The 245,440-nt window shown below is 40.6% G+C and overlaps 6 protein-coding genes and 1 non-coding gene across 21 annotated transcripts; 4 read left to right on the top strand and 3 right to left on the bottom strand.

Annotated features, from left to right (window-relative positions):
• Positions 1 to 5,214: 5,214 nt before the first annotated feature.
• On the top strand, positions 5,215 to 6,551 carry LOC125006841 (G0/G1 switch protein 2-like). Its single transcript, XM_047583271.1, has 2 exons — positions 5,215 to 5,333; positions 5,526 to 6,551. The coding sequence occupies exon 2, from the start codon at positions 5,558 to 5,560 to the stop codon at positions 5,939 to 5,941; it is 384 nt and encodes a 127-aa protein (XP_047439227.1). The 5' UTR covers positions 5,215 to 5,333; positions 5,526 to 5,557; the 3' UTR covers positions 5,942 to 6,551.
• Positions 6,552 to 11,337: 4,786 nt separating this feature from the next.
• ldlrad2 (low density lipoprotein receptor class A domain containing 2) lies at positions 11,338 to 21,250 on the bottom strand. The gene is made up of 5 exons (XM_047583489.1): positions 20,882 to 21,250; positions 16,605 to 17,090; positions 15,435 to 15,584; positions 15,153 to 15,293; positions 11,338 to 13,758 (listed from the first exon to the last, which is right to left on the bottom strand). The coding sequence occupies exons 1-5, from the start codon at positions 20,949 to 20,951 to the stop codon at positions 13,466 to 13,468; spliced, it is 1,140 nt and encodes a 379-aa protein (XP_047439445.1). The 5' UTR covers positions 20,952 to 21,250; the 3' UTR covers positions 11,338 to 13,465.
• A 2,976-nt stretch (positions 21,251 to 24,226) lies between these two features.
• nampt2 (nicotinamide phosphoribosyltransferase 2) lies at positions 24,227 to 42,566 on the bottom strand. The gene is made up of 11 exons (XM_047583618.1): positions 42,238 to 42,566; positions 36,301 to 36,436; positions 34,282 to 34,385; positions 34,061 to 34,189; positions 32,711 to 32,869; positions 31,599 to 31,729; positions 31,214 to 31,439; positions 30,274 to 30,393; positions 28,991 to 29,131; positions 27,961 to 28,086; positions 24,227 to 26,569 (listed from the first exon to the last, which is right to left on the bottom strand). Exons 1-11 carry the CDS (start codon positions 42,283 to 42,285, stop codon positions 26,408 to 26,410), a joined length of 1,482 nt encoding a protein of 493 aa, XP_047439574.1. The 5' UTR covers positions 42,286 to 42,566; the 3' UTR covers positions 24,227 to 26,407.
• A 4,997-nt stretch (positions 42,567 to 47,563) lies between these two features.
• On the top strand, positions 47,564 to 187,757 carry LOC125006854 (calcium-dependent secretion activator 1). 15 transcript variants are annotated; one of them, XM_047583298.1, is made up of 30 exons: positions 47,564 to 49,222; positions 68,373 to 68,486; positions 70,752 to 71,084; positions 85,355 to 85,435; positions 85,580 to 85,816; positions 86,602 to 86,723; positions 87,775 to 87,886; positions 87,981 to 88,120; positions 94,649 to 94,715; positions 102,968 to 103,076; positions 104,201 to 104,413; positions 114,004 to 114,140; positions 115,945 to 116,132; positions 124,211 to 124,312; positions 124,413 to 124,476; positions 125,808 to 125,931; positions 129,150 to 129,218; positions 132,965 to 133,071; positions 135,514 to 135,522; positions 137,846 to 138,002; positions 142,661 to 142,802; positions 145,476 to 145,631; positions 146,150 to 146,297; positions 146,605 to 146,619; positions 148,224 to 148,298; positions 148,879 to 148,962; positions 149,325 to 149,357; positions 151,872 to 151,979; positions 182,915 to 183,019; positions 183,931 to 187,757. In XM_047583298.1, exons 1-30 carry the CDS (start codon positions 48,872 to 48,874, stop codon positions 184,102 to 184,104), a joined length of 3,876 nt encoding a protein of 1,291 aa, XP_047439254.1. In that variant the 5' UTR covers positions 47,564 to 48,871; the 3' UTR covers positions 184,105 to 187,757. The 15 variants fall into 15 exon arrangements, with proteins under 15 accessions (XP_047439254.1, XP_047439250.1, XP_047439262.1 ...); XM_047583294.1 differs by having other exon boundaries at positions 124,157 to 124,312; XM_047583306.1 differs by lacking the exon at positions 129,150 to 129,218.
• A 10,467-nt stretch (positions 187,758 to 198,224) lies between these two features.
• trnal-uag lies at positions 198,225 to 198,306 on the bottom strand. Its single transcript has one exon. It is a non-coding gene; the product is annotated as a tRNA-Leu (tRNA).
• A 4,319-nt stretch (positions 198,307 to 202,625) lies between these two features.
• On the top strand, positions 202,626 to 207,305 carry fezf2 (FEZ family zinc finger 2). The gene is made up of 4 exons (XM_047583270.1): positions 202,626 to 204,128; positions 204,473 to 204,607; positions 204,735 to 204,867; positions 206,587 to 207,305. The coding sequence occupies exons 1-4, from the start codon at positions 203,370 to 203,372 to the stop codon at positions 206,835 to 206,837; spliced, it is 1,278 nt and encodes a 425-aa protein (XP_047439226.1). The 5' UTR covers positions 202,626 to 203,369; the 3' UTR covers positions 206,838 to 207,305.
• A 15,835-nt stretch (positions 207,306 to 223,140) lies between these two features.
• Positions 223,141 to 242,784, top strand: LOC125006353 (deleted in malignant brain tumors 1 protein-like). Its single transcript, XM_047582310.1, has 27 exons — positions 223,141 to 223,196; positions 223,692 to 223,785; positions 225,854 to 226,198; positions 226,274 to 226,624; positions 226,701 to 227,051; positions 227,127 to 227,477; positions 227,553 to 227,903; positions 227,979 to 228,329; positions 228,405 to 228,755; positions 228,831 to 229,181; positions 229,257 to 229,607; positions 229,683 to 230,033; positions 230,109 to 230,459; positions 230,606 to 230,808; positions 233,240 to 233,391; positions 233,486 to 233,725; positions 234,031 to 234,190; positions 234,298 to 234,373; positions 238,985 to 239,329; positions 239,405 to 239,755; positions 239,831 to 240,178; positions 240,329 to 240,531; positions 241,144 to 241,295; positions 241,413 to 241,616; positions 242,154 to 242,310; positions 242,417 to 242,492; positions 242,589 to 242,784. Exons 2-27 carry the CDS (start codon positions 223,731 to 223,733, stop codon positions 242,597 to 242,599), a joined length of 6,588 nt encoding a protein of 2,195 aa, XP_047438266.1. The 5' UTR covers positions 223,141 to 223,196; positions 223,692 to 223,730; the 3' UTR covers positions 242,600 to 242,784.
• The last annotated feature ends 2,656 nt before the right edge of the window (positions 242,785 to 245,440 follow it).

The following is a 245,440-nucleotide window of genomic DNA, read 5'->3' as shown; positions in this document are numbered from 1 at the left end:
AAATGACAAATTTAAGTCCTTAACTTTCACTTAACACACATGCAGCTTGAGGATCATGTTGATTTCTTTGTTTCTGACCAAATACGCACAAAACTCGTAAGCCTCTGCTGCGCTCTATTATGTGCATGCTTACACATTAACAACAGAATATGTTAAGTTAGAAATTAAAATGTTTATTCACAAAACTTACATAAAACAGCCTCTCTAAACTTTTTCCTACCTCACCCTCCTAAAGCCCTGCGTCCTCATATGGGGACGTTAAGTTTTATGTTTTATTGGAGCTTATTCTGCTTCATTTAAACCCATTGTCCTCATTAGTGGACACTTTATTTACGCTTATTAATGTTTGATATGACGCACACATTTTGTTTGAGGAGGTTGGGACTCTATTGTTTGCAGTTCGGTCATGTCATGTTCTGGTATTAAAATAAACCATTACACAAATCTTCAAATAATCCTGGCGTCCATAAATGAGGACATTATTGTTTTTTGTTTTTTTTCTGGAAACTACTACTTCCTGTTCAAAGATGATGCTTAGTTTTTATATGTCTCAGGTTCTACTGATCCCAAATACCTTGGAGGAATTAAAAATGAAACGAAAGCTTAGGAGGTTATGAATGTATGGAAAACCACCTCTGAACTGACACACAATTCAATAGGCCTCCTACGTCACATCAAAACTTCACAACACAACTTCTCTAAAAATGACTGGATACTAAATAATCAACAGATATTACACACACAAGTTTTTTTCCATCTCAACAGCTCACAGAGCCTGGAAAACTGAGAAACTCTAGGATCTTTAAATACCAGGAACGTGTTCTGACAAAGTCCAGGACATATTCTACACGAACGCTCAGAGACTAAACGCAAGAAAATTGTTTTGTTACGAAAAGAAATCGGAGTCTGGGAGAGGAAACGCTGTCACGCAGACAAGCAGAGACAATCCGTGCCCTGCAGGCAGGTTTTAAGCTCTGCCTGGCGCGATGGTCGTCACCTGTGTGTAATAATAATAAAGCAGCCCGAGGGCAGCAAAACACACACATCATGGTTTTCATCACTCTCCACAGACACACTGACTAACACTCATGCTGGGTGTGTTGTCTGACACTCTCACGTTTATCACACACACACGTGTATGTCTGTCTTTTTGAGGACCTTCACCGAGTCCCTCACAGGCTGTTTAAGCTGTGAGGGATGTAACTATGGCAACAACGCAGACCCTAACCCCGTAGCTGACATGCACCTTATCAGAAATGTAACTGTGCGCCATGGCAACACAGACCGTAAGAGATCTGATTGGTCCGCTTCGTGGTATCATGTTTACGATTCAGTATTTCCGGCAGTCCACTGGATTGGATGTGGGAGTCAATTATCATGGGATCAAGTGAGGGTAGGATGGAGCAGGAGACAAAAGGGGATCTACGTTCCAACCTTCATCTATGCTCATGAACTTTGAGTAATGTCCGAAAGAACATGTTTGTGGAAACAAGCGACCAAAATCAGTTTCCTTCTCAGAGTGGGCTCAGCCTTAGGGTAGAACCGCTGCTCCTCCACGTCAAGAGGTGGTTCGGGCATCTAATAAGGACGCCTCCCTCCCGAGGTTTTCCAGGTATGTCCCACCAGAAGAAGGAGGCCCCGGGGTCAACCCAGGACACGATGGAGGGTCTGACCTGGGAGAACCTGGGGAATCCTACTGAGGAAATGATGATGGAATCAGAATCAGAATGACTTTATTGATCCCAGGGGGAAATTACTTAAGTAGCTGGGGAGAGGGTCGTCTGGACCTCCCTGATACGTGGTAGACGACAATCCAGTCCAGTTTATGCGTAAACCACAATTTTAAATGTGGCACATTCGGGGATTGAACTGATATCCTTTGCAGACGACCTGGACACAGCCACAGCTGCTCAGCACCACTGTCGAAAGTAAAGCAGGAAGTTTAAACCTGACTGGCAAAAAAAGACAGAGCGCTGACTAGCAGACTAAAGAGTGCACAAGTATAAATGAAGTACTGAATTGAACTGAACTAAGTGCCCAAACCTAACTTAATCTAAGCCTCACCCTAAATCTTGTAGAGAAGTAAGAACCAGCCAAGATGTCCTCACTGTGATGGTGGAAAACTCAAACTGATTCTCAGGAAAATAGCTGTGCAAGGGAACACACCCATGTTGGTATGCTTATCTTTGTCTATGATTGACACAATGCATTCCTCAGCCCCTTACTTTCATCCTAACCACTTCAAGCTAAGCTAAATGCCTAATCCTAATTCTAATCATAACCCGTAATCTTAACCCTCAAACAGCCTTTTAAAGCCGTGAGGAACGACCAAAATGTCCTCACTTTGAGGAGAGGTGTAAAACTCAAACAGGTCCTCAGAAAGGTAGCTGCACAAGAACGCACACACATGTCTGCACACACACACACACACACACAAAATCATCAGGCTACAGTGCTCATCCGCCTCGCCACACCTTTACTCGCTATGATTTATGTCTCGGTAACAGCCTGGCGTTTCCGCTCTTTCAACACTTGTCCTCAGACTCAGTGAGAGGATCCCTCGGGTTATTGATACCCGGTGTAAGATAGCGTGATTACTTACTTACTTCCTTGTTTACAACCCATTAAACACACAATAATTAGCGGTAGCTGAAATGTTGGGTCCCAAACAACAAAAATCTAACCGAACATGATACATAAACCGCACTTTCTGAAATAAAACTGACCTCCTCAGTCAATTGTCTGGCTCACTGCTTGCTTTGATAAAATTAAACATTTATCACGTGGATAGAACGATGTCTGCTCCTATAATGTTTGGCAAGGGACTTGTTGTCATGCCTAGCTTAACCCTAACCCTTTTATCATCACGACTACAGCTCAACCTATGCATGCATCTCTTTGTTGTGTCCATGTGTTAGTAGAAAGATGGACTTTGTATTTCAGATAATTGTACATAACTTATTAAACCAGCAGCTATTTCACCAGCATGAACTAAAACTTTATTGGCACTTGGATAAAACCTCTTCCCGCTTACAAAGTAATAACCTGTGGAATAGCTCTAAGCAAGCTCACGTGCCGGACGTCAGCCAAAGCCTTGACGCTGTACTTCATCAGTCCCTCTAAAGCGCCTTACACAGATTAAAAACAGTAGAATTAACAATGCTTTCTCACCACTTCTAGACCTACTTTCAGTCCCTTACAGATTTAAAAGAAAAAAAACAGCAACAACAACATACCATTGGAATAATTAGGTCAAAATGTCTGAGACGTGAACATAAATGTGGACGATGCTTTTCACCAAAAAAGGGCTAAGCTAGTACGTTAATATGTGTCTTTTCAGTCGGTTTATACCATGTCAACATGGCTCCCTGTCCGACCTGTTACGTGATATAATAAACAACTGGACTCTCTGCTTTTTTATGAAATTAATGCATTTACCACATATGGTTCCTTGACTTCAAGTGGTACACAAACGTAAACATGTATTTTAGACCATTAGAACATTGTTAACATTGTTCTCTGTGGTTCCTAATAAATCAGTTATGCTCATGCAACCTGATTTGACCTGAGCTTGTTTCCTCGGTCTTCTCTGATTGGCTGAATGAAAACTCACGAGAGGCAATTTAAAATGTAAACCGTGTGCCAAGGTTACCATATATGGTTCCTCCCCCCATAAAGGGTTAAAGAATCTTTCAGTGGATCTAAATATACATCTCGGTGGAGCCTCCTGCCAGTGCACCCATACCTGCTAGATGAGGCGTTAAAAGTACACCCTTAATCTCACGTAGTCGCAGACAGATCCACAACATCTGTTCATATGTTCACACCGGTTCAAACTTGTTTGACTACTTCGGATAATGAATGCCTCATCATCATCCCTAAATGGGATAGCCTATGGATCCCCCCGCAAATTACATGTTTCTGTCTGTTATTATAGGAAACCCTTAAGATGGAGTATTAGCAGTAGTCAATCCTCTACACACACACGTGTAAATGGCTGTCGTTGTGAGGACACTCATTGGCATAATTGCATTCCCACGTGGGAATAATGCACAAATATCCTGAATCTGATGGTGCAACATAATAGGGTTTCAACAGGGAGTGCACAACCCCCTAGAGGTCTGTGGAGGTACTGCAGGGGGGGTTGCAAAATCACTCTCTCTCTGTATATGTATGTATATATATATTAATTTTCCACACACACATACACATTAACACAAATCCAGCATTTTTTATGCTATAGCTGCTGATAAGCTGCGAAAACAGGAGAAAACCTGCAAACACTCAGGTAATTATAATATCTGAAGTCTGGATTCACTTTTAAGGACACATATGGCGGTGATAAGTTGTGTGCTTACCATCAGGGTGAGCATTTGTGCCATTAAATAGCTCGGTGATTAACTGTCCCTACTACATTTGGCTATGATCAAAGTTTAAATCTGACAATAATATTTACTTGTTAGGTTTATTGCAGGGCCTCCTACTGTTGCACGTGTTTGAAATAAAATAATAATAATAATAATAAAAAGTAATAAAATAGATAATTAAAAACCTTGAAGACCCCCCCTGGTGTAAAACTCAAACTGGTCCTCGGAAAGATGGCCGTACAAGTACACACACACACACACACATACACACACGCACACTGATAACAGCAGATAAATGATAAAAGAACAGATATCTCCGCGCTGCCTTCAAGTCCACACCATCACATCATGAGTGTGTGTGGTACGTGTGGCCGGGTCCGTGTACTGTACAACTCTACTGACCATAGTTCACAGCTGCAGAGAGGCTACTGAGTAACTGGGTTTACACAACCTTTCCCCTGATTTGGTGACTGTGGATGTGGAACAGTCTCATGAACTCCACGGGCAGATGTGGAAAACCCTTGGCCACCTGTGCGGCTTCCTTCCCATAACAACATTTAAAGTAGTCACTGAAAACATATAGAAGAATGCATGTCTCAGCTTTACTCCAGACTTCTCTAATGCCACTAGAGGCCTGGTTTATTTGGACTATAAGCTGAGCACAAACGTAGAAAACAGTGGCTGTATTCATTTGACTCAAAGCACTGACTTGTCACCATAACCTCAACCTTCGCTTTCATGGAGCATTAGTTATTGTGGACTGTGGATCAAGTCGAAACCTAACTGGGTAAAAGGTTCTAGCTCAGAGCCTTTTCTGACTTCATGAATATTCAGCAGCTGCCACCGTGTGGGTGGAGAGAGTGGAGTTATAAACGGCCCCAGTGTCGGGTGAAGCTGTATTCTCGCCACATACTGGAACTCACGAGTCGAGCGAAGCTTTGGCTGGAACGAATCTGCTACTTCACAGTAAGTTTTTTTTCTGTAGATATTAGTGGTGACATCTGTCAAGAGTTAGCTTTTTAAAAAAAAAAAAAAAAATCTAAAATATATTTACATGTTTTTCTACAACATGCAAATCAATTAAATGTCTTATGTAGCAATGTCATGCAATATCGGTGCAGGTTTTAACAAAGTGCTGCATTTTCTTTATTTTTTCAGAGTAACTTGTGTCTCCAGAAGAAGTGGTCGAAATGGAAAGCCTGCAGGAGCTGATCCCATTTGCCAAAGAGATGTTGAGTCAGAAGCCGAGCCGGGGGCTGCTGAAGGTCTACCTGGTGGGCTCCGTGTTTGCCGTGCTGGGAACGGTCATCGGGCTGGTCGACACCGTCTGCCACCCGTTCTCCTCCGGCGAGCCCCTGGACGCGGAGATGATCCTCATGTTGGCCAAAGAGCAGAGAACTGTTGAGGCTGAAGCTCAGCGCAGCATCGGGGCTCGGGGAAAGAAAGAGGAGGAAGAGGAGGAGGAGGAGGAGGGCCTCGCTTGTGAGAGTGAAATCAAGACCCGGAGCACGACCCTCTCCAAGACCCACGAATCCAGCTCACGGAGCATTGCCCACCGCCTGCACGCCTCCTAAAACCAAAGTTATTTATTTGGGGAAGACTCTTGATGGACACGGTACACACAGAGACTATTCTACGGCGAGGGTTAATGGTAATGCATTCATGCGCCCTCACATTTATGAACTGGGCACACGCAAGGGCTCCGGGTAACACAGAAGAGAGACTTTTCGACGGGCCTGTTGTCAGAGGATGAGATGGCAAAGCAACAGTTGAACGGAATGTGAATGGAAGTGGATAAATATTGCTAAAGGAAAATGGAAGTGCAAGAAAGACGAGGCAATAAGATGCATTCAGGTTCATGGTTAAAGTATATATATATAAAAAAAACCCATAAGGCCTCCAAAATACGTTGTACATACTACTGCTGCAGCGACAACAACAAAAAAGGCTTAGAGAAGAAATATTTAAGAGGGTCACAGGAGGACCTGAAGGTTGCAGGTGTCAAGTTTGTCTGTGGGAAACTGGTGTGTAGCACCACCCGGTGTCTGCTGGTTGAATCTGAACGGACACTCCAACCGTTCTGCGTTGCATTAAGAGGAAAGGTTATTGTAAATATTGTATTATGTGCACATATTGTAAATATAAAGTCTTTTTTCACATAAATAAAACTTGTTATGTTTATAAGTCTGACTTTGTTTAACTGACTCCACAAAAAAACTGCACAACAGTTTAATGGCACATTCAATAAAAATCATTTATATCTTCTATTTAAATGTATTTCCATGCTAAAATGTGCAAACAGTTTTTAGCCAGATTATTGTTGCTGAATATATCACATGCTGAATTGCATTAGGCTACAAGAAAATGTCCTTTTGACCTCTGTGAGTCCACGAGAACCAACCCTGTGGCGCCCTCTGTCAACGATATCCTGCAAATACACAATACTCACACAGTGGCTTTTAGCATCGTTGGCAGATGCAATGACCTTGAATAAAATCCCCCATCCATCCATCCATCCATCCATCCATCCATCCATCCATCCATCCATCCATCCATCCATCCATCAGTCCATCCATCCAGTCCTTTCTTTTAATCCCCTAAAGGAAAACAAAGTTGTCTACAACTGGCAGTGGCTGGTATGTGATAAAACTTCAAGTTAGTGTTTTAGTTTTGGCGCCAAAAATAACAGCAACAAGACGACATTTTCATGGTTGACAGTGACAGCGTTTGTCTCAAGCTTCCCTCTGTTGTGTCTCCAGTTAAAACCATGACGTCACAGTGATGTCGGCCATGAAGGGTCTATAGCTGACTGAACACACATGTGGAGACACATATTAATATCAGGAGTGAACACCTGGTATTTGGGTCTGTAATATACGATGATCACTTATGCACGGTGCAAGGTGTGAACTTTGAGTACCTAAGACTGACCTCATCCTTTTCACTCTTCTCTGATTGTTTTATATCAGCAGGGGGAAGTCTGTGTTAATTTGAGATACTCAGATTGATTTTACATATGCAGAACACGGTGGAGTAGGAAACAAAATGACTTTAATAAAAGTTACAAAAGGCGCTGCAGGAGATATCCAGAAACACAACCTCAAAACAAAACACATGGAAATGAACAGCAGGATTAACAGGGGCAACACCACAAATGACCTGACACATGATGGAATAACTAGAGGCGGACGAGACCAACGAGGACAAAAGACACAAGGCAAAGACATGTGAAGTGAATCACAGAGGCATGAACAGGCCAAGGCAGGAGGCCAAAACTTAAATCCAACATGATTTCAAAATAAAGCAGGAGACACAAGACGAGGTTACAGAACTCGTTCAACACTCAAAACCGTGACACTCTTGTCCTGTTTTAATGGCGGACTACGAGGTTTATAGGGTCACTCCTTTTTTTCGTGTTTTACCAGAAACAGTAATAAAGAGACGGAGCAGCAGGACTCAGTGAGATAGCATGGCAACAAAGGGACACGTGAACACGCACGTGAACATGCACATAAACACACATGTGCGGTGAGGCCCATTCGATCCTGGGTCAACAAGATAGCCCTCAGTCTAAGAATAGTTTGAGCGATGTTTGTGTACGTCAGAGCCTAAACCTGTTGCCTCTGAGCCCTCTCAGGTTAACACATGTTGGGTCAAAGGTGTGGTTCTGAACAATTTTTTTTTTTTGTGGCTGATGACACAGGAACAACTGATGCCTGGGTGTCACATAACATTTCATACTATACTTAAAACAGACATTTTAGTCATATGATCAACAGGTAATAAGTAAAAACAAGACACAAAATGACGTTTTGAGTGTAGGACGTTCATCTGTGCTCGTTGACCCCACAGCTCACACACTATTGCTGCATTCACAGCTCAGAACCTGGGCCAAAGTTAAAATGATGAACCTCCACAGCTGCACAACTCACCAGTTTAACTCGTGGTTAGAAGGTTGCTGCCTTTCATAGAGACAGGGATTTTACTTTAAAGGTTGCCACGGGCACCAGAAACAGCACACACACTCTTTGCCATGCCTTCCCCTGTGTCAAACAAATAGCCTCAGAGTCAGATTTGGAAAACAACAAAAAGAACAAGAAACAACCAAGTCTGCACAGGGCCACTGACGAGGACTCGGTCACATCCTGGTTCCTGCTGAGCTTCTGATACGAAAAAATCACAATGTTTAACCTTGACAAAATGACCAGAATATGTTAAACATTTTAAATTTGAATTAAAGAATGTTTTATTGGAAGCACTGATTCATCTCAGTGAAGTGATAGAACAAGGATCATGATGCAACATTCATTTGCAGTTGTGTTTGTGATTAATTCAATATTCACTCTTCTTTTTCTATTTTATTTCCCACCAACTCATCAGGGAAATATCTGTGTGTGTCTCCAAGATACTAGATGCTCCACTATGTATCTGTTTCTGTCTCCTACATCTACCGAGATGTGTTAGAAATGTAGAAGGAAAACAGTGAGTTACAGTGAGTTTATATATATATATATGTATTTGATGCATCCTTGAATATAAAAATACTGATTATTGCAGCACTTAGGTCTAAGTGATGTGTAAAATTTATGTTTGACAAAAGAGCCTTTAAAGGAAAAAAGGTGACACTCCATTCTCCAAATGAAAACATTTTATTGTTTTAATAAAAAGCCGGAACAAACTTACACATACACCAATCAGCCACAACATTAAAACCACCACCAGGACAAGTAAATAACATTTAAACCACCTGGTGATGGTTCTGCTGGGAAACTTTTGGACCTGGCTTTCATTGGTGTGGACTTAACATAGACATGTAGGACCCACCTAGACCAGACCAGATACCCCCACCCCATGGCAATGACACTCCACAGACGCACAAAAACACTTTATGAACAACTCAAAAAAGACATGAAGAACAGGACATGCTGTTGACCTGGCCTCCAAATTCACTAGATCCCACTAACAACATCCTGTTGCTCCACAGGACACCCTCAGAAGGTCCATGTCCACTCTCTGACGAGTCACAGCTGTTTTGAATTCACACAGGAGACAAACACAATATTAGGCAGGTGGTCATAATGTTGTGGCTGATTGGTGTATCTTGTCAGACGTTGAGAAACCATGGTCAAATGTGCATTGCAGTCCGGTGTGAGAACAGGCACACATATCCAGGTGGTGTGTTGACCTTCCTCACATGTGCATGTACGAGTGTGTGTTTGTTCAGTGAGCGGCTGCTTTTGTGCGTGTTGTCTGACGGGTGCACGGATGCATGCGTGTTCCTGTACAGTCGTCTGCAGAAAGCGAGACAGACGGATAAAGACATCTGCGTACTTAGTGCGCTGCAGCCTGGCAACCTGAGGGTCAGAAACGCAGTCTTTGTTTAGGCGCAGGGTCTTATGCCTCGGCCGGGACACAAGTCAAAAACCCCTTAAAAGACAGTGAGTGGCTTCTCTATGATGTGGTTACACAACACACAGGGTATCTGAACGAGGAAAGGTTAGGGAGCTACTTCATCTAGAGGACGCCACAAAGAAAGTTTGCCTGGTGTACACATGAACTGCCTACCAAGACACACACAAAGCATCAATCTGGGGCGGCGGAGACACAAGGGTTTGACGTTACTGTACTTTTTACTGTACATACAGAATGTGAGAGGACGGGATTCTGCTCAGAGGACATGAGCTGCATATTTTGGTTTGAATTACACAAGCAAATCATTAAACTCTAAGCCCGTAGCCACTCCTTGTACGTATTTGTCTTTGAATTCATATTTTCAGAGATGATATAAATGGAGTCATGCAAGTGCCCCTGTGTGACTGGAGTTGGAGTTAAATCTTAACATGTTCTCAGTGGCACAGTGTTTATCCATAATGTCATTGGTACTGCTGACATTTGGCAAAAAGTCTGTGTATGTTGTGGTTATCGGATTTTCCGTTCTGAAATATTAAATAAAAAAAATGTTTCATTTTAAAATTCTAAATTTAAAGTTAAAATTCAAGGCATTTTTCTTTATCAGGGTCGAGAATGAATAAAGACACCGATCTATTTTCATTTTCTGTTTCTATAAATAATAATAAAGAAAAAACAAATTAGAAGACCGAAACAAAAGGCGCCCTTTTTTTCATGTTTTGCAACCGGAAGTTTCCGTTTTCAAAGTAAGAGCACGTAAGAGGACGCTTCTGGCAAGAGCACCCAAATACATGACTCATATCTGTGGTTTCCCTAGGCTAGTCCAGCTAAAATGTCTTTGGAACCTGATGAGATTTTTGACACGACAAAACAAGGCTTGTCATCTGCAGAAATCTCTGCATGTTAGCTAGTAGCTAACTATTATATGTACTTATTTTTAGTTTTAACCCGACTTATGCGGTTTAAGTTTTCTGCAGTCACGTCCCTGAGACACACTCTTTTATTGTTTCGAATAACTGATCCACGCCCATCAACTTTTGTTACACATACCGTCCTCATGCGTGCTTTAACTTTGAAAACAACAACTTCCGGCCGTACGATATGAAAAAAAAAAAACGGGCGCTTTTTAGTTTGTGTTTTAACGATTTTATTTTTAGAAACAAAAACTTTAAAGTTTTGTTCATCCATTGTCGACCCTGACAAAGAAAATGCCTTGAATTTCAATTCTTTCGAAAATTTTAAAATTAAAATCAAATAACCACATTTTTGTTTTTGAACTGAACTGAACTGCATGAAATACACTACTCTGATTTTGCCTGTTTCTGCCTCATTGTGTTGCTGGGCTTGAAGTTTCTGGCATTTCTTGAAAATCCTCCTGAGTTTCTCTGATACTCATGTCTTGTACAAGTCCACCAGGAGTTGTCTTTGTCTCAGCCTTGCTTTTTTTGAATATATATGATAGGAGTCAGGGAGCAAGAGGAAGGAACAGGTTGGCCATCACATACAATGGCAGGTGTTTTACACTTTGTTGATTGGACACTTTGTTGATTGTTGATTGGTGAGAGGCGGGGTACACCGTGGACAGGTCTCCAGTTTATCTCAGAGCTGACACAGAGAGACAGACAACCATTCACAATTCGACCAATTTATTGGTGCGTTCCATTTGTACTTCCATTTGTGAGAATCCTCACTTCCCCCGACTTGTGTTACCAAGATGACTGCCCCATGTTTAAAGAGAAGCTTCTGTAATATTCCATTTATTAGCACTTTTGATTAATTTTTGTTGTATTAAATCTAAAGTATTTTCCCCACATACATATGTTGAAATGTTGAAGAGTTTTTCATGTGTTTTATGGGAACTACAAGCCCATGTTGTGCTAACAATGGCTAAAAACAGTAGCCTGGTAAAAAACAAAACAGTTTGAAACACCATGAGTTGGTTCAAGTTGGACGCAGCCATCTTGTTTTCCGATACCTCAGGTGTGTCGTCATTCCCAGTGCTGACTTCTGCCCTCTGAGGTAAATGGAACGCACCATTAGAATCACAATGATTCTAAACTGCATGTATTTGGATGATGGGAGTACCCAAACTCACACACAGGGAGAACCTTCTTGATGTATGGCATCAGTGCTAACCTCCACACCACTGTGCCATCCTATAATACAGCTCAGTGAAAACCACAAGTGTGAAGTTGTGATAGATCTCAAAAACTGGTAGGGTTACTCCTCTGTGAACTGTTGATATCTGCACCAAATTCCACTGGCCTTCCACTGGTCTATAGATATCCCAGTCCAGACCAAAGGGATGACATTGACCTACACTCAAAAAAAAAAAAAAAACACACACAAACAAACAAAAAAAAAAAAAAAACAGCTGCTGGAATCATGTCTAACAACGTACCCAAGACACAACTGGTACATATGAGAAAAATAGAGTTGACAAAAACCTCCCGTTGATACTTTCCAAGACTTTGAGTTTTCTCTTATGAGCTTCACTGTCACACAACCATTACACAAAACAAGGTGAAAGAGATAATTAAAGAGCGGACAGTCTTACTCTGACTTCACAACTTAGACAACAGTGACTTTTTCTTAAATAATTAACACTTTTATCATCTCAAGTTAAACGTGTTTTAAAAATACGTTCTTCACCCTGTTTAGTTGCAGATTATCAAAAAGGGAAATAATCTGATATAATTGGCACAAAATGTGAAAAGTTTATACTCAGTTTCTTTGCCTCAAAGTTTCCCAGGAGGGAGAGAAGGGAGAACAGCTGCTGTCACCAGGCGGGTGACTCCGGGGCTGCTTCCTCAGCAGGCATCCACTAAGCATTTTTTGGTCAACATCATAGACTAGAGGTGTCGTTTTACTGCATGAGGAACTTGTTTCTTCTAAGACAGAGTGAAAACATTATATTTATACGTAAGAAATCAGCACACGATTAAAAACTCTTCATTATCGGTTCCAAAAACTGACGACTACTCAAATTTCATAAGCGGTCCGTCCAACAGAATGCTGCCATTATATAGGAAAATATTTCATAGAATATCCTAAGAACCCTTTCAGAAACTATAGAGGGTGTGCAGTGATGTCATCGCTGCCCGGGGCCACGCCCACTGAGTGGCAAAAACATGGTGAAATGTAGCAGTAAACACATGGAGACCAGGAAAATGTGGATTATCAGATTAAATTTAGGAAAATTGGACTCAACAATGAAATACCAAACAACAAATGGTCCACAAACATTGACATGCAGCCAGAAATCAGTTCTCCTGATATTTATATGGAACTGATTTCAACAATTTAGACGCTATTAAAGCCTATGATTCAATCTAATGCTGCTAATCTCCATGCTCAACTGTCACCTTTTGCCACTCAGTGGCCGTAACCACGGAGACTTTGCTTGCTGTGACATCACGTGCATACCCTCTATTGTACTTTGATACAATCCATAGTCAAACTGGACCCTGCATTACCACCTGATAGCAACATAAAGAGCAGTCTCACCACCTGCACTATCATTTAAAGCACACAAACCATCGTACGTCCACCCCTTTAGCTCTGCTCAGTATTGCAATCCGGACCACGTCGGTGGTCAAACCTTCACTAAAGAGATTCTTGGTCACGCCCACCGGTGGTCACAGCTCGGCATTAGCATACTGTACCCACATCAGTTGGAAAGTCTCGCTCTACACAGCCGCTGTGGTAATGTTTTCCTCAGTGCTGTTGGCAGTGGCTGCCACGCCCACTGGCGTCCCATTGACGGGTGTGTGCGGGGTGACTTTAGCCAGGCGGTGCTCCTTGCTGTGGGTGCAGAAGTGGCAGGATGCGCAGGCCGAGTTGCAGCAGGGTAAGAAACGGCAGATGCTGATGCGCCACAGGAACCAGCCAGGTGACCAGCAGCACCAGCAGACCACTATGCCACCCGCCACCACACCCAGGATGATGTAGAGGACCAACAGGGACAGGGAGCCAGGAGAGTCTGAAAATACAAGGAGGACTTACTCGATGCTGGTGACGTACAGTATGAACAACTACAGATGCATTTCTGACATAGACTGTATAAATATGGACAACGCGTCCCCACTTCCTTGCGTTGGCCAAACTGATAACTATTCAACTTGCAGCTTTGGAGGCTGATCAGTACAGTCCGAGAGTGAAGCCACGTGGGGTTTTAAAGTTCATATAAAGTTCAGACTGATTCAAGTCACAGCTTATTTGTTCAGAAAATGTAAAATTTATTTTATGGAGTCTTCAACGTTTTTTAGGCCAAGCGACAAGATTAAGTAGAGTCCCCCTACCAACTATGTGTGTTTTATATTAAACTCGGCCTAGTACTATTTATAAATTTAGATTATTATTAGCATTTTTCATTCAATATTAAGCTATTCAAATAATACATAGGTTCAAATATTCATTTTTATTTCAAACATGTACAACAGTAGAGTGGCCGTGCACCTGCCATGAACAAAAACATACCTGACTGATCTATGTGTGTATAAAATTGACAGATTAAGAAAACAATTGACAGATTCAAGTTTTAACTTTAAACATGTGTGAAACATGTGAAATAGTGCACCGTTGAGACAGCTCCTGTATCGCTGAATAAGTGAAGTGCTGACTCAAAGATAACGTCTTCTGCCTGCGTTTATCTTTTTACTAAAACATATTGGGCTCATGTTAATGTGTATTTAAAGAAATTTGATGCTTTGTGGGAAGTAAAAAATATATATGAAAAATATCTAATTAACCAAAGATTTTGTGCCTCATCTGCAGTACCTCTGCGAACCCCCTGGAGGCTGCAGACCCCCTGTTGACGATCTATGATTTGGGCCATTTAGAGAGGAGGAAATTAAAATTTAATTCAAGAAAAACAGCCACTTTGAAAATCACTCCTGGTAGAGAAAAGGCTTTTAAATCCACCCATTCATTATGATTATGGTGCCAGTATTGACGTTATAATACTGTGGTTTAATCCTCTTTTGTAGAGCCTTGTTTCAAAGGTATTGTTCTGTCTAATTAAAAAATGTAGCCTCTATATTTCCCAGTTCATATCATATCACCCTTCACCCTCCTCCTCCTCCTCCGTCGCTTTTTTCAACTCAGAACTTAAAGACATGAGTTAAATGAACATTGACCACACAGACAAAACTCTAGTCAAGACACTGGATTACTTTAAGTTTAACTTTAGAAAACTTATTAAGTTGAGCACAATATTAAAAACTTATCATCAGTATTAAGAGAAAGAAAACATTGACGTAACTTAATGGGGCTGTAATGTTTTACAGTGCAGAACTCTTCTCTCTGTAGTGAGAATAGACCAGTTTATTGGTCCAGGAAAGAAATCAGCATGCTAATTGCTAATTGCTCCCTCACCCGTTGCTGACTCATGACTGGGAGCGCTGTCTGGCATGCCGCAATTCATACGTGTTGGGATCAGCACTGTGGGTGGATTCAGGGTGGTTGGGGGTAGGGTAGCTTTTGGAGGTCCGGGTTCAGGAGGTAAAAGCTGACCTGCTGATGAAGGACAGATTTGAGGAAACAATTAAATGGTGTCAGCTTCCATTTCCTTGTTGGGCTACAAATATTCCATTCATTTGCCACAGTTTTCCAAAATCCCGAGTGGTTGAAGTGGTATCGACCCATCACTTAACTGACCTTTGCAGCCTGTAGTGAGGTTCTCCTCCAGGTCGCTTCCATCCCCACAGTTGTCAATGCCTTTGTCATCACACACCAGACTGAGAGGGATACATTTCCCATTCCTGCATGAAAAGTAGGGTTCACTGCTGCACTCTGATTGGTTGAAGCCTGAGGGGAAAGATAACAATTAAGGAGTCAGTGTGCAGGAGCTGGTAAAACGAATTATAAACCATTAAGGTAAAAGAGAAGACGCAGCACACTGAAGAGAAATTACTTTTATGGATTCTTAATCAGCACATGGAGTCAGCTTTTCATACACATTGTTACATGTGGAGTTGTTTTTGTCATCAGTCATCCATTTATTATAATATCATTAGCCTAATAGCATAATTGCCTAATTCATATCTGAAAGTTTTCGGGAAAATAAGAAAAAACACATCGTATTTTTTATTGATATTGTAACATTAACTCAAAAAATTACTGAATAAATGCTTTACCTTAAAACATGAATACTACACAAAACTACTTCAAGCCAAACAGTACCTCAGGATCATGTAAAGTCCAACAAACCTGATTTTGGTAGATCCGATATTGCCTTTTGTGTAGAGACACGGCAAATACAGACAGTCGTTTTGTTTGCCAAACAGTTAATGGGAAAAACCTGTAAGTGTTGCCCCTAGTGACATTTCCTAAAGTCAAACTGGTCTTCCGACAATTGTATATGAACACTTCAGTGTTGGAGTGGTTGCGGGTGGCCTGGACCCTGGTCTCCAGTCTATCTCAGGGCTAACACCTACGGCCAATTTAGAATCAACAATGAACCTAACGAGCAGGTCTTTGGACGGTGGGAGGAAGCTAGAGAGAACTCATGCAGATACAGGGAGAACATGCCAAGGCAGAAACTTATTGCTATGAGGCATTAGTGCTAACCTCCACACCACTGTGCCTGAAAACCACAAACGAGAAGGTGTGATAGAGCTCAAAACTTCCTAGAGTCATCCCTCTGTGTACTGTTGATATCTGTACTAATTTCCATTGGCAACCCTTCCACTGGTCTTTATATATTCCAGTTCAAATATCACTGTATCTTTGTCTAACACAAGGGGGCAGATCTGTCTTGTTTTCTGTAATGGTGTGCTTCTTTTAACAAAGAGAACAATGTTTCTTAACCACTTTTCATTTCCTTACCGAGTCTGAAGGAGGTAAAGTCTCCGACAAAATCCACCCTGGGCTGAGTCCCCCTGGTCACAAGCCTCAGGGTCAGGTAGTTTCCTGTGGACAGGACGGGCCGCGGTGGGCTCTTCCCACAGAGAGGAGGCCCGAGGGGAGGTGAGCTTCGGTCCAGACCATCATAGAACTGAACGTATGACCCAGCGTGACACGGATCCCCCGGGATTTCACCAGAGGTGGGCTCCAGTCTGGGATTGAGAGGGGCGGAGCCGCGGGGGGACTCTGGGAGGAAAGGGGCGGGGCTCAGAGGAGCCACTCGAAGCAAACTGTAGACCAGGAAGAAGCGGAAGTGGAACTGCACTTTGTCTTTTGGAGAGCTGGCCTGCATGGTGAGGTGGCAGTCGGTCCCCATGGTCACAAAGTAGTACTTCTTGGACTCCTGGTGTGAGTTGACAATCATGCCATCGTCCCGGATCGTCTGGCCACAGAAGTCCACCACGTTCACTGACAAGGAGAACCAAACCTCCAATATTAAAAAACAAAACATGACATGTGGGATCCTCTTAATAATACAGTAATAATAAAAAAAACATATATTTCTCAGCTTTAGTCAGACATGTAAAACAAAGCTAAAATAAAGGTAACAGGTCTTGGGAGTTCTGTGTTATTTCTATGCAGATGACACCTAGTTATATTTATCCACAAAACCAGATGAAACTGCTTAAACTCCAGACATACAGGCTTGGGTAACCTGTAATTTTCTCTCTTAAGCTCAGACAAAACAGAAGTCATTGTATTTGGCCCTAAACTTCTCAAAGATTCATTATCTATATCTATAATCCCAGACACACTCCATGATGTTGAGGTCTGGGCTCTGTGGGGGCCATGCCATCACTTCCAGGACTTCTTGTTCTTCTTTACTCTGAAGATGGTTCTTAATGACCTTGGCTATATGTTTGGGTCTTTGTCCTGCTGCAGAATACATTTGGGGCTAATCATCCTCCTCCCTGATGGTATTGATGATGGATAAGTATCTGCCTGTATTTGTCAGCATTAAATTCACCATAATCCTGAAATAATTTTCCCACTCCTTTTTCTGAAATGCAGCCCCAAACTAGCAAGGAGCCTCCACCGTGCTTCACTGTTGTCTACAGACACTCATTATAGTAGCTCTCTCCAGCCCTTTAGTCAGCAAACTGCCTTCTGCTACAGACAAATATTTCACCTGCTGCCATTTTTCTGACCTCAGTTCTTAGCTTTGTTTCCATGTTAGAGGGATGGAGTTTTGGCTGCAACTCTTCCATGAAGACCACTTCTGACCTGACTTCTCAACACAGTAGATGGGTGTACCTGGGTCCCATCGGTTTCTACCAGTTCTGAGTTGATGACTCTGCTCTTCCGATTTTGAAGGGAAATAAGTTTGATGTGTTTTTTATTATTTTTTTATTATTATTTAAGTTTTCTTGGCCGACTACATTATCAACTGTTGTTCAACATGACTTCATTCCTAATTTATCAGTCAGACAGTGTGTCCTCATATGTGGACATTGGGTTTTAAGTTCTTGGCAGCTTCTTACTGTGCTTCATTTAAACCTGTTGTCCTGGTAAGTGGAGGCTTTAGTCTGCCATCTAGTGGCAGCAAAGGGTCAACACAATAATCAGTGTAAAAATATGGGACAAAAATGGAAAAGGTACAAAACCTAATCAAATTTTACACCTGTAACTTGTTTAATTATATTTATTCACTTGTGTAGGTTGATATCACACTCAAATTTAACATTATATCAATAGTAACGAGCTACAGCGTCATTAATTGGCAAGTACTCATTTGAGGATGTTGGGATTTCATTGTTTGCAATCATGTTTTTGCACAGCAGTGTTCAGGAATTGAAATAAATAGTTTTATATGTTTGTTACACACTAGTGACTTTATACAGCAAAATAGTCCCTGTGTCCACATATGAGGACATAAAAACTACTACTTCTTATTCAGAGATGATGCTTAGTTTTTATACTTCTTGGGTCCTACTAATCACAAATACCTTGGAGAAATTAAAAATGCAGGCCAAACAGAAGCTCAGGTCTCAGGAGGATATACATCGGTGCTCAAACTACAACAAAGAACCAACTTAGCTGCACCAAACACCAAAATTTTAACCTGATAACAATAAAAAAGTGCAGCTAAATTAATTTTATTTTTTTGGAGGGGAGTGATCACAATCATTATTCCTTTCTTATTTCTGTACAAATGGTGACATATTTTTTTTTTATACATATTTGGGACCCACTCGAAAATGAGATGCTGCATCTCAATAAATTCAAATATTTGAAATATTCGAAATGCAGTTCACTGCCAGATGTAGTAAGACACACATCAGGGTAAACCTGGTCTCTTAAATCCACCATGTGATGGACAGTTTGAGAAGCAGCTCAGAGCCCATCCATAGTCCACAAGCAGGACCACGACAGATGGTCGGGGCAGATCCGGCTCTTGCAGCCCCCTCCCAGTCACCCACTGCCCCTGCCTCTGGGCTGCAGGCCAAATAATGAGAAAATTTATGACTACCCCTGGAGTTTATTAGCTCCGTCTCCCTGGGAGACAACGAGATCCTCCTTCACCGACCTCCAGGAATGTCCCAAAGCCCGGGAGCCCCTGTTGGTGGGAAAGAGCTGATCCCCTCCACACACAACAAGCAAATACAAAAACCTCAAGGGGACACTGCTGAAAACGTAGGTGACCAGAGGACGCAAAGTCCTCATTAAAGATTTTTACAGGCTGAAAATTCAACTCTAAACACAATCATTGTAAAAAAAAGGAGGCGTCAGTTCGGTGAGCAAATCCAGAGGGCAAGTTAGGGTCAAGATGCTGTCGAGAGAAATGTCTCTGAGACGCCATTGTGTTTAAAAGGGCACGAGTCTCAGTCTCCATCCAGTCCCAACACAGCGCAGGGCTCTGTTTTATCACTTCACAGTTTACATACACTAAGTATATATAAGTATAATCATCCCAGATTGATCACTTCCCAGCAGCTGATCTCATGGTGGACACACTCATATTCTAATTTGTTTTACTGTAGTCAGAAAGTCAGAACATATTCTCATTAATACATAAAGTAAAATTAACTTGAGTGCATATGGTGTAATAATCGCATTTATTTTCAAATCATCTGCACTGAAGCTTCATTATGACACAGAAATACTGTCAACTGTTCACTCTGATGCCTCGTTTCTCTATTGTTTGTCAGTTTGAAGGTGTTTTCATATTTATCCTGTGCAGTATTTCTTATATATCCAATTACAATTCAGTACTTTATGTTACAATCCAGTTACTTTTTACTGCAATTCGTTACTTACTCTGTACTGTGAACAATCCTGTGCAGTATCCAGCAGTCGCTGTCTGTTTGCAATTTATTACTTTAGGTTTGTCATGCAACACTTTTTGTTGTAATTTAGTTACTTTTTGTAGTCATGCCAATACTTATATATTGTTTATTCTATTCTGTTTTTATCTTATTATTTATCTTTTATACAGTTCGCTCTTTATTCTTGTTACTTTTCTACCTTATGTAAGCTGTGGCAAACTGCAGTTTTTACTATTCTATTCTATTCTATTCTATTCTATTCTATTCTATTCTATTCTATTCTATTCTATTCTATTAGTCATTGAATAACCAACCCCCCTTTTTCCATCTCCCTTACACCAAGAGTTAAAATCAACACAGAATAAAGTAAAATGAATTAAACACATAATGAAATACATATTTTAAATGGCACTGTAGCCAAAAATGTATATACATTTATAATAACAATAATAAAAAAAACACCTATAGCTTAAACTTTCCTCTTATAGGAGCTCCCTTTAAATTTCTATATAGATTTCCTCGTGTTAAGGATGTTATTCACATAGATCACACATGTAGTTACGCACGTTTTGCTTTAACCCATTAGAGGCAGAGCTTAATACACCAACTTATTCATCTTTGTCATGGACTAAACAAGTCATATCTGGTCTGAAACATAATCCATAAGACTGAAACTCTGCATTGGATGTGAAGGTGATTTTCTAAGAAGTTCAGCTCACATCTGACCTTCGATCTGTTTTCGCGTTAAACAGGAGCCAAGACGCATCAGACGCTCTGCGAGAAAAACGTTTTCCTCAAACAACAACAACATGTCTCTGCGTCCAGACGCGCAAGACGAAAATGGCTTCAACTTACAACCCAGTGCGCCGTGGTCTCCTCTCACCAGCTCATACTTAAAAACAACTCCCTGCTGCAATGTGAGCGAGGTCTTACCGGTCTCGATGGCCGAGCTGCGGAGGGTCGTGAGGCGGAGAAGGAGCACCAGCTGGAGCGCAAGCATCATCCGGACTGAAGGAGCCGATGGAGTCCGATGGAGTCAGCTCACAGAGGAGACATCACGGGCCCACGGGAGCAGAGATCCACGGCGATCAGCTGGAGCTGGGCTGCGTGTGTGTGTGTGTGTTTGGGGGGCGCAGGGTCCTGTCCGGATACTTTCTTTATTCCTCTATCCGCGTATTCCACGTGTCCCCCCGTTTCCATGACAACACCCAACCAGTCAACACCCCTAGAAGAAAAACCTCACTGCAAAACATCACAGTGACTCACACATATTAAGGTTTTCTTCTCTTTAACTCCAACAGTCAGGACACGGTTTGGATGTTTAACTTAATTTTAATACGTTTTCTGAAGTTAAACTTAAGTTTTGAGTTGAAAAATGTGATGGAGGAGGAGGAGGAAGGGTGATAATATATGAATACTTGGAAATAAAGAGGCTTTGTTTTTTTTAATTAGACAGAACAATCACTATATAGACTAATAATAGAGAAGTATGGGTGGTTTTTAGAAGCCATTTCTCTACCAGGAATTAACTTTACAGTGTCCGTTTTCAGTGGATCAAACTTTAATTTCCTTGCTCTAAACGGCCCCAAATAAAAATAAATGTTAAATTTCTCAATGAACAAGGTGCGACTTGAATCAGTCTGAAGTTTGTGTAAACTTTAAAACTTGTCATAAGTCGTCGTCAAATCTACGTAGAAACAAAACTTTGAAATGGAAATGTGAGCTCATTAGACGAGATATAAATTAGTTTTCCTCAGTGCATAACGTGAACTAATATGTCTTTTTCACTCATAGCATCGAGTTGAAACTAGAAATGATCATTAGTGTCAGGTTCAGCGACCTAAAACATTCGTAAACATTGCATAAAGAAAGACAAGAGTCTACCCTCTCTTTATTTCTCCAACAATTAGTTAAAACCTTTTTGAGCTTTTTGAGTAGAAACTGAAGTTTTTTTTCAGGTTTTCTCACATTTTGAAGGCAGCAGGTGAACTTGGATTTGTAGGTTTTATTGACTTGTCATGTTTTACGGTGCAGCTGAAGTGGTTTCAGTGAATAAGCTTGTTTCTTAAGGTCAGGATTTAGGAGAAACTCTTCCATTTAACGACACAGTGACCCTGTAAAATCTAATACGTTGGCTTTAGGTAAAAGAACATGTGATCTCATTGTCACAAAGGAGGAAAGTAAAGCAGACATAGTTTATTAGATAGTTATTTAACGTACTACTTAATTACTACTTAAATAGTACAACTGTCTTTAATTTATTAAGTTTGTTTTTGATTTCATTTAGTTTCATCCAAACATTTCACCCTTTTTATTTAAATAAACCATTAATTACCACAAATTTAGATTTAGTTACGTTCACAACATTTCTCCTCTTGTTGAAATGTTATTCTTTATTTTATTATTTTGGATACATGTAATATACATACGTGTAAATGGAGTGGAGGTACTCTAAGTGTTTCTGCCAGTGTTTTTATTTCCCTGAACTTAATTTACCTTATTACTTTAATTACTATTTTGATATATCCTACCTTGCTCCTTTTATGCACATATTCAAAGATTTCTTTTTTTTTTTTACGGTTCACATTTTTGACATTGTTTTCCTCTGCAAATCTTACTTAATCTGTGCTTTCACAAATTCACTGTTGTCAGACAAATTTATTCGTATTCTTTAACTCTCCTACCTTTACTCCTACTCTGCTCTGTGTTGTTGTTTGATCACTTATTGTCAATAAAACTGCTTTTAAAAATAATTACAAATAAAAACAACCTCAAAATTAATTAATGTTTAACTCAGTTTGTCTCCCTCTTGTGGCTAAAAACAGAACAGGTGTTGGAAAAAAAACATCCATCCATTCATCCATTTTCTCAGTTGATCAAAACGACTCACAAGTATTTTTTTTTTGTTTTAATTTTACAAAACTTATTAAAACACAATAAAACAGTCTGAAATTAAAATGATTTTCGCAGAATTTGTTGCTGAATCTGAAAGGAAGGAAGAAATAAAGACACACTAACATAAAAACAAAATAAAAATAATAAAAACACTTCAGAAGAAACTGATCCTCCACAGACAAACACAGCAGCTTTGGCATCATTTAATCAACGCACACACTACGACTGTGGCGAAGGACGTTTCTGGTTTAGTGTTTTAATTCGTCAGCGGATCAACGGCGTCCGCCTTCACTGAGGTCGACCAATCAGCTACCGGCCCGAATCAAAAGAAACTGTGAACTTAACACGTTGGTTACAGCAGTAAAGACACCGTTCACACACTCCACAACAGGAACCTGTGGGATGTTTGTGTGATTCCACTAAAAGATGCCTCGAACAGAACAAGTGTCAACACCGCGTCATGTCATCCAGTATATTTATCCCACAACGCAGCGCACGGCGAGGTCACATTTAGTATTTGCACAAACGAAAGACGAGGCAGTTAAATCAAAGTCCAAAGGAAGTAAAAGAAACCCACTCTGTACCAGGTAAACAACAACTTTTTCCTTCCTCCTAATTCGAACATTTTTCACCATTTAATCCCAATTTTCTCCCTGAAATAAATAAATTCATGCTGTAAGTAAAGAGGCCGAGTGATGTGACCATTAACACTCGTTACATGATATTGACAAAAGTTATAGGAGACACCGTATTCTTTCATTTTAAAACTTTAATTAGCTAAAGTCAAACTAACACTTCAGGAGCTTCCAAAAAAGTGGGATTAAACAGGTTTTAAGAGCTGATGTGTTCTGAAAACGCTCCGTGTTACTGTGGTTATATTTTATTTATTTATTTATTTATTTATTTATTTAGATGTGAAAACTTACAGGTGGTTTACACTTCTACAACGACAGCCCAGGCCCTGACGGCAAACTACACTGAGCTGTGATTGGTCCACGTGGTAGTAGTAGTAGTAGTAGTAGTAGTGTGGTTTCTGCTGTAGTATTTCTGGCTGCTTCTTCATCTCCACAATTTTAGTTGTTTGTTTTGGATCAATAAAGATGGAACACGCGGAGGAAAGGTTAACTTAAAGAGGTTCAGAGATACAGGCATTAGTACGACTCTTCTGATTTTGGCGAAAGCTTCAGTCTCTGTTGTTGAAAGAGAAGCAGGAAGTAGAAACTAAAACTGGCAAAAAGACACAGCGCCGACTATCTATCTATCTATCTATCTATCTATCTATCTATCTATCTATCTATCTATCTATCTATCTATCTATCTATAATTTGAAAAAAAGATGCGGATCAGTCAAAAACGAATACTGTCCAACAGTGTGTATGTATGTTTATGAACGTGCAGTCATCTGAAAGGCTCTGACCTGCAGTCTCAAATCAAAATGTTGGAAGTGAAGCAGGAAGTAGAAAAAAAAAAAAAGACACAGCGCCGACTAGTGTTTGGGTGGTGTTACTACAGAGAGAGTAAATGACTGGCAGCACCTTTAAACGAGCTTTTCAGTCGTTACATCTCCACATTAGAAATCTGTTTTTGTCAATATTACCTAAGAGATGCACTACAGCGCTATTTAAATCTGAAGACAGACGATGCACATGTTCTGTACGAGTCTTTACTGCATCAAAAATAGCACCAAGAAGTCAAACCGGCACCTACAACACAGTGGTTCTGTGGTGTCGTCCTGCTGTGAGAGACCCTGTGTGTCTCTAAAGGTGTTGACATTAAAATATAACATGGGTCAATATATAATTGAGGGTCTTTTGACGTCCATGGGATAAAGCTTGCATACGTTTTTTTTTTTAAAGTAAAATATATGTATTTTTTATGTTCCTTATGATCATGTCTTTATAAAATCCATATTTATTTATTATGGAAACAATCACTTATTAATAAAAATGTCTAGATCTGACTAAAATGTCAATTATATAACCAACAACTACCTTCTAATTATCTAAACAATAATAAAACGAGCTCATTCGAAATGAGTTTTGATTGTGTTCTTTGTGTTAAATTGAGATAATTATGACAGATGTTTATTTAAATCACTTTCAACTAATTACAAACATGACATCACATCTTTTAAGGAAGGAAGGGCGTTAAATCCAGATCACATGACCTGCTCCAAACTATGTTCCTCCTCCTCTTTATTAGTTATTTAACATAAAGACGTGTGTGAGTGAGGATTTAACCATTTTAAGTTTTTGTTTCTACTTAGATTTGACGAATTATGACAAGTTTTAAAGTTTACTCAGTTGTATATATAATATTTAGAAGAATCTTTGCCGTCTGGTGACTGGTTATGTTGATTTTAGACCTGAAAACTATGAACTATGACGCCTGTGAACTACGTTAAACTCTAAAAGACCCACAGTTACACACTGACCCTCCCATGATGCTTTTCTCCAGAAGATATCTCACCACAACATGAGACAACAACAACAGTGGCAGCTTTAGTGTTTATGTGGATTTGGAAACGAGACACCGGACAAAACGTGTCAGTGGAGACAAAGCTTCACTTCACCAGTTTCCAACCTTTTCTGACGCGTCAGAAAAAAACCGAGTGTTTAAATAAAACGATTAGTCAGGTCAGGTCGTGTAAAATACTCAAACCAAACAATAATTAGGGGAAACTTATTATTATCAAATGATTTCATTTCATTTATTGTATTTATTTCATAACATCCTCAGCGTGCAGCTATATAATATATATATATATGTGTGTGGCAGACATGTAAAGGGCTAATTCCCATAAAACCTAATTATTATTATTTTGGCAGTGCATCACCACAATGTTGTACATGTTTTACACAACGTGTCAGTGTTGTGGTTTATTTACTGAACGTTGGACGCTGGCTCTTTGTGGAACAGCTCAGCCGTGGTTTCACCTGACGATTCGGTGCAAAGTGTGAGAGAAGACGCGTTGTTTTAGTAGTTGTGAGTATCCATGTTGTCTAGAGACAGTGCACGACATCTGAAGTGTGCGTTTGTTGGAGGTTTGTTGGATTAAATAACGGTGAAGTGGGAAGACATGGACCTGAAATGTAACACGTCCCACCAAGTGCTCTGATGATTTAACACTATTTAATCATCAATAATATCATTAAAGTTTTTTTTTTTATGAATTCCAGTATTAACACAGACACAAATGAATCGTAAGGAAGTCGAGTATATTTGAACAGATTTGTGTTGTTGCCTCGAGGAGCGACATCAAATCCGGATAAAAATAAAGAAAAAGAAAACTAAGTTGTGTGTGACCCTGAGCTTCTGTTCTGTACAGTGTAACACGGTCCTGCAGCGTCTTTTGTGCTGAGTGGGCGTCAAAGAAGCTGATCTACCTCAAAGCAACGAAATCACTGGCTTCTCTGGTGCAGGTGGTGTTAGTCGTTAGTACTCGGTGGCAACGTAAAGAGTGTTTTGGCGCCGCCCTCCGTGAAGCGGGTGACGTTCAGAAAACGCCGCGGTCCTTCCAGCGCGACCATCGTTAAACGCTGTCTGAGAGGAGGCGTCGCGGCTCTAATGGATCCCGTTCATGATGTGATTGTGCAGCAGCTCCTGTTCGTGGTTGTGCAGAGTCGGGTGCAGCTCCTCGTCCCGCAGTCGGGCGTTCTTCCTGATCTCCTCCAGGGAGTAGTCCCGCACCAGGCTCCCGTTCTCAAACACGGTCACCAACAGATCCTAGAGAGCACAGAGCACACGACAGTTTAGATGTGGGAGAGATTAAGGTGAATTTTAGTCCCATTTTCATTTTCTAGTTCCCATGTTCGACACGTACTGGTAGGGCTGGATGGTAAACGGTTCATAGTGAACACTGGTATTATGTATCATTATGATATTTTTATTTTTATTTAAATACACCGGCATAACGGTGCATTTGATTGTTTTCGATGTAGCGCTTCTAAACACACACGGTGCGACTGTGTCACTGGGAGACGTGGTGAAGATGGAAAGGTCTTTTTTGTTAGTGTGACCAGACGTCCCCTAATATCTGGGGACAGTCCCCGTTTTAGATGAACTGTCCCATGGATAAAGCTGTCCCTGAAAATGTCCCCAGTTTTAGATTTTCATGAATGAGAAACAAAAATGTTGCGCGCATACTACAGTTATTACGGTAGCCGGTTGTACTGCTATTGACATCACAGACAAGTTTAAATATGAATAAATATGTCAAAATAAATGAAAGCATAATTGTCCCTGTTTCTTCATTTCATGTTGATGATAATTTTTGCTGCTAACACGGGGTCATGCAAACCTGTTTTACTACTAGTGTGGGATTATTCTACAATATTTACTCGTCATCACAGTAAATTATTCCATCCTTAGTCAATCTACTGCCTTAATTCCTCCCTCAACCAGTAGAAAATGTTGTAAAAATGTGATTGTGCATGAAAAAAAAAAACAACAAAAAACGTGATACCGCCCAGTCCTACTTACTGATACTAATAAAAATATCGATGTTAACGATACGATTCTCATTAACAGAATGAGCTTGCAGACAACAAATTATCTGTCAGACAAAAAAACACATTTCTGAGGTAGGATGTAACTTCAAAACACAAACTATGTAATGAATCGTGTATATTTAGGTGCATAAAAACTGGGAATGATATTTTATATTAACAAATTAAAGAGAATCCCTTTTTATTTGTCTGAGGGAACGAAAACTGTGCAATACAAAACATTAGTCCTCTTCTTATAAGTGCAACTGAAACTTTAGTTTATCTTAAAAAATAAATAAACAAATAAATAAATGGATAAAAATCCCATATTAAAATAACTAAATGAATGATACAAATTAAACAAACTAACGCTAACATGTGTTTCTAGTTTGGGATTTATGTTTTTTAAGTGAACTCAAAGCTGGATTACGCCCTCTGCTGTTTAAAAAGGGCATCACGATTAATTTTTCACCTCAAGCTGATTTTTAAACAGCCTCGCGATGCATCGTTACATCTATAATATTGACCTGTACAGAAAAAGCTGCCAAATATTCAGAAGGAACAAATAACACAATCTGTAGTTCATGAAATAAAATTTAATGTCAGTAAAACTGAAGCGATGTAACGAACCTCCTCAGGTTTTCCAGCTCCTTTCTCTACTGTCTCTAAGAATCCATCAGAGTTTCTTCTCAGCGATAACCGGCCCCTCTTTGACCCCTTGGACGGGTCGGTCACCGGCTGCTTGTACACATCCATCTGGAAGGAGGTAGAAAACGGGTTTTATCAGCTGTGGAAAAATGGACTTCACAGCCTCAGCGGACAAGTTCTGAACGAAAGTCACGAGCCTCCAAGTCTATGACGAATTTAACTGAAGTTGGTCCTTAAGTTGAACTCAAGACTCAGATTATAGCCATAAGAGAATAATCGGTTATAGACACTAATAAAAGGCAGGAAATGTGGTGTTTTTCTTAGAAATGACGTCCTTGTGTTACGCATCCAGTACAGGACGCTCCGACTCCTTTCATGTCACGCTCCACGGTCACGGCTCATATTTACAATGCTTCGGATTTATTTTATGTTCCAAATGTTCATATTCTGCTTGTTCTTCACAAGTTCTGATAATATAAAAGTATTTAAAAATAGTAAAATGTTCGACATTCAATTTTTATCTTGGTTACAAGTGTTGAACTATATTTAAGCTACCAAAAGCATGTATTTTGCCTTAAAATTTAAAAATTTAATCAGTCGTTTATCGTTTATTGGAATTTTTTATGCCCGAATATCGGCATTGGTATCGGCCCCAAAAAAATCCATATCGGTTGGGCCCTACTCAAAAAAAAAAAGTCTCCAGTCCAACATGTAAAACTGCACAACGTTGCGTAAGTGCATCCATTATTTTATATTTTACAACTGTGTTCTAATAACAAAGTTACTGTAGCTGTGTGAGAAGTGAAGTCGCTTTTAAAAACAATGCTGCCAATTTTTATTGTTCTGAACAAAAGTGCATTTATTTTGTTAGAGTTACAGCAAAAAAATGAGTTCAAGCTGTTGTTCTTTTTAGCGTCACCTTCACCTGCGTTATACATTACAGGCTTACGACCGTCAGTCATGAGGCGAAACATGTATTTGTTTAAACCTGGATTCAAACAGAGCCACTTACCCCTTTGCCATTGGTCTCCACATAGCTACACTTAAAGGCACAGTTAAGTGTATCTCTATTGAGTTTCTGAAGCAAAGAACTGCCACAACCAAAGAAAACGTTCTCCGCACTCCAGCCTTCATCGCTCAGCTTCAGGAGAATCTACACGACAGAGAGAAAGGACACAAACGATAATATTTCAGAGTAACGCACTGTTTCCAGCATAGACTGTATATAAATATGTACAACGTGTTCCCGCTTCCTTGCACTGGCCAGACTGACGCTATTTTCCTCCACCACTTACAAATAAAATGTTTTATTACGTACTATACTTATTTTAAAATTTTTTTCCTCACAGGACCACTTTACAGAACAGTTGGCATGGTAACCAGTGGTCGCCATGACATCACATCCTGTTTCTTTAGCATCAAATAACAAACTAAAACAAAACTTATCCAAAAAAAATGACACATACATCAATATTATATTAACTAATTTAAAATGAGAGAAACTATTGTTGAAAAAAAATACATTGACATGTATTTGTTTAAGTTTAGGCCTAAATCCCATTAACTAACATGGAGGAGGTGGAGCTTATGACCTTTACTGCAGCCAGACACCAGGGGGAGCTCTACTAGCTTCAATTTAAAAGGAGCAGTCCCACTGTCCATATTTATACACTTGGTGGTTTCCACTCAAATTAAGGATAAGAGAGTTGGCTGTGCTGAAAGACAATAAATACACCGATCAGCCACAACATTAAAACCACTGACAGGTGAATAACATTGATATCATCGTGGGGCAATACAAAGTTCTGCTGGGAAACTATTGGATCCACTTAGATTAGATTCACAAGCCTGTGTCAGGCTGCATCCTGCTGCCATCAACGAGTGTCATTGCTACGAGGTCTGGTCTACATGTCTAAGTAACCAAAAGTTTAGTCAGTGTTATTCACCTCTACTGTCAGTGGTTTTAATGTTGTGGCCGACCAATGTAACATAACCTGAAAATGTAAAAGCTGTGCATGTTCAAGACAGATGTAAAGAACTTTATTGTCATTGCAGGTGCAACTCCACTTGGAGTGCAATAAACAGCAGACATCAAATGAATATAATCAGAAGGTAACACAGCAATTGACAAGTTAGTGCGAGAATCAATAAACAAATATTAAAAATGCATCCTCCCGTCTCCGTGGTGTAATTTGTCCTGCACAGGTATAATCACTGAGGCTGATGCTGCATGTCAGTGGTGGAATAATGTGCAGGGAACAGGCTGAGGTTTGTGTGCTGACAACTCTCTCTTACCTCATCTACTGACTTGAGGTCGATGCCATCTCCTTGGATGATTCGCAGGTAGGAAGGCAGCACCTTGTATCCCATAGAATTCAGAGAACAGCCAAAACACTCCTCCAGGATTTTGATGACCTACAATTAACATTTAGATAATTTTTAGTTACTGTTGCCACGTTAAGCTGGATACATCTGGACCTGCGTTGTATCATCAGCCACGTTCTTAAAATGGATGACATGAGGCTGTGAACCACCAGTGAACAGGAGGAAAGTAAAGACAACACTTCCAGGAAAAGAGTATTTGCTATTTCATATTTAAAGAAAATTAATCAGGATTAGAATCTTACATATAAACGCAAAGAGACAAACAACACAAAAGCATAATGTGTGTAGCTGTGGTTGTTCCCAGTAAAGATTCATGTGTCCACTAACCAGTTAAATTAGGACACCAGGGCATTTGAGTAAAGAGTTGTGTATTACGTAAATAAATTATGGAATTAATCTTAATATAGATGCTGTTATGTCACTAGAAAAGTTAAAGCTTAAAGCTCGGCAAAGTAGCTCATACACATCAGTTTTTTTTTTCTTGTAAGTTGCACATGAACAATGCACATCGATCCCTTTATTTATGTATTTATTTTCTTACTTTTCTACACTTTCCATACTTGCATAGGAATCCTGCAGATAGCTAGACATATTTTTGAGACAGTTCTTCAGTTGTGGCCTTCGAGCACTAAATTCTAATCACTTCGTCTTAATGTCCTTCGTTAACGTTGTGTAAACTTCAACAGGACGTACAGGTTTAGGGACGGACAGCAGGAAAGAAAGCATCACCTCAGGTCACGACAGTTTGCAGCTTGGAGGCGTAATTACAGCCAAGAAGATGCAACGAGACCCAGGTGATGCCAAAGTGAAAGGCAGAAATCACAGCACTGGTCCAGCCCCCGTCACTCACCTCAATGAGAGTCTCCGCTGGGTCTCCAGAGTCCGGCCTGATGACCAGACAGGAGTCCTGGCTGCGCTCCATGACGCGCTCCTTCAGCTTTTCTCCCCAGATGTGTTTACAGGCGTTGAAGATGTCGTAGCTGTCGCTGACGACGGACACCGGCCCCGAGGTGAACTGGTCCAGGACGCGCTCAAACGCCTCCTTCTCCCGGCTCCTCCCCCACGAGATGATGGTGCTGGATGACGAGACACAACGAGGGGGGGGATGAGTAGCTAACGGGCCGCATTTATGCTACATTTAATGATTTTAATAAATAACAAAGGCACGTGAAAGAGTGTTTTCAGACTGATTGTGACGTTGCCACATTTACTGAAAGACAGAGAGAGGAACCTACCTGTGCTCGGCTGCTGGGATGGAGAAACCGGCCATCGGGCAGCTGTAATATCGTTGAGCCATTAGCAGCCCGGCTACTGTGTCCGTACTGCAGAAATTCACTAGGTGAGCGGCTCCACCTAATGCTGCAGACTGCACGTAGAGATAAAAATCATCCATCATTTCACCTGAAGTGACTGTCTACGTGGTATTTTTTTTATTGATATTGTAACAGTAAGTAAAAATATTATATATAACTATATACGCCTGAAAATACTACGCATCAGTGTCTTTTTTCAACAAATCATGACAGTTTCACGTGTCACATCCTAAACGAAGACTCCTACACTTTCATATTTTCATCATTTGTCTACTTAACTGATGAGACTTTTATTTCGCCGTCTCAGCCTGAACAGAAGACGGATTTACCATCTGAATCTCTACCGATTACATAAGGCTTTGCCTCTGACTTCCATTCATCTTAATATAACCTTTGTGCCTATAATCACTGATGTGCACAATATTACACAATAAGTTGCTATCACCAGCAGACAGGGCAGAGCCATGTACACGGGCAGATATAACTACAGGACTTCTTTTCATTCGTTCTAACCACAGTGATACTGTATCAAATCTTCCATTACAAAATCTCTACCGTGGTGTAATGGAGACGCCCTGCTACGCTGCTACGTTGCTACGTTGCTACCGCTAATCGTGAACCATCTACACCAGGGGCGTCAAACTCATGTTAGTTCAGGGGCCACGTACAGAACAACATGATCTCAAGGAGGCCAGACCTTCAAATAATGACAACTTCAAACGTTTCCGTTTGTTTCAGCACAAAGAAGTACATTATGAAAGTGTTCACATTTAATGACCTGCCCTATTACAAAATCTTACAACCAGATGTTTCTTAAGAAAAAGAAGTGCAATTTCTGTATGTCTCAATGTTCTTATGTCCACAGCTCTTACTCAAACTGTGTGAAAGGAAAAGTAGTAAATTTTATTGGAAAATTTGCAGTTAATGTCTTCAGTTTCATTTTTGCCGCGCTGGGCCAGATCGGACCCTCCGGCCGGCCGCTTTTTGGCCCACGGGCCACATGTTTGACACCTGTGATCTACAGTCGTCCTGACCTCCTGTGAGGAGACTCCTCTGTAGCCGAAGTCGTGCAGCTTCAGGTCCAGGCCTTCGAGGCTCCCCGAGGTAGCGCTGAGGTGTTTGGCCAGAATCTTCTTAAACTCCCTGGATATGGTGGCGACTGTGATAGGATACCACATCTGGACCAACATGGTCTGAAGCCAGCAGAGAGAGGGTGGTACAACAATAAATACACAAGAGAAAGACAATGAAACAGTGCAGCAATATTAGCATTAAGTAGGGACGAGCATCTGTAATATTTTACACCTTGACGACGTCTAAAGGAAACTTGTCTTATTTAAATGCTCCGCTCGGTGTTTGTCGTCGTTGTCTTGGTGCAGCCTTCGCCTGAGTGGACTCTAAGGATTCTGTTTTGTGATTTTGTTTTTGTTGGATCTCCTTAATACCAACTCCCCAAAAATCCACAATGCACGATTCACTGCAACTTCAGGCAACAGCCATTTGAAGTAGAAGAAGAAGACAAAATTCTGACTCTACAGAGACGTGGTTTTGTTTTGTTTTGTTTTTGCAGAGTTAAAATAATCATCTAAAGATGAGGGGGTTTATTCATATGCAGAAAGTTTTCTGTCCCAGGTCGCCTGATGTTTACAACCTCTACCTGCTGCTATGTCTGCATATACACTGGGAACCTTTTATTTTATCTTATCGCAATGCATCTTTAACTATGCACTTTAGTTGCATAGTGCATTTTTCCTCTTCACTGTGGGATAGAAGAAACGTTATTTTTTTTTAGTTGCTTTGTTTGTCTGGTACATGTGAAGAAACTGACAATAACGTTACTTTGACTCCAACAACACAAACAACTATTACTAAATGTCCCACAGCTCAGTCGGACACGGTCAAACATGGTCCAGTCTTATGGGACTTTGTCATTTGCAATTTATTTCTAAGGCAATTAAATCGTAAATTGAGTTTTCTTTGAAAAAAGCTGGAGGTTTTATTCTTTTGGACAGCACTTTTGAAGAATAATTCAAGATGAACTTTCGTGTCTGTGAATTACTGAGAACTTTATTTTACTGTCAGTTCATTTTAGTTCCAGTCCGTTCTTTGCTGCAACTTTGTCCAGTAATTTAATCATTAACGTTTTTCTCCGGACTCGTAAAACTCAAGTTAAAGAGTAGCTTTCCAATATTTATGGCTTAAGTTTTAACTGCATCTGCTTTTTTTTGCTTTTTTTCTGAAACAACTTGTTGCAGGTGCACCAATCTAAAGACAAAGATGCTAAATGCTGTTAAACTATCACAGGAAGCTGTGCAGGTAGAGGTGGTCAGTAATACTTTGAGTCATCAGCGTATGTCTGTTAATTTAAACCTTTCGTCGTTTACCTCAATGTAGTTTGGCAGCCAGTAGAAATTGGGATCGGTGTTTTCCACGGTGAAGAGCACGTTGCCTCTGGGTATGATCCTGCCCTCGGGGACGGCTTTGATCCGGATGGGAAGACGACCATCGTGTTTCTGACAAAATAAAAACCACATTTTATTTACCACGATAAAAGACGGCGCGTCCTTCTCTCTCTCAGAGGAACCGGAGGAGAACGGTCGCGTACCTCGAGGACTTTCCTCCAGCCCTCCTCGTCGAACACGGCCTGTTTGAAGTGCATCTGGTAGAAGAGCTTCGCCTCCTGAATCTTCTCCTCTGTGACAACTTGGCCTGGAGAGAAAACACACACCAGCCAGTTCAGACAGATCCAGAGACACACACATCCCGCCTAACATCCGTACGAACTCAAATTACAGTGTTACTTTACATATATACAGTGGGGGAAATAAGTATTTGATCCCCTGCTGAATTTGTAAGTTTGCCCACTTCCACAGAAATGATCAGACTCTGGTTTTTATGGTTGTTTACTGGTTATGGGTATAGACAGAATATCAGTCGAAAATGCATAAAAAACACACAATCTAAAAGTTATAAATTGTTATGTATTTTATTAAGGGAAATAAGTATTTGATCCCCAAGCACAACACAAGTCAGTACTTTGTAGAGAAACCTTTGTTGGCAAGCACAGCGATGAGACGTTTCTTGTAGTTGGTCACCAGGTTTGCACACAGCGCAGGAGGGATTTTGGCCCATTCATCTTTACAGACAGTCTCTAAATCCTTCAAGTTTCTTGGCTGCCTCTTGGAAACTCGGAGCTTCAGCTCCCTCCACAGGTTTTCGATCGGGTTAAGGTCTGGAGACTGACTAGGCCACTCCATGACCTTAATATGCTTCTTCTTGAGCCACTCCTTTGTTGTCCTGGCAGTATGTTTTGGGTCATTGTCATGTTGGAAAACCCACCCACGAGGCATCTTCAGTGTTCTTGCTGAGGAAAGAAGGTTTTTGTCCAAGATGTTACAGTACATGGCTGCATTCATTGGCCCCATAATGCGGTGAAGTTTCCCTGTACCCTTTGCTGAAAAACAGCCCCAAAACATGATGTTTCCACCTCCATGCTTAACCGTGGGTATGGTGTTCTTTGGGTCATACTCACGTTTTTTCATCCTCCAAACACGGCGGGTCGAGTTAATGCCAAATAGCTCAACTTTGGTTTCGTCAGACCACAGCACTTTCTCCCAAGCCTTCTCTGAGTCATTTAGATGTTCACTGGCAAACTTAAGGCGGGCCTGTACATGTGCCTTCTTGAGCAGGGGGACCTTGCGGGCACTGCAAGAGTTCAATCCATAACGGCGCAGTGTGTTGCCAACTGTTTTCTTGGTGACGGAGGTCCCAACTGCTTCCAGATCATTAACAAGCTCCTGCCGTGTTGTTTTAGGCTGCTCCCTCACCTTTCTCATCATCATCCTCACTCCATGAGGCGAGATTTTTGCGGGGAGCTCCAGACCGAGGACAGTTGATGGTCCTTTTATGGGTCTTCCACTTGCGAATAATGGCACCAATAGTTGTCACCTTCTCACCAAGCCTTTTGCTGATGGTTTTGTAACCTATACCAGCCTTGTGCAGGTCTACAATCTTGTCCCTGACATCTTTTGACAGCTCTTTGGTCTTGCCCATGGTGCTGTAGAAGTTGGAATGTAAGAAACTGATTCTTAGAGCAGGTGTGCTTTATATACATGACGAGTTAAGATCAGGAGTATTGGTAATTAGTTGACTGAGCACAGCTGTGTGCCACATGCGCACCAGCAAATCTGTAGGAGCCTGAATTCTAAGTGAATTGTTGGGGATCAAATACTTATTTCCCTTAATAAAATACATAACAATTTATAACTTTTAGATTGTGTGTTTTTTATGCATTTTCGATTGATATTCTGTCTATACCCATAACCAGTAAACAACCATAAAAACCAGAGTCTGATCATTTCTATGGAAGTGGGCAAACTTACAAATTCAGCAGGGGATCAAATACTTATTTCCCCCACTGTATATTAATATACAGCTCTGGATGACACTGATAACACCGTCACATACTGTCGTCTTTGCCAGTAAAAAAAAACCTGAATTAAACTGGAAGTAAGCGGGAGGCAGGTAAAGGTGATGCCTGATGCCTGGTGCCGCTGATCAAAGCGTTGTTGCCCTTTAGGAGTCTCTCCCTTACTCCTTCCTCTGAGATCAGAGGACGACGTACCTGTGAGGTACTTCTTCAGCAGATACTGAAGACCAAAGAACACCACTTCACTGAACTGGGAGCCTTTCTTGCGCCTGCATTCGAAGTAGGAGTAGATTTTGCTGATGTTCGGCGGGTACTGCTTGTAGTGTGTGATCTGAGGAAACAAACACAAATCATGCACATCCTGTTAGCGTGCACGGCCGAGGCCAAGAACACAGCGCGGGAGCTGGTGAAATTCTTTCATTGCTTTCTAATCGCATCAAACAGATTTGTATTGTGAAAGGACTTGAAGCGTAACCAGAGGGAGAACAGCCACGATAACCGCTTAAGATTTTTATTATTATTAATATTATATGAAAAAAAAAAACCTAAATTGAATCAATAATAACTGAGGAAAACCTTTTAATGAGTAAAATTCGTGGGGAAGTAACAGCTTTGCACCAATCAGCCATTAAACAGTCATGATATTGAACCTGTTCAAAAAAATTAACGAAGACGATCCACAAAATGTTTCCAAAAATTAACAACAATAATAATGATAATAATAATAAAAAAAAAGCTTCCCCCAAACTAGCCCCAGTTGCATCGCTCTTTATTGGTCTTTATTTCCTCATTTCATCCTTAATATTACACTGTTTTATGTCTTTGTTTGTATCTTTTGTGCGATCAAGTTTAATCTTCCTGCCTACCGAAAACAATTAGTGTGCGTGACTCATGTAACGATCATCGCCCCCATCGCCCCCTGTTCACAACGCTCCCATCAGGTCGCTGGTTCAGGTCCATCAGGACCAGAACCACCAGAGAACCAGAGCAGTCCCCCCCCCCCCGTTCATTGCTTCACTGAATGTCTCCAGTTCTTATTTGTCTTTTATTTTTATTTAACGTCATGTGGTGTTGTTACAGCAGGTAAAACTGCTGTGTTCATTCTACACTTGGCCATTAAAGAGATGCTGATTCTGATTATTATTATTTCACATTATAATATACCATATACGTCACAAATTCTAATTCAAACCTACTTTATTGATCCCTTAAAGGATAATTCCATATGGCAGCTGGCACATCACCACACGCCCATAACACAAAACCGAGAAGCAAACAAAAGAAAGGGTTGGCAGCTGTGCTGAGTCTCTAATGATAGTTCACATTTGAATGAACATTGTCATTAAAGGTACGTGTCTTCATCTCTAAAAGATCAAATGCGTAAAACGTACACAGTACACAACATAAAAAACATACCAATTAAAATTTGTCAGTTTGGTTTAGCTCATATTATGATACTTTTACAACACTACATCATGAATTAGCATTGTTTTTCTTTATCCCCCCTCACTACTTTCTCCCTTAGACACAAACATTTTCAAGTTTTACCAGTTTCACTATGCACCTACACAACACAGGACACCCTACTACATTTTATTAACACATATTTAAACTGTAGAGTGTATAATGGATTAGCATTTAGCATTTACAAAACTAAAACTGTCCGTGAATGTCGTTCATGGCATGAATCCTTCTTGTGGATGCTGTCTCTTTAATCACCAGGCTGACGTCCAGCTCTGGTATATGTGGAACTGCAAAGAGTGCAGCGTATTTGTGTGTGTATTTCCGCTACATAGAAAAACTTAATTAAATTGGTTAAAAAACAAAATTCTGACGACATATGAAACAGCGACTAAATTTATTGCAAGTTTGTTTGAGTTTGTTGCAGTTTGACCACAACTAATAATACAAAGTCGACAAAAATGTCAACACATTTCACCGACTAAAACTATGAAACATGACTTTACTGTGACTATGAATAATTAGCATCTTCGTCTGAAGTCAAAGACAAAGACTAAATCAAAAACAGCGCCAGCTAAAATGAACAGAAACGAAGTAGTATTCATTAAAAGTTATTTTCATTTACTAAAACTAGAAGATTGTCAGCTGCAACGTGATGTTTGCAGATACAAATTCAATAATCTACAGTAACAACACACCAGCCAGTGGAAGACAAGGCTTTAATAAATACTCCTGGATAGACAGACTGGTTTCCCACCACTAGTCTAATGATACTTTCAGTCTGCAAGGAAGGAGGCAGAAATTTAAGCATTTAAAATATTATAGAAATACGAGAAATCTCCAAAAACAAAGGTAAAATTAGTTTAGGGAAAACCTATTACATGACTAGACAGAACAGTAAACAGAAACTGAAACTACATGGATTGAAACTAATTGAATTGGAAACTTGCTGAACAGAACTGAATGAATGAGGAAATCAGCAGCGACACCCTGACCTACCAGGAGCTCATCAGGGATCTTCACTGGGAACTCAGACGATTTATTTCTTTCGTAAAAAGCCATTAGGTGACGCTACGTAATGATAATAATAATAATAATAACAACAATAATAATAATGTGTAGCTCAGAATACTGAGCTGAACATCTTGTGAATCAGATAGTATCACGTAAATCTGTATCAGCTGAGCAGCGCTGAATAAGAACGTCCTTTGTCTCTTTATTCTATTTCAAGAACATTTTTAAGATAAGATAAGATGCTTTGATTCATCCCACAATGGGGAAATTCTCAGTGTTAACAGCAGCAGAGACGCTCAACAATCACACAGACAGTGCACATATGGGTGGACTAAAGAATAAAAATAAAAGTATAAAAAAAATAAGAAAGATATATTACAAACAAACAAGGCAGCGTTCAAGTAAGAAAATAAACTGGGACCTTGCTAATCAGAAATCGGTGAGGAAAATCAGAATACTGAGATGAACACGTGGTGGTATGAGGTGGCTGATTATTATGGAGGACTAAAAAAATTAAAATTAAATAAATAAATAACTCATTATACCATTAACAATTAAATAAATAAATAGCATTTAAGGCATGTATTTATTTATTTATTTATATATATATTTAGGTATTAATTTATTCATGGCATATATCTTTAGGTATTAAGTGAGTTGTTTATTAATTAATTAATTTATTTATGGAATACATCTGTAGGCATTTATTTATTTATTAATTTATTTTTAATTATGGCAGAGTTAGTCCTCCATAAATTTATGGCATATATCTGTAGTTTTTTTTTTTTTTTTTTAATGTATCTATTTATTTTTAATTATGGCAGAGCTGGTCCTCCATAAATAAATAGCATTTAGTTTTTATTTATTTTTTTTAATGTATCTATTTATTTTTAATTATGGCAGAGTTGGTCCTCCGTAAATAAATAGCATTAAGTTTTTATTTATTTTTTTAATGTATCTATTTATTTTTAATTATCGCAGAGCTGGTCCTCCATAAATAAATAGCATTAAGTTTTTATTTATTTTTTTAAATTTATCTATTTATTTTTAATTATGGCAGAGCTGGTCCTCCACAGATTATCCTACGTGCTAGCTCAGGCTGTACCTCTTCAGAAAACTAACAGCATCACGTTTCCTGCTATGACCCAACCTGTAGCAACTGCTGGAGAATGAATGAGAAATAAACCATCATGCTTATGGTATTAGCATGTTGCTAAACAGATCTTAGAGTAGTTAGGTATTAGGAGCTGCACACAGCGAGGCACGAGGACGAATTAGCCCCCAATAAGTCTGCGTGAACTAAAGCTCAGCACTCCGACTGCGATGCTGTGGCTTTCTTACTGAATATAGTGATTAATTATTACACACGTTACGCAACTGAGAATACCAGTAGAAAATGAAAACACCCAGTCACATGAAGAACAAATGCTAAAGCATGCGGCCACGCAGGCAGACCAGCGTCACGCCGATTACTGCTACGAGAATCCAATTATGCAACAGCAGATATCAGGCGTTGTGGGATAAAAGTCAACTTGATTGTCGGTTGTGCTCTATAGACGCACACACAGAGGACTGAAAGCACATGTCTCAGACCCACAACAAAGAAGACGAGGTATAAAATAACTACTGAAAACTGTGTGCAAATAAGGGCAGCGAGGCACATTTAGTGCCACCCTAAAACATGCACCAGAGGCGTCAAACTCTTTTTAGTTCAGGGGCCACGTACAGGCCACTTTCTGAGCTGGACCAGTAACGTAACAGCCTATAAACACCATAATAATAATAACCTATAAACAACAGCTCGATATTGATCTCTTTCTTGTTTTAGTGCAAAGAAGCACAAGAACATCACCACAACGTTTACATTTACAAAACAGAAGAAAGGTTAAGTGTAATTTTAGTGCATTGCGACTTTCTGCCGTTTAGTTCAGGGTCTCATTTTTGTGTTATGTCCACGCCTCTTACTAAAAGAGCACATCCCCTAGTGGCCAATTTGGGAACAGCAGCTGCTTTCATTGAAACGCTTTCTATTTTTCCCCACTTTGACAGATTCATCCCACGGGCCAGATCGGACCTTCAGGTGGGATGATTTCAAATTCTGTTTTGTTGCTGCAGTTCAGAATCAGAATCACTTTATCGATCCCAAGGAGAAATTACTTTTCGTTACAGCAGCTCCTACTCAAAGTGTATCAGCGATCAGAAAAAAAGAGCAATGTAGGCTATAAGACTATGCAGAATAAGTAGGCGATTAGAATAAGAATAGAGACATCAATGTAAAAAATAAACATAAAATATATATATACAAAATATGCACAAGTTCTTGCTCTATAGTAGCACTGAATATGGGAAAAATACTGCATATGGCAGGTCTGGAGTACTGAAATCTGTACAAGAATATGAAGGGAACATGAGTTATTGCACAATATTAGCACAAATATGGGTTATTGCACCATTGCAATTCATAAAATGCAACATTACATAGACAGTACAGGTAAAGCTGGACAGATTTAAAGTCCTTGTGACTTGTTTGCTGCCAGTTCTCCCCTGATATGTCAGTACCTCCCTCCTTTCTCTAAGTTCTCTCTTGAGTTCATCAAAATTTCTTTCATGAAACAACGCTGAATTCTGTGAAGTGCTGAAAACCTAGAACATTAACTTCATTGCAATGGACCGAATCAGTTCCTAAAAGGTGAATCTGATGTCGCCTGCGTCGCTTTCGTTGGAGCAAATTAAAAGAGGCGGTTGCTCACCGGCCAAACGTTTGCCATTTGGCCCAGGGGTGCAAACATTCGAGAGACATCTAGCAGTGACATCTGACATTTACCGCACCACAGAGTTGTACACTGGATACGGTATGCAAGCACAACCCGTCCGTTCAGTGGCATGACTCACCCCTGCGTTTAAGTTGCTAAATGGACTGAAATGAAACTGAAAGTTAGAAGAAAAGGCTCGTTTCTCAGGAAAACAAGTTAAAAAATAAAAGGATCAGGACGTACAAGGTTCATACTGACATATTAGCTGCAATATTATTCGAAAAGAGTTCTACCAGGTTTTTTTTTTTTAAAAAAGGTTGTTAGAGGTTAACTCATATTAAGAAACTTGGAAAGCTACATAACAAATCACATATATATCAAATATCATATCAAAAAGAGAGAACGAGTTCTACCACAGACAGTGTTTATAATTAGTCGGTGGGGCCTTATTACAAGATGTTATTACGTGTTTTCCTATTATTAAGGAAGTAATGACAATTGGCGACCAACACAAATAAACTAATAACGATCCCTTTAAACACCAATGATCAGAAACATTAAGACACAAAATACTTCTCCACTGGGTATAAAAACCTTTAACTGTGACCACTTAAGTTAAAGTATAACTATGTTGCAATTTAATTCCTTCAAACTAACAATAATAACAAAAAAAAAAGAAAAAAAAAAAGGTCACTGGAGTTTATATCCAGTATTATCTAAGGATAAATACCGTAATACCTGGTGTGAACTGTCAGGTGTACAGTGAACACAAATAAACAGCTCGTGCTTTACTTTCGGTGCTTTTTTCTGCATTTTTTATTGGTTTTCCTCCTTTACTGGAAACACCGGCAATGTTTACTGCTCTCCGTGCGCCACAAAACACGCTTTAACGCATCCGACTCACCTTGTAAGAATCCGTCGCAAGCAAGAAATTAAAATCCTGCGCTGCCATTGTTGCTGTGGAGGAATGAATTAACGTGAAATGTATGTCGCTTTGGGTCTACGTCCCCCCCTCCTGCCGATTCAACCAAAGACCAAAGGACCCGGGACGCGCGCAGAGAAGAGTCTGGAGCGCGGAGAGAGCAGAGAAAACGAGTCTTCAGCGTCGAGTTGTGAGGATTTGAAGCCCCCCTCGTCCTCCTCGGTGTTTCTCCGGACAAATATTAACGCTGTGGTGAAAGAGCCACCGCAGTCATTTTGTATTTCAGGGGGGTTGTTGTACAGGGGGCGGGTTTCCATGCGCATGTCCTGTCACCGCCTTCTGACCTGATACGTCATGGTGCATTCAGGAGCTAGACTGGAAAGTGCGCTCATTTGTGACTTCCACGCCGAGGCAATCATTCATCTGTTTTTGGAAATTTGTTCATACGCGTAAATTCTGGCAAAGCGTTATGGAGGAACAAATCTGCCATAATTAAAAATAAATGATTAAATAAAGAAATGCCCACAGATATATGCCATAAAAAAATCATTAAATAAACCAAATCTTAAATATATACCATAAATGCTATTTTCCACAAATAAATACGTAAATATATGCCATAAATTCTATTTATTTAATGATTTATGACATATATATTTAGGTATTAGGTGATTAATTTATTTATTTATGGTATATATCTGTAGTGCCAGATGTATATTTATGGTATATATATGGCACTGATGCCATCCAGACTGCCAATTAAGTCTATTTATTTATTTCTTTATTCATTTATTTATTTATTTTACGTTATGGCAGAGTTGGTCCTCGACAATACATGTCCAATTTCATACTGGAAAATATATGATGTGGCTTTGAACTTGGATTGGAAAATGCCATTTTTTAATTTTGTTAACGTTCAGGTCTCCTTAAGAGAAGAGTATTTTATTATTAATTTGATTATACTACTTGCTAAATGTTATATTTACAAATGTAAAGTATCCAAAACAAAGATTTTCAAGTTTTTAAAAAGGAAACTGAGTCTTATATTCAAACTATTTCCTCCTCTACAAACAAAAAGGGCTGGTAGATCTCTATCCTTATGTCTCTGTTTAGTCTTTGTCATTTTACTTTTGTAGTTTCCTATTGATGTAACTTTGTAAGTATATTTGTTACATTGTCAGTAAAAGTGTTCAAGAAAAAATGAAAGTTCGTTGGTTACTGTCTTCTTCTGTCAGAGTATCTTTAACTGAATTTGATAACTGTCTGTGAACGTTCTCAGTTATCCAAATCATTGTATATCCATAAAGAGGCCCTCTCAGTTGCTTCTTCAGTTCTAAGAGGGACATTTGAGGGAAGTTTGTGGTTTAAATAGGATTCCCTGGTTAATTTGATAACTGCGTTCCTTTTAGTTAAGTTTAATTAGATTTGGTAAAGGAGGAAAAGGCTGAAATTATGCTTCCGTGTACGTCAACAGTGTTGAGTCAGTTTGTTGACATTATTCTTTAATTGCAAGGCTAAAGTCCATGCATCTAAGATGAGAAATGACTGATAAATAGAAAACACGTATAGGTTTTATGTGACCACTGAACAGACTGAGGCTCTGAAGACTCAGTTTGTGTATAAAGCCATTTCTAAAGCTTTGGGACTCCAGTGAACCACAGTGAGAGCCATTATCCGCAAATGGTGAAAACACAGAACAGCGGGGAACCTCCCCAGGAGCGGCCGGTCGACCAAAATTACCCCAAGAGCTCAGAGACGACTCACATAAGAGGTCACAAAAGACCCCACGACAACATCCAAAGAACAGTTAAGGTCAGTGTTCATGAAACTGGGCTAAAATGTCCTGCATGGAAGAGTTACAAGACCAAAACCACTAGTGGGCAAAAAGAAAATAAAGGCTCCTATCAGCTTTGCCAGAAAACACCTTGATGATCCCAAAGGCATTTAGGAAAATACTCAGTGGACTGATGAGACAAAAACTTTTTGGAAGGAATAAAAGTAACTCCATTTCAGAAACTGAAAATATCACAGCAACAGTAAAATCTGGTGGTTGGTATCGTGATGGTCTGGGGCTGTTTTGCTGCTTCAGGATCTGGAAGACTTTCTTTAACTCATGGGTGGCCCTAATACACTTCTGTAGTTGTGAGATGCATATAATAGAACAAATATATACATAAAATAAAGGAAAAAAGAAACACACTTCTGGTTATGAGTAGTGAAAAAAATAGTAGTACAATGACTGGACATTATATGCAATATACACACATATATATATATAAATTTGGGTATGAGTTGAGGTGCTGGATAGCACTGGCTACTAATGTAGCCCGTCTCCTCTGTGTCCTACAAGCAGGGCAGCAAAGCCGGCGACCTGAGGGGAGCCACTCAAACACAGGGTCGAGCCCGTGGGAGGGGTCCTGGATAATCCGGTTTGCTAACCTACGCGTTAAGTGTTGACCTGCCCCAAAACTAATTTGGATTGCGTCACAGAGTAAAAGCAAAGCAGTCAACGAGAGTCAACAACGCCCACAGAAACTCCTTCCAGACCGAAGAAAAACCTTCGCAGTGGCTACTGCATGAAGCTGACTGAGACAATGACGAGCATGTGCAAAGCTGTCATCAAAGAAGAAGGTGGTTGACATTGAAAAAGGTGTTGCCCAGTGCTGTTATAGAGAGTTGTAGAGTTATAGAGAGTCGCCGTTCTTCACCAGTCTGAGAAGCTGCTGCTACAGAAGACAACTCCACAGTCAATGGCTACGTGTCATTAGTAGGTAGAGTCTGCTCTGGCCTTTCTTATAAAGCGCCCTAAGATGTCAGTCCGGTCCATTTTTTTTGTTTAGGTGAACACACAGGTGTAGAGTCCACTCTCTTTATGACCATTACCTGGATGTTCACCAGTGTGTGTTTATCTCTATGTAAATCCACCGCCGGCTCATTGGTTTTCCCCACATTCATCTGGAGGCAGTTTTCTTGGCACCAGACTACAAAGTCTCTGATGAGGCTTTCGTATTCTCCATCCTCTCCATCCTGGATGAAGGCCATGACTCCAGAGTCATCTGAGAATTTATGCAGATGACACCAGTGTTGCCACAGTTACCTTGAAAAAGTAATCCAATTGCGGAGTACTCCTCTAAAAAGTAACTAAAAAAAGTTACTTTACTCATTTACTGATTAGTTGGTTTTAAAATTAAGTTAGATTACAAGTTACTTTATTAGTTACCCCCATCGCCACCTCATAACACAATAAAACACATGTTTTTATTAAAGAGGCAGCATTTCCTCTACAACATACTGCCTGTCCAACCTTCAATTCTCCACCACTTACTGGTTTTGCACCAAAGTCCAGCTTTTACTGTTTGGACGGTTGGGTATAAGGTGCAGCTCTCTGCTTCACACCACCTGGCGGGAAACGCTGCAGCTCCAAATGTTTCTTTGAATTCGATGGTGTGTTTTTGAAGCTAGATAGGACTTTGTCGCCGACACAGAGTGTACAGCGAAACTTAATATTGTTGCCTTTAGCTGACAAAACTCATAATACTGGCAGTATTTCCAGCTCTCCTCCTTCCTTTGTTGTGTACGTTTGTGTTGCTATGTGGTGTTACACGTGAGTTGTCCTCATGCTGAAAATGTGACTTGTTGCATTCTTTACGCCACAAGAATAAAGCGAAAATATATCTTTTTACTCATGTAAATGGGAAAAATAGTGACCTGGATAAGTAACTTAAATAGTTAATGGTAACACTTTAGATTACCTGTTACTTGACAAAAAAGTGGTCAAATTAGAGAAACATATTAAGTAAGTAACACATTCACTGGATGACTCATCATTGAAAGGTGTCTAAAGTGAGGAGCCTTGAGGTCAGGCTGAGGTTTACGATGTTGATCCAAGGAGCCCAACCAGCTGATCAGACTTGGGAACCCTGGCACTGATCCAGACCCACAGCTTTTCTAGCCTTAATCCTTCCTAGCTCTCTCTTTCCCTGATGTTTAGGGAGGAACAGGTCGGTTAAGGGTGGGTCTGAGGACCTGAGAGTGACCCTGTGCTGTGTGCAGCAGGTCACAGTGGACAATCGACTGGTTGCAGCAGGAGAAGCTCATCAGTCCTCTGCTCTGACACTGTTGTCTCCGACTTCCTCTCGTAAACACACGTCCTCTCTCTGATCCTCCTCCTCAGCTCCCTCGGCACAGTCTTCAGGTCGTCCTCGTTTCCTGGCTGGAAGGCCCACCTCTTTTCCCCTGAGGGAGAGGCTCAGTGTCTGGAACAATCCACGGCTTGATACTGGAGACAGCAGGAGACATTATGTTAATGTTAATATAGAGTAGGGTTAGGGCTACATGTTTATAGCCTGAAGATGATTGTTGCAGTGCAGTGCAGACTTGTGGCACCACATAGATAGAGAGATATATGACGATATATGTCTTGTCAATGGGTTAATACAGCCCCCTTCCTGGTTAACCTATTACGTCACATAATAAACAAGAGTCGTTCATGCAGAGAACAGCATTTAAACAACAACAAGAATCTCGTACGTAATATGTTCGCTACTTCTGGTGCAGATAAGATGGCGCTATAGGTGGTTCTTCTGTCTGCTCTATTTACCTTCTTCTTCTTCTGCGAATGACTTTCTTGGATGTTTTTCTTCTGGGGTCATACGCCAGCGCAGCGGTTGTGGAGTCCAGTTAAAGTCAGATTAAGCGTATACATGCTGGACAAAATCGATTTCCAATCTCATTATCAAGATTCAAGATTCAAGAGTCTCTATTATCAGTATGAGAACATAACGAAGTTTTGCAGGCACATACATCAGGTAAAATAAGTATTGAAGACATGCTTTTTAATAGTGAACATATTTCTTAAGGTGCTATTGACATGAGGTGTTGGTAACAACCCAAGTAATCCATATATAGAAAGAAACAAAACAAATAAGTTCAGATATTAAGTTATGTGTAATAATATAAAATAACAGAGGGAAAAAGTATTGAACACGCTTAGTGATATTTATTTAATACTTTGTCCAAAAGTCTTCAAGACGCCTCCTGTATGGAGTAAACTAGTCGCATGCATTGCTCAGGTGTGATTTTGGCCCATTCATCCACACAAACAGTCTTTAAATCTTGAAGGTCCCATATAGTTAGTTGTCCTCTTCTATCAACTCTGAGTTTTAGTACTTTCCATAGATTTTTCAATTGGATCCAGTCAGGTGATTGGCTGAGCCGTTTCGGCAGCTTTATTTTCTTTCTCTGAAGCCAGTTTTAGAGTTTAGACCTTGACTCTGTGTTTGGGAGAATTGTCTTGCTGAAATGTCCACCCTTGTTTCATCTTCATCATTCATATTTACCATCTCAGTCACTACCTGTTTGAACTGTCGCCTTCAGGGAGATGGTTCAGATCAGTAAACACTATTTCACTATTTCTATGCAATATACTGTCCTCTATGCAATGACTGTGTGTGTGTGTTATGTCTGCTACAAATGTTTTCTATTTATTTATTCTTTTAGATCTGAGGCATTGATTGGAGAGCACTTTTAATTTTGTCGTACTTTTGACAACAAATGTCAAACATTTCTAGATAGATAGATAGATAGATAGATAGATAGATAGATAGATAGATAGATAGATAGATAGATAGATAGATAGATAGATAGATAGATAGATAGATAGATAGTCTATTTATCCCAAAGGAAATTTGGTGCCCAAATGTTTAAGGTGACTAACTTGCAGCGAATGATTCCTAAATGAGAACGGTTGTTAATATATATAATGTTGTGTACTGTAGCAACATATGTTTGTGCTCTATTTAAACATAATCGTATTATCTTTCTTACATTTCTGTCTAATTTTCTTTTTCTTTGCTTTATTTGTTATTCTGTACCGAATGTATTGTAATATACATTTTCAGACAGTACCCTGTATAATTAAGCAAAACGATTGATTTTATTTTTATTTTTCTCCGTTAAATTCATCATTTATTGGATGGTTCGTTTATTTCACGCTCGCCGCTGCGACTTTTATTGTGAAGGACAACGCAGATTCCGGTCTGGAGCTGTTAAAACCTGCACTCTTCAGGCTCAGAGCTGGATCATCAGGTGGTCGGTCCATGCATTGTGCTCTGCAATCAGATCAAGCTGATCCCAGAGCAGCCGGGTATCGGGTTTCAGCACCGCGGTCAGCTCCGAGCCCTGCCTCTTCCTCCTCCAGGCCCCGGAGCATCAGCACATCAGTGTTGTTCTCTGCGCGACCCCTCCCCCTTTATATGCGCTCTCATGATAAATCCCTCCTATGTGCTACAGGCTGGCAGAGTTGAAAGGCTCGGAAATCACGCAGATAACTAGTCTAGTACAACACTTTCATTGTTCCTGCTCTGATTGACTCGTGTGAGGGCAGTTTCTGTTTTTTTTTGTTTGGTTTTCTTTTTTCGCGAGAAGCAACAGCCTGAGCCTCTCATCAGTCAGGGGCTTTTTTTTTTTTTTTTTTTTTTTTTGCGTCTCCACGGCGACTTCCCTTGGATATCTCCCTCTGTGGCTGTCACTGAAGCTGATCGGCATATTGTTCCCTACTTTTGCAGTTTCCCTCGGAAGCAGGTAGGTTATAGTTTTCCGTCACAGCCCCGGCACTATGTTGGACCCGTCTTCCAGCGAGGAGGAAGGCGATGAGGTGCAGGAGGTGGAACGCAAAGAGGTGTCGGCCCCGAAGAACCTCGGAGGAGCCCGACTGTCACCGGGCCGAGCCGCCGATGGTCATGGCGGCGCAGGACTCCAGCCCCGGGGCCGCGGGAGTGGCGGTGGCCGACCCTCGAGCCCCAGCCCGTCGGTGGGCAGCGACAAGGAGAAGGAGGACCTGGAGAAGATGCAGAGAGAGGAGGAAGAGAGGAAGAAGAGACTCCAACTGTACGTCTTTGTGATGCGTTGCATCGCCTATCCATTCAACGCCAAACAGCCCACCGACATGGCCAGGAGGCAGCAGAAGGTGAGAGCTGAGTGAAAAAAAAAAAAACCCAGACCCAACTTCAAACCCCTGATTTAGACGCACCTCTCACTTTCAGAGCACATCCCTTTTCATGAACGACACCAACTGTTGCTTCCGCAGCCGCACCACGTCGCTGGTTGCCCTTCGGTCGAATATTCAGCAACGCAACTCATTTTGTTAAAACCTCTGTCTCCCGTGCCACTTTTATTGCGAGCCCCACATTGATCCAGACGCAGCTGATAGTGATGGGTGAAGAAGTGCGGTCTCCGCCAGTAGTTCCACCGCCGTCTCTTTTTTTTGGCTTTAAAGTATTTTATTTTCTCCCCTTCACCGTGCGTCATGACAAAGCTAAATTGTACCAGAAAGGGGTTCAATTAAATGTGACCAGACACGATTTACATTTAGGAATAGACAATAAGACGAGGGGGAGAAGGAGAGAATGGGAGAGGGCATTGCACGTTCATTCATTCACACCCACCGTAGTAGCTCTTACATATGTGAATTGTCTTTGGGCATAGTAGCTTGAGTGCATTCAAAGCCTGTTGGTCTCAAGCAGCAAAGATTGAGCGAGTGAAAGCGCTTTTCTACACCACTCACCATCATGAAATGTTCTGCCTGGAGTAGCCTAATGCTTCCAGCTTAACCAGCGGACACATTCAGCTCATCTTTTTTTTTTTTTTTAAAAAAAAGAAATCACTCAAAATCACAAATGCAAATTCTTCTGTGGGTGGGGGAAGCTCGGGTTTGGCTTCCAGGCTACTTCCAGGTGCAGTCGATAGAAGGGACATCACCAAGCTTCGTTGCCAAGGGGATTACGGGGTGGGAAAGAAAAACTGACTTCTAGTGTTAGGTTCCGGTACTGCAGGCTTTTAAGGTCAAGCTCTGGTCATGATGGTGAAGGTGGTCGCAGCACAAACTGGTCTGTGGGTGTTAAAAATGCACTGAAAGTCATGCTGCCGGCTCACTTTCACATTGTTATCACCTTATTAAAGCTGCAGAGATTACAGCATCTGGGCGCTGGTTTTTATGTGGCAAGTTCTTTGGTGGGATTTAGTTGACGTGTCAGACGTGAGACCCTTGATGGTGGCTGTTTTGCACTGGCTTTAAATCCAATTTAAATCCAATTCCTATACAGTGAATAATACAGACGCAAAATGAAATATGAAATTTCTACTAGACGTTCAAGAGACAGACAACTCAAACATGTGTGACTCAGCCTTTATTTATGCTGTTGCCTTGATTTTGTGCTGGCTTAAGTTTTTTGCAGAACTGCTTTTCTATCTCCCCCTTTTTGATCCTTCTCATTGTATGAATGAATGTCTTCTTAAGTGATCCTCCCCCATCTCTTTCAACAAGGCCCTTGTGGTTAGTTCGCTCATCACAAAGGGTTCAGCCCTCAGTGGAGGCCGAGGACCACTTTGTTAATAAATAGTTGCCTATTACTGTTGAATGCTGGACTCGGTTCTCCCAGCTAGTAAATACACCAGCCAGGCATGATAGTATGACCACCTTCCTAGCGTTGTGTAGGTCTCCCTTGTGCATTCGAAAAACAGCTGAGGCTCATCAGAGAATGGACATGGGCCTTCTGAGGGTGGACTTTTTAGGGGTGGGGCCTCTATGGTGGATCATCTATGGTGGGATCCAGTGAATTTGGAGGCGAGGTCAACACCTTGTGTTGTTCTTCATGTTTTTATTTGAGTTGTTGTGTTTATGTGTGTGTGTGTAGCTGTGTCAGGCTGTATCCCGCTGGGGATGTGTCATTGCTATGGGGTGGGGTAGAGATGGGTGCTACAAGTGAATGCCAGGTCTAAAAGTTTCCCAACACAACGCGTCTGGGACAGAAAACATGTTCCGTTTACTTCTCCTGTCAGTGGTTTTAATGATGTGGCTGATCAGCTTGTAAACAGTGTGACGTATTTAAAAGGGCGGGGCTTAAAAGGTTGACTCCACCCCTCCACTCTCACTCAGTGGATGGACGATTTGTCCGAAGGAGGACACAGAAGGGACGAAGTCTGGTCTGTCTTTATCAAGTGAAGTCCTCTCAACAAAGATATTACAAGAAGTAAGTGGAAACACTGTGGAGGGAAACGTAGCAAATGCAACTTCTGCTTGGAAACGTACAACTATTGGTGCGTTAGCTAGCGGTTAGCATTAGCATTAATCAAGAATCCCCCAAGTAATTTCAGTCACAATTTATTCTAACCCATAACATTATCCAGGCTGAAACTAATGATGCACTACATATTAATCTTATCTGATAACGAGTGTCCACGTTGATTGTCTCACTCCAATTCTTTCTTTTAATCTCCAAAACCAAACTAAAGTTGTTTACGACTGGCAGTGGCTGGTATGTGATAAAATTAAAAAAGTTAGTGTTTTTGATTTTTCGCTTTTTGCACCAAAAATATAAAACAACAATATAACCAGGCGATATTTTCACGGTTGACAGTGACAGTGTTCACTTCAAGCTCTGTTTTGCTTCCAGCTAGCACTGTGACGTCAGAAAGGGTCTACTGTGACGTGATTTGCAGAACATGTGATTTTTTTTTAGTATTTGGACATGAGCATAATTGTTGAAATATGTGTGCAACACCATGACAAAGATCTAAGATATGGGAAGCACTTGTTGTGGCAGCCACTTACTGAAATCCAAGAAAAAACACTGTTTGAGGACAGACTCTAATCTGAATCAGTAATTATGTGACTATGAGATGTCTTTGTGTGGGTCCACAGAGTCTGACAAGAATGGAAAACATAAAAACTATGTCCAATAACGGTGCCTTTTTTATTTTTAAGGCACTTTGTGACGCGCAATTAAAATTCATAACAAACTGTCATAATATACCATCAGAATAAAAACAGTGTTGTGGGTTCTGGCAGGCTGTCAAAGATGGTTCATTTCTTGACTTCAAAATAAATGCTATTGTATATATATATATATAAATATATTGCTACATCAGATTTGAGGTGTTGCCTCCCTTGTACAGTGTCGCCTTCGTGCGCCTGTTGCATGTTGCCCAGTCTGCATCTTTTGAGGTGAAGTCCAGTCAAACTTTGACCGTTTGACCTTAGGTGTTTCGAAGGTTCACTTCCATCCATGCAGCTGAAAAATGTTTCCTTCACTAGTAGATTTGGTCACATGAACAACCTGGCCACTGTCTGAAATCACCACATTCTGTCTGCGGTGTCTGAAGTCACCACCTAGTTCACTCATTCACTTCTTCCTGCAATATGGAGGAGACAATCAGTAGGTCACCAAGTAGTTAGCAGTGAACTGAGAAGTAGCAGATACCGTTTGATAAATAGTGTTAGTTGGTTGTTGTAGTCGTAGAGCGTGAAAATGGAAGCAACGATCACCAGTCAAACCTAGAATAAAAAACTGGTGATGGAAACGCCTACATTACTAAAAACCTCTCAGATATCTAAAGCTAAAATCTGAAGTCCATCTTCCTAAAAGTCGTCTTGCATGAGAATTTAAGAGAATTATGTGATATCGCGAGACTTTACAAACAAAACGAAATTGAACTTTATGTAAATTTCAGAAATATCTCTTTAATTTTGTGAAACACTGTAACGAAAAAACAGCTAGTGAGTTGTTAGATCCCCAGTGTAGGAAAAGAGATGGATCCGCTGGTTGCACAATAAATCATTTTTGTTCTTTAACCACAATAATATTCATAAACAGACCAAACAGAACATTATCTCCTGAATATATTTTCATGCATTTCTGTATCTTCTCCTCATCTTGCCACAAAAAAGCAGTGGAAACTAAAAGAAGAAAGTATGATGTACAGTACGTGACTGGAAGAATGTTGACCTTATTATTAAAACTGCATGAATCAATTAGTTTAAGTTCTGACTGGAGTTATTTTAATGACATCATGTCGCTGCAGCCTCTTCTTCTGTGGTGGTTTAACATCACCCACCGATGGGAGAATTAATCTCACAAGCTGCTTTTCTCAATGCACTCAACTCCTAATATTTTCCAAAGAGTATTGGACAGAAACAGGCGATGATCTGATGTGAAGCAGATTTTCCATAAAGTCGCTGGCGGTAATCTTAGTGTCAAGTGTGAAGACAACATTGAGCCTAAAAAGGAAAGAGTAATTAACCCTTAATTCAGGAACATACGTCTAGTAAAGACAGCTGAGAAGCACCTGCTCATCACATGACCCCCACTCTATAACTCTTTATTCAGAGTTTAATAAACTCACTGAGTGTCTTCTGGGCCGTAAACAGGGATTAGCTGATAGCTCCATGGTTTGGTCAATAGATACATGTAGAGTCCTCATTTTAATCTGCTTTTAATTACAACGTTGCTGCTATATTGCTCCTCCTCCTAGAACCACTCAAAACTTTGGACACGCACTCACAGTGTTTCACAGTATTTCTTTTATTTTCTATGAACATGTATTAACACGTGTGGAATTTTGATGTGGGCAAAAAGGATTTTAGGATGTTGGATTACACACCGTACTTGGCGTTATAAGATCATTAACAGCTCCTCTGGATACAACAAGCACACACAGCGGTTGGCATGGCAACTGGTAGTCACCATGACGTCACATCCTGTTTCAGTAGAGGGTTTTACATTGACGTCACTGTGTCCAAAAAACATGGTGAAATCTATCAGTAAATACAGATTAAATTAAAGACAATTGGACTCAACAATGATCCATGTGAACTACCAAATAAAAAATGCTCCACCAACATTGACATGTGGCCAGAAATCGGTTCTTTTGATATTTATATGCACCTGATTTGAGGAAATACTAAACTTTTACTAAACTATGACCTTTTGGTACTTTATACAACACAGCTCCAATGGCTTTGTACTAGAGAACCCCCTTATTTGGAAAAGTGGATTAACCTCAGTTAGTTTCAGTTAGTTTTAGTTCATTTCAGTTATAATAAATGTAGCTAAATAAAAGATGCTAACGCTAAGAGCTTTACTAATAAGTAACGTTAGCCATGAAATACTGTAGTGATGAGGAGTGATCACAAATCTTCCGTTTATTTTTATTTATTGTGGGAACTGAAATAGTAACTGTCGGTTGTTACTACGCCAAAACAACATCATCCACAAACTTATCTGACAGCCTCCAGAACATAACTTAAGAAGTAACTTAAGGTTTGACTTTATCAAAAAATACAGCGTAAATGAATATTAACTAAATGTAAATCACAACACCAGGTTTCAGTACCTGGATTCCAGTTGTTTCTTCATAACGGCCGTAACCACAGAGACTTTACTTGCTGTGACGTCACATACATACCCTCTATAGCGTCACATTAATAAAACGTGAGCAAAATGGACCTTTGAACATGCATCAGCATTATATCAACTACCTTAAAATTACAGAAACCACGACTGAAAATATTTATTTGCCATGTTTTACTACCGTGAAGGAGGTGAAGCTTATGACCTGACCTCCCTGGAGTTGTGTTTGGGATCATCGGTCCCGCTAAGTGCTAACCAGGTGAGACGGCGCGGTGCTGCAGGACGCTGTGAGCCTTGACTTTTCAATAACACACGATCACACCTCTTCCTCTGTGCTTCACAGTGGGAATAGAAACAATGCACTCACCTTTTCTGCCTTTTCTTTTCAAAGACGTGGCAGGTAAAACTAAAAACCTCAAACCTGGACGTTGGTCTGATGATGAGTTCGGTCTCTTGCACGAAGCAATTCTGGTCTTTTTTCATCAGTTTGACAGTGAAGTTCCTGATTCACATTCAGTCTCCTCTGAATAGTTGATGTTGACATGGGTCTGACTCTTGAACTACAGCTGTAGTATGTATGTGGGCTGTAATCTGAGGTGCTGTTAATTTGTGGTTTCTGTGGCTGGTGACTAATTAACTTATCCACTGCTGCAGAGGTGACACTCACACGTGGTTTAGACTTCTGTGTCAAATTGACGTTTCTGCTTTGGTATTTCCATCTGCTTCTCTGCGAAATTTTGGCAAAAGTTTCAGTCTCTGCTGCTGAAAGTGACACAGGAAGTGGAAACAAACACTATTAATTGTGTCTCTTAAATGAGGACACGGCACCGACTAGTTTTTTGGGTGGTGTTTTTACGGAGTGAGCCAGACTGACGACCGCATGTGTCCTAAGAGCAATGATGGACTGTCCTTTCTCTTGGTTTAGTTGAGTGGTTCTTGCCATAACATAGATTAGATTATCGTCTATAATTGCCATAAATGCTTTCATAATGTATTTTGAGGTCCGGATCTCTGGGACATTAATCTGTGGCAAGTAAATAAAAACGTAAAAATCCTACAAGGGTTTCTCAACACTGTGTGTCCACATATTCAGGTCTCTTTAAATGAAAGGAGGATGCTGTGCAGGGTTGGGTGTGTCGATCTAAATGTCCGTAGTACTAGTACGATACTAGCGTGATGAGATCAATGCTTTTGTTACAGTTTCTCTTCTGTACGTCCAGTAAATTAGTCGTCACACGCGAGTTCAGCTTCTCTCCAAGTCTGCAGGAGCTTCTCCATCCTCACCTGTAGGAAAAGGTGGATGTGGTCAGAGTTTGACGTTGAAATCCTAGAATCACAGCAGCATCACACAACTGATGCTGTTATTGAAATGTGTCGTAACTCGGAAGAGAAAACAACTACACGGGATTCAGACTCACTTCTTTGGTGGAAAATGAATGAGTCAACGTTTCCCTCTCTGAGCAATTTTTACATTTATTATTATATCGTTGCTTTCGTTTACTTACTTTGCTCAAATGTCTTTGTTACTGACTTTATTTTCCATCGTTGTTGTGTTGTTTACATTGTCACATTCAGATTTTTGTTACATTGTTCCTTAATCTTATTTTGCACTAATGACTTTTTTCTAAAACAGTTCAATTTTATACAGTTAAATTATTTAATTTTTTTAATTGGTTAAGAAAAACAGGTTTATTTGCCTAAATATTTGTCCTGTTTTTTGTCATAATCATAAAACTAAAGGGAAAATTACGAAGTTATTCAATGATCGGTATCGGCGATACTAGCCCTGTATTTACTTATTGGGTCGATACCAAAATTCCCAGTATCGTCCACCTCTAATGCTGTGTTTTTGTGCGTGTAAATGCTCAAGTGTGGATACTTAAGTCAACCTTACTGCATTATAAATGTTCATCTTGCATTATACTGATTTTACGTGACTAATATATGACACATAAGCACATAAATAATATAAACTTGCACCTTGTCAACACTGAAATAAAAACATTTGGTAGCGACAACTAGTTTTAAAGTCATAATTCAGTTCCTACATAGTCTGAATAGTCTGTTGCATCAGTAAATTACCTTTTCACTTCCAGTGATGATGCTGTTCTTCCCGATCATAAAAGCCGTCTCTTTTGCTGTCGTCGTTTGCCCAAACACGATGTCTCATTGCCATTCCTCTGTGACTTGTTTCCATCACAATTAATCGTTTTGAGGCTACGTTCAGCTCGCTCCGACAAGACAAACTGATTAGTAGGGGCTACGCGCTCATTAGTCTCGGTTGAAATCGTGGCGCAAACATTGTACATCTGTGTCATTTGGTTCATTCATTCAAGCAGTCGCTGTGAGCGCAGAGACCAGTACACAAACACCGCCGCAACTATTCAGACACGGTGTCATGAGAGGACACGCAGTCGAATCTGACGTCTAGTTTAGATCAAACCTTAACAAACACGTTCGGCATTCGGCTGGGAGGTGAGTGGCACTACAGTGGCTCGAGGATTATTTAATGTTCAGACGTTGGTTTTCAAACGTTTGTCATATTAAAGGGGATGACGGGGCGATATATGCACACAATGAGAGCAGAAGGAGAAACCAATCCAACGATCAAAGGAGGGTAAAAACACAAGACAAGAAACAACAAGTCAGAACTTCACCAAATAAAACCAGGAAACACAAAGAAATACAGGAAATAGTCAAGACTCATGAGAACCATGACGGTATTTCCACTCATGCAGGCGTAGAACATGCTAGTTAGCCATTGGCGACCTTCTCGTGGTGTGTTCAAGTGCAACTTTGTGGCCCAGACACAGTTGATGTGAGACAATGCCATAGGCGACGAGTATCTGAGCCATAGACTGTATATAAATATGGACATCATGTCCCCACTTCCTTAAATCGGTCCCAGAGTGGAACCACGATATATATATTTTTTTCCTGGGCCACAAAGTTGCACTTGAACACACCACGAGACGGTCGCCAATGGCTAACTATAGCATGTTCTACGCCTGCATGAGTGGAAATACTGTCATGGTCCTATGATATCACTTTAGGGAGCAGTTGGCATGGCAACTGGTAGTTGCCATTAAGCCACATCGTCTTTCTACAACGTCAAGCAACTAACTAAAACGCTATGTATCCAAAAAATTAACACTTGAACATGCATCAGCATTATATTAACTACCTAAAATGACAGAAACCATCCTTGAAAAAAAATTATTTGTATTTTAGTGTTTTGGTCCCATCCACTAACATGTGAGGAGGTGGAGCTTATGACCTATACTACAACCAGCCCCCAGGGGGCGCTCTACTTGCTTTGGCTTCACTTAGAGGAGCTGTTCTGTCGGGCGTCTCTATACAGTCTATGGTCTGAGCGAACAGATTTTGCACATCTGCTTCATAGGACGCTTGGCTGAGATCTTACAGCACCTAACATTGCTGGGGACCAATTAACGCTGGAGCAACTGCAAACCTGGCAACCTTCTATGTTTCTACATTAGACGAGAAGGTACAAGGCACATTTTACAATATTTAACCCTTGCAAATAGGAGTGGTCTCTTTTTACCCCCCTCTCAGTCCATCACTGCTACGACTCATTACCACAGATTGTGTCTTCTCTGTCTTTGCGTACTCCCAGATAGACTCTGTGTTTGGGCAGCCAGGTTTCTGTGGGAGCCACACAATCTGTTGCAGGAAATGAATAACAGTCTAAACATCTGAAGAGCCTAAAACGTACTCACGGTGCTTTATGTCAAATTTCCTTGCGTCCGAGAAGAGTGAAACAAAAACATCAACATGAAAAAGCTTTTTCTTTTCTTTTTTTAACCTGACTTAACATCCAGTCCTTTAATGTCTGTGTATGAGAACACAGACATTAAAATACTATACGCTGTGTGAACATAAAATGGCTTCATGTATTATGTATAATGTCAGTCACCACTGACAATAGCACAGCAGCTGTGTTTGCCCCAGTGAAACTCAAACATATAACGTTGTCGACCGTTTGTGTTTTAGTGAGATTACTTTTGGACTGGTTTTTAGCAGACTAAGCCCCGGGATGCGTGCGTACATTAGCCCCAGTAGAACAGGCATTAGGAACAAACACGGACTTTCAGGACCTCTGCTCCCTCAGAACGATCCTTATGCTGAATGGATTTGTTTAGAGTCACTAAACTAAACTAAAAGTGTGTCAACCCTAGATATAGCAGTTACTTTTATTGGAAAAAAAATACAGTTGATGTCTTCAATGCAAGTTTTGCACAAATTCATCTCTTTGTTTGGCTGCTTTTGGGCCGCGAGCCATATGTTTGACACAGATCTTGTCTCTTGAGGACAGCACGGAGATTATTTGGAAGTTGTACCGGTCCCGTTTTGCCATGAATGTAGCCTCCAGGAGGTGATCCTTCTAAATCCTTTGTACACAAACACTCTACAATATACTACTTATCGTACATGGGACAGCAGTAGCTTTTTGAACCAATCAGAGCTCTGTGCAACATGTTGGTGGAAAGCTAATTTGGTTCTTGATTACTCAAGAACAATACCACTTAGAGTTATTCTGACTTTTGTGATAGAAACTTTGGAGTCTTGGCTTTTAAAAGAGACCAAGACCATGAATGAGCTCCAATATGTTCATGAACAGCAGCCAATTTACTTTGGATATGTCCTAAATAGTTTTGTTTTTGTAAAAAGGCTGGAATGATAAGAGGTAAAAAAAAATAATACTTTTTAAATATATTTTAACACGAGAGTGCTATTGTAAGAAGACTTTTTCCATTTACCATATATGGTTCCCTCCCCTTAAATGGTAAACAAATATAAACATGTATTTTAGACCAGTGATTCCGTGGTCCCCTAGTGGTCCATGGTGTAATTGCAGAGGGTCTATGAAAATAAAATATCCTTTGAAAAGGATCATATGACATGTATAGAAATAAGATTATTTTACTCAAATGTGACTGAGACCTTTATCTACCCACAGAGGGTAACAGGGCTTCATTTTCTCTTATTACATCTGTTTCACAAGAGTAATTTGATGTATTTTATTAAGAGATCTCTCTCCCGGTTGCATTGTTCAAAATTACTACATGAAGCTGTTAATACAAACTTAACACAATCTGCATCCTTATCCAATTATGATGCTCCCTACTGTGTCAGTGGACATACACAAAATAATGCTCTTATTTTGAAACATCTACAGGAAGGTGTTTCAATTAACACACACCATACAGTGTGTTAATTGCTGTTGCAAGTAAAACGAAGCAAAAATAGTTGCTCAACATTCAACATCTGGCAGACTGGTCATTTTGAAGAATACACAGCAGAAAGTTTCACAAATCTAGAACATCTCTCTATTGTTTCTCTTTATTTTAATTTCTCTGACCTCGAGAATATGAGTGTGTATCATTTAAATTCTGTCATTTGTTTTAGCCTCCACAGAGAAGGAACAAACCATTAAACCTAAAACAACAAATGAAGCGCTCCTGAGCTCAGGTTCAAGCTTCTCCATTAACACTAATTCTCACTGCTTTTAGCGTTGGTTTTCTTGGTTACACAAAACCAGGCAGTCAACGAAAGGAAAATCGCTCTGAATAAAGCCATCAAAGGTCTGTGTGCGTCTGCTTGAGTGTTTGCGTGTCCGCGAGTTGTAGGAACAACACAACAGTGTCTGCATAATTCATGAGGAAAGCGCGTAGACGGATAATGACAAACGAAAGCCTCGTCTGTCGGCCCGTTGTCGCTCACGCTACACACGAATTTGCACCATACGCTTCACTGTATGGTCGTCCTTTGACACAGTCACTTATGGAAAAGGAGAGAGCGCCGCGTAATTAGGCTGAGTGAGTCATCAAACCAATCTATCCTCTATTGAGAATATGATACTCATCATCACAGTCTGCAGAGCCGTGAGGCTATTAGCATGACAAGCCCACGGCGCTCTCCACAAGCTTCCCTTCGCCGCTGATGTCATGTCACAACGTGAAGTGATGTTTTCGTGCAGAACGACGAACATAAAACGGACATAAAACGGCATGTTTCGAAGAAGGCGTGTTTGTGACTGGTCCGTTAATGTAAAGGAGAATTATTTTAATGAACGTAATTGACAAAATCCTAAGTTTAGCATCACCAGTCGGTGACGTCACACACAAAAACAACGCTGTTAGTCGGTTTGAGACCACGGTAACACCCTAAACACCATCAGTCTGACACTTCTAATAGAGGGTATGAACCTGACGTCACAGCAAGCGGACGTCTCCGTGGTTACGGCCACCGAGAGGCAAAAAGTGACTGTTGATCATGGAGATTAGCAGCATTAGTTTGAATCATAGGCTTTAATAGCGTCTAAATTGTAAAATTAATTTAAAAATAAGATGATTGACTGAACCAACAGATTTGAAAGGCAGTCAGATATTTTTTTACAGATATCTGCCAAAGAAAAGAGAAGGAAATGGAAGGTTTCATTCGAAGAAACAACTGGAATCCAGACACAGAAACCTGGGGTTGTGGTTCACATGTAGTGTCAGCTATTAATTTATTCTGTATTTTCTGATGAAGTCAAACCTTAAGTGACTTCTTAAGTTACGTTCTGGAGGGCTGTCAGATAAGTTCGTCCATGTTGTCCGACAATAAATGAACAATAAAACAATAAAGTGAATGTTTGTGATCACTCCGCGTCATCCTTTTTGTAGTATTTTACTTTCTGTCATGTAACATCAGGCGTTTACGTGTAATTTGGCTTCAAGGCCACTGACAAAACTATGTGTCATCTAGATGAAGGTTCCTCTATGAGCGGTGGCTGCATCTGGAGATTTCTTTTCTACTTTTTCCATTTCAAAGCAGCACACCATCTGTTCAGCTCCACGTTTGTGATGCATCGATGGAACGGGAATATGGAGAGATCCATATTGTTGTGTTAAAAAAAAAAAACATACAGTACAGGGGTTAATTAGGGTAGTTGTCAACAATCGTGAGTACAGTTTATTTAGATTTCATGCGTCGGATGATGTGATTACACTGGGCTAAACGGTTAAATTGTGCTTTTCTGTATCGAAACAAATCAGCATTCAGCGCTGCCACTCTCTAAACAGAAAACTGCAAATGAGTAGGATGTCAGGATTCCAGAAAGCAGAAGGCTAACTGGCACAGATGCAGATTGCCAAGTCTGTACCTCTATTTACTGACGACTCGTTGGAATAATCACTGATGTCAGATTCGGTGTCGCCGTTAGATTAGTGAAATCTATCTAAACCGAAAAGGCCTCCACGCTTTCTCTTTATAAAAACCAAGTAACCGCTCGTAAAATGTCACTTTATTGCCACTGAATGAGACAAGTACAGCATCTTTTGGCATCAAGCGTCTTTTGGCAACCTTTGCCAGAAAGAAGTGCCAGCAGCTGATTCAGTGCCAGTAATGAGTGGGTGGTGTGTTTTGAAGCTTTCTGAACACAGTATCCGTACACTCTCAGTCACATTGTTATTGTTCTGAGGTTTTGATTTCCACGTGAAGGATTTAAAGACGGAGTTTTTAGCTGAGATCTATGTGAGAATGGATTAAGGGCAGATCGGAGCAGAACTTTAGGAGAAGGCAGAGTTGTGCCTGTGACTGAGGCGCTGTCTTGAACTAAAAGCCTTGTACAGTTCGTCTGCCTTTGCCCCAGTGAACACTTTCTCAATCCTTTGGAGGTCTGTTGTGCAGTGTCTAATCTGGGATTACCCATCCATGTTGATGTTATATTATTGGCAGGGAGTTTTGAGCGTGCTCCCTACTATGTCGGGAAGGAGGTGGATTTAAATACAATATTAATGTCTCTAATAGTGTGTGTGTGGGTGTGTTTGTGTGTAGAGGGAGCCATCTTCATGATGTACTCCTGGATCTTTGTTGTTTCATCCTGGGTAGTGGTTTTGACTCTTGATAATGCTCGGCCTCTTTCATTAAATTTAGTGTGCGACCTCAGGGTGCTGGATTTGGGGCGAGACCTTCTATGCATCGTAAGGGGCTTCCTTGTCTTTCTTCTTGGTTTCAGTTTGGGATTCCAAGATAGTTTTATTCCTTTAACGTTCCCCTGGGTCAAATATGTACCAATTTTTGTACCAATCAGAGCTCTGCACATGAGTTGTGTTTGAGTAAATGCTGCATGATGCAATATGTAATTTTCAATTGTTTTCATTGATAAAAGTCTTTAAAGGATCCAACACTTTTTTCAAAACCCAAAAATTCAAGTGAACTTCTTATTTTTTAACTGTGCGCCAACTTTGGTCACTCAAGAACAACACCACATAGAGTGATTCTGACTTTTGTGATAGAAACTTGACTTTCAGAAGAGACCAATACCATGAATGAACAATGTCCTAAATAGGTGTTTTTTTTGCAAAAAGGTTGGAACGATAAGAGGTTGCCAACAGCTAGGTAGCCTTCTGGTAGTCCGGTCCTTCCTTCCTTCTTCTCGTTGTTCCTTCTTCTGTAGATCCTGGCATTGTGCTTCAGTGGGTCAACAGCTGGCTGTCATCCATATATAGGAGGTGGGTGATTGTTGCACGCTTCCTTAGACGATATCCATACCCACTCTTGGTAATAATCTGTCTGGGGGCGTTAAGGCCTGTGCAGAACAGCAAGGGTGGCCGAGAATCTCCACTGAGTTCTTTACGAAGGCCCTGAGAGTCTTGGAGTCAATCCAGGTGGTGGACAGGTTTGTCTGTCTGCTCTTACAGTCTTGGGTGACTGCATATCCACCAGTAGCTAATGCTTTGCTCCATGTATTGATACATGTGTATACTCATCTTTTCGGCTATGATGCCCTGACAGGACCTTCCATAGCCAAGTTAATGGCCGGTAGTTGGAGGGGACCGATCCCTTCTGAGGGGACTGGATATTTTCAGGATCAGGAGTGTACAGCCTTCAATTAGCCATTCAGGATCCCATTTTGTAGCAGCTGGGTCATTTGTGCTACTAGATGCTCGTGGAGTGCACTCGGCTCCTTCAAGCAGTAGCTCTTCATATCTGATTCCCTTTCTTGGATGTTACTCGTGACGGTTACAGGATCCTGTTCGCGAAGGCTGTTGCGGACTTTCCTCGGGTCCATTAGCCACCGTGTATTATATCGCCAGTCTTGTTGAATCTGCTCTCATTTTATTATCCTGCCACTAAAAGGAGACGTCAGATGGCTCAGTGGAGAACATCCTGTTAATTCTCCTGGATCCTACCTCACTGCTGTACCTCCTCTGACAGGCTGTGGCATCTTGTCACAATTCAGTGTTCTGCTGAGAAACGTTTGGGCCTGACATTTGTGCGGATGTTACTTAGACACGTAGCACCCACCCACATGATGTTATGCCTGATCAGCGTGAATAAAGTTTTATAACGCTGTATATATAATTGAATCACTAACTACAATAATGAAGGACATCAGTTTAAAGCTCTCTATGGTGTCTCTGAATGCACCATCTGTCACACAACTTCAAGAATATTAACTTGTGCCTGTGGATGTCCATTGATGTCATTATTTCCCTCCCACATGAGGAAGGTAACGATGCATCAAACACACACACACACTTACTGACTCACTCTTGTCCTAGGGTGTCTTAGTTCATATGTCTTCAACATGGAGTCACTGACCCAAAATCTTTGGATGATTAGACATTTTTTTTATATATATATTTTCAAATTTTCCCCCACAAATTGCTTTTAATGTGCATCCAACACATTTGAGTAAATAACTGGAGGCAGAAGACATTACAGTAATGCTTTACATATACCTATATCTCTGTTGTCAGCACAATGACTGTAAGTCACCCTCTGTTTAGAAAGTACCTGTTGGTTTGTTCGCAGAAATCTCCTATCTGCCTCCATAACAGCAGCTCCCACAGAACCCTTTTAACTTGTAATACTTCTTTGAGTGTCCTGTGGATCTGATACGACAATATGCTGCCCTAAATAGTTTTGTGTGTCTTGCGGCTGGCCACCTGTTCAAAAATCCATGCACAGATGAAGACCTTTTCTGCCAGGATCATTACGACGCAGCCTCGACGTTGTAGGTGAAAGTCAGTTTCATTCATTGTTGTTTGCATCGTAGACTGTATCGGTTTGCAGCGCTTTACAGTTTATAATGTTAAACGGTGAAGTAGTATTAATCATTAGACCTTGGCCCTCTCTTTCTCTGCTCCGGTTCCCTTCTTTGGTATCTCCTCCCTAGAGTGTCAGTGGTAACCGAGTGTTACATGATAACAGATGCTTTTTAAATATGCACAATTGGAGGGGAACTGTACTTTTCAGAGGAGTGTGCAGAGTGGGAGCCCTGAGGGAAGATGAATCTGGTGAAGTCAAACCGTGTACTAAACATAGACTGCTCCTCTAAAGTGAAGCCAAAGCCAGTAGAGCTCCCCCTGGTGTCTGGCTGAAGTATAGGACATAAGCTCCACTCCTCCATGTTAGTGGGCGGGACTTGGGCCAAACTAAAACACTAAAATACATCCTTTTCAAGGATGGTTTAAGTTATTTTAGGTAGTTAATATAATGTTGATGCATGTTCAAGCATCCATATTTTGGATAAGCTTCGTTTTAGGCGACCACCAGTTGCCATGCCGACCGCTGCATAAAGCTGTCCTGTGAAATTTAAAGATTAGTACAGTGTATAAGCCAACATATCCTTGTAACTGGTGCAAATAGAGATGACCGAAGTATTAATTAAACGAAATTAACCGTTCTCTGGCTCCAAAGTTGCAAGATGTCACCGCCCGTATTCCCGGGAAAATAGCATCAGTTTGGCCAATGCAAGGAAGTGGAGACATGTTGTCCATATTTATATACAGTCTATGGTACTAACCAGTGAACTCAGTTTACAATACGCCCAGTTTATCTGCATATGTTGCAACAAGAAAGCCCATTAGTGGTGTGCGAACACGTCCGACAGCAGTGTTACCGTTCATTCGGAATCTAAACAACGGACAAATCTGTCGCCTTATTTCTGCCTCCCCAGGCTCTGCCTCTCAATCTATGGACTGATATGATGTGTAGGTTCTGTTAACCACAGCATGGGTGTGAAAAACGTCTGTCAGCCAAGCATGTGCTCCGCTTCCCTACGAGTCCGTTTGCATCATTTTCTATGTATAGCTCAAATATTGACTCCCTTCTTATGCCAAGTCATGTCATATTTATTCACAAATGCACAAATTTGCCTCTGTAGGATTTACATTTACTTATTGCATCAGGCACAGTCTGTGCTTACAGAACCTCAGTTTGGATTCTCTCTATGTCTCACATGGTGATGGTGATAATGACTCACTGCAGGAATCTTATCCAACATGACCGGAGCCCTTGTCCAGTTCATGCTGACCAGGGCTGAGCTGTGGGAAACTTGTCTACTACACATGTACTGTTTATTAAATTAATCTGGAAGGACACACAATTGCGACAATATCCACTTGAAGTCATCACAGCTTTATTGGTGTTTATTAGTGTTGCTAAGTGGGGGACTTTGGGTGCTGTGGGTTGAGAAGAAGGACCTCTGTGGATCATCCCACAGATACTTGATGACCCTAACCCTAGGTAAAATCCACTCCATTGAATGCCAGGTCCAAAAGTTTCCCGGCAAAACACTGAATTGTCACAAGATGATTTAAATGCTATTTTACGTTTCCTGTCAGTGGTCATAATGTTGTGGCCGTGGGTGTGTAAGCCATTTACCTTTTCAGAGGGGTGATCAACATTCATCATATAATCATCTCTGACCACATTCGGTCATATGAATGAAACAGCGCGCATGTAATTGCACCTAACTTAATTTTGCTATTAAAGCAGCACATTAGTTGCAATGCGGATGCTGTAAACCAGAAATTAGAGAAACTACAGGCGCACTGGATTTGTCTTAGTCCTTCACAAGCGATTTAGGAAGTGCTTTTGCCTTAACGATTGATGAAATACTCACCCAGCAGTCCACTCACTAGCATCCAGCCGGCTTTACTATCATTTAACTGTAAACCTTGACCCTATTAAGAAACGCTGTAATCTCACACGGCTCCCTCTGCTGCGGTGACCATGGTAACCGTTGCCAAGGCAGCAAATGGGAACTGGCCGGTGGGTGTGTGGTTTTCCAGCAGGAGGAGATGGAGCTTCTCATTGGTCACTTTCATTCTAGAGTTTCCTTTTCTTTGTTACATACCGTAACTCAGACCTGTCACCGAGGGACTGATATTCACCGGTCTACACGGACACAACTGGAAAGAAGTGAAAACTACACACGGACGTTACACCGGCAACCATGAAAAAGATTTTGTAGCATTTTATCCTGGGTTTTCTATTATATAGTGTCAGTTGTTATTGACGCTACATAAATCCAATTGAATTGAACTGTTTAATGCTGCAGATTTTAACTTGCTGGTTAATTTGTGAAATGTTTTATTACTCGCACCTGTCTAATAAGTTAATACCTGCTTGTGTCAAAGGTACAGGAGCTTATCATTTGTGAATGTTTGTGAATGCCGGCATGTCGTTTGCATTCAGACTAAACTAGGCACTGATCATAAACCAGACACTACTTGGGCTCATTATTCAAAATGTTTGTGGTTACATTTAGGCACTGTTAGTCCTTGGTTAAGGTTTGGAAAGGATCTGGTTTAAGAAGTGGTTTACCACCACCAACACCCACCAATCCAAAAAACAACTGATACTCTTTCACATTAAATTCTCAGGGGGTTAACCCGCCGTTGGTGTGCTTTCACATCGTCAGAAGTCCAGGGTCTGACTGTGAGAGCTTTTTTTCCTCCCTCTCACACGTCAACAACGTCATCATTACACATTTAAGTACACTACAAGATAAACACCTCCAGATGACATCGACTATATGTTCGACTACATTCGCCTTGGACAGCGAGATCGGTTCGTGGTTATACGACACGGGTTTATTTTATTTTTCACATCATATTCGAAAGAGATAGCTCGATAAAGTTTTTTATTTAGAATTTGAATTTTCCACAAAACACAAAAAATACGATGACAGCACATTATTCATAAAAAATAGAGTGATAAAATGTCAAAATAATTCAAGTTCAATTTGTATATTAGGTGCAAAAGGATTTAAGAGGTTTTTTATCCTGAAAAAGTGTAATAAAAATACAGCTTTTATTAATTTATCCAAAGAATAAAAGGACAAAACAAAACCGATAAGTTGCTCTGCTTCGCTAGCAACCGCTAACTGCTAACCTCTCTTCCGCCTTCGCTTCTTCCTGTTGTCCAACCAATTATAAGACGCAACGTCAACATCCCCTAAGTCGTGACATTATCTGGAAGCGCCAGATATTCGGGACGAGCAGATCTGGTACCAAATCTCCTCTTCTCCTCGGATGCAGAGCAGCTCGCTGATCTCACGGTCTTGCCAGTGCACTGCCACAATCGATTTAAAAACAAAAAAGCGTGTCATATCTCTATACAAGCTGTATAAACAGAGTCGCACATGCGATTTCCCCGAACATGACATAGGGCTAATTCACCTATGCGCTTCCATCAGCGATCACGTAATAACACATTTGATTGAAAAAATGGACAAAAATCTCCGCCCCTCAGAGATCGGCCTCTTATGGGTCGTTTTTCGCTTGATGTGAAAGGGGCTTTAGTTGAAAGGAGACATAATCTCATAATAACAATGGGTCGTCCTGGTTTTCAAACTAATCCTCCATATTGCTCTTTTCTATACTTTTTTTTTTAACGTTTTGGGGCAAAGATCGATACCGTCAAAGCTGGATTCTGTTGTTGCACTGAAAGCCATTGCACACTGTTCATTTGCTGCTATAAGCAGGTCTTCTCTACCTCCAGAGGATTAAGTGGAGCTGATGTAACTAACTGATCATCTTAGCAGTGTTTTAGTTACTTCAGCTGAGGTTTTCATAGTAGAACTGGAATCAACTCTGTGTTTCTTCTGTCTGTTATTGTCTCCCTCAGATAAGTAAGCAGCACTTGCAGACGGTCAAAGAGCGCTTTCAGGCGTTCCTCAGCGGGGAAACGCAGATTGTGGCTGATGAGGCGTTCATCAACGCCGTCCAGAGCTACTGTGAGGTAAGGTCATGCAAAAATGTGCTCACAGAAGGCCTGTTTATTGTAATCATACTCAATATTTTGACCGATAGTAGGGACATTTGCATATTACGACGTGTTTCAGCAGACCTTTGGCTTCCCCGTGGAGAAGGAGACAGTTTCTGTGTAAAATTTAATTAAACTCTATTAACTCTGAATGCTAATACCTTGTCATTCTTTGTGAAAAAATCCAGAGCTCTAATTGCCTTTTGCAAGCTGTAAACTCCCGTCTGTGAGCCTTTAAAGTTTAAAATAAACCTTCCCATGCAGGAAAACTAATAATCGAAGGGAAAGTCCAAAGCTCAGCACAGATAACTTGATCCTGACTTTGATCAGTGATGCAGAGTTTGCACCGAGCCTCTCCGGGGGGTTTAGTAATGTGTCTCCTAATGGTCTGAATTGAGTTTGTTAGATTCACCCAGACTGACTAGGAGAATGAAATAAAATGTGATGAAAATAGACCCAGAGTCAAGGCTTCGCTGTCTAGACTCAGACACAGATTCACACTGAGCAGAATGAGCTGGAGTTGTCGGACTGTCCACTTTAGAAGACAACGACCCTTTTTTTAAATGTTAACATAATTTTATTATTTAACTCAATCACAATAGTATTCAGCACAGGAACACAGCTGTGTGTGCATGTAGAATTAGATTCATAAAGCAAACAGTTCATCTTCATATCATGCAAAGCAGGTGATGTATTTATTTATGTTACTGAAGTCTCTAATTACACACTAACAGTTAAAACAATAACAATTTAAACATGAACCAGGGGTATGGGAATTAACAATTAGCAGCTCTGAAGTCTGAGAACCTGATCAGGCGTCAGGAAGCATCTCTGATCTCAGGATTTCCCAAGACCCACTGGCAATATATAAAGTTAATTGACTTCTTTCATACTCCACTGTATCCAGCTGTATGTTAATGCACGTTACTGCACCGTAATAATCCTTCCTATATATACATATATCCCTATACTTTTTGTTGCAATGCACTTTTTGTATATTCTTGTATATTGCTTATTCTATTCTATTTTTTATCTTATTATTTTTATGTTGTTATTTATCTGCCCCAGTGTATGTGTTAAGTTTTTCTAATTATAATTACATGATATACATTTACCTACCTCTCTATTTCTTAAACATTTGTTCATATCCGAATATTGTAAATTTTATTTTACTTTACCAGATTTTTTTGTTCTTTCTCTTTTATTTTAAGTTAATTTAGTTTTACTAATGGTTCTTAAGAGTGAGCCACTGTGCCAAGCACCGAGCAGTTTCCCTTGTGGACGATTAAAGTCTGTCTAAGTCTTAAGTATTGCTCACCCATATGTCGCAGTGTTTATTTGTGTCATCCCACTTAAATAAAGCACATATATAAAAAGAAAGAAAAATTAGAAAGACTCTCATTCCATCAGCACCAACGATACGACTTCAGTTTTCCTTCTACTACACAATTCAAAGCTCAACGCAGTTTGGAAATCTGTCTAATTTTTAACACTTTTTTTCACTTTTTTAAAGCCAATCTAGACACGAGTGTTTCGACTGAGCATATCAGGACATTGAAGGGAGCTGTCGGGCTTAAGGATGTGTGTGTGTGTGTGTCGGATTGGCAGCGCAGACACATTGACTGGCATTTCCTTATCAGTTAATGTTGCGGCGCAGGCCAGCCAAATGAGAACGGTGTGATATTTAACACGTGAAACCGGCGGCACAGGCTGTCCAATTCCATTAAAACCTAAAGCTCTTACCTCGGTTTTACCTTTGGGCTAAAACTGAGAGAGGGAGAGAGACAGAAATAGAAAGGTACAAAAAAACTGAGACAAAGGGCCAGACAGAGCTTGTCAGTGTTTCTCGACTGGTGACGAGAATTTCCCGTCCATCAGTCACAGAGACGAGTGCAGTCATGAGTCAGAATTCACTCACTCACGGGGAAGAAAGTTTTTGTTTGTGTCTGTAAAATCCAGCTTGTATCTGTGAGACAGTCTGGGGTTAGTGCGTCAGAGTCGAATATCTGCAAATACGAAGAGTCTTTCACCTGAAATATGATGGGATTAAGATTAATAGGAAAATATTCAAATGTAAGTCAGAGATTTTAAGATTTGTTGCAGTTCATCCAAAGATTTGTCACTGATAAATTCCTAGAATCGTCCCTTCCCTCCAAAACAAAGAAGCCGGTCTTTTCGATTCTATACATATAAATGTTCTGGACTGGAAAACTGATCCGTTGCGTCCCGACTTTGTTCCAGGTCTTCCTGAAAAGCGACCGCGTGTCCCGCATGGTGCAGAGCGGCGGCTGCTCGGCCAGCGACTCTCGGGAGGTTTTCAAGAAGCACATAGAGAAGCGCGTGCGCAGCCTTCCTGAAATCGACGGCCTGAGCAAAGAGACGGTGCTGAGCTCCTGGATGGCCAAGTTCGACACCATCTACCGGGGGGAGGAGGACCCCAGGAAGCACCAGCAGAGGATGACGGCCAGCGCCGCCTCCGAGCTCATCCTCAGCAAGGACCAGCTGTACGAGATGTTCCAGCAGATCCTGGGCATCAAGAAGTTTGAGCACCAGCTCCTCTACAACGCCTGCCAGGTCTGTCCATTAATATCTTATGTCACTTGCATTGTGCGATGTGTTTGTGTCGTTTCTGTTTTTTTTTTCTTCTTTCCATCTGTTTGTTTGAAACCTCGTTTGTCTGTAGGAACCTATGTGTGTCCTCAAACTGTCTGTCCCTAAATCTGATTACCGTAATACTTCTTTATTTAGGAACCCAAAAAATACTGTCATACAGCTTCACCTCATACATTAAGCTGCCATTGTGGTAGTTTTTGCTTATGTTTTGCTGTGGGTTTTAAGGTTTGGGATATTTATCAGTCTGGCTGTGGGAAAGACTGCGAGGAGCTTATCAATCAAAGGAATTAGTAATTAAGAGTTATTTCGCTGATTAGGGACGATGGCAGCTGGATTTGTTGGTGTGGTATTTGTTGGTGAGGTATTTATTGGTGTGGTATTTGTTGGTGTGGTATTTATTGGTGTGGTATTTGTTGGTGTGGTATTTGTTGGTGAGGTATTTGTTGGTGTGGTATTTGTTTGTGTGGTATTTGTTTGTGTGGTATTTCCCTCAGACTTGCATTGAAACTTTGCAACTTTCAAACTTAAAGTCCTTGGCAGCAAATGACTCCACACGCAGATAAGCCAAACTGTCCTTCACCCTAAAGCCAAATCAAACGTAAGATGTCACCAGATGTATTGTTAATTATGAAGCCTACAAGAGGAAAATGTTGGAAATTGTTAAATGATTCATTACTTTTATCACTCTGAGTTTAATGAATACAGAAAAACTTGGGTCACACGTCGTATAAACAGTGGGAGAATAATGTATTTGAATGGTTTGTAGAAATTATGCTTCATCGTGTAAGAGATAGATTCGAGAAAGTCGACATAGTAAAGTTCTGAAATGGTGCTGAACCACTTTTCATATCATCAGATCACATGTGACTCTTGGGATGGATATCGTTAAGGTTTTATCTGATACCGGAGCCAAACCGGTACTTTTGAAGCGGTGCCAGTGCAAACTGAACAGAATATTAATTTAAATAATATAAATACATACCTCCCAGTGAGAAGGTCTTGGTTTGAGTCCAGCTCCACCGTTCTGGGTGGAGTTTGCATGTCCTCCCTGTGTCTGCGTGGGTTTTCCTGTGGTACATTTCTTGGCTGAGCATCGTCAGATGTTTAATCAAACTCCAGGTGTTACCTCCCTTGTTGCAGGTTGCCCAGTCTGCATCGTTTGAGGTGAAGTACAGTCAAACTTTTGACCACTTGGTCTTTTTGAAGGTTAACTGAAAAACTGATATCACATCACGTTTAGCGTCGCCGCAGCAGCAGCGCTAAGAGGGCAGCAATTACAAATTCAGAGGATTAAAAATGAAGCGTTGCTTTTCAGTCTGGTTGCTACTGTTTTTCTGTCAGCATGGTTCAGAGCATCAGTTCCCATCCCTCATCTCTGTTTGCCTCTATACTGTAGTTCACAGGGTTAAGTGTTGGGACCAGGTTTACTAACGATAATTCCACTACGGCTTAACTAGAGAGTGATAGAGAGTTTACATTTCGCCGTATTATTTTCTGCTTGTGTTATAGAACTAGTTTGATTATTGCACGCGGTATAAATGGTATAAAAATGGTTGGTTGTCGTGCAGGAAAGGTGGCAGCCAAGAAAGTCCCTACATAAAGCAAAATGCATCTACAAATGTCAAGTAAAATTAAAGTACAAATAAGATAGAAAGGGAAAAATTAGAGAAACAAAAAATATGAAGGTGCAAATCATAAATTTAGAGGAAATTAAAATGAATGGAAGTATAATGTGTGCAAAATCAGGAAGAATTGAAAAACAAAAATTCATTATATGTAACAATATTAAATGCAAAATGTAGATGTTGACAGATGATTTAAAAAGCTACAAATCTTGGCTGCAGAGCGACATTTTCAGTTGTTTTTTAAAAAGATGTTGCTTTTAGAGATGCAGGTAAATTGTTCTATGATAATGTGAATAAATGTCTGACTTTAAAAAACATGGTTAATGAACAGGAAATCATGAGGAAAATATACACACTTATGCATAAACACGTAGGTTTGGAATATATTAACATTTAAATTTGATAACATTAAATTTTCTAAAGAGAGGAGCAAAAGAATCACTCTTGTTGGCAGAACTGATCATTCTCAGAAGTATCTTTTCCTGGATAAGCAGAATGTTTTGCCACCAGGCACCTGAGAGACACAAACCATAAAATGAAACAATGCAAACCACTGTAGATTTTCACAAAGAAGTCAAAGGCTTCACTTCAAGACACGTCACAGTGCAGTGCATTTCTTTAGAAGGAGCAAGCAAACACAAGTGTAGAGGCTTTTTTTTTCAAGCTTTGTGTTAGACTGAATGCAGGAGGCAGTGAGAGCACGGAGGAGGAACAATAAGACAATAAGGCGTCTGTACATGGACGATCCACGAGTAACAGGTGTTGTATCAAGAAAAAGTGTGGAGCAGGATAGAAAGTGAGTTATTAATATATGGAGAATGTAATGGCAATTATAGGCTTAAGAGTCTGTTTTTAAATGCATATCTAAGTATAACCATATAAAATCTAAAACTGAGGGTTCGTATTAGGGCCGGGTGATAAACCGGTTCAGATCGAATAACGGTTTATTTATTATTTTATTATTTTACGAAACGCTGCAGCAGAAGACTCTGTTTCAGACCGGACCATTTTCAATGTAGCGCTTCTAAACACACATGGTGCGACTGCGTCACTGTGACATGTGGTGAAGATGGAAAGGTCCAAAAAATGAATCAGCAGAAGAAGAAGACTTGTGCCAAAAAAAAAAAGTGCCATGTTTTTTTTGTTTTTTTTTACATCCCTGATTTCTGGGGACAGTTCCCGTTTTGGATTTCCTGTCCCCCAGCTATAAATGTCCCCCAAAAATGTGCAATTTTAGCTTTTTATGAATGAGGAAAAAAAAACGTTGCGCACAGACTACAGTTATTACGGTAGCCATTACATACACAGCAGTTTAAATGTTTAAATAATAATAAATGTGTCAGAATAAATGAAACCAAAATTTTCCCCATTTCCTCATTCACCTTGATAACATTTAATTGATTTTTATCTGTGAGCTGTAAATGTCCCAACATTTCCACATCAGCAGTCAGCGCTAACACAAACCTGTTTTACTACTAGTGTGGGATTATCCTACAATATTTACTCATCATCACAGTAAAATAATCCATCCTCAGTTAATCTACTGCATTAATTCCTCTCTCAACCAGTAGAAAATGTTGATCATGCATGAAAAAATAGACCAAACGTCTTCAAGAAACTCTATAATTCCAGTTCTTTTTCTAGGATTTATGGAAACATAGAACATTATCTTACTGTGCTGCTCTGTGAGAGAATGTAATTTATCGGCCTAAGCTGATGAGTATGTGGAGCAAAGCAAAGCTAGAAAATCCACAATTTAAAGGAATATGTTATGGGACTAGAACCTGTTCATTGAATGCGATGTTTTGTTTTTGAAACATTGCGGGTTCTGTCTACATATTGTCTGCAGAGTTGATTAAAAGGCATCTTTTTTTTTTCCTACATAGTGTTTGTGCTGCATCTCAAACCAAAGTGCTTTTGACAAAGGCAGCGTTTTGTCTTAAGAAATATGCACGAGTAATAAAATGGTGTGTACAACAACACTGAGAGTATTTTCTGAACTTAAAAAGACATCATAGTTTATATCTTTAATTAATGGAAGAGATGAATTACTAAACGGTTCCAGGTCTCAGTCCCTGGCCACTTTATTCATTATACATATACAATTAAAAGCAATATAGCTCTAGAGCCCTGACACATTTCTACCTCTATGAATCTTATATGGATTTTTTTTTAATTAGTCCATAGCTGGACTATTTATACCAATATAATGTAAACTTTAATTCATCCAGTACTTTTTGTAGTAAATAATTCAATACCCCAATAAACATCCTCATCACACAACTGAAGTCACACAGGGTATTTAAAATAAAATCTAGATACGCTCCGGGAGAACGAGACGAATGGAAACGTGCTAGAATGTGTCTGACAGCTGGCTGGTAATTCCCAGAGACTGAATCTGCACTTCGTCTTTTTTTTTTATGTCCGTCTGAGACACAAATTTGAATGAGCCATAAGCTGAGAGTTCTGCTTCAGAGCAGCAAAGACATGCGTGAAAGGGTAGCAGAAGGCTGGGTTTGTCGCGCTGTCTCGCGGTGCTATATGTTGGTCCTCGTTGGGTGCTGCAGTCATTTGAAGGGCTTGATGCATATGGTTGTTTAAAAGGTTATTTTTCTCCCAGGACCTGTGTAACAGCTGCACTCGGCTGTTATCAGATGTTTGTGCACAAACACTGGGGGAAATTTATTAAGAGAGTACACAGAGCTATTGAAAGGAGGCTAAGAGGCAGGCCTTTATAGACGTTTCTTTTCCTACTAAGTAACTTTGGCAATCCTTTTTTTTTTAAAATAATATAATAATGTTATATAATATAATATCAAAGTAGACTCAAAGTCAATTTTATCGTCAATTCTGATAAGTGCAACACAATGCAGGATAGAAATGACCTTCCTCAAACAGCCTACGTTGCAGCAACTAAACAAAAGACTGTAAACATAACATGTGCAAAGGTTAATATTTATAAAATATATCCTGTATGTACAAAGTAGGAGAAAAGTGTGACATGATCGACTGGTCGATCGTTCAACCCTAAAGACTTAAAAAGGCGACTTTAATGATGTGATTATTAGTAAATCAACTCCTACTGAAAGAATATCAAAAGATGAACCTTAAGTTATGACACTGGAGCTTTTTGAACTGATTGAAAGAGCAGTAGGGCTGGGCGGCATGACCAAAAATGTATATCATATATATATTACGGTATTATTTTTTTCATGTAAATCACGTGTTCACAACATTTTCTCCTGGTTTAGAGATGAATTATTGGACTATTTAACTTTGATGACCCGGGACAATTATGGTTTCATTTATTTTGACATATTTATTCATATTTAAACATATTTAAACTGCTATGTCTGTGATGGCAATAGCAGCGCGACCGGCTACCGTAATAGTTGTAGTCTGCGCGCAACATGTTTTAGCCGGGGAACGGTCATCCAAATCGGGGACGTCTGGTGCCAACTAAACGCGAAAACAAATAACCGACACGCCACCTTTATTCAGCACAAGTCCTCCCTTTCTGCCGCTTCGTTATTTAGTTCCACCATTTCACGCAGTCGCACCACGCGTGTTTCGGAGCGCTACATTGAAATGGTTCGGTCTGAAACAGTGTCTCGCGGCGCAGCGTTCCGAACGCTGTGTAATCAAATACACCGGTATGCTGGTATATTAAAAATTCATATCATAACGGAAAAAATACCGGTATTTTTTTTTTTTTTTTTTTTTTGCCACTGTTACAGTTGAGAGCAATTACTGCTACAAGCTGAGGAGTTTTAGTGGAACGGCATGAAAGTCCACAGAGCTTTTATTCATAACAATTACTGATCTCAAATTTCTATTATATTTGTTATATTTGGAAAACAATGGCTTGTTTAGTATCCCACAGGTCCCTTCAGAAAACTAAATAGGGGGATTGATAGAGGGGTTGTAAACGAGACGGAGGGCTGGGCTATACAAATGAATGGCTAACGGAAGATGAGTGCAATGAGTGTGGGTTCACAGTTTAAATAAGGTTGGTGATTAGTAGGAGGCACACAGGAAGGGAGGCCCTGCCATTACAAGAAACAAAGACATCCCCACTAAATAAGCCCTTAGTTTTCCAGTTATCCGTGCTGAGAGTAAATATTGGCTTGGTGCGGGAGCTGCACGCTGAGCTTAATAACTACCAATTAAAATCTAACAGTACAAGCCACATTTAAACTAATCTAGCACAAGATGCACGGCTACTGCCTGCACTGTCGCACACTAACAACTGCTTCTGATCCTTCAGTTCAACAATAGCCGTCGTTCCGTAAACGCCAGTATGTAAAGCCGTGTTGACAGACGGCCTGCTGATTTAAGACGTGCTAAGAAAAATGTTTTATTATTGTTTAAAAAGGCTTGAGATCCCAGCCCACAGCATATTTTACACGTTAATGCTCTAATCCACATTGTGAGCTTGGATATCCCCTCAACCAAACAGGACGCTGAAAGCCCTTTCTCCCACAAGCTTAGGTCTTAACTGCGGTGCCACATAGCTGACTAATGCAACAGCTGTAACGAGTAACGCGTTAAGAGCGTTTTACGGCGAAGGGAGCTGGAGTCTGTTTTCTTTTGCCGTCTGCGGGTGGGGTCAGACGAGAACAATGAACAATACATGCATGTAGCCAGAAATCAGTTCTTCTGATGTTTATATGGACCCGATTACAACGCTGGGTAATACTATATTTATACTAAGGTATGAAGTAGCAATAGACAGACAATACGTCTGACTGGACGTCCTCCAGAACGTCACTTAAGAAGTAACTTCATCAAAAAAATACAGCATAAATTAATATTACCTGACACTAAATATGAACCACAACACCAGGTTTCTGTGCCTTAGATTCCAGTTGTTCAATTTACTTGTCTTTTCTTTGTTGAAGATATCCTTTTACAGATATCTTCACCTTTTTTTTTAATTCGTTTTATAATTTAGACGCTATTAAATCCTATGATTCAATCTAATGCTGCTAATCTCCATGTTCAACTGTCACTTTTTGCCACTCAGTGGCCGTAACCATGGAGACTTCTTCTTGCTGTGACATCACGTTTATACCCTTTATTATATGATAATGTGTTCTTGTTAGATTAATGTTTTTTTTTTTTTTAATCTTTATAGTTAATTGACTCCTTTGCTTCTCAGTGTATTTTTATTCAACCCCACTGAAACGTTCCATCCTACATTTCACATTTTCTCTCTTGTGACGGTCAAATCCCTTTGGATTTGAAGGCCATTCATTCTTAATACTTTTTATGTGTAAGTGATGCTCTTCACCCTGCAAAAATACAGTCACAACACAGTTCATATGAGGTTGACAAGGGGCTTCAACAATCTGGAAGATGGCAATTGTGGTTTAATTAGGCTGTGAATCCTGACTACATAAGTGGCACCCGTGAACTAATACTCAGTTGAAGTATGCATTGATTTTATATCTGAATTGGACAAAGGGTGAAGGAACTGCAGCCATTTTCATACACAGCCCTCGATTTCCAGCCGTTCAAAGATGATTGGACAGTTGGCTCAGAAGCTTTTTATGGACGGATGTGTTAAGTCGATTAAAAGAGTTGATTCAAAGTGTGGGGCCGCAGCGTATTGTGTTCACACGTCGCATTCGTGTTTGTTGTACTTCATTCTTTTAAAAAAAAAAGCAGTGAATATCTCACAGCAGAACATCCTCTGACAAACTGCACACATCGTAAGCTGGGTCAAAAAAGCAAGTCTCCTGTCTTTTGACGAATGTGCCTTTGGCGGTAATGATGGCTGGAGCTCAGAGAGAAATTGAATTGCAGCCCAACACAGTGAATATACAGCGAGGCATCAGAGTGGGTGTGCTTCCCTTTTATCAGATGGGTTTTAGCCATTAGGACTGTGGTGGAGTCTGTAGCCACTGAAAGCCTCTAACTGGTCACTATAGACTGTGCTGTATGGAGACAAACTGGAAAACAAGTTCTGAATCAATCAAACGGAGATAGATAGATAGATAGATAGATAGATAGATAGATAGATAGATAGATAGATAGATAGATAGATAGATCCATACCCACTTGCATGAATAAATACACCAAGAGCATGTGTATATATGGTTTGGTTTTCTTTTGTTCAATAATATACAATATTTTCCCCAATTTTGGAACGGGTTAATTGATTCTTCATTTTAAAGTTGAGATCCTGCCCACGTCATCCCATACAAGTCAATCTAATGATGAAATTTGTCTTTTTTTTTGTCTTATTGTTTTGATGAATGGTGGCAGCAGCTAATGGTTCAATGAATAGGGTGAAAAAATGTACAGGTTCTAAGGGTTTAATGACTATGGCAAAAACGAGGTGAAAATAACGGTTCTACGGGTTTCAATGACAAAGAGAGGTGGAGGTAATTAGAAGAAGGATTTTAATCTAAAGGTTTAATGAACATGGTAAAAAAGAGGTGAAGATAATGGTTCTAAGGCTTTAATGAACAATTCAGTTTTCAGTTTTATCTATATAGCACCAATAACAATACAAATTGTCTCAAGATGCTTTACAAAAACCAGCCTGCAAACTCCAGATCAGCCTGAGGGCGACGGTGGCAGGAAAAACTCCCTTTTAACAGGAAGAAACCTTGAGCAGAACCAGCTCATATGGAGGAACCATCTGCTGAAGACCAGCTGGGTAGAAACAGAGAAGATAGAGAGAGAAGAAGAACAGGAGAAACAAGATAAACAAACTTCTGTCATAGATACAAACATCAAGCTGAAGGAAACACATATGATCTAATAATACATCAACATAGCTGATGATCTATGTGACAGTTTGTGAGTATAACAGGAATCATGGGCAGGTTGGTGAATTGTTCATCTAGGTAGGAGTGGACAACTGGAGGAGGCCATGAAGACTGGGGCAGATGTAGCTTATGGAGCTCCACAGGTCTGATACACAGCACTCCAGACCATGAAGACTGGGCTGGTTGATGAGGCCACGGCAGCAGATGTAGCTTAGAACTAGCTTAGGTCAGATATTCAGCACTCCAGACCAGAGACCCTCACAAGAAGATGGAGGGGGGAGAGTGAGACACAGTGGTTAGTAATAGGAAATAAATTATAAGAGATAGAAAATAAATAATATATTAGAGGACAGGAGCCAGAGAAGAGAGAGGAGAGGACATGTCCTCAGCCCGTTAAGCCTCGGCCTATAGCAGCATAATTAAGGGACTAAGGGGTTCTAAGGTTTAATGAACATGGGAAAAAGAGGTGAAAATAATGGTTCTAAGGCCAAAAATGATAAACTTCCCTCTTCATCACAGTCAAACGAAAATGGAAGTAACTGCAACGTGACAGTTTTTGGACACAGTTAGATCTCATGGTGGAGGATAAAGAAAGGTGAGCAAAAAGGAAATTAACAATTAATGAACCTGTTAAATTAACAATATGCTTTAATGATTTTATGATTTATTACTCGGAGACTTGATATAAAAATAGGATTTCCACCTAAAATCATGAGAACATCTGATTAAGCTATTATCTGTATTGCATTTTCACTATTTTCACTGTTAAAACATGTAGACTTGCGTAGGACTAAACTAAATCCGAGTATCTGCAGGAATATGTACCTAATATCATCTGGTTGGTTTCTTATCTTAGGATGACACATGTAGGAGGACGTGTGTGTCTGTTTGTGTCAGGAATGCAGATTATAATATCCTATTAAAATGTGGCAATAACAACATCATCCTGATAAATTTTCAATTTCTTTACATGAAAAGCTCAGTCTCTGAAAGTGAAACTGACTCTGGTGGTTTTGTTTTTTTGTTCCTGTGTGTTAACAAACATCCATGACACATGAGTGATCCTTTCCACGTCCTGCTCTAAATTCAGGTATCAGTCATTCAGTAATCCCAGGTATATGGAGGTGTCTCCATGTCTGCTTGTAATTTGATCAAGCGACTCAAGATTCAAGTCCTTTTTCCTTTCCTTTCCTTTTTTTTTTTTTTTCTTTGAGCTAATGCAGCCATTTATACCATTTGGGGTATTTAAGCTTTATCGTTTTGTAATGCACCCAGGGGTTTGTGTGTTCCTTTGCGACTTGTGCACAGTGTGTCATTACTGAGTAGCACTGATTGGAGTGTACTTGGAGTCAACAAAACAAGATGTTAATTATTTTTTCATTTGCAGTGATTTACTGTGTAGCCTCTACGGCGCCGTTCTGCATGTGCAACTGGATTCACGTAGTAAATATGTACCCAAGAATATGCTATCGCCATTTGCTAGACGTCTTTGTCTTGTAGTGACTTGGGATGTGAGATATGGGCTAAAACATTTACCAGATTTCTGAAATGAAATGAAAGGACATTTACAGCTCAGAGATAAAAAAAAAAAAAGAGAATGTTATCTAGATGAGATGAAGAAACAATTACGGTTTCATTTATTTTGACATATTTAAATATATTTAAACTGCTATTTCTACCGTAATAAATGTTGTTGTAGCGCAACATTTTTCTTTGATTCATAAAACGCTAAAATCGGGGACATTATTCAGGGACAGGTCATCCAGAACAGGGATTATCCCCAGAAATCGGGACGTCTGATTTGATGTGGCTGCTTTTTCCTGACTCATTTGCTGGCGCTCGTCGTACTCCGACTCATTGTTGTACTAATAAATTTATTGTCTTGCTATCCTTGGCCACCATCTGTGTTTGCAAACCTCGCATACGGGACATTTGTTCCTCATTCGCCTGATGATATCCCAACCAGCTCCATATTATTGATGAGAAGCCTGGTTAGCCATTAGCAATAGCCACAAGTGAGGTACAGCTTTGTTTATCACGTTTATCGTGAGATGGCACATTCTTATCGTGGAGATTGTTTTTGGTGGCAGCTATATTGTGTACGATAAGTTAGTGACCACACACTTCAGCAACAGTTTCCTCCCTTTTAATGTAGCCAGTTATTCCAAAAGTTTTGCAAAATATAATAAAACAAAAAGAGTGCGCTGTACGAATCCTGTCATCCCAGACTGTATTGCTTCAGCCCATTGTGTACCCATCCAATTGTGGTCCCCCAGAAGGCAGATACAACACTGCAGACCAGGTAGCTGTAGAGAATTTGAATATGAACTTAAAATGAAACACTCATCTGCCGTTTCTGCAGCTTGTCAGCTTGTTGTCAGCTCCTCTCCTCCTCGTATTTTTGCAAATATCACAGGCACATGATCTATAAGTTTACAGTTGTCATGAATGTGAAGATGCCAACAAAAGGAAAAATGTTCTGATTTAAAAAAGAAGGGGCAATAAGATTAAGGACATTATTTTGGTGTGTGTGATATAAAGTTGTGTGTAGCTCAAACTAGAACCATTTGAATGGATTTCCACATACATGGCGAGTCACACATACAAACACGCTCGGTGCCCTTTATCCTCTTGTATGTGGTCACCATGACTACTGTACACAGGGCCCAGTGCTCAGCCCTCGTCCTTGCCACGCTCCGCTGTTGTTCCCTTATCTGAATTAAGGGTGAGTGATTGCTTTTCTCGCAATCGCTATCAGAGTTTGACGCTGTAAATCCATTCAGAGAAGAGAACCACTTGTTTAAATCAGTGGCAAGAGAAGAGGATTATGAGGAATGGTGTCGGTGGAAAGAAGGATTAGAAAGAAGGAGTGAGGTTGTTTATATCGTTTACTCAAGTTGAAATTTTCATTAAGTTAAATTAAAATAAAATAAGAAAACAAAAATGCATGAGCATTGTAAGAAAGTACGTCTGTCAGTGCACTAATTTTTACATTTAAAAGTAAAAATTTTTATATTTTCACTATCAAACACTCAGGATAAAGAAAATTATACAAAAATTTAATTAAATAACAATAAAAATAAATGAAAATGAAAATACATATACAAATATAAATACATAAAGTTACTTATTTCTTAAATACTTTCTTATGAATAATATTAGTTATAACAGTTAATATTAGTCTTATTGGGTGCTACCATTTTATTTAGTTTCACTCATCGATTTCCACTTTCCAGAAATTACTAACTGCTAGCTAACACAACATTAGTTGTATGTTTACGGTTTTCCAAGCTAAAGTTGCATTTACTACGTTTTCCTCCACAGTGGTTCCACTTACTTCTTGAAATATCTTTGCCGGAGAGTCTTCATTTGATAAAGGCAGACAAGATTTCGTCCCATATTTGGTCAAATCGTCCATCCACTGAGTGAGAGTGTAGGGGTCAGTGAAAATAGTCACATCAATCAACTTTTTAAAATGACACTCATGGTATTGGGGGAGTAAGTGTATTAGTATATTCTCCAAAACAGTCCACTGAAATATGCTAACCAGCGTTTACAGGCTTCAGTGTTTGAGATGTTTTGCCTCCAGCTAAGCCCCGCCCCTCAAAAGACATTACACTGTTTACAAACTGTGAAGGGGTCTATAGGGCGTTGAATTCGATCACTGAGGTTTCAGACACAACTACAAAATGGTGTGACCCCTATACAGGGCCCTATATAGGGGTTAGGAGGACATGGACTATATGGACTATAACTTCAAAGTTGAAAGATGGCGCCGCCTGTATCCCCGGGAAAATGACATCAATATTGTGGCCAGTGCAAGGAAGTGACAACACATTTTTATACAGACTATGGTGGAAAAAGGTATAAATGAAAGGGGTCTCTTTGTCTACTGTCGATGATTTGAATCATTTCATGTGGAAATGTAGAAAATTCAGAGAAAGGTGAGGTGCGAATACTTTTGAGAAGTACTCCATATGATTTGCTCCATGTATTAGACTCACAAAGCATCAGCTTGCTTTCTTTATGCATAATTGTATGGAGTCAAATTAACCTAAAATCCAACTGCAGGTATCCCACGAAGTCAGTACTCATGCTTAAAGCAGGTTCACAATTATCTTGTTTTACTTTAGACCAAGGACAGATGGTAGTTTATTGGAGAGCCAGATTGTTAAATGAAGGCTTGATCACTGCCTCTGAAGTCTGGAACTTCAGTGACTTGCAACTTAATTGTGAGAATCCATCTTCTGTGTGATACGTTCGTGCTTCTTTTTTCTGGATGTCAGAGGGAGAGGGTGGCGTACAGAGTATTACCCTGCAGACACTCTGATGTGTATATTCAGCGGTGCGTACATGGAATGTGTGGGTGTGCGCATGGAGAAGGCAATAGGTCAAACATGCTCCTCAGTCAGTGGTAGCAGCGGGTGGGTGTTCTGGTAAGATGTTAACACAGCCACTGGGAGATAATCAATGGTAAGGACAGACGGGTGAGAGGGTGTGAAAAGGAGACGGTCGGTGACAATGAGAAAATCAAACACTCGGTGCCGGATTGTTCTCTTCTCTGTGCAGAAATGTTCAGGGGAACAGGTGTTTCTGTGAGTCCGTAAAGGTTAGTTATAAAAAGGTGTCCCCGTCTATCACTGACAGGCCATGCATTTTCCACCTAGGCCTTCAGCGTCCCACCACCTTATTATACAGTACTGTATAATAAGTACTGGTGTGGAAAAGTGCTGTAAACTAGGAATGCTTTCAAAAATATAAATAATGATTATTTTTATTAATTTCCAACTACCCTTTGCCTTCAAGCCAGCACCAATCCTTATAGGTACACTTGCACAAAGTTAGGGAAGCCAAGGAAACTTAATGCAGAAAATGAAAAACACACCAAGCTTATTTCCCTTCAAAATCAGAAGATGTCCAGCAGTGCCATCAGCTCAGAACTAGGAGAAACCAGTGGGACCCAGGTACAGCCATCTACTGTCTGGAGACCAGAAGTGGTCTTCATGGAAGTGTTGCAGACAAAAATCCATCCCTCTAACATGGAAACAAGGCCAAGAGACTCAACTATGCGCAAAAACATGGGAACTAGGTGCAGACAAACGGCAGCAGGTGAAATATTTATGGTTGTAGCAGAAGGCGCTGGTGAGTGGTACAATAATGAGTGTCTGCAGGCAACAGTGAAGCATGGTGGAGGCTCCTTGCAAGTTTGGGATTGCATTTCTGCAAATGGAGTTGGTCAGGGTCCATCATCCATCCATCATTAATACCATCATGGAGCAGTAGGACTTAATGTCTGGGAAGGTTTTCTGTCATCCAGGTCTTTGTAATCCATAAGGCGTTGGTGCAGCACCAGTTTCTGGTCAATCAAGTTTCTGATGGGTTATTTAAACCTCAACTTCCCACTAGTCTCTCAGAACTGAGGAATCTACTCGGATCAGTGGTGAAACGTCTTCAAGAAATTCTACAAGTCCAGTTGCCTTTATTCCACACCATTTGGAGTAGGACTTAATCAAATCACGTGAACCCAAACCTTCCACATTGTTTTTCCCATTTGTTATGGTGTGTTATAACCCTATAAGTTATCACAATATAACTTCAATCATGTTGCTGTGATTCCATACTTTTCAACAAGGATGTCTTTGCCACTGTTTGTGTTAATTAAAGGTGAAAGCATCAAAACTGATTATTAGTAGGATTTTTAAGCTATGTTTTCATTTTGCAGAATCTAATCCATTTGTCATTATTGTTTTTTTATATTATTATTTTATAAAATATCATGTACATATTTCTGTTTGCAAAGAGCAAATGTGTTTTTGTATTTCCCTAGCTGGACAACCCAGACGAGCAGGCGGCTCAAATCAGAAGAGAGCTGGACGGACGACTGCAAATGGCAGATCAGATCGCCCGGGTAAGGACCAAAACCATAGACTGATAGATGGATGACTGGTGTACCTCCACAAATATGTCATTACCTGGTGTTGCATATCTTGTTGGGCCATTTAGCGGACCGTGCTCATAATCCATGAATTGGCTGCCTTCCTGTGTTGGTTAGCATGGTGTAAGGTTCCCTAGGTTTGCCTCCAGAGAGATGGAGGCCATGTTCATCGAGGAGCTGCGATCTTCTGTCAACCTGCTGATGGCCAACCTGGAGAGCATGCCGGTGTCCAAAGGGGGAGAGTTCAAGCTGCAGAAGCTGAAACGAGGCCACAACACGTCCATCATGGACATGGGCCAGGAGGACGAGAACACACTGTCCAAGTCTGACGTGGTGCTGTCGTTCACTCTGGAGGTAGGTGAGACCTTTCAAATTAGTGTTTTTTTATAGATGACATCAGCCTTTACGTTGACCTGGTAAGATCAGTGGTAAAATAACCTCACAGTTACTGGACAAGGCCAAGAATATGAACTTGAAATGTGTTTGGTTAAAAGAACAGCGTCATTACAATGACATATATATTGTAAAATGTAAAATAACAGTATAAATATAAAGCAATTTTGACAAATAATGGACGGCCATGAACAGGGGTTCACCCCACGTTGTGCAAAGTAATAGTGATGCAAAAAGCCATTGTTCTTGTGAATTAATGAAATGATTTGAATCAATGTATAATTAGACTTTCACAGTATTCACATTTCACTGTTATTAACTGAGATTTTTTTACGTGGACAAGATTGCATTAGTGAGACAGACTAATTTGATTTTACAAATCTGAATTGTCTTAAAAAGAAAGTCTTAAGCATTACATGTGGTCATCATAGCACTGTTTTCTATTCATTTCTATTCTATGCAAGACTCTGGTTGTCAAGTTGGACTAAATTGGCAAATAATGTCAATTTATTATTATTTTTGTTTGTTGAATCAGAATAACTACTACAAGAATAATGCACATTTGTGAGAAGGCACGAATTCGGGTGTAATAGCCCTGCTCTAAATGTTGAAGCTTGTAATATTCAACATTTGTTTAAAATAACAGAGATAAAATAACTGCAACTTATAAGTAACCTGAGTTATGTTGTGTTGCTGTGATATATATATTTTTTTAATTTAATAGTATTTGCCTGTGTGTGTTGCAGGTGGTGATAATGGAGGTACAGGGTCTGAAGTCTTTAGCTCCAAACAGGATTGTTTACTGCACGATGGAGGTGGAGGGGGGACACAAACTGCAGACGGACCAAGCCGAGGCCTCAAAGCCCACGTATGTACAACTGCAGATCAGGTTCTCTTTCATTTGAATCATTTTTCTTAGACATTTTGTTCTATTTTGGTTTTGGCCAAAAAAATGTATTTATTTCATTTATATTTCCTGAGAAACTCAAGGGAAAGTCCTGATAGGCCCCTCCCACAGCAGCGTACATCACACGCGCTGAGCATTGTGGGAGATGCGGGAGCCGAACCATGAGAGGCACTTTTATTATTATTTTTTGATGTCAGCCAGCTGATCTCTACTCAGGGTATACTAGCAGTCACACTGCGAATATTAGCATCTGGGAGCAGAGATGCTGCTAATATATCCGCTCTTCCACATTAACCACGCCTACTTCCAATTTCTGACCATTCACAAAATAGAAACTAGACACCAACACGAGTAAAAAGAAAAAGTTCTAGTGTATCGAGAACAAGCTGCGAGAGCTAGGGGTGGGCGATAATTCTAGTATCGATCCGATTCCATTAAATACCGGGTTAGTATCGCCAATACCGATACATGGTAGCTGCAATACCGATACTTGTTAGCTGCAATACCGTTTTGTTAGCTGCAGTTGTTTTGCTCAGCCATGTTCAGTTATTAAAATAAATAGTTTTATGTTTTGTCACACATTTCTGTCTTTATTATAATATAAATAATGAAATAATCCCTGTGTCCACATAGGAGGACATTTTTTTTGTTTCTTTTTTCAAAAATTACTACTTCCTGTTCAAAGATGATGCTTAGTTTGTATACGTCTTAGGTCCTACTAACACCATATACCTTGAAGAAATTAAAAACACATACACATAAAGGCTCGGGTCTCAGGAGGTTAAACACTACAATAACACTCTAGGTTTGAAACATAGAATTTCCTAGTGTTTCAAGAGGCGGAAAGGTTTCCAGTCTGTGTCGGGGCTCGATGTGAGGCTCGTTCTGTTTTTTTCTGGACCCATTTTAGACAAGTTGGTCAAACACCAGACAGCCCCAGAGTAGTTATCATCATTACTAACACAGTGTTTGTTTGTACGCTGTCTGTGTTAATGCGTGTGCTGGTGTGTAGTTGGGGCACCCAGGGCGACTTCACCACCACTCAGCCGTTACCTGCTGTGAAGGTGAAGCTGTTCACTGAGAGCACAGGAGTGTTGGCGCTGGAAGATAAGGAGCTGGGCCGGGTAAGAAACGACTCTAATGCATTTAGCTTCTGCCACTCGTAGCTGAGTGTGTCACGTAGCTAATGTCCAGTTTATGTTGTGACGTCATTCCCAGGTGGTGCTTCACCCGACCCCCAACAGCCCCAAACAGTCTGAGCTCCACAAGATGACGGTGTCTAAAGGCTGCCCGGACAGCGACCTCAGGATCAGACTGGCCATTCGCATGGACAAGCCACAGAACATGAAGCATTGTGGGTAAGTGACAGGGAGATTCTGCTACCACATTGGGCTGATTGTGCCATCATTGTTTTGTGTACTACCCAAACCAAAGCAGCCTTGAAAACATTCACAGTTTAAGTGTGTATATGTGCACAAAGTTAGACATTTCGTGGAGGCTCTTATTACTAAAAGAAAAAGCCTCGTCTCTGCAGAATGATTTCAAAGTAACATTAGAAGTTACACAAATAAGGAAGCTGCCTCTGCAACTTAATAATCATTTAATTGTGCACTGCCGTAAAGCAGGGATTCTCAACCTGGGGTCCGTGGACCCCTAGTGGTCCGTGGTGTAATTGCAAAGGGTCCATGAAAATAAAATATCCTTTGAAAAAGATCTTATGACATTTATAGAAATAGGATTGTTTTACTCAAAAGTGACTGAGACCTTTATCTACATTAACTACAGAGGGTAACAGGATTGTTTTTCTCTAATTACATCTGTTTCACAAGTGTAATTTGCATTGTTCAAAGTTACTGCCTGAGGCTCCTGCTGCTTCAGTGGACGTGCACCATTCATTTCTTAATTACGCTCTTATTGTACATCTGCAGGATTGTGTCGTGGGAAACTCATTAACCTGCATGTTCAGGTTAGCACTTGAAATTAAGCTAATGTTACAAACAAATTAAGAAGAAGATGATAAGCACGGTTACACAAAGAACCCCTATGATCCACTCAGAGTAGATCAAAAATATGCATAGGGTCCAGGTGTAAAGCATGATGTGTACATTTATTCAAGTAATGTAGTTAAGTCCACATTTAAGACACATCATAACTCATAGCTGTTAAAAAGAGTTTTACAGAACAATTAAAGATTAAATGACAAGTTTATTAATCAATTAGTTGTTGACAAATGTGTGAAAAAGAATTTACAATTATTTCATTAAAAAAATGTCAAACTCCAACAAAGTCATCGTTCCATATATTTATATGTATGTATGTATACATAGATAGATAGATAGATAGATAGATAGATAGATAGATAGATAGATAGATAGATAGATAGATAACGTCTATATCATATTAAAGTGGATATTAAAAGTCTACATGTTAAAAAGCAGATTTTTATGATGGAGAGAATGCAATAAAGATAAATCGTTTCAAAACATTTGCAAAAGAAGAATTTCAAGAAAGCAGAAAAATCCTTGTATCAAAGAAATACATCTTATATTTTGTCCAGACAAAACCTTTGTGCTTAAGAATTTTTGTCAAGCAAAAAGCCTTTTTTTTCCCCAATATAAGATGATTTAATTGAATATAAGAATATTTTGCTTCTTTCTGCTGATGCATACACAACGTCACAGTAAAGAAAAACACAACTGTATAAGTGTGCTAACCTTTCTAATAAAAGCCTTTCATAAAAGCTTATACGGCTTAAACAGGGTCTGGTTGTTTCAAAGTATTAAGGCTCTTTTAGAGAGATCTAGACACTATAACTTATGCACAGAGTCCACATTTATAAATCAGTGCACATCAGTCTGTCTCGCTCTGTAACAACAGCAACACTAGTCGGCGCTGTGTCTTTTTTGTGAGTCGGGTTAATTTCTGTTTCTACTTCCTGCTTCATTGTCAACAAAATCGGTCGAAGGAACCTCCTGAGTTAATCTTTCCTCGACGTGTTCCATCTTTATTGATCCGAAACAATCAATTAGGTAATTGCGGAGATGGAGAAGCAGCCGGAAATATGAGGCATAAATAGACAACACCACCTATCACTCAGGCACAGGACATATCCTGGAACACAGGCAGAGGAGACAGTCGCCAATAAGTGTAGGAAACGTTGGAATCCTTCCAAAACTGACTAGAAGACAAACAGAGAAAAGGACGGGGAAGCCGACAAGATCTTTCTGCCGAGTAGCAACTGGTCGCCCAGATGATGAAAATCATCCGGTGTATTTATCATCTGTCTGGACGATGGTGAAATGTGACAAGACTCAATAATTTTCTGATAAAAAAACGTGCAGGTACACATTAAAAAGATATAAATTCATACAGGTGCATCATAATAAATAAGTCAAAATGTGCCAGGCTGATTACGTCTTTAATAAACATATCTTAAATTCTTATGCCGTAAGGTTATGAATCATTTATCTGATTATATTCCAAAGTTTCTACTTCAAATACAGTATTTTACTATGTTCTATAATGGATTAGGTCCTGAAAGGTGCTGTGTGCAAAATATGATGTTTTGCTTCCCCCTTGTGGTTACCAGTCGTTACAACACAGACTTATTTTCCTACTCCTGCTTTCTCCTCGCTGTTTCCTGTGCATTCGCCTGCTCGAAACAAAACGGAGGAAAAAACTCCAGAGTCATCCCCTCAACTGTGACGCGCCCACATACACAGTTGTTTTGTTTCCCTGTTCGCTAACTCCCTTCGAGACTCTGAGACACGTGAAGGCCGCCTCCTGTTCGCCTCATTGCACGTTTAGCAGCTTCCTCGTTCCCATCTAGAAAACGTGATATGACATCTCAGTTTTGTTATCACAAAATTTACATAATAATAGAATAACAGTCAGCAAAATGTGCAAAATATAGATGATTAAGCTACAAACTTGAATGAAGAACAACAGAAACACACGTTTTCTGCCACTCAGACGACAATTTAACAATTTATCCTCTGGTGTGGCTGATTGTACGGGATTATTATTACCCAGGGGACATCATGTGATTCTGAAATTACCCCCATAAGTCTGAGTTTTGTGTGGTGCATTCGCATGGAGTAAGTAAGCTTTGTGTTTTACTCTGATATACTGGCTGCGTCTTTGCTATTTTGTGCTTCCACTCCACTGCAGATTAGAGTTAATGTTGTACACTTAATACTTCCACACTTCACTTTCGGTCATTTTGCAGATTCCAATTAATATTAAAAAAAAAAAAATCAAAAACAAAACATGTGATGAGAATGTATTGATCCCATTTGGGAATTTACTACCGTTACTGCTACTATAAAAACTACTATTTATCAGAAAAACTTTATTTATCCTCGAGTGGCATTTAGGAAGGCAAAGAGCAGCGCATAAAATTAAAAAGCAAGAGAAGAAATACACAAAGGTGGGCGGGCGAAAGCAGCGTATTGTGTGCGATGGCAGGCCTGCTGCCAGCAACAGTATGAGTGGATGCTGTGGAGCTAATAAGGCAGACGCATCTGTAAAGAGATGAATAGTAGTAAATGTGAAATAAATATTTTAAAAAATATGCACCCTTACTTATGTCATTAATAAATCAATGCACCATGAAATAAGACCCAACACAGCTTAAATGCTACCAGACTAGGAGTTAGCATGACGTCAGTCCTTTTCACAGCGTCTTCGTTTAACTCTGTTAACAAAACCAAAGACGTGCAGATATTTTCAGTGAGAGGAGAGAACTTCATCACCTCTGAGCTGCTCATGGTTTAAATTAGTGATCAGCTTCTGCAGGAAGTGGGACTTCAATACCACATGTAAAAATAAAGAGTGATGCAGCATCCATCTTTTTATACAGTCTATGCCGTGTAAGTGGAGAAGCCGTGTGTCGTTTGCACTAGAGAACAAACACTCTCTGTTTAAATCAAAGCATTGCTGTTCTCTCTCTGTAGCTCTGAGGAGTTCCATGTCCTCCTTTCCCTCTTTCTTTCCTCCATATGCTTATTTGGAGGCCTTTAAGGAGGCCGCCGGGCTGCCCTGTGAGACGCCCCACGCCGCATCTTCTCTTTGCTGTGTAACTGGTCACACTCTCTGCACAGCACACACATGGACGGGGATGCTCATGTGTCACCTCACGGACGCCGGTTTATTTGCGACGACAGGCAGGAGTCAGCTTTGGGAGGGGCCGAGGGCAAAGACAGACCGAGGCAGGCAGAGGCAAACGGAGGCAGCCCTCAACCGGGGAGACTGACAGCCAAGCTGCAAGCAGCAGAGGCAGATCAAGCTGAGGTCTTCACCCTCAGATGTTCTTTTAAAATCAAAGCCCTCCTCTGTTCCTCTCTTTCTGTCCAAACTGAAAAAAACTGCAACATAAAAAACGCCTCAGGAATTACACAAGAAAACAACAGATACTAAAAGATGCCGACTGCTGCACCGTGTGAAAGAAACGTTCTGTTAAGTGAGGCTCTAAATGTCAGGAGCTAAAAAAATATTGTTTCTACAGAAATATAAGATATTTTTTAACTTTTTAACTCCCAGTATCATCTAAGCTCCATTATCTCTGTTTTCCCATGAGATTCCTCATAGAATCCTTCAGGGGCCTTTGACTTATAGACAAACATGTTTTAAAAAGTGACCACAGTGGGTCAAAGGTACTGACTTTGACAATGTATCACACATAATTTAACTCTCATGCATCAGTTTAATTGAGTCGTTGAGAACAAAAATCTCTACGTCCAAAAATCTGCTATAAAAACATAACTGATTGATATTTTTTTTGTTTTTTTTTTTTATACATGAATCTCTGAAACGACTAAGCTCAGTAACACAAGCATAAAAACAAATGAAACAAATGTTTGTAATATAATGTGGAAATGAATGAATGCAGAATGAAATGTTATCTTATGTCACCGCTCCGAGATTAAAAATGTAGTAATAGTGGAAGTCAATGAGGATAGTAAATATTAAATCTGATTCTACACAAAAACTAATGATGCAGTCAAGTCGATATTTTAGATCATCTTGGTCGTATCCAAGACTTTATGTCACGAAGATTTTGCATCATTTATGTTATGCTAATATTAAAAGAGAAGTTGTAATTAAGGAGAGATTTCATTTCTGTTTCGATTTCCATTGACGTCCCTCACGGTTTTATACTTGGTCTAATCTGGTTCTTCATTTAGATGTGAGGTCACATCGTATCTACCTACAAACAAACTCACCAGCCTCAGTAACTGTGTGAAGACTTAAAGCTTCCAGCTCCTCCACTACCAACGTTGTGTTCAATGAAACAATAAAAGCCTGTATTAACTGAGGTTTGAATGTCAATAACACACTGTATATTGATCATGGACTCAGTGTCTTGTGAAAAACAAAAACCAATGATTCCATATTACATGTCCCAGTTTTAGTTATATACCAAGAAAAGTAAAGAAGAGCCATCAAATGGACACACAAACAATGGGCCTCATGCTTGACTTGTGCATATGCACACATTTTGATCTTAAATCTTAAATTGGCACTGACAGTTCAAGAAATCACTAATTACATACTTGTCATTTATTCTTTGGTGAGTTCAAAATGTGTGACCTCATCCCAGCTGCTGTCAGGCTGTAAAACAGCAGCCTGAGTTAACAATAACTCACACCTGAGACTTTTGTTCTTTTTACGAATTCTTTTTGCTCAGTAATCTGCTTTTTTTTTCACTGTATATCATGCACTAACTACCTCACTGTCCACGTTTACTATCTTAGCAATTATTTATAATCAAAATGTTTAGCATTTCTTTAATTCCCAGCCCACACTGTACAGACTGACTGTCAGAGCGTCACTGTTGCAGTACTGTGACATACGTGGGATAAATAAACATTGTCGTATGTCCTAAAATGAAATGTTCGGTTCATCCTGGACAGATCGTCTTCATTACGTGGACGTCTTTAAGAAATGAGGCCATGGACGTCGTACAAAGTGCAGTAAAGTTAAAACACTCGTGGCAGATAAATGTCTTAGCACGTTTGCTTTCGTTCGCTTCATGTCATCTTCCTGCCTCAGACGAAATGAATTTGGAACCAACTAGACCAGTTTACCTCCCCAGCTGTCACTGGGCGAGAGGCGGGGTACAGATAACCAGTACACACTCAAACCTACGGCCAATTAGAATCACCAATTAACCCTAACGAGCACGTCTCTGTAAGGTGGGAGGAAGCTGGAGAGAACCAGGCAGACACAGGGAGAACATACAGACTCCACGCGGAAACTAATGATCTGAAATCAGTCATTCAAAATGTTTAGATGTTGCAGTTTCCCAGTCTTCTACACTTTAATTATTAATTGTACTGATAATGTGCCATGTTTTGCACTCTTCTGGATGGGGGACACCACTTACTTTTACTTTTTCTTTTTAGTATTTTATTACATTTCATTAATTAAGCATTATTTACGTTTTTATCTTTGCAGAACAGCTGCTTATATTCTCTTTGTCGTTGTTGGGGTATTTTTTTTTGGCCCTGACTCACGCATTCAATTTAACAAATTTCACCAACACACTAGAGTGGATGGAAACAAATTTTTTATCATCATTGCATGTTTTGCAGATGTGTGATTTTTTTCTGTACTTATTTTCCTCCTACTCGTTTGAGTAAGAACAAATACCAAAATAAAAATAAGGACACATTAGTACAGGTCCGAGTTTTTAAACCGTGATGCTTCCGGCTGCAGTGATGACATTTTACCAGCAGGTGTCAGTAGATGCACTACGTGTCAAACTTCAGCATCTCAATGGAAATACACAGAGAAGCAAAAACCAACTGCATAAAGGTCACTCTGAGACACGTCTGTAAAAGTCTTACTTTGTATTAATTAGTTTCCCTCCTTCCGCCCCACAGGTACCTTTGGGCCATCGGCAAAAACGTGTGGAAAAGATGGAAGAAAAGATTCTTTGTGCTGGTTCAGGTAAGAACAGAGATGATTTTAAGGGATGCATTTATTATTATTAAAAAAAAAAAGAAAGAAATCCTACAAAACATGTCAAACACAGACTACAATATCAGACATAAAATAAAATAAAGAAGATTAAAGTAACACCATAAGCTGCCTTTATTCATATTTATTTTATGAGTTTATTGTTAAATAGGGCAGATTTAGCTAAAGCTGCAGTCACAGGTTCTTGCAGAGATGTTAAATGAATTATACTCCATTAATTGATATAATTGATAATGAAGTTATTTTTAATTATCAAATCATTTCATAAAACAAAACACAATTTTGGAAAAAAATAATAAATATAAATAAGAAATTCCATGTTTTCAGTTTTACAGTATTTTTATTTTTTAGATGGTAAACGGCTCTTGACTGTTAGACAAACCATAATTTAAGTTATGAAAAAATAATAATTGCAAATATTCACAGAATAATAAGGTCACTGTGTCTCATAGATTTAGGAAGACGAGGTTTAAAATGACCCACAGTTCTTTCATTGTACAATAGGAATTATGGATTTCATACTAATAATAATAATAATTAAGACTTAAGACCCTATAATTTAATTAATTATTTAATTTTATCACACATATTCATCACGTCATATTTAGTAGAAGCCCTACATGATACCAGATGTGAATTTAACACACATGCAAAAATTGGAACCGAAAGGAAAAAAAAGGTCGTGAGCACCTGATAAATCGAAGCTGTTACAGATGACAGACGGGTGGGGTGGTTCTGCGTCGGGAGGAGGGCAGGAGGAGGCAGGAGGAGGATGCGGGGGTGGTTGGGCGGGTGTGTGTGTGTGTGGGGGGGGGAGTGGGGGGAGGCCGGGGGAGGCCTGTCTCTTGCGCGTCGCAGAGGATATGTCTCAGAGCTACAAGTTGACAGGGGATTGACAAAGTCGAGTGAACACTAGCTGGCCTAACACTCGCAGCTAGAAAAGCCTGAGCGCCGCCAACTTGAAGCCTCTCGCTTGCCCCCAGCTAAATTTATTGCAAGTGACAAATACTGGTCAATAGACTGCGCAGTTGTGTGTGTGTTTGTATGTCTGTCTTTCTGTGTGCGGGGATGTTTGTCTTAAAGAGCGCGGACACTATCTGGTTATTGCTGCTTGTGTTTGCTGCTGTTTTAGTGATTCTCTATGACATATTCAAGCCAGCGTCTTGCTCACACAGCCTTGCGTTGTGCATTTTGTGTGTGTTTTTTTTTGGATTTAATTCTATACACTTTGGTGTGAGGGTTTCTAGTGAGGTTTCAAATAGACTTGAGTTATTCAGGGCTCCAAGACAAGGACGCAGGATTAGAAGATCAGATGATAATAAATAATGATAATAATAAAAAGCCAAAAATGGATAGCATGACAAACGAATAGTGGTGGAAGTGATGCGCTAGTTACACATAATTCCACTGTATCACGCAATCTACTAATCCTACATCTGTATCACAACACTGGCTAAATCACAGCAGCGTCTATTTCCACTCAGAGTGTGAAAATGAAACTCACATATCGCATCTTTTGCTGAAAGACTATTCTGTGCCTCAATTACTTTCCTATTAACTGTTTTTTAGTCATTTCTTTAACGTTTTAACTGTGGCCTTGTGGACGCACATTTGCAAATTAGCTCTCTGGCAAATTAGTAAATGGGCCTGTTTGTGGAAAGGTTTGTCTGGAGAATCTCACTGATGCAATGTTAAGGTTAGAGTTAGAAAACGATACACACAGGGTTTAAAATTAGCACACGCCACTCGTCGAACATGTGTAAAAATATGTTATGGCGAATAAAATCATTGGGCTGTTGGAAAAAGACGACTTTTCTCAGACAGAAGAGGAAACGTTTAGAAGCGAAGTTGTGAAACCAAAGAAAAAGAAGAAGAAGCAGGAAACTGAATGATTAAAGACGTGGCGACAAAAAGACGACGGGAGGAGAGTTGTATGTGATGTAGCAGCAGGAGAATTGTACGAAGTATCACTGTAGGTGAAGTCGTCTTTATTTATTTATGCAGCTCATTTTAAAACCAACAGGTTTTCCATTACAAATATAAGTCACAAAAGACTAAAAAAGAGTTAAAGAAGACTTTTCAGGATGTCTGAGGTAAAACATAAACAAACTAATTCAGAAACAAATTTAACAATAATAATAAAGATGGAGAAGATTAAGAAACCGAGGTCATTTTGAAGCAGTAACATGCTGAATATGTTAGATAAAACTAAATACTGCAGGAGATATTGTGATGAAATTCAAACAGAAGTTCAGAAAAATACCAAACATCAAATGTTGGATATTAAACAGCTTCTCCTGAAACCTTCTCAGACCAGCTTATCACAAACGCTTCTTCCATTTTGGGAAATAATTCACTTTACAGACTGTCACACCTCAAAAAGAACGGTTTAGCATTGTTACTGAGGGACCTGTACGACTTCTCCTTAAAGTGAGTTACCCTCAATGGCCAATTATGTTAATTTACTGTAGCCACATTTTGGAAACTGCTGCAATGAAACCAGGCGACCAGAACGAGCGTTGGAACCAAAGGAACTACTTAACAGTTGTGTGTCCGTACCATAAAGGGTGTATAAACGGGGACAGTGTGTTTTTACTTCCTTGCATTGGTCAAACTGATGCATCTGATGCGACTTCAGAGCCACGAACTGATGATCAAGCTCAACTAGAACTTCTGCTGGTCTACAGGACTTAACAACACTTAAATAACAGATATTTATTCAATTATCTAAACACTGGGTGATTCCATTAAAGAGCAACATCAAACCATCACAATTTACTCAATTGGAGTAGACTTTCAGAATAAAAGTTTTTTTTTTTATCTCTAAATTCTTTTATTCTGAAAGTCTAATTTATATTGCTCAGTTTTTGTGTTCGTTTGTTTTTATGCTTTTTTATGCTTATTTAAGTGCTTTGTCTTCTTCCATTGATTAAATTCCTTATGTGGCCACATACTTGGCCAATAAATCTGATTCTGACTTTGATAACAACGGAGCAACTTTGGGGATTAGTGACAACTAATAATATAAAATTTAAAGAATTATGGAACTAATTTAAACCCTTTATGTAATTACAAATAAAATTTCAAATGCAATAGAGAGAAGGCAGTTGGGTTAATTGGGTGTTACACAGTAGAAAATACAAAAACACATGGACAGTCAAAGACTTTTAAACTGTATTTTTATAGTTTTATTCTTTTACATGACATTAACATCTGTCCCAGGGACTGTAGCTGTAAACCAGCAACTTTAACGCTACCATATATACAGTATTTTACTGCTGATTGATGTGCACTGTCCCTGACTAAACTAAAGTAAAGGTCTTCAGTCCTGCAGCAACGTGACTGGGGGCCTGAGCCTCTCATTACTTTACTTTTAGAAACACAAAGACCCACAAGAAAACCTGCTCTATGAGAGTGAAATATTATTCTGTTATTTGATATATAGTGGAGGCCTTAGATTATTCTGGATTTTTACTGGGAGCCAACAAAACCATTGATGTTTAAATTGTCACATAACTGATTATTTGTTTCTAAAATGTAGGAATAAAACAGCGGCTGTATGTCGTTAAAGTCGGCTAAAACATCTGGATCAGACGAGTTCAACGCGATGTTACAGATGTTTCTAATGAGTGTTTTTTTCTCTAATGCAAACAACTTAGTCACTAAAGAAGCTCATGAAGTCATTACTACGTAGCGATAAAGGAACAACAGCTCTACAGCTTTAAAGGAAATCTGAGCTTGTTCTTGTTTTCTTCTATTAGCGATGACTAATATGGCGACATTACAGAGGACTGTTGTACAAGAAGTTAATGTTCTTAATACTGTATTTTCCACACCACTTTTTTCTCTTCTAATTGCGCCTCCGGGATAATTAAAGTTTTTTCTGATTCTGCTTTAATGCCATCTGCTCTGCATATTTGGAAATTATACCACGGCAGTCTTCTCTGATTTGTGATATTTATTCATCCTATAACCAACTACTGTAGTAGAGTTTGTATGAGTAGAAGACTGTCCCCTCTCTCTCCGTTCTTCTCCGTCTCTTTCACTGGAGCATCATTTTCCCATCCTCCTCCTCCTCTTCTTCTCAGATTAGTTTGTCACTCTTCTGTCATCCCGCCCTCCGCCGCCCTCCACACTTCCTCCACACTTCCTCTCCGTCCTTAAGTCACCTCCCGACGCTGCCTATTCCGTCACTTCATAATCGGTGCAGTGGTTGCGGCCCGAGTCGCCCTCTCTTCAGAGCCCCCCCCCTCCCCCCAGACGGATTACAGATCAGCTCAAACCCTGCGTGTTCATCCTCATACATGACATGTAGCCATGTATGATTGGTTTACTCAATCTGGATTCACATGTCTCAATTTTACTATAATTCAGTTCAGTTTAATTCAGGTTTGTTTAGGAAATGATTGATTAATTTAGGTCACTTCAACTCAGCTCAGGTAAAATAACTTTTATAAAGTTCAGTCCAGTGATATTTATGTTTATCCGCCACAAACAAATAAGTTTGTTTGCTGTGCATTTATAGAGGCTACGCATTGACGTCACTTCCGCCTGAGGCCACGCCCCCTCCCTGAGTAGTAAACATAGTGAAATGCATCAGTAAGTTAAATACAGAGAAACCGGGAAAAAAAATGTGGATTATCAGATCAAACTAAGGACAGCTGGACTCGACAATGATCCGTATGAACTAGTATGGATTTGACGAAAGTGGATTAGCCTCAGTTTCAGGTAGTTTAAGTTTTTATTAGTTCATCTCAGTTATGCTAAATGTAGCTAAATAAAAGATGCTAATGCTAAGAGCTTTACCGAGAAGTAACGTTAGTCATATAATACTGTAGCGTTAAAAGGATGACGAGGAGTGATCACAAATATTCACTTTATTGTTTTATTGTTATTTAATGTTGGAACTGAAATAGTTAGAGTCGACCGTAACTACGACAAAACAACAACATCCACGAATTTATCTGACAGCCCTCCAGAACGTAAGGTTTGACTTCATCAAATTAAATAAATAAATAAAATAAAATAAAAAATACAGCATAAATTAATATTACCTGACACTAAATATGAACCACAACTCCAGGTTTCTGTGTCTGGATTCCAGTTGTTTCTTCGTAATGCAGCGATTTACTTCACATGTCTTTTCTTTGGCAGATATCTGTAAAAAAATATGTCCGACTGCTTTTCAAATCTGTTGGTTCAGTCAATCGCACGGCAGCTTTTCCCTATTTTTTAAAATTAATTTTCCAATTTAGACGCTATTAAAGCCTATGATTCAAGCTAATGCTGCTAATCTCCACGATCAACTGTCACTTTTTGCGGCTCAGCGGCCGTAACCATGGACACTTCACTTCCTGTGACGTCACGCGTTTAGCCTCCATTGATATTTTAGGGATTCTGGAGAACTCTCGTCTCTGTGACCCTGGACTCTGGAGATGTTTGCTTTTGGACTAGGTGTCGTTCAATGATGTGAACATACACATTTTTCCCCTCACGCCGCCTTTTGAATTCCTCATCGTCATCTTGAACTCTGCTCTCCGCTCACTGGCAGCTGAGAAAAGGAGCTAGAGAAATACACTGAGAGAGGCATAAAGAAAGGAAACTGTTTTGGTGTGTATTTGGGGGGGGGGTCGGTACTTTACAATCTGAATTGCCTTTATGATGTCCTGCAGGCCAGGGAGCTGCTGGAGAGCTAGTCCGGTTCCCTCCATCCTTCACTTGGCCCTAGGTGTCATCATTGCTGTTGTGGGGAATTTCATTTGTCACGCACACACACACACACACACAAACACACGCGCGGGGGGGGAGAGAATCCAGTACACACACACAGGCACAGCACAATGCAGCTGCAGCTGGAGTGAGAGCTGCCACTGGGAGCAGCAGAGGTGGCGACAGCGGCAGATTGGGCCCGGGCCTGGTGATTTGTGACGACAGGCTGGTATGACTGGCAGCTACAGCAGCAGCAGCAGCAGCAGCAGCAGCAGCAGCTACAGCAGCAGGCCGGCCACGGCTAGCAACGGCGTGTCACTACAGCTCCTGTTAGCGACGCAGGGGGACAGCGACAAGACCCCGGCCGCTAACCTAAACCAGAGGAGCACTTAAAGTATTTGGCCTTTTATGAACGGGACCCAGAGCCAGCTCGCTGCGCTGCAGTGGGCTCGCTCCAAGACTGTGGAGGGAAGGTAAAGGTTGTAAAGACTCCACTGTTTGCAGCAGTTTTTATCCGTAAACACAAACAAAACACTGATGGAAACTTCAGTATTGTGTCGCCTCCCTCCACCATCCTTTACACTTCCTCTCCGTCCTTAAGTCACCTCCCGACGCTGCCTATTCCGTCACCTCATAATCGGTGCAGTGGTTGTGGCCCGAGTCGCCCCCTCTTCAAAGCCCCCCGGGGGGATTACAGATCAGCTCAAACGCTGCGTGGTCCTTGTACATTAAATGTAGTCACCCAGTACGTCAACACATGCCTTTGGTTTTACTTCGGTTCATCTGGGCTGAGTTCATTTTGCTAACTTTTAATTTGAGATTCGTTTGGTTTACACCACCTCATGTCACTTGTGATGAACGCAGGTTACACTCACATGTCTCAGTTTTACGATAATTCAATTTAAGTCAGGTTTGTTAAGGAAATGACACCTTTAATTGATTCATTTAGGTCACTTCAACTCAGTTCAGGTAACATAACCTCTATAAAGTCCAGTCCAGTGTATCCGATATTTATGTGGGTCATGCAAAGCATCCAGTATTGGTCTTTACATAAAATTCAAAATAAAAATCAATGTTTTAGGATATGCATGTGTAAAAATAAGTATTCTTTAATTATCCATTATGATAATTATTGATGTATCTGCAGTATTGGTTGATGTTTTGCATTAAATGGTGAACAGAGGTGATTCAGACTGACTTGAAGAGGCAGAACGTGACTGTGATGATGATTTGGTTCTTGTGGGAGATAATGTTTTTATTTTTACTCAAATTTCTCATCTTCACGTCTAATGGCAAGTTCTAAAGTTTAGCTAAACTTCACACTGATTCATCTCACATCCTGTTCATTCGGAAACTTAACATTTATTTCATTTAGGCCGTTTAGAGAGGAGGAAATTCAAATTTGATCCACCATAAAATTCATTCCACAGAGAAAAGGCGTCTAAGATCCACGGTTTGGTTTAATCCTCGTTTGTAGAGCCTTGTTTCAGTCTGTCTAATTAAAAAGTACAGCTTCTTTATTTCCCAGTATTCATATCATATCACCATCACTCCATCACTTTTGTTGTTAACTCAACTTAATGAGACTGTAATATTTCACAGTGCAGTTACAACCACAAACACACACATTTTCATATCTCTGACAGAGAATTTACTTCTAATTGAAAAGAAGCATTAAGTGAACTTTCCTCAGTACAGTTCAGTTTTAGTTTTTCCTACTTACACTAGCTGCATGTTTCTTTACAGACGGTGTCTCTGTGTCAGTGCAAAAAGACCCAGGACTAAACAGCAGATGGACATGAGCCCAAATTACACCTTTTTTTCTGAAGAAATTTATTTTTTGGGGAAAATTGTTCATTAAAATGCAGTGACCGGCCATGAATTTTTCGTCTAAGCCTTCAACGTCCTGCAGCCTTTTTCAAAACACCGTTTTATTTGACTGTTATGACAACACTGCTATAGAAACAACATCATACGGACACGGAGTAAACAGGATGTTGCATCGTAGACGAGTATCTGATTTAACAAGATAAATGTCGTTACTACAGAGAGAAACTCACAAAGATTCAGAAAGTTTCCTCTCACTCAAATCCAGCAGAAGCATCAATGTCGACCCAATAAAATGCCAAAAATATACATAAATGATGTAAATCTAATTCATTTTACTCACAGAAACTATTTAAAGTTCTCCTCGTAGCTGCTGATCTGAACGTTGGCACCGAACTTAAATGATTATTAATGCTATCTGGGTTCTGCTCAAAGTTTCTTCCTGTTAAAGACAAACCAGTTTGCCATCGTCTCCTTAGTCTGGATTGTTATTGATAAAAAACTAAATTGAAGTGGATCCTTTAATCCCTGATACATTTCTGCAAGGACAGTTACGGTGCATCTCCATCGCACAACGCCTTGTTATTTCATTGTTAATGTCTAATTGCATCCTCTGATCCGACTTAAACCGTACGTCTGAGACTGACGTGAGAACATTTCCTCTCTGCTTCCTGTGACTGGTGCAGGTGAGCCAGTACACCTTTGCCATGTGCAGCTACAGAGAGAAGAAGGCGGAGCCTGTGGAGCTCCTTCAGCTGGACGGCTACACGGTGGATTACACCGACCCCCAGCCAGGTAACAGTGCTCCCACTCGAGCTGTTCACACTCAGGACTGCTGCATGTGTGGTTTGATGGCGGTTAGTACCGTGGTGCTTGTTAGGGCAGTTATTTGGTATCTGGTATCTATCTACACACATTCACACTCTAGTGTTGGTCCGTGTGTGTTTTGGTCGTTGGATTTTTTGTTCAGAAATTAACAGACAGACAATTCATTATTATAAAATTCAAAAATTTATATTGATATTTGAGGCATTTTTCTTTATCGGGGTCGAGAATGGATAAACAAAACTTTAAAAATGTTGTTTTCAGAGTAAGAGCACGTATGAGGACGCTTCTGTGTAACAGGCGTTGATGGACATGGTTCATGGACGCATTATTTTTCGAGTCTCAGTGAAGAGGACATGAATGCAAAGACGTTTTATCCTGGGCCAGAGAAACCACATAGACGTCATATGTTTGGGAGCTCTGGCCAGAAACACAGTACCATCCTCACACGTGCTTTTACTTTGAAAATGACAACCTCCAGTTGCAAAACATGAAATAAGTTTTTTTGTTTCTGTCTTCTAACGATTTTATTTTTAGAAACAGAACAGAACCAAAGTTTTTTTTATCCATTCTCAATGCTGATAAAGAAACATTCCTTGAATTTCTATTTTAATTTTTCAATTTTAAAATGAAAATGAAATAACTGCTATTTTTTTGTTGTTGTTGTTTCTTAACATCCCTTTCTTAACTGTAACTCCAATGCTCAAAACACACACAGACCCAGTGCAACGCTTTGAGGCAAACGCCCGATTAAATACACGCCTCAGCTAAACAGACGTCACATAGTTCGAGCTGCTCCAACTGGCTTCAGCCTGACTAGAGGCCTGATCAGCCGGGCTAATTCAAAACTGCTCCACAACAGTGACCTCAGGAGGAGCTTTGTTTGGTCTGGATTTAGCTGCATAGAAACTGGAGTTGTGTCAGTGTGTGAACACGATAAGGTTTAATTGTATTTTGCTAAATGCTTGACACTGCTAGCGACTCAAACTTCAATATGAATATTATTTATGAAGTTGGTTCAAAGTGGTTTATAAGTTGCTTTTGTCGACTTGTGGCGTATTTTTTACCCTCTCCTGCTCCGCTCCGTCCCTCAGGTCTGGATGGAGGTCGGACGTTCTTCAATGCCGTGAAGGAGGGCGACACGGTCATCTTTGCCAGCGACGACGAGCAGGACCGGATCCTGTGGGTTCAGGCCATGTACAGGGCCACGGGCCAGTCACACAAGCCGGTCCCTCCCACCCAGGTCCAGAAACTCAACTCCAGGGGCAGCACAGCGCCGCAGCTCGATGCTCCCATCTCTCAGTTCTGTGAGTTTTCAACTCATATTTGTCATATTTGAGTTATATTTTACACAGGACAGAGTTTCATGATCTAAAATCTTCATTTCCAAACTCAGTGGTTTTAGGTTTAACGGCTAAATAGTTTTATTTTAATATCTGTGTAGCCTTTTTCTCTGGCCACTCTTCTGTGCTCCACATCTCACTCTGTCTCTTGCTGTTTAGTTGTCCTCACAGCTTTATTTGACATATTGTGCGTAGCCTGCTACTGTATTTTCCTTGGTGTTGCTTTGCTCTTTGTCGTAGGACCGCAGTGGTGTTGCAAGTGTCGGTGGCTTTGCCGCGTGTCTTTATGTTTCTCTGTTTGTTCCTTCTTTCTTTCCGTCGTCTTCTTCTTCTAAACCATGACCCTGCTATCTTGTAGCTGGATTAACGGGTAAGTGCTTTCCTCCCTTTCTTTCCTCCCTTTCTTTCTTTCTTTCTTTCTTTCTTTCTTTCTTTCTTTCTTTCTTTCTTTCCCATTTTGTTTTTTCGTCGCTCTGCTTCTGTTGATAACTTAATCAGTCTCGTCATTTCTAAAGTCTGTGGACGTGCAGACGCTCATCTTTTTGTGTTGTAAAATGAATCCAGGGGTGATTTGCTTTGGCTGTGCTTTTGTCCACATATTTGAGATTAGGAAATAGATATTTTCTAATAGTTTTTTCATTAGTAAGTAAAGAAGAAGAACGTGTCCAGGTTTAAAGAAGGTGCACAGCTATTTCTTTTGAAAAGAGAGTGGAATACACTTGAATGCGTTCCATATAACGTGATCACATAGATCCTGAAACTGTTATTACACTATATGCATCAAAGGTTTGTCTCAATTTAACTGCAACACAGACGGGCCGAGAAAAAAAACTACTGTTGTTTTAATCAAGAAGTCAGGCAGTGACCTGACCTGCATCTTAACAGACATGCATTTAAAATGAGAATCTTTGAGACTGTTCTTTAATGTGATCAAACTCTTTGGGAGTCTAAAGTATAAAGGACACACTCCGGTGCACTCAGACAGGATGAATTCTGAATTCATGTATCATTGCTGACATTGAATTCACACAGTGGTGGACCATCAGGGCCAACAAAGACTCCCACAAACACTGCACAACAATCCTGTGTCGTCCCGGGTCTTTTCGTCAGTGTGAGAGTCAAATAATCCTGCAAGCGACCCGGGATTTTAGCGGCTCGGCTCAGCTGAGCTGATACTTACCAGTTATAGTCAAAAAATGAGGACTGTCCCTAACATATGCACCATGTCTTTTTCTGCCTCTACTTTATGATATCTGAACCAGTTCCATATAAGTGACGAGAAGCCTCATGTAGCCGTGTAGCCACAGATGAGCTACGGCTGCGAAGACGTCGAGTATGTTGCACGCGATGTCATCAACTTGCGTTTATCACATTTATCTCTTGTAGGTGATATATCATGTACGAGAAGTTGTCGCACATTCCTGAGCTCCGGTGCGTATTTCACCCGTCATGTGTCGCTGGAGTTCTTGAAATCTGCCTCTGCCTTCACAATTAAAGCTGAAGGCGGCTGATAGTCGATAGTTCCGATACCAGGTCTTCATGCTCTAAAATCGATTCTCAAATCAAAATATCGATACTTTTGATACTTTGAGGTAATGTAGGAACACAATGCAAAGAAACTAAACTATTGACAACAACAAACCTTGACAAATACAAGCTCAGGTTAAACCACAACACAGAATACGAGGCATTTATGATGAGGACGACAGTGTTTTGAATGAAGTTGGAAGCCTACATGGAAAAATGCCCGGGACGCCACTGAACTCACGCTTTTAGCAACGTTAATACATTTGACAATACTCTGAAGCAAAATAGCACAACCATCAACAAAGGAAACGGTTTCAGACCAGCACACCCAACAAATAAAGAAATGCTCACCGTGCACAACCTGGCGTAAGTGAATTCACTGGGTGAGATGTTTTTGACACAACCACTGGAGTCCCACTGAGTCTCAGCAGCTGGTAATTACCGAGGTAAAAGTGCCAGCCCATGAATAATACAGTGTGGTTCCTGCACAATTAAATCCGGCAGCAATCAGTCAATGTTACCAAATAACTACTTGCCAGTTCACACCTGTATCAGCGCAATGAATAATATAACATCATGTCACCCGCCTAGCTGCCACCCCCCCCCCCAACCCAAATCAAAATAGACCGCATTAAAACATTGTAACAACAAAGACAGACCTGAGAGTTTTGGTTTGCTGAGAGGTGAAATTGAGCTTCGCAGTTTACTGTTTTTCTTATTATGCTGACTGACAGTTTAATTTGTTTTGACACATTTTAGTACCACAAAAGAAGATCATCCCCACACTGAAAATTTTTAAGTTTGGCAGACTTTTTCTACTTTGTGTTTCACATTATTTTCATACTTTTTAATAAAAATGCACAAAAATCCTGAATTATTCTGTACTTATTGCATGGCAAAACAATTTTTTTTTTTTTTAATTTATTTACCACCAACTGTTTGCAGTTCACTTGATTTAGGTAAAAATTTGTTAAGCTTTTCAATAATGAAAATGTCATCTTCAGTATCAAACAGTGTCCCCTAAAGTCTCAACCATTCACATCCACCCAACTTCCTGCACATAAACAAAATATTACAGGTGCTATAGGTGTTGTTGTACTACATGACATGATTCAGTCTAAAGTCAATGGAAAGTTTTATTGTATGTGAATGAATGGCGAAGAATAGCCGCCTCCCCACAGACATGACAATTTTACATACACGTCCATAGAAAATCATGAATGAATTACTACATTTCGCTAAATCCAATATTTGGATTCTGAACATCCTCAGTTAACCTTTCCTAAATGTGTTCCATCTTTACTGATCCTATGGAGACGCTAGCACCACAGTCTAACGTGCACTAAATCAGTGATGTGTGGATCAACACTAAAATACTTCCGATACCAGGTCTTTATGCTATAAAATCGATTCTCAAATCAAAATATCGATACTTTCGATACTTCAGTCATTGGAGGTGATGTAGGAAAACAGTGGAAAGTAACTAAACTGTTGACAACAAAGAATACGAGGCACAGCTTTGTGTGCAAAATGAGGCCACTACCTCAATATACTTCCTAGTTTAAAATAAATAATAATAAAAAATACTCTGATGTCTTGTTTTCTTTATGAAGCAATGATCTGAAATACACTAAAATACACTACTTTTTTAGATTTACCAGACACATTAAGATGTATTTACTCAAAGTATCGATATTGGAATCGGTATTGCTGATACCAGCCTTAATTTTACTCAGTATTGGATCGGAAAGAAAATCTGTGGTATCGATCATCACTACCAGAGCTGTGATTGGTCCACTTGGTTGTCGACGCTTTAGTATTTCCGGCTGCTCCTCCATCTCTGCTATTAATGAACTGATTGTTTCGGATCAATAAAGATGGAAGACAAAGGTTAACTGAGGAGGTTCAGAGTTACATACATTTATATAAGGTGTTTTCTGCGAAATTTCGGCAGAAGTTTCATAGTCGAACGTGAAACAAGAAGTTGAAACAAAAATGAACCCAACTGTCAAAAAATGACAGCGATGACTAGTGTTTGTTGTTTTAACAGCTACACTGACGAGTGAACAAATATAAATGACTCACACCGGCGTTGGCTACGTACGTAGTTTACGCTGTCTACGTCCTGCAGTGATATAGGGTCTGTGCTTTCACTGTAGCTTCAGCGTCAACTTAACACAGAAGTCTAAGCCGCCTCTAAGTGGCTGTTTTCAGGGCTCATTCCATTAAGGCTGGAGCTGCTGTTTGTGGTGTCGCGTTGTGCAGCCTGACAGCTGTTGGCAAGAGAAAACCTCCTAAACGCTTTGAGGCTCGTGGCTAAATGCGCTCCCAAGCTGCCAAAACCTGGCACGCAGGATGTGAGGGGTTGTTATAGATTATTACTGCCAGATAAAAGTTTTGGGGCTGTCAACAGATTAAAATATCTAGTTGATAGGTTAATTGCATTAGCGTAGTAAACATAAAAAATCTTTTTTATTCGTACCTTGAAGGGATATTCTTTGAGTTTTTGTTATTCTTATAAACACTTCTCTTTAATGTGTTATTTATAACATTTGACAGCCCTGGTTTCAAATGACTTCAGGTCAAAGCAGTAGAAGGTTCATGAGATTATTTCTATAGTTTTTGGGTCAAAACATCAACAACAACAAAGAAAAAATACAGCACATTAGTTAATGTTAACTCATGATTGCTGCACTGATTATTTTCTTTGTAACCCTATGGATCAGCAACATGGAGAGACTCCTTTTCACCCTTTCCTTCAGAAAAAAAGGACAAACATTCTGCTACTGGATCAAGACCATTTCCTCCGTCTGTGTGGCAAATCCTGCCGAGCCTGTTGACCCCTGGTAATTGGTACTTGATGGTATACATCAAAACCCTCGCATGTAATCCTTCAAGTTAATTCCACATCCCGAAAACAATGCAGTACAAGGCGTTCAATTAGCATTTCATTAGTCTCGGGAAGCCCCTCCCTGTCTATTTTCACCACCAGTTACTGAGCTGGCTCCTACACATTGATTGCTATGATACTCTATGATATGGGAAAGTCCAGTTGAGAACGGTGACTGAAGAATCTAGTTGTGTTCACATGTGTTTTATGGTCAGTCCACAAAAGAAGCCACATGCTAAATAGCCCCAAATGCTTTTGACCACCACAACCATGACCAGTGTCCGCTGCCTCCCAGTTCATCTCCTCTAGATCTATAATTGAATAGCAGCCATCAATCCCCAGCCCAGACGGACGGGGGTGACTAATGTCACTCCATGTTACTGTCCAGCCCTCCCGCCTGCACTCCCACTCACTCACATCAAACAGACCTGACAGGCCACCAGCTACAGACCAAAGGGGCACCACAATGTCACCTTTTTAGATTTTTGGGGGGAGGGTGTGGGGACTTGTTGAGGGGACACAATCAGCTCCCAGCATCTCGGTCTTTGTTTTGTTTGTTGACTGACAGCTGGGGTGCCTTCGATGGGCAGTGAAGAGGACGCTGGCTGACAAATCTCTTGATTGCCGTGTAGCTCAGGATAACCTCCATTCTCAACCATCCCAGGGCTTTCCTGGCTGACGGGACGGACTCCGTGTCCAGTGTGGATTCAGGATCAAAGAATTCTATGCGGTTTAGACGGTTTTATAGCTAAAATCGATTGGACTCCAATACCGCAGCTTTACCGCCATCAGAAAAAGCACTGTTGGTTTCTAATTTGGGAAACACACTGCTTGTGTTCTTGATATGTTTTGTGTGTGACGATTCTCACTCGTCTCACTTTCCTGCGTTTGACAGATCCCTTCATTTCCCTTTTTACAGTGTTATCAGTTGCCCACTAAGGAAGCCTTTCTCCACGATTTTCCTGTTGGAGGTTGAACCGATATTGTTTGTGAGGACAAACAACAATTTGTAGATGATGAAGTAGTATAATGGAGGGTTAGAGTTTCGGGGTAAGGGATTAGGGTTAGGGTTAGGGTTAGGTTTAGGGATCAGGATTAGGGTTAGACACTATGAAATTTGTTGGATCATGCACAAGGTTCTGTTAGTCATTGGTGCTGTGACACAGAAGACTTGTAACTAACCCATCCATGACATGAGAGCAAAACCAAAAGTTCTCTGCTCCATCTTTATCCCTCAAACTCTATACCAAGAACTTTTCATAAACTAATTTAGTTTGGTGCCTCAGGCCCCTGTTCATATCTTAGCATGAACAACTATCCAGAGGAAACCAATCACAAGTGACCAGACTAATGTACAGGTGAAGGTGGCCTGGAGCCTTGTCCATGCATTAACATCCGTCCTGGTCAATCTGATGATTTCAAGGGACCATCTTTTAGTGCACATGTTTGCATTAATGTGTCCTGTTTACACCTGTACTTTATGCCGGTCACTTGTATCCAGATTCCCCAGGATGGATGTTAATGTGGGGTCTGAACGGGGCCTGGGTTACATTTAACATATTCCTTTGGAAGCGTCAGCACACTATACATGCCAAGTCACATTATAGACCTCCAGCTAAACAGCAGGGCTCTTGAGTCAGCAAAGTTTTGTCTCATTCATTCAAAAATAAAACACAAACAAACCTCTCTTTTGTTTACGGTTAAGGCTAATGTTGAGCTACCACATCCCTCTGAGAAATTCAGGATTACAGCTACAGTGGGGGAAATAAGTATTTGATCCCCTGCTGAATTTGTAAGTTTCCCCACTTCCATAGAAATGATCAGACTCTGGTTTTTATGGTTGTTTACTGGTTATGGGTATAGACAGAATATCAATCGAAAATGCATAAAAAACACACAATCTAAAAGTTATAAATTGTTATGTATTTTATTAAGGGAAATAAGTATTTGATCCCCAACAATACACTTAGAATTCAGGCTCCTACAGATTGGCTGGTGCGCATGTGGCACACAGCTGTGCTCAGTCAACTAATTACCAATACTCCTGATCTTAACTCGTCATGTATATAAAGCACACCTGCTCTAAGAATCAGTTTCTTACATTCCAACTTCTACAGCACCATGGGCAAGACCAAAGAGCTGTCAAAAGATGTCAGGGACAAGATTGTAGACCTGCACAAGGCTGGTATAGGTTACAAAACCATCAGCAAAAGGCTTGGTGAGAAGGTGACAACTATTGGTGCCATTATTCGCAAGTGGAAGACCCATAAAAGGACCATCAACTGTCCTCGGTCTGGAGCTCCCCGCAAAATCTCGCCTCATGGAGTGAGGATGATGATGAGAAAGGTGAGGGAGCAGCCTAAAACAACACGGCAGGAGCTTGTTAATGATCTGGAAGCAGTTGGGACCTCCATCACCAAGAAAACAGTTGGCAACACACTGCGCTGTTATGGATTGAACTCTTGCAGTGCCCGCAAGGTCCCCCTGCTCAAGAAGGCACATGTACAGGCCCGCCTTAAGTTTGCCAGTGAACATCTAAATGACTCAGAGAAGGCTTGGGAGAAAGTGCTGTGGTCTGACGAAACCAAAGTTGAGCTATTTGGCATTAACTCGACCCGCCGTGTTTGGAGGATGAAAAAACATGAGTATGACCCAAAGAACACCATACCCACGGTTAAGCATGGAGGTGGAAACATCATGTTTTGGGGCTGTTTTTCAGCAAAGGGTACAGGGCAACTTCACCGCATTATGGGGCCAATGAATGCAGCCATGTACTGTAACATCTTGGACAAAAACCTTCTTTCCTCAGCAAGAACACTGAAGATGCCTCATGGGTGGGTTTTCCAACATGACAATGACCCAAAACATACTGCCAGGACAACAAAGGAGTGGCTCAAGAAGAAGCATATTAAGGTCATGGAGTGGCCTAGTCAGTCTCCAGACCTTAACCCGATCGAAAACCTGTGGAGGGAGCTGAAGCTCTGAGTTTCCAAGAGGCAGCCAAGAAACTTGAAGGATTTAGAGACTGTCTGTAAAGATGAATGGGCCAAAATCCCTCCTGCGCTGTGTGCAAACCTGGTGACCAACTACAAGAAACGTCTCATTGCTGTGCTTGCCAACAAAGGTTTCTCTACAAAGTACTGACTTGTGTTGTGCTTGGGGATCAAATACTTATTTCCCTTAATAAAATACATAACAATTTATAACTTTTAGATTGTGTGTTTTTTATGCATTTTCGACTGATATTCTGTCTATACCCATAACCAGTAAACAACCATAAAAACCAGAGTCTGATCATTTCTATGGAAGTGGGTAAACTTACAAATTCAGCAGGGGATCAAATACTTATTTCCCCCACTGTAATTAAGTGCCTCACTGGGGGGTTGGGGGCCACATCCACTGCAGTGAAGAGGCATCAGGAATTGGGGTGAAAGAATAGCTTTAGTGGAACAGCTGGGGACTTTAGGTAGAATCCTTCCGGACCTTAAATTCCTTTAGAGTTGCAGGGTTTAAGCGCGTGGCTGACATATAATTGACCTGTTAGCAGTGCAGTATCCCGTTTAATGATGTTTTAGAATTTCACTGCACTGCACCTTCAAATCCGAAAAAAGACTTCCAAGACAAGACATTGAGACATTAATAATACATAAATTATGAGAATTTCCAACCAAAGTGTTGCCTTGATCGTATTTTGTTTCTGCCATTCATTGCTATTGTTTATGCAATTGTATTTGTAGTAGTAATCAACATGAACATGAATGTCCCGAAAGGAGATGAAGGGAACAAACAAATAAAAAAGAAATATTATACTTCATACACTGGAATATGAGCCAAAAGTAAGTCCACTTCTAAGGTGTTGTTTAGTGCCTTTTTCACAGTCTGATCAGGCCAGAAAAAAACAGTTGTTGTTGATCATTATGCTTAAAAAGCTTAAAAAAAAGAAAAGGTTAAAGAGTTTGGAATCAACAAATCCACAGTTGGACGTATTGTGAAGAAATGCAAGAGATTTAAGACGACTGTTACCCTCCACAGGAGTGGCCGACCACTAAAGATCACTGCATAATAGTCTGAGAGGTCACAAAGGAGCCCGGGGGAACTTGTAAGCAGCTAAAGGCCTCTCTCACATTGGCTAATGGAAATGGTCATGAATCCGCCATCAGGAGAACACTGAACAACCATGGTGTGATGGACAAAGCCACTGCTCAACAGAAAGAACATTTCTGCCCATCTGTATTTCGCCGAACGCCATGTGAACAAGACTATTGGGAAAATGTTTTGTGGACGGATGAGACCAAAAGGTTTAAATGAGAGATTTGTCAGGATAAAGTGAACAAAGAGTTCTCTTTGTCCACTCCCTGGACTTTTATGGAAACCGGCTGCCTTGACTTTTTATGAAGAAATGTAGAATATTCTGGAGGCTGCAGAATCATAAGCAATGGTTAAATGTGTCTCCTTCATAACTAAAGTACCCCAGGGTAAGGTTAACTTTTATGTTCATGGCTACGTCCTGTAAGTAAAATGCTAGGGTTGCCCAGCATTTGAAAATTCATTCAGGTACTCACAAACTCTGACTTGGTTTTGCAACTTGTTTACATCGTCTCCCCAGTGTCTACATGTAGATACACAGGATATATCATGCTCATTCTCAAATAACGTATTTACAGCAAAGTCTTGAACCTAAAAAGACGCCTTGAGATTCAAAATAATGAATTAAATTGGCTCTTGGACAACCCGCTGTAGGATAGGATAGGATAGATATGTTTGAATAAATACCCGCCCAAATCACACTCAGATCTGATATCTGCCTGGAAACGTCCACCTCAACCCTTCCTGATTAGTCAAAATGGGCGAACCTCATGAACGGAGGCCGTGCTGGACACACGACCTAATAAATGATTAATTAACTAAATAATTAACTTCAAAAACTGACATTTTGGAACATTTTTACCAAATATATACCCACCTCTGTTTATTTTTTACTAATACTATCAGGCTAATTTATTGCAGTACATCATCTAACTGGTTTTAATCACATTTATCGTCACACTCAAACTTACATTCCTCTGATATTTCCCTTCTTTCCCTCTTCTTTCTCTCTCTCTGTCTCCTTATTGCATTGGTAAACTTGTGGAAACAGATGCGGATCGAGCCCAAAAACACGGCATGGATGAGTTTATTTCAGCTAACCCTTGTAACTTTGACCACGCCTCGCTGTTTGAGCTGGTGCAGCGCCTCACCCTGGACCACCGACTCAATGACTCGTACTCCTGCCTGGTAAGAAAACGCTTTAAGTGCATCTGTTATGTCTATGAATGTTGGCCTTTCTTAAACGTTTTTTAGTTAGGACATTTTTAGTCCTACCCCTGATCTTCAAAGTCAAAGTCAGTTCATGATTATACGTTATGATGGTAAAAAAGGCTAAAAAGACGGCATGGACGTGGAGTTCGCTTGTTCTCCAGATACTCTGGCTTCCTCCCACCCTCCAAAGACATCGTTAGGTTCATTGAGTGTGAATGGTTGTCTCTCTCTCTGTGTGAGTCCTGAGATAGACTGGAGACCTGTCCAGGGTGCACCCCGCCTCTCGCCCATTGACGGCTGGGACCCCAGAGGACAAGCAGCTACAGAAGATGAATGAATGAAATGAACTGAATTATTCCCTGGTCAAACTTTTAAATTTACATATTTGGGAAAGTCTGCACTCCAGAGAAGGACAGGCTAGAGGAAATAAATAATAATAATAATAATGATAATAAAAAAAAACACAATTCTCTATTGTGCAAATTACACACTGGCTATAAACATGACAGTTGATAAATTCATGCTAAAGACTCATGAACATTTAATAAGAAATTATTCGTAAGAAATTTGCAAAACAGTTTTTCCACCTGATTGAATAGTTGGTCTATTTATAAGAGCAAAATAAGTAATGGAGATGGACAGATGGACTAGAGAATAAAGGACGACTTCTAGTCTATGAACTATACAGAACATTCTGCTCCACTGATGCCATGAAAAGCAAGAGAAAAACTATGTCTGGGCTCACACTGAATACCTGTATTTTTTTCCATTATAACATGAATTTTTAACATACTGGTGTATTTGATTACACAGCGTTCATAAAGCTGCGCAGAGACACACTGTTTCTGACCGGACTATTTTCAGTGTAGCGCTTCTAAACACACATGTTGCGACTGTGTCACTGTGTGGTGAAGATGGAAAGGTCTGAAAAATGAAGCAGCAGAACAAGAAAACCAAAAAAAAAAGTGTCATGTCGGTGGTTGGGGTTTTTTTTTTTTTTTTTAGGGTGACCAGACGTCCACGATTTCTGGGGACAGTCCTTGTTTTGGATGACCTGTCCCCCGGCTAAAGCTGTCCTCAAAAGTGTCCCCAATTTTAGCTTTTTATGAATGAGAAAAAAATGTTGCTCGTAGGCTACAATCATTACGGTAGCCGGTTGCGCTACTAATGACATTAGAGACATTTTAGAGAGACACAGTTTAAATATGTTTTAATCTGAACAAATATGTAAAAATAAATTAAACTGTAATTATCCCTGTTTCTTCAGTTCATCGTGATAACATGTCCCCAGGTTTCCACATCAGCAGGCAGCATTAACACGGGGCCGTGCAAACCGGTTTCACTACTAGTGTGGGATTATTCTACAATATTTACTCATCATCACAGTAAAATAGTCCATCCTTAGTCAGTCTACTGCATTAATATCTCTCTCAACCAGTAGAAAATGTTGTAGACACGTGCAGGAAAAAAAAAAAACACGATACCGTGAGAATTTTGAAAAATACCATGATATATATTTTTGGTCGTATCACCCTAAGAAAACATTAAATATACTGGGAGCAATAAGGAAACAGTAACTTTTCTTAATTGAGCACAAGAAATTAACCAAAGTGATTGATTATCCTAATAATTTTTTCCTTTATCTCAGACTACACACATGCTGGTTGTTGATGGTAACATGCATACATTTAATTTAATTCCCTCTACATGTGGTTATTAAGAAATACACCAGTAGTGTGCAGAGGAGTCATGCGTGTGTGTTCACATGTTTTATCCTCAGGGCTGGTTCAGTCCCGGTCAGGTGTTTGTCTTGGACGAGTACTGCGCTCGCTACGGCGTTCGAGGATGCCATCGGCATTTATGTTACCTGAGTGATCTGCTGGAGAGAGCGGAGAATGGAGCCATGATCGACCCCACTCTGCTGCACTACAGCTTTGCCTTCTGCGCCTCCCACGTCCATGGAAACAGGTAAAAATCCAAATGCTTTGTGACAGCGTGCTTCGTTTTCCCCACGGGTACAAACTGCTCCCGGATGCTAAAATGATTTGAACTTAATTTTCCATTCCATTTTTTTTGTTTTTATAGTTTAAGAGTCTGACTTGTCTCCTCTTGTACGTCTTTTAGTTTTCACGTTCATGTTGTTTGCATGCTGACTTTATTCTTTCTTTTGTCTTTTTTTTTTGCCCTTGTGTAACCTCTTTACCTAATTCGCTTTCACAAAACGACCTTTCCTCTTCCGCTGTCCCCGAATCACTGCACTTTCACACACCCGTAACCAGACAGCGCGTGTCTGAGCTGTTGCGATGGCCCGTATCTAAGGCAGAGCTCGAACGGGCCCTGTTCCCCTCTGCCCCCGAGCTCCATGTCCAAACTGCTAAGAGAGAACTCAGAATCATTGAGTTTTTGAAGAAAAGGGACTTCAGAGCCACAGTTTTGTCAGCAACAAAAAGGTGAGTTACGTGTGCACGGTCACGGGAGGCTAACAGACCAATCAGGATGCAGCTCTGCAGAATTTACGAGAATGCTTCATACTGCTGACTTATTTCCAACAGGTGCGCTCTTTTAGAAGAAAATTAATAATCACATTTGCACCGTGTGAGTCAAAACGTATTCAGTAATCTTGACAGAATCTTAATAACTTGTAACGGGAATCTGAAAAGTGAGGATCCTTTGTGGAAGTAAATGTTAATTCATAGCAGTTACATATAATCCCAGTAGTGGCCCAAACATTTCAAATAAATAAATATGAGTTAACAAAAATACTCCATGTACATACAGTACAGTACAGTACAGTGCATATGAATTGCACAACACAAAACTGGCTCATAATACAAAGAACGTCAGATAAATAAATATAATCAAAGGCAGTAGCTCTTTTATTAATCTACGTATAATATTCGTCTTATTTAAAACTGCATCAGTCACATTTTGGAAGCTCTCTACTGCTCATGATTTGTCTTCTGATCTGTTTCCTGCACTAGTGCCCTGCCTCTGGTAATCGTTCCACTCACATGTGTTCAGTTTAGCTGACTTGACTTTCTTTAAGCAATGAGTCCTTATGACTAGTCCTTGAACGAGGTTTGGTTTTCAGCCGACTAGCATGAGGTGAAAGTCGAGTTGATGTTGACTAGTCGATCATGTCACACATAAAAACCAGGGCTCACACATTTCAATAAGTTCACACGCTCTGACACCACACATGACGTTTGTCACGCTCTGCTCTGCTTCAGTCAGCGACCAGTCAATTATAGCCAATTAGAAAATAGTATTTGTTGCTAGGTGAAATGTGAGCGTAACCAGGCCGTCCACAAAAATGTCTGAAAGAAGAACTGGAAGTTTAAGTCTGTGATCTGGTAATTACTTCATCATTTATTTTATTATTATTATTTTATGTTGTTACTAGCTTATTACAGTCTAGGAACTAGACAGGATATTTGCTTTTAAATGCTCATGACAAGTTTATCTTTTAATTCAAAACTTGACATCCCTGTAAAAACCCACTAGAAAATAATGCTTTGCAACAATGAAATCCATATTCTTGACCCGAATTGTAGCGTTTCACACAAAAGAAGCAAGTTTACATGAGCTTGAACACAAACTACTGTCGGTCGTAGCCCACGTCAACGTCGTAGACACCTCTGCTAACGTTAGCACATAGCTTTTCAGATGAGTGCACATTGCAGTAGAACTTTTGTTGTATTTCAGGACTGACATGTCACAGTAGAATGGGATTCATCTTTAGTGAAGCTGGTTTGCTGCAGTGACCCACTGGACTCCTCGCTTCTCTTCTTCTACAAAGTCTTCTATAAAGTCGACCAGGCATGACTTCTCTCTGCCGTTTCAGACCATTTAATGTTGTAAATGTTGCACTTCTGGCTTTGGCCCTTTTTATCCAGGTGTAGTGATGTGTGGATCGATACTGAAATATTGATAACTTCCGATACCAGGTTTTATGCTCTAAAATGGATTCTCAAATCAAAATATCGATACTTTCGATACTTCAGTCCCTCTAGCTAATGTAGGAAAGTAACTAAACTATTGAGTTGTGGCAACACATCAATTTACTTTTTTTTTTTTAGTGTTTGAAACAATATTTTAGTATGATTGTGTCTCTGTTTGGTTTTTCTATTGTTGTATTAGCTCGACTATTTAGTAAATGTGTCCACTACCTCAATATACTTCAGAGTTTAAAATAAACCAATAAATCAATCTGATGTCTTGTATTATTTATGAAGGTTTAGATTCACCAGACACATTAGTGTGTATTTACACAAGTGTCGGACCGGTATCGCCGATACCAGCCTGAATTTTACTCCGTATCGGATCAGAAAGGAAATCGATGGTGTCACTAGGACACAGTGAACAAACCGTGAAGTTCTGGCTCTTTGAGTAGCTACTTGCGTCGTCCGTGCTTTGGGGATGGTCCTAAAATATCTTGCGATAACTGATAATAACGGATTACAACTCAAAGTGAAAGTGTCCCTACGTACAAAGTCTTTTTTGTTTTTTTTTTGTTACAGCCGTGGTATTAAACTAGCTTTCAGTCAGAGATCAAATGGTGTCACTTCCTGAAGGTTCTTTCTTCTGCGACACACAAGTCATGTGCTTCCTATACCAGTATGTACCCTGTTATCTAAGTTGCACTATTTACCCCTTGACTAATCTACTGTGATGTGCTCAGACATCACATCTGTCAACATCACAGTCTGCCATCTGCAGATGACGTGTAACAAAGATAGACGAGGGCCACTCCAGTGCTAAGGGCAGAGGTCAGTGAGGACTGTCTGTCAGTGCTCCCCACCCACCTCCACCTCCCCCACCATCGCTCCAGCTAACCCCATCCTCCCTCCATCCATCCATCCATCCATCCATCCATCCTTCCTTCCTTCCTTCCGTCTGTCCTGCTGACAAACGCTGATGGAGGACTGAGGCCTTTTTTGATCAGCATGGACAGATCCAAGAGCTCCAGGAGCGCTCTGAGAGAAAAGAGAAAGACACAAAGAAGGAGACGCAAATAGAAGACAGATACAACCAGAAAAGAAGTTTAATTAAAATCTCCTGAGCTTTAAAAAATATTTAATTTAACAAACGCTAGCGACGGATTAGCGACGCGGTTCCTGGCGGTCGGAGGAACCGTTCAATCGACACACATCCCTGCGCAACTTATATAATTAACCAAGCAAGATTTTACTTTCCATAGAATCCCAAAATAATGAGGCCTACACATATATATCCACGCGCATCAAGCAGAGACCTGCGCTGCAGTCCAGCAGTCGCGCCTGGAGGTCGAGGCATGACGGGTTGACAGGTTGTCATGTGTGATGGCCGAATGTCTCCACCACTACCGATGCTTCTGCGTGCTGCCCCCATGCACACACCTCACTCAGCCAGGCCGAACACACACGCACACACACACACCACCCCCACCCCTGCCTCCTCCTCCTAATAGCCTCCTGGCCTGGAGGTGTTGGCGCACCAAGTTGGAGCCACTAGCTTGGTTGCCTGCTTAAGTGTCAAGATTTGACTGGTGTCCAGCAAATCACGGAGTCCTTCTGTAATAAAGCCTTTTAAATAAATGCATGAAATCTGTTTATTTAATTTCTAAATTTGAACTAAACTAGATTATTACGTGTTTCCAATTAGTTACGTCCCATTAAATGTTCTTTTTTTTTTCAGTCAAATATTTGAAACTATAGAGATTTTTGGACAATTTTAGTGACATATATTCATATTTTTTGCAGTTTATTATGTATTGTCTAGTAGTAGAATATTAAATTTGGAGACTCTGGAAATAACTAGTTGAGGTTTGCAGTCTGCTGCTATATTATAAGTGTAATTTTTAGAGCGATGCAGTATAACACTACCTTTAGGACTTGATGTGGCTAAGTTGAAAACCACATGTGAACGTGTTGCTGGCTTGATCTGGCCTGTCTGTCACTGATGGCTCATTTGCTTGTTGCCGTTATTGGAGCTGTGAGGTCGTCAGGTCAAGAAAACATGAGGAAGCTGCCAAGAAATAAAACGGGGCTGGAAAAAAGGAAAAAAAAAGAAATCAGAGCCCTCATGGACTCATTACAAATTTATTTGATTTTATTTACTTATTTTTCACTGTAAAAAATAGCTAAATAGAATTATTTCCCATTTTCGTTTCAGTCATGCATGTTGTCGTGCCCTTAAAATCCTCTGATCATGAGGAACGCTTGATTTGCTAGTTTGAAATAATGACGTTTCAAGCCTTGAAGAAAACATTGAGGTTACGTTATGAGAACGGAAGTGGAACGTACCAACTCCGGGGTTGAACCGGAAGTGATGGAAGTTCATGGTGACACAAGATGGACGGCGATCCAGTGATGTTTTGCCTTAATAGTTAGTAATTAATATTTTTTTGTTTAAATAAAGTGTGTCAGTGTGGAAATATTACATTTATGTCTCGTTTACCTGGATGTTAGTTTGCACCTCCCGGCCACCGTAGTCATCTCTTAGCATGTCCGCTACTTTCCAGCGCATTCGCAAGTTGCAAACAGATTGTTGCTGCGCATGAAGCCGCTAGAATTAACCTACGTGAATTTCAGTGAATGTTCCATTTTATGTGTGTTAGCAACTTTTAGCTACGATTAACGCATTCTTTAAAAAATAAAAACGTTAGATAAGTCAGTTTATTAAAAAAAAAATTAACAGATTAATTGATTGACAAAAAGTAATCTATCGCTGCAGTGCTACTATTTTGGTCACTTAAGACCATTCACTTTATACCGTGTTCATTTTGTTCGCTCTGTTGCAATTTTAGGACAGTGCATACTTGGGTTTATGGGTTTAAATCTTACCCATAGACTGTAAATAAAGATGGAGGAGGAACTGCTCCTCAAAAGTGAAGCCGAACCAAGTAGAGCTCCCCCTGGTGTCTGGCTGCAGTATAGGTCCTCCATGTTAGTAGATGGGTCAAACTAAAACAGGAAAATACTCGTCAAATTTATCTATATATTTTTTCAAAGTCACAGTTCCTGTCATGTTAGGTAGATAATATAATGTGTAAGGAAGTCTATATTTATACTGTCTATGGTCTTATCAGTTAAACTAAACATAATTTCCTGTACACCCTGCAGCCGCCTCTTCCTCTCCCTCCACCATGCTCTCCAGCAGCAGAGGCCTACAGGTGGCTGCGACGCACACAGAGCGTCTGCTCATGTCTGCACAAACACCAAGTCTGGATGAGATAATAAGTGATGCCGAGCAAATTGAAATCAAACACCGCGCTCGTGGTGTACTGCAGCAAGGAAATAGAAACTATATTTGAGATGCCCCCCCCTCCTCCCAAACCCGTGCACACAAGCAGTGTCACTGCCCCGCTGAAATGACATGTCAAACAGGGGGGGAAGAATGGAGAGTGTCATGTCTCCTGCATCTCTCATGCTGTCATGGCCACCAGTCCAGCTCTTCTTCTGTCACATGCACTCTGCTCAGAATCCACCCAGACCCTGCTATGTCACAAATGATAAATACATGGGCTACAAACATACCCTTGTAAAGCTGTAATTGAGGCATGTTGTAGGTATTAGGAATAACATGAGACAGGCTTATAATATAAATAATTTTACATTTTCAAATAGTGTTTATGTGGATGCATTGCAGAGTACAGATAAATGTTTGTATTTTTTTTTATTTTCTTTAATCTGAGAGTTTGAAGTCTGAATGGGATGAATGTTTGCTCCGTTTTTGTGAGGAATGAGTGAGGTGAACATCTGCATTTATTTAAGCTAAGGCTTGTGTTTATCCAAATTAAATAGTGTTCATCTCTTCACAACTGAACTGAAACAAGAATTGCAGAAGATTTTGGGCATGATGTGTCTCAGAAAACAAAATCAATAATCAGCCAACCAGATCTCTTATTATTTATTCTGTTGGTCCATTGTATTTTTAGTTATTTATTGGAGTTTTTACTACTGATCTTAATGAGCACTGATGATTATTTATTTATTCTTCCCTTGGCTTGTTTGTTTATCAAGAATCAAGAATCAAGAATCTTTATTGTCATTATGCAAGGCACAACGAAATTCTGTTCAGCAGCTCTTGGTATAATGTACAGACCTGAGATATATAAATAGTGTAAATATAGAATAGGAACTATAAAATAGAATTTGAGTGTGTTTAGTGTGGAAAAGCTGCCAACGAATTACCCTGTTGGGATAAATAAAGAATCTGAATAAAGTTGTTAAGTTCTGAAGACGATAGATAAAAACTACGTAGATGGAAGAAAATGCAAAGGTAGAAAGTTTACGCACAAATTAAAGGTGACGTGAAAGATGTTTTCCAAGCTCCTGCATTTAGATTCAGATTCAGAAAACATTATTTGTTCCCAGGGGGAAATTTAAGTACGAGACAAGTAACAAAAAATGTACCAGTGCAGTAACTATCCCATAAATGTCTTTGAATGATGTAAACGTGATGACAATAGTAAAGTGACTAAAGTGCAAATATAAACACAATTTAAAGGGATTATATATTAACATGTTGTTGCAGAGGTAGTATAGGTAATAAATAAATAAAATAATAATTCTCCAACTAAATAGCACATTTAAAACATTTTTACAGATGAGTAAACCGAGGCCTAATTATTTTTTAATTACTTGTTTTCCTGCCTTTAATCTCCCATAAATATAACATTATATAGTATCTGCACCCGCATGTCTGCCTTATTTATCATTACTGGTTAAAAATAGTGCAAGGACCAGGTCTAATTCACTTGTAATCAACATAAACTTGAATTTGATGTGAAAATGCAGCAACAACTCAACAATGTCACTGAAAAAAATAAAAATAAATCTGTGTATATAAGTTCACCTTGTGAACTTGGTGTCCAGAAACAAAATGTTCAGATTGATAAGGCATTAATTTAGTTGCAATTAATTTGACAGTATTGTAATAATTCATTGATATGGTTTATTTTAGTTAATGCTCAGGCAAAGAATATTTTTGTTTGTTTTTTGTTGTTTTCTGGGGGTTAGAACAAGACCGGGAGTGGGAGTGTTGACGTGCTCCTGACTAACAGTTATGAGAAAGAGTTCACTCTACACCCACGATGCTTAAAACTGGTCCAGTTTGGAAGTGGATCTGAAGAATAGTGGGAGAGTTATCACCACTGTTATGCAGTGGCTACTTGGGAAGTCTTCAAACCCAGCCCCTTAACTTATAGTCTATTATTGGAAAATCTAAGTATAACCTTCACCATCGACGTAGGATTTAGACCAGAATCCCAAGAAAAGTGGCCAAAATGAATTTCTTTGTACTAAAGCTGAAACAAACTGGTTCACCCACCTACATGTCCTGAATGGCTGCTCTGTCACTGTTCTGCATGCTAATCATATAACTGCATGCTAATCATATAACTGCATGCTAATCATATAACTGCATGTTTGTTGTTGGGACCTTCTCACAACCCTTGCCTCCATTTTCTTTACTGCTGATCGCTACTTGTTTTCTATGTTGTCATAGTTAATCACATGTTGTTTTCCTGCTCCCTGATGGTAGCACATTTAACCCAATCTGTGCATTTTCACCTAGATCTGCTGAACTTTACATCAGTGTAGAGACTGTTTTGAATGTGAAGATATTCATACAGAGGTTCCTCAATCACCTAATTCTAATATCCAAGAATAATTCTCCATATCAGTGAACTCTCTGTTATATCAGTTGGTGCTAAGATGCTGCCTTTTTATCAGATTTTGAGAAAAAAGACAAAATAGATTGTCATAAAGCAGACCACAATACAATTTTAAATTCTTAATATTAATTATTAATTAAGCCCTAATACTCTTCTGTGGATTATCAGCGGTACCATATCCATACCGTCCTGAAGATCTACTTTATGACAATGTATTTAGACTTTTTTCTCGAAATTTCGACTTTTTTCTTAAAGGGCATGATGAAAAAATAAATCTACCTCCTCTAATCTTTTCTTTTCTCATGGGTGGGTCTAATACTGTTCCGTACTGAAGAGACCTCAAAGACTTCCGGGACTCTGACGAACCTGACACGCGTCTGTATTTCAGGCCGGATGGTATTGGCACGGTGACGGTGGAGGAGAAGGAACGTTTCGAGGAAATCAAGGAGCGGCTCCGGGTGCTCCTGGAAAACCAGATCACACACTTCCGGTAGGAACCAGATGATGCACCAACCATGCGCTATGATCCTCCTGATTTGGACTGTAGATTCATAATAATAATAATAATAATAATAAAAACTCTTCCACAGGTATTGCTTCCCATTTGGACGCCCAGAAGGAGCACTGAAAGCCACTCTGTCCCTGCTTGAAAGGGTAGGTTCTGGTTCTGAACTGGTGGCCACATGTTTTAGCTTTAATTATTAATTATTTCTACTATATTATATGAATTAAGAGGAGGAGACGTTCTCACCCCAATGTATATATTGAGTAGTGTTTACCTACTAGATCTAACAACACAAACCCGACTGGTGGATCAAGTCATCAGTCAAGACTAGGGATGAGTATCGATAGGACTTTATTGATACCGATGCCATTATCGATTCTGCTTATCAATCCGATTCTTTATTAATTCCTCCTGTGAATTTTTGGTCTACAAAAATTGAGCTTCTGAACAAGATATAAGAGCCTGTGAAAGAATTGTCCTCTCAGTATTTAATGCCGTACATCGTCAGCAAATGCTTCAACATGTTGGTGGTGTTGTCGCCCTTAAATTGCACGTTGCACGGTTACAGTCCCTTCTGGAGAAGTGAAGCTGCACTTTGGACTGTTTCAGCCTCTCTGCCATTATGTCTTCTTTGTCGTGCTTTGAGATTCTTCTTCTTTCTTTTTAGGGGAGTTGGCAAACAACTTTCAGGTGCATTAACTCCACCATCTGGACTGGAATGTAAAGATTCATCACTAAAAGAGTTGATAACGGGGAAGGATAAGCATGAAGGCTAATGATATCGATGAACTGAACCAATGGAAACCGGTTCTTTGACCTGAGACCCCACGTCCTCATATGGGGACGTTAAGTTTTAAGTTTTATTGCAGCTTATTCTGCTTCATTTAAACCCATATTCCTCCCATATTAGTTGACGCTTTAGTCGGCCATCTAGTGGAAGCAAAGGTTAAAACGTATTTATTTGTGCTTTTAAATGTTTTTAGTTTGATATAATGTGCAAATTGAACAAATTACTTGCTAATTAGCAAAAATTGCTACTCGTTTGAGGACGTTGGGACTTCAGTGTTTGCAGTTCTGTCATTGCAGAGCCATGTTCAGGTATTAAAATTAACAGTTTTATATTTTGTCACACATTGGGTGACTTTATTATAATATAAATAATGAAATAATCATATGAGGACATTTTTTTTTTCCAAAAACTACTACTTCCTGTTCAAAGATTTTTAGTTTTTATACATCTTAGGTCCTACTAATCCCAAATGCCTTGATGAAATTAAAAATGCAGACTAAATAAAAGCTTGGGTCTCAGGAGGTTAAAAGAACCGGTTATCGATGCCCATCCCTAGTCAAGACCTGATCTAAATTTGTCACTGTTGCATTCTAATCCAAGTGTGAACAGGTTAGGGTTATTTTGGCTAAGCTTTTGTAACGTTGGACACAAACGAAGTCAACCTTTCATTCTGTGGGTTTCTCGTGGAAGGTCCTGATGAAGGACATCGTCACCCCAGTCCCACAAGAGGAAGTCAAAGGCGTGATCCGTAAGTGTCTGGAGCAGGCGGCTCTGGTCAACTACCAGCGCCTGTCGGAGTACGCCAAACTGGAAGGTAAGTTACTGCTTCACCAGCGCTCTGTCTGTGTTCTTAGAGCAAATTCGGGCACGCAGCGTCAAACACTGTTGTTTTTCTAGCCGAGCTGTGTAAACCTTATTGAAATTGCTGCAGCAGACATTTGAAACTAAGCCGTCCAACCTACTGTTTATCATTAGCCAGGTCGATGTGGGGTTTTCATTTTCAAGCTGTTTAACTGCCATTTCACATGCAAGGAAGCCTAAATTCCAAACTTCTCTTCACAGATGCAGAAAAGTCAGTCTACTTTTCTTTCATAGTGTATTTAATGACATGGCGGTTGTTGAGGGGTTAGGAAATGCTATGAATATTTTTTGCCTTACCTCAAACCTATTTAAATTTGTGGTAGCAAATGTACCGTAAGTAAAAATGCATTCAATTTAATCTTTATGCTGACTTCATCCACCGTGCCTCAGCTTCTACTCCAGCAGAGTCCTACACTACCTCTGTCTCTGGCTTGTCTTTAGCTGAAGTGATGCTCCCTCCTTCCTCTTTCCTGCTTTCTGCTGACTTCCATACTCGCTCCTCCCATTTCCTTGTCTGTTGGCTGCTTTTTGAAAAGAAGCCAGTAAACAAGACATGATGGGGCTGTCCCTTGTGGCAGTTTTTATGTTGCATGGCCCAGGTTTTCTTTAGTAGGCATCGTACACACCCTACAGACCAATTAATACCCAACCTAACGTGATAATTCTTCAAAACAACTTACATTTCTGGAGAGGTGAATGTCAGGCCACGTCGTAACTCTATACCCTGTCCTGTAGCCTGACATAATGTGTCAACATATACATTGTCACATTAGACAACATTAGAACACGTCTTCGCGGTACCTAATACGCTCAGCGTTCATTCAGACGTGGACCTCCGAGGCCACATTTGACCGTGATTTGACCTGAGAATGTTTCCTTGATCTCCTCTGATTGGCTGAGTGTAAACCACACGCTTCTAAACCTGACAGAGAGGCACAGGGACGACAGTTTATAATGTGTATCCTAAGTTACCAAATATGGTTCCTCATAATGCCATTAAGGGTTAACCCTTTCGTGCGTATGGTTAACTAACTTGAGACTATTCGAACATAAACTCAGCCAAGTGCTATTTATAAATATACATTATTATATTATCATTTTGCTTCAGCTATCCCTTATCCCTTTACTGAAATATGTTGAATTCATGTTAATGTGTATTTAACGAAATTTAGATTTGTGGTTCGAAATTAAATATATACAAAAAATGTCCAATCAACCAAAGATTTTGCGACTCCCCTGCAGTACCTACCCCTGTTGAAGACCTATGCTTTAAGTTATCATCTTCTATAACCGCTTGTCCTCTAGTCGTGGGACCCGAGATAATATTGGACGAGAATTACCCACCAGGCCTCAAACTGGGCTCTCTAAACGTTCTGGTGATTATTATGCCATTATTTATGCCATTACTAACATTATATGAATACAGTTGAAAAGAATTCAATTTAATGGTCTGAAGAGTGAAAAGTTTTCCTGTTGTTGCTTCTGGTTAAAAGATGTGGAAAACTGTATCTTCATCCTGCACCCTAAGGATTTGTTTTTTGTTTGTTTGTTTTTTATTTAATACATTGCTCAGAAAATTCCTTTCAAATGTCAGAAGTTTATATATAACACAACCACGCTAAGTACTACACAACACTAAAAGTAAAATGTATAATTTCAAATTGTTTATCAGTTGCATTAGTTAATGACAGTCAATGTGACATTTTATTGAAAATCACTTAAATTATGACAAGATAATACAGTTATAGAAGATGCTACTCTTCCCCAACTGCAGTTGTTGTGTAAATCACGGCCAAACTAACATTTTAGGGCAAAATCATGGAGTACTATACAACAGCTTCGCTATTTCCCCAGATTAAAGACCTGAAATAATGAGTTTACGAAGTTCCTCTTTTATCCAGATAATTGGATAAAAGAAAAGAAAAGAAAGAAAGAAAGAAGGAAAGAAAGAAAGAAGATGTTTCACCGCTTAATCGCATGGCCTTTTCATTTCAGAATTACTAGTGGCATATGTTTAAATGGATTTTATTTAGAACTGTGGGTGGTGCCCACGGTATTTCATAGGAATACGGTCTGTAAAAATCCAATATTCTCCTGAAATAAGACAAATACCTTCAGATTAACCTGTGTGTTTTTTATGAATAGTGGTACTTTAATGACTCACTAAAAGGTGGTTTAGACTTTTGTGTCAATTTGACGCCGTAGCTATGGTGATATCCACAGAATGCCGTAGTTGACATTCACCTCCCCAGACATGTAACTACACACAGTGGTGACGCAGAGCATAAAAGGTTGATTGGTCCACTTGGTAGCTTTACCATTTCCAATTATTTTGGATCCATAAAGATGAACCAGGCTGAGGAAAGGTTAACTGAGGAGGTGGCTACAAAGACAGCGCTGACTAGTGCTCGGGTGGTCTTATAAGAGCCTTAGAGGCCAGAAAATCTCCACTCAAGGTGTGAAAGGACGTTAAACTCTTCGATGAAGACAGACGACCGTGTTGTAAGTAGCTGATAATTCATGTCTCAGTCCATGTCCCCTGTTTAGGGAGGGGGTTTTAAGATTTTACATGAATAGCTTCCTTTACTGCTCTTTCAAACCACCAGTAAACGTGTACCTTGTCCTTCGAGTGTAGGTGCATTGCTCAGTCCTGACCCAAAGAAACCTGAGTTTGAGTTCGAGAGACAGACAATTGACAAATTAATTAATTAAAAGAGTGTCTGCACCTCAAACATGAATGATTTCCACTTTCCTTCTTGGTGGACTCAACAGTTTTAGGGTCTTTGCCGCTAAGTCAACCTGGGCTTCACTTTCACTACTTCTTGCATTCTCAGAGGTTATAATGAAAATGTGAATTATTCCATCATAGAAGTAACCAGCTGCACCAATAGCTGATTACTTCTTTGACAGAATAATACAACCTTTCCCCAGATTTTGTCGTACAAAAACAACACAATCTTGGCCCTCTAAGACCGAGCCACGGGGGCGGGTACAAATCTCTTAAAGTTTTGTGATGAACAGTTCTGCTTCTCTTGCATGAAATTGGTGATAGTGTGAGATATTTAACAGCAGCACAGCCTCTCGTATCGGTCAAAGCCCAGCGACCTCTGTGCTCATCCTCTCTGACCCTGGCCTCTCGCATGCCTCGGTATCCTCCCCCTTTCTCTCTAGGGAAAAAGAGAGAGATGTATGAGCATCCTGTCTTCTGTTTGGCGTCTCAAGTGATGGATTTAACTATTCGTGAGTACCTCCCTCATTCCCCCAGCCTCACCCCCCTCCCTCTTACAAACCAGTGTGCACCCCAACCACCACAAGAGACCACCGATGTTTGTCGTTGTTGGCGTCCTGTGGTTTGGTTGTTTGGTGTTTTAGTCTGTAATGTCTACTTGTTTCTCTTCGAGGATGTGTTTCGAGCACAGTTTGTCGTTAGAAATGCTTTCTGCTCATTCTTTAAACTGGTTTTCTGTCCTGCCTAAACCAAAGCTGTCCTGTTCTTTGTCTGTCTTTGACTTGAATGCATTTTTACTTTGCTTGTGTGTAAATCCTTTTAAGTGTTTAAGGTTCACGGTACGTTAAAATGGGACGCTCACATCCGACACTTAAATGATGTGTCCTTCACTTCTCATAGACGTGTCTGTCTGAATGAATGAAAGAAACCACCATTAAATGCTCATACAGACTCCATATATTAGAAAAAACTATTAAGATGCTTTGTTTTTTTTTGGGTCCTTCTCCTGTTGAAGTCTTTTATATTACAAAATGTTGAAACCTTTGGCTCAGAGGCCGCTGCCATATGTATAAAGGATTTGTCTTTATTTCTGATTCCTGTCTTCCACTGTATTCTCTTTATATTGCTTGTATTGATTGTTAATCTTTTCTCTCTCACCCTCTACCTGACGCTTCCCTACCTCTCTCCACCTTTTCTTTCCATCCTTGCAACCTGTTTTTTTGTTTGTTTGTTTCGTTTTGTTTTTTGTTTGTTTTTTTAAAACTTTCACTTAGTGGAGAAATCTCAGAAAGAGCTGAAGGATCCAGGTGATGTTGTACTGTCTAACCTGTCACAGCCTTCCTGACACTGATTACGTAGATCGGCAAAGGCTCAGACACATGTTTCGAGAACATTGTAGCCCAATTAGTGCGTTTTTAATGGCTTTGAATTTTCATGATGGCAGTAAAACTTAAGTTTTATGAAAATGACACACAGTAGTAGATACAAATATTAACCAACACATCCATGACAGATATGACCATAAGCATTATTTATTTGGCTTGTCCATCAGTCGTGGGTCTAGGTCCCAGTTTTCCACTGGGTGACCCCTTCATGGCCGTCACGGTGTTAACTGGAGGCAAAACATAAGGAAGCTTGAGACCGTTTGAACCACAAAAATGTCGTCTTGCTGTATTTTTTGGTGCCTAAATCTAAAAATCAAAAACACTAACTTGAAGTTTTATCACATACCAGCCACTGCCAGTCGTAGACAACTTTGGTTTCGTTTTGGCGATTAAAAGAAAGGATTGGAGTGAGATGATCATCAACAACATGTTCTCATCAGATGAGATTAATATGTAATGCATCATTAGTTTCAGCCTGGATAACGTTATGGGTTAGACTAAATTGTGACTGAAATTACGTAAAGTTAATCATTATTTGGGGATTCTTGTTACATGTTAATGCTAATGCTAACCGCTAGCTAACACAACATCAGCTGCATGTTTCAGCTGTGTCCAAGCAGAAGCATTTACTACATTACCCTCCACAGTGGTTCCTTTTACTTCTTGTAATATCTTTGTTGGAGAGGCTTCACTTGATAAAGACAGACCAGACTTCGTCCCCTCTGTGTCCTCCTTTGGTCAAAACGTCCATCCACTGAGTGAGAGTGTAGAGGTCGGTGAATATAGTCCCATCAGTCAGAGTCAACTTTTTAAAATAATACTCATGGTCTCGGGGAATTAGTGTATTAGTATATTCTCTAAAATAGGCGTTTTTCTCGTCCATTCTTGCCAAAACATCCGTTGAAATATGGTAACTGGCCTTTACAGGCTATAGTGTTTGAGATCTTTTGCCTCCAGTTAAGCCCCGCCCCTCAAAAAATGTCAAGAAAAACTTTAAACCTAGGCTCCCACCAAAAGCAACAATGTATCTATCTGCGTTCTTTTTGATAATGATAATTATAATAATAATTCACTGTGATAATATTCTACAGAGACACTTTAAGTTCCTTCGTAGCTTTCATTTCCGTACATTATATTTATATGGGCGGAGCTTGATGGTTGAAGTCACACAGCCTGAGAAAGCAGAACAGGAAGCTACTGTTTCTCTTGTTTTTCGACACCTTTTCCAAACTCTGACAGAGACCTAGAAATCTACAGACTTTACTAAACGCTAACAGCCTCCCTCTTTGAACAAGTACAGAAGCCTCATTCTGTGGAAGCTTTCAGCCGTGTTAGCCTGACGTAAGTTCCAGTAGACAAATCACTCGTCATCCTGCTGTGTTGTGCACAGCATCACTGAGTCACAAGAATTGTGCTATTAGGTGGACTGAACATAGTCATAGGCTCCGACTTGGCCTATGCAAGTGTATGTGTGTGTGTGTGTGTGTGTGTGTGAGTGTGTGTGCGTGCGTGTACAGTATATGCACACACCTTGGCTTATACCACAGCTTCTTCCACTTGGAAAACATAAACCTACTCTACATTACAGCTTAGTTGAGACTAGGCGTCTGTCAACCAGTTGGAAACGAGTCAGTTTTCTGGCTACGGCGCGATGTCCGTTCTCTCTGCCTTCTAAAGGTTTGAAGTCAAAACACTATTAAGTGGAGTCTACACTGATGACCCAACACATCATGACCGTTCCTGATTCATATGATGTTGGTGCACTGCATGCTTGCTACAGCTCCTGGCCTTGTGGCATGAACTCAAGGCCTGTGTAGGTGTCTGGGCAAAAAATGCTGCACGACCTTTGAGTCGTGTAAGTTGCCGTGGGTGAAGCGGGTTCTTTGTCCGTCCTTCCTCGCACCCCCTGTTGGTGGGAACTTTGCTCACTGGCGACCCTTGCCTTTTAAAAGACACTCAAACCTAGTCACTAGATCACATCTCCCAAGATCATGCCCCATTGTCAGGAGAAAAACCAACATTATTAACTAACACCGTAGGCGAGTGGTCACAATGATTTGGCTGATCGGTGTATGAACTCGGTAACCACAGAGAGATGTGACATCAGTGCTCAAACTAACCGGAGACTGTGGACATAAGTGCAACATGACCACATTGCTGCATGATGAATGTTCAGTGTACATCAACGTGTCCCATGTTTCCCTCCGGACGACTTCCATCCTCTGTTCTGTTGCAGTGACAGAGACTGTGACTCATTAGCCACATACCACAGCTCATCGCTACCTCCAGCCATCCGACGGCGCTTTCAGTATGCAGGGAAATAGTGTTGACATGCCTTAACAATATGTAGCTACACCTGGAATTACATTATAACTAGGGCTGAGTTAAACCTACAATGTGTTATAAACTTTAGAAAATGCAGAAGCACCGTTACAGCAGAAAGCAGCCGCTTAATTGACACCCTCCTGAGCTGCAAACGTTATACAGTCTTTAGTATCTCAAAGTATTAAGGTCTCATATCCAGCCCTAATTATAACAAGATGATATTTCATGCTTGTGTTTTAATATGACTATGAGATTGTCCCAGTGATTCAGGATGAGGCTATAGACTGGACTAAGGATCTCTTTTGAGGCAGCAGCTATGTCCAAAATTTGTGAGTGGCTTAATCCTTTAGCTCAAGTGTTTGGGAGTTGGCAGGTTAACGTGCATGTTGGTTACCCTTGTAAGATCTAAGTCTTATATTTCAGAGCAGGGTTGCTCTAACGCACTAGGTTGCATGCATATAGTATCAAAAAAGCCTTTGTTTTTTTTTGTTTTTTTTAAACAGAGAATAGCTTGTGATCCACACTAAGCTTTAACTTTTGTGCTCCAGAGAATGTAGGCCGGTTAGTCACTCCCGCCAAAAAACTGGAGGACACCATCCGCCTGGCTGAGCTGGTGATCGAAGTTCTTCAGCAGAATGAGGAGCACCATGCGGAGGTGAGTGTGTCCGAGAGCAAAACATCTGCGCTCACTGTGGACTAACACATATCCTTTAACTAAGTACAGCCAGTGTCTAATGTCTAATAGTATGATGAACAAAGTTTTTAAATGCTCGTCAAACTGCTTCGTCAAAGCTTTAAACAAATGATAAACAGGTCAAGAACTGGTTCATCTCTGTGGGATTAAACTGAAAACAACACCACCACCATGAACTAACTGTTTCTGCCGTACGAGTTAAAAATCTTAACTACACCTACAGGGAACCTCAAGACCAGTTATGCTGTTTTGTTCCTGACCGGGGGTGTGATGATAATGTCTGAGATCTTCTGCTATGTTTGTACTCACTGTGGTTCACTGGTCAGAAGACACAAGTTGACAATTCAAGGGCCTGTTCAGACCTCACATTAAGATCCGATCTGGGTGTAAAAGACGAGTGCAAACGTCATGACACGTTCAGATCGCATTTGAGAGATCGGATCTCTGAACACGTTTGGAGGTGATCTGGTGTCTGCATGTGTCCATATTCTGAACCAGTTATACTCAACACAGGTGCTCCTGCCTCATTCATTCAGTAAAAAACACACGACCGCTATTATAAATGATCGGGTGTAAAGGAAAAAGTTCATACCAAATACCAGTATTTTTGTTTTCGTTATGATATGAATTTTTAATATATTGCCGTACTAGTGTATTTGATTACACAGCGGTTGGAATGTTGCACCATGAGACACTGTTTCAGACCGAACCATTTTCAATGTAGCGCCTCTAAACAAACATGGTGCAACACTGGGAGACGTGGTGAAGATGGAAAGGTCTGAAAAATGAAGCAGCAGAACTTTTTTTTATTTTTTTTGTTTTTTTTAGGGTGACCAGACGTCCCCGAATTCTGGGGACAGTCCCCGTTTTGGATGACATGTCCCCCGGTTAAAGATGTCCCCGAAAATGTCCCCAATTTTAGCCTTTTATGAATGAGAGAGAAAAAAAATGGTGCACGCAGACTACAGTTATTACGGTAGCCAGTCGCACTGCTTTTGACGTTACAGACACAGCAGTTAAAATATGAAGACATATGTCAAAATAAATGAAACCGTAATTGTTCCTGTTTCTTCATTTAATCTTGATAACACTTTATTTATTATTTTTTTTTATCTCTCAGCTTTAAATGTCATAGATTTCCACATCAGCAGTCAGTTCTAACACGGGGCCATGCAAACCAGTTTTACTACTAGTGTTGGATTATTCCACAACATTTACTCATCATCACAGTAAAATAGTCCATCCTTAGTCAACCTACTGCATTAATTCCTCTCTCAACCAGTAGAAAATGTTGTGAACGCGTGATTATACATCAAATATATATTTTTGGTCATAGCGCCCAGCCCTGCTGTGTAGCTGTTAACTAACTAAAGGTATTTATTACGAGTACAGGAGTGTGATTCTGTGTTAATTATTGATGTTAAGTATTTCCTCAATTACTTTATTTCCTGTTATCATTAGACACTATGGTGCGTATGGAAACAGGTTTGAAGTCATTATCTGAGCTTTTTCTTCTCAGTTCTGGAGCAGCAGTAAAGATCCATTAGAGACATCAGCTGTTAAATATTCTGCTGCTCCCCATGACGTGATGTGGAGGTTTATTTGCATACAGATAAACTGAGATCAGATCTGGAGACGCGTGTCAATGTCAGGTCTGAACACACGTACCTAAAGCTGGTTACTTGCATCTTAATGCAACGTCTGAACGGGCCCTAAGTGTTTCTGCAACAAGTAACAACACAAACTAATACTAATATAAATAATCATTAACAAATAGAGACAATCAACCGGAGTGAAATTGCTTCAGTACAGAGAATTAGTTTCTTGAAAATGTAGATTTTACTGCTATAATGTAAAATAATAGATTATATCTGTGCATCAAGAAGTAATTTTAACCCTCATACCTGATTTAAAAATTGTGACGTTGTTGCTTTTTTTTTGTAATATTTTTTCTTTCTATGTTATGTGATGGCATCACAAGTCTTTCAAAAAACAACACAAAAACAACAACAACAAAAACAATAACACATGCTAACTGACGCACACAAATTCCTGTGCAGTAAACCTGGGCTCTGTGGAAGGAACTAGCCAACAAATTTTAAGAAATTTTAAGGAATTTTAAGGAATCCAGTCCAGTGAAAATAGAGTTGATGCCGAGCACAAAGGCTAACGTGGCACGTGTGCATCAGCAGTGGAGAACTATCGCTCTTTATCTCACAAATGTTCACCTGAACTTCTTGTCTTTTCCATTCAATGAATCTGTTCCATTTCTCTGACGTTTTACTCTGAATTCTGTGCTTTCTGACATAACTTTTTTTTTTTTTTTTCACCTTTCAAACTAAATTGACTCTTTGCTTTTGTATTTCAATTATTTATTTGGTTCACGGGGAATTGTTTGGACAGGGGAAAGAGGTATGTGATTATCTTAGTGCCATACGCCCCCATCCCCTCCCCTACTGTAAGCTCTGTGCATGCGTTTAATGACACGGATGTTGTTGTGGAAGATCATTAATGTTTCCCATGTAAACGATGACCTGGACCTCCCTCCTTTCAGCTTCTTTTTTGCTGAACAAGCGCTTGTCACGGTGCTTGTTAGCTTCTAAGCTAGCCACAGTGATGTCTCTGCTTCTAAGGATCCAGAACAAGCACGTACTGTACACGGCCTTTTTGATTTGTCATCGCCCTGAACTGAACTCATTACCCTGCGCTCTGAGAAAGCAAAGTGCGGAGTTGTGCCCAGTGCGACTGTTTTGTTACAACTCTGTATCTTGTTTTTGTCAGTCTACCCCGAACCATCCCTGAACATGCTAACCTGTGTCACGTGTCCAATCCAGCAGTGAAGCAACTCAAGCTCAAATACTGACACTACAAAACACTTCAGAATGTGAAAATATTAATTATTAGAATGAAACTAATGACAGTTTATGCATTTTTATGTGACTCTAATGGTTTATTCTCATAATCATTAGTCCCATTTTATGCCTCTCATGTAATCACAGATAGATAATCATAGATAACATGCAGGTTCCTCCTATGTCTCCCGAAAAATGCACAACTGCTAGGTCGATTAACAGAAAATGATGATGTAAAAAAGAAAGAAAAGAAAAAGAAAGAAAGTACTTAAAAAGTAAATATTAAAAGTACTTATAAGAAGTAAAATAAATCAGGGGTTCATTCCCATGAAGTTTGTAACTAGGATATGGTCATGTTGCGCAATAGTATCCCTAGCTTTTTGACCCCCCCTTTTGTCCCAGAGGGAGGACAAGTCTTCTTGCTGCCCCCAAATTGTTTTGCAACACATTGGAGTTTTTGTTTTTTACACCAATGACCATTGAACCATGAAATGAATGAAAAAATTAAAAGACTTTGAAATAAAGACTCATAAAACAAGCAAACACTTTTGGATTATGGCTGAATTACAAAACGCATTAGCTTATTCTGTGTGCCATATACCATATTAGTAGTTTTTTGATGTAAATAAGTGTCATGTTACTTTTATTTAATGCTATAGAAACAGGATGTGACCTCATGATGAATAACAGTTACCATGCCAACCGCTCTGTTGGTAGAAAAAAAGTTCAGTGTATAATCCAACATTCCTCTGTAACTGGTGCAGGTAGAGTAGAGTGTAATATCCGTACTGATCAGACTCTGACTCTAAACTCGCACCACGGTGCCGCCTGTATCCGGGAAAATGGCGTCAATTTGGCCAATTCAAGGAAGTTGGGACGCATGCATATTTATATACAGTCTATGCGCGAGATAAATACAACAGGACTTGTAGTGGTTTAAATAATAATAATAACATAAATTAATAAATAAAAAGGCCACTGTCTCTTCAGTGGTGCTATTAGGTGCGGCTATAATTTCCCGGTTGCCATCTTTGTTTGGTTTAATAATAGGAAAAGTCTGTTGTAGACGTTTAAATACAAGTATCTGGTCACACAAGTCTCAAACGCAAGGATGACTACATGAGTGGCACTGACTGGCTGGACCGTTTCCCCAACTATCCCACACCTAATCCACTGCTTAGAAACTCCCATGGCAAGTGCATGACCCCCCCCTCCCCACCCACTCACCCACCACCACCACAACGTAAGCCAGTGGGTACATTCACATTACAGTGTTGACAGCTTGATGTGAATGAGCAAACACAGTGGATCCTCAGGGGTCCCTCTTAAGAAGCCCAGCATTAAGTGGGGGTGCATGGAGGAAAAAACAAGTGTTTTTGATGTGCATGAGAGTAGCCTGGTCCCTAACAGTCGCTCCACTGTGTCTGTTGGACGGGAGCGAGCGTAGCACAGCTCGCTACCTCCTTTCTGCTGATTGACTCGCTGAAGGAGCTGCGGGTGAGTGTTTAAGTAGCTCCCTGCCATGCCTGTCAAGGAGCTGCTGCTGCTTCCTCTGTGGGCCAACAGAAAAGCGTGTGATTTTCCGTGCCTAAGCACCGTTGTTTCTGCTTGGAGTCGTGAAGAATCCTTCCCCAGAGATCACGCAATGAAATGAGGCAAAAAACTTGAATTCATGTGGTGAAAAGTGAGACAGAGCCAAGGGCCTTTGACATAGATCAGTAGAGCTACATTACATCTTCTTAATGGTAAATGAGAGTCAAAATTTTTAACTGTGAGTTTTCATGTTATGATATGTTGTTGTATATTGTGTGCAAACTCTTTTGCTAACTTGCCTCGTCTCTTCCGCTCTCAACTTCTCACCGCTTCCCCTCTGCGCCCTGAAGGCCTTCGCCTGGTGGTCAGACCTGATGGTGGAACACGCCGAGACCTTCCTGTGTCTCTACTCGGCCGACATGGACGCAGCTCTCGAAGTCCAGCCGCCCGATAGTTGGGACAGTTTTCCCCTCTTCCAGCTGCTCAACGACTTCCTGAGGATGGACTGTGAGTGGGGAGACAATAAATTGCATTATAACGCCAGTGTGGATAGTGGAGTAGCTCAGTCAATCAATCAATCAATCAATTAGACTTTATATTGTAAAGCCCTTTTCATACAAAAAGTAGCATGAAGTGCCGTATACAATAATCCCACCTAAATAAATAAATAAATAAATAAAAAATAAAAATGACACCTTAAAAAGCATAAAAAGTATATAGACCTAAGAGGTTAAAATGAAAAATAAATAAATAATTAAAAAGAAAAACAAAAACAGCACCGTAAAACCCTAAAAATAATAGAGCATAAATAAGAAAAATAAATAAAAATAAAAACAATAGATTTTAAAAAAAAAAATAGTAAATGAGTAAATAAATGGATAGTTAAGATTCAATTAAAAACCAAACTAAACTCAGATCTCTATGTCCTGAAAACCCCTGATATAAGAGATTGTTCCAAAGAGATGTTTCTCTATAATGCAGTGAATGTTTTGAAAGTTTTGAAAAACACTCTTTATATTTAAGGTTGTTGCTCAGCTGCTCATGATTTTCATGTATCCAACTCTTTATACACAAAAGCACAACCCTGTTCCGACAAGTTTAAAAAAAAAAAAAAATCTGTTTTTCTTAAATGAGCCCAAACATGTGGTGAGATTATCTGTCTGTGTGTTGTGAAGCAGCCAACTTCACTGTTTTTTTTGCACATCGCTCTGTTTTTATAATGAAAACCAAATGGAAATCAAGGCATTTTGGGACCATCGCTCAATTGTCCACATGAGATGTCCTTTTGTTGCTGAGCAGTTGACATAATGAATGTCCCTCTCCGTGAGGATAATGGTCGGGTCTTGATGCCGGTTGCTGCAGGCCAGTCATCTCTCTAATGAACTGCATGTACTTGCCTGCGGGAAAAGCTGTGGAGCTGTCCGTGGTTCTGTAAAGGATATACTCCACCGTTCACAATGCAGACTCAATCTGCAGGGTGTTAATTGTCCCCGGGGGGATGGTCCCTTTTTATTTTTTTATTTATTTATTTATTTTTTTCATTTTGTCAGTCGGGAGTCAAGGAGAAGCCAGAGTATGGTTCACTTATTCCAAACCGAACAGAGATGACTGCAAATAGCTCGTTATGCTCACGTGCCAGCGTCATCAAATTGGCCTCCTTTATATTAGCCGCATATTGTAGTTGCGGCTGTGTTGAAATAGAAATTTGAAATGCATACCAATGAACGTGGCTACGCAGCGGGGAAAGGAAATTGTGAAGCACTGGAAAGCAGATAATGTGTAATTCTCCGTGTCTCTCAGTCGGCTGGAACCTTTCATGCACACAACACATCTCATAGCAGAGTGGTTAAAACGAGTCTGCATAGCATTGAGACGTAGTGTAAATGTACCAACTTTCTTCTTGTTACTAAAAAAAAAAAAAAATAGTAGTAATAGAGCAGTTCTGAAAAAAACCTGTGGATTATCTGAACAGCTTAATATTGAATGCAGAATAATAATAATGATGTATATTTATAAGTAGCACTAGGCTGAAGCAGAGGGTCCACCACCCTTAGGGCGTCTGTGGACGTACAGCCTGGGCGTCGCAAAATCTTTGGCTGATAAGACATTTTTTAACATATATATATATTTTTTAATTTTCCCCCGTATGAATCCAATATATTTATTAAAGGGATAAATGGAGGCAGAAGACGTTATCTTTCAGTCAACACTTCACTCATTCACCGATACAGGAGCTGCCTCAACAGAGCTCCACACTAGACCTGTCAATCAAAGCCTCCTGTACACGGGAGGCCACGCCCCTATCGTTACTGAGCCAATCACAAGGCTGCATATTTTACACCCTGACTCTGTCAGATTCCCCTCAATTGGCAGAGAGCCTCTTCCATCCCCAGGTGAAATCCCAGATCAGCCAAATACTGAGGCTGTGTTTTGGTTTCACTGTCCCTGCTACATTTAGCTGTGTTTAAAGTTAAAACTTGAATCTGTCAATTATTTGCTGATGATAATAATAATAATGCATATTTATAAATAGTGCTGGGCCGAGTTTAATGCAGAACTGGGGCCTTCAACATTTTTCAGGCCATGAAAAGATTAAGTAGGGACCCTCTATCTGCTATATGTGTCCTATATTAAATATAGATATGTTGGAATCATATATGTATTTAAAGAAAATTAAATTTGTGGGAGAAAATTTTAAAAAAATATATAAAAATTTCTTATCAACCAAAGAGTATGCGACCGCCCTGCAGTACCTCCGCGGTCCCTAACCATCCTTGCTGTAGATTTAAGCAGATAAAAAGTCAACAGCTTTTCTTGCTAAACCTTCAGTCCAATCCCGTACGTAGAGAACTTCCTCCCAACCCAAAAACTTTATTTCCTTGATGACATTTCAAAGACGAAATGAGAGTAATTACCTTCATGAAGCGTTTCCAGAAAACGTCCAGTGACCCTCCTGTGAAATAAATCAGTGGAATGCTCCTTTAAGTAACAACTACTGGAGATCGTCGCGCTAATGTGCCGCCCTTCATTTTGTCAATGAGACAAAGCATTAGCCCACAGTGCAATAATGTAGCACATTGTCGCAGGAGGTCTTTACATAGACGCTGAAAAGCAAACGGCAAAGACCCAGCAGAGCCCCCCACTGCCCACACAGTGGAATAAAAAAACTCTTCAGCAAAGCGTATCATCGCAGGGACATCCTCTCCACAGAAGGTCATCTTCTCTGCTGCCCCACAGCTGTGCTTTTACGTAGCAGTAAATAACCGTAGCACTAGACAGACGCCAAAGTCGTGCCGCAATTGGAGGAGTTAATGAGGTCTAAAGCAGGGGTAGCTGGGCCATGGCAAAGCCCTGCAAACACACTCCTGGACACAACACATCCAAGTGGACAGCAGCCGCTCAAGTGGCTAATTGGGAGAGTGGCAATCAGGGAACACAACAAACATTGCACCTACTGTGTATCATCGACCTTGACTCCAATGCCAACATACACAAACACACACATGCTCAGAGGGGGAGAGAAAAACAAAGAGAGAGAGGGAGAGAGGAAGCAGACACGCTGCATGGAGCCGTGAGGCATCACATTAGCACACACTGGCCTCCATTTTAACTCCTGTGGTCTTTGTCAGTGTTGCCTTTTTTACAGTTGGGAGCCGGCAGAGACTGGGGTAAATGTGTGTGACGGATTGGATTTAGAAACTCCCCCAGACGCCGACCTTTTGGTTCGACAAAAAAAAAACAAAAAAAAACTGACAAGTGGAAATTCTGTGGCCTGTGCACCTGTTAGCGAAGAGCCCAAACAGCAGCCTCCCGGGTCATCGTTCGTTATTACCACCCACAGCAGGGCCGGTCGAGTCATTCTCTCCGTCAAACAGTTTTATTATTTATTTATTTTTAGGTCACAATTACACGAATATAGCAGCAGTGAAATGGGAGCTGTTACGCCGCCTTTGTAGACGTCTGTAGCGCTTGAAACCAGGGCAAGGCGTATCGATCTAAATATCGATGAGTATCGATACCAAGGCCGATACTAGTGTGATGAGATTGATACTCTTGTTACTGTTTCTCTTCTATACGTCTAAATTACTCCTCGCAGAGTTCGTGCAGCTTCTCTCCAAGTTTGCAGGAGCTTCTCCATCCACACCTGTAGTGAAAGGTGGATATAGAATCACAGCAGCGTCACACAGCTGGAACTGATGCTGTTATTGAAATGCACTTAGAAGAGGAGACGAGCAATTTTTATATTTATTATTACATTGTTGCTTTTGCATTGTTATATTTTTGTTACATTGTCCCTTTTTTTCGTATTTTGCACATTTTTCCTAAAACAGTTTTGTTCAGTAAAAGGGGAATAGTTAAATTTTTATACTGTTAATTGAATTTGTATCATAATTAGTTGATAGAAGCAGGTGTATTTTCCTTAAATTCCTAAAATATTTGTCCTGTGTTTATTAGAATCAGAATCTCTTTATTGGCAAAATGTATAATGCACACAGGAATTTTATCTGGTGTATCAGCGCCACATAACTTTAAATAAAAATTAACTTAGCAAGAAAAGAAAAAAACAATATAAACAATTTAGAAAGTGATAAAAACTGGAAATATACATGTGATGCAATAAGTGGAATAATTACAGGGAAGGAATGGCTGGATGATGCATGCAGAAATGGTTGATGTGTTTTGCTACTGTTTTAAGAATGGTGGTGGGGGGGTTGGGGTCTGGGAGGGTTCGTTCAGGAGAGAGATGTCCTGGGGAAAAGAAACTGTTTTTTGGTATCTGGTGGTTTTGGTCCAGATGGACCTGAACCTGTGACCTGATGGGAGTGTTAACGACGCATTAATGAACTAAAGGCAAAATTAGGAAGTTATTCAGTGATCATCAAGTATCGATATCGGTATTTACTTGGTATTGGGTCGATACCAAAATTCCCAGCATTGCCCACCACTACTTGAAACCTTTGAAAGGCCTTTCTGCTTTTTGTGTCAAATACACATGAGAATGATGAGTGGAAAACATGAGTGCAACACATTTCAGGCCTTCAGTACTGTTTCAGTAGACAGGAAGAGAGTTCATAAGGCTGCAAGTGAAGACATTCTTCGTGCTGAAGAACCAACCAGGTTATTTTCTGTCTCTTCCACGTCTTATCTCTCATTTCCTCTCTCAGACAACCTGTGCAACGGGAAGTTCCACAAACACCTGCAGGACCTGTACGCGCCCCTCGTGGTGCGATACGTGGACCTGATGGAGTCGTCCATTGCTCAGTCCATTCACAGAGGCTTCGAGAGGGAATCCTGGGAACCTGTTAAGTAAGAGCGTCTCCATTTACCTCCCGTCTACACGTGTTTCTAGGATGTGCTGCGGATCGCAGGTCGATCACTAAGCACAGACGTCTCTTTGCATTTGGCTTCCAGCTAAATCTCCCTTCAGCTCAGCGTTTCAGAGAGAGCGTTGGAGATTAGACAGAATCACACACCTGCTCCTCCCATTGCGCTTACATTTTTCATTTTAAACCGTGCAGAATTCAGAGCTTGTGGAAAATAAATGGAACGGCAGAAATGTCGACATCTTACCTCACGTGACAGTAAATAGCGATAGTATGTACATTCATCTCCCCTTCAGGATGTACATTTTCAGACATATAGACATCAGCAGGATTGATCTGAAAGGCTGGACCTGTGATCGATAGGGAGCAGGAGACGTTTGTCTCAGCGAGGGACACTGTGAGGACACTGGATAAACTGCTCTCCATTATGAACAATCCATCCCGTCCACTACACCAAACACTAGAGGGACAGAGGAGCTCGTTCTCAAGCAGAACGATTCAGCTCCGCTCCCATAGTGAACGCTACAGAACTTCTTTTATTCATTTCTCTATCCATCTTTTTGTAACAATTAAGCTACTATGACCAATTAATTTCCCTTGTGGATCATTAAAGTCTAAGTCTTAAAAAAATCCAGGTTGCTTTGTAGATATCTTATTTTATTCTTTTTTCTTTTGTCTCAACTGTTTCCACAAACATATCTTACAGTCGGGGACCCACCAGTGTCCTAGAGCGTTTTACTCACTATATATAAACAGTGGATAACTGAAAGTAAAGCTTGAGAGCACATTAAGTCATATTATGAATTTATAGCACGACTGACAATTTTCAAAGCTGTATGTTTTTATTTGCGTTATTATTCACTAATAAAGCCGGAAAAAAATGGAATTCAACGGACACTGGGATGTGATGTAGAGATGCTGATTTCCATACAAAACTAACAAGCAGAGAAGAGAACCATAGAGAGCACTTTATCAGTGAAAGATTAACTCATTTGTAATGAATAGGTGGCTGTTAGTGAATCCCAGACAAAGCTGAGGACAACAGTGTTGATCAACACCACAATCAAATGTTTTCTGCTTATGTTCGTATTTCCCAGTGTGTCTCTAAAAATAAGTGTAGCTTTACTTATGTTGAACTTATCACCACTGACAAGTCAGTCAGTCTTTCATTATTTTTCTCTCCACAGGAGCAAACTCCAGTCACCTCACGTATAAAATCTAGCACTGCTGAGTGTTAACCTCCCACAAATGCCAAATGCCAAATGCCCTGCCTTTCTCCACTCGGCTGGGTGGCAGCTAATTATAGGTCTGAGTGTGTATGTGCCTCGTACGGCCTGAGGCGTTCACACGCGCCAAAGATGTAAATATATACATTAATATAATAATAATGTAATTAATAAATTGAAGAATACTTGTCAGTAGCTAATATGTCTCACATGTGTTGAGTTGAAATTGGTAACAGTGTTTTATAAAGTGCATATTTATTACTATTTATGCTAATTATAAGGATGTTTTATATAGGGGTGGGTATTGGCACGATACTTCAGTCACGATATGATACATTATTGCGATATTATGATATTGCGATATATTGAAATATTCATAGTTTACTGAGAAATTTTAAATGCAGCTTAAAATACACGTTGTATATTTGTACGTCAGGGCACAGTGATAATTCAATGGAGAAACTGAGTAAAAAAAAAACCAATATTAATCCAAATGATCCATTTCCAGACTTATCACTTATTGCACAGGTGTGGAAGTCGTTCACGATTCGCCCAAAACATGATTTTCTTTTAAAATAGATGCTAGTTTTATACAGAGAAGACCTAAGTTGTATACACAGATTGTGGGCATGTGATTAAAGCTTTAAAAGAAGAGATGTAGAAGCATAACTGACTAGTGTTATTAGGCTTATATGTGCAGTTTGTGAATAAATAATAAAATAAAACCGTCTATTGAGGGTCGTCATTAAAAACTCTCTCCATATCATAACATACGTTCGACACATCATCTGTGGCACTTTGAGAACTTCAGCGATACGTCGTCTGCACAGAGATCAGAGGTGTCAGAGTGACTTCGTACGCTGTAGTATCCTGCAGAGTGTGATACCGTTAGTTACCGTTAGTGTTATCGCCTCACCAGTCAGTGGTCATAATGTTATGCCTGGATATTTTCCTACGGGAAAATGCTGTAATCTCAGAAAGACTTGCAGGCTGCCAGCTTCGTATTTGTGATATTTCCTCTTAGACGTTCTCTCGGAAGCTGTTTTCCCAGCTGGCGTTAACAAATCCAGTCCCTGCTCTTTCACGACGGTAAATAGTGAAGAGAATGAGCAAAAAAAAAAAAAAAACTGCACAAGTGTACTGTTTCCTCTGTTTTCAACACTGACATTTCAAAAATGTCTGTATGCATCCTGCACCCTCACATTCACGCTGTCAGATATGGGAAGTATTGTGTTGAAATGAGACGATGGAACGTGCAAACAGTTTCACTTTTACTCAGAGTGCAGCGAGTGTTAGCGTCTATCCTGCATCAGTGCACGGCAGACTAGAGTTACATGAGTGCATATATGTATATAGATATCTACTGTATAAATGTGTCTTAAAAGCTCTCGTGGTCCAGATGTTACATCCTGACCGGTGGGTTTTTACAGTAATGGCTCGGGAACGTCGGAGGATCTTTTCTGGAAGCTGGATGCTCTTCAGACCTTCATCAGAGATCTCCACTGGCCAGAGGAGGAGTTTGGCAAACACCTGGAGACGCGCCTGAAACTGATGTCCAGCGACATGATAGAATCATGTGTAAAACGGTAAAACGCACACAAGTTACTTGTGGTTATTTGTAGTATTTTGTATACTCAATATGATTTTTTTTTAATTCATATCTTTATTGATATACAGAAAAAGACAAACAACCAGAACTGGTTGATTTACTAGCAGGACAGTGGCACAACATGTGAATCAAGGTCCCCAACAGAAGTTGGAGGCACCGCTAGGGTCTATTTTTATTTATTTTTTAATCTTACTGGTGCGATATATGTTCAATGATTAATTTTTATTTGTATGACTTTAAGTCTGACTGATATAAACGAAATATGATAGCTATATATTAGCTTAATGTTGAATGCAAAATGATAATAATAATGTATATTTATAAATAGCACTAGGCTGAGTTTAATATACAACACATATAGTCGGTAGGAGGTCCCTACTTAATCTCTCCATCAGTTTCTCCTTGGCCTGAAAAACTCATAATTGTATATTTAGTAAATATTGTCTGTTGCATGTTTGGGGTCTGATTTCTGGTCATTTCTCTCTTTCTCTAAAGGACACGTGCAGCGTTTGAGGCCAAGCTTCAGAAGAGCAGCCGGGCCACAGACTTCCGCGTGCCACAGTCCATCTGCACCATGTTCAATGTCATGGTGGATGCCAGGGCCCAGGCGGCCAAGCTGTGCGCCATGGACCTGGGGCAGGAGGTAGGTACACACACTGAATATATGTCCTGAAAACTCACGTTCGGGCCTTTCAGAGTGGAAATCCCCAAATAAGTGACTCTCCCACAGACGTCACGGTTAAATGGAAGTGAACGGTTTGTGTTTTTGTTTTGAGTGGCATTAACAGTTAAAGGCGTGAAAGACTTCTACTCTGAACTTGGAATGCAGCTTCCTTTGTTTCTTTGTGCCGTACATATAATTTCACATGTGTCATGTTGCCTCAGTGTTTCTGCTTCTTCTTCTTCTTCTTCTTCTTCTTCTTCTTCTTCTTTTCTCTGTCTTGTGAAAGTTTGTTAGAGACTGGGTAAGTGTGGCTACAAATTCAATTGAATTCTCACCCCTCGTTGTTCCCAAATGTATAATTAGTCATCAGTTTTCCCTGCCTGTCTTCCTCCACTTGAATTGTTTGGATTTCATTAGCATATGTGTAGATGGTATTGAATATACATGGGGTGGAAGTGAGAGATCTCATGTTTCGCAGAATCTCAAGACTGATACCAATTCTGACGATGAATTAATTATTGCTAAGTCCTTCACTGTTCTGTTGGTGCCACAAAGCTAAACAAAAGGATTCCTCGATGCGATTCTCCCTCTGAGTTACCATGACAGCAGATCTTTGTGAGACTAATTGTTGCAGAGCTGACGGGGCTTCGCTTTAGGGGGGGGGGGGGGGGGGGGGGGGCAGCCGAGGGGGTCTGGAAAATTTACTATTTCAATCATTTACAATTAACAGAAACTAAAAGGGAAGGAAGTAAAAAGTCATTTTGATAATTATATAGATTTTTAGTAATCAGTGCATTAATTCTTCAGTCTTGAATTTAGATCAGAGTCATCTTTACTTTGTCACTGTGATCAAACTAAGCTTGTTTCATCTTTTCATTTATTTACATTTACAATAGATGGACACGTTCTAGGACACTTAAATTCAGTCACAAATATCTAAGCAGATTCTCTTGTTAAACCTTATTTCAGATGTTTCTCTGGCTCATCTGATTCCTTAAGATGATTTATGAATTTATCCATATTATTGAGTTTTATTAGTAGTGTAATTTAGTTGCTTGTGTATGTGAAGCAAAGTGTTCCTGCTCAGTCGACTGAAGCTGAATATGACGTTAGAAACATTTACAAACTCTCTGCTCTAGATCAGAACTATGGGGCCATTTCTCAATACTACTGAACAATGACTTAACGCAGCTTTCGGACTGAACTGGGAGCTATTTGATTGAAACACCTCAACATTCAGCCTTATTATTTGTATTATTATTAAAAGTGAGCAGTTTGCTAAATATTGAGCTACATCGTCCGACTAAATGCTACAACCTTTATCCTCCATAAGACAAACCTTCGGTGGCACCACCTGGTGGAGTCCTGCTGGAGGCAGGTTTGCCAACTCCCTGAAAAATGAATAAGGGAGAAAAATAAATAAATAAAAGGCCCTGGACCGTACAGGCCCACCACTTTCAATAACTCGTACATTTTCGGTCTTTGTCTTGGATCCTCTGAATCTCATTTGTCTGAATTTCACCACCTACATAAAAAAAAATCTGCCTAACACATGTTTCCAGGGCCAAAAAGTAGCTGAGCCTTAGGATAACTAGCCTTCAGCGTCACCACAGTGCTACCCACTGTATGTAGATTACAGAAGGTTATAGAAAAGGTGCAGGCGGTGCAGTACGACTTGTACATGTAATGTCTTTCCCCGACCACAGGTTGACATTAGCTTAAAAAAAAAAAGGGATAAAACACAGATTATAACACCCTGGAGTTGTTTGTACTGTTGTGTTCAGTGTGTATCTGTTCCCTGGCAAAACATTCATCCTGTAATATGAAAAGTGTTTGACTCTCACGTCACGATGGACTCGTACGTGTGTTTAGGTTTGAATAACATGTTTTTCTGTCCCTTTGCAGAGACAGTACCACTCCCAAATTGACAATCTGATCGAGGAGACGGTGAAGGAGATGATAACTCTGCTGGTAGCCAAGGTACAACAGGATGCATCATACATTTACTTCATGGATGGATCATGGGCGTCCTGGGGACGGGCTCAAAGCCTATTGAAAGTGAATGTTAATATTCTGTCGGTCGACGGAAAGAGGAAACACGCGAGAAAAAAATATGCAAAATTACCACAAAGAGACGCGATGTGACAAGAAATTAGAAAATAGTTATTTTATTCTATTCTACAGTTATTCTTCTATTTTTTTTTATTTTTATTGTTATCTTTATTTTGAGTGTTTCTATAATTTATTCTATGATTTTATCCTGCATTTTACTTCATTCTATTTTAAATGTTCTTATATCTTACTATATTTTTCATATTTTGAATGAATTTATTTTTAATTTATTTATTTATTTTATATTTTAAAATAATTTTAGTATTTTAACTTATCCTTTTTACAGTGACCACAAATCCTTTTTCTTGTTTCACTTTTTTTTTTTTATGTATTTTTGTCAATCGAAATGTGAAGCACTTTGAATGGCATTCATTCATTTTGAAAGGTGAATATAAATAAGATCTGATCGACTGATAGATTGAATGAATGATATTCTCCTCTTTCTCAGTTTGTGGTCATCCTAGAGAGCGTGCTGGCCAAGCTGTCCAGATATGACGAAGGAACGCTCTTCTCTTCCTTCCTGTCTTTCACTGTAAGTAGTTTGGGCATCAGGTCACCTGGAGTCATCACCCTCCTTTGAAACGAGCCAACGGTTTAACTTAGACCTACCAGACATTTGTTCAAGATAGGAAATGCTTTTCATTTTAATTTAGTGAAAACTTTGTGCTCTAAACGTTTTCATCCATCTTTCACGCTAATTGTAGAGTAGCTGAATTTCCACAGTTAAATAAAAAGCCAGACTACTGTATGTAAGGGCTCTTTTGTAGTTAAAGTGACCACACTGTTGCCAGTTCAGCAGGAACTCACCATGGACGACTTTGTTCTGAAAAGTAATGCCACAGCTAGAGTCTTGCTGAGTGTCTGTTCACTCATTTCTTTCTTCTTCATGTCAAGGTGAAAGCTGCCTCGAAGTACGTGGATGTACCTGTAAGTATATCCTGCATTATGTGTGCATGTTGTAATCACCTCTAGTAACGTGTGATATGATAACTGATTCTCAAAGCGTCGGTCTGGCCTGGTGTTGATTCAGTCCTCGTTAACCATAAAAGCTTTTGATCAGATCCCTCTATGCAGATGATGTATCGGTGTAAACAAGCTCAAAGACACAACCATGTGCTCAGTACAATAACAATGTGTCGTCTTGTGTTATTGACATTGACTGTATTTACTATGGACAAACCCATCGTGACGTCACCCATTGGATTCTGACGCCCAAAGTGGGCGGAGCCTGAGGTCACCGTGTTGGATGAGCTTTACTCCGCCCACACTTGGGCATTCCAAATATGTGTATGGGGGTCGTGTTGGGGCGGAGCTAAAGCAGCCTGGACGTTGAGACCCGCCCACCCAACTCTCCGCTACCTGTTAGCTCAGGCTACCACCTGTCACTCAAAGCTGGAACGCCCTTAATTATGCAGAACTTTAAACCTTAATAAACATAAACAAATGAGTTAATAAAAAAGGCTGTAAACATGTTTAATAATGCTGTAAAGTTGGTCTTTTTAACATGCGGGTCTATTTGGATTTTCTCCTCAAGTGGCCGCTCGATGAACTGCAGTTTTTTTTACGTCCACATGGGTTTTCATTACTCAAACCTGGAGGTTGCCGCCTGGTTATTGATGATATAGTAATTTGTAATATGTATCATATCAAATGACATTGGCATCTCATTTAAAAATACTCAATTACATTTTTTTTCCATGCGATATATATTGCTTTGGAGTTTTTTTTTGCCAACTGATATATTTTGGCACTTGCTGATGGTAAAGCCCATCTACACCCCCCACCATCCTCACATGGAGTGATATATTCCCCCAAAAAATCATCTTGATTCATGGACCGGACCTTGACCACATACACAAAGACCTGATATAGTAGCGAATATTTACAGTTAATACCAACATAAGTGTTTTGAGTTTAAAAAAAGGTTCCATCAGACAATGATTTCTCACATATTTCATTGAATTTGCTCATGCAAGTTACTTCCAAACAATATTTCTATAATATGGACTGTGGACAATGTAAGATAAGATAAGATAATGTGATGTAATGTGTGTGTGTTTGTGTTCTTCTTGTGCATGTCCAAATATTTAAGCGCGCCTTCGCATATAGAATGATCACCCAGATGGTATTTGTGTCATAACTGCCCAATGAATGTCCCGGCTTTCCGTCTCCCAAATGTCCATTCATATGCATGTGGCCAGAAACTGCCAGTCAGCCGTGCCTCGTGTCTCACTTTCAGTGCAGCATACATTGTGAGTCCGTGTTGTACAACAGATTCCCGTGCCGCTGTCAGGTTGGGGGGTGGTGGTATGTGCATCAGATCCGTATTAGCTGCCAACACTTCGGCCGCAGCAACATGCCAAATTTTAAATTAATGCCTTGTCAGTGAATGTGAGGAGGCTCTGTGTGCACTGGCAAGGGGTTACAGTTTCTGGCCTGGCACGTTAATTGCGTCTTTAATGTACAAAATTAGTGTTCTGCTGTTAAAAAAAAAAACAAAAAAACGTGCTCGTTTACTCATCGTAATCGTTTTACACATGTGTTAACGAAGTCCAGAAGTAGTTTTCAATGAGTTCATTAAATGTCTTTTAGAATCCCAGAGGAACCGAGAGCAGAAACTCAACAGAGTGTGTTATCTTGACAATGTGAGGACGATGCGAATGCAAATTTAAATATGTGAATTAAAGGCCTTCTAACAAGCTGAACAACAAACCAAAGTGAACGTCTGCAGGGGCCTTGATCACATTGTACATGTCCAGACTGTTGGGGTTATTGCCCCACCTAACTCTTTTATAAAACCTCCCTGTCTACCCAGTTTACATCCTCACAGAAATTCTCTCCAAATTAGACCAAATTGACCAAAAATTGTAACTGTTTTTAGTAGACATTTGACAGTTACACCCTTGAGAAGTCTCAAAATGTACCACAACACGTGACAGTTCAACCAGGTGGAAAACGAACAGCCCACCACTGAGATCCATTGTTAGAAACAGTAATATACACAGTCTTACAAGATGTTTATAGGTCTGTAGGCATCATGAGATGTGAGACAGACCCTCCAAAAGCTGTGGGGATGTTTCACCAAAATCTAAGGATGTCGGTCTGATGGTGGGTCCACTGGAGTGATCACTGGACCAGTGAAGACCCTGAGGTCAATGAAGACCAATCTTTTACTTATTCTAAGTGGAGTTTTTCCCCGTCCTTCAGCGACCAATCACACGCTGAGGCCATCAGAAATAATACACAACAATAATAATAATAATGCACAATATAGTATATATTGGTTTGTATTTAAGGTTATTTTAAAATGGATCCTGAATGTCACAGGGAGCCAGTAAAGAGACATAAGTAGAAAGTTATGAGACCATATTAAGAAAGACATGTATCGTCTCCATCTCTTTTTTTTACCCTTTCTCTTCCTCTTTTTCTTTCCTTTTGCAGAAGCCAGGAATGGACGTCGCTGACGGTTATGTGACATTTGTCCGTCACTCCCAGGATATGCTGAGGGAGAAGGTCAATGAGGAGGTGTACGTAGAGAGACTATTCGATGTAAGTGAACCGCGCCACCGACGCAACGCGACCACAGCTTTAAACAGGTTGTTTTCAGAATGTTTTTTTAAAAATCTCATAGTCACTTTACAGATTTTTGTTGCATTTCTCACTCAAAGTTTTGGTTTTCTGGCGTATCAGTCAATTTAAATTAAACTCGATTAATTTGTCATGATGGGTTAACGTCTAAGTCTCATCAGTGCATGCTCCTCTACTTGTCGCCTGTCATTCCACCAAAATGTTTGCTTTTGGGTCGTTCTCACGTCATTTTTTGAATGTGACTCCAACAGCTGATCAAATGCAATCCGCCCCAACTGTAAGTGAAAAAACCAAAACATTCCCGGATGCTGTTCGCCATCACTCACCTGCCGATCTCTTCATTTTATTGAAACTGGAGGATATCTCAGCCTCCGTGCAGATCCGTCTCTGCTGTATCTGTTTTGCTTGCTAGGCCACATTCCCCCTCCTCATCCAATCAACAGGAGACTTGTGATTTATGACTCTGCTCATTGGCAGCCACCCACCACATTTCCTTTTTTTTTCATAGGGTTTTTACAAGCAAATCGTTTCACCGGCTACTTAAAAATAAATATTAGGACCCAGAGGTTGGTGGGGTTTGGATTACTCTTTGAAAAATACAATGCTAGCACATTTAACAAGTTGGACTAAAGTGCACCAGATCGCCCTGGAAAGAGACGAATGCCACAAGAAGAAATCTGAACGTCTAGTTATCAGTATTATTGGGAAAGATGAAGAGGTAGAAATCATTGGTTTGCATAATAAACGTGTAAGGCAGCTATAAGGAAGTGTAATCTACAATAATAGATTAATCCACACTGATACTAGAGCTCACACACAACAAATTAAAGGATCTATCAGCCTCTGTGTGGCTGAGCTCAGCTAAATGATTCCCCCTGGGACTCCGAGTGAGGATCCTCCCTGTAATTCTGGGTAATCTTTGATCTCCAAGTGGACGTGGTCACGCAAACATGTTTTCTTTCACTCCCAAATCTTACCCCAAAATTAAGTCCTTTCTAAACTTGTCGTCCCCTCTTGTCAGAATTTTGGGTTTTGCTTTATTCAGCTCTCAGACAGAAGGCGGGCTGCTTTCAACTAATCCAAATCACTGTCTTCATTTGGCTGCGTTGCCGCTCTAATTTGATCTTTTAAGCATGCGTTGAAAGACCGTGCCCTTTAATTGCTTGTACCGTATCCGAGAATGAGTCAACAACCATTGTCTAGACAAGATCCCCCAGTGTTTTTGAAGAGAAAACAAATAAACATAGAGTTTATGCACAGACAACACAGCAAAGTGGACTTAGTGAAGCTCTGTAGTAAATGGTTTAGATACAGTAAGACTGTAATATGCTGCAACTTACCTAGTTGCATAAGCAAACAGTATTAGATAGATCTCAGAAGCATAATCGATATATGAAAAGAAATAGTTTATTTATTTAATTTAACACACTATTTGTCCAAATGAACTCAAATTATGTTTGTTGTAAATAAGGCTGAAACTGAGACAAATGAAATAAAAGTAGAGTGGACCACACAGGTGTAGGTTAAAAGGTTGTGTAATCTTCTGCTCCTGACTTTAGTCTCACCTCGGTCCTCATGTCTTTACAAGGCTGTTTGAGGGTTAAGACTCTTTATTATAAAGGTTACAGTTAGGTTTTGTTTAGGGTTAGGGTTAAGGTTAGGGTTAGAGTTAAGGTTAGGGTTAGGGTTAGAGTTAAGGTTAGGGTTAGGTTAGGGTTAAGGTTAGGGTTAGGCACTAGGTAATGCATTATGCCAATGAGTGTCCTCACTAAGACAGAGGTAAAAGGACTGTGTGTGTCCGTCCACGGCTGCATCTGCATCTGTCTGTGACGTTGTCCTGAGTCGAGGCCAGGAGGTGTGTTGCGTCTAGTGTGATCGTCCTGACAGCGGGTGACACAGAGGTGCCCGGTGTGGAATGTTTTCTGCAGCTGTAGCCGTTTGCCATGCACCTTCTTTCCCTCCGTTTCCACTACGGTTTGCCTCAGCGCGGCTTCTCTTTGTTGTCACCCTGTGTCGGTTCTTCCTGCGGCGCCGCTGAGGCAGATGAAGGAGCCCGTGGCTGCTTTCCGCAGCTCTGTTGTGCTTTTATTGTCAGTCCGCCCTTTTTCATCTTTCAGCGTTAGCGCTTGACCCTCAGGAGTAAGGTTAAAGGATAATGTTCAGAACACCTGAAATCTATCTGTCTATATGTGATGACTAGGGATGGATATCGTTAATTTATGTAACTCACAGTGCTTTGTTTTATTGACACAAGTTCAAAGTGTAGCTGAACACTGGGACGTTGTGCTTTTGTCTGGAAGACCTTTGACATCTCAAGGATAGAACTGACCAACAAATTCCTCCAAACAACTTTCTCTTCGTTTGTCTCCCTGGTCTTGCGTCTCTCTCCAACTTGCAGCCAACAGCATCATTACCGTATGTCATTACCGGTAATTCAAATACTGCAAGATTTTTTTTTATCCACAGGCAGATGTTTAGGTCCTAAAGGGTTAAAATGTGCTTAAAAAATGGAAAATCTTTGTCCAAAAAAAGGTGCCCATATATTTTTAAGGCATTTTGTGCAAGCTCAACAGAATATTAATTTAAATAAAATAAATACAACTAAGACAAAGAAATAAATTTACCAATAAAAAATAAAATTAGCAGAACAGTGGCATGGCATCAAACATGGCACATATCGACTTTTTAAAACATGCTATGCGTCTTGTTGCAGGACGCCCATTCTGCATCTTTAGAGCTGAAGTACAGCCAAACTTTTGACCATTTTGCCTTAGACATTTTGAGAGTTCACTTCCATCCATGCAGGTGAAAAACTGACGAGACATCAGGTGAAGTGTCGGCACAGCAATAGAGCGAAGGGGGCGCTAATTAAAAAATTCAGTGGGGCAGATGTGAAGCACTGAAATCTGCGTTGCTGCGATGCAGCAAAAGTGCAGCAAAAGGTTTCACTACCAGCACCTAGTTCAGCTCGTCAGGTAACATAAATATAATGTTGCTTTCCTCATCAATCTTTTTTTCCTTATGGTTTTGGTACTTTATAGTCACAAGGGGGTTCAGTGTCCTGGCGCATTCCAGGGGTCAAACCTCTAACTCTGCCTCCTTAGTCACAGCCGCCACTAGAAGCTGAGGAAGGCGAGAGACATTTCCATCACTATTGGTGTTGGTGCCCAAAAAATGTCTACAGCTGACAAACAAATGCTTAGAGCAAAACATCCAAACTAAAACTGGATGTCACTAAACTAAACCATCGTTTTTCTTGAGTAAGCTTGTTTAAACCGTTAATCAACTCTCAGTTCAGTCGGTTTAAACCTCAGGGTCCTCGACTGTGTGACAATACACACGAGTGTGTGAAAAGTGTGTGCGTGTTGGGTTTAGGGGTGTGGTCTTCCTAAAATAAGGTCAAGACGCCTCCGTAATCTTTGCTTTGTGGAGTGTGTCCTCTCCTCCTCTGCTGGTCTTCATGTATTTGCTTCATTTATTTATCTATTTTTTTTCCGTTCCTCCTGGTAAAGATGACGACTGATCCCAAATACCTGCTCTGATTTAACTCTGATGCTTCTCTTTAGTTTAGTAAATGTGTTTGTATCTCGTGCTGCAGAGGACGGGCTAGCTAAAGCTAAACTTTTTATTTTGCTGCAGAGCCCTCTAAAAAAATATTTTTCTGCCGCATATTAAGCGGCGGTTGACAAGATTACGCTTTTTAAATCCTCCAATGTGACACAACGTGGAATAAAAGAATTCCATCAATCATCGCGACGCAACGCAATAAAGAGATTACATTTCAAATCACATCAACACCTCAAGTCGTTTTGCTTCTTAAGCCCCAGAGTTGTTTTTTTTTTTACATTTCCACAAAAAACACACACACAAAAAACAACACGTTCCCAAGTTCAGTCAGTGGCAGCAGGAAAACTGTTGGGCCAAAATGCACCGTGTGGTTTTATAATAGTATAACTGCTTATGTTTATCCCCGGGCCGCAGTGATATGTGTTGATAATGAACTATAAATTAGGTAAAATTCAGTAAACACTGGAGGTGTCAGTGTTATTTCACACATTCCTGGTGAATCTGAATATGAACAGCAACATGTAACCGATTAGAGTCAGAAAGAATAAAGAGTCTTTATAAAACCAGAGGTTAAAGGTCGGCTTCAGTAAGAGGTTATATGTCATTTTAATTAGGACTATGACACGCATTTAGCCGCAGTGAGCAGATTATTTTACAATGACCTCTTAATTTCTAAATATGTGTCAACGCTTTGACGTCTCGAGTCACGGCAGACAGACCCATATGTGGCCTAACGTCCATCACGTTAAACAACAACGTCTCAAGGAAGAGGATAATAAATGTGAGACTGATCCCTTCGTTCTGAGCTCGTCGGAACAGGATTATTTTAATTGATATTCGACCCAGTTTTCTGACCAATCACACCGAGCGCCTGGTTGCTGCATCCTGAGGAGTAAACGTGGAGGAAAAATCAGATTTACTTGATGCGATTTTATTGACGACAATCCTCGACAGCAATCCAATCACAGAGTTGTTTTTCATATTATATAACCTGCTACTGTGAAAGTTGTGTTCGGTGGCACCACGACTAAACTGACTGCAGAGAGGAGGAGATCGTGAAGTCTCTTTTCTGTTCTCACCAGTGGTTTCCTCATTTCCTCATTAGAGACATAAGTTGCATTTTGAAATATTTTGTCTCCTTATCCTTTACAATGCGTTGCCCACAACAGGAGCTTGTCTGTGTCTTTGTTAAAGCCATGGTAGCGCATGCAAAAGGTAGAATAAGAAGGAAAATCACGTAAAACAGCAGTTTCGAAGCAGCCTTATAATTTTGTGACAAACATCTGTACTCCTGAACATATCTGACTGCTACAGTGTCAGCTCTTACCTACTTTGTAATGTTGTCGTCCCCTCAGTTTGACATTTCCTTTGGCTTCTTCACCTAAACTCTCTCTACTCTCTCCTGCTTCAAGCTTCAACTTTGTGTTTGTGTAAATTGCCTGGAGTTAGTTAAGTGTTGTGTTCACACACACACGGCCTCAATCTATGGCAGGATTACGTGTGTCCAGCGCCAGACGTTTACGTAACTACGTCATGGGCTTCACCGTGGAATCCACTGGCATGTCTGAAACTGTGGCTCTTACACATTATTTGTGTCTTCACACAGTTGTTTCATCATACATCATACAAACCTGTTTTTTGTGTATTTTTTTTAACCAATTTGCACTTTTTTTTAGATTGTCAAACTACCTCCGTCAGGAACTTTTGTCAGGTTGTGAGATCTCTGTTTGTGTGTGTTTGTCTGCATGGGAGCAGGGAGAAATTAATTTGGTCCCTCGCACCCTTCCTCCCCTCCCCGGGTCCTTGAAAGAGTGGCTGAAGAGGCCCAGATTAAAACAGATGTGCTTAAATGATACGGGGGGGGGGCGACTTAGCATGGCACAGGCTGGGGATCATTGATTAAAAAAGCCACGTCTTTAGTCTGAGCCAAATCCAGTCCTGCACTGATACGCCACACAGCTTCCTGTCCGTGACACTGCCCCTTTACACGCCCGGATAAACATGCAAGGCAGGTTGGGCCGAAGCGGGAAGAGGAGGGGGGGTTGGTGGGGGGGTCAGGAAGAAAGAGGAAGACAGAGATGCTTCTGCAGCGCCACTGAATCCTTGAGCCGCCTCCCCCCCCTCTTTCCCTTCCCCCTCGGGGCTGGAGTTGCAGATACTGGGATTACACAGGTCAATTATACACTTAATCTGCCTTTGCCCACAGGGGATTAGGAGCACGGCTCATTGATTGATTTGAAGTATATCTGTTGACCTTGGATAGTTATCAGATTCACAAAAGCGTGGCAAAATTGTGCGTCTGTGAGACGAAAGTTAAAGCGCTTTTCGGTCGCCGCTGCTCCTCCCGTATGGCTGTGACAGAATGGAGCGGGGTCGGAGGTCAGATTAAGTTGCAGATTGGGGGATTTGAGATTGTTTTCAGTGCCGTCCGCTGTACTTTGGTCGCAGCGGGTGTGTGCTTATGTGCGGCGGTGGTGTGTTCGGGGGCAGCGGAGGTGACGGGAGTGAGCCCGCGGGGCCTGTGAGCGAGTGGGCTGCCGTCATACCACTTGGCTGTCCGGGGACGCTTCACCACTTCGCCATGGTCATGAACTCTCAGGCCCAGCGTCCAAGCTAAGTGAACAATTTAATCAACCGAGCTTAGGCACCACGCAAGAGTAACTCCCTTCTGTCCCCGTCTCACGCTGCTCTGGTGACTTGATTGTGTGGGAATGTTAATGAATTTTAAAACTGTACAGAAAGTGAAAACTTATGTGTAAAAATGTGAAACTTGATTAAAAAAAAATGAATAACGAAATAGAAGATAAAAGGTAAAAATATGTCTGTTTTCCCCGGTTTCTGAATTAGTTTTAAGGGAGTTTTAGGAACTCATATAGGATCTAATGGCTGCAGCACAGAGTGAACGGTTGGTCGCGAGTGTCTTTTTCCTTCTTTTCCACATCGTTGACTGTCAGAACGCTATTTCAGAACTTTCTGCAGTTTCCACATGTTGAATCAGGGATGAAATGTGCTGCCTGGCCGTCCAAGTCCATAGTTTACGCAAATAAATTACACATATTATTTTCATCACACTTCACTGTTACTTATCTGTTCTAAATGTATCTCAAATGACATGTTTTATTTTTTTAATACCCGTCTTATCAACGTGGGCAAATATGTCTTTTTTAATGAAATATTATTGCAACAATCCAACAAAATAACCATAAAGGTCCTGCATGCTCCAAAATAATGCTACGTCTAGCAGGGTTTCAGGCCGTCTGTGCCTGTGGAAAGGTGGACCGGAGCTCTTTGCATCAGCTGTGACCTGGCTACGTGTCTGTTCTTTTCGGAAGAGCCAACTGGTTTGGGTTTAGAGTTGAACCTCCCACTCGGAGGACTGTTTGATTTTCTTAGATGAGGGATGTGAAAGTTAAAAAATGAACATTGTCAGAAGGAATTTGCTTAACCCAGGTAACCAGGGCAACTAGACCTGAGGCCAGTGGCCAAGAAGACTAATGAAAGTACCTTTTGAAAGTCTACTATCAGACGTGAAGGTAAAATTACTACGACAGTATTCAGAGAGACCAACAAGCTGATGTCCACCACAGTTACAGGTGTCCTTACTTAACAGTTGGCTCAGTACGTAGAGCAGGTTTTCTACGGGGTCAGTGCTTCCATCCCCAACGAATGGACCACATGCAAAAGTGTCTTTAAGCTCTGTGACTGTAAAGCTCTTTGAGAACCAGTGGATAGAGAGAATAAAGATCATTTTAGGTGCTTTATAAATACTAGCCATTTACTAAATAAAAAATAATAAAATAATCCTTTATTTATCTCACACTGGGGAAACTTGGAGAGTTACAGCAACATATAGCATAAGGACAACGCACACAACAGAAGGAAAAGTAAACATTAAATGAATGTAAAAGTAGCCATGACACCAGTTCGGCCCCAGTTCACTAGAAAGTACTAAGTGATACAATTCTACATGTTTTGTAGAACATGTTTTGGAAGTTTTTAGTCTGGAAAAACCTGTTACTGCTCCAGCATTAAGAACAACATAGAATCTGAATCTTGTCTGGGTTTTTACTGCAGCGTGTGGCCCTGTTCCTGTTTGCAGTTTCTTTTTTCAACTGTGTTGCACCCAACTTAGTCCATGGGCCAGAGCCCAAAATTTCACTATTCGGTATCAGTCAAAGGGACGAAGGCTACCTATATTTTTTGGATAGATATATGTCTGTAGATAATTTTTTTGTATGATAGCCTTTCCAGGTGAGTAGCTAAATATTGGTTATCAGCTCATGAAGTTAACCACCCCCTAAGGAAAACTGTGTGTTAGACGCATGTGCATAATCTGTTTTACCCTCATGATTAGGACTTTTCTCAGTGTTCAATAATATTGTGTTTGGTATCATTTTAAAGGGGACCTTCTAAGCTTCCATTTAAACCCAGTTGTGAACCTTTTGATAAATATGGAGGTCACTGCAGCTCATCAAACCATCAAAAGCATACATTTTTTCACATTTTACGCCTAAACTATGTTCTTTCTTTTATTCCTGTAGGACATAGGAACATCAGAAACACAAAACACAAGTACCACAACATTCACCTGACTATAAGGTTTCAGAAAATATATAACATGCACATATAATTTCATTGTGAGAATTCAAGATGGCGTCGGAGTCCATCTTTACCCATTTTTTAACTTTTGATCTTGACAACGCAGATGGTCATGTAATACCTCTTTTTGTATGTTTACAAGGACGGGAAGTTCATTTCCAGGGTTATTTTTGAGATACAAGGTCAAATTCAAGGTCACTTGAAGGTCAAAGGTCAAATTTGGAATTATACTGTGCTCCGGTTAGAAGTAACCCCAGTCCACCACAACAGAAAGAAGCAGAGCCCAGGTAAATATCACTCCACCACTGCTGTTCTATCAATGATCACAATCAAAAACAAACAAAGCAAGGTTTGTTTTACTTCTATGATTATTCTATCAACACATACATTCACTTCAATTACCGTATTTTCCGCACTATAAGGCGCACCTAAAAACCTCCAATTTTCTCAAAAGCTGATAGTGCGCCTTATAATCCGGTGCGCCTTATATATGGACCAATATTGAGCCACAACAGGTCTCGCAATTACAGTAAGCAGCCGCCGACTTCATTTTTTCCCCGTAGAAGAAGAAGCGCGCGGTGCATGCTGGGATATATGACTGCGTGAGGCGTGCCGTTTCATTTCCATTTGTGTGTTTATGTAAAGACCCCAAAATGGCTCCTATTAAGAGACACGCTTACGACGCAGAGTTTAAACTCAAGGCGATAAGTCACGCAGTAGAACACGGGAATAGAGCAGCAGTGAGAGAATTTAACATTAACGAATTAATGGTGTGGAAGTGGAGGAAGTAACAAGATGACCTGCGCCAAGTAAAGAAGACTAAACAGAGTTTCCGAGGGAACAAAGCGAGGTGGCCACAGTCATTCATCTCTTCACCGCGATGATGCCAAAGAGCTTTTTCTCCTGCGATAAATAACACCGCTCCGCTGCCCTTCCTCTCGTAACCGATAAACTACTGTATTTTCTGCACTATAAGGCGCACCTAAAAACCTCCAATTTTCTCAAAATCTGACAGTGCGCCTTATAATGCGGTGCGCCTTATATATGAACAAAGTTTTAAAAAAGGCCATTCATTGAAGGTGCGCCTTATAATCCTGTGCGCCTTATAGTGCGGAAAATACAGTATATATAATTTGCTTCAGATGTAGTACTGTGGAGTGTGTAAGACTGTTTTAGTGGCTATCTAGCAAGAACTGAAAACTTACACTAACGTTAGCCTTGCTAGCATAATTTTAGCTAGAAAATTATGATGTTTGATGCAGCAAAATTTTGCATTCAGGAATCAGAGTATATCCTAAATATATTTGTAATGTACACCAGCGGTCCCCAACCTTTTTTGCACCATGGACCGGTTTAATGTCCGTCAATATTTTCACGGACCAGCTTTTAAGGTGTGGTGGATAGATACAGGGCTTTCCACAAGCGCAGCTGACGGCCATATAGCCCACTGCAAAATTAAGTCCAGCCGGTTACTTTAATGACTATTATTTTTATAGCCTCCAAGCTCTAAATATTAATGTTCGATTTTAATAAATTTTAATGTTTATCTAACGTTCTGACAATAATGTAAAACGGAACCGCATTCATTTAAGTTGTGATTCGCGCTGCTTGTAACGATAATCACAAATTACTCTGATCACCACCAACTTCATTGAACAAGAGAGAGAAACTCATCCTTGTGTGTGTGTGTGTGTGCGCGCTCGCACGCTCAGCGGCGTCAGTAGTGTGTCGGCGTCGTTGGTGGGGACAGAGATAATGCTTATTTTTTACCGCTTTCACCACCCCGGGCAGCTCGCCTTTGGTGTGCGCCCCCCCCCGCACGGAAGAGTGCAGCCAATTGCAGCTAACAACTGTAGCATATGAAGCTACTTGTCACTTTCACACACACCATGTCACTTTCGCATAAATTCTCTTTTGTCTTACAACCAAAAGACATGCATTCATGTGTTGACTGTCCTTGCATATAACCACCGAATGCCTGGCCACCTGAGGTCAAACCAGAAACAGAGTGTCCGACCATTCCAGCATCGCTCGCTGTGTTCCTGTGCTATCTACTCACAGGCTCTAATCATCCTGTTCATGCAGCCCAGAGAGTTAAGCGACTTCTGCAATCATTTGGCCAAGACATAGTATATGCAGTTACATGTGGAAAAATCAAGCTTTCTAAGCACATTGTTCTGCCATTCAGTGTCACGTCATTAACAGGCAGTGTGGAGTTGATAAACATCCTCAACCGACTTGGGCACAGTGTATCCTATTCCCAGATGGCAGAGATTTACACTGCCTTGTGTTTTCAGAAGCTCTCGTCATCAGGGAGAGATATGGCCTTATCAGGTAACATCCATCCAAGAATATTTACAACTTTAGCCTGGGACAATATTGATTGTCTGGAAGAAACCATCAGTGGTGAGGGAACATCTCATAGAGTCAATGGGATTGCTGTGCAAGCAAAGCGAGTTAACCAAGTTCCTGTCCAACCCATGGCCAGTGTTGCCAAAACAAAGAAATGAAGAATTGATGCACCCCTGCCAATGCTGCCAACTTACAATGCCGGACAATGAGTGGGGCCACCACAAAGCAAAAGTACACATGTTGATACTGCTGCCAATACTCATCTTGCCAGAAACAAGAACACCAGTCAGTCAGCACTTGGACTGGCTTCAACATCCTGACTCGAGGTGACATAATTGTCATCCTTGACAATGTAGGCTACCTGCCTACCATCAATGTTCCAGCAACACAAATGTCTACGGTCAATGAAGTGCTCAACCAGTCACTGAGCATCATGCAAGATTTAAGCCTGAAAGAGATTGTCTGTGTATGTGACCAAGCCCTGTATGTGAAGGCTGCTGAGATCACATGGAAACATCACAACAAGTTTCAGAACATCAAGGCTTGGGGTATTCCACACCATCTGCACACTGATGGCAATATTGGAAAATGTTTCCAAGATGCTGGACTCCGAGACCTCAGCATTGAATCTGGTGTGGTTGCAGAAGGCTCAGTTTCTGGTGTTATGGATGGCTGTAAATACAGCAGGGGTGTCCAACTACACAAGCTCCTGTATGAGGCTCTCATGCGACTGACATGGAATGGGTTCCTGTCTTGGTTGGAGGCAACTGACATGAATGACCTGGTTCACCTGGAATAGACGCTGAAAACAACTGACTGTCTTGGGAACAACGTCTCCCAAGGCACTTTGAAGGAGGTTCTTGACAGCAGCTCTTGCACACGCATCATGGAACTGGTTGAAGTGTACCGCAAGTTCCTCAGAGTTGGAAACGGCAGCCTCTCATCCTTCTGGATGTCCTATTTGGACATCGTTGAAATCTTGTTGGGGCTCATCGAGCGTCTAGAGAGGGAGACTGGATGCTTCACCTGGGAAGTATTCGTGCAATGAATCCCTGGTGTTTTGCATATGATAGAATGAATTATGCACGGTACCTTCCATATTACTACACCCAGATGTGTCAGCTTCCCACCACACACCCAGATGTATACATGGAGTTCATGAATGGGGGCTTCTCAGTTTAACTGACCTCCACAAATCCTTTTGGTCGAATCCCTGTTGACCAAGCCATCGAAGAAATGGTGAACAAAGACACCCAGACCGCTGGAGGGACAAAGGGGTTCAGCTTGAAGCCAGGAGCTCTGAGTAAATATTATTTAACGGCTGAGTACAGAAGCATGTACCTCAGACAGCTGAGAGACCTGACAGGCCAAAGCATGTCCAAACTATCCCATCCAGATCTACAAGGTCCAAGGATTCAAAAAGATGAGGCAGATGTCCAGTCTCTCATTGATGTTATGGAGAACAACTGGCTCAATCCTTTGTCCCCTGATGAGTCTGATCTGGTTAGCCTGTCCACTGGCTTCTTGGCTCCACCTGATGTAACCAGGGATCTCTTGAGAGCTCATGAGATCGGGAAGAGGCCTACCAGGTTTTTAAGCAAACCAGGTAAGATAAGACCTTCTCTTCAAAATTCTATGACAGGATGACCAAGCAAAGTCTGAAAACATTCTCCAAGGTCAGCAAAAAGACATCTCATGTTATGAAAGGAAAAGATGTGGTTCTTGAGGCAGATAGAAACCTTTTCAGCCACATGATCCTGGTGGCTGAACACAGGAAGGTGAACATGAAAGATGCCCTTGCCCACCCACTGGGTCCTCTGCCATGGCCACTGGCAAATGCTGATGGATCTCTGCGAAAAACAAACAAGGCTGCACTTGCCAGAGAGCTGGAAAAGAATGCGTCTCCTGCTGAACAGATCCCAACACCATCTACAGCCATCATTGATGGGATGAGCCTGGTCCAAAAACTCAATGGCAACAACAAGACCTTTGCACAGATTGCAAAGTCAACCTTCACCTATGTTCTTCATGAGGGAGCAGAGAGTGAAAGGATTGATGTTTTTTTTTTTATTATTTTTGATTGATTTTGATTGATGTGTTTTTTGATGTCTACCGCCAGATTTCGATCAAAAACACTGAACGACTAAACCGGGATAGAGATATCACTCTCCAGTACAAGAACCTCACAAGTGGACATCACATACAGCAGTGGAGAACATTCCTTTGCAGTCCCTCAAACAAGACCAGTCTCATCAAGTTTCTGGTAGAAGAGTGGAGACGCCCATGATATAGAGAAATGCTGCATGACAAGGTGTTGTACATGACCTGTGAGGAAACCTGCTACATGATGAGTGTGAGGAAGTATCAGAGCTGTACTCAACACAAGAAGAGGCTGAGACTCGCCTACTACATCATGCACTGGATGCAGCAAACACAGGCTCAAAAGCAGTGATACTGTCAGTGCATTTGCTGGTCGAGGGAAGCTGAATGCCCTGAAGATGGCAACAAAGGACACTATCTGCCAAGAGACTTTAGGTCGACTGGGGCAATCATGGGACATTAATGATGATCTGTTTGAAAAAATCGAATTGGTCACCTGCCGCATGTATGCTGCTACAAGCAACACTGGTGAGGTCAACCAACTGCGCTATCAACTTTTCACCACCAAAAGGGGAAAAGTTGAGTCCCACCAGTTGCCACCCTGTAGAGACTGCCTCTATATGCATGCTTAACGAGCAAACTACCCAGCAGCAATCTGGAAGTGCTGTCTGCAGGCTGACCCAGTGGTGCCGAGCCCTACTGGACATGGATGGACTGATGATGATGGCAAGCTGGTCATAGATTGAATGCACTCCCCGCCTGCACCAGATGTGGTCTTGGAACTATTGGCATTCAAGTGTGTTCATTCATGCCCAATGCCGAGATGCACATGCCTGTCAAATGGTCTGACATGCACAAACATGTGCAGGTTACAGACCTGTAGTAACCAAAAACTGCAGGAAGATCCAGAGCCTCATTTTGAAGTAGGGGGGTCAGATGACGAGAGTGACACAGTGTGGTGATGGACTTGGTTTGGGATAGTTATATTATAGTTATGCTGATGTTAATATTGTTCAAATTATTAAAATATTTAAGTTTTTGAATCATATTCTTGTTTCCTATTTTATTGTGATATTACTTATTTATTAGCGTAGATGTTCATTGTGTATTTTAACAAATGTAACCTATAGAGACCACTGTGTGACCCACTGTGTATTTTGTAAAAAGAGACTTTGAAAAACTTCAGGCTCACAGTCAATTCTCACAATTTTATAATATGGATATATTATACATTTTCCAAAGTTAATTGGCTGATAGTTAATTGGATGTGCACTGGCCTCAGATGTGCCATTAATCATATCAAATTTGACCTTCAAGTGACCTTGAATTTGACCTTGTATCTCAAAAATAACCCTGGAAATGAACTTCCCGTCCTTGTAAACATACAAAAAGAGGTATTACATGACCATCTGCATTGTCAAGATCAAAAGTTAAAAAATGGGTAAAGATGGACTCCGACGCCATCTTGAATTCTCACAATGAAATTATATGGGCATGTTATATATTTTCTGAAACCTTATAGTCAGGTGAATGTTGTGGTACTTGTGTTTTGTGTTTCTGATGTTCCTATGTCCTACAGGAATAAAAGAAAGAACATAGTTTAGGCGTAAAATGTGAAAAAATGTATGCTTTTGATGGTTTGATGAGCTGCAGTGACCTCCATATTTATCAAAAGGTTCACAACTGGGTTTAAATGGAAGCTTAGAAGGTCCCCTTTAAAATGATACCAAACACAATATTATTGAACACTGAGAAAAGTCCTAATCATGAGGGTAAAACAGATTATGCACATGCGTCTAACACACAGTTTTCCTTAGGGGGTGGTTAACTTCATGAGCTGATAACCAATATTTAGCTACTCACCTGGAAAGGCTATCATACAAAAAAATTATCTACAGACATATATCTATCCAAAAAATATAGGTAGCCTTCGTCCCTTTGACTGATACCAAAATCCGGTCTGGCCCATGGACTAACTAACAAAGAGTTTTGAGAAGGATGGGGTGGAAGAAGAAACATACCACTTAATAAGCAACAACAAGTTTTAAGAATATGCACAAAAATCAGCCTTTTCAGGAAAGGAATTGACGAATTAAAAAAACAAAAAAAAAAAGCCAGGCTCTATATGTTACAGTCACATCCACTGAAAAAATAATAATGTAAACAAAGCCTTGATGTCGTCTTTTTGTTTTTCATGCTAATAATCTCTTTTTGATTGAAAGAAAAATAAATGTAAAAAGATTCCAAAAAGGAGGTAATAATGTTTATATAATTATACAATAATGTTAAAAAATAAAAAAAAAGGCCAAGCAGGATAAGTTAGACTGACTGAGTGTGAATGTTCAAAACATGCCCTGAAAAGGTTTCACTTCCATTTAATGAATTCTGTAAGCAGCTTAGAGTCCTCAATAATTACTGAGAGACATGCATTTTGTTTCCCCGCTTCGCTTCTTTCAGGTCTAAATCCTCTGTGAGCATTCTCAGCTCCATGTTGCTGAGAGGAAACAGCTCAGGCCACTAAAGCCACAATCATCCCTAGAGGAAGGAAATACAAGTTTAATGGAGACTTCTCCATTGTCGGATCCCGCTCGTTTTATTGATGAAGGCCGGCGGGGTCAATTGATCGCGGGCACGCATGTCATCTCTCGGGGTCTCGATCAACCCTTTGCAGCCCCCTCCCCGGTCGCCGCTCTCCGCCTTGTTAAAAAGGGAGGTACGGTGACATTTGTTTGATTAACTTGTCTGACAAAAGTGACAGCTGCTCATGGGTGTATGTGGATGAGTGGCCCAGCGCCGCTCCCTCTTTGTACATCTGTCTGAGCCGGAGCAGGGCAAGCGGGGTGAAAAGAGACAAATTGGACCAAAAAAGAAGGCCATTCACCTTCCCCAGACCCCCCTCTGGATCTCCACCCCTCTATCCCATTCAGGTGCTCGGCGGGACCCTCAAGTGCTTGCTGGTTTATTCCATTTTCACTCCCTCTATAGAGTTCCCTGAGCCCACAAGTGTTTTAGCCCTCTTTTTTCTCCCCTCAATCCACCCCTAAGCGTCTCATTGTGAGTAGAATGGCTCACTTTTCTCAGGGCCTGAATCTGGCGGCTTTTTTTCTTATTTATTGTCCACCACAGAGCTTTTCTGTCGCTCATTGTGTGTTTACTCAATGACTGGTTGCTGACCGTAATTCCAACTGTTTAGTTCCTCACAACATGGCCCCTCAACTCCTTCCACCCACCGCCCCAAATAGACACACTTCCCTTCTCCAAGCCGCTGTGTTTTTATAAAAGTTCCTTCTTATTTAGTCTGCTGTTCGTTGGACTAATATTTGCGGGTAAAAGGAGACTTTTTTCTTTTTTTGTGTGTGTGTGTAACAGACACAGATTGCTGATCTGAAAAGAAACCTAAACCTGAGGTAAACATTTACCTTTCTGCTGTGATGCTCCTCCCGTGGTTTGATACTATCCCGTTCCACAGAGGTACTTTTGTAACCAGCTGCCTGGACGAAATGCCAACTGAGCCCGTTTTGTCGATGTCCCAGCTGTGCCCGGGCGGCCGTCAATGGTCAGCCGCAGATTGCCTTTTGTGTCGCCGGCGCAGTTTGAGACCTGTGACATTGTTAAGCTCAAAACTTAACTTTAATCCTACTTTCAGATCCTCCTTATGAAAAGAGGTGGAGGGGAGGTGGAGGTGGAGTGGGGGGGTAGATGCTGGGCCTCAGTCAGCTTCCTTCAGCTCGTTCCACAGTGAAGCTGTTACACTTGAAAACATGGGTTTACATGGTTTATTGCTAGTGTTACTTTGATGCTTTTGACAGGCCACACTGCTCTTCTTAGAAATCTTTACCAATTTATTTCATAAATAACATTTTTGTGCTCCTGCACACACACTTTAAAACCATCTCAGGTGAAGGCCTTATGCATGTAGTTGAGAGTTTCTAAGGTCTCATGTTAGCCTAGGGATGCCATTATAAATTCTGCTCATAGATCAGATTCTTCATCAGTTCCTCCTGTGAATTTTTGGTTTAGAAAAAGTAGTCGTTTATGGTTTCGTGTGAACAACAGAAATTTTATTGAGTTTCTAAACAAGAGGTAAGAGCTAGTGTAAGAAAAGAAATGTAAAATTGGTCACTGGATCCTGAGTAGCACTGCTCTGTTATAGCTGCAATTGTTGACCGGAGATTGTCGGGCACTCGCTGTGTTTAATGCATCGTCGGCAAATGCTTGATCATGTTGGTAACGTTTCCGTCCTTGTTGCACGTAGTTACAGTCCCTTCTGGAGAATTGCAGTCTTCCTTGTTGTCACGTGATGCTTTGTAAAGATTCTTCTTCTTCTTTTCGTTTTATGGCAGCTGGCAAACAACTTTTAGGTGTATTATTATCTGAAAAGGATGTAAAGATTTGGCACGAAAAGAATCGATAAGCATGAAGACCAATGATATCGATGAACTGAACCAGCTTTGTTGGCCGGTCAAATAAGCTGCCTTATCCAGGAGCCAATCATCAGTCCCCGTCACCATGGCATGTAGTATTAACAGGTGGTTCTGGGGTATGTGGAATTTGTTGAAAGTCATGAGACAGAAACAAGAGTTTTGTGGCATTTAATTAATAAGCAACACGGACTAAAGTCAGACTTCAAGAGTAAAAAACAAAACAAAAAACTGTGTCCATAAAATGTAATACATTAAATATTAAATACCGTCACGACCCAGCTCAAAGGAAGGATAAAATGTCCCACACATGAATCTTTTAAATAAAGTCAATTTATGACTTAAATCAAATGTGTAGCCAGAGAGAAACGTTCTCAGATACTTATAAATACTGGTTAGCATTCATGTCAGCCACCACTGCTAATACACCACCTCCCAAACACCAACAAATGAAAACTTGATGACTGCAAACCATGAGAATAAATAAATATCGTCACTGTGTGTAATTTCAAGTGCTTGGAGCATCATTTACCATTTAACCACACGTTTCTATGCTGATGTATAAACATTGCTGAGATGTGGAAGTGGCCGGTTACGTCTGTTTAAACTTTCAGATGTACACTAGCATCCGCACGTCAACAGCACAACTTTTAATGTATTCACCATACGACTGTGTGAGTTACTATGTTAATTGAGCGTCATCAGCAATGGGCGCTCTCTGTTGAGCTGATCAGCAGGACAAGAATAGGCCGACTGGTTCTGAAAGCCCAAGCAGGTAGGATTAGACGAGCCCTTTGTCCAAAGTGCATAATGTCTCGCAGTCAGATTTAAATACCCCACCCCCACCTACCTTATCCTTTATATATATATATATATATATATATATATATATATATATATATATATATATATATATATATATATATACACTATAGAGCAAAAGTTTGGAAGCAACTTCAAGTTTCTGTTCACAATGACTTTCTTAAAAAACTGTTATAAAAGAGTTCTATGTATTATGGGATGTATTTACTCCATGATCAGACTTTGCTTTTATTGATATGAACCATTTTCCTCAGTTTACCTTTAGGTGAACATTAATGTTACCAGACTACTGCTGAATACACGTCAGGGTTTAGTTTCAGGGTCGAGAAGATTTGCAAGAGTCACAACTTCAGTGTAAAAAATAAAAAAAATAATAAATCAGCATTATTCACTTTAATTCTTCAGCTTGGGATCCACAAAGGACATAAAATATAACTTGTAACTTGTATTATAATGATACACACATACCTTATATATATGCATAATATCATAATAACACTTTAATTATATAAATATACTATAATATCACTAATAATACCTGACATTGGTCAACTACCTTCAGTCACCACTGTCATAATAATAATTCTACTAATTTCAGTATCAGTAATGGATTCTCAGTGTTATATAGTTTGCTTTAGGTTAGTCTTAAGTTGTTTTTTAAAAGTTCATTTGGTTTGTGTGCGATGTATGTGTGAAGGTAAAGACTTCCAGGACATGACTGAACAGTAGATAAGAGAGTGTTTGAGTAAAAAGGGTACGTACGTGAAGTCTCCATGGTTATTCATTCTTCTACAGTGTTGTATTGCTAATGGTACTTCTCAGTAAAGCTGTTGGTGTTAGCATCTATTATTTAGCTACATTTATCATTATTGAAATGAACTAAAACTAACTTAAACTGAGGCTAATCCACTTTTCCAAATCCATACCAGTTCATATGGATCATTGTTGAGTCCTGTTGTCCTTAATTTGATTTAATAATCCACATTTTTCCTGGTCTCTCTGTGTTTACTGATACATTTCACCATGTTTTTGCCACTCAGGGGGCGTGGCCTCAGACGGCAGTAACGTCAATGCACACCCTCTATATTGGTTCTTGGAGTTGGAGGTATCAGGTTACCAGAGTTAGTAATTGATTGGGGAAAAAAAATATTCAGGTATCTGATTGAATATTATGTTTCTAAAGAACATTAGGACGCTCGAGCTGAGTTTAGACGAAGATGAATCCACGGTTCTTCTGAATAAATGCTGAACCCCAGAACCCTGCAGGAACCTAAGATTTAGCGCCGGCCCTTTATATCAGAAGCGGAAGCATGTGAAAGTCCAAAAGGAAAAGAGGTGTAGCTCTGTGGCACTCAATGGTCGGCCGTCGTTCTCCTTCACAACCGAGTCTGTCACTTTGTATTAGTGTTGCCGCGCTAGCAATCATCATTCCATGCCTCCTGCTAATTGCAGACACAGCTGGGTCTCAGCAGGACATGCTCTCCCTCTCTGTGTCTCTCTTTACACACACACACACACACACACACACAGCACATTCACACAACTTGTATGGAAGTAGTGTCGCAGTGACCATAGACTTTACATGTCGTGTGTGTAGGATACAGGCTCAGAATCTCACATCATGGTCATGAAAAGGTGGATTATTGCTGGTCACTGCTTATAAATGTCTCTTAACAGTAATCATACAATCAAACCCTTTAATGTACTTTGTTGTTATTATCATAGAAGTAGTATTTTCAAACATTGCATACTACAATATGTATTTCTGCAATAAATTCAGTGCATGCAGCGAGTACTCGATAGGTAATACATTTTCTGAAAAGTTGATGTGCACACACGCAGCAACTGAGGCAGAAAGAGGCAGAGTTCCAGGTTTCTTGTAATCCCCGTGTACCCCTTGCGGTGAGGCCCCTACTCAGCTAAAACATTCCTAGCTCCCACCAGAACAAAGGCTTCAGAGCAGCCCTATAAAGGAGGGCCTCTGACCTCGAAAAAATCATTTAAATTCACTCCAGTTCAATTTATTTCAATTCGGTTCCGGGTTTTTATTGCATCACATACAGTCCAAATTGTCTGTAGGCGCTTGACTGAATCCAGCCTGGATCCAGACAGCGCAGGCAAAGAGGAGGAAAAAGTCCCTTTTAACGGGAAGAAACCTTGAGCAGAACCTTAAGTTCATAAGGAGGGAACCATGTGCCGGCGGCCGACCCGGGTAGAGGCAAACACACAAACAGAAGAGGGAGATCACATCAGAAATGACATCTTTTTCCTCACGTGCACCTGAGGGACTTTGCCACAAGCCTCAATTTTCTTAATACACTCTGTCAAACTCAGGCTTTTAAATTATATCCTGCTTGTGCACAAATTAAATAAACAGTCTCTACATTCATTTGCCAAATTTGCCACGAGAAATTACAACTGCACATCCTTTTGTGACACCAGAAACATATCCATGCCTACAATTTAGATTTGATTTGATCTTTTTTTTTCCTCAACACATAAAAGCAAGTACAAGTTGCATCATTTTCCAACAACAATATAAAACAGTTCAGTAAAGACAAAAAACAAAGAAAAAAAAATCTAGTTCAGGAACCAAAACAAAGCAAAAAATTTTTACCTGGGGACCTCCTGTAATTTCTAATAATCGCGGAGTTTGTCTGTGATTTTAATCGTCTGTGATATTAATCCCGTGCGAATTGTCTATGTCTATGATTTGTAAAGTAAAAATTACACTGCCAGTTACCATAATTCTCGTAACACAAAGGTCCTCTGATAAAACTAATCCAGTGTGAATTGACATCTCTATGATTTAGAGGTGAGATTTTTATTTTATTTTCGTCTTTTTTCTGCCTCTTGTCACATAAGAATTACGAAGGATGTGCTGTTATTCAAAGTTTGTACAGATGTTAGGGAGTAAAGGCGAGATGTCGCTGAACCATCCACCCGTTTCGATGGATTAAACCATTAAATCTTCTTCCCCGGGATAAATAGTATCAATTTTTTTATCATCCATTATAATTTGCAAAGTAATTAAAACTGTCTCTGACACACAGTAGTAGAGTGAGATGGAAAGTAGCAGAGCCATAACTATAGAACGTGAATTTGAGTAAAACACAGTTTTTTTTTTATCCTGTGTGAATGTGCCACATGAAACACAAGACATAGGGGGTAATATTTAAATCACAGGACGTCCTCAGGTAAAATCAGTCCTGTGCAAATGAGGCTCAAAGCACAAAATCTACTTCAGAAAACGTCAAGTCAGTCCTCTAATATTACACAACCCTCAGACACTGGAAATTCGGGCCGCTTTAGTAGATCACCGCTTAGTACAAAATGATGAGATGTGTTCATAGCCATTAACTGTTACTCTAGAGCGTCAGTGCCGATTTCAAATATATTGACTATACAGCATAGGATGGAAATGAGTGAGCGAGCGGGAGCAGTAATGAGAGAATGAAACTGATGAACCGTGGAAATTTGCTAATTCCTCCATCGTGGCTATGATCTGAAACACAAACTATTATAACATTTAATATAAAATTGGACTATTCCACAAAATATGAACAAGACAAGACAAGGTGCAGTTTCGTATGAAACTGCACCTTGTAAGTGGCTAGAATTTTATAATTCAGTATCAAACTGAAGTGGCTCATGTTAATTGTCAGTAATGTAATGACCAGGTTTTCACGAAATTTCTGAAAGGGGCTATTAAATTTAGCTTGGCGATGCTAAGAGAATATTTACACATGTTTTTGGGTCTATAACCACATAATTCTGAAATTTCTTTGCAGTCATGGACACTTATCTAATCCTAGTAAAGTTTAAACCACTGAAGTAGTCACTTCTCGCCGCAGTCCAACAACTTGCTAGTTAGGTTTATTGGTGAACAGTGTTGGGAGTAACTAATTACAAAAGTAATGCAGTTACTGTAATTGTCAGTAACGCGCGTTACGATGGATTTGAACCCCCAAAATTAATAAAATTAATTACGTTGTGTGTTTTTATTCACATTCAAGATTCGCAGAGTCAGACTTTACATTCACCAGGTGGACGTATGCTCATTATTTTCAGTTGGTCAGAGAAAAGGATACGAAGAACATTATAGTTAAGTTCACTTTGTGTGCGAAACCAAAAGATCTCTGGACCTCACGAAATAGCACAAGTAATGTAAGGAAACATGTAACATGGCGCAGCTTTCTTTAGGTTTTCGGTTACAATAAACAGTAGTAGCTTCTAGTAATACTGATTTCAGTATGAATACACCTAAATTCACAGTACTGAGCCATGAGCCATGACTTACTTTTGGTGAAAGTAACTTAGAAGTAATGTAATGCTTCACAATTCAAAGACAGTAATATTATAATGTAACTAATTACTTTGAGATTACAGTAATAAGTAATGCATTATGTTTTTGAAATAACTTGACCAACACTTCTGGTGAATGACACATTTTGTTACCCCTGTGCTATTTAATGCCCAATGTCACCAGGAATTAGGTCCAGTCTCCAGTTACCACCCACTAAATGGAGATAAGAGGGTAAATGTCATCCAAAACTCCATCCAAAAACAGTTTAAAAAGGCAACTGAACTTGGACTCTACAAGTCGATTTTCCTTTGTCTGAACACTTTTTGAAGATAAAAGCGTTTGGCTGCTGGGTTTGGGCGGCATATCTTACTGTACATGGCAAATAAATGCAAAAGGGTCATGAAAAAGGTGAGTGGGTGGAGATGGAGAGGTGTGCTATTTTGTGCACCAAATCCTGCTGGTAGCAGCCACCCTCCCACCCCCCCCAGTTGCCGAGAACCATGTGAAGTCTTGGGTGTGAACGCAGGCAAGGTTTGTGTGTGGCGGTTGGTGGGGGGGTTTTTGGTGGGAGGGATGGGCTGGTGTCAAATGGGGGCAGGAGGTCGCTTTTTCTCCTAGCTCCTCGCATGAAGGGGGGATGGACCGGCAGATGTATATGAGTGTGTGTGTGTGTGTGGTGTTGTACAGAGCGTGCATGTCGCCTGTGTATAGGTAGGGGTTCATCAGTATGTTGTGAGGTGACAAAACACACACAAATGCACACAAAGATAACCCAGTGGAAGAAACGGAGGCCCTTCCTTCAGATGGAACTCGTTAGAATGTCACAGATTTGATCCCTGTCGGGTTATGGCATTATTTATTCAGAGTCATATTACGCTTGTTTTGGCTGTCAGCGAGTGCTAGCCCCCTGCTGATCCCCATGCGGCCTAAAAAAGAGAGCTCGGGTGAATTTGTCTGCTCTGATGATTTTCCTTTATTTTTGTTCCTGCCAAGAGGAACAAAGCAAGAGGGATCATCATTGTTCATTTTACAAGCTCAAGAAATTTTAAAATGTCGTTGAACTTTATACAACATGTGGATGCCACAGTGTTTTACCTTGTCTGGTTTGTTTGAAGGGACACATAGACATATTTCTATGTAATGTATGCAATTCAGAAATAGTGGTGGAAGTACAGTTTGGAAGGGAAGACAGACAGCAGCCAACAATAGACAGATTTTCTGTTTGAACTGATAAATCAAGATTCGGGGAAACTTTGCAGCCAAATGTTTCTGAAAAAGGCAGAAGATAATTCAAACACCAAAGGGAGGAATTAAGAAGACTACCGGACAAGTAATGATGATTGTTCAGAATCAGACAAAAACTTTATTTATCCCCGAGGGACAATTAGGAGGACAAAGAGCAGTACATAAATAAAATGGCGAAAGAAGTGGGCCAAATCAGCATATTGTGTGCAATGGCAGGTCTGCTAGATAGAGTCTAAAGACTACAACTGCACATTAAGGACATAGGAGGGGATATGACTTCTGAAAGAGACGAGGTTTTTCAGAAGATCCAGATTCCAATCAAAGTGGACCCTCAGATTGTGTAGTATGGCTGTCAGGACACGGTCCGAACGCCTTCACATCTGATCACAAGTGACCAGCTTAAAGTACAGGTGTGAACACACTTGGAGGTGTTCAGGTATTCCCTGTGTTATTTTGTCTTTTTCTGTCTCTACCCAACCAGCTTCAAGCAGATGGATGTTCCCATATGAGCCTGACTCAAGGGTCGTGCCTGTTAAAAGAGTTTATTTTGTTTCTTCATGCTTGCTCTGGAAGTTTCAGGCCAGGTGTTTTAAAGAATCTTAAGACATTTTGTGTTATTATTAAGATAAGAGAAGGTAAGGAACCAGGTGGTTAAAGTGTATTTCCTCATGTTCAGCTTCATCACTAGATTACGGTGCATATAGCAGCTTCCTAGTTTGTGGTTATAGCCTGAGTTTGTACATTTCTCAGGCATTGATCAGTAAATAATAACTCAGTGTGTGTGCATTGTATTCTTTTAGCATGCAGTGTCTACATTTATTACCCATAAACCAGTCACTTTGGTCACCTAAAGAAAAACTAGGTTGTTCATTAGTTTGGACGTCTTGTCAGGGATAAGTGAATTTATGGCAAACATTAAGGTCTGTGCATAAAAATAATCAATAGTCTATATGTTATGAATTTGTGACTCCACAGAGGATTTATTATTAACACCACAGCGCTTTGAGACAATTTAAACCAGTATTCTCTGTTCATCACAACACCTGTCTCTCTATGGATAAATTAGAGACAATAGATAAATTACTTGTCTGATCAAGTAAATTAACACCAGGTTGAAACGCTGCTGAAACTGGATAGAAAAAGTGCAGACCAAGCTCTTTCCAATCACTCTGTACCCGCCCGTCTTTTGCATTTTGTGATCAACTCACCAACTTGGTGTCCACTGGACATTCGGGAACATTAGCCAAGGTTGCATGAACACGATGCCGCGCTACAAAACGTAAAATCACATCAGTGCTTGAGAACTACTGATCCAATGTGCTGAAGAGGGGAGCGTCTGACTACGGTACAGAAAGGTTTCTGTTATTACAGTATGTATCCTCTCTACTAAAAGGTTCCTAATCTATTTAAACAGTGAGTAGCATTTTTTATAAGACACTATGATAAAACATGTATGGTGCGACTTCAAATCTAATAAACAACCACTGTAACCAACCGCTCCAATAACCCATATTTACTGCTAACGGAAACACTGGAGCTGCTGTAACAAAAAGTCAAAGTAATTCTGATTCTGTATGACATATTACGATAATTTATAGTAAGAAACCTTATTGTCCTGGAAACTGATGAGCCAGTGCTTTGTAACTAAAGCTATTGGAGAGCAAGGATCTACTGGTTCGCTAGCTGTCTGTCCACAAGTTGGTTTATGACTATTTTCACTGGAAACACACGTTTCTGTGGTAGTGAATATGCAACATATCTTGCATAGATACAGTAACTGCTCCATCTCTTGACACCTTTTCTCCTCTGACCTTATTTACTTCACCTGTAGGCATGTCACTGGCAAACGTAGCAGACCGAGTACTGAACATCTGAACATCTTACAGGTGGTTTAGACTTAGGTTTAGACGCGCATCTCCCCAGAAATGTAACTAATCGGTCCGCTTGGTAGTAGCTTCTCCATCTCCACGTTTTTTGAATTGATTGAATGACAATAATATGATGATACATGATAATAATGATGTATATTTATGAATAGCACTAGACCAAGTTTAATATAGAACATATATACTACTCAATCCTACCATCAGTTTGGGGTCCTTGGCCTGAAAAACGTTGGAAACCCCTGTGCCAGAGAGTTTACAGTCTATAGAGCAGACCATAATCAACAGAGAAATACAGCTTCAAAAACTTCTCGGTCCTACTTTCCATTTTGAGTAAAGAGTTTAAAACACTAATTCAACCATCCCTTTCATTATTGTAAAAAATATGAAACATATAGCGATTCAAACTGATATCAAATAGATCTTAACCCTGAAACAAATCCCAAGCATTATGCGTGCTCAAGATGTCCCTGACAGACCTCCAAAATGCCAGTCGTGGCAACAAGACTTGTGGCGCTACTGTCAATCCGCTTTTTTTATATAAAATCAAAAGAACTAAAGCAGAACTGGCACAAAATGGCTGCTGCAAAAAAATGGCTGCAGATGGGAGCTGTGTGGCACAGTGTCTAAAGAAAAAGGAGATGCAAAGGCGGAGTGGATGATGGAAAGAGGGAGAGCAGCCAGTCAGTAGATCAGTCACTCCAGGCCTGGCCTCTCGGCGGGGGGTTGTGCTCGGGGCGAGATCACAGGCCTGCTGCCACCGCCGAAGCCTTCACAGGCACACAGCGACAGATAGGAAGCTGCTGGCACTGGTTGCCTCACTGATTCACCCCAGCACTGCTCAACACAGTCGTCTTCATCCATGTTTCACTGACTTAGCTTGACCTACATGTAGACCTGATCCCGTCATCTGTTTACCAAGAGTACGGCTATTTTATGGATCGCTGCTAACTTTGCACTGACCTCTGGAATTATAGAGATTTGGGGGGAATGGGTGAAGAGCAGGGTTATTATGTTATTATTAAAGTTATTCAATAGCTTTAGCAATATATACACATTCATTAACACAATGTAAGATATATTCCACAAGCACTCCCTGATGTTACGAAGCTGTTTTGGCTTAGTACGTCCAAACTACACTTTATTAAGTACACCTGTTCAATTGCTTGTTAACACAAATAACTCATCAGCCAGTCACATGGCTGCAACTCAATGCATTTATTCATGTAGAGATGATCAAGACAACTTTCTGAAGTTCAAGTTTGAACATCAAAATGGGGAAGAAAGAGGATTCAAGTGACTTTGAACGTGGTCTGGTTGTTGGTTGTTGGTCTGAGTGTTTCAGAAACTGCTGATCTACTGGGATTTTCACACACAACCATCTCTAGGGTTTAACAGAGAATGGTCCGAAAAAGAGAAAATATCCAGGGAGCGACAGTTGCTGATGTGAGAGGTCAGAGGAGAATGGGCAGACTGGCTGGAGATGATAGAAAGGCAACAGTAACTCAAATAACCATTGGTTCTAACCAAGGAATGCAGAATACCATCTCTGAACGCACAACACGTCCAACCTTGAAGAAGATGGGCTACAGCAGCAGAAGACCACACCGGGGGCCACTCCTGTCAGCTAAGAACAGGAAACTAAGACTACAGTTCACACAGGCTCAACAAAACTGGACAATAGAAGATTGGAAAATGTTGCCTGGTCTGACGAGTCTTGATTTCAGCTGCTACATTCAGATGTCAGGCTCAGAATTTGGCGTAAACATCATGAAAGCCTGGATCCATCCTGCCTTGTATCAACGGTTCAGGCTGGTGGTGGTGGTGTAATGGTGTGGGGGATATTTCTTTGGCACACTTTAGGCCCCTTAGTACAAACTGAGCATGGTTTAAATGCCACAGCCTACCTGAGTATTGTTGCTGACCATGTCCATCCCTTTATGACCACAGTGGACCATCTTCTGATGGCTACTTCCAGCAGGATAATGCACCATGTCACAAAGCTCATATCATCTCAAACTGGTTTCTGGAACATGACAATGAGTTCAATGGCCTCCAATGACCTCCACAGTCACCAGATCTCAATCCAATAGATAGAGCACCTTTGAGATGTGGTGGAACAGGAGATTCTCATCATACATGTGCAGCCGACAAATCTGCAGCCACCGTGTGATGCTATCATGTCGATATGAACCAAAATCTCTGAGGAATGTTTCCAACACCTTGTTGAAAGTATGAAACGAAGGATTAAGGCAGTTCTGAAGTCAAAAGGGGGTCCAACCTTTTACTAGCAAGGTGTGTCTAATAGAGGAATCTGTTAATGTAATTACCCCTTCGATTGTTACATTCGTCGTGGCCAATAGTTGTTTACTTCCAATGATAAAGCCTATCTTGTACAACTTAGAATGAAGCCCCTAGCATCTAATTCCCTCTAAAGACACATGCACACACATACACTGCTTCCCCCTTTTCTTCTTCTTCTTCATTTCTCTTCCCTTTCCTCCCCATCGCTCCACCCATTCCGCTATGACCGCTGAATGTCAGTCAGCTTCTATTAGTATCAGCCCATCATTATTCATCAATTAAGACTGGCAACTGCCTAGTCCCAAAGAGGCAACATCTGCAGCCTTTCGGCTCCTTTTTTTTTTTTTTCAGCGCTACCGTCCTCTGAGAGAGTTTGTCTGAACAGAACACTGGGCTTATGTCAAGGTGGTAAAAACTGTGCCAATAATAGCGAGAGGGAAAGGTCTCTTGAGTTTACAATAAACTGTCCATTGCGCTGCCAGTCAAAACAATACTATAAAAGTATAGTTTAGTATTATTATCAGGCACCAAAAGTATTGGAATGTAACTTAACAAAAGGTAGATGTTCAAAACATATCAACTATCTTAACCTCCTGAGACCCAAGCATTTCTTTAGAATGCTTCTGAATTTAAGATAAGATGAGATCTTTAGGTATTTGGGATCAGTAGGACCTAAGAAATAAAAGAAATAAGCATCATCTTTGAAATGGAAGTCATTTTTAAAAAAAACTTTATGTGGACACAGGAGTTATTTCACTGTATATTACAATTTAAGTCCCCAATGTGAACCAAAATATAAAACTGTTCATTTTAATGCAAAAGCAAAATTGGAAACGATGAAATCCCAACGTCCTCAAACGAGTACTTGTGAGTTTGTTAAATTTGCGTGTCGTGTAAAACTAGAAAATTTAATAAGCGTAAATAAACAAGCGTATTGACCCTTTGCTACCAGTGCATTGCAGACAAAAGTGTCTCCTTATGAGGACGACAAGTCTAAATGAAGCAGAATAAGCTGCAACAAACCTAAAATTTAATGTCCCGGTATGAGGACGTCAGGTCTCAGGAGGTTAAATCTGGCAGCTGATTTGTATTTTCTTGTAGTATGTATTTGATGTAGGCCACATTTTAAGATTAATACTTTGTTTTTGAAATTAATATATGTTTGTCAGGGTTTCTCAGGGTTTTGCCAACCATGACAGCTGACACTGTAATTCTTGGGGAAACGTGTGTGACAGTCAAATAAAACCTGTCTGTCTGTTACTTCAAGACGGAAAATGTGAATTGTCAGTGAGTGAAAGTGTCTTAATTTCCCAGAATCACTTTCCTTTCTGTCATTGAGCTACACCGTAATCAGCGAGAATGTGTTCATCAGGAAAGAGAGTCAATGTCAACACAGTTTAGACTAGAATAAAATTTCTTTCAAGCACTTAGACGAGTGCTTGTATTCTCAGAACATGTTGCTGTGTGCCGGGAGCATTATTAGCCGCTCTCTTTATTAGGATTCACATTAACTGACACCTCAATTGCTGCTGGATCGTCCCGCGGTCCACACTTTAGACTTAAATAGATCCTTAGCCCGTGGGACAGTGACGGATCTCAGACGAACTGTGGGCGTCGCTGAACTGGAGCAGAACAACTTCTAGCTGCTCTGTGCTGCATCATTTTCTGACGGACATGACATCAACATCTTGGGATTAGACACGTCTTTCTGCTGACTTTATGTACGCCGGTATTGTCCTTCTGTCTTCGCCCCGAGCAATCCAGAAAGAATCTAACTCCTATTATAATACACAGCAACGGTGACATCACACACTTCTTTGGCTACACAATCAACTTCAGCCAGCACACAAATGACATTCAGAGAAGGAGAAACCAAAGACTGGAGCCTTTAATCTACAGATAATCACTTATATAGAGGTGACAAATATTGGTTACACTTCATTTAACTCTTAAACTGATTCATTTACCAGTGTAAGTATGTTTTCAGGGAATTTAAGTAGGGAGTAGGTCTACAAGAAAAAGCATCCAACATCTGTAGTTTTGCCACCTGATGTTTCACCTGATTCAGTTAATGGAACCAGTTGATGAGATGATGGTTAAATACAAAGAGGAAAAAAGTCTGTGGCAGCATTTATCAAGCGAACCCAAACAATGTTGGTTTGAGATATTCGTGCAAGGGATATTTAGGTGTCTGACTTTTTGTACGACTTCATGGTTTACACAGGAACACAGTCTAAACAGTCACCTCCCTCTGAGACTGTCCAAATGAACTCCAGCTCTGGTTCACACTCCTAAAATTAAACAGTAATAAGACCGAAATCCTCTTAATTGGCAAAAAAAATCCACCCTGTCCAAATCCCACAGGTTCTCACTACCCCTCAGCAACTCCACAATTTCACCTTCCCCCTCCAGGTCAAGAGCCTCTGCGTTGTTCTGGATTCCACACTTTCACTACAGCCCCACATTAACCAAGTCACCAGGACCGCCTACTTCCTTCCACCTTCACACTATCAACCCTCACACCCAAATCCACCGGCAACCTCATCCATTCCCTGGTCACATCCCGCCTTGACTATTGCAACTCTGTTCTGTGTGGTCTCCCCTTCAAATCACTTCACAAACTACAACTGGTCCAGAACCTCCACCACCAGTTACATCACGAATGTTTTACAGCAACTCCACTGGCCGCCCATCCACTACCACATCACCTTCAAGATCCTTCTTTTAAAGTTCCTCCTCATCAATCCACCTTTCGGTCACCGATCATCTAACCACTCAGCACCGTGGCCCCCGGAACTCCCTTCCTCCCCACATCCGGAACATTAGCTGCCTCATCACATTCAAAACTGGTTCAATGGTCAAACGGGAGAACAACAAAAACCTTATTGAGCTCCTGTTGCATTGTTATAACTTTGTACACAAAACCTGAGAGAAAGTAGCTAATTAATTGCCTGTAATATATTTTAAAAGTTAACATATGACCTATTTGACAAATAGGAATTTGTTTTATTTTATACCCTAAATGGGCAACGTATCCTGGGAGATACAAACTCTAAAATGGAAAATAAAAATTGTATTTTGGAAAGAAAAAGATAAAAAAAATCATGCAATTGTGTTATTATAACCTGTAAACATTAGAAAATAGCAATTTATTTCTTCCAGTGCTAGTCCACCTGCTCCTTCAACTTGTTATCTGTTAAAAACGAGGCTAAAATCACGCTATAGAGCAATGTAGAGCAGAAGGTCTCGCTATGGAAAAAGCCTGATACCTGCTTTGTGTTTGTGTGTCTGTTGCAGCAATGGTACACCAGCACTATGAACCTTATAGGAACGTGGCTGACTGACCGTATGGACCTGCAGCTCCACGTTTATCAGCTGAAGATTCTCATCAGGGTTGTCAAAGTGAGTATGACCACTTTTTCTCCTACGTTTCTCCAAATGGAAGCCAGGTGATTCCCTCGACTTTTACTTCCTGAATAATCACACCGTAAATAACAGAGCGACTCTGGGTGCATGCAAGATTTTCACCATTTGATATCTGCTCTTCTTAAAAGTACATTTGTACACTGGTGTTTTGCCACCAGTGGCCATCAGCCCACAAAGAAAGGTGACGATGTAAAAGCGTGGTGATGGCACAGCGGGCATCGTGACAGATCACTACCATTCACTGTGACCCACATTCTGCTCATTTATCATTCCATATCCTCCATGAATATAGCTGCCAAGTATCTCCCATATGTGCAGTATGCAGCCTGTAGTATGTGTGTCTTTAAGACAATATGTTAATCTAGAGCACAGGTGTCAAACATACGGACCGAGGGCTAAAAGCAGCCCACCAGACGGTCTAATCTGGGCCGCACGATGAATTTGCAAAGTGCAAAAATTGCATTGAACACATTATTAAAAAAAATAAATAAATAAAGGTTTGGGGGTCCTTGGCCTGAACAACATTGACATTATACAACATAATGAGTTGTGTCACCAAATTGGACATCAGAAGTGTTTGTGCCTGATCCAAAAAGAAAAGCAGATGTGCAAAAGAAGTGGGAGATGTGTCATCATTTAAATGAAGGAATTCTCACAGTGCAGAGAGCGGTTGTACCAGCTGTGGTGTCGCAATATTTTCATGCCTCCAGGTTTTGGGTTAATTCTCAACTCGGGAACGTGCAACTTAGAGACGTTCTCAGGCGACTCCTCCATCGTTTGATTTGTTAGAAGATGGACAGAGTCGCTAAGCTACAGCCAGTATATATGTCAGCTCTCAGACCCTAATGTCTTTCCTTACACATTTTTCATTGTTGTGTTTGTGACAGAAAAAGTACCGTGACTTCCGCCTCCAAGGCGTGCTGGACTCCACGTTAAACAGTAAAATGTACGACACCGTGAGAAACCGGCTGACCTTGGAAGAAGCCACGGCCTCGGTGAGGGAGGGAGGGATGCAAGGCATCTCCATGAAGGACAGCGATGAAGAGGACAACGACAACTAGATCAAAGGGCCTGAAAACTACCGGAGCGGCTAAGCTTTTCACAAGGAGAGGTACACTGCCTGAAAACCCACACAGCCTTTCCACGGGGTCAACATAGCTCGGCCCAACATCCAACGAACCCCCTCCATTGTTTGCTTTTAGTTTTTCATTCTGTAATAATTCCACGTACGAAAACGTCATATTCACAGCGACGATGCTTTATTTTGCCAGAGTTATGAGTAAATATCTTTCCAGAATATGAAAAAGTCACAAGACATGACAGTATTTGAGATTAACGTGGCAAAAACGGTCTTTATGCCAAGCAGCCTTATAGATAAGAGAAAAAAAAAACACATGTGGATGCAGCTCTGTGGAGTCTTTGTAGCGGCTCATGTTATTTTAGGCTGTTTAGATGGGCCCCAAACCCCGTTCATGCCCATGTTAGGCCACTATACTGTGATCCCAAGTGAAATTGATGCAGATATCTGTCTCTATTGAAGCCCAACGACAAAACGCATGATCAGTGTTTCTCCTCTTCAAGAAACCGCGGTTACTTGTTGGTTTAACACGAGACATTCCCAAAAGTAAAATGAGCTTAAACACTTTTTATTTCTGAATGGGAACCAGCAATATGGATGACTAACCTGCTCCCACGTTTTACGACCAAGGGTACTGTATGTCTTGACAAAAAAAAAAAAAAAAGTTGCTTTTGTGCGTTCCAGTGCTGTAAAGAATGTGAAAATGGTCACGTATTAGTTTCTCTGTTGTGGTATTTTAAATCATGCGAGGTTAATCTCGACAGCAAAAGAAACCGAGTGAATCGGCGACAGTTAAGTTGATGGTCGCAAAAGTGGAATTATCTTTAGTAACAGAATGACAAAAGTTCACCTGCAGTTCAGATTTTGTCAGTTTTATTTCGTGGACCAAATAACTCCTGCCTACTTAGCCTAACACAAACTTTGTGAGTCAAAGTGTTTGCATGAGTGGAACAAAAAACACCTAATTTCACCCACCCAGCGAAATGCGGCAGTCCGTTAGTTGTCGTCACTGCTTACTAGTTCCCAGCTAAACCAGGGGATGAGGTCTATATAATATGGTAAATGGTAAAGGGTCTTTTATTTATGTAGCGCCTTTCTACCTATTGGTACTCAAAGCAGTCACAAACACACCTACCCATTCATGCACCACTGCCACGCACTTGGAGCAGCTGGAGGTTCGGTTTCCTGCTCAAGGACACTTTGGCGTAAGGGATCAAAAACAGTCTTTATGCCAAGCAGCCTTTGTCTTTGTATCAGGTCTTTGTAGCAGCTTGATAAAAAATATTTCTCCACTCACTTTATTTTAAGCTGTTAAATCTGGGCGGACGACCCGTGCCCATGTTAGGCCACTATACTGTGATCCCAAGTGAAATTGATGCAGATATCTGTCTCTATTGAAGCCTAACGACAAACGCATGATCAATGTTTCACTACGTAGCTCTACCCCAGCAAGCTACAGCAACATCTTAAACGAAGTGATGGAACAGGTTAAAACCTCCACTGATACGTTCAGACCAAAGGTTTGAAATGCACAAAGAGTTTATCTATTACAGAGTTTATCTATTATCAAGACAAAGGTAGAGATCGACCGATATGGATGTTTTAGGGCCGATACCGTTTAGGGCCGATATTTGGAGCTGATACTGCGTTTTCTTCCTCCATTTACATGACAAAAATTATACAATGGTAACATGTTACAAGTCTCAATTTAACCAAAAACATGAACATTTATTGAACTGAAAGAATATTTTAAGGTCTTATACACACAAAAAATAAAAAATAAGCTCATTGGCAGAATTTATCTTTAGGAATTAGGCTTTAACATCAACACATATTCCTACCAAAAGCTTAACAACAACACAACAGCTCCAGTCTAAACTGTGGACAGTGGTTCATATACAACCTGCATGACCACACGACCAAAAGATAAACATGATAAAGAGCATGAACTCTGCCAGTGGGGGAGGGGCCATGTATGGGCTGCATGGGTCCGCAGCGTCTCCAGCAGTTTAGGGCTGCCTGTGGATGCGCCTGTCTGTAAATTCTGCCAAGGAAAAAAAATATATGTGTATCATCGAACGCACCCGTGTATCGGCCGATACCGGTAAAAAAAACACAAATATCGGTCCGATATATCAGTTGATATCCCTTTCTGTGCAGCAGATACAGGAGAGAGAGAGTGACGTTTAATAAAACAGTATAACGGACCCCGAGGACTCCGGGGACCCCAGTTTGAGCACAAAGTGGACAAAAAAAACAACTAAAATTCATGTGTGGATAAAGCGTACACTGATTTATGCTGAACAGACCTAGAATCCAAAGTAATAATTATAGGAACACAGAGAGTAGGAACGTAAACTAATGAGGATGTGACTCACTCAGCGTTCTTAAAGCTTCTGGTACGGAGCTGGTTTTAAATGACAGATTTATCAGATTTAATATGCCAATTAAGACCGGAACATTCCTGAGCAACCTGGACGGAGGACGGAGCCTTTAAAGAAGCGATTGTGTGGAAGACGTTACTACTGACAGCTAAAGGAATAGACGGCTCGACTCCTAAACAGCCTCGATGAAGCTCTGAAACTAAATCCGGGCTCGATTTCCTCCGTTAATGATGAATAAGCTTTTTTTTTTCTTTTTTTTTTTTTTGAATGTTATTAAAACATTCTTTCCAGCTTCCGTGATGCCTGTAATATAAATGCCACATGTCAGAAGAATATTAACTGAGAGTGTGATTAAAACAGTGAAAGTTCACATTTTGAAAATACCCAGTTTAGTCCGATGAGTTAAAAAGCAGTAGTTATTACTGTCATGTCAACGGTTGATGTTCACGCCAAGTGGAAACTGAGGGAGGGGCAGTGCTACGTGCTACATGCTACATGCTACATGCTATTATGGATTTGAACTCATCCTGTTTAAATCCAGTGTTTTTTTTTTTGTTTGTTTGTTTGTTTGTTTGTTTTTTGAGCTCGAAGCCTGCTGAATAAAAGTGGTCAGAAAAAACAATAAGGAGAACTGTCTTCTGGAGAGTAGCCACAAAAAATGATTCAAGGTGTTCAGCAGGTTGATGGATTGACTTTTAATCAACTCTCAATAAGACAAGATTAAGCTGTAATCAGCCTTAAACTTGCACAAGGAGCTAATGAAACATTTTGCCTGATTTCTTCATAAACCTGATGCCTCTTTCTTTCTTTCTTTCTTTCTTTCTTTCTCTCAGTTAATAGATAAGTTAGAAAGGCAATACACATGTAGTTTAGTTTCTAACACTGTTTTCCACACATTCATTTAATGTTTAGTAGAAGTCAAATATCATTTAAATGCTTTATTTTCCATCTATTATAGACACACATTCACACACTGTGTTTTATTCCAGGATGTATGAAGGAATCAATCCATGTTATTGTTATTTTTCTTTTTGTTTTTTTAATGGATTATTGGGAAGTGAAACCTGCCAGTACTTTCCCTCTGTCGGCTGTTTTCTATACTGTACTCCTAGAACTGTGTGTCATCCCGTGTGCAAGTAATGCATGTCCCCGATATTCACTCCCCGAAGTGTTTTTGCTCCATGTGTGAAATTAGTGGTGGGTCCACCATGCTAAAGAATATTTAAATAAAGGTGAATAGCAAATGTGAAAAGAGCACGTCCACTCATTGAGCGCTGATGTCGCCTGTTGTCTGAGGAGCCTGGTGAAACTTGCAAGCAGACTGCAAAAATACATATTTGTTAATCCACGACAATGACCTCTCCCCCCCCCCCCCCCCCAGCATTTTCTTGAGACAGGGAGTCTGAAATTAATGCCGTGGATTAAAGCATCAGTCATCTTGGGAGCTTATTTTACCGTCCAGAAGGAGATTGAAACAATTCTGCGGTGACAAAAAAATAGAATCTGTTCATAAAGATGGAAGCTAAGACTGAAGTCACTAGGATTAGATTTAATACAGTCTCAAATTAAAAGAGGACAGGGCATCTTAATTATTTTATGGGAGAGGGTGAACAAATCCTTCTTAGAGGGAAAAAAGGACAGATTTTGGATGAGAGTGGAGGAAGAGGGGGAATGAAAGCACTGAAAGTCAGTATTTATTTTTTTACCCCTGGTTGATGTTCATACTCGCTACAGAAAAGGCTCATTCATGTTGTTTGCTTTGCCTGGATTTTAATTGTTCCAGATTATATAGTGAGTTTGAATGGTTGAGACAGACTGGAGACCTGTCCAGGATGGACCCCGCCTCTAGTCCGGGGACAACTGGGACAGGCTGCAGCCCCCGTCCCCCCACGTAATGTCCAGAAGACAAATGGTTACAGAAAATTAATAAAGATGCGTCATGACTGTATTAAACATGTCGTAATGGTAAGTTGCTTGGAATGACATGTTCTTATCCCGTGGGTTTTAACTTGTACATCACGGGTCTTCAACGTTTTTCAAGCCAAACTGATAGAGAGGTTAAGTAGGTATGTGTTCTATATTGAACTAGTGATAATTCTAAACATACATTATTATTATCATTTCACATTCAATATTAAACTTTCCCTTATTATATATGTAAATATATATAACAAATGTCTAATCAACCAAAGATTTTGTGACCCCTCTGCAGTACCCCCACAGACCCACAGGGGGTACGTGACTCCCCTAGGAGACTGGGCGGTTGCAAAACCTTTGGTTGATTAGACATTTTTCATATATTTTTTTTTAAATTTACCCCCACAAATTTAAATTTCTTTAAATGCACATTAACACGAATCCAACATATTTTAGTAAAGAGATAAATTGAGCCATTTACCGCCACCCTACATCACTTTGACGCTGTAACCATGGCAACAACGCAGACCAGCAAGAGCTGTGATTGGTTCGCTTGTTTGTAGCGTGGTTCCTCTTTTATTATATTCCGGCTGCTTCTCCATTTCTTTCTCAATTTTTGAATTGATTATTCTGGATGAATGAAGCTGGAAAAGGTTAACGGAGGAGATGCAAACATTCGTACAAATTTCAGCAAAAGTTTCAGTCGCTGCTGTTGTGAAAGTGAAGCAAAGAAAAAAAAAGACAGCGCCCACTAGTGTTTGGGTGGTGTTGTTACAGAGTGAGACAGACTGATGAGGCACAAGTATAAATGTCTGCATTACACTGTCTGTGTCCCGTAGTATCATAAAAGAGCCTTTTAGTAACAAAAGTTTATCACAAGCCAGTTTGGATTCACTGATACAAACTGTGAAATGGTTTATTCTTTTTAAATATAGTCATTTATATTTTTTAAATTAAAGCTCTTTCAGTTACATCCTCTGATTATGCAAGAAGGTACCTCACGCTTACTTGAATATATATTTGAAAGTGGACATACTTTCCCTTTCTTTCTTTGTTTCTTATTTAGTTAATGTCCTGCCCCGTCTCATACACAGTTATTCACCCTCCGAAATTAAGGCGTTCAGGAATATTGGAGGATGTGAAGCGAAGCAGAAATGAGAACGGAAAACTTCCCGTCTCTACAGAGGCTGTTCATATCCTTCATATCCTATACGTGGAAGAGTAATCAACTGCGAACGCACGAGCGTTCTGCCTATTTTAACATCCAATCTGTGTGGGTGACTGACACGGAGTATCATTCATTTAATTTCCCCATGAATATCTAGACACAACTGGGCAGTCCTGTGCGAGAGATGACACCAGGAAGGATTAATGGGCCTGGAGATTTATGCCGGCACGATCCGAGCTGCTTTGGCTTTTAAGCTTCAATCAAGTGGGGAAATGGAAAATGATAACTGTATCAAAATAAAAAGAATCTCCAACTGACCATCACAGTGAGAACTGGCCCCGAGTCTTAGTGCCGACAGGCTGCCGTGCTGTGGGGAGTCCTGCCGTAATATAGATGTGAGAACAAGCCGTTGCAACACATTGAGTCCATCAAGCCATCTCTGATCTGATACGTGTCGATAATGACAACAGGAAAATGAAAAGATGAAGAGAGAAATCAGCCCATGTGTAGACATTCAAGCTGCCAAATAAATTGGTCTACGATTTGTTGTGAGGAGGCATTTCATTTACAGTGCTCTTCACGGCGTCCTTTAAGGTAAACAGCATCAGCGCGGCGAAGGCCTGCAGCCCGGAGGACGTGGGTATTTTTGCGTGGCGCCGTTGCGTGAGAGAAGTGTCAAAAATTGCCTGTCATTTGAGGGAGGGCAGGTAGATGTCAGGTCCTTTCAATAAAAGCTGCCTCTAAAGCTTCTTATGTTTCCCTCTGCAGTCGCTAAAACCTTTTTATCGTGGCTTTGAGAGCGGACAACAAGCCTGCTGATTAATTTCAGATCTTTTCCATGAAAAAAAAAAAAAAAAGTAGCTTACAATTTAAAGCAATCTCACAGAATGTTCGGTCAAGATTGTGTCATACTTCAGGGATGAATATTACACGGTGCCGCTGGCTTTGTTTCACGGTCATTTACGATGAAAGCCGATACGGGATCAGACGTATCTCAGTCTTAAACTAGGAATGATGAGGCCGGTGTTATTATTAGATGCAAGTCATGAGTTAATCCCCACCCCCACGGTCACATTTGAAACAACTGTATTTTTTTTTCCCCATATGAAAGGCTTTCTATGTCTGAAACAGACGTGTTATATATATATATGTAAATGCCAAAATTATGTTTTTCCTACAATATTTCAACATAGAAATAACAATCATCATTATAGAAATTATTGACTATTTACTAAAATGTTGGATGTGTATTTAAAGAATTTTTAATTTGTGATGGGAAATTAAAAAACAGATATAACAAATGTCAAATGACCCCCCTGCAGTATCTCCACGGACCCTCTAAGGGCCGTGGACCCTCTGTTGAACCCCTACGTTAATGTCAGGCCGTTTCCACCTAGGCCTTCAATGACCTCCGACCTCATTCAGAGCACGTCTTATACGATGGTTATGACGCCACTGCTGCAACAACCATCAACATTAAACAGACACAGGATAAAACGGGACGTTGCACCGTAGACAGTGTCTCATAGAGGGAGATGAATGTCTTCACTAAAGCAAGAAACTCACTTAGAGCAGCTCAATAAGTCAAATCCAGCAGGAGCATTGACGTCGAACTAATGAATGACAAAAATACACATAGAAGATGTAAATATAATTAACTGTACTCACCAGAAACAATAGAGTTCTCCTCATAGTTGCTGAGCTGAACGTAGCGGACACACCATTTCCCTGGCTGGGTCAAGCTAGCTAGCTCCAGCCTTCTCACACAGTGTCCATCTTTTCCTTCGAAGTCCACTGTGAAAAAATGTCTTTGTGTGAAGATCTGCAACCAAATCAGCAGCCTCTCCTCCTCCTGCCATCGTTCAACAAAACGTTAACGGGGACGATTTGCTTGTGCAGCTTGCAACAGATGAACATGGGCCGCTAGCTTGGCTAAAACTAGCTAGCTTGGCTAAAACTAGCTAGCTTGGCTAAATCTGAGCGGCTCTCTGACCTGGAGGCCGCAGAAAAGGCCTGAGAATATGAACTTTAAATGTGGCTGGTTAAAGGAACAGAATCATCACTGGGATGTGAAAAAGAGCCGGGGGAACACGCAGAGAAACACAACGCGAATTAGATGTAAGTTAATGAGTTTGACAAAAAAAGAGGTCAGTGAAAAAGAGGACGTCTGGTCACTTTAGTCTTTATGATTTGCAGTTTTAATTGTGAAGGTCCAGGCAGATTTCTTTGACTCGTGACGACTGAGATATGATGCAAAGTTACACTGAAAGAAGCAGCTGAGACAGACAAGACGTAACATGAAAAAAAATGGGCTATTGGGAATAATTTAATAAGATTAAAGGGAAAATATTAAGATGTCAGTCAGTGATTTTGATAAAGTTTAAACCAGCTGAGAAGGTTTAAATTCATCTTAGAGAAGAGTTAAATTCATCTTAAACAATACAACTCATGTCCTGAATCTTCTTCTACAATAAAACAATAAAGCTGGTTGTGCCACATCATATTAAAGTCTCTGAATGTTCTCAGTCTTTCAGGTCATTTTAATCCAAAAGAGGTTTCAGTCTCTTAGAACTGAAGAAGCTTCTCGGATGAACATGTGCTCTACACATCCACATTTAAGGGTCCAGAGACAAACATGCATCATCTGCATATTCTCTGCGATATAGTGAGTTTAAACCGTCTGACCACTGGCCTTTGGTTTGTCTTTTATTACTGTACCCGGACGTCCTGAGTGAGATTTACCTACACCTGACTTACTACAGACCCAAAGGCTTCACCTGTAGAATCGTATAATATGAAGGAGAAAAAAAAGAATGAATCATATGCAGCTGCCTCCATTTTCCACTGATGCAGAAATAATTTGAAAAAAAGAAAATGGGTCACAAACATTCAGCAGTGGGCGTTCAGCACGGTGAAACAGCCCATTTCTATTTTTTTATTTATCGTACAACAGTTACGTCAAGATGTCTCTGTTTGTTCACATGTAAGAATTTATATACAGCAGCTTATTTAAATAATACATACTGGAGCTGTGTTATATAAATTTACTGTTGGATCACATTCACAACTGATGTGGAAATCAGCAAAATCAGTGTGAATATTTAAGTCCATATCCATTTAAGATGCAAGAGGAAACATAAGGGACATGGACTGTGGTTCGGTTTTAAATGGACTTTCTGCTGCAGATTAGAAGAACCACATGTGCTTAATTCTGCAGAAGTGGGTGCACAAGGACGGTGCACAAAAAATCTGCAAAAGCACCATAAAGTTCAGAGGGAGGAAAAAAAACATGAACGGATTTATTTATTTCAGACATTAAAGAAATATAGTTCAAATCAGAAGGAAAACAACCAATAATTAGTGTCCAATAAGGAGTACATAGAAGTATCTATTTATCTATGCTACCAGTCAAACGTTTGGACTCACCTTGAATTAAATGATGAGGTGGTAACGTCCCAATGAATCCATCTGTAAGAGCAGAAACAACCTTGAATATGCACAAACTCTTTTTCCCATTCCCCACCTGACATCATTTCTACAAACCTCTTCCCAGACTTGATCTAATGAGTTCTGCAAATGAAAAGAATCAAAATTAGAAAAACTTTATTTATCCCATGATGGAGAAATTGCAGTTTGCAACAGAATACAAGGCAGAAAACTAAAAAGAATGAAGAGTGGACTGTGTAAAAGATAAATTATAAGATTAAAAAAAATTGCAATGACTTGCAACATAAAGTATTGCATTACACAGATAATGATTGTCAGATATTGCAGGGGGTTGTACACAGTGCAGAGTACTTGGTGAATGGTGAGTGTTGAGCCTTGAGGAGTAAAATATCGCTCATATTACGAGGCACAAGCTTAGGAGCATAAAGATAAAGATAAGACATCAACCAAGTGGTGATATTATTCAATTATAGCAATTTTCAGGGATAAAATTAATCCAATGAGTTATGAGTACAGGTATTAGTATTTACTATCCAATACCTTATACGACATATATGATACTTTCATCCTCCCTGGTGTATTATTACAAGCTGTTTTCAGATGTCTCTTATGGTAAAGAAAGTACACAGGACAGTACACGGGATAATACACAGGACATTACACAGGACAGTACACAACAAAACTGCCCGCCGTAAATTTTTCAGTGTTACTTAAAGGCAACAATGTTCCGAGTTAGCTTAACACTTGATTTATAACACCTCGAGCGTCACCTTCTTCCTTCCACACGGTTTCTGTGTCTGAGCGTTAAATTGACCACGCCTTCCTTCCTTTCCGCCGACGAAGCGCCCGTTTCCCGCCTTTTTTTTTTTTTTTCTTGCTGCTGTGGTTAGTTTTATTTGACCACATTTAAAGCTTTAGGTTCGTATTAGTGAATATTTGTTACTCAATATGAAGTGGATTGTGTTTGCACTGAAATCTGTAATTGTCACATCTGGTTTAAAATGTTTTTTTTTTCTTTTTTTTAGTTGCACAACCTCTGATTGGCAGATAGCTAATAAACCACAGTCCACATGAGAATTAATACTGCAAACTTACATCAGTCAACCTTTTTCATACATATTTCCTCTGTGCGTAAAACTTAAATGCTGAATATAGGACAGACTTTCCTATGTTAGGCTGAATCCCTGATTTTAGCGATAAGTGGTAAAATTATTCAGTTGGATTCGGGCCGGACGACATCTCTCATGACTCAGTCGATGACATCTTAGTTCTCTGAATCAGCCGACACACGTCCTTGTTTCTGAGGATTCCCCTGACATGAATTGCAATATTCCTAAGACCTCATTTCACCTGCTCCAGAGCAGCATCTGTCTGCCTCGTCCGTCTGTACATGACGTCTGGTGGCTCCTTCCTGAACCTCCGCAGCATCTCCTCCATCTCCACACCTACAATTTACAATCATCATCTTTTACATATAGTTTTCTTCGCTACCTCGTATATAACCTGAGTCACTAGCTGTGTTTCCTTTACACTTTTTTCGCAATACAAAGGTGATATTTCTGAAATTTTGATAAAGTACAATTGCGCTTTGTGGCTGTAACTCACGTAATTCTCGTCAAATTCTCGTCACACTGAGGAAGAAGGATGTGAAGAAAAAAGTCACATGACTTCCCCCGTCTGAAAAAACACGTCATGAGAGCGTAAAAGTGTTGTAGTGATATTTGAGAGTTTTTTTTTCTAAATGTAGTTGTTTACCATTTGAGTTTTGCGCATTTCTAGAGGGAATGGAAACACAGAACTCCACTGTTGACAGTGTTTTAATACCAATTAAAATAAAATACTAATTCCCATTAGTGATGTGCGAACCGATACTGGAACATCGATACTTCTGATACCAGGTCTTCATGCTCTAAAACTGATTCTCAAATCAAAATATCGATACTTTCGATACTTCAGTCATTGAAGGTAATGTAGGAACACAATGGAAAGTAACTAAACTACTGAGTTGTATCATCACAACAAACCTTGTGAAACACCTCAGGATAAGAGGCATTTATGACGAAACAGCATTTTCACATATGTTGTACGATTGTGTCTCTGTTTGGTTTTTCTGTTGTTGTATTAGCTCAGCTATAAAATAAAGTAAACGAGGCCATTACCTCAGTATTTAAAATAAATAAATACATTCCTCTGATGTCTTTTATTCTTTAAGAAGCTGTAATTTAAAATACTCTACTTTTTTCTAGGTTTACTAGTATTTAGTATCTGTATGGGTTCAGTATCGCCGATACCAGCCTGAATTTTACTCAGTATCAGATCAGAAAGGAAATCCCTGGTATCGAACATCACAGATTCCCACCTGTGATCTCTTTTGTATCTACATTAGTTATATGATCGGATCCGGAGTCAAACTGTATCAGTGTTAGGATTCTGACATTGTGTTATATAGTGAGAACACCTGGTCTGATTTATGACTGTATTTAACATCCGGTGCAGACTCGTTTCTAATTCAAGAGCCGTCATGAAACTCTTAACTTTAAGTGCACTAATCCAGAATTAACAAACTTTTCTTACAGCCTCTGATGTCTCGTCCCCTGTGTCTCCTTGTGAAGCTGTTGCTGAGGTTTGTGGATGGTTTGTGTTACTGGAGGGTGGAGGGAATAAATGAATGAAGTGAGGAGCAGGTCGCTCAAGTGGTTGCTTCATTAAACCAGCGTGTTGAAGGATTTTATTTTTTTTCATCTTTGCATCTGTGCATCATGTACATGTAGGATCAGATTAAGAAAAAAAGCAAAACAGAACCTCACAAATGTAGCAAAACAACAGTAAAGCGTGTGCATGTTGGTAGTGGCAGAGGTGAGGAGGTGTGACAGGCCACATGGCAGCTGGGTGGAGGGAGGTGGAGGGGGGGTTGTTGTTCATGGGGGCCAGGTGAAGACATGACAGACTGGAAAAGAAAAGAAAAAGAAAAAAAAAAACACACTCTCCACAGCGCGTCGGGACGGAAACTCATGCTGACAAAAAGACTCACGCAGGAATCCAGTCAAACAGTCAGTTCTGCTGCTCCCAGCACAAACACGGCAAATTGACTTGACACTCTTGAGTTTTTCCTGTTTGTTGGCACCACACGAACTTTCAGAGGAGAAGGAGGAAGAGGAAGCACTGGACACGGTGTCAGCAGAAAACCAGGTTTGGTCAACACAACAATATTAAGTTTAATAGTAAAAAAAAAAACTATGAGAATCAGTCCAGTGGTGGGTTTAAATGGTCTGCACTCAGTTTAAAGTGGTGCATGAAGCTCATTACCTACAGATACATTCACCAAAATCTTTCCACAACCAGAGGGTATGAACCTGACGTCACAGCAAGTGGACGTCTCCGTGGTTACGGCCACTGAGTGGAAAAAAGTGACAGTCGATCATGGAGATTAGCAGCATTAGTTTCAATCATAGACTTTAATAGCATCTAAATTGTAGAATTAATTTAAAAAATGATGAAGAGCTTTTGTGTGATTGACTGAACCAACAGATCTGAAAAGCAGTCAGAGATATTTTTACAGATATCTGCCAAAGAAAAGAGAAGTAAATGGATAAATAACAATAAAACAATAAAGTGAATATTTGTGATGACTCCTCGTCGTCCTTTCAACGCTACAGTATTGTATGGCTAACGCCTCTTCAAAGTAAAGCTCTTAGCGTTAGCATCTTTTATTTAGCTACATTTAGCATAACTGAAATTACGTACAATTAACTTACACTAACTGAAACTGAGGCTAATCCACTTTTCCAAATCCATACTAGTTCATACGGATCATTGTCCTTAGTTTGATCCAATAATCCATATTTTTCATTGTCTCTCTGTATTTACTGATACATTTCACTGTGTTTTTGTCACGTTGTTCCACATGTTTTGGCCTGATTCTCTTGCAGGTTCACACTATGTGGCTCTGAAAAGAAATTTTAAAATGCATGGAAGCTGTTCTTCCTGTTATTCTTTGACAAACCAACCACACAGTTACAGGAATAACTATAACTACTATAACTAATCTATCTATCTATCTATCTATCTATCTATCTATCTATCTATCTATCTATCTATCTATCTATCTATCTATCTATCTGGACCCAATTATAAATGATTTTTAATGTCCTACTCAAAACGATTCTTCAGTAACAAAGAATAAAATTTATAAAAACTAAGCTTCTTTGATCAGGAAGTAGTTTTTGAGAAAGCAAAAAAAAAATGTCCACATATATGAATTATTTCACTGTATAATACATCAATGTGTAACAAATTCTAAAAGTATTTATTTCTATTCCTGAACATGGCTGTGCAAAAACAGACAACAATGGCAAACAATGAAATCCCAGCGTCCTCAAACGAGTACCTGCTGATTAGGGACGTTGTAGTTTGTTTCTGTTTGTTTGTTTGTTTGTTTGAATTTGTTAAATTTGTGCATCAGAAAAACAAAAATGCATAACTAAACACGTTCCAATCATATTTCATGAGGTTAATAACACTGAACATCCAAAGACATTTTTACAACCTGTCGTCTGTAGAAATTGTCTGTGTTTAAATCACGCAACGTGCAACTACTTTAAGCAGTAAAAATGAAACTTCTAATTTAAGTAAAACTGAGTAAAATGAATGAAAACAAATTAATACGCTGAATCATTACGTAAATCACAAACGACAAAAGAAAAAGTTTCCCAACAGCCTTAAAATCCTGAAATTAAAATAAGTACTTTATATTATCTAATGTGTTAGAAAGCAGATACAATACTAACATATTAATATATTACATTCCTGCTGCCTGTGATGCATTTTAATTTAACACTAGACTAATCACTTAATAATTTACATGTCATGACTGACCTCTCTGTCTGTGTCCTTATGGCTGTATACATATATATGTATATATGTATATATATATATATATATATATATATCCTGTCTTATTGAATCACATTTGAATCAGACTTCAGAATTAGAATCACATACAAGAAATTTGACTCAATTTTGCTCAATGGTACCAGACAAAGGACTTAAATAAGCGTAAAAATAAAATCATAGAAAATAACAAATCTGTACAACATAAATTAGATTCCAGAATAAAAGAATTTAGAAGTTAATAACAAGCCACTTAAACCAGACCTGTCTGACATAACATGTAGATGGAGTTAAAGATGGCAGTGGTGGGATTTGAACCCACGCCTCCATAGAGACTGGAGCCTAAATCCAGCGCCTTAGACCACTCGGCCACACTACCTCACACCTTATACCTCACACCTTATACCTCACACCTCAGACCTCACACCTCAGACCTCGTACCTCATACATAGAGCTGAATAAAAAGGAACGGAAAGGAACGTGCTTTATTGTCATTACACAGTGTATAACGAGATTGGAGAGCTTTTCCTTTTCTGCGCAGACACAAAGTATAAACAAATATATTTTGTAGATGAAGACAGACAGACAGCAGCAAAAATATATTGCGCAAAAACAATAGGTTAAAACAGGTTTTCATTCTGTTTGTCCGGGGACAGATGTTCTGTGTATGTTTCATCCAGATGTATGAATTCATGTGTTTGGCTCTGTTCGCCTCAAGCAGGTTTGTTCCTGCACATGATCCAGGTTCTGCTCAAGGATTTTTCTCCGAAGGGAATTTTTAACCTGCTCTTCAGGTTTCAGGCTTTTATTCAGTTTGGATTATTATTATTATTATTGGTGTTGCATAAATAACACTTGAACTGAACTGAAAATAAAACGAGAACGTAAAATATTCAACGCTGGTGAGATGTGAGAATTCCCTCCGTAGTTTCACGTTCTCGTCTCATTTCCTCAGGTTTAACGTCAGTGAAAGTTGTCACCGTGGGTGAAAAGTGTGAGGACAACTGTCTGTGATTTCCTGTACTGATGTGCGAGGCTGCAGTTGGAAACATTATCAGCATGTTACTTTAATCAGCTTTAGATTGGCACGGAAGCCTGTAGTAACTGTATGCGTGTGGATGCAGCCTTTAAAACATACTGTACTGTGTGCGAAACGACCAAAAATACAGACTCCTGGTCTCAACATCATAGAATGAGTCTAGATCAGATAAAGAGTCTGAAACAGACTCAGCCCTCAGAATAACTGTGAGACAATCTACCTGTCAAGTGCACAAGTGCTGCTTTAAAGTCAATGTCTGCTCCGGTCAAATTTGCCTTTTTTGTTTAATTACACTTTCTATGAAGTTGTTGTAAAACTTTTGCACGAGCCTGTAGGCGTTAATCTGGTTTTATAGACATTCACATTAAGGATTCACATTTAATAGAATTTCAAAGCAGCTGGTTTCCCTCAGTGATTCCCTTAATAAATACAAAATTCGTGAATCCTGATCATTTTTATTCATAAATTCAGAAGTTAGTCTAATTAATCTTAAGGAAACACGTACAGTATTACACAAACTCAAACCAGCTTTATTCAAATGTCTTGGTTTAACAGAGATTTATTTCTACCACATTCCACCACACTGTCAGGCTCTTTGTCTCATAGACATTTCTGTCCTTGAACTCTGACTGGAGTCCAGTTTGCATGAAGCAGTGCTCCAGGCTTTCTGCTGGCTCTCTCCTCCTTCTGGGTAATTTCATTTTTCTGCTTGCAAATCATCCAGATCCTCCAGCAAAGATGCTCTGTGTCTTTGCTGATGTCGTCCTATAGGTGTAAAACAAACTCCATGCAGAAGACTGGCAAGTGTGTGTGTGTGTGTGTGTGTGTGTGGATCACGGCTCAAAGCTGAGTGAAAATGGGATTTTTAGAAAGATCGATCTTTTATTTATATACTTTATTTTAGCCTGTGAGAAAGTGTCTGGTAGAGTCATTATACAGAGACAGGAGGAAAAACAATCATCAAAAGGGCTAAAAATATATATTTGCTTATGTATATTTTAAAAATTAATTAAATATATGTGTGTGTATGTATAATAAATCTGTTTAAAGACACTATGTGAGTATATATGTTATAAATTATATAAATATAGTTCAATTCAATTAAATAAATAATATTTACTAATGTACTAAAAAAATGAAATATTGTACAATTTTTTTATTTAGGCTGAAGCCTGTAAAGTTGAAATAAAAAAAAAAAACTGGATCACAAAAAAAAAAAATTCAGAAAAAGAAAAAAATCCGAATATCACAACCACATGTGAAGAAGCTTTTTAAACTACGCCGCCCTCACAAAATTTAAAATACTAAATGATCACGTTATGATCGTGTTTGGGCTTAAATGTTAAATGTTCAGGCCAGAATCAGGCCTTCACCTTCAGAGCAGAGCATAGTTTGAGTTTCTTATAATATTCAAAATTCCTCCATCGGTTAAATGAGTTCCGTTCAGTTACTTTATTTTTGCTCAGTCTTGCAAGTTTTGCATTTGCATTTATTCACTTGCATTTATTTAACTGATCTGCCACGATGACGAACGTCACACATCTGAAATTACTAAAGACAAAAGTGGCGACAAATCCCAGACATTTGTGTTGTGGTCTTTGCAAACCTCCTTCAAACCTGTGCAGCAGAAACGTGTCCACAGAGAATCCCAGTCATTAATTACTATGAGAAAACATTTCTCATTCTTAAAGGAATCCAGAGAATAAGAAAAGAGCTGCAAACACAACCAAGTACAAATAACAGTAAAGCTCAGTGATGTGACATAAATATGTGCTGCCTTCCTCTAACACCGATCAGGGAGTTTTAACTAATTAACTTTCTGAGATGTTTGTCTCCCAGTTTGTCGTCAGAATGTGTCTCTTCAGAAAGAGAGAGAGAAGAAAATCCCAACAATGTGAGGAAAAGATTTGCCACATCCAGACAGCATTCGGGGCCCTTGTGCGCCTGCAGGCAAGAAGCAAGAGCCTCTTAAATCAATGCTGGAGTTAACCGCTGTTCCAGCTGAATAGAGGAGCCCGGGTTACGGCAATAGGATCAATGTTTATTGTGTGGATGAGCCAGCAATTGTGCCTGAATAAACTCAAATTACAGTATTTTTGCGCCATTTACATATGAGTGGCACGGAGACAACAGCCATTAATCCCTCCATGCTGAGATGCAGGTGTAAAACAAAACAGGGTAGGGACGTTTTTTAAGGTTATTAACAGGAAAACCAGTGTTGTGGGACGGCAACACGCCGGGGCTAAAGCGCCGCTCCGAGTCTGTGGGGACTGCAGGAAATTATCACCTCCTTCCACGTACAGTAACACACACCTCATCAGCGACGAGGAACACAATGGAAACTCACGTTTAGGAGACAAATTACCGTCCCAAGAACTAACAGTAATTAAATCATGACTATAATAAAGAGCCAGCTACATGTAGAATGTGTCTAACTATATATATATATACAATAAAATAATAGAGAAGATGCTACAACTGAAAAACAAGAAGCAAAAAGGTCATTAGGTCAGATTTTTTTTTTGCAGATGATTATCACCCACGACATTTAAATCATTTTTTATCCACATTACTTGCACCTTTTTCCTGCAGGAACGTCTCCCTGGGGTGTTAAAGGCCTCATTTAAAAGGAAAAAAGCATATGGGAAAAAAAAAAATTAATAATAATTTTTGTTGCTATTTTTAAAACAAAAAAATTAAATATAGTTGTTCCAATGTTTGTCTAAAATGTTCACATGAAAATATGAGACTAATTGGAAAAGGGAGTGAAGTGGCCACAGGCGATAAGATCCAAGAAAATAAAGTTTCAAATTCTGCTAATAAATACGTCACATGACTACAAATACACAGAGGTAGCGCTGAAATAATGGAAATTCTGTCAATGTTGCCCACCCCAGGACCTTCCCACTCCCACTCCCCCCCCTCCCACACACACACACACACACACACACACACACACACACACACACACACACACACACACACACACTCCCCTGTGTGCTGTATGAACTCTCCTCTCTCAGTTGTTGGGAGTCCCTCAGGTAAAATGGTCTGCAAACACATGAATTCAACACAGCCCTCCGGAGAATGGAAGAGAGGCTGCTGCTCATTGTAACTCCCACACAACACGGTGGATTCCAGCAAACTTCTTGTATGCCTCTTTAGAGGAGGAGGAAAAAAAAAAAAAGCCCCTCTTTTCACTTGTCCTTGTATACCTCTGGCCAAGCTAAGTCTTTTCTTTCCCCCTCCTCTCTCCCTCTTTAATCCGTCCCTCTATTTCAGGAAGAAGAAAAAAAACAACACAAAACCAGGTTCACGCAGTGCTTTAGTGGCTAAAAGTGAAAGAGCTTGTGTTTTTTTTTTTTTTTTTTCCTTCCCTGTGCTGAGCCGAGCCTTGAATTACGCTGGAAAATTGCTTCTTTTGAATAGAGGGAAGGAGGAACGACGTTTAATAGGATCCTAAGGGAGCCTGCGCTCTTAAACAGGTGGAAATTGGACGTCCTCGAATTTATACAAATAGTAAGTATGTAAGCCGGAGTGGAAAAGCAGCTAGGGATCCCATCTGTAAAGATTAACAGCTTTCTCTTTCCCCCCCTCCCCATCCAAAAAAAAAAAAAAAAAAAAAAAAATCCCAAACTGGACAAGGAAAAAGGATTACTGTGTTGTTAACCAAATTAAAGCGGGCGACCCAATCAGATCCTGCAGCGCGTGTTCCCGATGAAACCCGGTGATGATTAGGAGATGTTGGCCATTCTTCCGAGGGAAATGCTTTCATATCTATGTCACCGATGACATATGGAAGACGATCGCCCTTGCCAACCCCTATAAAGATTTTTCTCCCTGAGTGGGTGCGGGTTGTCGAGGGCGTCTCCGTGTCACTCAGTTAAGAGTTGGGGTGTCCGCTGATGTCAGGAGACGCTGATCCGCCGCTGAGGAGGAGCGAGAGCTGCCAACATGTGACAGGGAGCAGTCGACTGGTTTCTGCACTCCCGTCTGGCCATTAAAGAAGAAAACTCCGACGCAGGCTCAACTTTGCGCTCATGCGTTCTCCGGGAACTCCGCATACAACGTGTTTTTTCTTTTTTTTTTCCTCCGCTCCCCTCTTCTCCGTCTTCTTCCTAACGAGCTCTGTAATGTCCTGTTAATTTTGTGTGCACTAGTTAATGAGCATTAATCCATCACCCCTGGATGCTATTGTTGCTTGGGGGATGGCCATTTGAATGCAAATGCATGACACTGTGACAGCAAGGTGCTTATTAAACTGATGTGTCCTCCTGTCTTTTCTGCTGGGAGCTCAGTAGAGTGAAAAGACGCGGGGCAGCTGGAGAGGCGGCTCGGACTATACCGGGAGTTGCTCACCCCAAGTTCTGCGCGGCTGCAAACAAAAACAAAACGACAACAAAATGGCAAGTTCTGCCTCTTTGGAGACGGTGATGTCCTGTGCCAGGACCGGACCGTCCGCGCCTCCAAAAACCCTGGCCTTTTCCATAGACCGGATCATGTCCAAAAACTCCGAGCCGAAGGGGAGCGCGGAGGAGCGGTCGGAAGGGAAGAAGCTGCTGGGGCTCTGCTCCCCGATACCATGCATGATCCCGCTGCAGCCCTTCAGCTACGACCTCCAAACCAAGGCGCTGATGAACTACTCGGAGCTCTGGAGAGCCAGCTTCAGGGGGACTTTTTGCGGCTCTGCGGCCGCTCAGTGCCAAGGGAACTGCGGCATGTGCGGGAAAGTGGACCCGGGCTTGAAGCAGCCGCTGTTGACGTCGGGGAGCAGGGTGGTGAAACCGCAAGTCATCCACCAGACAGTCGCCGTGCCAAGTGGCGGCTCGCTCTACTATCTCAACTACCTGGACTCCGCGTACCAGCAGTCGGAGCTGTTAGCCGGACACTGGTTCTCCAGCCCGCAGGCCCAGGCCTCTCTGTCGGCGCACCACAGACTCTTACTTTTGGAGAACGCCAAGCTGGCCAAGGTTGGCGCGGACAAGCTGCCCACGCCCCAATATCCGCACAAGGAGCACCTACCGGGGCAGCTGGACCAGATAGTCAAAGAAAACCACGGCCTGAGCAGCGAGAAGAACGGCGTGAAGACGCACAGCAAACTCAGCGGCGGCGCCAGCGCCGACGGAAAACCCAAAAACTTCACCTGTGAAGTGTGTGGCAAGGTACGGTGCGATCCGAGAATACAGGATGTACACACTGTAATATTTATTCATGGGTGGGAAACTCTCAAAACAATAAACTAAAGGTGTTTGTTTTTATTATTTAGATTGTATTTATTTATTTTTTTTAAAGTGATCTAGCAAAGTGTTCCATTAAAACTAAACGGTATAATCACCAATTTAGACTAAGCACATAATTACTCATTAGCATTAAATTCCAGACCGTCTGTTTATTTTCCCCTAACACGTTATTATTTCTATTATTTCTGTGGCACTTTCACTCTAAAATCTCTGAAAGCGTTTGTTCAAATTATTCTAATTCTGTGCGCATTTCGTATGTTCCGCAGGTGTTTAACGCACATTACAATCTGACCAGACACATGCCGGTGCACACCGGGGCCCGGCCCTTCGTGTGCAAGGTGTGCGGGAAGGGATTCCGTCAGGCCAGCACGCTGTGCAGGCACAAGATTATCCACACACAGGTGAGACGGGACTCCACGCGTCTCTTCACTTTATTATTTTTTTTTAATGTGACTTTTGAAATATAACCCTCGAATTTTACCTGTTTGGTTTCTAATGTGCCGTTTCTATTTATCTGCCGCCGTCTAGGAAAAACCTCATAAATGCAACCAGTGTGGGAAAGCGTTCAACAGAAGCTCCACGCTCAACACTCACGTACGGATCCACGCCGGCTACAAACCTTTTGTCTGCGAGTTCTGCGGGAAAGGATTCCATCAAAAAGGTAAATGACCTCAAAGGATAATGCATATATTTAATTAAAATAATAATAATAATTAATAAAATGCATTCACCAAATTAGACTATTATAATATTCCCAAAATTGCGCAAATATTTAAGATGGCGAGCGCCAAGTTTACAAACCACAAAATAGTTACACGATAAAAACGACTTTTAAACGGAATAAAAATGATGAGATTATTTCATGCGCACGATGAACTTGTTTCCAAAACGAAAAGACACATTTATGGATTTTTTCTAGAAAAATCTGCACTTTTAACAGGCGACGAATCTTTGAGGAATTCCTGCACCTTGACCAGTTTTACACTTTAATGTCGCCGGATGCCTTTGCAGTGCTGCAGTTATGTGCAGCTATTTCACTCCATTTATTTAGACAGAAGAAAGTGTCCTTGGAGGGAAAAAAAAAAAAAAAAGCGCGTGTGATCTCCAGACGTTGGGATTTGCCTCGTGTTGAAACAAATATCAGCTGTGGTAGAAGCAGCAACATATGCCGCTGCTCTGGGTTGAGATCTGTGAGAGTAATGAAAGGGGAAATAATTGCATGAAGCGATCAGTGGAAATAGGACATGTCACTTTACACGGACTAATTCTCCCTTCAAGATGGCAGCATTTGCTCTGGGTCAGCTGTTAGACCCCGACCAAGTTGGGAATCGGGGGCCCTTCGCTGAGATGCCGCCGCGCTTGATTTTAACAAAGTTTGACAACTTCTTGACTCCAGCGCACAAAAACGTAATTAATGAAGTCTGCGCGGAGCAGAGGGACCGACGAGGCTCTAACTTCACGAGGGACTGGTGCCCTCGGCGGGGAGAGATGAGAAGGAAAGGAGGCCCCTGTCATCCCCGCTTTTAACGCGTCCCCATGAAACCGCAGCCCTCCAGCGCTTCCTGCTTAAAACTTTATTTAGTAAAAAAAAAAATAAGAAAAAACAACTCGTTCAGCTCAGTTTGTTTCTCAGACATCTCAAATAGAGTTAACAGTTTTTTGTTTGTTTTAACAAAACCACAAAACTGGCGATTAAATTACAGATTAAACATTTAGCCTCTGTAAAAAAAAAAAAACCTGTGATGCTGAGAAGTCTTCAATTACTAATACTGAAAAATAATAATAACAACCCAGGCATAATAAATAAATTCGTCCAGATGCTTTTAATGAGTCAAAGTAAAATGAGACTGGCTCCATGTCCTGATCTGTGTGTGTCTCTGCTTTCTAACATTTTTAATGTCGTGCGACTTTATTCCACCTGTTATTCTCCGGTTTTCTTGATCTTCGGCCGTTTTCTCGCAGGAAGGCTACGCGTTAATAGGTCGTTTTTATTTATTTATTTATTTATTTACTTGGAATTCACAGGAGGTAGCATCGGCTGATGTGGCGTTACTGACACTTTACCCCCAAAAAAACAGGTCACGGTAAAAATTGTGCTAAAATAAAAAGGATCAGAAAAAAAGGAAAAGATATGAAAAACAAAACGAACGAAAATAAATGAGTAGCTGCCTTTAACTTCACCACTAATTTTCTTTTAATCCTCTGGGTTCTGCTGGTCTGAAAAACGAAAATAACAACAATAAATAATAATATTAATAAATCAGACAATAATGAACTAGTTGAAGGCAGCTGGTGTTGCATTCAAAGACACGTCCCTCTGTTGATTCCTATCCTTCCTCCTCTCGGACTGTGCTCATTATTCCCTTCTTCGGCTTCCCAGGAAACTACAAGAACCATAAGCTGACGCACAGCGGGGAGAAGCAGTACAAGTGCTCCATCTGCAACAAGGCCTTCCACCAGATCTACAACTTGACGTTCCACATGCACACGCACAACGACAAGAAGCCCTTCACCTGCGCCACCTGCGGCAAAGGCTTCTGTCGAAACTTCGACCTGAAGAAACACATCAGGAAGCTGCACGACAGCGTCTTCTCCGCGGCGTCAGAGGCCTCCAGAGAGCCGCAGAGCTGAGCGCGTCCGGACTCTAAAGACACGGAGCGGTACGGAGCGGAACGGGACGCGCGATCTGTGGCCAAACTCCAGCTGTTTGGAGACAAGATCGGGGACATCCTGGAAGAAGAGCTGTGGTAAAAAAAAAACATTGCCCCAGCAGGAGGAAAAAAAAAAGAACAAAACCAGAACAACATCAACGTTATAGATTCTTTCTTCTTTTTTTTTTCTTTTTTTTTTTGGCTTTTGTTTCGTCTCCAGACTGCGTTTTCTTTTTTCAAGCGGAGACCTGACTCCACTGTAAATAATAGGTTATGGAAAATTAAAAGTTATTTAAGATGCCTGGACAGCGCATTGCCATGTTATGTATTACACGGGAAATCTGTTAATGTGAATAAATAAGTTATAACTTATGACGAGAAGTGAATGTTTGAGCTATGTTGTTTCGACTTTTTTTTTTTTTGAATGGATTTGAAAATAAAAATGAATAATTCGAAAGATATGACAAACGTTCTTTCCACGAGATTTAGAAACGCAAGTTAAGAGCAAATATAAGACAGATAACATATAATAGTGTGTTAGTATATCAGCATAGGTTCATTCATACAATATTGTGCTGGAAATCCACATATAGACTGAGCCTGGTTCCACTGTGTGCTCTGGAGCCACTTTGCCTCAACATTTATTGACAGACACGATCTTAAAAACGCAGCATTTACACTTGACTCCGGCGTAATGACGCAAATGATCAGAGATAACACGGGCCCTTGAAAGCGAATTACATTAATAAGCTAAACGGCCCCGGGGGGGCTCGACTGTAGGACTGAGTGTGTGTGTGTGTGTGTGTGAGGGGGAGAGAGAGAGAGAGGATGGGAGGTGAGGGTGAGGTGAGGGTGAGGAGGGGGTGAGGGGGGGTGGCGCGTCTCATTCGGAGCCGCTCATCAGAACAGGAGATAATGGAGCACTCAGGCCGCAGCTCCTCATCTGGGCCTCCGCGTTAATGGAGCACACGTTATTCTCCGCACGGCCTCTGGAACAATATTATTCCTGCACACATTCAGTCAAGAGCTGGATCCGTGCTCCCAAATGGCGCCGTTTCTATTAACAGACGATTAGCAATCGGTCGGGCCGCCCGGGCCGCCAGAAGCCTGCATGCAGGGCTAATATTGGTAGATGAATGCCCTGCTCACCTATTTCATAAGCCTGAGCAAGAAGGGAAATCTACACTACTGTTAACTTCAAGAGAAGAGTAAAGAGCTGGGGGGGCTGATGGTCTACAATAATGACTGGGGGAATCAAGCACCAAATAACAACAAGATTCAAAACGCAGTTATCACAGATTATAGAAACTAGAAGAACAATCTGGAGACGGACTAAAACGCTGTCACCTGATGGACGCGTCTCCTGCTCTGGGGCTCTGAGGTGGTTTATTATTTCAGAAATAAATACAAACTGAAATGCATTGGGGCGATTGTTTGCTTTTTCAAATCAGAGTAGCGGCAAATATAGAACAGAGAAACACGTTTTTCATGCGCCACTTAAATTCCAGCTGTTGCGGATCCGCTCCTTCTCTCCGCGCGTCTTTGACCGCGCCGAAAGCGAAATGTCGGCACTGACCGGGAAAACGTAAACAAATAAAAAGAAAGAAAAATGTTTGTGAAGCTAAACAACCAAATTCGCAGGAACAACACCGGAGACACTGATTCGCGTCCGTCCGCGCGCATTCCCACACACACCACCGCACGCGTCTGCACGCGGCGTGAAGGTCCTAACCCGAGGAACCATTCGAGAAATATTAATTTGAGGAGGGGGGCACTGGCTGGAAGACGCGTGTTTCGCCTTTGCACAAAGAAATATGTGTGACGAGAAAAAAAAAAAAAAGAAAACACACACACACACGAGTGGGGCCTTCAGGCTGCGGGATGTGAACAACAGAATCTGTGCAGTAAACATCCTACAGGCGCGCAAGTTGCCCTTTTCTCCGCACTTTTTTTTCTCTGCACCTTTCCAACATCTGAGCAACCGCGTCAACATCCACAAACACGTTAATTGAGGAGCGGTAGCTTTAATTAAGGCGCGCCCACGCTGGGGGGAGAGGGAGAAGGGGTGGGAGTGGGGGGGAGTAGAGCCGGGGAGGAACGGAGCAGGAGCAGGAGCGCGCGTTAATCAGCTGTCAACAACATGAGGACGGTCTTTCTTTGGGGCTACCTACGCCACTGGGGGATCGCCAGGAGATTCAGGCAATTTACGGGTCACAAAGGAGCTCGTTTGAGACAGGAAGAGAAGAATGGCGAGAGGCGGACTTTTTGTCTGGCGGAGTGAATTGCCAAGTAAATGGGAGATTAGTGGGGAAGCTTCGGCAGCGGCGCACAAGTGCCAGATCGAGGAGGCTGGAGAGAAAAGGACCAATTAAGTCTACCAAATGTTAACTTACATCAGTTTCCCCTCAGTTTAACCCACATGAAATTCCAATTAAAGAGTCCCAGTGGTAGCAGTTTTTCTTTAGAGCAAGGTGGAGGGGTGACGGTCTGTGTCACTCCTTCCAGCAGTGGAAGTTCCCACAATATCTGAACAAATAGTCTATAACTTGTACACTGGTCAAACACCCAAATGCAGTGAGTTAATGGATGCGTGGTGAAGGGAATAAACAGGAACTGTTTAGATAAAATTGTGTTGTTGCTTTGTTTTTTTCCATCCTAAATGCCAGGACGCCCTCCTCCATTTCATGGACAGAATAAGAAAAAAGACAAAAAATGACATGTGCAAATAAAAAAACACACATTTCTCTTTCTTTGTTAACCTTCACTTGCATGAAACTTTTAGAAATGAAGTGTCCAGCAGTGACTTGCAGTGGTTTGATCTTTTGAGATATTAATTTATCTCAAGAGGAGGTTTTGAGGACGTGTTGTTCAACATACACAATTAAAGAACAATAGTTAATAGCTAATAATAGCTATAATTTATTTCATTAGGATGTTTTTATGTTTTTATTCTTACTCCTTGTAGGAAAAGCAAAAAAAAAAAGCAGCGTTTTGTTCCCCAAACCTTTTACTTGTATTTTCCGAGCAGCAGGTCAAAGTTTATTACGGAGATAAAATTCTAGAAACCTGCCCCCCCTCCCCAATCCACCCCCCCTCCCAAATCCCCCCTCCCTCTCCCCCCTCCCTGGTCTCCATCGGGAAGTGCTCTAGGATCCATTGTGAAGTACGGAGGGATTAATGAGCGGTGGCTTTTTTTTTTCTTCTCTCTGCTTTAAAGGGGCAAACGGTTGAAAGGAGAGAGGATGGACGGGGCTTCAGATGAATGTAGAAAAGGTTTAAATATTATGGACAAACGTATTTCTCATGACACTGCTGCAGAAGAAGAAGAAGAAGAAAAAAATGATGTCACGGATTCTCACTATCCGTATGCAGAAACCCCCAGAAAAGTGTGTGTGTGTGTGTGTGTGGGGGCCGAGGGGAGAGGGGTCCGGGCTGTGATGCATGGCAATGAGCCATTCAAGGAGCGGCCCATCACACAAATTAAAACGAGGCCGGCGCTGCATTCTCTCACCGCTCATTTAGATTCTTTTACAGAGTAACCCCGAGCTTTTCTCCAGCAAAACCTCATCAGCGTTTTCGTAAAGAAGACGGCGGCCAGTTCTTGTCGCTGGGATGTGCCCGTCCGCCCGCCCGCCAAGGGCACGGAGGGCCCAGGGAAGGTGCTTTGTGTCTGGGAGGGGGGGAGCTGTGGGCTAATCACCCGGGGACCAGACTGACCTGCATCCATCTGTCCATACACACGTCTATCTGGTACCTTATCCCAGTTTTAGTTTTAGTTTTTATTACATTTAATCACCCTCCTTTTCACTGCTTTAATCACGTGTTTGTTCCTGGAATAATAGAATAATATTTTCTTTAATTCTTCCGACTCATTATAGAACATGTGTTAACCATGATTAATGGCCACAATTTTATTCTTTCTTCTTTTATTTTGGATTTTTTGCTTCTTCTTAAAGATTTTCATCATTATCAACAACAACAACCACCATCCACTGCAGACACCTTCCCATGACGCTCATACATTCAACTCATATATTGTTGTCCACATTATTTAAATTGGCTACACTGAATAATGCTGTTAAGTCTAACCATCTTCATCTTTTTCTCTTTACTTTAGTGCTTTTTAAAACAAGGAGTCACAGAGTTTTACGTAGAAAAACCAGAAAATTAAGAACAAGCATAAAATTGTATTTTTAAGGCCGACGTCTTTGATCTTTTTCAGAACAATGAACCCAAACTGATGGAGAAATTACGTAGTGACCCAGTAGTTTCAAGAAGCATTGCATCATCATCATCATTCACAATGCAAAACAATCAGTGGATCATGATTCTGTCTGCACACTGGTCTTACCGTACTCACATCACCGTGCTGAGGTTTGAGGAAATACGGACAAAACTTCATTACGTTCACTCACCATCCTCCAGGAAAGGTCAGCGACCTGGAACACACAAATCCACTTTTTACACAATCACAATTCACTGACATCGTATGTTACCAAACAGCAATCATCACGTATCAGGCAAAAAAAAAAACAGACAACTACCAGAAAACGTCCAAAAAATATGAAACAAGCTCAAAGTCCAAATATAGTTTAAGGAAAGGAACAAAAAGTCTGTTGTTTAATGGGGACAATAATGATTATTAATGATTACTGGTGATGATTTATTAACTGATACGGAAACTTGGTGGAAGCCTATAGGAATGTGTTCATGTTTACATACACATTGGTAATAAAATAATGATAATAATCTGAGGTCTCGTGAGGTTAAATGGTATTGAACTAGTTTACTAATCTGACGGTGGAAGGTCATGATGGTGAACTGCAAGACAATTTTCCCACGTACGAGAAGAAAAACAACACTAACACTTGTTGTGCAGAGTGAGCACTTTTTTTTTAAATGGACTAATTAAAATTGATCCTCTGCTACTGAAAACCAGTGAGTCTTCTCCTCTGTGACGTTCAGGTCTTTTTTTTTTTTTTAGTGGTGTTACAGGGAGGAGCAGTTAATTTGGGGATGTCCAGGTCCACAGCAGCTAATCCCTTTGACCCGACCCGGTCCTGCTGGGAACAGTCTTTTCCTCCTGCAGGTTAAAGTGTTAATGATGAACAGCTCGGTCATAGCTGTCCAACAAAATGAGCCCAGCAGACTGAATGAAACACACGGCGCACAGGAATAGATGAATATATCAAATATAAGTAGGAATTCTAGCTCAATTAAAGAAAACTTATTTTCAAACTTACACAAATTAGAAGTGTAACTAAAAAAAAGGGATTTTTACACCTATTTTAAATTTTATTTGAATACAAACACAAATATTGTTTTAAACCAAACCCAGTAACAGTGGCAAAGAGAAAGGTCCAGCTGACTCTAACAAAAACCTTCCCTACGCTCAGTGACCCAGTTCTTCAGGAGTAAGTCTGAAGGAGATGTTGGAAAACTCCCTTTAAACAGGAAGAAACCTTGAGCAGAACCTTCAGCTCATATGGAGGAACCATGTCCAGAAAAAGAGAGAGAAGAGAGACGACAGAGGGAACGAGATCAATTAACAATAATTATGGCGTTAAGGTTGTTTCTACATCATAAACCAATGACACTGAACATATATATACACATATATGCTACAACTACAATGTTTGTTGCTGTTCTTTTTTGGATTGTGTCTGGAAAGGAGGTAAACAGAAGAGACTGTGTAGAACTGTAACTGCAATGATGTGCGTGGCCAAGTAATACGTCATCATGTGTTCAAAAACACAACGTATCGACCAGTCGGTCACACATACGGACTGTGTGTGGCTCTGAAACTAAAATCAGTTTGACACCTCTGCTCTAATGTGATATAAAGAGGGTCACACCAGGAACATAATATTATAATCATCTATAAGTAACGACAACTCCAGAATAAATACATCTGTTTTAGTACAAAGAAGGACAAGTTAATAAGGAGGGAATTTGCATTTAATAAACATCAAATCATTAAAAAAATTAAATTTCTTTAGATTAAATGAGTGCAGTTAGGACACACTGATGTCTGATGTTTAGTCCTGTGTCTCAGTGTCGTGTTCTCTAATTAAACAGTGGAGAAATTAGGAATAACAAGTATTTCCATTGAAAAAAACATGTAATTTAGAGCAGGAGTCAACGAGTTTCAGGCCACGGATCCCAAACTGATGGAGAGACTAAGTAACTAACTAATATATTATTATTATAATTCTGCTTCAATATTAGGCTACTCAAATAATACATAGGTTCAAATTTCAAACATCTGCAACAGTATGGTGGCCCTGCCTTTACCATTAAACATAGCTAAATACAGTAGAGACAGTTAAACACCAAAACAGTTTGACCTCAGTAGTTGGTTGATGGGAGTTAGCTGCACTGTTATCTTCTCCTCTGCTAATACTGCATCTGGGAATTAACCTGGGGACTGAATAGAGACTCAGCCAATAGCGGGGAATCTGACAGAGTTGGCGTGTGTAATATGCGGCCTCGTGATTGGCTCAGCAGTGATGGGGGGCGGGGCCTGCTGTGCACAGGAGGCTTTGATTGACAGGTCTAGTGTGGTGCTCTGTGTGAAGGTGCACAGTATCTCTAAATGAATGAATGCTGACTGATAGATGACCTCATTCATCCCTTTACTAAAACATGTTGGATGTTAAAAAATACATGAAAAATGTCTAATCAACCAAAGATTTTGCGACCCCCCTGCAGAACCACAGACCCCTTGTTGAAGCCCTATAACTTAGAACTGTCACATAGCAATTTATATAGTGTAGTATGTTTATAAATTGTTTATAACATATACATGTGGGGCCAAAGTAAACCTTCCTTAATGTTGTTTAACACTGAGTGTGATATTAGACACAGCCCCAAACAGAATAACACTGCAGAAGGAGTGATAATAACCCAATGCTTTTACTTAAACCCATCTGAGTGGCGTGCGTGATGATAAACCCACCAGCGCATGATAGGGAGCTTCATTAAGAGCCGAACTCAACCCACCGTGGGGCCGTGCGTGGACCTGTCCCACGGCAGAATCGATGCCAACAAAAGGCACGAGCACACGGACGCAAAAAAACTCATGTGTGTCCTTTCAGCAGCCCACTTAATCCATCCGTCGATATGAATAGCACCGCACATTCTGACTTCACCAGCTGAGGGCGGAGAGGCTTCTGCGGCAGCACAATCAATACAGTGACTGCAGCGAATACAGTGGAATTCAGAGCCCCCCCCCACATCCACCCAAACACCCACCCACCGGGCTGGAGGTAGCTCGAGAGCAGGTGGGGAAGAATTCTCACATCAACTCCAGAAAGCCGGTTCTGTGTAAGTGCACAAAATAATGTGACAAAAGAAAGCGGCTTTGACTTTGTGGAGGGAGCTACAGGAGAGCGGAGAGGTGTGTAAATACAGCGACACGAGTGACGCGAGGCGCTGTTAAAGAGGAAACGTTGGTGTTGAGCCCACACGGTCGACAGGGCGCTGCGTTGTGCTACCTTAAGTCCAGTGTTTTTCTATTTACTGTAAGAAGATGGGACGACGGTCAAAGGCGAAGGAGCCGGGCGTCTTCAGCTGAGGTGACACTTACAGGTTCATAGAAGGTCAGAGAGGAAACGACCTGCAGCATCTGCTCCGGCCTGTGAAACCTCAACTGAGAACTGAGAGAGGGTGTGAAAGTGAATAAGTTGCTCTTCAACAACAGCAACAACAATAAACGTGCAGTTTAAACGGTTAATACGAATCTGTGAGGTGCAAAAACAAATGCAGCCTGACTCCCGTGTGCGGAATAACAGACGGCAAAAAGGCAGCACACCAAAATATTTTCCCTCCTTCCTCCTTTCCCTCCCCTCGCCTCGCCCCCCCCCCCCGCTACACCCTCATCATGTCGCTCAATGAAATGCAGCATGCAATTATCCACCGTCCATTATCCAATCAACCCGGAGCCAGCACTTAACCATTTGCACAACTTTGGGCTCGGCCAATTATCCGACGGGGCTCTCGACGAGGGTCTCAATGGCCAGAGCGGCGTTGCATAATCTCAGGGGCTCCAGATTTATGCCGTGCCACGAGGGACTGAGGAGGGCGAGAGGAGGGCGAGAGGAGGGCGAGAGGAGAGCCAAGCTGCTGTCTGCTGTTGTTGTTGGTGACTGTCAGGCTGAATCCAGGTCTGGTCACCCACAACGGCAGCGACTGGAGCCCCCGTGGCCTCGGCCATTAGAATACATAATGCAGAGCCAGTCATTTGGAAGGGCTCCAGATCGTGCTCTTCAAAAACCCTTTCAGATAATTTGCTACATTGCATCTTCATCACAACACCCCGCTACACCCCCCCCCCCCCCCCACCCCACCACCCATCCACCCGTCCCACACTCCCGCCCGCTCCCACAATTCTTTCACCCATGATTGGACATGCAGCGCAAAAATACCTCCTTGGCCACTTCTTCCTCAAATCCCCACCCTTGAGCTCACACCACTTACCCACCACCCTGTTCTTTCACCAAACCAGCACCTCGCTACCCGCCCCATGTCATCTCAGACTGGCCCAGTCACTCAGTCAGTCAGTCAGTCAGTCAGTCAGTCAGTCAGCCAGCGATGGCTGGTGGCTAGTTGATCCCCCCCGAGGCCCTGCAACACTGGGGCCCCAGCTGAGGAGCCAGGGCAGCTGCCAACCACCAGCCACTTCAAACTCGCGGCTGTCCGAATGATTGCATTTGTCAAGCCGCCACACTGAGTAAGTCCAGCGCAGATCTGATCACCGACAATTAGGGGTTAAAGCAGGGGAGGGCTACAAAGAGGAAGGGGTGGGGGGGGGGTGGGGGATCTGCTCTGCATCAGTTAAATGAAATATAGGAACTGTTTTTTGTTTATTTTTCATATATAAATTATATATTCTAGCAGCCTTAGACTTATAAACAATAAGTCTGTTAGTAGATCACATAGTGGATTGTAACTAGTCCATCGCCCATTATTTTTCAGGCGTGTAGGAAAACATATTGGAAGAAATAAAACGAATAATAAATAAAAAGAATTTATTTCAGCTACTCTGGGAATCTGCAGAAACGCTGGCTCCTGATGTAGACTGAAAGAACTCATTCATATTATTACATGAATGATAAAATTAAATAAAAAATATTTAGCCCCTGATTTTGCCGAATCAGTGAGACTTTCTGGGGGAAAAAAAAAAACTGGGCAACCACAGATATATGAGAGTGACAATTAATCTACTAAATACATGCAGAGGTCCATGTACACAGTAACTCCTCTATGTCCTAAACCTCCTTTCAGTTATTAAAAAAAACATTTCACAACATTAACAGCCGTGAGAGACAAGGCCGTTTTTAATCCATACACACTGATATAAACTGTTGTAGCACACTGTGTAAAAAAAAAAAAAAAAAAGTTTGGATGTTTCTTATGGAAATGTTTATTTTCTCTTAATATATGACGCTGGCTCCCTCTAGCGGTGTGAGGGCAACACTGCAGTGGCTCCCTGAAATGAAGGGATTAATTGATTCATTTTCTACCAGAGGCCGGGTACACACATCTGTCTCAGGGCTAACACAGAGAGACAAACAACCAGACAGACAAACAACCATTCGCACTCACACCCACGGCCAATTTAGAATCACCACTGACACAGACATGTCTTTGGAGGGTGGGAGGACTTCGGGGAACCGGTTGCGATAGCTTTACCAATGAAGTTGTTGCTCCTGAATTATGAGGCTTTTGAATGTGTAGCTCAGCCTTGAAAGACTGAACACGTTGTGTATCACCCAACGAGTCTGTCCGGACACCACCATGTACCTGGATGGATTCTGCATCAAAAGCACAGTACAGATTACTTCTTCTACCAGAAACGCTGCATTCAAGTCAAACAATCCCCAACTAAAGCTGCAGATCACATCCAAGGGGAAATAATGAAGCAGTGTTCTACTATTAAACTGGCATTTCTTCTACACGCGGGTCAGATTAAATTACAATCCCGTTTCTCCTGGGAATGTATCTGCACTTGAATGAGACTTAAAGTATTTGTACCCGCCTTAGAACTGTCTACATTTCAACATAAACATGCACACATATAGTAAAGTGTTAAGACAACGAGTGGAGAAACATCAACACTGATGTGGACATTTACATCATCTGAGGACCATGAATTTGTTTAAAACTAATTGGCTCTGATTGGTTGGAGGACTATGTAATTGGTTGCAGAGGTATTTTTGAAACAAACCTCATTATTAAGTCCAAATGGTGTGTTCAGGGGTTTTAAAGGAAGACTACATTAAAAAAACTAGTGAGGACCAAAGTAAAATTTCATTCACTGTATTATTAGAAGAGTCAGTGCAAACTGTAGCTACAGTTACTGGCGATGTTTTCACCACATGTTCTGTGCAAACAGTTTTCATCTGGCTCAGTCAAGCAGATTATGCACAAATACTTAAATACATGAGTAACTGCTGATACCGAGTACTAACATGAGGATTATACCCATGTACAGATACATGCATTATATTTATGCAGGATTTAAGATAAGATTTATTTGTCACATGCGCATTTTATTACCTGCAGCCAGAAGTAAAAAAAATAAATAAATAAAAAATGACATGACATCCATTTGTCGCCTATACGTTCATGCCTGAAATTGTTTATGCGGAAAAATAAAAGTGAAGCGTGAACATAAAGTGAACGTAAACACGCCTCCTAAATCAAGTCCACGACACAAACATGAAGCGCACTCTCGATTTCTCGACAACACAATTATAAACACAAGAAATACGACAGGGTTCCGCAAAATGCACGCTACATAACACTCGGATTGTCAACTTACATCTCGTCGTATCAACTTCTTCGGGAAAAATCGGCCAAGAAACGCCGCCATTTTTCTTCTTCAGCACTTTTCTGCAGCAGCTTTGGCGCCAGGTTCCTATTACTGCCCCCCGCAGGACCTGGCGTGGAATTACAGGAGAGCCACACATGATGAAGATGAATAAATAAAAGAATAGACAGACGAGCAGGTATAAAGAGAAATAAAATAATAAATGCAGTATTTCTTTACATTCCCACAAGCACTGTTTCATTTTAATTTCAATTTTACAAATATTACAGTGTCACTCTTAATTAATCCATGCTTCAAATTATTTATTCCTGTACCTGTATTATTATTCTTATGATTATTCATATTTATTACAGCCTTTTCGTCTGCTGCTCCGAGGCTGTGAAACGTCCTCTCCGACCACTGGAGGGCGCCACAGACTACAGATGTTTTTATACAAAACCTAAAAACCTACCTCATGTCTAAAAGCTTTTTGCTGAATGTATTTTACAGGCTCTTAACTATTTATTGACCTTGATCATTTTTAACTGCATTCATTTTTAATCGGTTGCTCTGTAGCACTTGGAGGTTGCTGAAAGTGCAATACAAATAAAGTTTATTCTTATTTATTATTAATCATCAGGTACACTACCAGTAAATATACCAGTATATACCAGTAATATATCTTCTTTATTGAAATGTATGGAGTTCAATGTTTCATTATACTCTGAAATGAAAGCATAGACCAAATAAACAACAAGATCATAGAATCAATATATAACCCCGGACTCATCACAGTAACCATCTTTGTCTGATTTAACGTGTGAACACAATAATGGAAAGAAAATATTTTTCAGAGTTCTTCCCAGTTGTGTGTCACTTGCTTCGCTTTCACTTTCAACAGAGGGTCACAAAATCTTTGGTTGATTAGACATTTTTTTGTGTATTTCTTTAATTTCCCCCACAAATCTAAATTTCATTCAACACACATTAACATGAATCCAAGGATAATGATGAATTCAAAATGATTATAATAATAAAGTATATTTATAAAGAGCACTAGAGTGAGTTTAATAATAAGAACACATATAGTAGGTAGAGGGTCTCTACTTAATCTCTCCATCAGTTTGGGGTAAAGCACTGTTCCAGAAGAAATTCGTCTCCATCCTGTCTCATTTTGCGGAGAGTGAGCCATCAACCACCAACAAACTTTCACGTTGCAGTGCTTGATGCTTCTCCATCGCCTGCTGGTTCTATTCAACCAGTCTGCACAGGAAAGTCACCATCTGCTCCAAAGTCATACCTGGCCGTGTGGAGGCAGTGGAGGCAACACTGACCAATAGCGCACAGATATAAGACGTCCTCAAACAGCTTCCTGTGGACCAACCTGCTCCGGACAGATGATTTGTAAATTTCTTTCATAATCTTTTGTATATTTTATATACACTTTGATTATTGTTTATACATACTTGAATATTTTAAAAATACTTTTATACATTCTACCTCACTTTTAATTTATTTTTTGACCTTTTTCTATGTAGTGATGCTGGTGGAAGCTGAATTTGATGCTGGTCTCGTCCGTTCAACACCTGACCCATACCTTGCAGATGATGTTTCCATATTTTTTTGTAAAAATAAATGACATTATTATTATTTATTTTCATTATCTCTGTGTGTGTTGGATCTAACGTGTCGCTAAAGGTTTGGTTGGTTCTAATTGCTGCAGACGTTTTCCTCTATAAACCAATGTTGTAAAATCTAACAAATAGACTCTCCCGCCTCTAGGAAACATTTCCCGAGGCTTAGTCACGCATTTGTTATTGAGAGAGAGGGTATTTTGAGATTCTAAATAGATCTGTAGTTTAAAATTCGGAATTACTATCAGGGAATACTGATAACGGATAAACTGTTCAAATCACTCCTGGTCTCCTTCAAGATCCACGGGGCCGTGACAGTGGAGCAAAATGAAAATGACTCCTCTGTCACGTACGGTTACACAGAACGAAAGAGGAAGAATGACACAGGACAAAGCTGAAAATACTGCGAGGGAATGTAGAAAGCCATAATTTAAAATACTTTAGTCAGAATAATATGACATCAACAACAAACTATAGTAAATACGTTTAGTTTTTTATTTCAAACTACACACATGTAAACACTCTATAAACACATCATCCACAAGTTATATTGTTAAAGTAAAGTTGCCCTGTTGTAGTTTCTCTAACAGATGCATGGAGACTTAAAAAGGCAGCTGATTTTTCAGGCAGCACGGATTTGTGCTCTGTAAATAACACCAGTCTGAACGCTGCTATCTATCTTCCTTCTCTATTGTCGCCCTTGACTATAGCGATCAATGCATCGGGTTATGGAATTACATAGCAGGCATGAAATATAATATATATATTATTCCTTCTTTGTAGCAAAGCTGCTCTTACAGTGTCAGACACCTTAGCCGCAGCCTGAATGTGTCTTCAGTGTGACTACACAACTACACAAACAGGTTTACAATGGGACGCCCTGCTAGTGAGCTCTTCCCTACTGTATCTGTGAAAAGGCCCTGACTCAAACCTTGTTGGTGTGAGGAATCAGCACTAACCACCGACTAGCAGCATTCATGCCATTATTTTAAAAAACAAAACAGAAATGAAATATCATATTAAAAGCAGCACTGTCTCCCGCCCTCCCCTAGAGGAGAAGCGGCCATAGAAGATGACAAAATAAAAGCCTTCATCGTCATCGTATGCCTGTATGAGGTGCAAACTTACATGAAAAACATGAACACGAAGAACAACATACATGGGAAGTTGAGGTGTAAACAGGAACATCTGTGGGCGTAACCCACACTGTAAATCCCAACTTGTTGTTTCAACTTAAATATTTGAGTGTCCGTGCTGCCTTGAAAGTTTATGTTAAGACAACAAAGACAACGAGTCAATTCAAATAACTGTTCATAGTTGATGTACAGTAACTTACAGTAACCACCTGATGCCTGTAGTTGAATTAATTAATTAATTAGTTGAACCTTTATAACATCACAATAACATTTTTGGTTGATTTAACTACAATAATAGTGAGTTTAACTTAGATTCCACTGATTTGTGCACTGTAAATAACACCAGTCTGAACGCTGCTATCTAAACCCTGATCACTTCCTTCTCTACTGCCAGTCACCGATACTCGTGACCCCATCGCACTAGATATCCAATTTAATTTAACAGCTAATACTGCTTAACATTTTTTTTTATTACAGAACAACTTTATAAACCTCAAAAAGTTAGATCCAACTCAAGCCTGTTTAATTAAAAAAATGAAAACAAAACAGAGTTGAGCCAAATGCTTGTTCCATTGGAACATGAATAATACTGGGAACATGAATAATAATGCATTGACGCATTGACCAGTGCATCAGAATAATGCATCCAACAATTAGACAGTAAGGCAAACAATGACATTACTAATACATCACATCCTCAGAGTGTCAGATATTGTAGCTGTTTACATCTCTGTCCAAACCATCACCGCTGACGTCTTGCAGAGTGAACTCCATGTTGCCTGTTTGAACGATTCCACCTCCTGCATTTTGATTTTAAGCCCAGTTTGTCGTCCACCTCCCTGAACCAGTGGGTGGGGGAGGCCCCTCCCTGTGGAGGAACTGAAAAATCCTCCAATTTACTGCAGGATTCTACGGGCAAAAACACGGCACTGATGCTGGCCAGTCTCTATACGCACAAAAAAAAAAATTAGTGGCTGAACAAATAAAATCAAGGCAACAATTTCCTTTAGTCTTTTTGAGTTCCGACAGATTCTCATGAAATTACTTTAAGGAAGGGAAGGGAGGCTAAATGGAAGCTTTAAAAGGCACAAAGTCCAGAGAGCATTCATATCCCAGACCCCTCACATATGTGGATGAGAGTCATACGGCTCATGTAAACTTTCCAAATGTTAACTGAGCAAATGAATTAACTGAACAAATGAAGCATCTTGGGCCTTGGAATATTTAGGATCCATTGTTTGGTACATGATTTGATTTTTACAATGAAAAACTATTCATTCAGTTATTATAGACAAAACTTCAATTGAATGCCCCAAATTAGTGTTTCATTTCAAAGTGAATAAATGTAGAAGGAGAAATTAAAAAGAAAAATCGTACATTTAGAAAAGTTTACGCTTGACTTGCAGAATGGAGACCGAGACCTTTTGAATTCTAACAACTTCTCATGAAACTACTTCAGTTGCTCCAGATAGATTCTTCACATTATTTAAAATAAATCTTTACACTCAAATACATTATTCATGCGCACACACAGTCACGCCCCGGTGTGTAGTCACGGCTGCCCTGGGGCAGACTGACAGAAACGTGACTGTGTTAGCGAATGAATAATATATCCAATGCAAAGCATATTTGAGTGTCTATGAGCACCTATTATTATGAATTCCACCTAATTTTAAAATGTAGGTCAATGTTCATAACTTTGATAATTAAGCACATAAGACCTAAAGATTACTTTTAAATAATGTTTTTGTTAGCAAATACTAATCAGGTCATAATTAAAAACACTGATGAATGTAGAAGAAAGGATAGTGCCCATAACTCGATATAGTCTGTTTGTTTAATATATCCAGCCACACGAGAATACAGTAGAGGAGAGTACAAATAGAAATGTGTGCTCTGTAATTAAATTAATTATTTTCCTCTGCACTTTAAAACCCAGTGGTGCTTGTTTGTTATCATAACTATTTATTTCCTTTGCTGTATCATCTCTAACTCTTACATAGACGCTCTCTATGCAACTTGTTTGCTTGCAGTCTCTATTTTACTACATTTTTTAGATGCATTGCTGCTCCATGATGATGTTAAAACAATGCAAGAGGACGTTTTGGTGGAGGCGTATTAGAGTATCAGGATAGATATATAAATGTAATCCCGGAATATTGTTTGAGATACATGAAACAACCTTTTATAAGTGGATAGGCTCCTCTTCCACGGACTCTGCCATGTTCCAACAACACGTTAACAGCACTTTGGAGAAGGCTGAACAATTCAGTCAATCACACAATTAAAAAAAACTATAAAGAAATACAGTGGTAACCTACCATGTTTAGTTACTGTATTTTCTTTGCAGACTGAAAAAAAAAACTTCCACAAAAGTTGCACAGTTTGCATTTGCTGCTTTGCATATTGAAACATTAATGTTGTGTGAACTTTTAGCAAGACTAAGATCTTCCTCTAACAATCCATCCAAACAATGGAGAAACTGTCACAGGATACTTGCCATTGTGAATGTGGTATTTTGTGTGGTTTTAGGTCACCTGCCGATCTGCTGTCTCTTAATTGTTGCTTTACGAGATACTGGAACAAGAGGCCCTCCGAACAATTACCATAGGATTTCACAAAGCGCTATTATCTTCACGCAAACCCGATCTGCCCTACCAGTCCTATAAGAGACCCCTCAACAGAGAAGAGAGTTAGTTCTCGGGCAGTGACATAAACGCCGACAGTCATCCTCAAAGGACACCTGCTTGAAAAGGGTGAGAAACTGATGAAGACCAAGATGATAAAGCCAGCTGCATGTGTTACGAACAATATATATATCCAACCAACCAACCAATTTTGTGGTAGGAATGAATGCTGATTGTTATATGCTCACACTGTTGTATTTGTTGTTACCACAAAAAGTGACTTTTTTTATATATGTATTGTATTTACTCACCGTGACAAAATTTGGTAGATTTGCAATTGCAATTGGGCAGTCGGTAGAGCAAAGCTTGTTTGGTGCAGTTTCTCAAAAAATGACAACATCCATGTTCATACAAATGGTCACCCCTGTCTAGATAACAAACAACTTTAAACTCTTTTCTATTTGCATGAAAGTTATAAAATATTTGTGACTGCCTATACATTGTAGCGTGCCTTATCTCTTTCGTATTTCACCTCCTGTTGTCAGGTTTCTCTTGCAAAACAGGGTCCAGCCTCAATGAGAACAAAGGCTACAATAAGTACACCATCTTATTTGTCACTTACAGGTTAGTTGTCTTATTTCCCGATTGTGACACGCAGTCAGGATGACACGGGATGTGCTGCTACTCCTGGTTTTGCAGACTTTTACTGGCTATGCAGGTAAAGTGAAATTCAGCAGACAGCATCTCACAGGGGGTAGACAGGAATCTAATCTAGAACCACATCTTTGCACATAAATGTGAAACCACTCGGTTTTGTATCAAATATCACCAAAGAATGGGAAGGGTTGAATAGATGTGTCATTACTGTTCTTCTTTACAGGAATATTGTATTACACGCAAGTTCCTTTTTTGTCAGACACTTTTATCCTGAGCAGCAAACAATAAGAGCGCTCAGACCACAAATGGACAAGAGGTAGGCGGCTGGTTGTGGTAGAAAATAGGCAGTCTAACTCCAGTGGAGACATCATTCCACAACTCTGGAGCCATAACCAGTTACCATCTGAGGACATCTGAGCAATGGGACAGCTAAACAATGAAAGGCAGGAGAGCTTAGTTTTTGCAGTAGGAGGAGGATTTTGACCTTAACTTGTAGGTAGTAAAGAGAACCCCTCTTCACACAAGTGTTCGAGGTCACTCCCTGGTTCCCTTGCTTTTCAGCTATGCCCGGTTTGACTAGGTTGAAATCCTTTCTGGCAGGGTCACGTTTGCATGCCAGTGTCTCTTTTCTCCAGGTACTCCATCCTCCCACCGTCCAAAGACATGCTCGTTAGGTTCATTGGTGATTTTAAATTGGCCATAGATGTGAGCGTGAATGGTTGACTGTCTCTCTGTGTTAAACCCTTCAGACCTGCTTTTGTTCTGCCACAAAATTTTTGTCCAACTGATTTTAATTCCTCTCTAACATAGTAAAATTTTTTTTTTTGCCAAGTCATGTTTTTATTTTATTTATTATATTGTTATCCAAGCAAGTGTCAATGATTGAAGTGAATGGCTTGTGACACCATTTGATCTCTTCCTTCCTGGTTAGTCATTTCCTCTTGATATTCTGTCACTACAGTGTTTGTCTCCTCTATTTCAAACTCAGCTGCCAGCTCAAGTTCTTCTGGCATAGAACATCTCTCCACTGTTCCTTTGTGAATATATTAACAAAGCAATCTCAATTTCAGTGTTGTTTTATGTATTTTCTTATGCATTCCATGCAACTTAGATCTTACATGTAAGACATAAAATTGACAAAAACCTCATACTTCAAATTAAAAACACTCTTAATTTCTAAACTCACCTTCTATATCACTGGTCTCATCTGTCTTGTTTCCCGAATTCAAGGAGTCAAGTTCAGATGACTCTCCATTTACAAGATGTTCAAGGAAGTCTTTGATTTCATATCATTATGAACATTATGTACAAAAAATATAAAGAGTTATATTCAAAATAACTTTAAATACTGTTACTTGAAACAGTTCAGACTATGCTGAGAGCAAATCTGCTTGGCTAACATGAACATAAATTCATATTTTTGATTGAAAATGGGCACTTACTCATTACTCTATTCAGTGGGTGGGCCATCCTTGTCTTGTCAATGTCTGTCACTCATTCAGAGCTTGCTCAAAGTCAAGACTTGATTGGGATTGGATAATCAGGATTCAATCAGCAACCAGCAATGCCGACATCACTCAAACACAGCGTTTTCGTTGGTTTAGAAGCACAAATGTATTATGTCCTTTCAAATGAACACAGGTCCCTGTCAGACTGGAGGCACTTCAAAGGACAAGTGGTTATAGAAAATGAATGAAAGAATGTGTGACACTACCAGTCACACTGGAGAGCCCAGGGCATAGCCTTGTGCAATGTCCGTTGTTAGTGTGGTTAAGGTCCAAATCCTTTTCAAATTACCTCGTTGGAGTAACCTATTACATAGAATGCAGATAAGAGAAAGAACCAAACCTGAGACATTCAATACTGTGGGGAATGACAGTCTGATGGGTTACTACTTGACTATGTTACTGTGCAATAGACATATCTACGAGTGAAAAGAGGGGTAGGGTTAGGGGAGAAGGAGTTCCAGTTGGGTGACCTGCTTTCAAACAAGATTAGGTTCAAGGAGGTTATTCTCTAAGTGGTAAGCATACAGATGGTCAAAACGAAAAGATACAAGTGCATTTTGATGTTTGATGTTCTCTTACTACATGTATTTTCTAATTCGTCTGTCATTCCATAATTTTCAGTTTCTCAAACCACACCTAGTCCAACGCCACCAAGTTCACCAGTGAGACTTGTCAACTCTACCAACCGCTGCTCTGGCAGAGTGGAGATCTTCCACAATGGCCAGTGGGGGACAGTGTGTGATGACTCTTGGGGACTGAATGATGCTCAGGTGGTTTGTCAACAGCTGGGTTGTGGTAGGGCTGTTTCAGCACCATCAAGAGCTCAATTTGGACAAGGCAGTGGACCAATCTGGTTGGACAATGTTCAGTGTTCAGGACGTGAGTTATCAATAACAGATTGTACACATAGAGGACTGGGATCCCACAACTGTCGTCATGCAGAGGATGCTGGTGTCATCTGTGAAGGTAAATGCATTGTCCTATTTTAGATAGACTCATGCTTTCAGATAGTTTCATGTTAAGTTTTGTGCCAATTTCAAGCAGATTTTTCTCAAACCACACCTGGCCCAACACCACCAAGTTCACCAGTGAGGCTTGTCAACTCTGCCAGCCGCTGCTCTGGCAGAGTGGAGATCTTCCACAACGGCCAGTGGGGGACAGTGTGTGATGACCTCTGGGGACTGAATGATGCTCAGGTGGTTTGTCAACAGCTGGGTTGTGGTAGGGCTGTTTCAGCACCATCAAGAGCTCAATTTGGACAAGGCAGTGGACCAATCTGGTTGGACAATGTTCAGTGTTCAGGAAATGAATTGTCAATAACAGACTGTACACATAGAGGACTGGGATCCCACAACTGTGGTCACACAGAGGATGCTGGTGTCGTCTGTGAAGGTAAATGCATCATTCTTTTTTTGATAGACTCATCTTTGCAGATAGTTTTCATGTTCATGTTCATGTCAATTTCAAGCTGACAATCCTCAAACTACACCTGGTCCAACGCCACCAAGTTTACCAGTGAGGCTTGTCAACTCCACCAGCCGCTGCTCTGGCAGAGTGGAGATCTTCCACAACGGCCAGTGGGGGACAGTGTGTGATGACTCTTGGGGACTGAGTGATGCTCAGGTGGTTTGTCAACAGCTGGGTTGTGGTAGGGCTGTTTCAGCACCACCAAGAGCTCAATTTGGACAAGGCAGTGGACCAATCTGGTTGGACAATGTTCAGTGTTCAGGAAATGAATTGTCAATAACAGATTGTACACATAGAGGACTGGGATCCCACAACTGTGGTCACACAGAGGATGCTGGTGTCGTCTGTGAAGGTAAATGCATCATTCTTTTTTAGATAGACTCATCTTTGCAGATAGTTTCATGTTCATGTTCATGTCAATTTCAAGCTGACATTCCTCAAACTACACCTGGTCCAACGCCACCAAGTTCACCAGTGAGGCTTGTCAACTCCACCAGCCGCTGCTCTGGCAGAGTGGAGATCTTCCACAACGGCCAGTGGGGGACAGTGTGTGATGACCTCTGGGGACTGAATGATGCTCAGGTGGTTTGTCAACAGCTGGGATGTGGTAGGGCTGTTTCAGCACCATCAAGAGCTCAATTTGGACAAGGCAGTGGACCAATCTGGTTGGACAATGTTCAGTGTTCAGGAAATGAATTATCACTAACAAACTGTACACATAGAGGACTGGGATCTCACAACTGTGGTCACACAGAGGATGCCGGTGTCGTCTGTGAAGGTAAATGCATCATTCTTTTTTAGATAGACTCAGGTTTCCAGATAGTTTCATGTTCATTTTCATGTCAATTTCAAGCTGATATTCCTCAAACTACACCTGGTCCAACGCCACCAAGTTTACCAGTGCGGCTTGTCAACTCTACCAGTCGCTGCTCTGGCAGAGTGGAGATCTTCCACAACGGCCAGTGGGGGACAGTGTGTGATGACTCTTGGGGACTGAGTGATGCTCAGGTGGTTTGTCAACAGCTGGGTTGTGGTAGGGCTGTTTCAGCACCACCAAGAGCTCAATTTGGACAAGGCAGTGGACCAATCTGGTTGGACAATGTTCAGTGTTCAGGAAATGAATTGTCAATAACAGATTGTACACATAGAGGACTGGGATCCCACAACTGTGGTCACACAGAGGATGCCGGTGTCGTCTGTGAAGGTAAATGCATCATTCTTTTTTAGATAGACTCATGTTTGCAGATAGTTTCATGTTCATGTTCATGTCAATTTCAAGCTGACATTCCTCAAACTACACCTGGTCCAACGCCACCAAGTTTACCAGTGCGGCTTGTCAACTCTACCAGCCGCTGCTCTGGCAGAGTGGAGATCTTCCACAACGGCCAGTGGGGGACAGTGTGTGATGACCTTTGGGGACTGAGTGATGCTCAGGTGGTTTGTCAACAGCTGGGTTGTGGTAGGGCTGTTTCAGCACCACCAAGAGCTCAATTTGGACAAGGCAGTGGACCAATCTGGTTGGACAATGTTCAGTGTTCAGGAAATGAATCATCACTAACAAACTGTACACATAGAGGACTGGGATCCCACAACTGTGGTCATACAGAGGATGCTGGTGTCATATGTGAAGGTAAATGCATTGATCTATTTTTGGTAGACTCATGTTTCCAGATAGTTTCATGTTCATTTCCATGTCAATTTAAAGCAGATATATCGCAAACTACACCTGGTCCAACGCCACCAAGTTTACCAGTGAGGCTTGTCAACTCCACCAGCCGCTGCTCTGGCAGAGTGGAGATCTTCCACAACGGCCAGTGGGGGACAGTGTGTGATGACTTTTGGGGACTGAGTGATGCTCAGGTGGTTTGTCAACAGCTGGGATGTGGTAGGGCTGTTTCAGCACCATCAAGAGCTCAATTTGGACAAGGCAGTGGACCAATCTGGTTGGACAATGTTCAGTGTTCAGGAAATGAATTATCACTAACAAACTGCACACATAGAGGACTGGGATCCCACAACTGTGGTCACACAGAGGATGCCGGTGTCGTCTGTGAAGGTAAATGCATCATTCTTTTTTAGATAGACTCATGTTTCCAGATAGTTTCATGTTCATGTTCATGTCAATTTCAAGCTGATATTCCTCAAACTACACCTGGTCCAACGCCACTAAGTTCACCAGTGAGGCTTGTCAACTCCACCAGCCGCTGCTCTGGCAGAGTGGAGATCTTCCACAACGGCCAGTGGGGGACAGTGTGTGATGACCTCTGGGGACTGAATGATGCTCAGGTGGTTTGTAAACAGCTGGGCTGTGGTAGGGCTGTTTCAGCACCATCAAGAGCTCAATTCGGACAAGGCAGTGGACCAATCTGGTTGGACAATGTTCAGTGTTCAGGAAATGAATTGTCATTAACAAACTGTACACATAGAGGATTGGGATCCCATAACTGTGGTCACACAGAGGATGCCGGTGTCATATGTGAAGGTAAATGCATTTTTCTATTTTTGGTAGACTCATGTTTCCAGATAGTTTCATGTTCATTTCCATGTCAATTTAAAGCAGATATTTCTCAAACTACACCTGGTCCAACACCACCAAGTTTACCAGTGCAGCTTGTCAACTCTACCAGCCGTTGCTCTGGCAGAGTGGAGATCTTCCACAACGGCCAGTGGGGGACAGTGTGTGATGACTCTTGGGGACTGAATGATGCTCAGGTGGTTTGTCAACAGCTGGGTTGTGGTAGGGCTGTTTCAGCACCACCAAGAGCTCAATTTGGACAAGGCAGTGGACCAATCTGGTTGGACAATGTTCAGTGTTCAGGAAATGAATCATCACTAACAAACTGTACACATAGAGGATTAGGATCCCACAACTGTGGTCATACAGAGGATGCTGGTGTCATATGTGAAGGTAAATGCATTGTTCTATTTTTGGTAGACTCATGTTTCCAGATAGTTTCATGTTCATTTCCATGTCAATTTAAAGCAGATATTTCTCAAACTACACCTGGTCCAACGCCACCAAGTTCACGAGTGAGGCTTGTCAACTCTACCAGCCGTTGCTCTGGCAGAGTGGAGATCTTCCACAACGGCCAGTGGGGGACAGTGTGTGATGACTCTTGGGGACTGAGTGATGCTCAGGTGGTTTGTCAACAGCTGGGTTGTGGTAGGGCTGTTTCAGCACCATCAAGAGCTCAATTTGGACAAGGCAGTGGACCAATCTGGTTGGACAATGTTCAGTGTTCAGGAAATGAATTATCACTAACAAACTGTACACATAGAGGACTGGGATCCCACAACTGTGGTCACACAGAGGATGCCGGTGTCGTCTGTGAAGGTAAATGCATCATTCTTTTTTAGATAGACTCATGTTTCCAGATGATTTCACGTTCATTTTTGTGCCAATTTCAAGCTGATATTTCTCAAACTACACCTGGTCCAACACCACCAAGTTTACCAGTGAGGCTTGTCAACGCTACCAGTCACTGCTCTGGCAGAGTGGAGATCTTCCACAACGGCCAGTGGGGGACAGTGTGTGACGACTCTTGGGGACTGAATGATGCTCAGGTGGTTTGTCAACAGCTGGGCTGTGGTAGGGCTGTTTCAGCACCATCAAGAGCTCAATTTGGACAAGGCAGTGGACCAATCTGGTTGGACAATGTTCAGTGTTCAGGAAATGAATCGTCAATAACAGACTGCACACATAGAGGATTGGGATCCCACAACTGTGGTCATACAGAGGATGCTGGTGTCATATGTGAAGGTAAATGTTTTTTTTGATTGTGTTTAAAGTAGAAGATGTGTAGATACCATGAGTGTGTAACTTAAAGTGAGTAGTTTGTAATCACCAAGTGTAAATGTTCATCCTGTAATTAGTATGTTTATTGTTTTTATTTCAATTTCTTTCAGATGTGCAATTTGAGGATTTTCAGCTTGTTTGTTCCCGCAATCACATTGAAGTTGGTGTGCATTCAGGAAGCCTTTTGTCTTCTGGTCTGAATCCATTCTCTGGTCACCTGACTGCCCCTGACTGTTCCATCTACACAGTGCATGATTCTGTTGTGTTGTACCACGTGGCACGTCAGGCTGGCATCTGTGGAACTGTCCTGATGGTGAAAACGGATTCCTTCTGAAAACCTATTTCATTTTCTAGCCTCTTTGACTAGTATCAAAACTCAAAGTTAGTTTCATTGTCAATTTTTTCACATGTACCAAACATACAAAGCCTTCGAAAAAAAAATGCCTCTTCTATCCCACAGTGAAGAGGTAAAGTGTGCAGGTACAACATATAAACCCAAACACTAAAGTACTAAACAATAACTAAAGTGCACAGTTGAAAGTGCAGTGCAATGCACCAAAATAAAATAGAGTTCCCAGTGTATATGTAGACATAGCAGAAGCATGTGTTTCTCTGTGAAGTGAAAGCTGACCCTGAGCCATTTATAAAAGTAATAGCAGAGTTTGGTGTCCCGGTAGGATGCGCCCATGATGGATGGGGGGGCTCTTGGTCACTTGAGTTTGTGGAGGGAGTAGAGGTGGACAAGACACAGGTGAAACCAATCAGGGCAGAACACACAAGGAGAAACCAACAAAGCAATCAAAGGAAAAACACAAGGAGGAACACCAGACAGGAAACCAAGGAACTTAACATAAGGAAGCAGAATCAGACAGAATGGGGAGCTCTGGAGGGCACAGAAGCAAAGGCGTGGAGGTCCTCAGGAGCAAGAGTCGGCACGGGAGTAATAGAAGGAGCAGTAGTCACCTTCAGAGCAGACATGGGAACAAGAGCAGGACTGGGAGCCAGAGCCGAGGCCACCCTCACGGCAGGGACAAAGGCAATCTTGGGCACTGGGGCAGGAGCAGAGGTAATGTGGAGTGCTGGAACCGGTCGCTGTTGGCTGGCTAGTGCCCAGCAGGCCAGGGAACAGCCACCATTCGGTTTGCATACTGGAATGTCAGGCTGCCGGCCAGCAGGCCCACCTCCATGGCTTCCATGAGGGCCACGCCAACCTGTTGGGGCCCTCATGGCTAGCAATTCCCCTAAAAAGAGGCTGAAACCAGGGCCTGAGCCATGCTTTGCAGTCCAACATACGTTCAAAATAATATGCTGCAACTCTCCTCCTTTCCTTAGCCTTGTTACAAGGAAAAATGTCCACTGCGTCCATAATGTGGTTGTGTCATTCTGTCAAGGAGTGTTGGTTGTATGGCTGGACCCAAGTTGCAGAGTGGTCCCAGGCAAACCACCTACTCCTGAACGTGGACAAGGCCAAGGAGCTGGTCATTGACTTCAAGAGGAAGAGGACACCAGGGAAGCCCCTCACCATCCAGTGCCTGGAGGTGGAAGTAGTTGACCACTACAAGTACCTAGGAGTCTACATGAACAAAAGGCTGGACTGGAGGGACAATAGTAATGCTGTGTATAAGAAGGGTCTGAGTAGACTGTACTTTCTCAGGAAGCACAGGTATTTCAATGAGTGCAGTGAGTTACTAGAGTCTTTCTGCCAGTTCGCTGCTGCGAGTGCCCTGTACTTTGCTGTGGTATTGTTGGGGGAGTCGTACCAGCAAATAAAGAAATCAATCTGGTCAACAAATTGATCCGAAAGGTTGGACATGTGGTTGGTAGGGAGTTGTTTGTCTCAGTGTGGGACAGGAGGACACTGGATAAACTTCTTTCCACAATGGAAAATCCATCTCATCCACTACACCAAACATTGGAGGGACAGAGCAGCTCATTCTCAAGCAGACTGATATAGCTCTACTGCCATACTGAACCGAATGACCAGGCAGTTTCCCTTGTGGATCATTAAAGTCTGTCTAAGTCTAAAAGGAGATGAGGCAGGAGTTGAAAAAAAAAATTAATAGAAACAAAAGGAAACTAAAGGTGCGGTAAACATGGCAGGTGATGAGGTGATAAAATGACAAGATAGGGAACAAAGGGAAAGGCAGGGCCATACATACACAAGAGGGCTGAGGGATGACGAAACACAAGTGAAACCAATCAGGACGGAACACACAAGGAGAAACCAATAAAGCAATCAAGGGAAAAACACTAAGAGAAACACCAGACAGGAAACCAAGGAACTTAGCAAAATAAAACAGGAAACTCAAAATATGTTCACAAGTAAATAACAGATACAAAATCATGACAACAAATCCTTTTTCCATTAAGGATAGCTATAAACTCACTGTTATCACAGTTACCTTGCTTCTTTTCAGAAGTGTTGGGTGTGTCAAACAGTGCTTAGTAGCCAAACAGATGACTATCGTGGTTAAAATTATGTCTTATTTTGTCTGGAATCAGAAGCAGTGCACCTTCTAATCATATATACATTAAGTTGTTTTTTTACTATAACACATAGCCTAGATGCTAAATCAACTACATATACAGAACACTGGCACATGGACCACAAAACAGCATGAGTCTCAAATCGATAAGCTGATTCCATTTCATGATTACCATTTTAAGCAGTTACCCGGGGATCTAAAATGTATTTGTTTGTGATGTACAAAGAAATTCTTTATAAAACTATCCTTCTGTTTTAGACCAACAGGACCCATGCCATCTACTCCAATGCATTGGTTTTTGACCCTCTAAACAATGATTCCTTGGCTCTACCAGAGATCATTCCATTCTCCTGTGCCTATCCCTTGGAAACAAATGTTCACTTGGACACTGTAATGATGCCAGAACTGTTGTAAGTCTTCTGTTGTCAACCTTAACAGCACATATATTTTGTAATCACTGTATAATTAAAAGAAATGCATCTCTTCTCTTCTCTCGTTTCACAGAGAAGGTGGTCTTTCAGGGTCAGGTGCTTTTGCCAGAGCTTTCATGTATCTCTTCCATGACTCCAACTACACAGACAGCTACCCAGCAGGCTGGGTCACCCTGCCAGCAGCCTCTCCCCTTCATGTGGGAGTGTTTGTGGATGAGAGTGATCTAAGCTTTGCAGCTGTTTTGGAGGATTGCTATACCAGTCACTCCTTAGACCCTGATGACACTATGCGATACTTCATTATCCGTTCTGGGTATGTCTCCTAAAAATGAGAAATCATGATGATATGTGGTACATGTACATAGGTGGTACATGTCTAAGTAATGCTCAGTATAGCATTGCATTGCCACAAGATGGTCAATGTTTTCAATGGTCATAATGTTATGCCTGATATATAGCTGTATAGGGCAAATATCCACTGCAACATAAAGCTTTTATAATATTACTTATTATAACTTTTGTTCAAATTAATTGACCTAAAAACTATTTTATTTTTACAATCTGTTAAACCACATAAATATTTTTGCGCCAACATTTTCGCTGATCTCATATTTACAGGTGCCCTACTGACCCTGAACACGTGTCCGTGGTTGAGAATGGCCTCTCCCTCCATGTTCATTTCTCGGCCACACTCTCCCATGCTCAGGATGACGACCCTTACGTCTTCCTGCACTGCAGACTAAGCATGTGTGACAAGAGGAACGAAGACTGCGTCCCAGTGAGTCCGACATTCCCAAATCCTAAAGAAGACCCATAATCAGTGCTTTGTATAATTAAGGGCATAATATATGTGTCTAAAACTTCTACCCACCTCTCACATCACAGTCTTGCAGAGGGAGAGTTCATCGCTCTGTGCCCAGCTCACTTCACCTGGAGCCTCTCACCATTGGACCAATCGCCTGTGAGTATGAAATACAACAAGTATCACAGTTGATGTTGTGGCATCTTAAACAGCAACTGAAAACACATTTAACTGGTCTGTTTTTCCTTTCCTCTTGATCTTTAGGGAAGAAGTGACGACATAAGGAGCTCATTAATACCACAAAGCAATGCATTCACATGTAATATTTTAGCATATTAGTTGTTTTAGATGATTAGATCATTAGTCCCATTAGTGTGTTGCATCTTCAAGTCATAAAAAAATATATCATGTATAATGCATTAAGAATAAAAATAATAATAACAATAAAAACATTTGTTGCATGAAAGAAATTGCTTCAAGTTAAGCTTCTACTTATTTGGAATGAAGTCATGGACCCACAACCCATGGTTGTGTGAGTACAAGTGTCCTACGCCTCTCATCAACATTAAATGGTGTACCGTATAATATGCAATGGTTTCATAAAGAACAGAACCTGATAGAGGCCACCCCCATGTGGACGGGCATGTGTATTGCATGCTTTCACACTGCACAGGATTCTTTATGTGAGGAACAAGCATCGAAGTTCTGATAGGGCCATGGCATAATGCAGTTCAGAAATACCATAATCAATACACTCACAACAAAAACACAGAAGCAAGTGACAACAAAAAGGTGACGATAAAACTGCGGCTGAATAATGCCATCACACAAACGATGCCAATCTGACAACATATATTATCATATCAATAGCACCACCAAATGGCAGTGTTCAAGATCTCACTATATCAAATGTTACAATAGAAAGTAATGTGACAACAATAAAAAACAGAATGCAAGGCTCATGGTGTAAACAGTGCACACCCGATACACAGCAATCAATATACAAAGTCACCACACACAATATACCACAGCCAACTATGTAACATTCGTTGATTGGTTACGTAACATACGTTAGCTGAGCTAGCTGACATGTGCAGTGACCGCCCCTTGCATCAAATCAGCCAGGGCCATCTCAGCTGTGCCCCACGCACAGAAAAGAAGACACAGCATGAGGCACAACAACTTATTTACACACAAAAGCACTACAAAATGTGTCTACAGAGAGAGAATCGTGACGCTGCTGTGTGTCACTACATTCAATTGGAACAGCCATTTTAAGGACGCAGATCGATGAAAAGATCACGTGAATGATCAAAGATGGAGGTCTCTCATCTAATCAGCACAGTAGTTGCGATTGTTCTTACACTTTTATGAAAGCAAAAGCATGATTCTAAGGCACTCCTACCGGAGGCACTGAAGAGAAGAATGCGTACAGAAGAGCGCTTGGTGCTTGATGTTTGCCTGCTCTGCCTATGCCCCCTCCAAAGACCAGAACGTGCTGTGTACCTCCATATTTTCACCTGAGGAAATGGAGCCCGGCTTATTACCGATTCACGGTTTACATTTTTAATAAACCTTTTTTTTTATACAGGTAAATCTCTGTACAGATTTAGGGACCAAGTGTTGCCACAGTAACTGGTTTTGCACCATATTATTTAAAAGAAATCTTTCATTTTGTTATGAACATAGTTTTTTGAGTTGACCTACATTTTAAAATTAGGTTGAATTAATAGACACTCAAATACGCTTTACATTGGGTATATTGTTCATTTGCTAACACAGTCATGTTTCCGTCAGTCTGCCCCAGGGTAGCTGCGTGTACTGTGTTAGTTTACCACCACCAGGGTGTGACTGTGTGAATGCAAATGAATAATGTATCCAATGTAAAGCGTATTTGAGTGTAAAGATTTCTTTTAAAAAATGTGAAGAAACTATTTGGATTACGACGTCTTGGTGGAGGCGCATTAGAGAACCCGGTGAGATTGCAAATAGTCCACGAATACTGTTTGAGATACATGAAACAACCTTCTATAAGTGGATAGGCTCCTCTTCCATGGACTGTCATGTTCCACCAACATGTTAGCAGCACTTTGGAGAAGTCTGGACAATTCAGTCAATCACACAATAAAAAAAAAAAAAAAAAAAACTCCAAAGCATTACAGAGGTTGCCTACCTTGTTTAGCTATTTTCTTTGCAGACTAAAGGTTGCACACATTGCATTTGACCACTTTGTTTTAGTGAGCTAAAAAAAAAAAACTTTCCATGGCTGGTTCAGTAATACTCAAAGCTATCAACAATATTGTTGTTAAAACACAGACCTCCAACATCCATTTTCATAGAAATTGTTCACCACTGCCTAGATAACAGTCTTTAAACTTTAACATTTATGTAAATATCATCAAATATTAATATTTGCTTCTCTCTAATGATGTACTAATATTTGCATGAAAAACATAAGATATTTGTGACTACCTATAAATTGAAGTGTGCCACATCTTCATTCTTACTTCACCTCCTGTATTCAGGTCTCTCTCTTGCAGAACAGTCTCCTGTCTCGGTGCGAATATAGATTACAAGAAGTATAATACCTTTTTTGCCACTTACCACCGTTCACCACTTTTTTACTGAGTGTTACGTGAAGTCAGGATGACGCGAGACGTGCTGCTGCTCCTGGTTCTCCAGACTTTTACTGGATATGTAGGTAAGGTGATATTCTGGGCTAAGTAGGTTGCCATGGCTTTTTGTTTATGGTTTTATCAAGCCATGCTAAGTAAAGCCACAGAAGAAACAAAGCTGTATGATTAGTTTGAACTGGAAGTCAGGACTTTGTCTGAAGGGTTCTCTGCTAATTGTTAAATAACTAGAGTAAGGTTTGCACATTTATCTCTCCCATTGAAGAAGGAGACAATCTGTAACTGCTGGATACAGTGGAAAATGAACTGCAGTGGTTGAAGAGCTGGTTTAATTCAAATATCACTAAATCTAAGCAAAACGAAATTCATTATATTTGGGAACTGAGCAACTAATTACTAAACAAGAAACTCTAAAATTACAGAAATTGAACAAGTATATGAAATAAAATTAGAAACAATAGACAATAAATTATGTGGGAAGCCACGTATAAATGATGTGAAAACAAAAATATCCAAATAATTGCAATAATACATGAAGGCAAAGAACTCCTAAAACTTTATGCACTTTACACCTTGCACTGCTCCTTTATACTAGAGAGCAACAAGAATTGTAAGTAGCCTAACAGCAATTGTAAAGAACAGACAAACCAACTCTCCATCAGACTCAAGGCTATGGTTGATTTCAAAACAATTCTTTTTGGATGTATTGGAGTCTCTGCAGGCTCTTTCTAGGGATCCCAATGAGAAGTGTGTTACAATAGTCCAGTCTGGAGGAGGAAAGGCATGGACCAGCTTTTCAGCATCAGCATGAGATGGAGATCGAGGGGCGGGATTTAGAAATGTTGTGAGGAGGATACAAGGAGGTCTTGCTACATGATACCCATTTAAACAGATAATTAGTAGCATCTTCTGTAATTATTAGAAATGAGTAAACTCAAGTAATGGGTATTTGGGGTTGTTTGTCGTGGAAGATGGACCCTTGTGTCCTGACTCCAGTGGGGACTTAATTCCACAACTCTGGAGCCGTAACCAGTAACCATCGGAGGTCATCTGAGTAATGGGACAACAGTGAAAGGCAGGAGAGCTCAGTTGTTGCAGTAGGAGGAAGACTTTGACCTTAACTTGTAGGTAGGAAAGAGCACCCTTCTTCACACAAGCGTTCAGGGTCACTCCCAGGTGCCCTGCTGTTCAACTGGCTTGGCCCAATTGTACCTTGATGCCAATGACAGCTGGGTGTCATTAGCATAGGAAAAGTCATGCAAATGTGTGACACCAGTTAGCACCCATGCCTCACAGCATGAAGGTTCTGGGTTCAAATCCTTTCTGGCAGGGTCAAGTTTGCATGTCCTCCCTGTGTCTAAGTGGCTTTTTATTAGGTACTCCAGCTTCCTCCCACCATCCAAAGACATGCTCCTTAGGTTCATTGGTGATTCTAAATTGGTCGTAGATGGTAATGGTTGTCTGTCTCTCTGTGTAAACCCAGCGATAGAATGGAGGCCTGTGACCCTCCAGAGGACAAGCGGTTACACAAAATGAATGAATGAATGAATGAATGAATGATTGAATGAATGTGTGGCACTACCAAATGCAGAGACCCCAGGGCAAAGCCTTGTGAAATGTGGAAAAAAAAACAAACCCAAGACATTCAATACATTTGGGAATGACAGTCTGATAGGTTACTATTTGACTATGTTACCATGCAATAGATTTATCTAGGAGTAAAAAGAGAGAAAGAGGACAAGGAGTTCCAGTTGGGTGACCTGCATTCAAACAAGATATGTGTATCTGTGCATTTTGATGTTTGAGGGGTTATGTCTTACTAATTTGACAGAAGTGAACACAATACAGGGGAGGGGAGAACTCAACCTGGCAAGAAAGCATATAAAATGGTTTTATGGAATTTGATGCAGTCATCTGGAACAGCCAGTTTGAAATGCCGTAGCCTGCCTGCCTGCTTTCATGTGGAAGGAGGAAGCAAACACATGATAACCTCTTGGAAGGATGTTGTTTTGTCATTTTTGTATATCAAAGAGATATGTAAAAATAATAATAATAATAGTAATAATAATAATAATAATAATAATAACTACATGTATTCTCTGATTTGTCATTTCATATGTACTCTCATAATTTTCAGTTTCTCAAGCCACACCTGGTCCAACGCCACCAAGTTCGCAAGTGAGGCTTGTCAACTCTATCAGTCGCTGCTCTGGCAGAGTGGAGATCTTCCACGACGGCCAGTGGGGGACAGTGTGTGATGACCTCTGGGATCTGATAGATGCTCAGATGGTTTGTCAACAGCTGGGCTGTGGTGGGGCTGTTTCAGCACCATCAAGAGCTCAATTTGGACAAGGCAGTGGACCAATCTGGTTAGACAGCGTTCAGTGTTCAGGAAATGAATTGTCACTAACAGAGTGTCGGCATGACGGATGGGGATATCACGACTGTGGTCACACAGAGGATGCTGGTGTCATCTGTGAAGGTAAATGCATCATTCTTTATTAGACAGACTCATGTTTTCAGATGGTTTCATGTTCATTTTTGTGCCAATTTCTAGCTGATATTTCTCAAACTACACCTGGTCCAACGCCACCAAGTTCGCAAGTGAGGCTTGTCAACTCTACCAGTCACTGCTCTGGCAGAGTGGAGGTCTTCCACGACGGCCAGTGGGGGACAGTGTGTGATGACCTCTGGGATCTGATAGATGCTCAGATGGTTTGTCAACAGCTGGGCTGTGGTGGGGCTGTTTCAGCACCATCAAGAGCTCAATTTGGACAAGGCAGTGGACCAATCTGGTTAGACAGCGTTCAGTGTTCAGGAAATGAATTGTCACTAACAGAGTGTCGGCATGACGGATGGGGATATCACGACTGTGGTCACACAGAGGATGCTGGTGTCATCTGTGAAGGTAAATGCATCATTCTTTATTAGACAGACTCATGTTTTCAGATGGTTTCATGTTCATTTTTGTGCCAATTTCTAGCTGATATTTCTCAAGCCATACCTGGTCCAACGCCACCAAGTTCGCAAGTGAGGCTTGTCAACTCTACCAGTCGCTGCTCTGGCAGAGTGGAGGTCTTCCACGACGGCCAGTGGGGGACAGTGTGTGATGACCTCTGGGATCTGATAGATGCTCAGATGGTTTGTCAACAGCTGGGCTGTGGTAGGGCTGTTTCAGCACCACACATGGCTCAATTTGGACAAGGCAGTGGACCAATCTGGTTAGACAGCGTTCAGTGTTCAGGAAATGAATCGTCACTAACAGAGTGTTGGCATGACGGATGGGGATATCACGACTGTGGTCACACAGAGGATGCTGGTGTCGTCTGTGGTAAATAGTTCATGTGATTCTGTTTAAAGTAGGAGATGTGTTTATAGATACCATGAGTGTGTGACTTAAACAGAGGAGTTTGTTATCACTGAGTGTAAATGTTTATCTTGTAAATAATGTGTTTATTGTTTTTATTCCAATTTCTTTCAGAGGAGCAACTTGAGGTTTTTCAAGTTGTTTGTTCCCACAATCACATTGAAGTTGGTGTGCACTTCAGAAGCCTTTTGTCATCCGGTCTGAATCCATTCTCTGGTCAGCTGACTGACTCTGACTGTTCCATCTCCAGAGTGCATGATTCTTTCGTGTGGTACCACATGCCACTTCAGGCTGGCATCTGTGGAACTGTATTGATGGTGAAAACAGATTCCTTTTGAAAACCTATTTCATTTTCTAGCCTAATGACTTTTTGATTAACTGCTGACAAACCCTTAGTACCTTAGTATGATTATTGTGGTCATGATATTTCGTATGCATTTTTGTAAGCAATGGTCAAACCTAAAGAAATCTTCTTTCCATCAAGGAGAGCTATAAATTCACTATGATCACAGTTTCTTTGCTTCTCTTTGGAAGTGTTGGGTGTGCCAAACAATGCTTAGCAGCCAAACAGACAACTATCTTGGTTAAAATTACATAACCAAGCAGTAAACCCGATGCATCAGTGCACGCCCCACAGTGTACATTGGTGCACACCTGACATTGGTGTCTGGAATTAGCAGCAGTGTACCTTCTAATCATATATACATCAAGCTGTGTTCTACTATAACACATAGCCTAGATGCTCAGTCAACTTCATGTACAGAAAACTGGCACATGGACCACGAAACAGCATGAATCTTAAATGGATAAGCTGATTCCATTTCATGGGGCCCATGCAATTCTTTCGAGTATTTCCTGGAGATCTAAAATTTATTGGTTTGCGATGCACAAGAAAAGAAATTCCTTACAAAATGATCCTTCTGTTTTAGACCAACAGCACCCATGCCATCTACTCCAATGCGTTGGTTCTCGAGCCTCTAAACGATGATACGCAGATTCTACCGGAGAACATTCCGTTCTCCTGTGCCTATTCCTTGGACACGAATGTCCAACAGGAAACTGTAATGATGCAAGAACTGTTGTAAGTCTTCTGTTGTCAACCTTAACCACAACAGCACATATATTTTGTAATCACTGTATAATTAAAATAAATATATAATTATTTTTTCTTCTCTTTTCTCTGCTCTGCTTTTGCCAGAGCTTTCATGCATCTCTTCCATGACTCCGACTACGCAGACAACTACCCAGCGGGCTTGGTCACCCTGCCAGCAGCCTCTCCCCTTCATGTAGGAGCATTTGTGGATGAGAGTGATCCAAGCTTCGCAGTTGTTTTGGAGGATTGCTATACCAGTCACTCCTCAAACCCCGATGATGCTATGCAATACTTACTTATCAGTTCTGGGTATGTCTCCTAATTCAGTCAGCAAATGTCATAACCTAGAAGTCATGATGATGTGCAATGATTGTCGAGGCTGAAGTTCTAAGGTTCTCTGTCAGGCATAACATTATGATCATCTGCCTAATATTGTGTAGGACCTGTGGTATCTGGAAACAGGATGTTGTTAGTGGGGGCCTTTGAGTTGTTCAATCTGACACAGGCTGCATCCTGCAGGGGATGGCTGCTGCCATCAAGGAGTATCATTGCCATGGGGTGGGGGTGCCTAGTTTTGTCTAGGTGGGTGGTATATGTCTAAGTAATGCCTAGAATAACATTGCATTGTCACAAGATGGTCGATGTTATTCACTTCCCCTGTTAGTGGTCATAATGAAATATAGCTGTATATAGTAAATATCTACAGCAACACAAAGTTTACAGAATTCTACCTATTAGAACTCAAATGAATCCAGCTAAAAACTATTTTGTTTGTGCAAACTGTTGAACCACATAAGCCAAATAAATATTTTTGGTCCAACAATTTCACTGATCTCATATTTACAGGTGCCCTACTGACCCTGAACACGTGTCCGTGGTTGAGAATGGCCTCTCCCTCCGTGTTCGTTTCTCGGTCACACTCTCACATGCTCTGGTTAACAACCCTGTCTTCCTGCACTGCAGACTAAGCATGTGTGACAAGAGGAACGACAACTGCGTCCCAGTGAGTCCGAATTTCCCAAATCCTAAAGAAGACCCATAATCAGTGCTTTGTATAATTAAGGGCATAATATATGTGTCTAAAACTTCTACCACCTCTCACATCACAGTCTTGCAGAGGGAGAGTTCATCGCTCTGTGCCCAGTTCTGCTCCCCTGGAGCCTCTCACCATTGGACCAATCGCCTGTGAGTATGAAATACAACAAGTATCACAGTTGATGTTGTGGCAGCTTAAACAGAAATTGACAACACATTTTATTTTCCTTTCCTCTTGATCTTTAGGGGAGAAGTGACGAGATAAGGAGCTCATTAACACAACAAAGTAATGCATGCATATGTAATATTTTAGCATATTAGTTGTTTTAGATGATTAGATCATTAGTCCCATTAGTGAGTTGAATTTTCCTGTCATAAAAAAATATATCATGTATAATGCATTAAGAATAAAAATAATAATAACAATAAAAACATTTGTTGCATGAAAGAAATTGCTTTAATCTACTTATTTGGAATGAAGTCATGGACCCGCAACACATGGTTGTGTGAGTACAAGTGTCCTACGCCTCTCATCAACATTAAATGGTGTACCATATAATATGCAATGGTTTCATAGAGAACACCACCTGATAGAGGCCACCCCCATGTGGACGGGCATGTGTATTGCATGCTTTCACACTGCACAGGATTCTTTATGTGAGCGTGGATGTAGTTATATTCTGTGAGTCAAGACATGTCACACTGCGTGTGTTGTTCTCACACAGACTCCCCTGTGAGTTTATGCCCTTGCCTTAACCTGAAATTATCCCTAAATCTCTTTAAATAAGATGAAAAATACAGTATTTGTCTGTGTCTTTGGAAACCACTCTGAATCGCTCTGTAAAAAGAAATTGGTTTTAAATTTGGGTTTAGGTGCATAAATGACATAACTTTAGGGAAACAACATTTACTTTGTCAAGGTTAGTGGGACAACCAATACATAGAGAAACACATTGCTATGTATTGGGAATAGGACTTAAATACTGCAGTGACCACTACAACCAGAATGGCAGCTCCAGTTAGAGAGTCACACAGACACAGAAAACGGTTCTTAGTCTTTATATCAGATTGGGGAAAAAAGGCAGCAATTCAGACGAATCAACATTAATGATCCACTTAATAAACTACACTTGAAATGCAGAATGAATGATTTTTGATAAACTTTTTTCACAAATACATTCTCTAGTAAAAATAAAGCAGCAATCCTTGCGTAATAACCATGGACATGGTAAGATAATAGCCAACACTGGGACTCATAGACTGTATATAAATATGGACAATGCGTCCCCACTTCCTCACATTGGCCAAACTTGCAATGAGCCACGCTTACTCGCATTTTCTCTTAATTAATACTATGCTCTGCTCTACCTCCATCACTTACAAGGAGTGTACTTTATTTTTTTACCCACTGTCACAGTCCTTCAGAATTGCTTTGTGGAGTGACTGACATGGCAGCTGATAGTCATCATGAAGTCTGTTTCTATAGCGTCAAATAAATGACTTAAACTAAACAGAACAAGTGACACTTGAGCATGCATCCGTGTTATATTAACTACCTAAAATGACAAAACATCCTCCAAAAAAAATATCTGAAGTGTGTTTTAGTTTGTCTCAAATCCTATCTTGGAGGAGGTGGAGTTTATGACCTATCGACCCCTTCATGGCCTACATCACTGTGATGTCACAACGTTAGCTGGAGGCAAAACAGAGGAAGGGTGAAGAACACTGTTGCTGTCAACCATGAAAATGGCATCTTGCTGTATTTTTGGCTCCCAAAACCAAAATATCAAAAAACACTAACTTGAAGTTTTATCACATACCAGCCACTGCCAATTGCAGACAACTTTGCTTTGGTGATTAAAAGAAAGGATTAGAAGCAATCATCAACAACGTGCACACTTCTTATCAGATAAGATTAATGTAATGCATCATCAGTTTCAGCCTGGAAAACGTTATGGGTTAGAATTATTAGCATTAGTTACATGTTTCAGGGGTGTCCAAGCAGAAGTTGCTTTGCTACATTACCCTCCACAGTGGTTCCACTTATTCTGGTCATGTCTTTGTAGGAGAGACTTCTTGTCAATTCATGTGTGTTGATCTTGTATGACAGTAGGGATGTAAAGTGCCCAAATGCGCCCCTACAAAGTTTCTCCGCCATGTTGGCAACAGTCTTCTTCTGTTGTGTAATGAAGTGGCTGATAGGTTCATCACATGCATTAGCGCCTCTCATGGTGACGGGTTGGATTACACGCGTCGCTGCGTCGCGCATTGAAAAATCTGCCTGCACATTTATCGACGCAGCGACGCATCATAGAGACCAATGCGCCACTGTGGACTATGACCATAGATATATCTATGGACTATGACTAGGTCCATAGTCGACGTGACGCAACATGCGCAAGCGACACACGTGCGCAAGCGGCACACTTGAATCAAGAGTCTTTAATGTCATTATGAGAACATAACAAAACTTTGAGGAGACCCGTATAAGGCACACATATAAACAACGCAAATATTTCAATAAAACACATATGAAAAATATAAAACACCCTTAGAAAAAGAAAATATGTACAGAGAAAATGTAAGTGAATGTAATTAAAATGCAGCTTAGAGCAAGTTCGGGCATAGCTTGACCACCATGACAATTTAATCAGAGCAAATAATCAATCAAAATAAGTAAAAATAAATAAATAAAAGAAAAAGAATACACGAGGCTACACATACACAAGGTTCAACCCAACGCCTTATTGTGCAAATGAACTTGCACCTCATTGTACTGAGAGATCTCTTAAAACCACGACTACAAGGACCTGAACAGCAATAATAAGGAATTATTTACCCAAGTGAACGCAGCTTGAAGAGGATGGAAACCAGACAAAAAGAGTCGTTCCACCACCACAGTCGAAAAGTTGCAGGATCACACTATCAATGGCCTCAATTTACACCCTTTCTCTGGAAGACTCTCCAAACTGTCTGAGTGTGCTTTGAATATTTCTGCTTTTCTCCACTCACAGCAGTAAGATCAGAACAGGCAACTGTAGATCATATCAATACACAGAACGTCCTGTTATTCAATTAAATCAATGCAGAAGAGTTTT

The sequence above is a fragment of the Mugil cephalus genome, chromosome 4 (assembly GCF_022458985.1).
Source record: "Mugil cephalus isolate CIBA_MC_2020 chromosome 4, CIBA_Mcephalus_1.1, whole genome shotgun sequence".
Taxonomy (NCBI): Eukaryota; Metazoa; Chordata; class Actinopteri; order Mugiliformes; family Mugilidae; genus Mugil; species Mugil cephalus.
Note: the sequence above shows the minus strand (reverse complement) of the source record. Positions and strands in the feature narration are given on the sequence as shown.

What these genes read in the sequence shown, in the direction of transcription:
- LOC125006841 (XM_047583271.1), top strand. Translation starts at nt 5,558, where the DNA reads ATGGAAAGCCTGCAGGAGCTGATCCCATTTGCCAAAGAGATGTTGAGT.
- ldlrad2 (XM_047583489.1), bottom strand. Translation starts at nt 20,951, where the DNA reads ATGATGCTTGCGCTCCAGCTGGTGCTCCTTCTCCGCCTCACGACCCTC. An exon ending in CAGCTCGGCCATCGAGACCG is followed by an intron (nt 17,091 to 20,881) that starts GTAAGACCTCGC and finishes TCTCCTTGTCAG; the next exon opens with TGAACGTGGTGGACTTCTGT. An exon ending in CTTTACCTCCTTCAGACTCG is followed by an intron (nt 15,585 to 16,604) that starts GTAAGGAAATGA and finishes CTTTCCCCTCAG; the next exon opens with GCTTCAACCAATCAGAGTGC.
- nampt2 (XM_047583618.1), bottom strand. Translation starts at nt 42,285, where the DNA reads ATGGCAGCGCAGGATTTTAATTTCTTGCTTGCGACGGATTCTTACAAG. An exon ending in TTGCGACGGATTCTTACAAG is followed by an intron (nt 36,437 to 42,237) that starts GTGAGTCGGATG and finishes TTGTTTCCTCAG; the next exon opens with ATCACACACTACAAGCAGTA. An exon ending in GGCTGCCAAACTACATTGAG is followed by an intron (nt 32,870 to 34,060) that starts GTAAACGACGAA and finishes TGCTGGCTTCAG; the next exon opens with ACCATGTTGGTCCAGATGTG.
- LOC125006854 (XM_047583294.1), top strand. Translation starts at nt 48,872, where the DNA reads ATGTTGGACCCGTCTTCCAGCGAGGAGGAAGGCGATGAGGTGCAGGAG. An exon ending in GATTCTTTGTGCTGGTTCAG is followed by an intron (nt 94,716 to 102,967) that starts GTAAGAACAGAG and finishes TGACTGGTGCAG; the next exon opens with GTGAGCCAGTACACCTTTGC. An exon ending in TAACTCTGCTGGTAGCCAAG is followed by an intron (nt 148,299 to 148,878) that starts GTACAACAGGAT and finishes CCTCTTTCTCAG; the next exon opens with TTTGTGGTCATCCTAGAGAG.
- fezf2 (XM_047583270.1), top strand. Translation starts at nt 203,370, where the DNA reads ATGGCAAGTTCTGCCTCTTTGGAGACGGTGATGTCCTGTGCCAGGACC. An exon ending in ACAAGATTATCCACACACAG is followed by an intron (nt 204,608 to 204,734) that starts GTGAGACGGGAC and finishes GCCGCCGTCTAG; the next exon opens with GAAAAACCTCATAAATGCAA. An exon ending in GAAAGGATTCCATCAAAAAG is followed by an intron (nt 204,868 to 206,586) that starts GTAAATGACCTC and finishes TCGGCTTCCCAG; the next exon opens with GAAACTACAAGAACCATAAG.
- LOC125006353 (XM_047582310.1), top strand. Translation starts at nt 223,731, where the DNA reads ATGACACGGGATGTGCTGCTACTCCTGGTTTTGCAGACTTTTACTGGC. An exon ending in TGCTGGTGTCATATGTGAAG is followed by an intron (nt 228,330 to 228,404) that starts GTAAATGCATTG and finishes GTCAATTTAAAG; the next exon opens with CAGATATATCGCAAACTACA. An exon ending in TGCTGGTGTCATATGTGAAG is followed by an intron (nt 230,460 to 230,605) that starts GTAAATGTTTTT and finishes AATTTCTTTCAG; the next exon opens with ATGTGCAATTTGAGGATTTT.